General features: G+C 43.8%; 4 protein-coding genes, 1 long non-coding RNA gene, 1 other non-coding gene and 1 pseudogene across 14 annotated transcripts; 4 read left to right on the top strand and 3 right to left on the bottom strand.

The window, feature by feature from the left end:
- The first annotated feature begins 50,073 nt into the window (after positions 1-50,073).
- Positions 50,074-50,608, top strand: LOC112869606 (ferritin light chain-like; annotated as a pseudogene).
- A 29,957-nt stretch (positions 50,609-80,565) lies between these two features.
- Positions 80,566-146,188, bottom strand: APMAP (adipocyte plasma membrane associated protein). 3 transcript variants are annotated; one of them, XR_015249327.1, is made up of 10 exons: positions 146,010-146,184; positions 135,176-135,292; positions 130,361-130,476; positions 124,072-124,164; positions 121,221-121,337; positions 119,836-120,010; positions 119,101-119,235; positions 118,451-118,643; positions 83,808-84,563; positions 80,566-83,574 (listed from the first exon to the last, which is right to left on the bottom strand). XR_015249327.1 is itself a non-coding variant. In XM_025932442.2 (9 exons), the coding sequence occupies exons 1-9, from the start codon at positions 146,099-146,101 to the stop codon at positions 112,648-112,650; spliced, it is 1,248 nt and encodes a 415-aa protein (XP_025788227.1). In that variant the 5' UTR covers positions 146,102-146,177; the 3' UTR covers positions 110,585-112,647. The 3 variants fall into 3 exon arrangements, 1 of the variants encoding a protein (XP_025788227.1); XR_015249328.1 differs by lacking the exon at positions 119,101-119,235 and having other exon boundaries at positions 146,010-146,188; XM_025932442.2 differs by lacking the exons at positions 80,566-83,574; positions 83,808-84,563 and adding an exon at positions 110,585-112,857 and having other exon boundaries at positions 146,010-146,177.
- On the top strand, positions 94,647-107,306 carry CST7 (cystatin F). Of its 6 annotated transcripts, XM_086701530.1 has the most exons (6): positions 94,670-94,813; positions 95,030-95,112; positions 104,227-104,399; positions 105,774-105,887; positions 106,073-106,189; positions 106,767-107,306. In XM_086701530.1, the coding sequence occupies exons 2-6, from the start codon at positions 95,103-95,105 to the stop codon at positions 106,842-106,844; spliced, it is 492 nt and encodes a 163-aa protein (XP_086557656.1). In that variant the 5' UTR covers positions 94,670-94,813; positions 95,030-95,102; the 3' UTR covers positions 106,845-107,306. The 6 variants fall into 6 exon arrangements, with proteins under 6 accessions (XP_025787594.1, XP_025787592.1, XP_025787591.1 ...); XM_025931809.2 differs by lacking the exon at positions 95,030-95,112 and having other exon boundaries at positions 94,647-94,813; positions 104,206-104,399; XM_025931807.2 differs by lacking the exon at positions 95,030-95,112 and having other exon boundaries at positions 94,648-94,813; positions 104,206-104,399; positions 105,807-105,887.
- On the top strand, positions 124,610-124,711 carry LOC112869799 (U6 spliceosomal RNA). The gene has a single exon (XR_003224444.1). It is a non-coding gene; the product is annotated as a U6 spliceosomal RNA (small nuclear RNA).
- A 56-nt stretch (positions 146,189-146,244) lies between the features above and the next one.
- Positions 146,245-165,742, top strand: LOC147582599 (uncharacterized). Its single transcript, XR_015249329.1, has 4 exons — positions 146,245-146,306; positions 149,430-150,970; positions 155,014-162,243; positions 162,332-165,742. It is a non-coding gene; the product is annotated as an uncharacterized LOC147582599 (long non-coding RNA).
- On the bottom strand, positions 160,193-227,172 carry ACSS1 (acyl-CoA synthetase short chain family member 1). Of its 2 annotated transcripts, none has more exons than XM_086701529.1 (14): positions 227,016-227,172; positions 209,780-209,876; positions 190,921-191,120; positions 183,803-183,978; positions 183,256-183,408; positions 178,601-178,748; positions 177,158-177,295; positions 173,082-173,174; positions 171,813-171,925; positions 171,303-171,429; positions 170,431-170,558; positions 170,252-170,315; positions 167,781-167,899; positions 160,193-160,980 (listed from the first exon to the last, which is right to left on the bottom strand). In XM_086701529.1, exons 1-14 carry the CDS (start codon positions 227,155-227,157, stop codon positions 160,801-160,803), a joined length of 1,878 nt encoding a protein of 625 aa, XP_086557655.1. In that variant the 5' UTR covers positions 227,158-227,172; the 3' UTR covers positions 160,193-160,800. The 2 variants fall into 2 exon arrangements, with proteins under 2 accessions (XP_086557655.1, XP_025788069.2); XM_025932284.2 differs by lacking the exon at positions 227,016-227,172 and adding an exon at positions 226,321-226,903.
- Positions 227,173-252,404: 25,232 nt separating this feature from the next.
- On the bottom strand, positions 252,405-258,663 carry VSX1 (visual system homeobox 1). The gene is made up of 5 exons (XM_025932426.2): positions 258,088-258,663; positions 256,169-256,247; positions 255,604-255,727; positions 254,361-254,541; positions 252,405-252,691 (listed from the first exon to the last, which is right to left on the bottom strand). The coding sequence occupies exons 1-5, from the start codon at positions 258,509-258,511 to the stop codon at positions 252,405-252,407; spliced, it is 1,095 nt and encodes a 364-aa protein (XP_025788211.1). The 5' UTR covers positions 258,512-258,663.
- Between the last annotated feature and the right edge of the window lie 29,695 nt (positions 258,664-288,358).

Genomic DNA, 288,358 nt, shown 5'->3' with positions numbered 1-288,358 from the left:
CCAAACCCACAAACCATGAGATCATGACTGAGCCAAAGTCAGATGCTTAACCGAGTCCCTTCCCCCTGTTTTTTATAGAGAGAAAACATGCATGCACAAGCTGGGGAGAGGAGCAGAGGGAGAGAGAAAGAATCTTAAGCAGGCTTCGTGCTCAGTGTGGATCCCAATGCAGGGCTTGATCCCACAACCTTGGAATCATGACCTGAGCTGAAGTCAAGAGTCAAATATTTAACTGACTGAGCCACCTAGTTGTCCCCCAAAAAAGAAATCTGTTTTTATGTTTATTTATTTTTGAGAGAGACAGAGACAGAATGCAAGTGGGTTAGGGGCGGAGAGAGAGGGAGACACAGAATCCAAAGCAGGCTCCAGGCTCTGAGCAGTCAGCACAAAGCCCAATGCGGGGCTCAAACTCACGAGCTGTGAGATCATGACCTGAGCCGAAGTCAGATGCTCAACCGACTGAGCCACCAAGGTGTCCCAAAAAGAACCTTTTTTAAATGAGTTAAGAGACCTCTGGGGCAACATCACATATACTAAAATCTGCATTATAGAGGTCCCATAAGGAGATGAGAGAGAGAAAAGGGCAGAAAACACTTGAAGAAATAAGCTTCAGCTGAAAGCTACTCTAAGCTGGGAAAGGAAACACATTCAGGTCTAGAAAGCACAAAGACCCAAACCAAATGAACCCAAAGAGTTTCACACCAAGCACATAATAATTAAAATGTTGAAAAAATAAAGGTAATATATTAAAATTAGCAAGAGAAAAGCAACTAGTTAGGTACAAGAGAATACCCATAAGAGTATGAGCTGATTTTTCAGCAGAAACTTTGCAAGTCAGAAGGAGTAGCATGATATATTCAAAGTGATGAAAAGAAAAAACCTACAATCAAAAATACTCTACCCAGAAGGATTATCATTCATTATTGAAGGACAATAATGTTTGTTTGTTTCTCCCAAACAAACAAAAGTTAAAGGAGCTCTTCACCACTAAACTGGCCTTACAAGAAATGCTAAATGGACTTCTTTAACAAAAAAGAAGAAAAAATCATAACTAGAAGAAAACTATGAAAAAAAGATTTTACTGGTAAAAGCAAACACATAGTACAAGTAGTAGATCAATCACTTATAAAGCCAGTAGGAAGGTTAAAAAATAAAAGTAGCAAAGTCAACTATATTTATAAAAATTATTTAAGAGATAAACAGAATAAAAAAATGTAAAATAACATCAAATACATAAAACATGGGTAAGGGAAGTAAAAATGTAATTTGAACACTTTTTTTCACTCTTTAAAATAAATAACTTTATTGTGGTATTTGTAAGCTAAGCACACAAGTCATAAGTGCATTGCTTGAAGATTTGCCACAATGAACATATACCTCTGTAATCACCACAGAGGTCATAATTAAAGCCTTACCAGTATCCCACAAACCTCCCCTTCTGCCCCTGCTATTCATAACACCTACCTTCTTTCCCAAACACTATTAGAATTCTGACTTCCAATGATATCAGTTAAATTTGTTTGAACTTTATATAAGTAGAATCATATGGGATATGTTCTTTAATGTCCAACTTCTTTCATTGAACATCATGATTGTAGAATTTGTTCATGTTGCTGCATTTAGTAGTAACATGTTCCTGTTCAGTGTTGCATTAATATACTACTATTTATTATGTATTCTACTGCTGATGGAAACATAAGGGTTTTTTTGTTTTGTTTTGTTTTTTGTTTTTGGCTATTTTGAATAATATTGCTTTATCTTTCACAATTAGATTTAATATCTAGCTGGAATTGATTTTTTTAAATAAAACAATATATTTTTGTATTATCCCAGTTGATTGTTTGAAAGGTGAGTAGGGAAGAATTGTATTAATATTGAAACACCAGAGTCAAAAGGAGCTTTAGAGGTCATCTGATGCAAACTTGTTGCCTAAATCTCTTCAACTACATCCCAGATCTGCCATTTTCTAACTTGTGCTTAAATACCTCCTGTCACTGGTAAGGGATAGGAACTAACTTTTTTTTCTCACACCAGTCAGAGTGGCTAAAAATGAACAACTCAGAAAACTACAGATGCTGGTGAGCATGTGTAGAAACGGGAACCATCTTGCACTGTTGGTGGGAATGAAAACTGGTGCTGCCACTCCGGAAAACAGTGTGGAGGTTCCTCAAAAACTTAAAAACAGAACTGCCCTATGACCCAGCAATAACCCTACTAGGAATTTATCCAAGGGATACAGGAGTGCTGATTCATATGGACACATGTACCCCAATATTTATAGCAGCACTTTCAACAATAGCTAAATTATGGAAAGAACCTAAATGTCCATCAACTGATGAATGGATGAAGAAGATGTGGTTTATATATACAATGGAATACTACTTGGGTATGAGAAAGAATGAAATCTGGCCATTTGTAGCAACATGGATGGAACTGGAGGGTATCATCCTAAGTGAAATAAGTCAGTCAGAGAAAGACAGATACCATATGTTTTCACTCATATGTGGATCTTGAGAAATGTAACAGAAGACCATGGGGGAGGGGAAGGGGGAAAAAGTTACATAGAGGGAGGGAGGCAAACCATAAGAGACTCTTAAGGACTGAGAACAAACCAAGGGTAGATGGAGGGTGGGGGAGAGGTAAAGTGGGTGACGGGCATTGAGGAAGACACTTGTTGGGATGAGCATTGGGTGCTGTATGGAAACCAATTTGACAATAAATTATATTAAAAATAAATAAACAAATAAATATAAAAACAGCAGAATACACATGCTTTTCAAATGCACATGAAATAGTCTCCAGGATAGATCACGTTAGGCCACAAAACAAGTCTCAAAAAATTCTTAAGAAGATTGAAATCATATCAATAATGATGTTTTCTAGCTACAATGGTATGAATCTAGAAATCACTTATGAGGAAAAAACGCTAGGAAAAACCACGAACATTGGGAGGCTAAACAACAGGCTACTAAAACACCAACAGGTAAATGAAGAAATCAAAGAGAGAATTAAAAAAATACCTGGACACAAATGAAAATGAAAACACAAATTTTAAATTTTGAGGAGGCAGCAAAAGCAATTCTAAGAGGAAACTTTATAACAATACAGGGTACTTCAAGAAACAAACAAAATTCTCAAATAAGAATTCTAATGTTATACCTAAAGGAAGTTAGAGGGGCACCTGGGTCAGTTAAGTGTCCAACTCTTGACTCTGGCTTAGGTCATGATCTCCCGGTTTGTGAGATTGAGCCCCACATTGGGGTCTGTGCTGACAGCATGGAGGCTGCTTGGGATTCTCTCTCTCCCTCTCTCTGCCCCTCCTCCACTTGTCCTCTCCCTCTCTTTCTCAAAATAAATAAATTTTAAAAATAATTTTTGATCTTTACTTATCTTTAAGAGAAAGAAAAGAGCACGTGTGAGTGAGGTGGAGAGGGAGACACAGAATTCAAAGCAGGCTTCAGGCTCTGACGTGTCAGCACAAAGCCCAACATGGGGCTCCAACTCATGACTGCAAGATCATAACCTGAGCCAACGTCAGACACTTAACTGACTGAGCCACCCTGGTGCTTGTCAAAATAAATAATTTTTTTTAAATAAAGGAACTAGAAAAAGAAGAACAAACAAAACCCTAAGTTAGTAGAAGGAAGAAAATAATAAAGATCAGTGTGGAAATAAATGAAACAAGGAGGAAGACAAAATAATAGAGAAGGTCAATGAAACTAAGAAGTGGTTCTTTGAAAACATAAATAGAATTGATAAACCATTAGCCAGATTCATTAAGAAAAGAGAGACAACTCAAGTAAATAAAATCAGAAATTAAAGACAAGATACAACCGACACCACAGAAATACAAAAGACTGCCATGAAAAATTATACATCCAGAAACTGGACAACTTAGAAAAATGGATGAATTCCTAGAAACATAAATCTTCTGAGTCTAAATCAGGAAGAAATAGAAAATCTGAACAGACTGATACTGATTACTAGTAATAAAATTAAATCAGTAATCAAAAAACTCCAAACAAACAAAAGTCCAGGAACAGATGGCTTCATAGGTGAATTCCACCAAACATTTAAAGAAGAGTTAATACCTATTCTTGTAAAACTATTCCAAAATAATTGAAGAGGAAGGAGTACTTCCAAACTCATTTTATGAGGCCAGTATTACCCTGACACTAAAACCATACAAAGACACCACAGAAGAAGAAATTTACAGGCCAATATCCCTTAGTAACATAGACACAACAACCCTCAACAAAATACTAGCAAGCTGTATTCAACAATATATTAAAAGGATCATTCACCACAGTCAAGTAGGATTTATTCTGGAGATGCAAAGACAGTTCAATATTCTCAAATCAACCAAGATGATACACCACATTAACAAAATGAAAATAAGAACCATATGATCACCTCAATAGATACAGAAAAATCATGTGACAAAATTCAACATCTATTCTTGATAAAAATTCTCAACAAAGTGGGTATAAAGGGAATATATCTCAACATAATAAAGGTCATATACAACAACTTCATAGCTAACATCATACTCAGTAGTGAAAAGCTGAAATATTTTAATGTAAGACCATGAACAAGAATCCCCACTTTTGACACTTTTATATAACATAGTACCAAGGGCACCTGGGTGGCTGTCGGTTAAGCATCTGACTTTAGCTCAGGTCATGATACCATGGTTCGTGAGTTCAAGCCCCGCATTGGGCTCTATGCTGACAGCTCGGAGCCTGGAGCCTGCTTCAAGTTCTATTTCTCCCTCTCTCTGCCCCTCCCTCTCTCAGGTTCTGCCTGTCTCTCTCTCTCAAAAATAAACAGTACCAGAAGTTTTGGCCACAGCCATCAGACAAGAAAAAGAAAAGGCATCATAATTGGTAAGAAAAAGGTAAAACTGTCACTATTTGCAGATGACATGATACTATATATAGAAAATCCTAGGAGGGAGCCAAGATGGCAGAACAGCATGGAAGTTTTTTGTGTGCCCCCCATCCATGAAATACAGCCAGACCAACACTAAACCATCCTGCACACCTAGAAAACTGATCTGAGGATTAACACAACAATCTGCACAACCTGAACCACAGAATTCAGCAGGTATGCAGTGCAGAGAGGTGAACATGGGAAGAGAGAAATTTCAGAGGGCAGGGAGCTGCTTTGTGGGTAGAGAAAGGACAGAGACGGGGGGTAGAATATGGGAAAGATATCCCTCCACAAAAGTAGCTGGAGAGAAAGTGGAAAATTAGAAACAGCTGCAGAGACTAAACCAAAAAGAGAAAAAGGAGAAAGGAGAGGGTTTAAATTCCATTAAGATTGTAAACAGGGGGAACACAGAGTCTGCAACTCTGCAGCTCCATACCTGGGGGTGTTCTGGTGGGAAGGGTGACTCCCCAGGAGCAGAGTGGGGTCCGGGATGTTCTTGGGCCACACGGGGAAAAGCAGTTCCACTGCTGGAAGGACATTTGGTAGAGACTGTTGAGGCCACCTGGTCCCAACAGACCCCAGAGAACCACCACATTTGCTGGTGCTGGAACAAGGTCATTAAGGGTGAAGCCCGGTGCCAGATGTGTGTTGTGATTTTCCATAATTCCTGAAACGCTGCTGCTACTCTATCTCGTGAACTTTTTCTGGGGCAGGCTGACACCTGGTCTCTGGGCATGTGCAGCAGCACGGTCCAGCAAGAATTCTGGGTGCAGCCGGCATTTGGCCATTGCTCAGTGAGACCCTCCAGAGAGGGGCAGAATGGGTCAAAGCCACAGTCCCTAAGAAGTAAGGAGCCAGGGAAAACATCTGCATCTGAGACTAAACTTGGGAAAGAGGTACTACCTGGGGCTTGGTCACAGATACTGTAAAAGGGGGGAGTGGACTAAAGCTGAAGACAAAGAACAGGTACACGATTGCTGATTGAGGAGAACAGAGTCCGATACTAGGGACTGGGTAGCTGGGTGACGCCATTTTCACCACTCCCATGCATGCCTGTATGCACCTCTGACCACCGCAACAATCCACCCCAATAGACTAGCAGTGCCATCTAGTGGAGAATGGAGCCATTACACTAAGCCTTGCCCAACTGAGCCAACCTCCCTCTTCAAGAACACACATCTCACCACCTACTTAGTTTATTGACTATAAAGTGTTTCATAGTCTGACTTCGAGGGGAACACTAAGTAATTTCAGTCATATTTCAATCTGTTAGCAGGTCCAACTACTTAATTTTATTTTCTTTTTTTCTCTTTTTCCTTTTTTTTTCTTTTTCTTGAATACAGAAAGAGAAAAAATTCATTTTTAATTTCAATTTTTATTAAAAATATTTTTCTTTAATTTTTTTATTATACTTTTTACTTTTCTGTCAATTTTTTCAAGTTCTATTTTACTTCCATCATTTTATTTTAGTCTACTACAGTGTATTCTCTTTTCCTTTTTTTAAAATTTTTTTTAACGTTTATTTATTTTTGAGACAGAGAGAGACAGAGCGTGAATAGGGCAGGGGCAGAGAGAGAGGGAGACACAGAATCTGAAACAGGATGCAGGCTCTGAGCTGTCAGCACAGAGCCCGAAGTGGGGCTCAAACTCACGACCGTGAGATCATGACCTGAGCTGAAGTCGGACGCTTAACCAACTGAGCCACCCAGGCGTCCTGTATTCTTTTTTCCAAATTTTCAAATGATTTCCTTTTTTTCTTTGTCTTCTTTCTCTTTTTCATTTCTTTTATTTTTCTTAAATACAGAAACAGAAAAAATGTATTTTTATTTTTAATTTCCATTAAAAATATTTTTCTTTAATTTTTTCTACTATATTCTTTACTTTTGTGTAGTTTTTTCAAATTCTACTTTACTTCCATCATTTCATTTTAGTCTACTACAGTGCATTCATTTTTTCAAATTTTCAAACGATTTCCTTTTTTTTTTATTATTTTTTCTTTCCACCCCCTTTCTTCTCTAATCTATCAAGCCAATGTCGACACCCAAACGAAAACACACTTAGGATCTAGCATCATTTATCCGATTTTGTGTGTCTCTGTGTGTTTAATTTTTTAATTTTAACATTTTTTTAATTTTAATATTTTCCACCTCATTAATTCCTTTTCTCCCTTAAAAATGACAAAATGAAGGAATGCACCCCAAAAGAAAGAGCAGAAAGAAGTGACAGCTAGGGATTTAACCAACACAGATACAAGCAAGATTTCTGAACCAGAATTTAGAATCACAATAATAAGAATAATAGCTGGAGTCAAAAAGATTAAAATCCCTTTCTGCAGAGATGAAAGAAGTAAAAAATAGTCAGAATGAAATTAAGAATGCTATAACTGAGCTGCAATCATGGATGGATGTCATGGTGGCAAGGATGGATGAGGCAGAACAGAGAATCAGCGATATAGAGGACAAACTTATGGAGAATAATGAAACAGGAAAAAAAAAAACGATATTAAGGCAAAAGAACACGATTTAAGAATTAGAGAAATCAGTGACTCATTAAAAAGCAATAACATCAGAATCATAGGGGTCCGAGAAAAGGAAAAGAGAGAAATAGGGGTAGAAAGCTTAAGTGAGCTAATCATAGCAGAAAACTTTCCTAACCTGGGGAAAAACAGACATCAAAATGCAGGAAGCACAGGGGACTCCCATTAGATTCAACAAAAACCGACCATCAACAAGGCATATTGTAGTCAAATTCACAAAATACTCAGGCCAGGAGAGAATCATGAAAGCAGCAAGTGAAAAAAAAGTCCTTAACCTACAAGGGAGAACAGATCAGGTTTGCAGCAGACCTATCCACAGAAACTTGGCAGGCCAGAAAGGAGTGGCAGGATATATTCAATGTGCTGAATCGGAAAAATATGCAGCCAAGAATTCTTTGTCCAACAAGGCTTTCATTCACAATAGGAGAGATAAAATTTTCCCAGACAAATGAAAATTAAAGGAGTTTATGACCACTAAACTACTCCAGCAAGAAATTTTAAGGGGGACTCGCTGAAGGCAGAAAAGATGAAAATATAAGTAAGTAAGTAAATACCAAAAGAACCAAAGATTAGAAAGGACCAGAAAATACCACCAGAAATTCCAACTCTACAAGCAACATCATGGCAATAAATTCATATCTTTCAGTACTCACTCTAAACGTCAAGGGACTCAATGCTCCAATCAAAAGACATAGGGTAACAGAATGGACAAGAAAACAAGACCCATCTATATGTTGTTTACAAGACACCCACTTTAGACCTAAAGACACCTTCAGAATAAAAATAAGGGGATGGAGAACCACCTATCATGCTAATGGTCAAACAAAGAAAGCCACAGTAGCCATACTTGTGTCAGACAATCTAGACTTTAAAATAAAGTTTAGTCTGTATCAAGAGATGCAGAAAGGGTTCCTCTTATGACCGCCTTATGATTATGATTATATCATAATCAAGGGGTCTATCCACCAAGAAGACCTAACAGTTGTAAACATTTATGTGCCAAATATGGGAACACCCAAATATATAAATCAGTTAATCACAAACATGAAGAAACTCATTGATAGTAATACCATAATAGTAGAAGACTTCAACACCCACTCACAACAATGGACAGATCACCGAATCAAAAAATCAACACGGAAACAATGGATTTGAATGACACACTGGACCAGAGGGACTTAACACTTATATTCAGAACATTTCATCCTAAAGCAGCAGAATATACATTCTTCTCCGGTGCACATGGAACATTCTCCAGAATAGAACACATACTGGGACACAAATCAGCCCTCAGCAAGTACAAAAAAATTGAGATCATACCGTGCATATTTTCAGACCACAGCGTTATGAAACTCGAAATCAACCACAATAAAAAATTTGGAAAGGTAACAAATACTTGGAGACTGAAGAACATCGTACTAAAGAATGAATGGGCTAGCCAAGAAGTTACAAAGGAAATTAAAAATATATGGAAGCCAATGAAAATGATAACACCACAACCCAAAACCTCTGGGACGCAGCAAAGGATGTCATAAGAGGAAAATATATAGCAATCCAGACTTTCCTAAAGAAGAAAGATCTCAGATACACAACCTAACTTTATGTCTTACAGAGCTGGAAAAAGAACAGCGAATAAAGCCCAAAACCAGCAGAAGACAGTAAATAGATTAGAGCAGAAATCAATGCTATTAAAACAAAAAAAAAACAGTAGAACACATCAATGAAACCAGAAGTTGGTTCTTTGAAAGAATTAACAAAATTGATAAACCACTAGCCAGTTTGATCAAAAAGAAAAGGGAAAGAAGCCAAATAAATAAAATCAAGAATGAAAAAGGGGATATCACAGCTAACACAGCAAAAATACAAACAATCATAAGAGAATATTATGAGCAATTATATGCCAATAAAATGGGCAATCTGGAAGAAATGGAAAAATTCCTAGAAACATATACACTACCAAAACTGAAACAGGAAGAAATAGAAAATTTGAACACACCCATAACCAGTGAGGAAATCAAACTAGTGAACAAAAATCCGCGAAACAAGAGTCCAGGGCCAGACGACTTTCCAGGGGAATTCTACCAAATATTTAAGAAAGTGGTAACACCTACTCTCTTGAAACTGTTCCAAAAATTGAAATGGAAGGAAAACTTCCAAACTGTTTCCATGAACTCAGCATTACCTTGATTCCAAAACCAGACAAAGACCCCATTACAAGGGAGAACTACAGACCAATTTCCCTGATGAACATGGATGCAAAAATCCTCAAGTTATTAGCCAACTTGATCCAACAATACATTTTAAAAAATTATTCACCATGGCCAAATGGTATTTATACTTGGGATGCAGGGCTGGTTCAATATCCAGAAAACAATCAATGTGATTCATCACATCAATAAAAGAAAGGACAAGAAACAAATGATCCTCCCAATAGATGCAGAGAAAGCATTTGACAAACTACACCATCCTTTCTTGATAAAATCCCTCATGAAAGTAGGGATAGAAGGATCATACCTCGAGATCATAAAAGCCATATAAGAATGACCCAACACTAATATCATCCCCAATGAAGAAAATCTGAGAGCTTTCCCCCAAAGGTCAGGAATAAGACAGGGATGTCCATTCTCACCACTGTATTTCAACATAGTATTTGAAGTCTTAGCCTCTGCAATAAGACAACACAAAGAAATAAAAGGAATCCAAATCAGCCAGGAGGAGGTCAAACTTTCACTCTTCGCAGATGACATGATACTCAATATGGAAAACCTTAAAGATTCCACAAAAAAACTGCTAGAACTGATTCATGAATTCAGCAAAGTTGTAGGATATAAAATCAACACACAGAAATCTGTTGCATTCCCATACATCAATAATGAAGCAACAGAAAGAGAAGTCAAGGAATAGATCCCATTTACAATTGCACCAAAAACCATAAAATACCTGGGAATAAATCTAACCAAAGAGGTGAAAAATCTATACACTGAAAATTATAGAAAGCTTATGAAAGAAACTGAAGAAGACACAAAAAATGGAAAAAGTTTCCATGCTCCTGGAGAGGAAGAACAAATATTGTTAAAATGTCAATACTACCCCAAGCAATCTACATATTCAATGAAATCCCTATAAAAATAACACCAGCATTCTTCACAGATCTAAAACAAATAATCCTAAAATTTGTATGGAAACAGGAAAGACCCTGAATAACCAAAGCAATCTTGAAAAAAAAAAATCAAAGCAGGAGACATCACAATCCCAGACTTCAAGCTATACTACAAAGCTGTAATCATCAAGACAGTATGGTACTGGCACAAGAACAGACACTAAGATCATGGAACAGAATAGAGAGCCCAGAAATGAACCCAGAAACATATGGCCAACTAATCTTTGATAAAGCAGGAAAGAATATCCAATGGAATAAAAAGAGTCTCTTCAGCAAGTGATGCTGAGAAAACTGGACAGCAACATGCAGAAGAATAAACCTAGACAACTTTCTTACACCATACAAAATAATAAACTCAAAATGGATGAAAGACCTCAATGTAAGACAGGAAGCCATCAAAATCCTCAAGGAAAAAGCAGGCAAAAACCTCTTTGATGTTGCCCGCAGCAACTTCATACTCAACACGTCTCCAGAGGCAAGGGAAACAAAAACAAAAATGAATTCTTGGGACCTCATCAAAATAAATAGCTTCTGCACAGACAGAAACAATCAGCAAAACTAAAAGGCAACCGACAGAATGGGAGAAGATATTTGCAAACGACATATCAGATAAAGGGTTAGGATCCAAAATCTATAGAGAACTTATCAAACTCATAACCCAAAAAACAAATAATCCAGTGAAGAAATGGGCAAAAGACATGAATAGACACTTCTCCAAAGAAGACATCCAGAAGGCCAACCAACACATGAAAAAATGCTCAACTTCACTCATCATCAGGGAAATACAAATCAAAACCACAAAGAGATACCACTTACCCCTGTCAGAATGGCTAACATTAATAACTCAGGCAACAACAGATGTTGGCAAGGATGCGGTGAAAGAGGATCTCTTTTGCATTGTTGGTGGGAATCCAAACTGGTGCAGCCACTCTGGAAAACAGGATGAAAGTTCCTCAAAAAACTAAAAATAGAGGAGGTACCCTAAGCCCCAGCAATTGCACTACTAGGTATTTATCCAGAGATACAGGTATGCTATTTCAAAGGGACACATGCACCCCAATGTTTATATCGTCACTATCAACAATAGCCAAAGTATGGAAAGAGCTCAAATGTCCATCGATGGATGAATGGATAAAAAAGATATGGCATATATATATATATATACATGCACAATGGAGTATTATTTGGCTATCAAAAAGAATGAAATCTTGCCATTTGCAACTATGTGGATGGAATTGGAGGGTATTATGCTAAGTGAAATTAGTCAGTCAGAGAAAGACAAATATCATATGGTTTCACTCATATGAGGACTTTAAGAGACAAAACAGATGAACATAAGGGAAGGGAAACAAAAATAATATAAAAACATGGAAGGGAACAAAATATAACAGACTCATAAATATGGAGAACAAACAGGATTACTTGAGGGGTTGTGGGAGGGGATATGGGCTAAATGGGTAACGGGAACTAAGGAATCTACTCCTGAAATCATTGTTTCACTATATGCTAACTAATTTGGATGTTAATTAAAAAATAAATTAAATTTAAAAAAAACTTGGGAGTAGTGGAAGATGGCAGCATAAGAGGATGCTGGGATCACCTCATCCTGCTGGTCACTTAGATTCCACCCACACCTGCCTAAATAACCTAGAAAACCGCCAGAAGAATAGCAGAATGGACTCTCTGGAGCCAAGCATAGACAAGAGGCCCACGGAAGAGAGTAGGAAGGGTGGAGAGGCGGTGTGTGTTACACAGACTGGCAGGAGGGAGCCGGGGAGGTGGAGGGGCAGCCTGCCCAGCAAGGCGGAATCCCTGAGTCTGCCTTGCAAAAGTGAAGGGGCTGGACTCCGTGACTTCTGACAGCCAGAGGGACATAACACCTGGAATGTTATAAGACAACAAATCTGCTCAGAAAGCGGGAGGGTGAGAGAACACTGGGAGGGAGATGTGTTGGTCCCTGGAAGACAGAGCTCAGCTCGGCGGGGAACAATGGTGCTGGCCAGCGCCATCTCCCTTTCCCATCCCCCAGCCACAACCCCAAAGGGAACCAGTTCACCAAACTTGCTTGCACCACACAAACACCCAACGCTGTGCTTCTGTGGATCCATTCCTCCAAAGGGTTGTCATCCCACCCAGTGCTGCAGGGCCTGTCCCGCAGGGGACCACCAATGGCAAAGTGAGCTGAGCCTGCCCCTCCCGCCCCTGTGCACCTTGCAGATCCACCCCAGCTAATATGCCAGATCCCATCAAAGCAGCACCACAAGCCTGGCAGTGTGCAAGTAGCCCAGACAGAGGCCACAGCACTCCACAGTGAGTCCTGCCCCTAGGAGAGGGGAAGATAAGGTACACACCAGTCTGACTGTGGCCCCAGCTGAGGGCTGAGGACAGACATCAGGTGTGACTGTGGCCCCACCCACCAACACAAGTTATTCCAGACAGAACAGGGGAAGTGCCCTGCAGATCCGCACCAACCCAGGGACTATCCAAAATGATGAAACAGAAGAATTCTGCTCAAAAGAAACTCCAGGAAGTAGCGACAGCTAACGAATTGATCAAAAACGATTTAGGCAATATAACTGAACAAGAGTTAGAATAACCATTATAAAATTAATCCCTGGGCTTGAAAAAAGTATAAAGGACAGCAGAGAATCTATTGCTACAGAAATCAATTGACTAAGAAATAGTCAGGAGGAGCTAAAAAAAATGCTATAAATGAGGTGCAAAATAAAATGGAGGCGACCACAGCTCGGATTGAAGAGGAAGAGGAGAGAATAGGTGAATTAGAAGATAAAATTAGAAGAAAAAGAGGAAGCTGAGAAAAAGAGAGATAAAAAAATCCAGGAGTATGAGGGGAGAATTAGATAACTAAGTGATGCAATCAAACACAACAATATCCATATTATATGAATTTTAGAAGAGGAAGAGAGAGAGAAAGGGGATGAAGGTGTACTTGAATAAATCATAGCTGAGAACTTCCCTGATCTGGAGAAGGAAAAATGCATTGATATCCAAGAGGCACAGAGAACTCCCTTCAGACATAGATTGAATCGATCTTCTGCATGACATATCATGGTGAAACTGGCATAATACAAGGATAAAGACAAAATTCTGAAAGCAGTTAGGGACAAAAATGCTCTCACATATAAAGGGAGACCAATAAGACTAGTGACAGACCTATCTAATGAAACTTGGCAGGCCAGAATGGAATGGCAGGAAATCTTCAATATGATGAACAGAAAAAATATGCAGCCGAGAATCCTTTATCCAGCAACCTTGTCATTCAGAATAGAGAGAGAGATAAAGGTTTTCCCAAACAAACAAAAACTGAAGGAATTAATCACCACTAAACCAGCCCTACAAGAAATCCTAAGGGGGATTCTGTGTGTGAAATGTTGCAAGGACCACAAAGTACCAGAGACATCATACAAGCATGAAACCTACAGATATCACAATGACTCTAAACCCATATCTTTCTATAATAACACTGAATGTAAATGTACTAAATGCTCCACCCAAAAGACATAGGGTATCAGAATGGATAAAAAAAAACCAAGACCCATCTATTTTCTGTCTACAAGAGACTCATTTTAGACCTGAGGACACCTTCAGATTGAAAGTGAGGGGATGGAGAACTATCTATCATGCTACTGGAAGTCAAAATAAAGCTGGAGTACCCATACTTATATCAGACAAACTAGACTTTAAAGGCTGTAACAAGAGATGAAGAAGGGCATTATATAATAATTATAGGGTCTATCCATCAGGAAGAGCTAACAATTATAAATGTCTATGTGCCGAATACAGTAGCCCCCAAATATATAAAACAATTAATCACAAACATAAGCAACCTTATTGATAAGAATGAGGTAATTGCAGGAGACTTTAATACTCCACTTATAATGGATAGATCATCTAGACACAAGATCAATAAAGAAACAAGGGCCCTGAATGATACATTGGAACAGATGGACTTGACAGATATATTTAGAACTCTGCATCTCAAAGCAACAGATATACTTTCTTCTCGGGTGCACATGGAACATTCTCCAAGATAGATCACATACTGCATCACAAAACAGCCCTTCATAAGTATAAAAGAGTTGAGATCATACCATGCACACTTTCAGACCACAATGCTATGACACTTAAAATCAACTACAGGAAAAGTCTGAAAAACATCCAAAAGCATGGATGTTAAAGAACACCCTACTAAAGAATGAATGGGCCAACCAGGCAATTAGAGAAGAAATTAAAAGATATATGGAAACAAATGATAATGAAAATACAACAATCCAAACGCTTTGGGATACAGCGAATGCAGTCCTGAGAGGAAAATACATTGCAATCCAGACCTATCTCAAGAAACAAGAAAAATCCCAAATACAAAATCTAACAGCACACCTAAAGGAAATAGAAGCAGAGCAGCAAAGACACCCCAAACCCAGCAGAAGAGAAACAATAAAGATCAGAACAGAAATAAACAATATAGAATCTAAAAAAAAAATTGTACAGCAAATCAATGAAACCAAGAGTTGGTTTTTTGAAAAAATAAACAAAATTGACAAACCTCTAGCCAGGCTTCTCAAAAAGAAAAGGGAGAGGACCCAAAAAGATCATGAATGAAAATGGAATTATTATAACCAATCCCTCAGAAACACAAGCAATTATCAGGGAATACTATGAAAAATTATAAGCCAGCAAACTGGACAACCTGGAAGAAATGGACAAATTCCTAAACACCCACACACTTCCAAAACTCAAACAGGAAGACATAGAAAGCTTGAACAGACCCATAACCAGCAAAGAAATTGTCTCAGTTATCAAAAATCTCCCAACAAATAAGAGTCCAGGACCAGATGGCTTCCCAGGGGAGTTCTACCAGATGATTAAAGCAGAGATGCTACCTATCTTTCTCAAGCTGTTCCAAAAAAAACAAAGGTAAGAAAAACTTCCAGACTCATTCTATGAAGCCAGCATTACTTTGATTCCTAAACCAGACAGAGACCCAGTAAAAAAAGAGAACTACAGGCCAATATCCCTGATGAATATGGATGCAAAAATTCTCAAGAAGATACCAGCAAATCGAATTCAACAGCATATAAAAAGAATTATTCACCATGATCAAGTGGGATTCATTCCTAGGCTGCAGGGCTCGTTCAACATTCGCAAATCAATCAATGTGATACATCACATTAATGAAAGAAAAAATAAGAAACATATGATCCTGTCAATCGATGCAGAAAAAGCATTTGACAAAATTCAGCGTCCTTTCTTCATAAAAACCCTCGAGAAAGTTGGGATAGAAGGAACATATTTAAACATCATAAAAGCCATTTATGAAAAGCCCACAGCTAACATCATCCTCAATGGGGAAAAACTGAGAGCTTTCTCCCTGAGATCAGGAACACGACAGGGATGTCCACTCTCACCACTGTTGTTTAACATAATGTGGAAGTTCTAGCATCAGCAATCAGATAAAAAAAGGAAACCAAAGCATCAAAACAGGCAAAGACAAAGTCAAGCTTTCACTTCTTGCAGATGACATGATATTATACATGGAAAACCCAATAGACTCCACCAAAAGTCTGCTAGAACTGATACATGAATTCAGCAATGTCGCAGGATACAAAATCAATGTACAGAAATCAGTCGCATTCTTATACACTAATAATGAAGCAACAGAAAGACAAATAAAGAATCTGATCCCATTCACAATTGCACCAAGAAGCATAAAATACCTAGGAATAAATCTAACCGAAGATGTAAAAGATCTGTATGCTGAAAACTATAGAAAGCTTATGAAGGTAATTGAAGAAGATATAAAGAAATGTAAAAACATTCCATGCTCATGGATTGGAAGAATAAATATTGTTAAAATGTCAGTACTACCCAAAGCTATCTACACATTCAATGTAATCCCAATCAAAATTGCACCAGCATTCTTCTCAAAGCTAGAACAAGCAATCCTAAAATTCATATGGAACCACAAAAGACCCAGAATAGCCAAAGTAATTTTGAAGAAGACCAAAGCGGGAGGCATTACAATCCCAGACTTTAGCCTCTACTACAAAGCTGTAATCATCAAGACAGCATGGTATTGGCACAAAAACAGACATATAGACCAGTGGAATAGAATAGACACCCCAGAATTAGACCCACAAAATATGGCCAACTCATCTTTGACAAAGCAGGAAAGAATATCCAATGGAAAAAAAGACAGTCTCTTTAACAAATGGTGTTGGGAGAACTGAACAGCAACATGCAGAAGGATGAAACTAGACCAGTTTTTTACACCATTCACAAAAATAAACTCAAAATGGATAAATGACCTGAATGTGAGACAGGAAACCATCAAAACCCTAGAGGAGAAAGCAGGAAAAGACCTCTCTGACCTCAGCCACAGCAACTTCTTACTTGACACATCCCCAAAGGCAAAGGAATTGAAAGCAAAAATGACCTATTGGGACCTCACAAAGATAAAAAGATTCTGCACCACAAAGGAAATAATCAACAAAACTAAAAGGCAACCAACGGAATGGGAAAAGATATTTGCAAATGACAAATCGGACAAAGGGCTAGTATCCAAAATCTATAAAGAGCTCACCAAACTCCACACCCGAAAAACAAATAACCCAGTGAAGAAATGGGCAGAAAACATGAATAGACACTTCTCTAAAGAAGACATCCGGATGGCCAACAGGCACATGAAATGATGCTCAATGTCACTCCTTATCAGGGAAATACAAAGCAGACTCAGACATCACCTCACGCCAGTCAGAATGGCTAAAATGAACAAATAAGGAGACTATAGATGCTGGAGAGGATGTGGAGAAACGGGAACCCTCTTGCACTGTTGGTGGGAATGCAAACTGGTGCAGCCACTCTGGAATACAGTGTGAAGGTTCCTCAAAAAATTAAAACTAGATCTACCCTATGACCCAGCAATAGCACTGCTAGGAATTTACCCAAGGGATACAGGAGTACTGATGCATAGGCGCACCTGTACCCCAATGTTGATAGCTGCACTTTCAACAACAGCCAAATTATGGAAAGAGCCTAAATGTCCATCAAGTGATGAATGGATAAAGAAATTGTGTTTTATATACACAATGGAATACTACATGGTAATGAGAAAGAATGAAATCTGACCCTTTGTAGCAATATGAATGGAACTGGAGAGTGTTATGCTAAGTGAAATAAGTCATACAGAGAAAGACAGATACCATATGTTTTCACTCTTATGTGGATCCTGAGAAACTTAACAGAAGACCATGGGGGAGGGGAAGGAAAAAAAATAGGTTAGAGAGGGAGGGAGCCAAAACATAAGAGACTCTTAAAAACTGAGAACAAACTGAGGGTTGATGGGGGGTGGGAGGGAGGGGAGGGTGGGTGATGGGTATTGAGGAGGGCACCTGTTGGGATGAGCACTGGGTGTTGTATGGAAACCAATTTGACAATAAATTTCATATTTAAAAAAATCAAAGTAAAAAAACAAAAAATAACATAAATAAAGTAAAAAAATGAAACCCCTAAATTAAAACAAACTATTAGAAGTAATAAATTCAGTAAAGTTGCAGGATACAAAATTAATATATAGAAATCTATTGCATTTCTATACATTAACAATGAACTATCAGAAAAATAAATCAATATTATTTACAATTGAATCATATAGAATAAAATACATAGCAATACATTTTACCAAGAAGGTGAAATATCTTTCGTCTGAAAACTATAAGACATTGATGAAAAAGCTGAAGACAACACAAATAAATGGAAAGATATGCTATTCTCGTGGACTGGAAGAATTAAATATTGTTAAAACATCCACATTACCCAAAGCAATCTACAGATTCAATGCAATCCCTATCAAAATACCAACATTTTTCACAGAACTAGAATTTTAAAAATTCTAAAACTTGTATAGAACCATAAATGATTTCAAATAGCCAAAGAAATCTTGAAAAAGAAAAACAAAGTTGGTGGTATCACAATCCCAGATTTCAAACTGTATTACAAAATATCACAACAGTGTAATACTAGCACAAAACAGACACATAGATTAATGGAACAGAATGGAGAGCCCATAAATAAACCCACGTTTATATGGTCAATTAATCTATGGCAAAGGAGGCAAGAATATAAAATGGGGAATACAGTGTATTCAATAAATGGTATTTAGAGAACTTGACAACTACATGCAATAGAATGAAACTGGATTGTTTCCTTACACTGAATAGGAAAATAAATTCAAAATAGATTAAACACCTCAACATAATTTCTGGAGCCATAAAACACCTAAAAGAAAACATAGGCAGTAAACTCTTGGATATCAGTCTTATTTCAATATTTTTTGTATCTGTCTCTTCAGCAAGAGAACAAAAACAAAAATAAACAATTAGAACTACATCAAACTAAAAGGCTTTTGCACAGTAAAGGAAACCATCAACAAAATGTAAAGGCAACCTAAAGAATAGGAGAAATATATTTTCAAATGATATATTCAATAAGGGGTTAATATCCAAAATATATAAAGAACTTATGGAACTCAACACCAAAAAGCCCGCAAATAATCTTATTTTAAAATGGGCAAAGGACCTAAATAAACGTTTTTCCAAAGAAGACATACATATGGCCAACAGACACATGAAGAAATTTTCATCACTAATCACCAGAGAACTGCAAATCAAACTCATAATAAGGTATTCACTTCACACCTGTCAGAGCAGCTAATATCAAAAAGATAAGAAATAATAAGTATTGGCAAGGATGTGCAGAAAAAGGAACCCTGTTCACTCTTTCTTTTTCATTTGAGAGAAAGGGTGTGTGTGTGTGTGTGTGTGTGTGTGCGTGTGTGTGAACAGGGGAGAGGGCAGATAGGAGAGAGAGATTCTTAAGCAGACTCCATGATCAGCATGGAGCCCAACGTGGAGCTCAATCCCATGACTCTGGGATCATGATCTGAGCTGAACTCAAGAGTTAGACACTTAACCGACTGAGCCACTAGGCACCCCAAGGAACCCTTGTGCACCCTTAATGGGAATGAATATTGTTGCAGCCACTATGGAAAACAGTATCAAGTTTCTTCAAAGAATTAAAAATAGAAATACCACATAATGCAGCAATTCCACTCGGGTATTTCCTTGGAGAAAATAAAAACATTGAAAATATATATGTACCCTTATGTTAACTGCAGCATTACTTACAATAATCAAGATATGAAATCAACCTAAATGTCCATCAACATATGAATAGATAAAGGAGACGTGGTACACACACACACACACACACACACACACACACACACACACAGGAATATTACTCAACCATAAGGAAAAATAAAGTATTGCCATTTGCATCCCCATGGATGGACCCAGAGAATATTTTACTAAGTGAAATAAGTCAGACTAAGAAAGACAAATACCATACAATTTCATTTATATGTGGAATGTTTAACAACAAGACAACAAACAAAATAATAGAAGACTCATAAATACAGAGAATATATGATGATTACCAGAGAAGATGGGGGTGACAGAGATTAAGGTGCTCCAGCTTCCAGTTATAAAATAAATAAATCACAGTAATGTAGAGTATAGTACAGGAAATATCATCAATAATATTGTATTAACTTTGTAAGGTGACAGATGATAATTACATTTGTGGTGAGCATTTAATAATGTATATAAATTTGGAATCATTAAATTGTATACCCAAAAGTAATTTACATTGTATGTTGACTATACTTCAGTTTAAAAATAAAAATAATAGTAATAGTAATAATAATAATAACATGAAGAGAGAGAATTGCACTGCACATACTGAAGAGGTAAGAATTTAAAAATAAAAATATGCTTAATATACTTCCAAAAATAAAAAAGAAGGAATAAAAGATGATCGTATTTGACCATATAGCTTTAATAAAGTACCAAGTAGAATTTCTGAAAATGAAACTCATAATATTGAAATTTAAAACTCAGGGTCCTGGATGACTCAGTAAGTTAAGCATTCAACTCTTGATTTTGGCTCAGGTCATGATCTGATTCTTCATGCATTCAGCCTTGCATCAGACTGCACTGACAGTGCAGAGCCTGCTTGGAATTCTCTCTCTCCCTCCCCTCCCCTACTCATTTTCTCTCCCTCTGTCTCTCTCTGTCTCTCTCTCTCTCAATGGACAGGTTATATAACAGAATAGACTTCACTGAAGAGAAACTTAGTCGACCAGAAGGCAGAACCAGCAAAATTACACAGAATTCACACCTGAAAGAAATATAAATTCAAAATAAGAAAAGCACTAAAAGTACAAATCAATACATTAAGTAAACAGATAAGTAAAATTATATTTCTGGAATAGCAGTGTGAGGACCCCTGCAGAACTGTTTTCCCGTGAAACAACCATAACTGGTAAAAATTAATCTTTCTAAATAAAAACCATTTTTAAGTCTCTGGGAATTTCCCTAAGGGTACAGAACAACTGAAGGAATATTTGCTCAAGAAAATTTACTAAGTCTCAGTGGGAACTGCTATAACCTGTGGAACTTAAGCCCCAACTCTTTCCCTCCCCTGCCCCGCCTCAGCTTGATGGAAGCTCCACTCCGTAGGGTATGGTCATGGAGATGGGGCTCCCTATCACTTCCATTCCCAATCAATGGATATGATATCATATCAAGGAATATGGTATCACTGGGGAGGGCAGGAAATCAACCTTTCTCTTCCACTCCAACTCTGAGTTGCAGAAGCTAAATTCCTGGTGAATGTGACTGAGAGTTCAAGAGCTCCCTTCCTACCCTCATGCCTTATTCATAAGGTAGAGACCCTAACTTCAGAATGGGAAGGTTAAAATACTGGGACCCTGACCATCCTCCCCCACAACTAACTGATAGGATGGAGGCTTCATCCTGCGAGAGGTAAGACGAGAAGACCACAGACTAATATTCTCGCCCTATCTCCAGAGTAGTGACTCAGAGATTGTGCCCAGGGGGAGAGACAGGCCACAGGGACAGAGAGCTTCACAGCAATTCCCAAAGGAAGTGAATGAATGTGAAACAAATAGGCAAGTCCAAATCTAAAGGTGCTCTAGAAAAAAATGGAGATTTTGAATACAAATATTTAAGAATAATCTGGTAGCTGTCTGAGATCAATAAGCTAAACCATAGGCCAGTTAGGTTACCAGAGAGACAATGGAAAGAGATAGTCAAAGAAAGTCTGCTAAACCACTGTCATCCCAGCATGACTGCACATGCCCAAGGCATTGAGTGAAGGTGCTGCATGCCTGCTTTCTCTAGTCTCCCAAGTACCTGTTTGCCATGGTAGTCATCAGCAAATACTTAGTGATTCAAACTAATCAAATAATTAATGAAAGAATAAAATACAAGGAACACATTAAAATATAAGACTGCAGAAAATCTGGAACTAAGATGATAAACCCATTAGGCAACTACTAACAGAAAGAAAGCTGGTACAGAAATGCTAATATCAGACAGCAAGCAGAAGTGCAGATGAGAGACATTCCAAAATGATAAAAAGTGCCAACCAAACAAAAAGTACAACAATCCTAAACTTGGAACACACAATAACAAAGCCTCAAGACACATATAGTGAAAACTGGAGGGACTTAAGGAAGAAATAGACAAATCCACAATCACAGAGGGAGGTTTTAACTTCTCTCACTCAATAATGTAAAACAAGGGATGCCTGGATGGTTCAGTTAGTTGGGCATCCAACTTCAGCTCAGGTCATAATCTCACAGTCTGTGAGTTTGAGTCCTACATCTGGCTCTGTGCTGACAGCTCAGAGCCTGGAGCCTGCTTCAGATTTTGTGTGTGTGTGTGTGTGTGTGTCTCTCTCTCTCTCTCTCTCTCTTTCACTGCCTTTCCCCCACTCACACTCTGTCTCTCTCCCTCTTTCAAAAATAAATAAACATTAAAAAAACATTTTAAATAATTGGTAAAACATGCAGACAAAAAAAAAAGTAGAGAGGAGGCACAACACAATAAACAAATTTGACCTGACTCCTAATGATAATAAGATATGCATTGTTTCCAAGTACACATGGACCATTTACAAAAAAGAAACCATGCAAGGCACAAAGTGGGTCTCAACAAAGTTCAAAGGGCTGAAATCAACAGGGTACATCTACAGTAAAATTAAGCTAGAAAAAAAAATCATTTAAAAATAAATAGAAAATCATAGGGGCGCCTGGGTGGCTCAGTTGGTTAAGCATCTGACTTCGGTTCAGGTCATCATCTCACAGCTTGAGAGCTCAAGCCCTGTGTCAGGCTCTGTGCTGACAGTTCAGAGCCTGGAGCCTCCTTCTGATTCTGTGTCTCCCTCTCTCTGCCCCTCCCCCACTTGCTGTCTCTCTCTCTCCTTCTCTCTCAAATATAAATAAATATTTTTTTAATTTTTTAAATATATAAATAAATAGAAAATCACCATATGTTTGGAAATTAACTAATACACTTTTAAATAACACATGAGTCAATGAGTTAGTTCAGATTGCCAAATTACCCTTCTAAGCATTTGTATTAACCTCAACAATCATGTGTAAGAATTTCCATTTCCCCAAATGTCCATTGATTGATGAATGGATAAAGAATATGTGGTGTACATATACAATGGAATATTACTCAGTGATTAAAAAGAATGAAATCTTGCCATTTGTTACAAAGTGGATGGAACTAGAGTGTATTCTGCCAGGTGAAATAAGTCAGTCAGAGAAAGACAAATATCATATGATTTCACTGATATGTGGAATTTAAGAAACAAAACAGATGAACATAAGGGAAGAGAAGCAAAATAAGATAAAAACAGAGAGGGAAGCAAACCATAAGAGACTCTCAAATACAGAGAACAAACTGAGAGTTGCTGGAGGGGAAGTGGGTGGGGGATGGACTAACAGGGTGATGGGGCATTCAGGAGGGCACTTGTTGGGATGAGCACTGGGTGTCATTTGTAAGAGATGAATCACTGGGTTCTACTCCTGAAACCAGTACTACACTGTATGTTAACTAACTTGAATTTAAATAAACAAATTAAAAAAAAATTTTCCATTTCCCTACATCCCTGTCAATACTTTGTATTTACCACTTATTGCTGCAAATCAGAAGGATAAATTTGTTTTTTGAGAGTTTACTTACATTACCTGATGACCCAAAAAGTCAATTACTTGTCCATATGTGTACTAGTTTCCACTTCTTGGAGTTTTCAGTTCAAACCCACTGTTTATTTCTCTATTGGATTTCCAGTCTATTTCTTTTTAGGTTGCAAAAGATTGTTGTACATTCATAATATACATCCTTATGTGCTATATGAAAAAAACCATATCCACAACAACACCATATGTTTGGAAATTTTAAAAAACATCTTCTAAATTACTCATGGAGAAAGGAAGTAATAAATAAGTCCAAGAAGACATCATCATGGACATAACAAATCACTTAACTTTGAATAATAACAAAAATACTGCACAGCAAGTCCTGCGTCGTGCAGGCACAGTGACACTTATGAGAAAGCTTATGCCTTAAATGTTTAGGAGAGTATTAGCTAAGCCTCCCACTTAGGAAGTTGAGAACAACAGATAAATGCAAAAAATAGAAGGAAGAGAATAATAAAAATGAGAGAATAAGTTAATAAAATAGGAATAGATGCACTAGATACGGTCAATAATGCCAAATACTTACCTGTACAATTTCAAATGGTTGAGATGATTTTTAAAATGAGATTGCATATATTAAATACGTGCATTTTATCATATGTCAGTTATATTTCACTAAAACTGTTTCTTAAAAAAAGATAGAAGGAGCCAAGTTGGTGGAAAAGCATGGAAGTTTTTTTTGTGTCTCACGTCCATGAAATAAAGCCAGATCAACACTAAACCATCCTGCAAACCTAGAAAACTGATTTGAAGATTAACACAACAATCTGCACAACCTGAACACAGAACTTGTCAGGAACATGGCATAGAGAGGTGAATTGGGGAAGAGAGAAGCCACAGAGGGCAGGGAGCTATTTTTGTTTGTGGAGAGAGGACAGAGATGGGGAGAGAGTATGGGAAAAGCATCCCTCCCCAAAAGCAGTTGGAGAGAAAGTGGAAAAGTGGAAACAGCTGCAAGGACTGAACTAAAAAAGGGAGAAAGGAGAAAGAAGAGGGTTTAAATTCCATTAAGACTCTATAAACAAGGGGAGCACAGAGTCTGAAACTCTGCAGCTTGATAACTGGCAGTGCTCGGGTGAGAAGGGCGAATCCCCAGGAACAAAGTGAAGTCTGGGGGTCCTCGGGCCACACAGGGAGAGGTGGTTCCCTTGCTAGGAGGACATTTGGTAGAGCTGTGCAGCCCCACCCCCCAGACAAAGGTGCCAGCAGACCCTGGAGACCTACCACATTTGCTGGTGCTGGGACAAGGTCACTAAGGGTGAAGCCCAGTGCCAGATGTGTGTTGTGATTCTCCATAATCCTTTAAATACTGCTGCTACATGATTGCATGAACATTTTATGGGGCAGCCTGGCACCCAGCTTCAATCTCTGGGCATCAGCAGCAGCATAGTCCTCTGAATGTTCCTGAGTGCATCTGGCACCTGGCTGTTGCTTGGTGAGCTCCTCCCCCAGAATGCCTGAATGGGACAAAGCCACAGTACTTCAGAAGTGAGGATCTGGGAAACACAGCCATATCTGAGATAAAACTCAGGAGTGAGGTTCCACCTGGCAACCTGATGGCTTGGTCACAGGCAGTGTAAAAGCGGGCAGTGGACAGAAGCCAGAGACAAAGGACAGGTGTGCAATTGCGGATGGGCAAGAACAGAGTTGCAATACTAGAGACTGGGTAGCTGGGTGACACCATTGTCACCACTCCCACGCATGCACATATGCACCTACAAGCGACACAACAATCCACCCCAGTGGGCTAAGCAGCGCCATCAGGTGGAGAAAGGAGCCATTATATTAAGCCACGCCCAAATGGGCCAACCTCGCTCTTCAGGACCACCACAATTCTCTCCACCTGCCTACTTTACAGACTATAAATTGCTTTGTTGTTGACATATGGAGAAAACGATGTAATTTCAATCGTATTTCAGTGTTTGCTGATCCAGCTATTCAATTTTCTTTTTTCTTTTCCTTTTTCTCTCTTTTTTGTTTTTTCTTTCTTTTTCTTGAATACAGAAAAAGAAAAAAATTAGTTTTATTTTCAATTATTAAAATATTTTCCTTAATTTTTCTCTGCTATACTTTTCACTTTTTTGTAAATTTTTCAAATTGCATTTTACTTCCATCATTTCATCTTATTCTATTTCATTGTATTCATTTTTTCAAATTTTCAAATGTTTTCCTTTTTTTCTCTCTCTCTTTTCCCCTTTTTCTCTATTCTATCAAGCCCCTTTCAACACACAGACCAAAACACACCTACGCTCTAGCATCATCTATTCGATTTTGTGTGTGTGTATCTGTTGTTTTTAATTTTTTAATTTTAATTTTTTTAATTTTAATTTTTTCTCATTAATTCCTTTTCTTCCTTAAAATGCCAAAACGAAGGAATTCATCCCAAAAGAAAGAGCAGAAAGAAACGACTGCCAGGGACTTAACCAACACAGAAACGAGTAAGATGTCTGAATGATACTTTAGAATCACGATAATATGAATACTAGCTGGGGTCAAAAATAGATTAAGATCCCTTTCTTCAGAGATAAAAGAAGTAAAACCTGGTCAGGATGAAATAACAAAATGTTAAAACTGAGCTGCAATCTCAACTGGATGCCATGGCAGCAAGGATGGATGAGGCAGAGCAGCGAATCAGCGATAGAGAGGACAAATTTATGGTGAAAAATGAAACAGAAAAAAAAGAGGGAGATTAAGGCAAAAGAGCACCATTTAAGAGTTAGAGAAGGACCGGCAGACGATGGCGGCATAGGAGGACGCTGGGCTCACCGCGCATCCTGTTGATCACTTAGATTCCACCTACACCTACCTAAATAACCCAGAAAACCACCAGAAGACTAGCAGAACGGAGTCTCTGGAGCCAAGCGCAGACGAGAGGCCCACGGAAGAGGGTAGGAAGGATGGAGAGGCGGTGCACGCTGCACGGACTGGCGGGAGGGAGCTGGAAGGAGGGGCAGCCTGCTGGCCAAGCAGAGCCCCTGAATCTGGCTTGCAAAAGTGGAGGGGCCAGACGGAGTGTGTTCCGACAGCAAGCATGACTTAGCATCAGGAGGTCATAAGTTAACAGCTCTGCTCGGAAAGCAGGAAGCCTAGAGGACAAAGGGAGGGAGAGTTGCTGAGCCCCGGGACAGAGCTCAGTTTGGCGGGGAACAAAGGCGCTCGCCAGCGCCATCTCCCTCACCCATCCCCCAGCCAAAATCCCAAAGGGAACCAGTACCTGCCAGGGAACTTGCTTGCTCCACGCAAACACCCAATGTTGTGCTTCTGCGTATCCATCCGTCCAGCGGCGGGTCTGACTCCCTCCCGCTGCCACAGGGCCCCTCACAAAGCGGATCACCGAAGGAGAAGCGAGCTAAGCCTGCCCCTCCCACCCCCCTGCACCTTGCCTACCCACCCCAGCTAATACGCCAGATCCCCAGCACCACGAACCTGGCAGTGTGCAAGTAGCCCAGATGGGTCACGCCACCCCACAGTTAATCCTGCCGCTAGGAGAGGGGAAGAGAAGGCACACACCAGTCTGACTGTGGCCCCAGCGGTGGGCAGGGGGCAGACATCAGGTCAGACTGCGGCTCCGCCCATCAACTCCAGTTATACACCACAGCACAGGGGAAGTGCCCTGCAGGTCCGCACCACTCCAGGGAATATCCAAAATGACCAAACAGAAGAATTTCCCTCAAAAGAATCTCCAGGAAATAACAACAGCTAATGAACTGATCAAAAAGGATTTAAATAATATAACAGAAAGTGAATTTAGAATAATAGTCATAAAATTATTGAAAACAGTATAGAGGACAGCAGAGAATCTCTTGCTACAGAGATCAAGGGACTAAGGAACAGTTAGGAGGAGCTGAAAAATGCTTTAAATGAGATGCAAAATAAAATGGAAACGACCACGGCTCGGATTGAAGAGGCAGAGGAGAGAATAGTTGAACTAGAAGATAAAATTATGGAAAAAGAGGAAGCTGAGAAAAAGAGAGATTAAAAAATCCGGCAGTATGAGGGGAAAATTAGAGAACTAAGTGATACACTAAAAAGAAATAATATACGCATAATTGGTATCCCGGAGGAGGAAGAGAGAGGGAAAGCTGCTGAAGGGGTACTTGAAGAAATAATAGCTGAGAACTTCCCTGAACCAGGGAAGGAAAAAGGCATTGAAATCCAAGAGGCACAGAGAACTCCCTTCAGACGTAACTTGAATCGATCTTCTGCACGACATATCATAGTGAAACTGGCAAAATACAAGGATAAAGAGAAAATTCTGAAAGCAGCAAGGGATAAACGTGCTCTAACATATAAAGGGAGACCTATAAGACTCGTGACTGATCTCTCTTTTGAAACTTGGCAGGCCAAAAAGGATTGGCAGGAGATCTTCAATGTGTTGAACAGAAGAAATATGCAGCCGAGAATCCTTCATCCAGCAAGTCTGTCATTTAGAATAGAAGGAGAGATAAAGGTCTTCCCAAACAAACATAAACTGAAGGAATTCGTCACCACTAAACCAGCCCTACAAGAAATCCTAAGGGGGATCCTGTGAGACAATGTACCAGATACATCCCTACAAGCATAAAACATACAGACATCACAATGACTCTAAACCCGTATCTTTCTATAATAACACTGAATGTAAATGGACTAAATGCACCAACCAAAAGACATAGGGTATCAGAATGGATAAAAAAACAAGACCCATCTATTTGCTGTCTACAAGAGACTCATTTTAGACCTGACGACACCTTTAGATTGAGAGTGAGGGGATGGCGAACTATTTATCATGCTACTGGAAGCCAAAAGAAAGCTGGAGTAGCCATACTGATATCAGACAAACTAGACTTTAAATTAAAGGCTGTAACAAGAGATGAAGAAGGGCATTATGTAATAATTACAGGGTCTATCCATCAGGAAGAGCTAACAATTATAAATGTCTATGCGCCGAATACAGGAGCCCCCAAATATATAAGACAATTACTCATAAACATAAGCAACCTTATTGATAAGAATGTGGTAATTGCAGGCGACTTTAACACTCCACTTACAGAAGTGGATAGATCATCTAGACACATGGTCAATAAAGAAACAAGGGCCCTGAATGATACATTGATCAGATGGACTTGACAGATATATGTAGAATTCTGCATCCCAAAGCAACAGAATATACTTTCTTCTCGAGTGCACATGGAACATTCTCCAAGATAGATCATATACTGGGTCACAAAACAGCCCTTCATAAGTTTACAAGAATTGAAATTATACCATGCATACTTTCAGACCACAATGCTATGAAGCTTGAAATCAACCACAGAAAAAAGTCTGGAAAACCTCCAAAAGCATGGAGGTTAAAGAACACCCTACTAACGAATGAGTGGGTCAACCAGGCAATTAGAGAAGAAATTAAAAAATATATGGAAACAGGGGCGCCTGGGTGGCGCAGTCGGTTAAGCGTCCGACTTCAGCCAGGTCACGATCTCGCGGTCCGTGAGTTCGAGCCCCGCGTCGGGCTCTGGGCTGATGGCTCGGAGCCTGGAGCCTGTTTCCGATTCTGTGTCTCCCTCTCTCTCTGCCCCTTCCCCATTCATGCTCTGTCTCTCTCTGCCCCAAAAATAAATAAAAAACGTTGAAAAAAAAATTTTTTTTAAAAATATATGGAAACAAATGAAAATGAAAATACAACAATCCAAATGCTTTGGGACGCAGCGAAGGCAGTCCTGAGAGGAAAATACATTGCAATCCAGGCCTATCTCAAGAAATAAGAAAAATCCAAAACACAAAATCTAACAGCACACCTAAAGGAAATAGAAACAGAAGAGCAAAGGCAGCCTAAACCCAGCAGAAGAAGAGAAATAATAAAGATCAGAGCAGAAATAAACAATATAGAATCTAAAAAAACTGTAGAGCAGATCAACGAAACCAAGAGTTGGTTTTTTGAAAAAATAAAATTGACAAACCTCTAGCCAGGCTTCTCAAAAAGAAAAGGGAGATGACCCAAATAGATAAAATCATGAATGAAAATGGAATTATTACACCAATCCCTCAGAGATACAAACAATTATCAGGGAATACTATGAAAAATTATATGCCAACAAATTGGACAACCTGGAAGAAATGGACAAATTCCTAAACACTCACACTCTTCCAAAACTCAATCAGGAGGAAATAGAAAGCTTGAACAGACCCATAACCAACTAGGAAATTGGATCGGTTATCAAAAATCTCCCAAAAAATAAGAGTCCAGGACCAGATGGCTTCCCAGGGGAGTTCTACCAGACGTTTAAAGCAGAGATAATACCTATCCTTCTCAAGCTATTCCAAGAAATAGAAAGGGAAGGAAAACTTCCAGACTCATTCTATGAAGCCAGTATTACTTTGATTCCTAAACCAGACAGAGACCCAGTAAAAAAAAAAGAACTACAGGCCAATATCCCTGATGAATATGGATGCAAAAATTCTCAATAAAATACTAGCAAATCGAATTCAACGGCATATAAAAAGAATTATTCACCATGATCAAGTAGGATTCATTCCTGGGATGCAGGGCTGGTTCAACATTCGCAAATCAATCAACGGGATACATCACATTAATAAAAGAAAAGATAAGAACCATATGATCCTGTCAACCGATGCAGAAAAAGCATTTGACAAAATTCAGCACCCTTTCTTAGTAAAAACCCTTGAGAAAGTTGGATAGAAGGAACATACTTAAACATCATAAGCCATTTCTGAAAAGCCCACAGCTAACATCATCCTCAATGGGGAAAAACTGAGAGCTTTTTCCCTGAGATCAGGAACACAACAGGGATGCCCACTCTCACCGCTGTTATTTAACATAGTGTTGGAAGTTCTAGCATCAGCAATCAGACAACAAAAGGAAATCAAAGGCATCAAAATTGGCAAAGATGAAGTCAAGCTTTTGCTTTTTGCAGATGACATGATATTATACATGGAAAATCCGAATGACTCCACCAAAAGTCTACTAGAACTGATACATGAATTCAGCAAAGTTGCAGGATACAAAATCAATGTACAGAAATCAGTTGCATTCTTATACACTAACAATGAAGCAACAGAAAGACAAATAAAGAATCTGATCCCATTCACAATTGCACCAAGAAGCATAAAATACCTAGGGATAAATCTAACCAAAGATGTAAAAGATCTGTATGCTGAAAACTACAGAAAGCTTATGAAGGTAATTGAAGACGATATAAAGAAATGGAAAGACATTCCCTGCTCATGGATTGGAAGAATAAATATTGTCAAAATGTCAATACTACCCAAAGCTATCTACACATTCAATGCAATCCCAATCAAAATTGCACCAGCATTCTTCTCGAAACGAGAACAAGCAATCCTAAAATTCATATGGAACCACAAAAGACCCAGAATAGCCAAAGTAATTTTGAAGAAGACCAAAGCGGGAGGCATCACAATCCCAGACTTTAGCCTCTACTACAAAGCTGTCATCATCAAGACTGCATGGTATTGGCACAAAAGCAGACACATAGACCAATGGAATAGAATAGAAACCCCAGAACTAGACCCACAAACGTATGGCCAACTAATCTTTGACAAAGCAGGAAAGAACATCCAATGGAAAAAAGACAGTCTCTTTAACAAATGGTGTTGGGAGAACTGGACAGCAACATGCAGAAGGTTGAAACTAGACCACTTTCTCACACCATTCACAAAAATAAACTCAAAATGGATAAAGAACCTGAATGTGAGACAGGAAACCATCAAAACCCTAGAGGAGAAAGCAGGAAAAGACCTCTCTGACCTTAGCCACAGCAACTTCTTACTTGACACATCCCCAAAGGCAAGGGAATTAAAAGCAAAAATGAATTACTGGGACCTCATGAAGATAAAAGCTTCTGCACAGCAAAGGAAAGAACCAACAAAACTAAAAGGCAACCGACGGAATGGGAAAAGATATTTGCAAAACACAAAGCGGATAAAAGGCTAGTATCCAAAATCTATAAAGAGCTCACCAAACTCCACACCCCAAAAACAAATAATCCAGTGAAGAAACAGGCAGAAAACATGAATAGACACTTCTCTAAAGAAGACATCCGGATGGCCAACAGGCACATGAAATGATGCTCAACGTCACTCCTCATCAGGGAAATACAAATCAAAACCACACTCAGGTATCACCTCACGCCAGTCAGAGTGGCCAAAATGAGCAAATCAGGAGACTATAGACGCTGGAGAGGATGTGGAGAAATGGGAACCCTCTTGCACTGTTGGTGGGAATGCAAATTGGTGCAGCCGCTCTGGAAAACCGTGTGGAGGTTCCTCAGAAAATTAAAAATAGACCTACCCTATGACCCAGCAATAGCACTGCTAGGAATTTACCCAAGGGATACAGGAGTACTGATGCATAGGGTCACTTGTATCCCAATGTTTATAGCAGCACTCTCAACAATAGCCAAATTATGGAAAGAGCCTAAATGTCTATCAACTGATGAATGGATAAAGAAATTGTGGTTTACATACACAATGGAGTACTACATGGCAATGAGAAAGAACGAAATATGGCCCTTTGTAGCAACGTGGATGGAACTGGAGAGTGTGATGGTAAGTGAAATAAGCCATACAGAGAAAGACAGATACCATATGTTTTCACTCTAATGTGGATCTTGAGAAACTTAACAGAAACCCATGGGGTAGGGGAAGGAAAAATAAAAAGAGGTTAGAGTGGGAGAGAGCCAAAGCATAAGAGACTCTTAAAAACTGAGAACAAACTGAGGGTTGATGGGGGGTGAGAGGGAGGAGAGGGGGGGTGATGGGTATTGAGGAGGGCACCTTTTGGGATGAGCACTGGGTGTTGTATGGAAACCAATTTGACAATAAATTTCATATATTGAAAAAAAATACATAAATGCAAAAAAAAAAAAAAAAAAAGAAACTCTATGGGACCTACACAGCATTGAAGGTTGATCATTTCTGTTCACTTGTATTCTAGGAACATTTATTTTCAGTCATCTCAAGTTTATCAGTCTTAAATAGCAAGAACCATCTCTTTATCTACTTTAGATTTATTTATTACTTACCAAGAAATAAACTGATGTTAAGACACCCCCCCCCAAAAAAAGAGTTATAGAAATCAGTGACTCATTAAAAAGCAATAACATCAGAATCATAGGGGTCCCAGAAGATGAGAGAGAGAAAAAGGGGTAGAAGGTTTATGGGAGCAAATCATAGCAGAAAACTTTCCTAACCTAAGGGAAAGATACAGACATCAAAATCCAGGAAGCACAGAGGACTCCCATTAGATTCAACAAAAACTGACCATCAACAAGGCATATTGTAGTCAAATTCACAAAATACTCAGGCAAAGGAGAGAATCATGAAAGCAACAAGGGAAAAAAAAGTCCTTAACCTACAAGGGAGAACAGATCAGGTTGCAGCAGACCTATCCACAGAAACTTGGCAGGCCAGAAAGGAGTGGCAGGATATATTCAGTGTGCTGAATTGGAAAAATATGCAGCCAAGAATTTTTTATCCAGCAAGACTTCATTCAAAATAGGAGAGATTAAAAGTTTCTTAGACAAACAAAAATTAAGGGAGTTTGTGACCAGTAAACTATCCCTGCAAGAAATTTTAAGAGGGACTCTCTGAGGAGAGAAAAGATTTAAAAAATATAATAATAATAATGATAATAATAATGACAATAATAATAATAAATATCAAAAACAACAAAGACTAGAAAGGACCAGAGAACACCACCAGACACTCCAACTCTATAGGTGACATAATGGCAATAAATTCATATCTTTCAGTACTCACTCTAAACATCAATGGACTAAATTCTCCAATAAAAGACATAGTGTAACAGAATGAATAAGAAAACAAGATCCATCTATATGCAGTTTACAAGAGACCCACCTTAGACCTCAAGACACCTTCAGATTGAAAGAAAGGAGACAGAGAACCATCTACCATGCCAATGGTCAACAAAAGAAAGCCAGAGTAGCCATACTTATATCAGACTATCTAGACTTTAAAATAAAGACTTTAACAAGAGTTGAAGACATTATATCATACTCAAGGGGTCTACAGACCAAGAAGACCTAACAATTGTAAACATTTATGCTCCAGGGGCACCTAGGTGTCTCAATGGTTGAGTGTCTGACTTTGGCTCAGCTCATGAGTTAGAGCCCCATGTCGGGCTCTGTGCTGACAGTTCAGAACCTGGAGCCTGCTTTGGATTCTGTCTCCCTCTCTCTTTGCCCCTAACCCACTTGCATTCTGTCTCTGTCTCTCAAAAATAAACATTAAAAAAAATTTAAACATTTATGCTCCAAATGTGGAACACCCAAATATATAAATCAATTAATCACAAACATAAAGAAACTCATTGATAATAATACCATAATAGTAGGGGACTTCAACACCCCACTTACAACCATGGATGCATCATCTAATCAGAAAACCAACAAGGAAACAATGGATTTGAATGACACACTGGACCAGATGGACATAACAGATATATTCAGAACATTTCATCCTAAAGCAGCAGAATATACATTCTTCCCCAGTACACATGGAATGTTCCCCAGTACACATGGAACGTTCTCCAGAATATATCACATAGTGGGGCACAAATCAGCCCTCAACAAGTATAAAAAAGATCGAGATCATACCGTGCATATTTTCAGACCATAACATTATGAAACTCGAAATCAACCACAATAAAAAATTTGGAAAGGTGACAAATACTTAGAGACTAAAGAACTTCCTACTAAAGAATGAATGGGCTAACCAAGAAGTTACAAAGGAAATTAAAAATATATGGAAGTCAATGAAAATGATAACACCACAACCCAAAACCTCTGGGATGCAGCAAAGGCGACATAAGAGGGAAGTTTATAGCAATCCAGGCCTTCCTAAAGAAGGAAGAAAGGTCTCAGACACACACCCTAGCCTTACACCTTAAAGAGCTGGAAAAAACAACAGCAAATAAACCCCAAACCATCAGAAGACAGGAAATAATAAAGATTAAAGCAGAAATCAATGCTATCGAAACCAAATACAGTAGAACAGATCAATGAAACCAGAAGCTGGTTCTTTGAAAGCTTTAACAATATTGATAAACCACCAGCCAGTTTTATAAAATAGAAAAAGGAAAGGACCCACATAAATAAAATCAAGAATAAAAGAGGAGCTATCACAACCAACACAGCAGAAATACAAACAATAATAAGAGAATATTATGAGCAATTATATGCCAATAAAGTGGGCAATCTAGAAGAAATGGAAAAATTCCTAGAAACATATAAACTACCGAAACTGAAACAGGAAGAAATAGAAAATTTGAACAGACCCATAACCAGTAAGGAAATCAAATTAGTAATCAAAAAACTGCCAAAAAACAAAACTCCAGGGTCAGATGGCTTTCCAGGGGATTCTACCAAGCATTTAAGGAAGAGTTAACAACTATTCTCTTGAAGCTGTTACAAAAAAATAGAAATGGAAGGAAAGAATCCAAACTATTTCCATGAACTCAGCATTACCTTGATTCCAAAACCAAAGACCCCATTACAAGGGAGAACTACAGACCAATTTCCCTGATGAACATGGATGCAAAAATCCTCAACAAGATATTAACCAACTGGATCCAACAATACATTAAAAAAAATTATTCCCCATGACCAAGTGGTATTTATACCTGGGATGCAGGGCTGGTTCAATATCCAGAAAACAATCAATGTGATTCATCACATCAATAAAAGAAAGGACAAGAACCAAATGATCCTCCCAATAGATGCAGAGAAGGCATTTGACAAACTACAGCATCTTTTCTTGGTAAAACCCTCAAGTAGGGATAGAAAGATCATACCTTGAGGTCATAAAAGCCATATATGAAAGACCCAATGCTAATATCATCCTCAATCGGGAAAAAATTAGAGTTTTCCCCCCTAAAGTCAGGAACAAGACAGAGATGTCCACTCTTACCACTGTTATTAACATAGTATTGGAAGTCTTAGCCTTAGCAGTCAGACAACACAAAAATAAAAGGCATCCAAATGGGCCAGGAGGAGGTCAAACTTTCACTCTTTGCAGATGACATGATACTCTATATGGAAAACCCAAAAGACTCCACCAAAAAACTGCTAGAACTGATCCATGAATTCAGCAAAGTGGTGGGATATAAAATCAATGCACAAACTGAGGGTTGATAAGGGGTGGGAAGGAGGGGGTGTTGGTGACGGGTATTGAGAAGGGCACCTGTTGAAATGAGCACTGGGTGTTGTATGGAAACCAATTTGACAATAAATTTCATATTAAATAAATAAATAAATAAATAAATAAATAAATAAATAAAATCAATGCACAGAAATTGGTTGCATTCCTATACACCAACAATGAAGCAACAGAAAGAGAAATCAAGGAATAGAAAACCATAAAATACCTAAGAATAAATTTTGCACCAAAAACCATAAAATACCTAGGAATAAATCTAACCAAAGAGTGAAAAATCTATACACTAAAAACTATAGAAAGCTTATGAAAGAAATTGAAGTCATGAAAAAATGGAAAAATATTCCATGCTTCTGGATAGGAAGAACAAATATTGTTAAATGCCAGCACTACCCAAAAATCAATCTACATATTCAATACAATACCTATCAAAATAACACCAGCATTCTTCACAGAGCTAGAACAAATAATCCTAAAATTTGTATGGAACCAGAAAAGATGCCAAATAGCCAAAGCAATCTTGAAAAAGAAAACCAATGCTGGAGGCATCATAATCCCGGTCTTCAAGCTGTATTACAAAGCTGTAATAATCAAGACAGTATGGTACTGGCACAAAAACAGACACTCAGATCGATGGAACAGAATAGAGAAGCCAGAAGTGGACCCACAAATGTATGGCCAACTAATCTTTGACAAAGCAGGCAAGAATATCCAATGGAATAAAGACAGTCTCTTGAGCAAGTGGTGCTGGGAAAACTGGACACTGACATGCAGAAAAATGAACCTGGACCACTTTCTTCCACCATACACAATAATAAACTCAAGATGGATGAAATACCTAAGTGTAAGACAGGAAGCCATCAAAATCCTCGAAGAGAAAGGAGACAAAAATCTCTTTGACCTTGGCCATAGCAACTTCTTACTCAACATGTCTCCAAGGCAAGGGAAACAAAAGCAAAAATGAACTATTGGGACCTCATCAAAATAAAAACTTCTGCACAGTGAAGGAAACAATCAGCAAAACTAAAAGGCAACTGACAGAATGGGAGAAGATATTTGCAAACAACATATCAGATAAAGGGTTAGTATCCAAAATGTATAAAGAACTTATCAAACTGAACACCCAAAAAATAAATAATCCAGTGAAGAAATGGGCAAAAGACATAAATAGACACTTCTCCAAAGAAGACACCCAGAAGGCCAACCAACATGTGAAAAAATGCTCAACATCACTCATAACCAAGGAAATACAAATCAAAACCACAATGAGGTATCACCTCACACCTGTCAGAATGGCTAACATTAATAACTCAGGCAACAACAGATGTTGGTGAGGATGTGGAGAGAGAGGATCTCTTTTGCACTATTGAGAATGCAAACTGGTGCAGCCACTCTGGAAAACAGGATGGAGGTTCCTCAAAGAATTAAAAATAGAACTACCCTATGACCCAGCAATTGCACAACTAGGTATCTATCCAAGAGATACAGGTATGCTCTTTTGAAGGGGCACATGCACCCCAATGTTTATAGAAGCACTGTCAACAATAGCCAAAGTATGAAAAGAGCCCAAATGTCCATCGATGGATGAATGGATAAAGAAGATGTGGTATATATACATAATGGAGTTATTACTTGGCAATCAAAAAGAATGAGATCTTTTCATTTGCAAGTACATGGATGGAGCTACAGGATATTATGCTAAGTGAAATTAGTCAGTCAAAGAAAGACAATTATCATATGAGACTTCACTCATATGAGGACTTTAAGACACAGAACAGTTGAACACAAGGGAAGGGAAGCAAAAATAATATAAAAACAGGGAGGAGGACAAAACATAAGAGACTTTTAAATATGAAGAACAAACAGGATTACTGGAGGGGTTGTGGGAGGGGGGATGGGCTAAATGGATAAGGGGCATTAAGGAATCTACTTCTGAAATCATTGTACTATATGCTAACTTGGATATAAATTAATAATAAATGAATAAATAAATAATAAAATTAAAAAGGTATGGGATTGACCCTGATACAAACATGGAAAAATTTAGACAGTATGCTGTGAAATGGACAAAGGCAATTTGCAGAACAATGTAATCTCATTTTTGTTGCTCAAAAAGGGGAGCTGGAGAAAAGGAAGATTGAAAGACATCTCTTCAGACAGAGGTCACCTCCAGGAAGGGGACAGGCCATGAGGTGAGGACAGAGGAGGACATAGAGATGATGGGCTGGGTGCAAACTCAGGAAGGAGAAAGACAGTCCTGATGTCTGTCGCCTCCAGCTCCTTCTGCCAGGGCTCTGTCTTCCATCTTGGAAAGAACAGTGACATGCAGAAGGCCCCAGACTGCTCCCTTCATCCGTGAAGTGGTGGTCCTCACTCATCTTATGATCTTAGTGGCATCTGTCCTTCCTTCTTGGGCCAGATGCCTGTAAATAGAGCAGCTGCTAGCCCTGTAGGGCCACGTGATTTGCAAGGCAATGTCACCAGGTGGAGTCCGCATGCTCTCCCAGAGTTCCCTGGCCCCATGTTGATGGGCTGCACAGAATGTGTGTTATCAAGAACTATTAAACGGGGTGAAAGACAACTTGTTAGCAGCAAAGGAATCCTCATCAGCTTTTCTGCTCCACTGTACCGCCCTGGCTCCACTGAACACCAACTGCCCCCCAATTCCCCACACAGAGAAGGAGCTGCTGATCTTACTGGCTGGGATGGGCATTTGCTAGGCCTCACTTACTAAAGGGCAGGGCCACTATGTCTTCAAAATCACCAGCCTTGGGGTGCCTGGGTGTCTCAGTCGCTTAAGTATCCAACTTCAGCTCAGGTCATGATCTCACAATTCATGAGGTTGAGCCCCACAACAGGCTCTGTGCTGACAGCTCAGAGCCTGGAGCTTGCTTCAGATTCTGTGTCTCCCTTTCTCTGCCTCTCTCTCTCTCTCTCTCTTTCTCTCCCTCTCTCTCAAAAATAGATAAACATTAAAAATTAAAAAAAAAAATCACCACCCTTTTAGGGCCCTGAGCTTTCCTGCCTGCTTCCTGTCCATCTCATCCTCTTCCTCACCCCACCCAGCAGGCTTGGCTGAGCAAACTGGTCCCAAGATTTATACTTGTTTGGAGAAAGAAGGTCCACTTGGGAGGTCAGCATAAACTACACCTCCCCCTCAACTTCCTGCAGAGAGTTCTTCATGTGGCTGCCAGCAGGGCGCGCCTTTGTTCACAGCTGTGCCTGCAGAGGTCTTCCCAGTTTACACCCTCCCAGTAGAGAGGCACTGGATTCTAACACCCAGTTCATACAACAGACATCTCACAGCTCATTTTTTAAAATATTTTCTGAAACAATTTTTATTGAGCATAATTCACGTAACATGAAATTTACCCCCAGCAGGGCACAGCAATTGGGGTCAAGTCTGTCTGAGGTCCAGCAGAGGCAGGTAACTGTGTTCCTGGGGTTGAGTGCCCAGGCCTAGTCCACAGCATAGCCTGCAGACCCAGCGGGAGAGGGCGGCGTGGTGACCTTGGCTTCTTTTGTCTGGTAATGCACACTGTGTGGGCAGGGGTTTGGTAGCAAGCCCCAGCAATTCAGACCAGAAAGACCTGGCCTCCCCTACTCCCCTACTGGCAGAGGGTGAGCCCTTGGGCCTGGGCCCCCATGTGACTCCTCTCCTGCTCCTCTCTCATCAGAGCTGGCGTGAACCTGAGTGGGGCCCAGGGTTCTTGGGTATAAGGACAGGTTGTCCTGGTGCTGTGGGGGCATCCAGTGCCTGAGCCTGTATGGGGAAAAGGTGCACGGTACCGTGTGCTGTTGGGGCTCAACAAAACCTGTGCTTGGCTCATCCCAGGCAAGGAAGGAAGTAGAGACACCACCAACTGCCACAACGGAAAGCAAAATGAAGGGAGAAGGTGGCCACCCAGGCCAAATGAATAACTTCAGGGTTCTCATGGTCAGCAGCCATGTGGCATCAACAGCATCTGTGGCTTCCATAGCAGGGGTCTGTGTGGCATGAATGGCTATTCCTCCTATATTCCTTTGTGCAGCACACAAAGGATTGAAATAAAATTAACAACCACTGGAGTGCAAATGTCCCAAGTGACCCCCACAGAGGCTTGTGCAGACAAGGCCACAGAGCAGAGCAGAGCACATTGGGGAACGGGAGATGCAGTCTCCAGGGCCACCAGTAGAGCCACGGGCCCCAGGCTCTGACGATCCAAACTTACAGCACAGCCTTGTGGGCTGAAAGAAAATATGGGGCCAAAAACATGTGTGTGGGTCAGACTGAGAGAAGACTTCTGCCTGGCCAGGAGTCTTAGGCCAGCATAGAGAGGGGCTGAGGAGGAAGGAGGCACAGGAGATGCTGAGGGTTCACTTCCTGACACAGAAAGCACGAGGCTCTAACTCAGCCTTAGCACTGTACCTTGTGGTCATGGCCTCAGGGGAGGGTCAGATCTGGAAGCACAAAGAGGAGAGCAGGAGGGCCTCACAATGCTTCACTCTGCCCTGTGACTTTCCCATGCTCCCTTCCCTGGGAGACCTCCATTAGGAGCAAGGAAGCTGATGGTTAGTGCTTCAAACAAGACAAAGTTCAGTGTTAGAGTTGGAGCCACCACCAACAACCATTTTATATAAAAAGGAAGTTATGAAAAAGAACAAGAATCCAAAGGGATAAAAGAAACTACCTGCTCGTACCTGTGGCATTTGGAACCGATTCAGGGTCTACCCACTGGCCTCTCTAATGGCCCTGCCACATAAGTGTGCCCAGTGGCTTCACCCCGCACCACATACCCCTCAACTCCCACCTAGGGCTCCACCAATGCTGCTTAGGTGGGAAAAGGCCTGGAAAGGCTGGGGACCAGCCCCCAGAAGAGCATCACCCAGTAGAGATGGGGCACCACTCCCCTGATCCGAGGGACCGCTTGGACAGCCTTTTTCCTCCATCCCTACTCACTCACTCTGCCCTCATTCCTGCTCCAGGACAGCACAGAAGTGTTTGCTGGGCTCCCAAATGTTTGCCCATGGCTTTTGCAAAGGACCTCACTGTGAGAATCTGCATACGAACTGTCTGTTAGGTTTTATTTTCTTGAATAAAGGGCTTAGGTGAAAACTTTTCTGGCTGATGTTTGCTTGTTAGAGTTCTAAACCTTTTACTTTCCATCTCATAGAGTTGGTTTATGCATCAGTTGGGGGCCTGGCAAGGAGAAAAAGAAAGTGCCTTGATGTCTGGCCAAAATCTCCCCTACAATACCCTCAAACACTGTCCCAACAGTGCAGGGCCACCCCCAAAGGTCCCACTGAGAATGAAGCAAGCTCTGGGTCTCCATTACAAGGTAATCCTGGGTCTCATCTGCTGCTCCTGCCCCGATGTCACCCCCACCTCCCACGTTCCCAGTGTTCTCCTCCATGGCCCTCACACTGCCTCCTGCCTTCCTGTTCAGACACAGATGGCCCTTTCTAGCTCTCCAGACTCCAAAATGCCCTTTCAAAGACACTTATCAGCATCATTCATGATAGGATATAATGACTGCCTGGGTTCCTGACTCCTATGTATATTTGCCTTCTAAGAGGACCATTCTGGTCCCAGGCTTACCATACATGCTTGTCTCTCCTCCCTTCAAAGCCAGAAAATAAGTTTAAAAGGGAATATAACCCTGTTACCAAAAAAAGAATTGGAAGCAGACCATCAGTGAGCAGACATGAGATTTCAATCAATTTCTGAGAGACAGAAGGCAGATGGAAATGCCGTGGTAGATGAAACAAAGGGTGGGGAGCCTCAACACAAAATACAGGCAGACGGGGGTGAGCATGTCTGGAAGGACCCAGAGAGGCCCCAGCCCATAGAAAGGGGGTAAATCTGAGGAGACATATCTGGAAAGAATACCACAGACACACCCAACAGGTTGTGAGGTCTGACTTCCTGCCCCTTAACCATGAAAATCCATAAGGAACAGCTCCTATCAGGCCAGAACAGGTTGCATTTTCTTTCCTTGGACTGTGCAGCACCTGGGATAGCATAAAGCAGAGTGAACACTTTTCAAATCGAGGTGACCACTCTCACCTCCTTTGCTTCATTCTCTTTTCCTTGTGACCAATGATCAGTAAAACAGGTTACACTATAAGGAAAGCAGCACCGACATCCAGAAATAGTCCCACCTAACTGGGGAGACGGGGCTGAGGCCCCAAAGGCTGGGCGTCAGGGCTACAGCATCGAAGGCCTCCTGCCACCACCAGGGATCAGGAGGCACAGTCCAGCTCAGCCCAGCTGTCTCCTCAGGCCATATGTCCAGGGCATGAGAGATGCCATGGGTGACACAGAACATCCCACTCAAACGTGGTACAGTGTGACATGAACAAATAAAGTCAAGTGACAACAGAGTACTTTACAAGGACTAGAAATTTTCACTCCATCATCTTCTTCCCCCACAGATAGACACCCTCCCTTGGGGTCTGAAGATGCACATGGTGATAACAATCCTTTACATGGCAAACCAACCTGTCCTACTAGCTTTGTATGACCACACAAAATTAATCCTCATTCCAACTCTATGCAATAACAACTACCACCTTTCTTTTACAGAACAGGAGACCCAACACTCAGTGGTTGCCAAGGTCAAGCAGCTGGGAAGCAGGGGAGTTTAGACTTGAACCCAGACCATCTGCTCCCAGGGGACGCTCTCACCCAATGCTCTGCTGCCTGTTAACAGCACCATTGTTCAATCTCTAATTTCTGTTTTAAATTAACATAAAGTAAAAGTCATTGCTTTGGAATACAGTTCTATGAGTGTGAACAACTGTATGCAGTCATGGAACCACCGCAACAATCAAGATTCAGAACAGTCTCATCACCCCCCAAAACTCCCTCATGCTGCCATTTTGGGGCCAGCTTCACCCCCAGTCCCTGCCTCTGGAAGCCGCTGAGCAGCTCTCCATTTCTACACCAGCAACACATTTTTAAGGACAGCATGTTGGTATCCAGGACTTTACCCCATCCTACAGCCATGAGCACTGGAGTCTGGGGGTAAGCTGAATGGAGACAGAAAACATGTAGGTAATGAAAGTATAGAATAGATTTTGACACATGACTTCACACAACTGGAGTCAAACAAGGTGCTAGCCAAGCCCAGAATGAATGGAAAGCCTGCACAAAGATTCTCTAAGCCCCAGAGCATATGACTCTCCACATCTTCTCTTTCCTGCCTATCAAGCATGAACAGTGATCACCACCTTACATGGTATTCACATGCAAGAGAATGAAGTGGGACCCTCACCTCACACAATCTACAAAAATTAACTCAAAATGGATTCATGACCCTAATGTAAATCCTAGAACTATAAAATCCTTAGAGGAAAACTTAAGGGGAAATCTTCATGACATTGGACTTCACAACAATTTCTTAGATATAACACCAAAAACACAAGTAACCTAAGGACAGCAACATGTTGCTAGTTTGGACTTAATCAAAACTAAAACCTTTTGTGCATCAAAGGGACTATCAACAAAATAAAAGCGCACCTCACAAAATGGGAGAAAATATTTGCAAATTACATGCCTCATAAGAGATTAATACCCAAAATATATATAAAGAACTCCTACAACTTAACAAGGGAAAAAAAGTTTTTTAATGGACAAACGACTTGAATAGACATTGCTTCAAAGAAAATATACAGAGTCAATAAACACATGAAAAGATGCTCAACATCGCTAGTTATCAGAGAAAAATCAAAACTACAATGAGATATCACTTCACATCCGTTAGGATGGCTATTATTAAATAATTAATTAAGTTTTTAAAAAAAGAAAATAACAAGTGTTAGTGGGAATTTGGGGAAATTGGAACCCTTGTCCATTGCTGGTGAGAATGTAAGATGGGGCAGCTGCTGTGGAAAGCGGTCTGGCCATTCCTCAAAACAACAAAAATAGAATTACATGTAATCCAGCAATTCCACTTGTGAGTATATGTGGAAAAGAATTGAAAACGTGGATTCAAGCAGATGTTTGGACCTCCATGTTCATAACAGCATTATTCACAATAACTGAAAAGTGGAAACAACCTATCAGTAAAACAAAATGTGGTATTTACTTTACAATGTAATATTATTAAACCACAAAAAGGACTGGGGTTTGATACATCCTACAACATATATGAACTTCAAAAATACTAAGCTAAGTGAAATAAGCCATACACAAAGGGACAAATATATATGGCTCCACTTATATGATGTATATAGAGTAGGCAGGTTTGTAGAGATAAAAAGTAGACAAGTTGCCAGGGGTTGGGGGAGGAGAGTGGAGAGTCACTGCTGAGTGGTTACAGAATTTCTGTTTGAGATGATGAAAGAATTGTTGGAATAGACAGTGGTAATTGTTGCACAACATTGAGAATGTAATTAATGTCACTGAATTTTATGCTTAAAATGTTTAAAATGGCAAATTTATGTTATATATATTTTACTAATTTTTTTAATAATGTAGTATATAAGAAAAGAATTGTAAATGACTGAATTGTATGGAGTGTAAATTGTATGTCAGTAAAGCTATTTTAAAAGAGGGAAAGAGAAGGAGAGCAAGAGAGAGAGAAATGAGAAACTTAGTGGCAAAGACCACATGATTTGGGACATAGGGAAGGCTGATGCCCTTGGCCTTCAATGCTGGATACAGCATTTTGAAGTCATTATCTGCCTGTTAATAATGAGACCTACAACAAACCTCAAAATTCCAATTTTTTGTACCAGAAATGAAAATGGACAGTCCCCACACTTCCTGTTTACATGAGAACAAAGATGTGCACAAGTGTGAAGCCATGTTTGTGCAGCAGAGTCAAGGACCTTGGAAGGACAGGGACCAAGGGAACCACTTGTGCACCTGCACAATGCTGCAAAGCCCCACATGTAGGAAGTGCTGGGAAGGGTGGCAGCCAATCTGAAGTTCTCTGTCCCACTCCTTAACAGCTCTATTTCATAATCAGTCTCAATATGAGTAGTCAACATTATGAATCAAAGTACATATGCGAACTATCAACTTCATTTTATTGTAACCAATCTACTCAAGGCATTATATATGATTTATTGATTTTTTTGAAGAGCAAAAGGACCTCATTTCTTTACATGCACATTCTGTTCTGGACATTGCCAGCATTGTTTATACACAGAGCTCAAACTGAATGAGAAATCTGGACCTGATATAATAAGCACTGTGGGCTCTTTACTGGAATTGTCAGCGGAGAGAAGCAGAAACAGGAGATTATTCTGATGGCCCTATGCAGCACTGGACAGCAGAGACTGACCCAACCAGAGTCCAGTGCGGAAGTGAAACTGTGCCCACAGGGTTATTGATATTGACTAGCAGAAAGTTTAAAGTTTCTTTGTCAGAAAACTGTGTCACCCTAATCAGCTGTTGTGTCTTTTCAGACCCCACTAACAAGCCCACTAGCTGTCTCTACAGAAGCCTGGACTCAAGATCAACTGATATGGTTCCAGCCTAGGAATGAGCAAAGTCCTGAATTTCTTACCTGCAGTAATAAGCTCAAGACCCCATCCAATTTATACAGGCTCTCAAAACATGCCCACAGCCCCTTCTCCTTGTCCTAAGATAACCTCCTGACATCAGGGACTGAATTTTGCCTTGGTGTGATGCTAAGTGTCCACTCCAAGTGAATATGGGAGGTATGTTACATATATGTTTGTTCAATGTGCATGCACCATCTTTTCTCATAAATAGTCATAAGTTTCCCCACCCTTTTTATCAATATGTATGTAAGCTCATGCCTGTGGTTATAAAAAACTGATTCTCTCCCCCTTCAGGGAGGTAGATTCAAGACTTGCCTTCCTGTCTCCTCATTTGGCTGCCTCTCAAATAAACTCTCTCCTTGCTGCAAACCTGAAGTCTCAGTGACTGTCATTGCTACACATCAGGCAGACAGACTTGGGTTGGGTTACAGAAGAATTGCCATTGCTCCATCCAGGACTCATGCCCACCATGGGCGCTGGAGCTATCCAGAGGGACCTCATGGAAGCAACAGTGACCATAACCATTAAGAGGACTATTTCTACATGCCAGACCCAATTCCCTCTCAGGGCAACCTGGGAAAACTGAGCGTTGGGGAATTTGAAACTCCAGAAGTCATACACTAGGTGCAACAAAGCCTGGATGCCAAAACTAAGCCACTCTGGACCTGAAGCCAGCACCTTCAACCACCAAGCTGGACTACCTCCCCTATGCATGTGCTCCCTGAATCCATTAATGAGTGCCATAGGTTTCAAACATCTCCAAATAGAAGTGATGAGGAGCAACAGAAGAGTGACTAACACACAGAACCCCCAGAATTGTATTACAGCTCAACAATATTTGTTAAAATTATTTCCATCTTGTGTACAAACAGGTGAATATTCCTCTCTCCTTCTAACTAGCACTTTTGTTTCCGTAACAATCCAATCCACCATACTTCCTCCCTCCCAGTAGCAAGAAGACCCACACCCATGACATCACCTACCACTTGCAGTCCCCCCACTAGAAAAGCAGAGGGTTTTCCCCTGCCCCTTGCCTCTAGTGTGGCCAATAGAATAAGGCAGAAGTGATGGTATGCCAGCTCATAGCCAGGTCCCAAAAGGCCTTGTGTGTTTCCACCTGCCCTCCTGTGGCGCTGCCAGAGCCATGGGACCATGTCCAGGTCAGCCTACTGGAGGATCTGAGATGTATGGAGCAGACCACCCTGGCCTGTATTAGCCAGCTCTCAGCTAGCTGCTCATGCAGCTGATCTTTAGAGCACTGGTTATATGGCAACAGTTGACAGGTTCTGTGGTCATTACCTGCTTGAGGTGGGCACTCTGGGTGTCACACTTCCATCTCACAGCCCAGCCTTGGAACCCAAGGTCATACAGATTGCATGTGAAGGGGCTGAGAATTAAATGTAAGTCATCAGACTTGAAGGACAGTGCACTTTACCCCCTTCCTGCCATGCCAGAGCTCCTGAAATTACTTTGAACCAAATGGCTGTTTTTCCACTGGAGCTTTCTCTTTCTCTTCCTTGGATTCTGTGCATCAAATCTTCTGGTCCACTAAAAGCCAACAGAGATGTGAAGAGGGAAGCTTTGGAGATTGGATGAGGCCTTTCTTCAAGGGAGGTGGCCATCAGCTCTATCACACTGGGATTAAATTATGTTCTCTGCGTTAACAGGTCTTCATGGACATCTACTTGTGGTCTCCAGCTTCCCACCTATGCCTTGTAACTAATATGTGAAAAATAGAGCTAACCCTTTTAAGATTTAACACCAGCTGTGAACTCAATTCAAACCCCACTATGAAGACATGTGGGACATTCTAAAAAACAAAACAAAACAAAACAAAAACCTTGTTTGACAGCTTCCTTAGCTCAGGGGCAGAGTCTTCTGTTGCTTGTATTTATACAGAACAGGTCTAACTTCTATACTGCTAATATTACTAAATAGTATCACCTGCCTGGGGGCACCTGGGTGGCTCAGTCAGTTCAGCATCTGACTTCAGCTCAGACACGATTTCCCATTTGTAAGTTCAAGCCTGGCATTGGGCTCTCTACTGTCAGCACAGAGAGCGCTTCAGATCCTCTGTCCCCCTCTCTCTCTGCCCCTCCTCTGCTCCCTATCTCTTTCTCTCCCTCTCCCTCTCTCTCTCTCTCTCTCTCCCTCTCTCTCTGCCAAAAATAAATAAACATTAAAAAGAAAGCAACTTAAAAAAATAGTGTCACTTTCTGAGAACTCAAGGTCATTTTCAGGAGCCCAGTTCACAGGCACATATTGGCTCTTAAAACATGGGCCAAGCCTCCTCCATGGACAGTTACCAACCTACTAAATTTATTGGATACAAGTGTCTCAAATAAAGTTAGTCAAAAGATATTTCTCCTTTTCATGTCCAACAAATCTCACTGGTATTTAGACAACAGTGACCCAACTCTAATGTGGAGCAGGGAGTGTTGGCAGGGAGTCATAACTTGTCAGAAGCAGACTTTGGAGCCTAATTCCTTTAGTAGTGCTTGTTTAATGTATGCGCATATGACCCAGTTCTTCTGCAATGAAACATTAGGAGAAATCCTCTCTGGATTTTGAAGGAAGCCATTTTTCCTCTGAGGTAAAAAGAAAGAAGAAGCCAAGATATCTATCTATCTATCTATCTATCTATCTATCTATCTATCTATCTCTCTATCTTTCTATCTATCTCACCTCCCAGGCTTTCTACTTGCTCTTGTACTTTGAACAAGATAATGTGGTGAGATAGTATGGCCTGGAGCTTTGGCAGCCATCTTGTAACCATGAGGCAATAAGCCTGAAGACAAAAAGTCAACAAGATGAGTATGGCAGAAAGATGGAAAGAGTTTGCATCTCAGATGACAACGATGAGCCCCCAAATCAGCCCTCCAACCATCTCCCTCACTACTCTTTCTGATGTGAAATAATTATGTGGCTTTTTAAGCCACTACTAAGCTGGTAATCAATTCCTTGCAGTTGAAAACAATAAACTGACACATAGATACAGCAACTTGTTTTATGAAGCGACCATAATCTTGATTCCCAAACCTGAAAGGACACTTCGAAAATAGAAAATTACAGCTTAATCTTCTCATAAGCATACATACAAATATCTTAAAGGAAATATTAGCAAATCAAATCTAGCAATATATTTAAAGAGTAATAGAATGTCCAAATTGGATTTATCCCAGAAATGCAAAGTTGGTCTATCATTTGAAAATCACTTATAGGGGCGCCTGGGTGGCGCAGTTGGTTAAGCGTCCGACTTCAGCCAGGTCACGATCTCTCGGTCCGTGAGTTCGAGCCCCGCGTCAGGCTCTGGGCTGATGGCTCAGAGCCTGGAGCCTGTTTCCGATTCTGTGTCTCCCTCTCTCTCTGCCCCTCCCCTGTTCATGCTCTGTCTCTCTCTGTCCCCCCCAAAAAATAAATAAACGTTGAAAAAAAAAGAAAAAGAAAAAAAAAAGAAAATCACTTATAGTGTTTCACCACATTAACAGATTAAAAGAGAAAATAGAACCATTTCAATAAATGTAGACAAGCATTTGATAAAACACCCACATGAGGACATGAATGGCTGATCTGGATGAATGGTCCATGGATGTGTTTACTGCAAAACTTCATCAAGTTGTAACAGAAACTGGGCATTTTGTATGTATGTTACACTCAAAATGAAAAGCTTACTTAAGAGATGGCCCAAATTTCCTCATAACAATTTCAAAAAATTGAATAAGAAGGTAAAATCTTCCCACATAGAAAGCACCAGGCCCAGATGGTTTTACAGTCAGCTGATATGTCAGATGACAGAATCAGATGACAGAGCTCTGCAATCACATTACCTCCCCAGAGCATGTAAAAAGATTTTGATTCGGGGGCGTCTGGGTGGCTCAGTAGGTTAGGTGTCTAACTCTTGATCTCATGGTTCATGATATTGAGCCCCTACATCAGGCTTCCAGTGCAGAGCCTGCTTGGGATTCTCTCTCCCCTCCCCCACTCAAGCTCTCTCTCCCTCTTTCTCTTCCTCTCTCTCTCTCTCTCAAAATAAATAAATAAACTTTTTTTTAAAAAGAGCTTGATGAGGCACCTGGGTGGCTCAGTCAGATAAGCGTCATGATCTTGTGGTTCTCATGTTCAAGCCTTGCATTTGGCTTTCTGCTGTCAGCATGGAGCCTGCCTTGGATCCTCTATCTATCCACTTCTCTCTCTGCCCCTTCCCCACTTGTCCTTTCTCTCTCTCTCTCAAAAATAAATAAACATTAAAAAAAGAGCTTGATTCATGAGGATAGTAAAACCTTGATATCAAACCCAAATGACTGACAAGATAAGCTCACCCACAAACATAAATTCAAATCCCATACAAATTTTAGGAACTTGAATACAGCACTTAAAAATTGATAGCTTGGCAGTACACCTGGTGGTCCTGCAGATCTATTTCTTGCTCCAACACTGTTTGGATGGAACAGACCCAGGGATGCCCCTTCTACCAGCCTCTGACCACCCTCCAAACTTTTTTTCCAGTTTGAACCTTTGGAGGCATCTTCTCAGCCACCCTCTGCCTCTGGAACCAGCCAACACCTTATTTTGAGCTTAACTCCATATTATCAATCAACCATGAGCTCTCAGATTCATCAGAATTATTCCACCAAGGTGGAGGCTGCCATCAACCACCTGGTCAATATGCACCTGTGGGGCTCCATACATACCTCTCTCTGGGCATCTATTTTGACCACAATGAGTTGGCTCTGTAGGGCATGGGCATTTCTTTCACAAGTTGACTAAGAAGTGCAAGGGCACTGAGTATCTCTTGAAGATGTAAAACCAACTCAGCAAGTGGCCACACCCTCTTCCAGGATGTGCAAAGTCCATCTCAAGATGAGCGAAGTAAAACCCTAGAGGTCACAGAAGCCACCCTGGTTCTGGAGAACCTGAACGAAGTCCTTTTGAATCTGCATGCCCTGGGTTCTTCCCACACAGACCATCATCGCTGTGACTTCCTGGAGAACCACTTCCTAGATGATGAGGTGAAACTCATCAAGAAGATGGGCAACCACCTGACTAACCTCTGCAGACTTGGTTGGGCAAGTGTCTCTTCAAAAGGCTCACCTTCAAGCATGACCAGGAGCCCCTGAAGCCCAGAAGCCTTTGAGGGGCCCCTTTAGCATCCCCTTGGTGCCAGGGCTTATTCTTGAGCCTCTCCCTGAAGATGCAGTAGGCAACTTTTTATCCATCTTGGAGCCTTCTCCCAAGCCATGGACCAAATGGAATCAATAAAGTTTGTTGAAGGGAAAAAAAAAAAAAAACAAAAACACCTAATAGCTTGATCAAAAAGGGTTTATCTCAGAAATGCAAAGTTGGCTTAAAGTTGTGGAATGAGGTTTATCACATAATAGATTGAAAAAAAAAGAAATGTCAATATCATCAACAGATGTAGAAAAGGTATTTGATAAAATTCAGTACCTCATACAAGTTAAATATCAATATCATCAACAGATGTAGAAAAGGCATTTGATAAAATTCAGTACCTTATACAAGTTAAAAACTCTAAGGGTGCCTGGGTGGCTCAGTCGGTTGGGCGTCTGACTTCGGCTCAGGTCATGATCTCACAGTCGGTGAGTTTGAGCCCCATGTCAGGCTCTGTGCTGACAGCTCAGCACAGATTCTGTGTCTCCCTCTCTGTCTGCCCTTCCCCTGCTCATGCTCTATCTCTCTCTGTCTCAAAAATAAATTTTAAAAAAACATTTTAAAAAATTAAAAAAAAAAAAACTTCTTAACAAACACACTGGGAAGATGGCACAATAGAAAGCACCAGGAATCCATATCCCCACAGAGACGGGACAATTGCACTGGCAGAATCCCCTGATGTAGCTATTTTGGAACTCTGGAGTCTATTGAAGGTTTGAAACTTCCAGGGGAAGGCTTGAGCAGTAAGCTATGGTTAATTTTAGTCAATTTCAGCTTTTAGCACAAAGCAGCTACCCATCCCCCACCCCCAGCCACATGGCAGAAAACTGTGCATGTGCTCCTAGAGTAGCTTGCACACACCTTGCAGGAGCAAGAGTGGGCAAAAAGAAACTTATCCTCTAAATACTGAGGATTATGCTCTGATCACTGCTGCTTCTGCTCTCAGAAGTGCAGACAAAGTGGAGGGCAGACATTGTTGCACTTCCTCGCATTATTGCACTGTTCATTTCCCTCTGGCAGAAATAACTTCTAGGGATTGTAAAGGGCCGACATCTTTTCCCTGCCTTTTGTCTTTCTCTTTTTCCATTTTTGGGAGATATACACTAAAAACTAGGACATTCAAAAGCAACATATACAGGGGAAATTAGAATGTCACCACACATGCCCAGGGGGAGGTGAAGGCTCAGAAAAGACCAGAAAAATACCTTGAGTTTATACTTCTGTCTGATCTTAAGCACAGTCAGGTGGCAGATTGGACAACAGATCAAAAATAAATAAAAACAAAAACAGCGAACTCTGGAGATGGGAAAGAATCAGATTTCTGGAGTTATCACATTACTAGATTCAAATGTCTAGTTTTCAACAACAACGACAAAATAACAAGTCATAGAAAGAAATAGAAAAGTATGGCTCCTCCAAAGTAAATAAATAAACAAACAAACTGTCCTGAAAGAAGACTTGCTGGCAGATCTACTTGACAAAGACAACTATATTAAGATACACAAAGAACTAAAGAAAGATGTGGGAAAAGTCAAGAAAAAAAATGTGTTAACAAAGTGGAAATACCAATAAAGAAATAGAATATCTAAAAAGATACCAAAACAGAAATTCTGGAACTGAAAAATATAATAACTGAAATGAAAATTTACTAGAAGAATTCAAAGGCAGATTTGAGCAGGCAGAAGAAAGAATCACTAAATGAGAACTATTGACTCTGAGAAAAAGATTAAAGAAAAGTGAACAGAGCCTAAAGGAACTATGGGCATCATCAAGCAGACCAGCAAACGCATCGTGGAAGTCCCAGAAGGAAGAGAGAGAGAGGAAGGGGCAGAGAGAATATTTGAAGAAATAATAGCCAAAAATTTAACAAATCTGATGAAAGAATGATATAAACATGTAAGAAATTCAACAAACTTCCAAAGGATGAACTCAAAGAGACCCACACCTAGACACATTAAAATCAAACTTTCAAAAGGCGACAAGAACATTTTGAAAGCAGGAAGAGAATTGTGACTCTTTCCAAACAAGGAGTCCTCAATAAGATTACCAGAAGATTTCTTGTCAAAAATTTTGGAGTCCAGGAGCTCCTGGGTGGAGCTTAACTCAGTTGGTTAAGTGTCTGACTTCGGCTCAGGTCATGATCTCACCATTCATGAGTTTGAGCCCCGCATCAAGCTCTCTGCTGACAGCACAGAGCCTGCCTCAGATCTTCTGTCTGTCTCTCTCTCTCAAATAAAATTTATTTATTTTGAGAGAGAGAGAGAGAGAGCACTAGCAGGGGAGGGACAGAGAGTGAGACACAGAATCTGAAGCAGGCTCCAGGCTCTGAGCTGTCAGCACACCTCAACCCGGGGCTTGAACCCACGAACTATGAGATCATGATCTGAGCCAAAGTTGGACGCCTAACTGACCCACCCAGGTTCCCCTCTCTCAAATAAAATTCAGAAGAAAAAAAAGAAAAACAGAAAAACATAGTCAACCAAGGATCCTATCTATATATGAAAAAACTGTCCTGCAGATTGAAATGAAAACACACTAAGCAGTAACTTAAAGTCTATATGAAGAAATAAATATCTCAGTAAAGGTAAATACATGGGCAATTACAAAAGCTTGTATTATTGTAACAACGGTATATAACTCCAGGTTTTGTTTCATACACAAAAACAATTATTAGTCTAAAAACTAATATTATTTTAACTTTGCAACTACACATTTTATTTTCTACATATTTTTGGAGACTAATGCATTAAACAATATATTAGTTTACATTTTGGAAACATAAATGTATAAAGATGCAATTTGGAGAAAACAACTGGAAGAATGGGGATGGAAATGATAAAGGAGGCGAGTTTTGGGTTTTTTCAAATTTTCATTCAAACTCTAGTTAGTTAACATATAGTTTAAAATTGCCTTCAGGAGTAGAATTTAGTGATTCATCATATGCACATAACACTCAGTGCTCATCATAACAAGTGCCCTTCTTAATACCCATCCCCCACCTACCTCCTTCCATCAACCCTCAGTTTGTTCTCTATCTTCAAGAGTCTCTGGTGATTTGTTTCCCTCTCTCTCTCTTTTCCCCCCTCCTAAGTGCTCATCTGTTTTGTTTCTTAAATTCTACATAAGGGTGAAATCATATGGCATTTATCTTTCTCTGACTGACTTAATTCGTTTAGCCAAATGCACTCTATCTCCATCCACTTCATTGCAAATGGTAAGATTTCATTTTTTGATGGCTAAATAATATCCCATTAATCTTCTTTATCCATTCATCAGTCAGTGGATATTTGGGGTCTTCACATAGTTTGGCTATTTTTAATAACGTTGCTATAAACATCAAATCTTTATGATTTGGTAAATACCTAGTTGTGCAATTGCTGGGTCATAGGATAGTTTTATTTTTAACTTTTTGAGTAAACTCCATACTATTTTCCAGAGTGGCTGCATCAGTTTGCATTCCCGCCAATATGTAAGAAGCTTCCCCTTTCTCCACATCCTCGCCAATATCTGTTGTTTCCTGTGTTGATAATTTTAGCCATTCTGGCAGGTGTGAGGTACTATCTCCTCATGGGTTTGATTTGTATTTCCCTGAGGATGAGTGATGGTAAGCATCTTTTCATTGTGTCTGTTAGCCATCTGGATGTCTTCTTTGGAAAAATTTTAATTTATGTATTCTGCCTATTTTATGAGTAGATTATTTGTTTTGGGGGTATTGAGTTTAGTAAGTTCTTTATAAATTTTGGATACTAACCCTTTATCAGATAGGTCATCTAAAATATCTTCCCCCATTCTATAAGCTGCCTTTTAGGTTTTTTTGAATGTTTCCTTCATTGTGCAGAAGATTTTTATCTTCATGAAGTGCCAATAGTTTATTTTTGCTTTAGTTTCCCTTACCTCTGGCAACGTGTCTAGTAGAAGCTGCTCCAGCCAAAATCAAAGAGGTTGCTGCCTGTGTTCTCCTATAGGATTTTGATGGCTTCCTGTCTCATCTTTAGGTCTTTCATCCATTTTGAATTTATTTTTGTGTACGGTGTAAGTGGTCCAGTTTTATTCTTCTGCATGCTGCCACTTAGTTTTTGCAACACCATTTGTTGATGAGACTGTTTTTTCCATTGAATATTTTTTCCTGCTTTGTTGAAGATTAGTTGGCTTTATAGTTGTGGGTCCATTTCTGGGTTTTCTATTCTGTTCCATTGATCTATGTGTCTGTTTTGTGCCAACACCATACTATTTTATGACTACAGCTTTGCAATATAACTCAGAGTCTGAAACTGTAATGTTTCCAGCTTGACTTTTCTTTTTCAGTAATGCTTTAGCTATTTGGCATATTTTGTGGTTCCATAGAAGTTTTAGGACAGTTTGTTCTAGCTCTGTGAGAAATGCTGGTGGTATTTTGATAGGGATTGTATTAAATGTGTACATTGATTTTGATACTATAGACATTTTAGCAGTGTTTGTTCTTCCAATCCATGAGCATGGAATGTTTTACCATTTAATTATACCCTTTTCAGTTTCCTTCATAAGTTTTCTATTGTTTTCAGAGTACAGATTTTTTACCTCTTTGGTTAGGTACCTTAATTCTTAGGTAGCTCATGGTTTTTGGTGCCATTGTAAATGGATTTGATTCCTTTACTTCTTTTTCTGCTACTTTGTTATTGGTGCACAGAAATGCAACAGATTTCTGTACATTGATTTTATAGCCTGCAACTTTGCTGAATTCATGTATTAGCTCTAGCAATTTTTGCTAGTCTTTCAGGTTTTCTACATAGAGTATCATGTCATCTGAAAATACTCAAAGTTTGACTTCTCCCTTGACAATTTGGATGCCTTTTATTTACTTTTGTTGTCTGACTGCTGAGGCTAAGCCTTCCAGAACTATGTTAAATAACAGTGGTGAGAGTGGACATCCCTGTCTTGTTCCTGACTGTAGAGGAAAAGCTCTCAGTTTTTCCCCACTGAGGATGATATTAGTTGTGTATCTTTGGAATATGGCCTTTATGATATTGAGGTATGTTTCATTTATCATTACTTTGTTGAAGGTTTTTATCAAGAATGGATGCTGTATTTTGTCAAATGCTTTTTCTGCATCTATTGACAAGATAATATGGTTCCTATGATTTCTGTTATTAAGGTGGTGTATCATTTTGATTGATTTGTGAATATTGAGCCAGCACTGAAAGCCAGGAATAAGTCCCACTAGATCATGGTGAATAATTTTTTCAATGTACTATTGAATTTGATTTGCTAGTATCTTGTTAAGAATTTTTGCAACCCCGTTCATCAGGGATATTGGCCTGCAATTCTTCTTTTTAGTGGGCTCTTTGATTTTGGAATCATGGTAATGCTGACCTTGTAGAAGGAGTTTGGAAGCTTTCCTTCCATATATATTTTTTGGAAACATTTGGGAAGAATAGGTATTAGCTCTTCTTTAAATGTCTGGTAGAATTCCCCTGGGAAGCCATCTGGCCCCGGACTTTTGTTTGTCTGATTACTGATTCAATTTCTTTGCTGGTTATGGATCTGTTCAAATTTTCTATTTTTACCTGTTTCAGTTTTTGCTACTTTGTATGTTTCTAGGAATTTGTCCATTTCTTCCAGATTGCCCAGTTTTTTGGCATATAGTTTTTCATAGTATTCTCTTACAATTGTTTGTATTTCTATGGTGTTAGTTGTGACCTCTCTTCTTTCATTTATTTTATTTATTTGGGTCCTTTCTCCTTTTGATAAGTCTGGCTAGGGGGTTATCAATTGTATTAATTCTTTCAAAGAATCAGTGCTTAGTTTTGTTAATCTGCTCTACTGGTTTCTTTGTTTCTATATTATTTATTTCTGCTCTAATCATTATTATTTTCCATCTTCTGCTGGCTTTAAGCTTTATTGGCTGTTCCTTTTCTAGCTCCTTTAGGAGTAAGGTTTGGTTGTGTATTTCAGACTTTTCTTTCTTCTTATGTAGATGTGTATTGTAATATACTTTCCTCTTAGGACTACCTTTGCTGCATCCCAAAGGTATTGGACTGTTGTGTTTTCATTTTCATTTCCTTCCATGTATTTTTTATTTCTTCTTTAATTTCCTTGTTAACTCAGTGGGATGTTCCTTAACCTCCATGTATTTGTGGTCTTTCCAAATTTTTTCTTGTGGTTGACTTCAAATTTCCTTGTGCTGTGACCTGAAAATATGCATGGTATGACCTCAATCTTTCTGGACTTGTTGAGGACTGATTTGTAACCCAGCATGTGATCTATTCTGGACAATGTTCCATGTGCACTTGAAAAGAATGTGTATTCTGCTGCTTTAGGATGAAATGTTCTGAATATATCTGTTAAGTCCATCCAGTCCAGTGTGTCATTCAAAGCCATTGTTACCTTGTTGATTTTCTGCTTATATGATCTGTCCATTGCCATAAGTGGTGTGCTAAAGTCTCCTACTATTATTGTATTATTATCAATAAGTTCCTTTATGTTTGTTGTTGATTTATATATTTGGGTGTTCACGTTGGGGGCATAAATATTTACAATTTTTAGATCTTGATGGATAGACCCTTAACTGTGATATAGTGTCCTTCTTCATCTCTTGTTACAGTCTTTGGTTTAAGATCTAGCTTGTCTGATATGAATATGGCTACTCCAGCTTTCTTTTGACATCCATTAGCCCAGCTGTTGGTTCTCCATCCCCTCTATTTCAATATGCAGGTGTCTTTAGGTCTAAAATGAGTCTTTTGTAGGCAACATATAGATGGGTTTTGGTTTTTATCCATTCTGATGTCCTAAGTCTTTTGATTGGGGCATTTAGTTCGTTTATATTCAGAGTGATTATTTAAAGATATGAATTTAGTGCCATTGTGTTACCTGTAAAACTGATTTTTCCAATGACATTCTCTGTTCCTTTCTAGTTTTTTTTTTTTATTATAGTATTTCTTTCCCACTCAAAGAGTCTCCTAAATTTAATATTTCTTTCAAAGGGGTGTCTGTGTGGCTCAGTTGGATAAACATCAGACTTCAACTCAGGTCATGATCTCATGGTTCATGAGTTCGAGCCCCACATCAGGCTCTGTGTTAACAGCTCAGAGCCTGGAACCTGCTTCTAATTCTGTGTCTCTCCCTCTCTCTGCCCATCCCCTGCTTGCCCTCTGACTCTCCTTCTCTCAAAAATGAATAAACATTAAATTTTTTTTTAATATTTCTTGCAGGGTTGGTTATGAACTCCTTTGGTTTTTTTGTTCTTGGAAACCTTTTATCTCTCCTTCTATTCTAGATGACAGACTTGCTGTATAAAGTATTATTGTCTGCATATTTTTCCCATTCAGCACATTGAATATATCACGCCACTCTCTTCTGGCTTGTGAAGTTTCTGTGGACAGATCTGCTGTGACCCTGATCTGTCTTCCATTGTAGGTTAAAGATTCTTTTTCCCTTGTTGCTTTCAGGATTCTTGTCTGTGTATTTTGTGAATTTGAATATGATATATCTTGATGTGGATCGGCTTTTGTTGAACTTGATGGGAGTTCTCTATGGCTCTTGGATTTTGATGTCTGTTTCCTTCCCCAGGTTAGGGAAGTTTTCAGCTATAATTTGCTCAAATAAAACTTCTGCCCTTTTTCTCCCTAATTGTTCTTCTGGGACTCCTATGATAAGAATATTTATTATGCTTTAAAGAGTTGCTAAGTTCTCCAAATCTACATTTATTTTTTATTTTATTTTTATTTATTTTTTTTTATATATGAAATTTATTGTCAAATTGGTTTCCATACAACACCCAGTGCTCATCCCAAAAGGTGCCCTCCTCAGTACCCATCACCCACCCTCTCCTCCCTCCCACCCCCCATCAACCCTTAGTTTGTTCTCAGTTCTCAACAGTCTCTTATGCTTTGGCTCTCTCCCACTCTAACCTCTTTTTTTTTTTTTTTGTTCCCCTCCCCCATGGGTTTCTCTTAAGTTTCTCAGGATCCACATAAGAGTGAAACCATATGGTATCTGTCTTTCTCTGTATGGCTTATTTCACTTAGCATCACACTCTCCAGTTCCATCCACGTTGCTACAAAAGGCCATATTTCATTTTTTCTCATTGCCACGTAGTACTCCATTGTGTATATAAACCACAATTTCTTTCTCCATTCATCAGTTGATGGACATTTAGGCTCTTTCCATAATTTGGCTATTGTTGAGAGTGCTGCTATGAACATTGGGGTACAAGTGCCCCTATGCATCAGTACTCCTGTGTCCCTTGGATAAATTCCTAGCAGTGCTATTGCTGGGTCATAGGGTAGGTCTATTTTTAATTTTCTGAGGAACCTCCACACTGCTTTCCAGAGCGGCTGCACCAATTTGCATTCCCACCAACAGTGCAAGAGGGTTCCCGTTTCTCCACACCCTCTCCAGCATCTATAGTCTCCTGATTTGTTCATTTTGGCCACTCTGACTGGCGTGAGGTGATACCTGAGTGTGGTTTTGATTTGTATTTCCCTGATAAGGAGTGACGCTGAACATCTTTTCATGTGCCTGTTGGCCATCCGGATGTCTTCTTTAGAGAAGTGTCTATTCATGTTTTCTGCCCATTTCTTCACTGGGTTATTTGCTTTTCGGGTGTGGAGTTTGGTGAGCTCTTTATAGATTTTGGATACTAGCCCTTTGTCCGATATGTCATTTGCAAATATCTTTTCCCATTCCGTTGGTTGCCTTTTAGTTTTGTTGGTTGTTTCCTTTGCTGTGCAGAAGCTTTTTATCTTCATAAGGTCCCAGGAATTCACTTTTGCTTTTAATTCCCTTGCCTTTGGGGATGTGTCGAGTAAGAGATTGCTACGGCTGAGGTCAGAGAGGTCTTTTCCTGCTTTCTCCTCTAAGGTTTTGATGGTTTCCTGTCTCACATTCAGGTCCTTTATCCATTTTGAGTTTCTTTTTGTGAATGGTGTGAGAAAGTGGTCTAGTTTCAACCTTCTGCATGTTGCTGTCCAGTTCTCCCAGCACCATTTGTTAAAGAGACTGTCTTTTTTCCATTGGATGTTCTTTCCTGCTTTGTCAAAGATGAGTTGGCCATACGTTTGTGGGTCTAGTTCTGGGGTTTCTATTCTATTCCATTGGTCTATGTGTCTGTTTTTCTGCCAATACCATGCTGTCTTGATGATGACAGCTTTGTAGTAGAGGCTAAAGTCTGGGATTGTGATGCCTCCTGCTTTGGTCTTCTTCTTCAAAATTACTTTGGCTATTCGGGGCCTTTTGTGGTTCCATATGAATTTTAGCATTGCTTGTTCTAGTTTCGAGAAGAATGCTGGTGCAATTTTGATTGGGATTGCATTGAATGTGTAGATAGCTTTGGGTAGTATTGACATTTTGATAATATTTATTCTTCCAATCCATGAGCAGGGAATGTCTTTCCATTTCTTTAAATCTTCTTCAATTACCTTCATAAGCTTTCTATAGTTTTCAGCATACAGATCCTTTACATCTTTGGTTAGATTTATTCCTAGGTATTTTATGCTTCTTGGTGCAATTGTGAATGGGATCAGTTTCTTTATTTGTCTTTCTGTTGCTTCATTGTTAGTGTATAAGAATGCAACTGATTTCTGTACATTGATTTTGTATCCTGCAACTTTGCTGAATTCATGGATCAGTTCTAGCAGACTTTTGGTGGAGTCTATCGGATTTTCCATGTATAATATCATGTCATCTGCAAAGAGCGAAAGCTTGACTTCATCTTTGCCAATTTTGACGCCTTTGATTTCCTTTTGTTGTCTGATTGCTGTTGCTAGAACTTCCAACACTATGTTAAACAACAGCGGTGAGAGTGGGCATCCCTGTCGTGTTCCTGATCTCAGGGAAAAAGCTCTCAGTTTTTCCCCGTTGAGGATGATGTTAGCTGTGGGCTTTTCATAAATGGCTTTTATGATCTTTAAGTATGTTCCTTCTATCCCGACTTTCTCAAGAGTTTTTATTAAGAAAGGGTGCTGGATTTTGTCAAAGGCCTTTTCTGCATCGATTGACAGGATCATATGGTTCTTCTCTTTTTTTTTGTTAATGTGATGTATCACGTTGATTGATTTGCGAATGTTGAACCAGCCCTGCATCCCAGGAATGAATCCCACTTGATCATGGTGAATAATTCTTTTTATATGCCGTTGAATTCGATTTGCTAGTATCTTATTGAGAATTTTTGCATCCATATTCATCAGGGATATTGGCCTGTAGTTCTCTTTTTTTACTGGGTCTCTGTCTGGTTTAGGAATCAAAGTAATACTGGCTTCATAGAATGAGTCTGGAAGTTTTCCTTCCCTTTCTATTTCTTGGAATAGCTTGAGAAGGATAGGTATTAGCTCTGCTTTAAACGTCTGGTAGAACTCCCCTGGGAAGCCATCTGGTCCTGGACTCTTATTTGTTGGGAGATTTTTGATAACCGATTCAATTTCTTCGCTGGTGATGGGTCTGTTCAAGCTTTCTATTTCCTCCTGATTGAGTTTTGGAAGAGTGTGGGTGTTCAGGAATTTGTCCATTTCTTCCAGGTTGTCCAATTTGTTGGCATATAATTTTTCATAGTATTCCCTGATAATTGTTTGTATCTCTGAGGGATTGGTTGTCATCATTCCATTTTCATTCATGATTTTATCTATTTGGGTCATCTCCCTTTTCTTTTTGAGAAGCCTGGCTAGAGGTTTGTCAATTTTGTTTATTTTTTCAAAAAACCAACTCTTGGTTTCGTTGATCTGCTCTACAGTTTTTTTAGATTCTATATTGTTTATTTCTGCTCTGATCTTTATTATTTCTCTTCTTCTGCTGGGTTTAGGCTGCCTTTGCTGTTCTAATTCTAGTTCCTTTAGGTGTGCTGTTAGATTTTGTATTTGGGATTTTTCTTGTTTCTTGAGATAGGCCTGGATTGCAATGTATTTTCCTCTCAGGACTGCCTTTGCTGCGTCCCAAAGCATTTGGATTGTTGTATTTTCATTTTCGTTTGTTTCCATATATTTTTTAATTTCTTCTCTAATTGCCTGGTTGACCCACTCATTCGTTAGTAGGGTGTTCTTTAACCTCCATGCTTTTGGAGGTTTTCCAGACTTTTTTCTGTGGTTGATTTCAAGCTTCATAGCATTGTGGTCTGAGAGTATGCATGATATGATTTCAATTCTTGTAAACTTATGAAGGGCTCTTTTGTGACCCAGTATATGATCTATCTTGGAGAATGTTCCATGTGCACTCGAGAAGAAAGTATATTCTGTTGCTTTGGGATGCAGCGTTCTAAATATATCTGTCAAGTCCATCTGATCCAATGTCTCATTCAGGGCCCTTGTTTCTTTATTGACCGTGTGTCTAGATGATCTATCCATTTCTGTAAGTGGGGTGTTAAAGTCCCCTGCAATTACCACATTCTTATCAATAAGGTTGCTTGTGTTTATGAGTAATTGTTTTATATATTTGGGCGCTCTGGTATTCGGCGCATAGACATTTATAATTGTTAGCTCTTCCTGATGTATAGACCCTGTCACTATTATATAATGTCCTTCTTCATCTCTTGTTACAGCCTTTAATTTAAAGTCTAGTTTGTCTGATATAAGGATGGCTACTCCAGCTTTCTTTTGGCTTCCAGTAGCATGATAAATAGATCTCCATCCCCTCACTCTCAATCTAAAGGTGTCCTCAGGTCTAAAATGAGTCTCTTGTAGACAGCAAATAGATGGGTCTTGTTTTTTTATCCATTCTGATACCCTATGTCTTTTGGTTGGCGCATTTAATCCATTTACATTCAGTGTTATTATAGAAAGGTATGGGTTTAGAGTCATTGTGATGTCTGTATGTTTTATGCTTGTAGTGATGTCTCTGGTACTTTGTCTCACAGGGTCCCCCTTAGGATCTCTTGTAGGGCTGGTTTAGTGGTGACAAATTCCTTCAGTTTTTGTTTGTTTGGGAAGACCTTTATCTCTCCTTCTATTCTAAATGACAGACTTGCTGGATAAAGGATTCTCGGCTGCATATTTTTTCTGTCTAGCACACTGAAAATCTCATGCCAATTCTTTCTGGCCTGCCAAGTTTCAAAAGAGAGATCAGTCACGAGTCTTATAGGTCTCCCTTTATATGTGAGGGCACGTTTACCCCTTGCTGCTTTCAGAATTTTCTCTTTATCCTTGTATTTTGCAAATTTCACTATGATATGTCGTGCAGAAGATCGATTCAAGTTACGTCTGAAGGGAGTTCTCTGTGCCTCTTGGATTTCAATGCCTTTTTCCTTCCCCAGTTCTGGGAAGTTCTCAGCTATTATTTCTTCAAGTACCCCTTCAGCACCTTTCCCTCTCTCTTCCTCCTCTGGGATACCAATGATGCGTATATTATTTCTTTTTAGTGTATCACTTAGTTCTCTAATTTTCCCCTCATACTCCTGGATTTTTTTATCTCTCTTTTTCTCAGCTTCCTCTTTTTCCATAACTTTATCTTCTAGTTCACCTATTCTCTCCTCTGCCTCTTCAATCCGAGCCGTGGTGGTTTCCATTTTGTTATGCATTTCGTTTAAAGCGTTTTTCAGCTCCTCGTGACTGTTCCTTAGTCCCTTGATCTCTGTAGCAAGAGATTCTCTGCTGTCCGCTATACTGTTTTCAAGCCCAGCGATTAATTTTATGACTATTATTCTAAATTCACTTTCTGTTATATTATTTAAATCCTTTTTGATCAGCTCATTAGCTGTTGTAATTTCCTGGAGATTCTTCTGAGGGGAATTCTTCCGCTTGGTCATTTTGGATAGTCCCTGGCGTGGTGAGGACCTGCAGGGCACTTCCCCTGCGCTGTGGTGTATAACTGGAGTTGGTGGGCGGAGCCGCAGTCGGACCTGATGTCTGCCCCCAGCCCACCGCTGTGTCCACAGTCAGACTGGTGCGTGCCTTCTCTTCCCCTCTCCTATGGGCGGGATTCACTGTGGGGTGGGGTGGCTTGTCTGGGCTACTTGCACACTGCCAGGCTTGTGATGCTGGGGATCTGGCGTCTTAGCTGGGGTGGGTAGGCAAGGTGCACAGGGGCGGGAGGGGCAGGCTTAGCTTGCTTCTCCTTAGGTGATCCTCTTCAGGAGGGGCCCTGTGGCAGCAGGAGGGAGTCAGATCCGCTGCCGGAGGTTTGGCTCCGCAGAAGCGCAGAGTTGGGTGTTTGCGCAGAGCGAGCAAGTTCCCTGGCAGGAACTGGTTCTCTTTGGGATTTTGGCTGGGGGATGGGCGGGGAAGATGGCGCTGGCGAGCGCCTTTGTTCCCCACCAAACTGAGCTCTGTCGTCCGGGGGCTCAGCAGCTCTCCTTCCCTTTGTCCTCCAGCCTTCCCGCTTTCTGAGCAGAGCTGTTAACTTATGACCTCCCAGACGCTAAGTCGCGCTTGCTGTCGGAACACAGTCCGTCAGGCCCCTCCGCTTTTTGCAAGCCAGCCTCGGGGGCTCTGCTTGGCCTGCGAGCCGCCCCTCCGCCCCGGCTCCCTCCCGCCAGTCCGTGGAGCGCGCACCGCCTCGCCGCCCTTCCTACCCTCTTCCGTGGGCCTCTCGTCTGCGCTTGGCTCCGGCGACTCCGTTCTGCTAATCCTCTGGTGGTTTTCTGGGTTATTTAGGCAGGTGTATGTGGAATCTAAGTGATCAGCAGGACGCGCGGTGAGCCCAGCGTCCTCCTAAGCCGCCATCTTCCCTCAGTCTTTTTGTTTTTGAGTACTGGCCCAACTCCAAGGAGAACACCCTGGCCTATGCATTAGTGATGCTTCAGGAAACATGAATCGAATTTCTCTTTCTGCTGCAGCAAAGTCATTACTCCCATGAAGTGCATTCCTTAGGTCATCTGTGCCATAAATTGCCCTTAGACTAAAAGCAAGTTAGAGATGATAACCATCCAATGTGATATCCTTTCCTTACTCTTTACATATGCATTCTGCCCAGGAAATTTACAGAAGCATTGCCACTTCTCACATATATGTAAGTTTTAATCTATTTTGATTTTAAGCCTAAATCTATCTAGATGAGGGTCAAATATATTTAAATCTGCAGGAGAGATACACTGGGAAAATAGGAGTTCCTCCAAATCTACATTTATGATCCAATACTTTTCTTCCTTCTTTTCAGCTTCATTATTTTCTGTAATTTTATCTTCTACATCACTGATTTCATGTCTTGGCTATTGTAAACAATGCTGAAATAAACATAGGAGTGCATATATCTTTTTAAATCATTATTGTTTTTACTTTGGGTAAATATCCAGTAATGGAACTACTGAATCATATGGTACTTCTCTTTTTAATTTTTTTTAATTTTTTAATTGTTTTCTACAGTGGCATTCCCACCAACAGTGCATGAGAGTGCCTTTTTCTTCACATCCTCACCAACACTTATTACTTCTTATCTTTTTTATTCTAGCCTTCTGACAGGTGTAAGGTGATAGCTTGCTGTGGTTAGCATCTTTTCATGTTGTCTGTTGGCCATCTGTACATCTTCTTTGGAAAAATGTGTATTCATGTCATTTTTTAATTGGATTTTTTAATTTGGATTTTCAAATTGGATTATTTGTTTTTTTGGTGTTGAGTTGTATAAGTTCTTTATATATTTTAGATCTTAATCCCTTATTGGATATATTATTTGAAAATATATTCTCCTATTCTATAGGTTGTCTTTTAGATTTGTTGATTGTTTCTTCAGCTGTGATGTTTTACTTCTTTAAAAAATATGTAATCCAGGGGAACCTGGGTGGCTCAGTTGGTTAAGTATCTAACTTTGGCTCAGGTCTTGATCTTGTGGTTCATGAGTTCAAGCTCTACGTCAGGCTCTGTGCTGACAGCTCAGAGCCTGGAACATGCTTCAGATTCTGTGTCTCCCTCTCTCTGCTCATCCCCCACTTGCACTCTGCCCCTTTCTCTCTCAAAAATAAACATTAAAAAAATTAATATATTTTTCAATTTTTTTAATTAAAATGTTTTAATTTTAATCTGAAGCAAATGATGCTCATTGGTTGAATCTGAGTGGTAGATGTATAGGTGCTTATGGTACTCTATTGATTTTCTGTATGTTTGAAATATTTCATAATCTTAAAAATTAGTACCAGTTGTAAAGAATAAAATTTCAGACAGGTTTTTAACCCCCCCAGAGTGGTTGGTCCCTCTTCCTTAGAGCCAAAGACTGTCCTAAAAGTTAAGAGCAAGAAACAAAAAGATGATGCTGCATTAGGACCAGGAAAAGTGCAAGTCCACAGTGTAAAGCAGAATAACAAGAGGCAGTGTAGTGCCTTCGGTGCTGACTCCCAGCAGGCTTGCCAATTTGCAGTGTTGAGTGTTTTAGGAATATAGTCAATTCTCCTAAATATAATGGTATAGGGACAAAGGGGGCTTCCATGCCAGGGAAGGCAGAGGGATGCAGAGGGTTCACTCATCAGTTTCTTGTTTATTTTTTTAATCAAGTTGAATTTTTTTTTAGTTTTTTTAATGTTTATTTATTTTAGAGAGAGAGAGACAGAATGTGAGCAAGGGAGGGGCAGAGAGAGAGGGAGACACAGAACTCGAAGCATGCCCTAGGTTCTTTGCTGTCAGCACAGAGTCCAGCACAGGACTGGAACTCATGAACTGTGAGATCATGACCTGAGCTGAAGTCAGACACTTAACCAACTGAGCCACCGAGGCACCCCGAGTTTCTTGCTTATTGAAAGCATTGATAAAGTGATGAACATGGTGGGTGCACTTCTTACCCACCCAAACTGATGAGCAAGAACACAAAAGGCTCCAGAAGGATGCCTGCACCATGCCACCCCCATGTTCAGGTCTCTAGGCCAGGGCCCACTCAGGAGAGGGCAAGGAAAACAGAGGGCTTGGCTAAGTCAGACTCTGAATTCTGATTCTCCTGAAGTAAATGGTTGCCCCCATTCACAGAGCCTCAGTACTATATACACCCAAGTCCCCATCTGTCTTCCATACTAAGCCTCTTTGTTCTGGCAGAGACCCTGGGGTTGGATGGGCTGGGAAGACCCTCAATGGTTCAGGGTCCTTGGGGAAAAGAATCCACTCCCCCAGACCAGGAGCATTGTCTCCAGAGCAGATTCCCTCCTGGGGAAGCTGCTGCATAAACCCAGGCAGGCTGGAGTTTTATGCTCCTGCAGCCAGGATAAAAATGGTCATCATCAAACTACAAGAGAAAAGGCAGTCAAACCTCACACATGCCACCTGCAATGAGGAAGGGGGCTCAGCACACTGAAAGAAAATATTGGTAACTAAATAGTTCTAACTTCCCAGATTTAGGAGCTGTTTCATAGCTTTGCAATTAAGCCATTTTGAATTCTCCGGATTTTTCTTTAGATAAAACTAAAGGCCTCATTCCATTTTGTGGTGCTCTTATCTTCAAGCTGCTTGGAGTGGTTTTGGCAGCGTAATTATGTTTTCTGGGAAAATGTATTTCGCTGGAGGAAAAGACATTTCAGGCTCTGTTTATGAAGCTGCCCTGCACTTCACCTCCTAAGCTCATTTTCCCACAGAGGCAACTATGGGGGACTCTTCACCTGCAGCTGCAAGCTGCAGAGGTGGCCCACACAGTGCCTGCCACTTGGGGGTGAGGCCTTTTGCTATAGCAGCCAACTCAGCCTGCCTGCACTCACCTCCTGCTTTTTCAAGTCAGAAAACTACACCTTTTCTTTTGCAAGCTCATTCCTTCTTCCTCACTTGAGATCAGGGGCTATGCAAAAGGCCTATGGGGAGAGAAAGCAGGTCTGCCTGCCCAGCTGGGGCAGAAGTGAACCCCTCCCACAGATGTGGGAGAACAGGCACCCTAGAAGCTGACAAGATGCTTCAGAGTGAGCAGCCTGATATATTTATCCTTGACAAGGAAAGAATTTTCCCAGAGAGACAGTATTTTAGTTTGAAAACAGTGAAATTTTTACATGGAACTTTTTCCTAATAAAATATTTTGCAAGTTCTGCATTGAAAGGTCAATAGCAGACATTTAAGTGAACATGAACTCCTTCCCCATCTCACACCATAGCACCACAAGAGCATGGAGCACACAGCTCAGCTGGATTTTCTCAATTCTTCTCTAGTCCCTGGTACTCAAATGTGGCCCACAGGCCAGCAGCATGGACTTCCTTGGGGAGCTGGTTAGAATGCACACTCTCAGGCCCAGCCCAGAGGCCAGAATCTGCATATTAGCAAGTCTCCAGGAGAGGTTAGATCACAGATGAGTGATTTTATATCTCCCAAAGTTGAATATCCACATACCTACATAACCCTGCATGTTTCACCTTCACATTTACCCTCAGGGCTGACTCTTCTCAACCTGCTAAGATGGCATTATCCACTCCCACCAACATCCCAGAGCTATTGTGAAGTAACTAAATTTTACATAGAGTTCAGTTTTGGAATAAGGACTAGGATACATACAAACATCTTAACAGGGATTTTCTCTGGTGAGTGATTTCTTGTTTCTTATTTGATCTAAATTTTAGTTTTTAAATTTCATCCACTGGATGCTTTTCTTCTGTCATCACAATAAAAGGGATAGTTTATTTTAAAAACAAGTAAGTGTGAACCTCAACTAATAGGGCATGAGAAATGGTAAATTCCTCTTGGATGACCTGTTGCACTCAGTACCTGTGTAAACTGCTGGGCCCTGGAGCTGCCTGCCTAGCTTCTCCATCTGGTAAATTGTGACCTACTCCCAGCTCCCGGGTCTCCTGGCTTCTTGTGCACTGATGTTCCCAGTGTGCTGGAACCCTTGAGCAGAAGCACATCTAGGTACCACGCTTCTGTCAATACCCACACTGCCGTCAAGCCAGCCCTTCCACCCCTTAGAGAGAGACGCCTGGCCCAAACTGCAGGCTGGCAGCTGCAAGGTGGCCCTTCTCACAGGAGAGCCACTCAAATGCTTTCATGAGTGCAGGCACTGCTGGAGTGCAGCGCATGGAGCCCAAGCATTCACCACACTTAAGAACTGGCACAACTCCGAGAGAAGGAAAGGAAACCACCAATTCCCCCAGCCTGTGTCGGGAAGAGTGAGCTGGCTGAGCATGGGATGTGAGCAAAGCTGGCTGAGAAAGGCTGAGCAGATTGCAAAGCTCAAAAACAAATGCTGGTCTGAAGCTGTAGGTCTCAAAAGTATGGCTGAGCAATCAGCTGGGGAGGTTTTCAAAATTCCAGCAGCCAGGGCATCCCCACACCACCCAAATCAGGATCTCTGGGCTTGGGTATTGGCTTCAGTGGGTCTTTTTACTTCCCTGGGTAATCCTGATGTGATGTACAGCTTAGGCTGAGAACCAGGGTCAGCCATGTTTTTCTATAAAAGACCAGATAGTAAATATTTTAGTGTTGTGTGCTACACAGGCTCTGTCACAACCACTCTGCAGTTGAAGAGTAAAAGTGGCAGCAGATGACACGTAAATGAATGGGTGGGGTTGTGTCCCAGTAAAACTTTATTTATTCGACAACCTCAGCTAGATTTGGCCACAAGGGCTCAGCCACCATTGGTTCACAGCAGAGGATCTCAGATTTGAGAAAGGATCATCAGCATCCCCACTCCTACAGTGTTTGATTCAGTAGGCCTGGGGGAGGCCCAGAATTTGTATTTCTGACAAGCTCCCAGGAGCTACTGATGCTGGTCAGAGAAGCACTGGTTAACAGCCACTGTAAATTGTATTTGACCCCAGAACCAATCCTATGACAGTAGAATGCCTGCGGACTGCTCTGGTAACACCTGCCCGAGTGACACACTTGGGAGGCGCTGGGGAATGGGTTGCCCTACATAATTCACAGGTGTTCCACTAGTGCCAATGAGGGGCTAGGCAAGAGAAGAAGGCCTGGCAGCTCCCCTTGGCTGGTGCCCATAGCCTTTCCTGGGCCAGCCCCAAAAAGTACTTGCTCCATCTGAAATGAGTATACTCATCCAACTCAAACCAGCCTCAGTTTCAGTGTCCTCTGCTGGAAGGTCCAGAGGGCAGCCTTGCCAGTCAGCAGCCCCAATCCTGAATTGCCTGCCAACCATATACCCAAGACATCCTCACCCTTCACTGCCCAATACCTCTAAAGGTTTTCAGAAAACGACCTCGTCCTCAAAGGTGGGAGTGAGAGGAAAGACACCATGATCTCACACAGCGTTGGTAACAGCAGTAATTCAACAAGAATGATATCCGGGGGTGATTAAGCCAACGAAGCGTTTTAAGGACTTTATTTAGGGGCACTTGGGTGGCTTAGTTGCTTGAACATCAGACTTCAGCTCAGGTTATGGTCTCACAGTTTGTGGGTTCGAGCCCCACATTAGGCTTTCTGCTGTCAGCATGAAGCCTGCTTCAAATCCTCTGTCCCTGTCTCTCTCTCTGCCCTTCTCCCACTCGTGTTCACTCTCTCTCTCAAAAATAAACATTAAGAAAATAAAGTTATTTAAAACTTTATTTCTTTAAAGTAGCAAAATTGAAAGAAAGTACAGAGGTTTTCCAAATATCTACTGCCCTCACACGTACACAGCCTCCCCTCCAAAGGGATTACATCATGGTTCATCCTCAGTGTTTGGACAAATGTATGACCTATATCCACCATTATAGCATCATACAAAGTAGTTACACTGCCCTAAAAATCCTCTGTACTCTTCCTATTCATCCCTCCTTTCCCCATCTCACCCTTAGCAACCACTAATCCTTTTACTGTCTCTGCAGTTTTGCCTTTTCCAGAATGTCATATAGGTAGAATTACACAGCATGTAGCCTTTTCAGATTGATTTCTTTCACTTAATAATATGCATCTGAATTTCATCCCTGTCTTTTCATGGCTTGATAGCTCATTTCTTTTTATTGCTGAATACTATTCCATCGTCTGGATGCACCACAGTTTATTTATCCATTCACCTACTGAAGGACATCCTGGTTCTTCTAAGTTTTGACAACGATGAATAAAGCTGCTATAAACATCCATGTGCAACTTTTTGGGCAGACATAAGTTTTCAACTTCCTTGGGTAAATAAATACCAAGGAGCACAAATGATCGTATGATAAAAATATTTCTAGTTTTATAAGAAACTACTAAACTGTCTTCCAATATGGCTGCACCATTTTGCATCCCCACCAGCTGTGAGTGAGAGTTCCTGTTGCTCCACATTCATTCCAGTACTTGGTGCTGTCTACTGGGTTTTGACCATTCTAATAGGAGTGCAGTGGTATCCCATTGTTGTTTTCATTTGCAAGTATCTGATGAGTATAATGTGGGGCATCTTTTCATTTGCTTATTTGGCATCAGTACATCTTCTTTGGTGAGGTTTCTGTTAAGGTCTTTGGCCCATTTTTTAATTGGGTTTTTTTTTTTTTTTTGGTCTTATTGTTGAGTTGGAAGAGCTCTCTGTATATTTTGGATTACAGTCCCTTATCAAATGTATCTTTTGCAAATATTTTCTCCTAGTCTGTGGCTTCTCTTCTCTTTCTCTTGACAAGGTGTTTCACAGAGCAGAAGTTTCTAACTTTAATGAAGTTCACCTTTTCAACTATTTCTTTCATGGATCATGCCTTTGGTGTTGTATCTAGATAGTCATCACCATACCCAAGGTCGTCTGGGTTTTCTACGGTGCCTTTTAGGAGGTTTATAATTTTTTACTTCACATTCATGTCTGTGATCCATCTTGAGTTAACTTTTGTGAAAGGTATAAGGTCTGTGTCTAGATTTATTTATTTGCATATTGATGTTCAGTTGTTACAACACTGGTGCTAGAGACACTATCTTTGTCTCATTTCATTGTCTTTTCTCTTTTGTCAAAGATCAGCTGACTACTTATGAGGCCCTATTTCTAGGCTCTCTATTCTGTTTCATTGATTTGTCTTATCTTTCTCCAAGCCAGTGAATGTTTGCCCTCAATAATTCTGCTTCAAACAGTCCCAAGGTTCTCACAATTCAAGGACCCAGATCAGCCCCCTCCCACCTCATCTCGACTGTGGCAGAGGCAGCCTGCCCCTTCGTATTTGGTTCTCATGGATGTAACAAAGAGTCTGTGATGTCCACAAAACCAGCTCCCAAAAAGGCAGATGTCAGTGCCACCACAATTGCAGCCCCTGTTGCCATCTCAAGTCAAAACGGGAACATCTTGGCTCAAAATCTGGGAACATCTATGTGAACTCTGAGCCCTAAAAGCCCCCTCCTTTCAGTCAATAACACCTCTAATGTAGAGGAGCTCTTGCCCATTAATAGAAAGTTGGTGCTTCAGAATGAAGGTGTTCTCAGGGAGTACAGCTATTAGGAACCCCTTGCCTGCTGCTCCAAGGGCAGGGGATTTCTGGAACATTCTCATATGCCTGCAGACCAGCCACCCCCAGGGCCTATGGGTTCCTTGAGAACAGACTCTGGCACAGATAAGCCTTATAGAAGTTATTGATAGGATCTCAATGGCCTCCTACATTGTTATGACATCCAGGCTGGACTGAGAGCCAGTTTCACAAATGAGATAACTGAGGCTGAGGGACTGTCCTGAAGTATATCCTGGGTAAGTGGCAGGCCTAGATTTCTCCCACATCTCCTGTGAGACTCCTAGCACATATGCCTGTTGCTTTTTGGAGCACTCAGTAGGTGCTCAGTAAACATTTGTAGAGCAGATGACAGAGGAATGGATGAAGCATTGTTGGCTTCACTTCAAAATCCATTTTCTGCCATGAACTTTGCTTCTAGCCATCCCAGCAGGGCACCTTCAGATCCTTGGTACTGAAGACTCCCTGCTCACCTCCCTGTCTTGTGGTTTGTTCCTTCCTGGTGCTTTTGCATTGGCCACGAGGGAGCCAACCATCTGTGCACATTCTGCCGGGACACAATGGATCTCAGCAGCCAGCTCTGTGGCACCAATACATCAACATGAGGCAGGGGCTGGGTCACACCAACACCTGCATTTCAAAGAGGTTCTGCAACACAACAGAAGTGTTGTTGTGTTCCCAAAACAATTCCAAATGCCACAAGTCTCCAAGAGTGGCAACAATTAGGAACACCATCCCCTCACATGACTTCAGATGATTCATAATGACTCCAGAGCATCTGGTCCAGCAAGGTAGTGAGGGGCCACCAAAGTGTCATGTCCCCTCCTTGCAGAAGTATCTTCCCTTCTGACAGCCAGGCCTTCTCCATCTCAGGCCTGACTCAGACGCAGGAGTATCTCCTGCCTTCCATAGTCCATTACAGGCTCACTTTTCCCTTCTCATTAAGCTCTCTGCTTGCCAGCACCATTGTCCTGAAAGGGCCATCTGGCAGACAATACAGTTTCTCATTTTATGGAGCCCTTCTCCAAGATCCCTAATGCCCCTATGGCCTGAGCAACAGCCTTTCTGAGAATAAGAAAAGCTGAGCTAGCTGAGATGGAGGGCAGAGGCTAGAGAGGAGTGAGCAGAGATACACATGGGACAGAAGGAAGGAAGGGCAGCAGCCCCAGACGTGTGGTCAGCTCTGGCCCGTTCATGAGATGTCCCACAGTTCTGATTGGGTGGTGTGGCCACCTCAGGGGTCTCTGCACAGTTAGGATGTAGCCCGCAGGAAGTAATACCCCTCAAGAAACCATTTTGGACACAACACTGTGTTTTATTACCAAGAAACATCAAAAGCAGGTGTCTTGCGAGACTTCTTTCTCCTAGAAGTGGTTTTTGGCCTCGACCACAAAGTGGGATCACTTGGTGAGCCCAGGCCCACCCCAGGGACCCTGATGTGGTTGCTGTGGTTATAGGCCAGGTTTGAGAATCACTGGCCCAGGGCTCTTCCCCCATGCCAGTGGGAATGCAGATCCAAGTGTAAAGGGTGGTGAGAGTACAGAGTGGCTTTGAGGGGAGACAGTGAGGGGGTGATGTGTAGGAAGGGAAAGGAAGTGGGAGAGTGAAGATGTGTGCTGGAATGTGGGTCAGAAACAGACAGGCCTAGAAAGGCCATGGGTGCTGGATGATACCCACTCATGTGGAAAAGAATAGTGTATCTTAGGCTGTATAGACAAATCCTCTGCATCCAAGCCCCTGCTCCTGGTGATGGCCAAGCAAGCACTTAGACAGACTTTCCCATGGACTACAACAACTACATAAGGATAAAATCTAAAGTTAACCACTGGAGGCACTAGGAAACCACCCAGAGTAGGCAGATGCCGGCTGGGCATTGACACTTGGAGGAAGAGAGGTGCACCATGACTTTCGAGACCCACGGCTTCCAACAGGCAGGCCTAGCACTGAGAGTAGCTGCAACTCCAGAGAGCACAGGAGGCCAGAGAACCACGTCAGTGAATTCACTATTCCAGGAGTCTCAGAAAGGAGAGGGCCAGAGGGCAGAGCCTGGTTCCATGCATGCCACCTGATCCCTCTTGAGCTTGAACCTCACCTACCATGGTCCCTTGCTCAGCCCCTATGAGACCCTACAGGTGTGCTTTTTCAGCCCAGAAGGAATTTGGGGCCAAGACTTAGAATCAGCATTCCTCCCTCTGAGTTCTACAGACTTTTCTGGGAATTCTCTCTTACTTAACATTATATCATTACTATTTATCCATGTCATTAAGTATTCTTTAAAATTGTAATTTTTATTGAAGAAAGCTTCATCATTCATTCTCCCTGGCCTGACTGTAAAGTGGACAAGACAACTACCTTCACAGGTTTTTCTGAGGATTGGCCACAGGGTATGGAGCACCAAGTCTGTCTGGTGCTCCATAAATGCTAATTCTTCCCATGAGGACTATGCAAGTCCAGGCAGCCAGGAGAATGGGGTACCTCCAAGGCAGCCTCTCCCAAGGTCTTAGCTCTTCTCAAGGACACTTCATTCAAGGGAGACAATCCCAACTCTAGCTTAACAAAGAGGAAGTTATGAGAAGCTGGGATCTTTTCAGGGTGCCATAGACTTGAGGCTCTCTGAGGATGGCTTGGGAACATATGCCCTCCACTCTGCTGTCAGACAGTGAGTCCTAATACCACCTGATTCCCTCCACTGGGAGATGTAGTCTCAACAAGAGCTTTCACAGCTGGTTTGTCTTGATCTGGCTTCAGACCAGTTTCCCACACTGTGTGTTGACTGTTAGAAGCAGACCCCACGGGAAAGACAGGGTGGTTACAGGACACTCAGGAAACACACTGTCCTCAATGTGACTCACAGGGTCTGTGACTGGAGTTCCCAAATCTGCATGTCTGAGAGGGTCCCAGGAGTTGGCTGCCCCAACTTCCCTTCCATGATATTTCCAAATTCGAGTTAACGCCTTTAGCTGCCTCATCTTAGTTGGCAGACCTTATTTTCAGTGGACTGGAAATAGATTGTCACTCCATGCTTAGTCTGGCTTTGGAATTTCTTTCTTGACTGATTTAGTCAATGTCACTCTTAAAGGAGGAGCCCAGGGCTATCTTCTCACCCAGTGGTAAGGTTCCTTGGGAATGTTGTTCCCTGGGACCCCCGACTCCCTGACTCTGCCCTGTGGTGTCCCCTTCTCACAGGACACAGCCAGCATGAAAAGTTGAGGGCTTGCTGGGTCTCTGTGCCTTTCCCAGAAAAGGCAGCCATGTCTTGCATCTCCCAAATGGGGTTATGATGAGCACTGTTTATTGAGCACTTAATGTGTTTGGATCCTCTTCTATGCAATTTAAGCTCATGTTAACCCTCACAACATTTCCATCTCATGAGGTACGTGCTCTGATTACCTGCATTTTATGGCTGTGAACACCACAGCACAAAATGGTCATGTAACCTGCCTGAGGTCGGCAGCCAGTGGTGGCAAAGCAGGACCTCTGAACCCAGGATGTCTGAGTCTGGAACTTGCACTGGTAGCTGCTGTGTCACATCCCTTCATAACCAATGTGAGCTTGTTTGCATTACCTTCTCCTTTCTGTCTTGTCTATCAGAACGTGGAGGGCCACCCAGAGGCAGCTCTGGGGCTCTGGAGATTTGGGGGTTAATGAACCCCACATTCAGGCAGAAGGTAGGATCAGGGAACATCATGTATGCCTATGACTGGGCTCTGAATTTAGTTGGGAACAGAGGGTACGTGAAACTGGCCCTTCTCAGAGTTTCTGCATCCTGCTGCTTACTTTGCTGGTGTGAAAATTGTGCACATGATTTTTTATTTAAAGAGAATTGGACATACAATGTGAGACAAATTTTAAATATACATAAAATGCTTAAATATATATGTGTTTGTGTGTGTGTGTGTGTGTGTGTGTGTGTTAATTACTTACTGTGGGATATCTGTGGATAGTGAGACTATACACAAGTTTTCTTATAGTTGTTATATTCTCTGGTATAATAATTCAAATTTTCTACATAACACATAATCTGATGATAGAGCGATCGATAGATAGATATAGATGATAGATAGATATAGATATATAGATGATAGGCAATAGATGATAGATAGATGATAGATAGATAGATAGATAGATATAGATGATAGATATAGATAGATGATAGATAGATGATAGATGATAGATAGATAGATAGATAGATAGATGAGAGAGAGAGAGAGAGAGAGAGAGAGAGAGAGAGAGAGACACCACAGGATGGAATACTATTCATCCTAAACAAGAAGGAAACACTGTCATTTGTGGCAGCATGGATGGACTTTGAGGGTACTGAGCTAAATGAAATTGATGTGATTTGAAGTTTGGGTTCTAGAGCAAATGACCGAGAAAGAATTCTTAAGACGTTTTTGATGCAAAAAAGATGATTTTATTACTGCACAAGGACAGGACCCCTGGGAAGAAAGAGCTGCACTAGGGTTGTGACAAGTGACTGATTATATACTTTTTAATTAGTGGAGGTTAGAGATAACATAAGTCTGTAAGGAATTTGGAAGCAAGACTTTCAGGACCTTGAGGGACTAGCTATTAAGATAAGGTTACTCTTAGTCTTTAATAAAACATAACCATTAAGACATAAGGGCAGCCATGAGTTCCTTGCAGAATGTAATGCTCTGCATGTTTCATGTATCAGCCAGCTGTAAGGAAATTTAGTTTTGGCTACCTTTTTCTTGCCTTTGTTCTCCTCATCAAAATAAGTCAGAGAAAGACAAATACTGTATGATTTCACTTATATGTGGAATCTTAAAAAAAAAAAAAAACCAAAAAAAAAAAACAAAAAAAAAAACCTCATATGAAACAAGATCAGATGTGTGGTTACCAGAGGCAGGGGTGGTGGGGGAACAGATGAAGGGGGTCAAAAGGTAAAAATTTCCAGTGGTATAAGTACTGTGGATGTACACATGAGGACTATAGTTAACACTGCTGTTGGTATATTTGAAAGTTGCTATGAGAGTAGATCCTAAAAATTCTCATCACAAGGGAAAAAGCAAAAAACATTTTTTTAATTATCCTTTCTTCTTCCCCCCCCCCCACTCTGTATAGATGATGGGTGTTAACTGAACTTACTGTGGTCATCATTTCACGACACATGTAAGCTAAGACATTACACCTTGCTATACACCTTAAATTTACACAGTGCTCCATGTCAACTACATCTCAGCAACACTGAAAGAAAGAAACTTCTGTGGTTTGGTTTTCTATGAAGTTCTTCAAAAGTTATCCAGAGTCCATGAGGAGAAAGGTACTCAGAAGGTCCAAGACTCTCCCCAAACTTCCATTTGCCTGTGGCCAGCAATGTGGTAGCTCTGAGTCTGCTTGCCTCTCTCCCTGTGAATGGGGCAGCATGACCCAACCTGCACACCTGCTCACTGCCATCGAAGGGTCTGTTGCCCCCACAGGGCACAGAGACCCCTCTGGTCGTTGGCTGGGATATCACGGTGCAGTGGGGGGTGGTGCTGCTTCCACAGAGGCCACAAGCCTCTCCCAGCCATGAGAAGAAATTCTCAGAAATCAGCTTAGCCTCCACACAGGAAGTTCAGATTCAGGCAATATGTATTTGATCTCAGACAGGATCAGTTTTCGAAAAAGAAAATGCATTCAGAACCCTTGGACCCAATTACAAAACTGAAGAGTTTCCTACATAGCAGGCCGTGATAAAAGTTTTATCTAGAAATGCTGATGCTGAATCCCCAGGGAGCTCACGAGCAGGCACACTGCTCTGTAAGCAAGGCTTGAGAACTGGAGGAAATCACACATAAAAATAACTGCGAATCGAGGATCTCCTGGGACATGTTTAAACACATCTGAAACATGTCTGAAACATGTCATTTGAGAAATAACAAGGTGAAGAGCAAGAGAAAATGCTGGAGAGGAAAAAGGGGAGAATAAAAAAAGAAAACCATTTCTGAACAGAAAAAAAGTACATAAATTTTAAAAATCAGTTTTTAAAATGAGTTAATAGAAAAGCATGGTTGGGCTGCAGTGAGATAAGAGTTTCCTTACTCGTGAGTCTGAAAAATGAGTTCAGCAACAACACCTTGTGCTTGCAGACACAGGGACACGGAACCTCACCTACAGCTTGTGAATTCCTATGGCCTTTTGGGGAAGAAATCTGCAGTAGCGGTTAAGTTTCAAAATACACACACTCCATGACCCAAAGATCTCATTGTTGGAATTTATCCCACAGGAAAAAAACAACAGGCTTCGCAGAGCTGTGCACTTGGTGTGTTCGTTGGTTCACTTGTGTGCGTTGTTTGAAGCGGCAAGACGTTGGAAACAACCTGAATGTCCAGCGGCAGAAAGAGAGAAAAGTCATTAAAAAGAGAGGGGTTAAATCAATGGTTGTATATTCATTCTCTGGAATATTAAACAGCAACCAAAAAGAAATGGTTGAGAACTCTGCCTCTAGCCTCAGTGGATAAACCCACCTATCATTTTGTCTTTGTTTATTTTTTGCAGCCTGTTATTTTGTCCTTAATTTCCATTTCCTATGTCTGTGTTTTAACAGAAGTATTTCTAAAGCAGCACAGCCTTGAATATAATATAAAATGGCATCACAAAATGGTCAGGGAAAAAAATGTGTTTTTCTGTTTGTTTGTGATATTTTTGTACAGGGATATATCCCTGGAGTGGATATGATGTGCAGAAGTGTACAGGGGTCCTGGCAACACTCACTCACAACCTGGTTCGGTCTTAGCTGCAAAAGCACTTGCTGTGGTTTCATTCTTTGTTCAGTCCACATGTTTAGGTGTCCTTCAAGTGTGTATGTCAAATTTCATAATAAATGAATTTCAACACTGCATTTGAAATCGGTTTCCCATGTCATAAAATGTAAGTTACAGTTCAGTTTTCCTATACAGTGTAAAAAAATGGCAAAATGTTCGTCAAACTAGCGAAAAATAAAACAATGTGCATTATCTGGTGGAGAAATCTACCAAACATTTGGGCCCCCGCTAACCCTTTCAGTTTTGTTATACTTATGCTAGCCTTAGTCTTTCTTTTTTTTAATCTTTTGACAACCCCTTGTACCCATTTCTCTCATCCCACCCCCCCACCTCTGACAAATACCAATCTGTTCTCTGTATCTATGAGCTTGGTTTTCTTTTTCTTTTTTTCTTTTTAGATTTTCCATATAAGTGAAATCAGACAGTATTTGCTTTCTCTGCCTATTTCACTTAACAGATTAGGGTTTGTTCACGTTATTGCCTATGGAAAGATTTCCTTCTTCTTTGTGGCTGAATAATATATTATATTTCCTTATATAATATATATATAATATATTATATATTATATTATAATATATATTATAATATGTATTATATTATATATAATTTATATTATTATATATATATTTCCTTCTTCTTTGTGGCTGTATAATTTTACATATATATATAATGGATTATATATCCTATATATATATATATACCCTATAATGGATTATATACCATATATATATATGGTATATAATATATGGTATATATATACATATATATACACATATATATATATTCCATTCATCTATCAGTGGACACTTGGGTTGCTTCCATGTCCTGGCTATTGTGAGTAATGCTACAGTGAGCATGGGGATGCAGATATCTTTTTCAGTTAGTGTTCAGTGTTTTTGTTTTCTTCAGATAAATTACCAAAAGTGGAATTATGGGGCAGTATGGTAGTTTTATTTTTAATTTTTGAGGAACCACAATACCATTTCCATAGTTGTTGCACCAATTTACATTCCCACCAACAATGCATGGAGGTTCCCTTTTCTCTACATCCTCAACACTTCTTCTTGTCCTTTTTATAATAGACATTCTGACAAGTCTTTTCATGTACCTGTTGGTCAGTGTACTGTTAAATGAGAAGAATAGTTTCCTTGGTCTACAGTGTGCTCCCATTTAAGTAAAAAAAAAAAAAATCTCATACATAAGTATATGTTGGTAGGAGCATGGAAACAGATGTGGAAGGATACATAGGAAGCTGCCAACACAGGTTACCTTGGGGTAAAGGGTGTGTGTGTGTGTGTGTGTGTGTGTGTGTGTGTGTGATGGGAATAATTTAATTTTTTTTAACATTTATTGTTGAGAGACAGAGACAGAGCATGAGCATGGGAGGGGCAGAGAGAGAGAGGGAAACAATCCGAAGCAGGCTCCAGACTCTGAGCTGTCAGCACAGAGCCCTACTCGGAGCTCGAACCCACAAACCGCAAGATCATGATCTGAGCCAAAGTCAGACGCTCAACCAATGGAGCCACCCAGGTGCCCCAAGATGGGAATAATTTAAAATCCTAAAGTTACAAACCCAGCTCCAAGAGTTTAATTACACCTCCATCTAAAAAGTACAATGCACTCATCAAAATTAAAAACTTCAGTTTATGAAGGCAACATTTAGATGATGAAAAGACAAGCTACAGGCTAGGAGAAACTATGCACTACGTATACCTAATAAATGATTTATATAAAGAATATATAGGGGCGCCCGGGTGGCTCAGTTGCTTAAGCATCTGCCTTCAGCTCAGGTCATGATCTCATGGTCCGTGGGTTCGAGCCCCGCATCAGGGGAGCCTGGAGCCTGTTTCGGATTCTGTGTCTCCCTCTATCTCTGACCATCCCCCGTTCATGCTCTGTCTCTCTGTCTCAAAAATAAATAAATGTTAAAAAAATATATTTAAAAAAAAGAATATATAAATAAATACAAGTTAATAATTTAAAATACAATCCAATTTTATTATTTTTAAATTAATTTATTTTTTAATTTGCATCCACATTAGTTAGCATATAGCACAACAATGATTTCAGGGGTAGATTCCTTAATGCTCCTTACCCATTTAGCCCATCCCCCCTCCCACAACCCCTCTAGCAACCCTCTATTCTCTGTATTTAAAAGTCTCTTATGTTTTGTCCCCCTCTCTGTTTTTATATTATTTTTGCTTCCCTTCCCTTATGCTCATCTGTTTTGTATCTTAAATTCCTCATATGAATGAAGTCATATAGTATTTGTCTTTCTCTAATTTTGCTTAACATAATACCCTATCCACATAGCTGTAAATGGCAACATTTCATTCTTTTTGATTGCCGAGTCATACTCCATTGTGTGTGTGTGTGTGTGTGTGTGTGTGTGTGTGTGTGTGTACATACATACCACATCTTCTTTATCCATTCATCCATTGATGGACATTTGGGCTTTTTCCATACTTTGGCTATTGTCAATAGCACTGCTATAAACATTGGGGTGCATGTGCCCCTTCGAAACAGCACACCTGCATCCCTTGGATAAATACCTAGTAGTGCAATTGCTGGGTTGTAGGTTAGTTCTATTTTTAATGTTTTGAAGAACCTCCATACTGTTTTCCATAAGACAATCCAGTTTTAAAATGAGTAAATAACAGGGCACCTGGGTGGCTCTGTCAGTTAAGTGTCTGACTCTTGATTTTGGCCCAGGTCACCATCTCACAGTTCATGAGATTGAGCCCCACATCAGGCTCTGTGCTAGGAGCACAGAGCCTGCTTGAGATTCTCTCTCTCCCTCTCTCTCTGCCCTTCCCCCACTCCCTCTCTCTTCCCCTCTCTCTCAAAATAACTAAATGCACAGTTTTTAAATATGAGCAAAAAAACATGAACAAATGCTTCACAAAATAAGATACACAGAATTAAGTATATGAAAAGATGATCGACACCATTAGTTGTCAGAAAATTGCAAATTATATACACAATGAGATGCTGTTATGCACCCACCAAAATGACTAAAAAAGACTGACAGTAGCAAGTGCTGGTGAGGATGTGGAGCACCAGGAACTCACGCACCCTTCTTGGGAGTGAAAATGGTACAGCCAATTTGGAGAAGCGTCTGGCAGTTTTTTGTGAACTTAAATATACACCCACATGATGACTCAGGGAAATGATGTCCCCAAGAGAAATGAAATCATATGTCTACATAATGAACAAATTGTATAAGAACATTTATATCAGCATTTCTCATGATAGCTAACACCTGGCAAAAATGTCATGTACATCAACAAGTACCTGAACAAACAAAATGTGGTCTGTTCACAGAATGGAATACTCCCCAATAAAAAGGAACGAACACTCCATACAAGCAAGCACCTTCAACCTCAAGAACATTATGACACAAAAGAAGTGGGACAGGAGTGTCACCTCTGCAATTCTGTTGGACGTGGAGCTGATGGGAAAGGCTGGTCTGTGGTGAGGAACCAGAATGCCTGGTGCCTCGGGAGAGGGCAGACATCGCAGGGGCTTCCGGAGGGTGGAATGCTCACTGTCTCCACTGGGTGCCAGGTACCTGAGTGTATGGATTTCTCAAGTCTCGTGGAATCATTTACTTACAGCCTTACATTCAGTTCACTGTACGTGAATTTTACCTCAATCAAATCCAAATAACCTCAAAGATCAACATTTGGATTAACTTGGATTTGGGGATGCAGCCTCAGAGGGCTGAGGTATCCCAACCCTACATGCCTCTACCTGCTACACGGGCCTGTGTCTGCAGGGTAGTGACTACTTGCCTCCTGGTCCAGGGTCCTGGGTTTTATCACCTGAGTTCTGAGTATTGGGTGTTACATGTCTGGGTTTTCAATGAAGTTTTCAATAGTTCTTCTCTCATTTTCTCCACAACCTCCCACGTCTGCCTCCCACCCCCGCAGGGCTCCATGTCCTTGCTCTTTAATCTCATGCTGTCCCACCTCCGTCCCACCTCTGACACTCCTGTCCTTCATGGGTTTCCCGATGAAAGGATGTTGTTTCAGCAGATGTTGAAAGGACATGACAGCCAGTAGTTTCCAAGGATGTGAGGTCAGAAGAAAAGGCCAGGAAAGAGGAAGGTTGGTGGCCACCATGGGCCCCTGGGCTCTATCTGTGGGGGCTCTAAGACTAGGGAAGGTGCTCCTCAGAAGGGTGTTTCCCCCCAGCCCTTCATGTCCTGTGGGCAGAGACACAAGGAGCTGCAGGTGTACCCTAGAATGTGGCTGCTGGAGGGGACTGTGACAGCCAGCTCCCTGCTTCTACCCCAGCGGCCACACCTCCACAGACCCCAGCCCACCCAACCAATGGAGGTCAGCTACTCCACATCCACTGTGGCTGAAATGATGCCCCCCACATCTGGCCTTTTGAGGGGCAAGATTCCTACCCACACTATCAAGTAGAGGGAAAGGGGTCCCAAGGCAGGGGTGAATATGCCACACCCCACAGCTTTTAAGTGATGGCAGGGACCTGAATTCAAGTCCTGGACCCCATGTCTGTGATCTCAAAGGCCACACCCAAGGTCATATGACCAACTCAGCCTCTCTGTTTCTGATGCAACAAAACTGACTAAAACTTCAGGGTGCCCTCTTGTATGGAACATGCTGGATGGCTAGTTGGTACAGACATACCCTGAATGCCCCTGTTACTCCCTATCTTGAGAACATGGAGATCCTGTCCTCCCTCTCTATTCCCATCAAGCAGAATGTGCAGAATAACATGTTTTTTATCATTTAAGGTCAGTGGTTCCCAGGGGTGGACAACCCGGAGTGTCTCCCTTGTGACAAAGACTGCCCAGGTGGCAGGCCTTGATCTCCCTGGAGTGCTGGTGGTGCAAGGAGGGAGGGGCTACAGAGAGTCACTAGGCTCAGTGGCTGTGCTATAAATGCTTACTGTAAGGGTCCCAGCAGCTTTATCCAGCCAGCCGCTCCTGGGCTTTATGTAAGTTCTCCAATAAACCTATGTCTTTAAAAAAATTTTTTTTCAACGTTTATTTATTTTTGGGACAGAAAGAGACAGAACATGAACGGGGGAGGGGCAGAGAGAGAGGGAGACACAGAATCGGAAACAGGCTCCAGGCTCTGAGCCATCAGCCCGGAGCCCGACGCGGGGCTCGAACCCACGGACCGCGAAATCGTGACCTGGCTGAAGTCGGACGCTCAACCGACTGCGCCACCCAGGTGCCCCTAAACCTATGTCTTGATTGCTGCCTCTGGGACTTTTCTCTGGCCTCACAGGAGCATTACTCACCATAGGCTTAGAGTCTGCTGGCGTGCACACCTCCTCCCAAAGAGGAGTGACCCTCCATTATCACCTCTGATGGAGAGGAACTGCCCTAGAACTGGAGCCCATGAAATGATTTAATCCACTTCAGCGTCTGCACAGAGCTCCTGCCTTCATTACCAAGGCCCCAAACATCTGAGTAAATTAGTCATGGGGGAAGGCTGCAGTCTGCAGAAGGTAATAAAACATATTGACACTGGCAAGAGTTAATTAAAGCTCTCACAAGAGGTCGTTCAAGAAAGACCTTGAAGCCAAGCCCCAAAAGCATAGGGGAAATTAATGAAATTCACACCTATCCCCAGCCAGGCCATCTAGATGGGTACTAATAAGCCGTCAACAACTAACACAAGTTTACTTTTTCTTAAATGACTTAATTTGCAAAAGTAGAGTGTGAAAGACAGCATCCCCAGTCTGCCGACAGAGGCAAAGGCAACCTCGGAGACACACACTTGCTTTTTTACAGAACATTTAGCTTTGGGCAGAGAGGAAATAAAGCAAACAAAGGTTATTGTGTGCACCAGTTCACGCAGGTCGAATGATGATGCCTCTCCCTGGGCAGGATCCCATCCCTGGATGGTCAGTGGAGCCAGTGTACACCCAGGTGAAGAAGAAAGCCAAAGAAGCCACTGGGGGGGGGGACCCATGCCAGCACCAGCAGACACAGCCTGCAAGGAAACCACACACAGTCAGGAGCAATTTGGCTCAGTGAAGGCACCTGCCCCATCCCCTGGCCAGCAACCAGGTGCATTCAAGGCCATCAGGAGAGGGGTGGCATTGGCTTCCCTTGAGGTAAAGACTGTGGCACTTTCAGAGCAGAAGCATGTCTCCAGATCTATTCCAAAGGGACACCCGACACTCTGGTTAGCCAGTTGTTTTAGGGATAATTGTACCTCCAGGTTTCTGTGCAAGCTTAGACCAGCAATTCTCAAAGTGGGGTCCTAGATGAGCCAAATCAGGCACACTTGGGAGCTTGTTAGTAATGCACATTCTCAGACCCTGCCAGCCACCTCCTTCATGGGAAGTCCTAGAGCAGGGCCCAAAAACCAGGCTGTAACAACTCCAGTGAATTCTGACTCTTTGTTCCTCTCAGTGTCTTTCCTTTGAATAGTCACACCTGGGAGGGCTTGCCATTGGACCCCTTGCACAGAAGGGAACTTGGTGACAGCCAGAGTAGATGTAATGGGGAATCATATCAGGTAGTGAGTTTCCCATCTCCAGGGGAGTTTAAACAAAGGCCAAGCAATCACTGGGCAGAGTAGAGTCCCTGAGACTCAACATCAACTGAAGCACGACTTACTTTGTAATGCACAAAAGTAATAAGACAAACTGATGGATGGATAGATGGATCATAGAGCAAATATAGAAAAGGGTAATTGTGGATTAACTAGAGGGTGGGCATATGAGTGTCCGCTGAACAATTCATTCAACATTTCTGAAAAATTTTCTAATAAAATGTTGTGGGAAGAAGTCAAGTGAAGAACTTCATTTAATAACCATCCATTGACCCTGGACTTGTGGTTCTCTGACACAAAGTGTTGTGTGAATCCAGCCAGCCCTAGGGTTGGATCAATACCAGAGGCACTGGAAGGGTACATATCTCAGCAGATTCCCCTGCAAGAGTAAAAGATCACTAATGATCAAACAAAAGTGAGGGAGAGAAGTGGTAGAACCAACCCTAGATTCTCCCATATGAGGGGGGTTGGATCAAGATGGACCAAATTAGAGTCCTGGAATTACAATCTGGAAATTTCATACAAGAGCTGTAGAAACTAATGGTAGAAGAAAAGCCAGTGAGATATGTTATCCATGGTTCCATGTCAGCATAGAGCCAATGAATGACACCTGAGAATTACAGATGCCTGAGGGAAGATACACCCGGGGCACTTGATTAATGCAGTAATAAATGGGTTGCCAGTCGCAGAAGGGGGATTGAAACAGAGATGCCATCTCCATTTAAGTCAGCAATCATTCTGTGAAAAATGAGGAGAGTAAACACTGGAGGCAAATCAGGGCCATGAGGCAGGTATGTCTATTGGGCAGTCGGCCCGAGAACCATGTGGAGACATAGCTGAGTAGGAGGGTCTATCCTTAGGAGCTTTTAAAATGTTCATTCCCAGCTCCACACCCAGATCCACAGAATGGGGATGCACTGAGGAGCAAATAGGCTGCATTTCTACCAAGTTTGCGGGGCTACTCTCATAAGCAGCCACCATGAAAACCAAGAATCACCCTGAAAGCTACCTATGCTGGAAGCAGGTGCTCTTGGGGCCCCACCCACATCCCAGTGCCTCAGTGCTGACAGAGGGACACCGCAAGCACCAACTCTGCCCCGGGTACTCTCTTACCATTCCCAGGACAGCCCTCAGCCCATGACCCTATAGCTTCCTCACCCTCCAGGGCACTAGCTCTGAGACCCCCAGATGCCCAGTGAGAACCTGCTTATTAGCCCACCCTGTATGCTGTGTCCCTACCTCACTCTTCCACCCACATCTCTTATTGTGGAAATAAACAAAGACTACCCAAATGAGAACAAGAAAATGCTACATTTTCAGAACTTGTTATAGCAGGGGAGGTGAGCTACCATCTCCTGCATGTGGCAGAGTCTGGAGTGCCGGCTGGGGAGTGGGAGAGCTCTATGATGGGAAAAGGGGAAGGCTTCAAGTTTGCCTGGGGGCACTGCAGGCAGGCAATCAGATGTAGCACATCCTATGTGACTGGTTAGGGAAGCATATTCCTTTTTTCTCTGGTTGATGCTAAGTTGGATACAGGGACAAAAATTAGGGAAGCTGGCAGTTATTGACCAAGTCTGACCGTTGGTCCAATTGCTACAGAGGTTGTGGTCTGGCTTCCTGGGTTGGTGCTGCAAGTTGTGGGTCAGATTCTATTGTCACTTATGGTCTGGCCACTGTCTGTTATGTGTATGTGTCTCTCCCTGGAATCGCCTCCCTGATATGCTGGGTACACTCCAACCTTTGTCTTAGGTCTTTTCCAGGGGACTTAGCACAAGACCTTCCCCAAGAGATAAGGATGAAATTTAAGTGGCTTACAAGACAGTGGAGCCAGGGGACATGCCCCCAGAGGCCTACCAGCTCTTTGTCTGCCACCTTGCAGGCCACAAAGGTGCCCATCCAGTGTGGGGGTAGCCCTAAGCTTGGCAGCCATGAAAGGGGGTCTTCCTCTTCCTGACACACCCTGTGGCTAATGCAGTAATGGTCCCAGAGATGCCCATGCCCTGACCCCGAGACACATTAATATGGCACTTTACAGGGCAAAAGGGACTTTGCAGATGTGATTAAGGACATTGGGGTGGAGGGATTCCCTGGTTACCCAGGTGATCCCTCAGTGTAATCACATGAATCCTTAAAGAGCAGAGAACCTGGTTTTGGACAGAAAAACGTGAAGAGGGGAGACCGGTCAGTGAGATGCCTTCCCTCAGCTGTCAGAAGACCCCATGTCCCTGGGGTTGCACTAGGATCTGGACACCAAGGAATCCTGCCCTGTGCCTTTACCTCCTCATCCTCTCTGGCCCCCACCTCTTGCAGGGATTGCCCAGAGTCCCAACTCCAAAACCCCTGAGAAGAGGCAACCCTTTCATACCCTTAGATCTGAAAGCCCAATTCAAGGGGGTGTAGCTCATGGGGGCATGTCAGCAGGGCAGGTAGGGGGACAATTAGGGTGAACACACAGTCAATCTACACATGGTCCTTGGCTCTCCTGTGCCAGGTGACAAGTCACACTGCTGTCACTCTTCTGCAGGGTGAGGCTTACATAGCCTTGCTGATGACTATAAAACAAATCTCACTGTTAACACCACTTGTTCCCCTCAAGCACACCTTTCTAGGGTCAGGCAGCTCCAAGAATGACCCAAACATCCAGGACCACATGACAAGGGCTGGACTGGCCTCCACTGTCCCCAGCAGTAGCCATATGGAAGCAGCATGGCTATCCTAACAAGGAGCTCCCCACACCTGCATGCCATGCCCTTAGTTGAGCTCTTCCTTCAGCTCTTGCCCCTCTCCTGTCCAAGGACACTCCTATCTAATCACCAGAACCCAACTTAAATATCCCTTCTGTGGATACAGTGCATCCCACCTGTTATGGATGAGTTCCCTGGGGAGCAAATGAGATAGATGGTGCTGGAGGAGCAGGAGCCTGGTGGGGAGTGAGGGCAGTTGGAACTCAGGAGCGGCAGTGGGCATGCAGACATACCCTGCCATGAGCCAACGGGGTTCAGGCTGCCCCTAGGAAAGGGGTGACCCTGACACAGGCGGCTCTCTTCAGCCAAGGATGACCTTCCCAGCAGCTGGGGAAGTGAGCACCCTGGTTCTGCCTTAGAGCCCAGCGCTGCCCTGTTCCCACCAAGCAGCTCAGACAGAGTGAGCAGCTCCACCCTCCGCTCTTGCTGGGCAGCACTGGCTATCTAAGTGACACCTGTTCTCCCCTCCAGATTAGCTCCTTGGGACCAAGCCTGGGCCTCAGACACCCTCAGGATAGGCACAGATAGTTCTGCTGACAGAGCTCTGGTCTCCAGACATCACCTAGATCTGACTGAAGGGGTGCAGCCTTCTTGAAAACGCTCACAACTAATGTCATGAATCATTGACATAGTGACACAGCCAGGTGGAGAGTCTAGTCCCCACACAGGTATTAGGACTTCTGAGGATACTTACCTAAAAAACACAAGGGTGAGAGGAGCAAAGGAAACACATCCTGCCATGTCAGTACCTGTTCTTGCTCTGGTGACCAAGCAAGAACTCTGAAGCTGGCCAGTATGGTCAGCTGATCAGGCTGACCCACCAAGGCTCTAAACTCTGAAGCCCCAAGCTGATAGCTTCCCCATTCCACACAGGAGAATCATGTGTAGAGAGTTAGCAACTCTGTCCTACAAAGTTCACCAGGCTACAGAAAGTAGAGTTTGCCAGATTTGGTAAGTAAAATACCCAGTTAAATTTGAATTTCAGATAGTGAATAATTTTTAGTTCAAGTATGTCCCATGCAATATGTAGGATATGCTTATACCAATAATTCATCTGTTGTTTCTCTGAAATTCAAATTTAGCTTGGCCCTGTATTTTAACTGGCAACCTTAGGTAACCGGATGTCAGAAGCCATGCCAGGCCTCTAAGTCGCCTATACGTAGATGCCACAGAACTGGCAACAAGGAAGACAGGTTGTGTCCAGCCTCTGAGAATCAACTCCATGTCAGTCTGCTGAAAACTGACCAGGCTTGTGGCACCTGAATTCAGTTCCACCCTTCGATCTGGACTTCCATCACCACTAGAAAGGCCTCAGTTCTCCTGGTAAACAGAATTGCCAGCTTTGGCACACTCCCTGGTTTGCTGGCCACTGAAAAGCACATACCCTTGATCTGACCCAGCCACAAACCTGCTTCCTATCCATGTCAGCTGGGGCCCTTTTATTCTAAGAAAAAAGAAAACAACTTGAAAATCCAATTTGAATGGACTACACAGAAAGGGATTTTATGGGAAGTCATACTTGGAAAATCTAGCAGTATGTGAGCCTCAAGATGGGTTTGATTCAGGGGTTATCATGCTTGAATCTCTACAGTTCTCCCCTCTTATGGCTTTCTCTTCAGTCTGGCCTGCCCTTATATACCAAGACAGTTCCCAGCAGCTCTAGGAACTACATACTGTTTTATTCATCCAAGGGAAGAAGAGAGAAAGAAAGAGAGGGAGCAGGATAGAGGAATGGGAGATAGCTTTTCTTTCCTCAACTATGGGAAATAGGTCCTTCACTGGACTCTGACCGGGCCACCTCAGTCACCTGTCCACCTGAAAAAACCAAGTTGATGTGGACCAATCAGAACCCATTCCATGAGCTGGGGTGGTGTCAACCTCTCCTGAACACTTTGGCTACAAGGCCAGCATGCCTACTGCCCCACTGCCCTGCCCTGTCCATGCCCAGCATAATGGCAACAGGTGGCATCTTCACTGGATGGGTTAAGTCAGAGAGGGTCCCTTTCGGAGAGGTTTAGACCTGAGTTCTTTCTGGACCCACTTGAAGCAGGTAACTTTCCAAAGATGCCCACATCCATGTATCCCCTCCCACATGCTTTTCTTAAGATGTGACAGTGACACTGTCTCACTGAGAGGTGGGGTCTGCTTTGTTTCCTATCCTCTGAATCTAAATGGGTCTGTGGCTACAGCAGAAGGAACACTATGCTCATTTCTTGGATCACAGCGCCAGCATGTGGATAAAATTCTCCTCACACAAATGTGTAAACTACATTCCTTGTGAACAGAGAAATACAAGGACAAAAAAGGGTCTTGTAACCTCACCATTCAGATAACCACCACTGACTTTAAAAAAGAAAGTACAAGCAGAACATAAAGGTATCAGAAGGCCATCAGGTAATCCTCTCAAGAACAACCGGTTCTTGTTTCTTCCATACCTGGTTTAGGTACACAAAAATCTCTCTCATTCACACAACACATGAGACTCCTGAGGCCACTCACTCCCTGCTCTGCAAGGCTTTGTGATGTTTTGGCCAACAGTCCTTCTGGATGGTGTATCAGCACCACCTGCCCTTTTGCATCTGTCCCAGCGCACTTGGGCCACCATCAGAGGCCCCCATTGCCAAACTGGCATCTGCAGGCTAACCAGAGCTCAGGAGTCATACCCCATCCATCCCAGATGGGCCAGTGCCAATGAGGCTGGCACAGACAGCCCAGGCCAGGCACTAGGCCAAGCAGGGAAGAGGTGGAGGACAGCAGCAAGGACCCAGAAGCCAGAGCCACACTGCCAGGGCCAGGCCCCTGCTCTGCAGGACATCTTGCAACTTCTTACCCTCTCTTGCCTCAGTCTCCTGCCTCTATAGTAATGGTGCAAGGATCAAGTGAGGAAGTAGTCATAATGTGCTGAGAAAGTACCTAGCAAGTACCTAGAGGGAGCTGTCAATCTGCTCCCTCTCACTGTCATCATTTCTATTACTAACTAATTGAGCCCTAGGGCCTGGCTGTGGCTGAGACAGGCAGCATGAAGCAGGGAAGCTCAGGATTTGGAAATAGCAGGATGGTTCAGCTGTCCCTTTGGCTTCTCAGCTGTGTGGCTAGGTGGTTGGGGACAGGACAGTGTTAGAACTGATTGGTTCAGGTCAACTGAGCCCCAGTGGGCACAAATGCAAGTTGGGTCCAAGATGGATCCTCAGCCATGAAGCCAGTCAGGCTTCATCCAGCCTCTCAGAGCTCCACTCTGGAGTCAGGTCTGTCCTCCCAGGATCCTGGCTTGCATCATGGAGACTCCCCTGCCCCCTCACTGCTCACCCCCAGGCCTCTGCATCCCCCTCACCTTCAGCCTCTCCTCCATGAGACTGGGCCTCCCAGACTCCCAGCCCCTGCAGTGAGGGCCATGGACTGACAGAGGATGTTGGGTACAAGAACAGAAGGTCACCTTTCCTGAGATTAAATGCACATGCTCAGGTCACAGAGCACAAAACTCCAAGCCCAGAATCAACCCAAACTGGTCTTCTGACTCTACACTCATTCTCTCCTCTATAGAAACAACAGATATGCAAAGGAACATCAAATGTCAGATCTTGAAAGTATCCCAAAGGGACCTGCCAGGCTCTTCCCTTCTGGACAAGGCTGTGGCCTTTAACTGTCTTCTAGGATGCCAGGACTCCAGAACATTCCCAGAACTCAGTGTAATATCGCTGTGTTGCTGAGCAGGTGAATCTGCAAGCAGCCTCCTCTGCTGGAAAGAGCATTGTGGAAAGTCCTGCTAAGCTTAAAAATAAAACAGTCACTTATTTTAACAGCAAAAATGGGTTTATCCAGGAATAGCAGAGAACTGCAACTTGGGACAGACACACTCCTGCAAAACCATAGGCAAGTCCAGCAAAGCAGAGGAACATTATTTAATGGAGAAGGAGGAAATTGGAAGTGGTTATTTGAAACCAATGTGTATTGGATAGAAGCAAGAATTCAGGGTGATGACGGTTTCTCATTAGCAGAGTTGCAGAAGTAGTAGATTTCTTGCAGGAGATGCAATGTACATCTTTTCCCTATTAGGATCTGCGATTGATGATTTTTTCCTGTTGGGGACTCTTCTGTTGGGGTCTGTAATTGACAACTCTTCCTGTAATTGGTGCTTAGTGGTAGGGCTCCCCCTTCTAGCCTCTCCACCCCACTTTAGTGAGGTTTCCTTTATTGATCTTCACAGTCCAGACCTCAGGCTGAGCTTCAGAGCTAGGATCAAGCCCAGCCCTAGAATAAGCAAGCTGTGTGACCCTAGGCAAGTGACTTCCCTCCCTGAAGCTCAGTTTTCTCATTTGCAAAGTGGGAACACTGATACCCATCTTAAAGAGTTATGATAACAATTAACTGAGCCAATTTGCTATTGTGCATCCAGGAGGTGATCAACAAACATCATCTCTTCTGATTATTTCCATCCAGTCAACACACCAACCCTAGGTAGCCTCAGACCTTTTCTGCCTCCACCTGGCACCCCTGCCCTCCATAGCTCCAGATCAGCTGACCACCCAGAGACTAGGGAGAAGGCCACTGGTCTGGAAGCTATGGACAAACAAACCTTTACCATGTTTTTCAACGGATGAAGCTTTTACAACCTTGCAAGTGCCCAACACACATTGTCCCGTTTACCCTCCCATGGATTCTGTGAGGTGCATGTTTCATTGCCATTTGTCTTCAGGTGAGTCAACAGGCCTTGGGGGGCTGCCTTCACACTTGCTAAGATTGGACCCTCACAAACCACAAAGAGCCCAGCTTGTGCCCTTTGTGCACATGAGACTCTCAAGGCTCAGAGAGCCTGAAGTCATTTTTTAGGACATTCTCCCTCCCTTGCTGGCTTTAAGGAAGCCAGTGGCCATGTTGGGAAGGCCCACATGGCTAGGAACTGAGGATGGCCAACAAGCACATGAGCTTGAAAGGGGATCCTTCTCCAGTTGCGCCCTTAAATGGGACTCAGTCCCAGTCAACACCTGAATTGTAGCCTGGTGAAGCCCTGAAGCAGAGAACCCAGCTAAGCTGTGCCAGATCCTGACCCGCAATTACTGAGACAATAAACATGTGTTTCAATCTGCTAAGTTTGTAGTTGTTTGCTATGCAGTAATAGGTAATGAATCCAATAACTAGAGCCATGCCATTGGATTTTTCTTGCAAACTTGCAAAGGGAGGGACAGTGGAGGAAACAAGCCAAGTACCCTGAGAGCAGGGCTGCCCGGAAGTTCACACCGTCTGTGCCAAGATGCACCCTCTGCAGTAAAATTCAATGTGTTTGAATTGCCTTGAGGCTGCCAATTGTGTCCATGGGCACAGACACCAATGCCATGACACCCACCTCTCCTGCAGCCCAGCCCCCTGCTGAGGATGAATATACCAAACCTGGCACACATGATCAGGGCACAGAGCCTGGCAAGGAGACACCACCTTGGAGCCCTTGTGTCATGGCCACTGACAGCCAGAGGGTGAGTGTCCACGACTGACACAGCAGACCCAGCAGAAAGCGTGGGCCCTTATTGAATGCCACCATCTACCATCTACACTCTGTGCCAAATGAGCTTTGCTAATAACAGTCCTCCTGATAAATCTGGGTAGCCAGGGACCCAGGAGGCCCCAAGAGTTGATATGGCTTGTCTGATCTCCTACTTGAAAGTCAGTATGACCCAGCAGGAGCCATTTGAGGAAGGCTCAGGCATCTTCTTCCTCCTTGTAGGGCAGTCCTAAAGTCTGGGGGGTTGTACGAACCACCCCAAAGCTAAGACCATACAATGTGCTCTAGCCCAGCCCTAAGCATTTATACTGAGGAAGTCCCCAAACCCTCACCACAACCATCAGGGGGAAACTGAGGCACAGAGAGGCTGTTCCTCACCTAAGGTCCCCAGCTGTTAAGAGGCAGAGCTGAATTCAAACATTTCAGGCTGTGTGGCTGCAAAACTCCCACTCTAACTGCTGGGCTGGGAATGTAAAGGGAAACCTCTTGGGTCAGATTCTGTTCTTCCTTCTTCTTTGCCAGTGTGGAGCCAAAGTTGGGAAGTAATCATACACTTAACCAGCAAACACTGCTGTCTGCCCATTTCCAGGTGCAGTAATAACCCAAAGGGAGCATGTTTCCTGGTGATGTTCATTCTCTGAAACTGCAGTCTGCACCCCATTTTCCTGCCCACTTCCTAGGGGGAGATGCCCACTGACATCAACAGGAGGGTGGTCTCCTGCAAGGGGCCACTCAGAACGCTGGAATCTTGGGCCTAAGAAGTGTCTTCTTTGGAAAAGGAAACTCAGATCATTCTGCTTCTGAAAATCCCTGTTATTATTTTTTTAGTTTATTTGAGAGAGAGAGAGAGAGAGAGAGAGAGAGAGAGAGAACAACTGGGGGAGGGGCAGAGAGAGAGAGGGAGAGAGAGAGAATCTCAAACTGGCTCCGCACTGTCAGTACAGAGCCTTGGGGCTCCAACTCAGGAACGGTGAGATATGACCTGAGCCAAACAGGGTCCGCGGCTTAACCAACGCAGCCACCCAGGCGCCCCCGTTATCTTTTTAATGCGTTCTCTTCCATGTATGTTCTGAAGGTAGAAAAATCACGAAGGTTTTGTTCACAGCTTCTCATTTCTCTTCCTCCTCCCCTTGCAAATAATCGGTTTGGAAACTTTTGTAAAGGAAGCGGTTGACTTGGTAGCCCAAAGATGTGGAGGTGAGGAGCTTCTAGTCAAAATGATTCAGCAAGAAACCATCACCGCCCCGCGCCGCCCCAGCCGGAGGCAGGCAGCCCCCACCCCGGCCTGGGGGCGGTTTGCAGGGCGGGGCCCCCCCTGCTCTCTAGCACTGGGCACCGACTCCCCCAGTGCGCACCGCTCTCCACGCAGGCAGCCATGCGGCGAGCCCGGGAGCTGCTCGCCTTCTGCTGCCTGGTCTTGAGCACCACCGGGCGCCCTTCGCGAGGTAAGGACAGGGTCTCCCCTGGGCCACTTCGTGTCAGGGCTCCAGGGCTCTGGTCGTCCCCGTGGCGAGGTCCCGAAATTGCCCGACGGCGGCTGGGTGCGCCATGAGCTTCCAGCCAGGTTGCCCAAGTCATGTTGCTGAGCCCCAGGGAACTGCCTGGGGCGGGCGGGGGGAGGGGGCGGGCAGGGAAGCGTCCTTTGTTTTCCGCCCCTCCAGAGACCGGGGGCCTGAGAACCGTCCGCCTGAGGGAAGCTTTCCTGTGGCTCCTCCACGGGGACCTAGCCCCGGAATGTCCAATGGTTAGTTCCTGCTGCTGTCCTTCGACTTGGCTCCCAGGAGCCTGAATATCAAATACTTCCTGCCGGTCCAGCGCTGGGGGAGAAGGGGAGGGAGGGAGTCGCTGCTGTGCTCCTGGCAGCTGAGGCAGGAGACTGGGTGACTTGCCCAAGCTACACAGCCAGTGAGCACCTGTCCTCACTAGAGCACGGAGAAGCAGGCGATGCCCTCCCATCACTGGAATCATAGGGCAGGGTCACTGGTGGGGACTTAGAGGGCCCCCACTCCACCTCCTTTAACTTATATGGTGGAGGCCTCACATGCCCTCATGGTGACACTGCCTCTGACCTCTGGATTGTCTCAGGTGGGTGCTGCATTTGGGGACATCAGGGACAGGACACCCTGCTTCCTCTCTCTCCCCAACCCTCCTTCTTAGCTCTCATGGTTAGGAGACCCCCCTTCTCCCCAGGATGCCACTGTCTTCCTGTGCCCCCTACTTAGTGCCCATCCCAGGAGGGAACATCATGGGAAGAAACTGGATGTTCAGCACATTCCTTCTCAAAACCTTAGTGAAGGGTCTGCTGGAGAGATTGGAGCCTGCCGTCTTAACTATACTGGGATTTCATTATTCACACTCATTGCCAATTGTTTTGCCACGTTCCTCTGCTTGCCTCTGTTTCCTCACTGAACAAAGCAGGGACAGGAACAGGATTGAGTGGGAAATCCAGAGACAGGTGGCACTGGCCAACTACTAGTGGCCTCTTGCTGGCAGGTGCTCCCTCTGCTGCTGTTTACTGCTGGACCAAACCCTCTCCAATCCATGCCCACACCAGAGCCGCCTGTCCCCTTGGGAGGTAGGGGAGATGGGCTCTACCACAGCAGCAGCCCTCTGCTGTGAGACCTACTCTCTGTCACTGAGCAGCATCTGGAAAGTCCAGAGCCCACACTCACATGCAGAGAGCCTTGGGGCACCATAGACTCCCCAAACCTACTAGCTGTGGAACCTGCAGCCTAGCCTCCCTAAGCCTCAGTGTCACCATCCATGAGATGGGTAAATAACTGCATCACCTTGGAGAGTCCTGACTGTGGGGGCCCATGGAAAGCACTCTCACTGGGTCTGGGGTGCTTGGGAGCCACCCACCCACATCCCTGCTCTGAGTCTCTGCCATGTCTCTGCCATGCTGATAGCTTCCCCCACCCCCACCCCTCTGATGTAATCCCTTCTGGTGCTTCCTTCATTTGACAGATGAAGGCCCAGCAAGAACCTCAGAAAGAGGGGCTTGGAGGCCCCTCTGTCTGGTGGATGGACAGAGACAGGAACTCAGCCCAGCCCCAACTCTGCCTCCATGGCTCTGACAGCCTTTCCCTTCCCTCCTCTGAGAACAGATTCCAGAGCCTTCCCATGGGGGAGTAGAGTATGACAGGGCCCCTGATGATGGTGCCATTTGGGCATATGACTTCCCCACACACAGACACTAAACTGCACTGACAGAAATGCAGAGCCCCATGGCAGCTTCCCTCTCTGATCCCTTCAGGACTTGGGAAATTGCTGCATCATTGTCCTTAGCCCATCTGTTAATCTCTCTGGGAGGCTCCACTGGGCTGCCATGTCATACTCTGCCTCCCTCCCCTGCCCCTAGCCAAACTTGCAGTGGCCCATCTTCCCATTTACAGGGCTGCCAGAGCAGAGGCCCCAGAGACCAGCAGCCACCACTCTTTCCACCTGTAAGATGACATGAGTTCTTGTTAGCAGTAGCAAGGGCTAGGTACATCTGCCACACCCAGAGACCACCAGCAGCAAGGTTCACACTCCCCTGCATCCTGGGAAGGGGCCCTGAGAACTGCTATAGGCTGCATCTGGGCCCATGGGGGTCACCTGTTTACCCTCAGAGACCCCTGCTGTAGCCATATTACATATTTGATATTTGATAATCATTACACTATTGCATGTCATTTGTCCATAAAGCTTCATGTGTACTGGCTCCTGTCTTCTCATCACTGCTCTGTGAGGCCAGTGCCATTAACATCCCTATTTTACAGAGAAGGATACAGGGGCTCAGAGAGGGGTAGGCAACTTGCCCAAGGCTTCACAGCCTGAGAGGCATAGCTGGGATTCAAATTCTGAGCATGCGTCAGTGGGTTAAATCAAGGACTAACCATATGTAGCCTCAAAAGGATGGGCCTATCCTTAACTGAGAGCCCCCTGAACACAGCTGGGTGGGTGCAGCCCCATGGAATTCATGGCAATGACCCAGACTTACTGAATTTTTGTGTCTTACAAGAAGAGCACACGGATATGGGGCTCAGGGTGACATCTCCAGGTAGGGGCAGTACCCTACCCCAGTGGACCCCAGTACCCATGAGCCTAACATTCACCACCCACCACCCAAGTTCTTAAGCATAGCCTTCCAGACTGTAAGCTCTAGGAGCAGGAACCTATAGGGCCCCCTCCCCAGGGGTCTCAACACCTGATCCACAACAAGGGCTCAGAGATGCTGTTGGGGAAAGCCCAGCGTGGATGTGTCCAAGCAGCTGCACAGAGGAAACCACCCCAGGTGACAGGGGAAGAGGCATCTGCAGGGACTGTCAGCATTTGGCTCTTGGGCACCCTGGTTCCCTTCTCAGGGATAGTTTCACAAGCTGGGGTTCCCTCCACCTCCAGTAGAACACTCCTGAAAGAGAAAGGTGATGGGGAACCCCAGCCTCCCCAGAGCACCCCCTTTTCCTTCCACTTGCAGGAACTAGCCCCCCCCCCATAACTGGGACCCCCAAAGTAGCAATCAGGGTGGGGCAGGGCAGGCCGGAGGGGACCACAGCTCTCTCCAAAGGGTCTAGTCTTCCAAATAGCTTTAGTACTTGGACACATGGCCAGCATCCTGGGTTCTACTGCCTTCCTACAGGACATGTGTCCAACACATCTTAGTTTTTCAGAAAAGTAAATTAAGGAACATCTACCAAAAGCATTTGCTACTGGATTATTTTACCAGCTGTTCTTGGTGAGGAAGTCTTTGCCCCACGTCTCTTACAGACATTGCTTGTAAGTTTGGTGGTAATTCCAAGGCAGATTACTCCTCTTTACTCTGTGTAGGAACAGTCAACTGTTGCAGCAGGTAACATCCTGGCAGTGTCCCCAAGCTCTGGCATCATCTGTCCAATTGTGGATTTCATTTAAATTCTTAGGTGTTCTGAGGCCTGTACGTGCAGTACTCCCCTTAGAGAGGAGGTGCTCGGAGAGCACCTTGGGGTGGCCTGCAGAGCCTGGCACACAAACGGGTCAGTGTCATACCTCTGAAGGAAAGGGTGTGGAGGCAGATGGAGAACAGGACAGGATGTTGGGAGTAGGAATCATTTGGGATTTATATGGAAAGTTACATTTTTAAGCAAGGAATAGCAGAACATTTCCTTGAAGCTCTGCCTCCCATTCTGATCAGAGGGAGAGGAGACTTTTAGACTCCTCTGGGTGTTGAACAATGAGGAGGGGTAGTTTATGGAAGACGACAGGGGGAGATCCCCTGGGGCAGGCCGCAAGCAGCTGCGGAGACTGTGGGATCCCCGGCTGCCCCCTAGCTGATTCCTACCCACAGGTTCTGCTGCAGTGCCCGCTGTCCTGGGCCTGCTGAGTGCACGGCCCCTGGGAGGAGGCTACAGCAGCCTCAGATAAGCAGCCCTCTAACTTTAGCATCTTGCATCTGCACCCCGAGTGCTCAGTCCCGGGTGCTGTTACAACTGTGCATGCTGGGGGCAGACCTCAATCCCCCACTCAGCCCAGCACAGCCTGCTGTCTCCCTCATCTGCCCCCAGGTCCCCCTGTGCCCTGGTGTCTTGCCTAGTCTCTTGAGTCATTTTCTTCAAGATCAGCTACAGTTATTCCTCTCCTGAGAGCAGGAAGAGTCCCTGGGCATCCTGCTCCCGGGGCTGCTCTGGCAGAGCCTGCATGCCCTCCTTTCATACTTGTCCACCCTGGCCAGGCCCCACAAGGGACATCTGCCCACCTTTATCTTTGCTGTTCCCCCAGGCTTTGTGCCCTTCTGGGTGTGCCCCCCACTCACTCCCCAGCTGGCATCAGAACCATTCAGGCTGTGATGCAGAATCTGGGACTGCACTCCCTAGGGAAGGCCCACCTGCCTGGGCAGGGGCAGCACAGTGCAGCTCCATGCAGAATTTCTCATTTCTCCTCACAAAACTGCTCCTCTGCCCATTGCTCTTTCTATTGTCACCCAGGCCATCACCATGCCCCCGGTCTGAATCACGGATCAACCTTTACTTGCTGCCCCCGCCCCCCAGCCTCCAGCTGCCCTGTCAGTCCTGTCTTAGCACAGCCTTGTCCTCTTCACCTGGGTCACCTCCACAGTTTTTTCAGTGGCCTCCCATCTGCCAGCCTCCACCCCCTCCCCCCAGGGCTCTCTTCTTGCCCAGTGTCAGCTTCCTGGGAGCCTCCCGGCCTGCGCACCTCCCCTTCCAACCTCCCATCCAGGACTGTGGGCTCCCCAGGCTCTGAGTCATTTGGCGTTACCTGTAGTGTAGCGCCTACAAGAAATACTTCTTGGATGAGAAAAAAAAAAAATGTTTGGTCTTTATAATTATTTGAAGCTGATTTAAACCCACTCTGCACTCCTCTGGGGCCTTAGTCTCTCCTGGGTGGAATGGGGACACATGCTGCCCTTGGTTCTGACAAGAAAAGAACAGTTCTGGCTCTCCTGCTCCCCAGACTTCAGCTGCACAGCACACACCCAGATGCCCCATCCCTGACGACAGCCCAGGGCCCCCTTCGTGTGGGAGGGGCTCACCCCTGGCCCAGGCCACCCAGGCTGTCCTGTCATCTCTTGCTCAGAACCCACGTGGTGGCTCCTGTTCTTCTCTGAAGGACCACTGCCTCTTTGGGACATTGATTCTCCATGAAAAGCCTTTCCCTGTTGATTTCTCTTGAAGGATCCTAAAAATAGATTTGACTTTTCAACTTTTTTTTTAATTAAAAACTGTTCAGACAATTGTGCTGATGAAGTTTTACTGACTTGAAGCCTACATTTTAGGAAATGTGGTTAAATAAAAATAAACCAACTTCAGTGTTTTCCCTAAACTTTTTGTAACATTACCGAAATTGCTCAGGAACCAACATCACATGTTTGAACAGGACACTTATCTGAGGTTGGGCCGCACCTATTTTCACTTCATTTTTTAATCCTGTTAAATTCAAGGAAAATTAAATTTAATACGTTTTATTTAAAAAACCATTAGCAGTGGTTACCTTTGAGATCATGAGTGACTTCTAATTTTGTTCTTATATTCTTCTGTATTTTTTGAATGTCCCACCAAAAATACATAAGCTTATAATCCGAAAAAGCAATAAATGTAATTTATACAAAGCAAAAAATAGAAGTCATATTGATCCATAGCAAGGGGGGTGGGATGGTCCTCTAATCTCTGAGAGCAGGAATAACATTAGAGCTTCAATCCTTGTGCCAACGTGGCTTCATTCTTTCTCTGCCATCTAGACTACATTGATGAGCAGAAATGAAGCTATCAAAATGGTTTTTTGTTTAAACTAAAGATCATGCTACACTTCCTGTGGTCAACAGGCACAGGTGCTAGAGGAGCAGGCCCTGGGCCCAGCCCCTCCCTCCTCACGTTAGCATGTTTGTGTGCAGGGGCCAGGAGGCCCCCCCAGTAACACCACCTGAGTCACAACCATGTGGGAAGCTGGGGAAATGCAGGTTCCAGGGCCTGACCCAGCCCAACCAGCCGAGCTGCTGGTGCTCAAGGATCACAAGTAGTTTTCCTTGTTTCCATCTTCAGAGACTTTAACCAAAGACTGTCCTGCGAGGACTGGATTCCTGCAAGAGAATCCCAGTGTTGTAAGGGACAAAGCAATGAGGGAAACTGAGGCCAGCAGATGGCCATAACCCTGTGTTGGTAAGGGCACCAGCAGTATGCTGTTTTCACAGGGGACAGAGGGCCAGGTCCTTGGGGCTGCTAAAGCTTTGGGAGCCTCGCAGAGGTATCATGGGCTTAGTCTTGATGTTTCGCCTTTGGCCCAAGGAACCAGCTGGGGAAGATCTATCTGCCAGGCAGGGCCCTGCTTGGTCAAGCAGTGCTGGCCCTCCCCAGACAGCAGGAAGCCCAGGGCCACAGAACACACAGACCTGTACCTTCCCATGCCAGTCCTTCCATTGTACAACTCACACAGGGGAGGGGAGAGCAACCAGCCAGTGCCCACCTCCCATCCCACCTGTCCTGGTTCTCACACTTGGCAGGGGTCTCATGTACACAAGGAGGTGTACAGCATACAAGGCACTATGTGCACAAGGGGGTCTTGTGCCATAGCAGGGGCACAGCACACAAGGCACCATCCTGCTCAGCACTTCCTAGGCCCAGCCAGCCCACTGGCCCTATCTAACCCCTACCCCCACTCCCATACAAGGTAACAGGCATTTCCCTCAGCCCCCTTCTGTCAGTCCCCATGGGTGGGGGACTCCTTGTCCCCAGTGGAACATCCCAATGCAGCTTCCATTCTAGAAGCTCCCAGAGCTTCTATTAAAGCGCTTTTGAACTTACACTGCCACTTCCTCCCCTCAAGTTGAGATTTCTTGACAACCCAGGGAACCAGCAAGTATCTTGACTCCCTGAAGGCCTGCATGCCTTGTCACCATTATCTTCCTCAACCCAAATACACTTGAGTGTCTCCGACCTGAGCCAGACTTTGTCTCTCAGGAGGGGATGGGGTGGGCTGGGGTGGGCTGGGGACAGGTCAGGACTAATCTCTCCACCTTACATATGCTCAGCCCGGAAGCTTGGTTAGTGCTGCTGCTACCCACACATCCTGAGTCTCCACTTCCTGCTGTTTCGGCACCTCTGCCTGGTGCTAAACTCAGGCCTCCCCCGACTGAACATAGCCGCCTGCACCACAGGTGCTCCCCAAGGTCACAGTAGAGGGAAGCAAAGTCTCAGAGCAGCTCAGGACACCATGTCCCTATCTGTACCCACAGCCACAACCACGTATAGCTACTGAGCACCTGAAATGTGGCCATGCTACTGAGGAGCTGATTGTCACAATCTGTTTAATTTAGTTAATGAAATAAAACCACTCAGCTCAGGATCATCTCTGGCATGCTAATATTTCAGGGAACTCTAGGAGAAAGTCTTAGTAAAGCAGTTTACGAATGTAAAATCCTCTTCCCATTCTCCCTCCCACCAGTTTATTTAGACTTTTCCCTCCAAACTTTTGACTTTTTATTTAAAAATTTTTTTATTATTATTTTTTACATTTATTTATTTTTGAGAGACAGAGAGACAGAGCACTAGTCAGGGAGGGATAGAGAGAGAGGGAGACACAAAATCCGAAACAGGCTCCAGGCTCTGAGCTGTCTGTCAGCACAGAGCCCAACGCGGGGCTCGAACTCACAAACCATGAGATCATGACCTGAGCCAAAGTTGGACGCTTAACTGACTGAGCCACCCAGGTGCCCCTGACTTTTTATTTTAATACACCAGTTGTCCACTGTAGAAAAATTGACAAATGCTGTAGAAAAACTGACAAACAGAGAAACCTAAATTCACCATGAGATGAGCCACCAACCAGAAAAGGCCACCATTGGCTTGTTGTGATACAGAACCTGTGGGCTTTTTTTTTTTTTTTAAATTTATTTGGACAGAGCATGAGTAGGTAAGGGGCAGAGATAGAGGGGGACAGAGAATCTAAAGCAGGCTCTACACTGTCAGCACAGAGCCAGATGTAGGACTTGAACTCACAAAACTGTGAAATCATGACCTGAACCAAAATCAAGAATCAGATGCTCAACCGAGCCACCCGGGCACCCAATATATTCGTGTTTTCTAGTTTGTAACCCGAATTGGCACACACCCATGCCTCGGCTCTCAGCCCTTCTCTACATGCCCTCCTTGCTTCAGCCACGCTGGGGTCCTGGGCCCTCAGACTCCTCTGCCCTCCTGGCCCACAGCTTGCCCCCGGGCTCTCTGTACAGATTTGTGCAGATGGCACAGCCTGATCCTGCATCTCCTGTGGACAGACCCCTGCACAGCTCCTGCCTTGCTTCACCTGCCTGCTTCTCTAGTGTTTGTCTTGCCTGTTTATTTACGGAATGTGAGCTCCAGTGAACATAGATTCTGCACCCCCTGAGCCTGCGGGATGAGGAGGGCTCCAGAAGGGCCAGTGAGCTGGACAAATAAATAAAGTCGGGTCCTTCTTCAGAGTGTGGCCTGGCTCTGCTTCTGTGGGAGCTGAAAGCAGAGGATGTGGAGAGCAGGGCAGGGGTGTGGGGGTCCCTAGTTCTGCCAGGCTCTGTCAAGCACTGAGGGACCCAGCTGCTGGGGGAGAAGCCCCTTATGTTGTTTACCCCATCTTTTATCCAAATATGGGCCTCTGGAATAGGAAGAGCATGGAAGGATGAAAGCAAGCCAGCCATCCCTCCCTCCACCATACACCAGCTCTGCAGTGGAGCTGGATGGGAACGTCGCCCAGGCCTGACCCCCATCCTCAGACTTGTATCCAGAACAGCACAGAAGGAGGCAGAACGTGAGGGGTACTGGGTGCTATGCTGCTGCCGGGAGCTGGGGCCCCTGGGGAGGCCAACCCAGAGCCTGGAAGCTGGGCAGATTCTGACAAGAGTCACTGAGGCAGGGTACAGTAGGAGTGTAACCACAAGTGAGAAAGTAGGACAGGCCTTTGGGCACTTCCCCATGGTCCACTTCTTGGGGACAAGCTGAGGAACTGGGGCCAGATGGTGGTGGCCTCAAAGGCCAACTGGGGTGATTCTTCTAACCCCTGGGGCTGCATCCTGCCCAAAGGCTCTGCCACCTGGAGACATGTTTCGGTTTTCTTTAATGCATTAGGAACCTGGGTTCTGAAGGAGGCTGTATGGGCAGGCACAGAGAGACAGGACTATATTTTATTCATCACCAGACCACTCACTGCTCCTGGTCCTCAGCTCTGAGTAGGGAGCAACCATGGGGACGCATGATAAATGCCCTGTGGGGTGTGGGGTGGCTGGTTGAGGGGGTAGGTAGATGGCTGGAGGCCACACTGGGAGCAGACAGGAGAACCAAGGTATGAGGTGCAACACTGGCCTGAGGACCCTGCTAACAGTAATGTTCTTGTCTAGTTCTGTGCTTCTCTCTTTCAGATTTTTGTGCCCAGACCCTTAACTCAGATGTGAAACCAGGATTTCCTAAAACAATAAACCCCAATGACTCAGCAGTCCTCAAAGCGGCCAGACACAGCGTTGAAAGGTTCAACAACTGCACAAATGACATCTTCTTGTTCAAGGAGTCCCACATCAGCAGAGCCCTGGTCCAGGTGAGGGTCTGGGTCTCACCAACAGCCCGTCAAGGACATCCCTAAGAGGCCAGGCTGGAGTGACTCCTGTCTTACCAGGGGCTGGCCCACCTAGTACCCATCCATCAAGAACACAGACCCAGGCAGGCCAGGAGGCTGAGAGCAGCAGCCACACAAACATCCCATGAGCAGCCAAAGCCAGAGTCACCCAGGGTACAGCCGAAAGGCCCTGAGCTACCTCTTACGAAAGCATGCTTCTGGGTGGAGCCATCAGGTTGTGGCCCACAGCACATCTGGAGCTAAACCAAGGAGGGCAGGGGTGGAACGGGCAACTGGCACTGGGCGTGCTGAAGGCTGCTGGGTGGGAGTGGGGGGTGGTGGTAGTGGGAAGAAGTGGAAAGCCACCCCACAGGAACCAAAGCGAGGAAAGCATTGCCCCTGCAGAGTGCACACACTTGCACCACCCATCAGAGCCCCTGCCCTGTCTCGCCCCCTCAGCAGCCCCATAGGACATCTTGCCATTCTCCATTTGGGCCATGTTCTTTCACTCACAGAGCTTTTGCCCAAACCACTGCCCCTTACTCACACACAAACCCCAAGGAAAGGTGGTGAGGTGGTCCTACTCTAACAGTTTTTACACATACTAATAATGGTACCCCTGTGTGACAAGATTATTGGAAATTCTTATCATCTTTATACGTTTTGAAAATTGCAAACTTCTTTATTTTTGAGAGAAAGCATAAGTGGGGTAGGGGCAGAGAGACAGAGGGACAGAGAATACCAAGCAGGCTCCAGGCTGACAACAGAGTGCTTGATGTGGGGCTTTAATTCACAAACCATGAGATCGTGACCTGAACCCAAGTTGGATGCTCAACTGACTGAGCCACCCAGGTGCCCCAAAACTGCAAACTTGTTAAAGAGCAGCATATTTTTATGATCAGAAAGTGTGTTGTAGAAAGGCAGTCTGGTGTACAGTGGGCTTTGAAAAGCTGTCCCATGGAAATAGCCAAAGTGTTAGCTCTGCAGGGACTCCCCTCAAGGGGCTGTGGGATCTTCTCAAGCCTGGCTCTCACCTCCTGCGGGAACACCATAAGCTCGTGGTGCTCCTGCTGGTGCTCGAGGGCCTACAGGAGCTGGTGGATGGGAGGTTATCCCTTGGTGACACTGGGGACTTTATTTCACCTGGTTCTTAGTGGGGCTGAGGCTTTATTGAGAGACCACAAACAAGGAGATGATCCAGGTTGCTGCCACATGCAAGTGGAGAAGATCTATTTTGAAACTGGGAAAAAATTAACCACTGCTGGCATGCAGGGCAGGGACTAACCAGCAGGTCAGCACAGGCTGCAGGTGAGTGTTGGGCGTGGAGGGGGCATCACTTCGCCTTCACGGGCACAGGGCCCATCCCTGCTGATGGAGAGTTCTGGGCAGGAAGGAAATGTCTTGGACACAGAGCCGCAGTCTCACCTGGGGACCAAGAACTGGTGCCATGAGCAGGACCAACATGAATGGGTAAGAAGGGAGGGTTCTGGGGTCCAGGCGGCAGTGTCCCTCCCAGAGCTCTCTGGTGAGTCCCAGATAGGCCTGCACACCCTCAGCCCCTTTCCAGGGGTCACGTCCAGGCTTCTCTCCTCCCTGTCTCCATGCCTCCTGCTGGTGTGGCCAAGTAACACAGATGTGGCCTGTTTTCCCCTTAGATTGTGAAGGGTCTGAAGTACATGCTGGACATGGAGATTGGCAGAACTTCTTGCAAGAAGACCCAGCACCCTAGTCTAGACAACTGTGACTTCCAGACAAACCACACCTTACAACGGGTAATCAAAGGGGTCTTGCCTCCTTACATGCACTCACTGCTGTCCCAGCCCCTACCCGCTCCCCAGGACTTTGGGAAACACCCCCTTCATCACCTCTCTGCCTGCAAAGTTCCAAATCTCACTCACAGACCCAGGAGAACACAGAGATGAGACTCCCAAGAGAGCACCTCAACCTGCCCACCCCACACTTCCTCCTCCCTGAGGGACACACCTCCAGGAAATAAACACCACGAACTTGGGGACAGGGGTAGTTACAGCAAAAAGAGTTTTCAAACAGTTCAGAAATTATAGACACACATATACATGCAGGGAGAGAGCAAATGTGGCAAAATTCAATTTGCAAATGAAAGAAGTATATATTCTTGAATCACTCTTTCAACTTCTTTGTAGATGTGAAATTCTTCAAAACAACTTGGGGCAGGGGGAGAGCTTAATAAAGAAAATGCACACACACACAGGTATGTGTGCACATGCATAGCCCACAGGCAGCAGCACCAGAACTTAACCTCTGTGGAGCATGTCGGGAGGGCGGCCTCTGCCCCAGGAAGATTCTCAGGAGGATTCTTCTTTGTTTCAGACTTTCAGTTGCTACTCTGAAGTTTGGGTCATCCCCTGGCTCCAGAGGTTCGAGGTGCCCGTCCTCCACTGTCAGTGACTTCCACCTCACAGCAAGACTGCACCTGTGCTGTTTACTGTGCTCAGTCACAGCCCTGTCCTGGCTGTCACAGACCCTTGGACCTTCTATAGGAGCTCAGCAGTGAGCAGAAGTGCCCACAGGTTCGCTGCGAAGTAGCCGGAGTGGAAGAAAAAGATACTGCCCCTGGCTAGATTATTTCACATTTTTTTCTAAACTTCATTTTACTAATGCTGTGTCCCAGACAGATTTGGGGTCTGGACACACAGGAGCGAGTCCTCTGGTGGGAATTTTTCAGGTTCTGGACCCCTGAGCAAGCCCAATTACCCTGTGGTCCCACGCTCACCAATGAAAAGCCCAGAGATCCATCCTTCTGACTGAATAACTGTTACAGCACTGGGCAGAGGACCCAAGTCTGCTATTAAGCATCTTTGGCCTTTCATGGATGAATAAAGTCATGAATAAATAGGAATAAAGAACTGACCATCTCAAAGCATCTTTAAAGGGACAGTTAGGAAGGTGAGGTGTTGTGAGGGGTGCCCCTCACTTAGTGGTCTAATGAGTATAAGTGACTTCCATAAAGCCCCTTGGAGGCTTTTCCAGCCACTCACTGCTAGCTAAAATATAGTGAAGACCAAAGTAGCCAAAACAGGCCAGCATATATCTACATCATGAACTGGCAGGACAGAAAGCACCCGACTTTGGAGGGCACTTACCCTCCAGCTGGGTATTCTTCTGACAGGGAGCCATACACCCAAGTTCTCTCCACTGCCTCTGAGGCTAAGCATGCACACAGCAGCACCTGGGCAGGTGGGGTGAGGCAGAGTGCTGGGACCACTGCCCACAGCACCTCAAAAGAAGGGAGTCGAGGTTAGGGATGGAGGTGTTGTGTTGAGGAGTTGGGAGAAGGAGGGGACCACTGTGAGGTGGGAGGCACTAGGGTCCTCGTAAAAGACAGGGATTGAGCTGGCATTAGAAAGTGCAAGGCTGGGCCACAGAGACACCCAGGAGCTTGTAGACAGAGGCTTCACTCAGAGAAGACAGCCCCCCCAGCCACCTTGTGTAACCCTGGGTTCAAATGCAGAGCCCCTCATGTTGGACTTCTTCCTCTCCAGGTCTCTTCAAACTACAGGCAAAGTACACTGTTGCCTTTAAAAAAAATACAACTTGATAATTCATAGGAAACAGAAAATCTACATTAAATATGTATGACAACTTAGTACACAGTTATAAACTCGATCAGTGTGAACATCATAATGAATTATCCTTTGGCTTCCTTCAGTGAGGACAGAACTACTTTAATAATCCAAATTCTCATTCATTTTTGCTGGCTCGCCGCCTCTGGTCATTTAATTCAGGGACAGTAATGGCAACTATGCCACAAGACATTTAATTTATTCGATGACTCTGAAGGCCATCCTTTCATAAAGATAAATGAGTTCACCCGGCCCTGTTGATCCCATACATACATTAACAAGGTGGCAGGAACACCACCTTGGACACAGACAAGGGGACAAGAAGACACAGCAAATGAAGGGAAGACCCCCTGCTAGCTCCCAGTCAGTGCTCATTTACATTTAAATACGGATCAGAGCACAGAAGGCCAGGCCTCTCCTGAAAATTATTACTAACCCTCCAGTCCCACTGGCCAACGTGGTATCACCTGGCCTCAAGGTCAAAGACGAGAATGCACACATGTCTGGGGTAGAGCAGCCTCACAGTACCACTACTCCAAGCTGAGCTGCATTTGAACTCCCCCTGCCTAGCCAAGAGCTAGGGCTGACCTTCCCTCTGGGAACAGAGAAGGAAGCCTCACAGTTTAATCTCAAAACTCTCAGGTTTCAACACTAACCTATCCCCACAATTTTCAAAACATCATTTGAAATCTTGTCCTACAGGGATGCCTGGGTGGCTCAGTAGGTTAAGAGTCAGTCTGACTTTGGCTCAGGTCATGATCTCACGGTTATTGGGTTCGAACCCGGCATTGGGCTCTGTGCTGACAACTCAGAGCCTGAAGCCTGCTTCAGATTCTGTGTCTCCCTCTCTTTCTGCCCCTCCCCTGCTTGCACTCTGTCTCTCTCAAAAATGAATAAACATTAATTTTTTTTTTAAATAAAATCTCTTCTTATAAAGTAAACAAAGAGAAGTCTTAGAACTAAGGCAAATCAGCTACCAAAGATGCCAGTTGGCCGTGGGCCCCCAACCTCAGGCGTCTGCAAACCTTCTCTACTTGGGGAGCCTCGGGGACCAAACTCCAGGTGGAAATGGGACATCTGCTGTTTTATTATTTCCAATCTGCTTTATGTACTACACCTCATAGAAAACAATGCTTTAAATAACTCTTACACCAGCCATGGTCACAACAGAAGAGGCTGGGCCAGTGAGCCAGTGTGAGGCTATTCTGATTTTTGGAAGACAAGAGCTGGAATACCTGTGTCCTCCATAGAGATATATCTACCAATCATACTCTCGCAGACGTTTTTTTTCTGGCCGCCCCTGAACAGGCCCTGAGGGCACACTGTTTGTTCCATCAATGCACTTTGGCCCTATCAAAGATTTCTCTCCCGACTGACCTGGGAAGGGATGCCAGAGAGCCATTTGGTAGGATTCAAACAGATGAAACTAAACACCCACACAGAGATGGTGTAACTTACTGCAGGGAGCAGATGTCAGCCAGTGATGCCCTGAAGTCTCGTCTTGCCAACCCAATTTTACCTGCTGTTTTCAACTTAGAGCTTTACTCTGACTAGGAGAGAATGACTGATACAGAGGGAAGCTGTGATACCATCTAATGTCACTGAGAAATGTAAAGTTAAGTACCTGGGATTCTAAGACATACCAGAAATAGGACTGAAGAGAAGAAATACTAATTGCTCAAGGTCTTGAAACTGAGCAAAACCAGTCAAAATTCTAACAGTCTTGCCCTGAGTGTTCTAGCACTTTCCCCAGCCATGCCTCCTCACTAACTATACACAGACTCTAAGGGATTCAGCTCTACTGTCCCTTCTCCAGGGGTGCAGACAGGCCCCAGCCATGACGGGTGCCTCCCCAACTGCCATGGGGGCCACCTGTGAAGCTTGAAACTATGATGATGCCAGGCCACTCTAGAAGACCAGGAACCCCAGAGGACTCTGATGTGCAGCCAAGGTCCAACCCCTGGGCTGGGCAGTGACCACCAAAAGGCCAGGTCCTGGGAACACCACCCTGCCTCCTCATCTCCCAGCTTCCCTGGCACATTTTATAGTCAGAGCACGGTTTCTGGCCCAGCAGTGTACTGGCCCTGTGTTGCCAGTGACTTTGGGAAAATCACTCCCCCCAGCTTCCATTCCCCTATAAAATGAGGCCACATCTCTTTCCATCAGTAAAAGGTCAGTGTATGTGAAAACCCCTTTTTTTTTAATTTATTTAAAAAATAAATTAACTGAACACTTTCAGAGAGAGAAAGCACTCATTGGGGGAGGGACAGAGAGAGAGGGAGAGAGAGAGAATCCCAAGCAGGCACCATGCTATTAGCACAGCACCCAACACAAGGCTCAACTCCAACTCAGGAACCATGAGATGATGACCTGAGACGAAATCAAGAGTCAGACGCTTAACTGACTGAGCCACCCAGGAGTCCCTGTGAAAACACTTTCTAAACTACAGACCACTCTGCAAATGCATGTTGATGATAAAAATCTCAAAACAGGGCCTCTGTCATATGAAAGGCAATAAGTGAATCCTGACAGAATTTTTGTAATAGATAATAAAGAAGCACACAATGAATGAATCACTTAATTTAATTTTAAAAGCATGTTAGTAATTCACATTAGTGCAAATCTGCTTCATGTTTACAACAAAAGCACACCACATACTTAAACCTAACAAGGCTATATTTTGTACCTCACCATGGCAAATTACCAGATAAAACACAGCAAATGACACTTTGAGACAGAAAATCAAAATCTGAGTCAAAATCAAGACTCCTTTGCTGAAAACTCTGGAAAGCAATTTACCAGCTTCTCTGCACTGCTAAAAAGTAAGCACTAAAACCAAAGCCCTCTGTTCTCAATCAAGAAGTCAACTTATATATGCTCCTCACATTTAAATTGTTTTTTATGGCAGAATGATCAGGCTTTCCCTTTTCCTGTACAGCTGATGTATGGGATGCACCATTATCTACTAAGAAGTATTTAATAATCACTACTCAACTTTCTTTCCTATAAAGTAATATAAATAACATTAAGTCATTCACCTAATACATTCTGCATTGCATCAACTGGACTGAAGCCAATCTCTGACCCTGTGCTACTGCTGCTGCACATAAAGCCATCCCTGAACAGGTAACACCAGATGAGCCAACCACCAGATCCTGCCTGTTTCCCCTAAAATGAGGCCAGCCCAGCACATGGGAGGGGGGTGGCCGCTGTTGGGAAAGGGAATGAAGGGATTAGTGCCAGCTAGTGCAACACCACATAAATGGTTGAGATTTTACCACAGCTATCAATCCTCTTTGAATTTTAATATCATTACCTATTGAAAATATTTCCTTTGTTAAGTTACTTAAAACAATTCCAGAGAGACGATCTCCTATGGATTCTCACAAACAGGACAGAAAGGAACAGATATTAGGCCCATTTTGTAGGCTGGAAACAGGAACACAGTATGACATCAACAAGCCCAAGAATAAAGCACTGCCAGGAGGCAATGGCTGGAGGGGCTGCCCTGTGCCCTGAGCCAGTCAGATGGACTGCTTGTCCCTAAACAAGGTCCTGACCAAAATGATCCTCTTATCAGCCCTCAATGGAATCAAATTCCGTCCCTGTTAACATAATTATATTAGAGAAAAACTCCCAGGCAACACCATCAAAAAAGATTAATCAGCAGAAAAGTCAATTTAATTATCATTATTACATGGGTTCCCCTGACAAAATTAGGACCAGTGTACAGGCATACCTGTCAGGATATACAGCAACTTCAGGCTTGTGACCCTCTAGCAAATGGCACTAGCATGTGCACTATTCATCTGTGGGCCTAGTGGTGAGGAACAAAGGTATGTAAACAGGACCTGCCTAAATTCTCCCCTGCAGTACCCAGCTGCTGGATCATTCCATCAACGTGGTAAGTTGTTCACAGAGAAGAGCCCAGGGAGTCCTGAGCTGCTGCTTCTATGCATTTACTCGGGTCCTTGCCTTTAAATGGTTATAGGGACTCAGGAGTCTTGAAAAGCCTCTGGTTCAGAGTGGGGCAGGCTGGAGGGTGTGAGCTATGGAAGGGAACACCCAGGATCAAGGTCCCAAGTCCCACACAACTCTACATCTAGAGTTAGAATATGGCTCTAAGGTCTTTACTTACATAGCTCCGCCCACTGGCCTCAACACATGTTTGCACTGAGCTCTCCTTGCCCTTCCCATGCCCCTACCCCAAAGACAGGTATTACCCCATTTTACAGTAAAGACACTGAGGCTGGCAGGACAGCCAGTAGCAAAAACAAGATCCTTAGACAGCTCATCTACGCTCTATCCACCAAACCTTGAGGCCTGTTATAAGTGTATGAAGTCTCCTAAGTCCTAGAGAATCACTGTACTTAGAAAGGTTTTTTTTTAAAAAGAAAATAGTTTAACATGGACTTATCCTCCCTATGGCAAATTATACTTCCCTCTAAATGCAATGTCAAACCCAGGGGAGAGGTATCCCACAGGGGCCCAGACATCCACAGGGTCTCACTGTCCACTTCCAAGGACTGGCAGGTAGGTGCAGGTGGAAAGGGCTGTGTGCATGGTACCTCCTGGAATAGGAGTGGTGCCCAGTGTGACGACTCCTGGCACAGCTACAGTCAGGCTGGCTAAACAGACTGAAGGTTGAGTCTGCAGAGGAAGGGGGCCCTGAAGGAGCCCAGGTATAGGTGCCCATCATGCTCGTGCACTTCACTGATGTAGGAGGCCACCTGCCCGTCGGGATCGTGCAAGCTTCTCCGGAACGCCCCGCTGTCGCTGAGTTCTAGAACAAGGCTGTACCGTGGCACAAACTTCATCACAGTCTCCTGACTAAACAGCTGGGAAGGAAATGGCATGAGGAGAGGTTAGTTTCTGACCAAGGGAGTGGTATGAGCAGATCCAATTTGCTAAAAACAAGACCAAAGGCCCAAAATGGAATCACTTATGCTCAGTCCCACATCACTAAACCAGATCTAACTTACTTACAGTTTGGGTTTTCCCAGAAATAGAATCTTACATGAGTCAATCAGAAATCTCCTGATCAGCACTAGCAAGGTAATGTGCCTGACAGACCCTTTCCATCCCCTAAAGGAAAACAGCCCAGCAATAATCAACCTGGGTTTTTTTGTTTTTGTTTTCCCAGTGTAACCCCCTTGTTCCCACCTCTTCCTGCCTGGAAGTCTTTCATTTTGTACAGTTCCTCCAAACTCCTATCTGCTCGACTAGATGCTGCCCGAATCAGGAGTCACTGATCAAAGCCAATAAGATCTTTGACATTTACTCAGTTAAATTTTACTTTTAACAGATGCCACAGCCACTCGCCATCTCATAAGGACCCAGCTCTTCCAGTGACAGGGAAGCCACATAGAATAAACCAGCTCCCTGCCCTTGGCACAGGACCTGACACCCCACAGGCATCCCCCACCTCTGCCCCCATGCAGATCAGGCCACGGAGCCTCCTGTCATGTGCACCCAGAGGCAAGACTAGCCCAGCACAAGGATTACAGCTTTCTAACAGCCCTCTGCATGGTACGCACTAGACCCAATGCAGGCGCTACTCCAGACAACCCAGCTGAACCCAGAGAAGGGTTCAGGGCTCCCCACATCTGACAAAGACACAACACTGAAGCCAATGTCCAGACTGACATGGACTCCAGCACAGCTTAACCAGAATGAACGCCAAGCTCTCAGACTAAGTTTAACACATTTCAAACATGCAAGGTGCAAATGATGGAGACATGACGGCAGTTTGTGTTGATGAGAAAAGACCTGGACAAGTTAAATGAGCATGTCCCTGCCCCCTGAGCCCTGGCAGCTCTGCTCAAGGCCAGAGTACAGATGGAGGAAAACCCCTCCATGCTAAGCAAGGCACCATCTAGCAGCCTCCTGACTCAGCCAGGTCAAGGGCCACATGGGGCTACTGAAGGGTTTTAAGAGCAGAGAAACCAGAGGGTGAAATATGAAATTTCTGGCACACCAGGACACTAGGGAGGAAATGATGCCAGTACGCGGCTGCATAAGGCCAATGAGCGCAAATTAATAGGCAGATGTCTACCTCTTTTTAATTTTTTTTAATGTATTCATTTTTGAGAGAGAGAAAGAGACAGAGTGAGTGGGGGAGAGGCAGAGAAAGGGAGAGAGAGAATCCCAAGCAGGCTCCGTACTGTCAGCACAGACATGGGGCTCGAACTCAAAAAACCATAAGATCATGACCTTAGCCACAACCAAGAGTTGGATGCTTAACTGACTGAGCCACCCAGGCGCCCCTATCTACCTCTTAATGTAAGGGGAAACAGCCAAACAACTGCACGTGTCCAGTGGATAATGTCTCCTAGACAAAGGAGAAACCTTGCAAAGGTCCAAACAGACATACAAGTTGACTGAGTTCTAAAAAGTTTTATGGCAACCAAAGTTACATTATAACTTAAAACACTCCATAAGACTTCCCACGGCCTGTGAAATGCCATCTCACTTCAGTGTTAGGTCCTCCCTTTTCTGCTCTATCTTATCCCTAAGACATCTCACCCTCTCTCTTTGGCTTAAGTTGCTTTCCCAGAAAGCCCTCAAATCTTCACCCCAATTTCTAACCCCCAGTGCTGAAACTTCCCCACCCAGACTTTCTAAAAGCTCTTCAAACTCAACAGACTCCCCAGCAGAGGAGACCAGGCCCCTGGCACCAGCTGCTGATGCCAAGAACCCTGCCCTCATGCCTGATCCCTTCTCTCCAAGCCATGCAAGCCGGGCTCCATGGGGTCTTATCATGTGTATGTACCTCCCACCCCAGGCTCTGCCCTACCACCCTTCCTGGCTGCCGCAGCCTCCTCCACGCCAAGCTCCTCACAGCCAGTGGAGCCATGCCACAGGCTGCTCTCCACACAGCAGCTTCAGTTGTCACTTTAAAATTTCCTTTGTGCTATATCACTCCCCACCCAAACAATTCAGTCAAGAAGTGACTTGTGAAACCCAGCAGGGTAGGTGTGTGCAGAGGCTGGAACCACAGTGGCCTAGACCAAGAGTCAGTCTTAGCAGGGTGAGGGACAGTCCACGCTGGGGGTAAGGAGAGGGCAGTGGCATGAAGCAGGGCATCAGAACCCAGGCAGGGTGAGACATCTTCCTACAGTGGGGTGATCAGGCACAGGCTGGCAGAGCTCAGGCAGAGTGAGGAGGGTGTTTGCTTGGGGACGACTTGGTGCAGGTACCAGAGCCTCTGAGAGGAAAGGCAAGCCCCTCACATGGCTGGGAGGAGGAAGAAGGCCCAGTGTAGGATGCTAGAGCTCTAGCAGGACCCATGATGGAGGGACAATGGTCAGATTGGTGATGTCTGGGGAATCTGATCAAATAGGTAGGAAAGATAATAGGATCTAGGTTTCTCACTACTAGAGAAGGGAAATACAAATACAGAAGTGGAGAAAACTAGAATAAATCCTGTGGTATGAGACTGGAAGCAGCAATACCAGCATTACTTACCAGCATCAATTTAAATAAACAGATGGCAAATAAACATGTGTGAACATGTGTACATACACTGTATATACAGTTGACCCCTGAACAACACCAGTTTGAACTGCAGCAGGTCCACCTATATGCAGATTTGTTTTGATAAATATAGTGCTGTAAATGTATTTTCTCTTCCTTACAATTTTAATATTTTTTTCTCTAGTTTACTTTATTGTAAGAATACAGTATATAATACATATAACACATAAATTATATGTTAATCAATTGTTTGTTATCATTGAGGCTTCTGGTCAACAGGCTGTTGGTAGTTAAGTCTTTGGGGAGTCAAAGGTTATAGGCATATTTTCAACTGCACAGGGGCCAGTGTCCCTAACCCCCATGTTGTTCAACAGTCAAATGTATTGATAAATGTATGAATACACATGCATATATTCCCTGGTTTTGTCTATTGAGGGAGCCTGGTGGCAGTGATACACCAAAAGCAATGAGCACAGGCAACACCAGATCCCCTCTAGAAGGAACCAGGGCTCCTTGGAGAAATGGTTGATTACAGAGCTGGAACATGGAAAATACTGGAACATGGAAAATACAAGATGAGCCTAAACACTGTATGGTGCCAGAAAGTAAGGAACCACTCCAAAAATGTTAGGAATATGTGCAAAGGTCAGGGAGCCACACTGAAGGGGCTCCCACTGGCCATACCCAGACAATTTGAGCCTCAAAATAAATAATGATAGTAATAGACTATAATCCATTGAATAAAAAAGACAACCATGAGATCATACCGATGTTTACTTATTTAGAAAGTACTTCTTCACAAAATATGTGTTAATTACTAGTGGAAAAAGAGTGACTTCACAATGGAGAAGCCTGGCATTCACCACAGAATCAAGTGGCCAACACTGCCACCACCAGCATGGGACAAGCTGACATTATGTGCCTCCTCACAGGACACACTGAGAACACAACTTCACTTCATGGTCTTCCTGCCAGAGATGCATAACCTAAATCTAATCATTAGAAATGCCAGATGACCCAAATGGAAGTATACTCTGCAACATAACTGACCTGTAATTCTCAAAAAGATCAAGACTAAGGCACTGTTCCAGACTGAAGGAGAATAAAGAGATGTGACAAGTCAAGGCCACTCCTTGTCCTGAGTTGAATCCTCTGTTATGACATCACCAGGGTAACTCCCAAAACTCAAATGGGGTCTGTGGATTGGATGGCCACCACTATCCATGTGAGTTTCCTGTTTCAGTGGCTGGTCATGGGGAGAATGTCCTTATTACAGGAAAATCACAAAAGTATCTGAGGATGCAGGGCATCAGGTCAGCAACTTATTGCAATAGTTCAAGGACAAAAGTCCTTTGCTGCTCTTCTAAGTCTGATACTGTCTCAAAACTAAAAACACAGAAAAACTAAAAACATACCAAAATCCTCAATGACTTCAGTCACATTTAGAATAAAATCTAGCCTCTTTTTCACATCTGCAAGGCCTGTGGTCCTCTCCCGTTGCACTCAATCTGCCGTCTCCGCGGCCACACAAAGGTGCTGAGCTCTCCCGCACCAGGAACATGTGTCACCACTCTGGCTCCTTCTCACACCTGTGGTCTCAGCTCCCTGATAACACATCCTTCCACAGTAATTCTGAGAGCCTACCGTGTGCCAGACACTCTTCTAGGTGCTGCGAACACAGGAGCGAACTAAAGATGGAGCATGTGTTCTGTCATGCGAAGAGACAAACCACCACCCCCATCACCATATCACATCCTTGCTGTGGGAAGACAGACAGGCACAGAATTGGAGTACTCACTACAGTCAGTACGGGCATTATGTGCATATTCTCATTACATTTTTTCAGTACCTAATGAAATAGAACAATGCTATTATTCTTTCCCCTTGAAAGATGGAGGAATTGAGGCAGAGAGAGATCATATCATCTGCCCAGGGTCCCACAACTGGTCTGGCCTTCTTCAAAACTCCTGTCCTTCCCACCTCACTATTCTGCCTCCTCTTAGGTCCCAGTAGGAACAGATGGTGGCTCTGGAACCAACAAAGTGAAGAGGAAGAATGTGTTATTTCTAAACAGATCAGGATTATCCACAGTGACACACTGAACTTGGAACAAAACTGAAGGCCATGGGCCAGCCCGACAGAGCAGGTACCCACAGCCCCTCAGCAGGGCCCAGACACAGGGCCCAGCAGTACAGAGACTCAGTAATTGCTGCCTAGTACCTTTCAGGGCCTTAAGTTACAATTATTTTAACATCTATTCAATATTCAATATCCAATATCAATTTCAAACATCTATTCGGTCTGTGAAATGGAGCTTGTTAGAAATGAAGGTTTCTGCATGATGGAAGTACCTATATCAGCAGGTTGCTCATCCAGTATAAAACATATAGAATTACACTGAGTACATTTCATGGAACTCACTGGGGAAAAAGGCTTTTGTAAAGGATCTGTGGCTGGCCATTGGTGGGGGTAGGTGATTTTTTTTTTTAATGAAAAAGTTTGGTTGCTAAGAGGTCAAAGGTCAAGATCTGGTACAGGGTGCAGGAGAGATCAGGATGTGAATGACAGAAAGTTCCAGAAGGTAGGAGGACGCAGGGTGGGATGGGGCCAAGGTAAGTGTGTGCCTGATGACCATTTGAGAAGCAGCAGTATGGTCTGCAGGGGCCCCATATGAAGGCCTAGTTGCAGGATCTGTGGAAAGGGGAGGTATGGAGGGGGCAGGCATGACTGACAGACCATGATGGTGAGGTGACAACAAAACCAGAAGGAAAATATCAAAGGGTTCAAATGTTTCAATTTACATTTCAGGCTGAATAATAAAATACGTTTTAAAGAAGTCACTAACAGTACTAAATATGATCAGAATGAGAATTTTTAAAGCTACGAAGGTCAAAAAAAGATAGTAATTAGATGCATTTTCACTTTGTTTTTTGGAATTGTAGTTTTCATACTTACCTTAAAAATCATTCTTTTAATATAGGGTCTCTCAGATAAGAAATCCAACATAGAAAACCCAGGATTGGAGCGAATGGTCCCCATGCCGACCCAGTACCCGCCAGAGCTGCTAGGTCGGATGTTGTCTGGAAATCCAGGCAGGTTCTCCACGAACAGATCAGCCCCTCCCTTCATCAGGCCAGACACGTAGAATCTGAAAAATTCACCCAAGCAGGTAGTGAGCAGTAGCCCCCGGATTTATGGAAAAATTTTAGCCAAGCTCCAAAATTGTCTTGGTTCCAATCAATTTATGGAAACAACTATAAACCTGTCCATCATGAACAAAAGCACAGCTGATGACAGGGGCCCCTGCCCTGGGCCCAACTAGATGCAGTTGCAGGAAGATGGCCCACCTAATGGATAAAGGGACCCAGGATGCATGCAATCAGCATTAAATTGAGACTTTCCAAGGCTGCGACTTTTCAAGCAGGGTGAGACGGGGGAGAAGGAAAACGCATTCCTGAATTTTACTGCTTTCCTTATCACACAAAGGAGAAGGTAACCTGCCGCATCTCAGATCAGATCATGTAGGTTGATGTCTCCCAGCCCATCCCAGGCCAGGCCACAGTGAGCTCTGGCCATCCTGACAGCTCAGTGGGTACCGCACGTACCTTCTTATCCTTGCCATTGTTGTCTCGGCCACCAGGACAAAGTCCTCTGCAGGAGAAAGCTGCACTCCGTTGGGGAACCGCAACTGGTCCAGTAAAACCTTCACTTCCTGGGTCTTGGTGTCATACTCTAGCAGGCTGCAGGGCGCCAACAGCTAAGACTCACGTGGGAGAGTTCGTGGCCTTGCCCCATTGGAGCCTTGCTCCCCTCTGAGCCTGGGGCAGAGGCCTGCAGAAGGGGATCCTCCTTACGCTGCAGTGACAAGGCCCCTGATGGTCCTCTGCCCAGACCTGGCTCCAGGCTGCCCCTGGAGGCCTTCCCATCTGAAGCAGACCCAGGCATCCTCTTCCTGAGAACCCCCTAGTCAGTTTTCTCGCTGAGCTGGAATCTGGCTCAGCACCAGGGAGGGCCCCCATGGCTCCAGCCTCACAGGAGTTCCCCTTTGGAGGGATGACCTGAAACCCAGGCCAGCCTGCACGGTCCCGCCTAGGGTGCCAACCGACCACATGCTCAGATGGACTGGCCTGTTTTAATTTCATTTTTCAAAGAGAAAGTGTGAACATCTTGCTCTGTTGTGTTGCATCCATCACCCATTTCCAGAAGCCATTAATGTCCTATCTCAAAAGCTGCAATATTATGCTCAGAAACACTCCAATGACTCCCACAAATAAGCTCTGTGAAGTCACCCCGACTGACTGATGATCTCATTGAGCAGAAGATCTGAAATAAACACTCACCGCCCATCATCTGTTCCCTCCATAACCAGAAGCAGGTAATCTCGTCTCTGCCATTTGCTGCTAGAATCTGTAAAGTAAATCTTCCTCCCATCCTGAGTTACTGTAAGATCATTCACAAAGGACATTTTCCTCCCCTCTATCGGTGTCTCAGAGGAGAGCAGCAGTTTCACCTCACCTGAGGTAGGAAGGAAGAAAAGAAGGGAGGGAGAGAAGACCTGTTTTCATTCCAAGAAATTGTATCTCAAGGATCTCAAAATATTAATCAGCTTACCTGATTTAAAAGGAAAAACTAAAATGAGGTTCTCTCACATGCCAGTAGATTTATTCCCTTACAGTTAAAAACCAGTGTTTTCCTTTCTTTCATCTGTTAGGTGATAAATTTTTTTAAACTAACTTCATTAAAGGCAGAATCCTCCCTCTACGGATGAGGACCTCTTCCTTTTATCAAGACAAACTGACTTTTAAAAATCTATTATGAGTCTTAGGGGCGCCTGGGTGGCTCAATCGGTTGAGCATCCGACCTCAGCTCAGGTCATAATCTCATGGTTTGTGAGTTCAAACCCTGTATATCAGCACAGAGCCTGCTTTGGATCCTCTATTCCTCATTCTCTGTTCTTCCCCCATTATTTCCCTCCCTCTCTCTCTCTCCCTCCCCCTCTCCCCCCCAAAAAGAAAAAAAAATAATAATCTATTACAAGTCTTAGACAAAAGGCAACTTTCTTTTCATTTGCTTGAGAGAAATACAAAATGTTCCATTCACCTGGTTTTAAGTAAAGAAATAGTGATGGTGGTAAACTTTTAAAAATAGGAAAACAACCATTTATGGAATGATAAACTCTCTCTTTGTATAATCTCATTTAAACCCTCACACGATCCCCCAAGGTAGGCACTACCATTAGCCCTGTATCATGGATGGGTAAACTGCACAGAGAGGCTGAGGCAGCTGCATAGTCACACAGCCAGCAAACAGGTCCCAGGTACTACCCACGATAACAAATTCCTCCATCATACAAACTCCCCTGCTGAAGCACATAGAGAAAAACAGGAGGAACAGGTGGACAAAGAACAAATGAAAAGACAGACACAGAAAACAAACAGACGAGATACAGAGAGACACAGAAAAACAAAGATAGAGGAGTTCTAACTTTTTAAGGATAAGATCCTGCAGCTAAAAAACAAATAGGAAATTGGGATATATGACAAATACCATCATGTAACTGATACATGATATACGTAGGCATTACTTGCAGTACTATTCAATGAATAAGAAAATAATACAAAGTTTCCAGTAGTCTTACTGAACAAATATCATTAAATCCACTTATGTACATATTGTTTAAAACATCTGAAGTCACCACAGAAGGAAAGAAGACATTGTTACATACGTTTCCATGGATTTACTTCAAATAGTCCCTTATATGCATCAGCCACAAAAAGGGTTCCATTGGGCCCTGCCCGGATGCCCAGGGGCCTCCCACAAGCAGGCTCATCATCTCGGGTTTCTAGAGAAACAAATGGTAGGAATCAGTGGCTGGTCCCAGGTTCTACCTGTGTCTCCAAGCATCTCATCCATCCCGTACTAAATATATGTCAAGCTGTTCAGAACAAAAAAGACCATGGCTTTAGAGACAGATGTATACCCTAGCGTTCCAGCCCCCTCAGAACTTATGACAACTGTCTGGTGTATCCAGAGAGACCAACTGAGAACATGGATCTGAACATATGAACAACAACTGGTACCCGAGAATCACATTCATATCAGCATCCTGAGACTTGGACAGTTAACTCAGGGACATCATCAGGACCCAGGCCCCAACTCTAGAACCCCCACCCCGGAATCTCAGGAATTGTGAGTTTAATCCCAATAGCCTGACCTGAACACTGTGCCCATCTATGGCACTGCCAGTTGTCCCTCCACCTGGCTTAAAGTAAGAGCTACTATTTTAATACCTTTTTAAAACCTGAGGCAATGCATATTTATTGCAGTGGTGTTCACTGCAGGGTTCCTTATGCAGAGGCACTTACTGCAAGGATTCTCACTGCAGGGGTGCTTATGCAACATGCTTACTGCAGGGTGCTTTCTACGGGGTGCTATCTGCAGGGTTGCTTTCTGCAAGGTGCTTTCTGCAGGGTGCTTTCTGCAGGGTGCTATCTGCAGGGTTGCTTACTGCGGGGTGCTCACTGCAGGGTTGTTTACTGTGGGGTGCTCATATTGCAGAGTTGTTTACTGCAGGTTGCTTACTGCGGGGTGCTCACTGGGGGGTTGCTTACTGCGGGGTACTCACTGCATGCTTGTTTACTGTGGGGTGCTCACTGCAGAGTTGTTTACTGTGGGGTGCTCACTGCGGGGTTGCTTACTGTGGAGTGCTCACTGCGGGATTGCTTACTGCAGGGTACTCACTGCGGGGTTGTTTACTATGGGGTACTCACTGTGGGGTGTTCACTGCAGGGTTGCTTACTGCAGGGTGCTCACTGCAGGGTTGTTTACTGCAGGGTGCTCTCTGCAGGGTTGCTTAGTGCATGGTGCTCACTGCAGGATGCTCTCTACAGGGTTGTTTACTGCAGGATGCTTACTGCAGGGTGCTCTCTGAAGGGTTGTTTACTGTAGGGTGCTCACTATGGGGTTGCTTACTGCAGGGTGCTCACTGCAGGGTTGTTTATTGCAGGGTTGCTTACTGCCAGGTGCTTAGTGCAGGGAGCTCACTACAGGATCACTTACTTCATGGTACTCTCTGCTGGGTCACTTACTGCAGGGTGCTTAGTGCAGGTGCTCTCTTCAGGGAGCTCTCTGTAGGATGCTTTCTGCAGGGTTGCTTACTGCAGGGTGCTTACTGCATGGTTACTTACTGCAGGGTGCTTTCTGCAGGGTTGCTTAGTGCAGGGTACTCTCTGCAGGTTGCTTACTGCAAGGTGCTTTCTGCAGGGTTTTTAAGGGTTGCTTACTGCATGGTTGCTTACCGCAGGGTGCTTACTGCAGGGTTGTTTACTGAGGGGTGCTTTCTGCCAGGTTGCTTACTGCAGAGTACTTTCTGCAGTGTACTTAGTGCATGGTTGCTTACTGCAAGGTGCTTTCTGCAGGGTTTTTAAGGATTGCTTACTGCAGGGTGCTTAATGCATTCAGGATTGCTTACTGCAGGGTTGTTTACTGCAGTAAAGGGGTGAGAGGTGCTTACTGCAGGGTGCTTTCTGCGGGGTGCTTACTGCAGGATGCTTACTACAAGAATCCTTACTTCAAGACACTGACTGCAAGATCACTTACTGCCAAAATATGGAATGGAAAAGGCAGGTTAAAAAACTGGATATACAGTATGATTCCATCACAAAACCAGAGTATCTGTGAACAGAAAGATATCTGAAAAGCTATTCACTAGAACGTTAACAGTTACATCTGTGAAAACTCTGAGATGATTTTTACTTCCTTCTTTGTACCTTTGTGTTGTTTGCAAATGAAAATGCATCATTTTTACAAAAACATTCTACCTATTAAAAAACAATAACTAGGGGCACCTGGGTGGTTCAGTGGGTTAAGCGTCCAACTTCGGCTCAGGTCATGATCTTGCAGTTTGTGGGTTCAAGCCCTGCATCAGACTCTGTGCTGACAGCTCAGAGCCTGGAGCCTGCTTCAGATTCTGTGTCTCTCCCTTTGTCTCTGCCCCTCCCCCACTCACACACTAAGTCTCTCTCAAAAATAAACAAACATTAAAAAAAAAACAATAACTAATAAAAAATCTGTGGGTTATCAGTTTTTAATGGTGAGATTCTTCTACTCTCATTTCCCAAAAACTGAGTGACTTCAGGGTGTTTTGACTTTGAATGACACTGCTGAAATTCCTGGGAAGCTAATGTAGGAATGACATTTAAACCTCCAAGTAACAACAAAGCCAACTGTGCTTCCACAGCAGCACTGTGACAATGGCTATAATCTTCTCCAAAGTTAACCTCAAGGATGAACACAGGCCACTATGGAATGGCAGGGGGCGGGGCCCATGAGATAACTGGCAGGTGTGAAGGCCACTGCCTCGAAGAGTAACAATCAGGTACAGTGAGGTCCAGGGACCACAGGGCAAATGAAGAGCTGGTGGTAATGCCCAGGTCAGGTTCGATCTGCCAGGTGGTCAGGGGCTCTTTTTTCTTCAAGGGTGAACCTGACTTCTAGGGAGAGTTAGTTCCACACAGTCATTCAGCACTTTTCTCAGTAACAAGAGACATGTATCAGGGGGACAGTCACTAACTTACTGCATGGGCCTGAACCAAAGCGGGCAATGGTCTCTACTTCACCATTTTCAAGTTTTACGATCCGGCCATCTGCCGTACCAGTAAACATCACATCTGTTTAAAAAAATAAAAAGGAATAAGAGTTACTAGATTAGCCTAAGAACTGTCATAGCCTTCTACAACAGAGGTGGTTTGTTTGTATTTTTCATCTCTAGAGAGAAAATGGCAGTTCTGAAGATGAAGAAGTTGTCTGAGTCCTTAAAAAGTCCTTAAAGCAAGCAAGCAGTGATAAAACCACAGGGGCCTGGGGCCCAATGTCCCAGGTATGTGGGCTTGAACCTGACATTGGAGCAAGGGTGCAGCCAGCAGACACCAATCTGAAAAAACAAGTGAGGATTTTCTACTCTCAAAGGAGCAAGGACTCTCGGGCTGACTCAGCACTCAGGGGCATATATGATCATGTCCGCCTCCAGTGAGTGTCTGCTGCTGCGTGGATTATATCCATCTGAAGAGAAAGAACTGCTAGAAAGTCGCTCGGGATAAAACTAAAGCACACTGAGTGCTCACTTCATCAGCACATATACAATTGGATCAATGCAGAGATTAGCATGGCCCCTGTGCAAGGATGACACACAAATTCATGAAAACACTCCATAGTTTTTAAATGTATACAGGCAAACTCTAGGACAACCACTAAAACAATTCTTTAGAAAAAGTATAATTGATATGCTAAAGAAGATAAAATGGAATCATAAAAATGGTCAATAAAACTATAAAAGTAGCTATACTTGTGGTGAATATAGCATAATGTATAAAATTATCAAATCCCTAAGCCGTACACCTGAAACTAATGTTAACACTCTGTCAACTATACTAAGACAAACAAAAAAACATAAAAGGCAGAAAGAGGGTGAAGACAAAAACAGGAACAAAAAACAAAGGAACAAACAGAAAACAGTAATGATTATGGTAAATATTAATCCAACTATATAAATTATCACTTTAAACATCAACAGTCTAAATATACCTATCAAAAATACAGAGACTCTCAGAAGAAATCAAAAAACAAGACCCACTACATGCTGTCCACAGGAAACGCACTTAACATATAAAGATACACCAAGAAGAAGATATACCAAGTCAAATGTTGACAGAGCCAACTTCAGAGAAAAGAATATTAGGGATAAAGAAGAACATTACATATAATAAAGGGTCAATCTTCTAAGAAGACATCACAAGCTTTAATGTGTACGTGCCTAATAACAAATCATCAAAATCCACGAGGCGGCACTGATAGAAATGTAACGACAAAGAGATAAAAACACCACAAGAATTGAAGACTTCAGCATCTCTCTATATCAGAAATGGACAAGTCCTGCAGACAGAAAATCAATAAGGACATAGTTGAACACAAGGGCACCATTTACCAATTACATACAATTGACATCTATCAATTACTCATCCAAATACAGCAGGATACACCTTTTTCTCAAGTTCACATGGAACATTCAGGAAGACAGACCACAATCTGGGCCATAAAAACACCTTAATAAATTTAAAAGAATATAAATCATACTCTCAGACTCTCAAATCTACTCTCAGACCACAATGGAATTAAAATCCAAATCAATACAGAAAGATGGCTGGAAAATCCTAAAATACTTGAAGATTAAACACACTTCTAAATACACCGAGGTCAAAGAAGATATCTCAAGAGAGACTGAAAAACATTTTGAACTAAATGAAAATGAAAATACAACTTATCAAAACCTGTGCATGCAGTAAAAGCAGTGCTTAGGAAGAAATGTATACCATTGAATGCATATATTAGGAAAGAAGAAAGAACTAAAATCAATTACTTAAGCTTCCATCTTAGGAAACTAAAAGAGAAAAAGAAGAGCCAAGTAAACCCAAGGTAAGTAAGAAAGAAAGGATAAGAGGAGACTGATATCATTAATATGAAACTGGAAACAGGAAATCAAAAGAGAACTCAGCAAAACCAAACGATGGTTCTTTGAAAAGATCAATAAATGACAATCCTCTAGCCAGGCTAAGAAAAAAGAGAGAAGATACAAATTACCAACATCAGAAATGAAAAAGGGAATATCCTGATAGACCCCATGGACATAGAAGGATAATAAAGGAATATCATAACAACTCTATGCTCACAAATTCGACAACCTAGAGGAAATAAACCAATTCCCTGAAAAACACAATCAGCCAAAACACAAGAAAAAATAGACTATTTGAATAGGCCTATATCTATGGAAGCAATGAATCAATAACTATAACCTTCCAAAACAGAAAGCACAAGCCTCTCATTAATGAATTCTTCCAAACATTTATAAGGAAGAAATAACACCGGTTCTCTACAATCTCTTCCAGAAAATAAAAGCAGAGGGAATACTTCCTAACTCGTTCTATGAAGCCAGCATTATCCTAATGACAAAACTAGTCATTACCAAAAACTACAGACCAAGATCTCTCATGAAGACAAATGCAAAAACCCTCAAGAAAATATTAACAAGTCAAATCCAATAATATATGAAAAGAATCATACACCCCAATCAAGTGGGATTTATCCCAGGTATGCAAGGCTGGTTCAGCATTTGAAAATCAATTAAGTAATCCACAGTATCAACAGGTTAAAGAAAAATCACATGACCATATTGACACATGCAGAAGAGCATTTTACAAAAATCCAACATCTGTTCATGATAAAAACTTTCAGCAAATTAGGAATAGAAGGGCACTTCAACTTGATAAAGCACATCTACAAAAAACCTACAGCTAACACATCCTAATTCTTGGCAACAAACTTGTAAGCTTTCCCACTAAGATTAAGGAACAAAGCAAGAATATCCCCACCTCACAACTCCTTCACAATACTGTACCAGAAGTCCTTGCTAATGCAAAAAGAGAAGGAAATAAAAGGTATACTGAGAAGAAATAAATCCATCTTTGTTCATAGATGATATGATCGTCTATGTAGAGAATCCCAAAGAATCAACAACAACAACAACAAACTCATAGAATAAGTGATTATAGCAAGGTTTCAGGATTCAAGGGTTATATTTAAAAGTCAATGACTTTCCTATATACCAGAAATGAACAAGTGGAATTTAAAATTAAAAACAGAATAGCATTTACATCAGCACCCAAGAGAATAAAATATTTAGGTCTCAATATAGCAAAATATGCACAAGATCTATATGAGGAAAACTACAAAACTCTGATGAAAGAAATAAAAAAAAAAAAACTAAATAAATGGAAAGATATTCCATGTTCATGAACAGGAAGATTCAAAATTGTGAAAAGTTCAGTTCTGCCCAACTTGATTTACAGATTCAAAACAATCCCAATCAAAATCCTAGCAAGTTATTTGTAGATATCCTAAAACTGATTCTATGGAGAAGGAAAAGATCCAGAGTGGCCAACACAATATTGAAGAGCAACGTCAGACGACTGACCCTACCTGACTTCAAGACTTACTAAAATGCTATGATAACCAAGACATTGTGGTAATGGCAAAAAGAATTAGACAAATTGTTTGATGTAACACAATTCAGAAATAGAGCCACATAAATACAGTCAACTGATCTTTCACAATTCAATCTTATATAATATATTGCAATATAATGGAGCAAAGATCATATTTCCCACAATGGTGCTGAAACATCTGGACATCCACATGCAAAAAATGAATCTAAACACAGACGTTACACCCTTCACAACAGTAAAGTCAAAATGGATCACAGACCTGAACGTAAAATGTAAAAGTATAAAACTCCTAGAGGATCACATAGGAGAAAATTTAGGTGACTTTGGGTGTGGTAATTATTTTTTTGATACAACAGAAAAGGCACAATCAATGAAAAAATAACTAATAAGTTGGACTTCATTAGAACTAAAAATTTCTGCTCTGTGAAAGACACTGTCAAGGGATTTAGAAAACAAGGCATGGATCGGGAAAAAATATTGCAAAATATACATTTGATAAAGGACTGTTACACAAAATATACAAAGAACTCTTAAAATCAACAATAAGAAAATGAATATACCAATTTTTCAAATGGCCAAAAGCCTTAGATACCTCACCAGAGAAGGTATGCAAATGGAAAATAAGTGTATGAAAAGATGCTCAACATCATATGTCCATTTGGGAACTGCAAATTAAAACAATGAAATACCACTATACACCTATTAGAATGGCCAAAAATCTAAAACACAGACAACACCAAATGTTGGTGAAGATATAGAGCAACAAGGATTCTCATTCACTGCTGGTCAGAATGCAAAATGGTACAGCCATTTTGGAAGACAGTTTGACGGTTTCTTATAAAACTAAACATATTTTTACAATCCAGCAACTGCGCTCCATGGTACCTACCCAAATGAGTTGAAAACATAAGTCCATATAAAAACCTGCACATGGATGTTTACAGCAGCCTTATTCACAATTGACAAAATTTGGAAGCAACCAAGATGTCCTTCAGTAGGTAAATGGATAAACTCTGGTGCACTCACACATGGAGTATTACTCAGCAATAAAAAGGAATGAGCTATGAAGCCATGAAAAGACGTGGAGGAAACTTAAATGCAAATTACTAAGTGAAAGAAGCCAATTTGAAAAAGCTACATGCTACATGATTCCAATTATATGACATTCTGGAAAAGGCAAAAATATAGAGAGTAAAAAGGTACCCAAGGTTGCAGGGTGGGGAGGGATGAAACGGTAGAGCACAGAGGAATTCTGAGGATTTGTAGAGCAGTGAAACTACTCTGTATGATATTATAATGGTGGATACATTTTATTACACATTTATCCAAACCTATAGAATGTACAATACCAAAGGTGAACCCTAAGGTAAACTATGGACTCCAGGTCATAATGACGTGTCAGTATAGGTTCATGAACTGTAACACATGAGCCACTCTGGTACAGGGTGTTGATAATGAAGGAGGCTGTCTATATGTGGTGAGGGGGTAGGGGAAGATGGTAAATCTCTGCACCATTCCCTCAATTTTGCTATGAATCTAAAATGCTCTAAAAAAAACAAATCTATTTAGAAAAATGAAAGCATGTTAATTGGTGATTACTCTTCTCTGGCACTGTCCCGAGGCTAGTGCCTCCTTCTGCTGCCAGCAACATGCCAGCCAATCCCCAGGGACAGCTTCCAAATGAAGCTGGAAGCAGGGGCTCCCTGGGGGCCTCCGTGTGGTTACAGCTGCAGGCAAATTAACAGGCCCCCACTCTGCCTAACCAGAAATGTCACAAGGAGAATAACCAGGGCCTTTAAGGAAAAAAAGCAAGCCATGGTGGCAAGGTGCAATGAGGAGTCAGTCTAAGACAAAAGGGAGGAACTAAGAAAAGCATTCTCGTTGAAAGATAACGAAAAAGATCACTGTAACTCCCTGAAGTTCCAGTTGTAAATATCAATATTTGGTTTTTCACCAAAAAACACAAAATCTGCGAAATGTATTAATAAATATCAATGTCTTTTAAAGAGAAACATGAGGTTCTATCATGAAGTGCCTATCCCGCTTACAATTTTGACTCAGCCAGCCAAACAAACCAATAGTCACAGAATGCATCAGATTTGGGTCCCACATCCAGCAGCACACAGGACGCACAAGTCCACCACCACTTCATGGAAACACACCATCCTTCGGAACGAGGAGTGGCCTGCCGCATTAAGCGGCTCAGAAATCCTCATCCCATTTTAAGTTCTTTAACTTCTCATTAACCGTGTCTTTTGATTCCTGATCTTAATCTTCATCCTAAAAGGCAGAAAGTGCCTTGTGGCTAGAGATTCAAGAATCAGAACCAGAGCCACATCTAGTTGTTAGCACACAGTTAAGTTACCCCTAAACATACCCACCAAAGTCAGCCTCACACAAAAACGAACAAAACAACAGTGGAAATACAGAGAATCATTTGTACTCTTTTCAAAAATGAAATCTGTACAAAGACAAACTGAATGAAGAAGCAATGTCCTATCAAGTAATACCTACCAAACTCTGATAAATGAGCTAACATCAAGGTCATCATCTTTCCTTTTTCTCTTCAATTTGATGGGCCCAACACTTTGAGCAGAAAAAACTGCTCCACAGACATGAACTCAAAACCACACAGCACTGAAATGGTCTGTAATTCAGACAGCTGAGGGGCGTCTGCTCAACAAGCACAGCGCCTCTGCAACTGAGGAGGACGTCCAGGACCCCCACACACACAGGAGCAGATGCATCGCGGCTGCTCTGGCAGAACCCCCCTCATAGAGCCTTGACGTTCCAGGGGTTTACTACTTACCCCCAATATTTGCTATGGACTCTGGCCCAATAAGTTGATTTTCAAATAGCCTTTCCGCCTGTCGTAACTTCATATTTGGTTGCAGAACACCAAGCAAGAGAGGGGGTTCTTTGAAGCTGTAAAATAATGCAATTATAGGGATTTGTCTATAAGAAATACATGAAGAAAGTGTTAACCGGGGACCTTCATGCATTATTCCCCGGTTTTTGACAAAGAGGGCATGTTGCAATAACATCCTCAGTTGCCAAAAACACAAAGGTCAAGGGGAAAAAAACATTCTAGGATATCAGAAAAGGTCACCGTACAAAAAAATTAAAATATGATTATGCCTAATGCAAGAACTTTGATAATCACTTAAGACAACTTGGGGTCTCCAACTACACAAGCTCCTGTCCCAGACCTTGAGGCAAGTTAGACCTCTTCACACCCTGATTCACACACCCTGGCATTTATTTTCCCAGTGGCTGCCCAGTCTGCCCAGTCTGCCCAGTCATTAAAGTCCAACTAAGGCAGAGGAGAGTGGTGCTGACATTTCACAGCTGATAGAGTTGCTTCCTGCTTCAAGGAGAAGACACAAGAAATAAGAGGAGTTTGGCCTGGGGCTGGTACCACCAGCCCATCATTCAGCACAGCCCATCATTTAGCACTCTACCTCCTACCTGTCCCTCTCAGGGCTCAGCCTGGCTTTTCTCTGAAGCCAGCTTTCGCTGGGCCCTGGACCCTTCCCCTGACAACAGACTTCAGCTCCAGAGATCTTCCCTCTCCACTCGTCCTTCCCATCTACACACAAATACACCTACTTCTCCCGAGCCATCAAATCCTGCTGGTGACACCTACAGAAAACAGACACAGTTTAAAGCCCTTCTCCCCATGTCATCCGCTACCACCCTGGTCCAGGCCACCACCTTCTCATTCCCACTTTCTCCCTTGTTCCCTACAGTATATCCTCAACCCAGCAGCACCATGCACTTTGTGAGACACAGTCAGATCACAGCGTTTGGCTCTCGCAGCCCTGCAACAGCCCCATCTCACCCAGAGCCTACAGCCTTGCAGGGACACCCTTCCCAGCATACCCACAGTTACCTCTCTCCACTCCTCTCCCCCTGACCGTAACAGGCACCTCCCACCTTAAATCCTTAAATCTGTGCTCCACCCTCACCTTCTCAGTGAGGCCTGCTATTAACACCCAATATAACATTCCATACCTAATACTCCCCCAAAAGCCTAGCCCCTACCTACCCTACTCTATTTTTTCCATAGTATTTATCAGCTTCTCACTTCTCTGTTACATTTATTGTCTGTCTATCCCCAGTAGAACACATGGCCCGTGAGATCAGAGATTTGTTTCTATTTTTCACTGCCGAATCTCAAGCACCTGGGCATATAGGAGGCTCCTAATGAACACTGTGGGAGGGAGGAGTGGGGAGAGGAAGGGAAGAATGGAGCGGAGAGGGAGAATATCTCCCAATTCCTTCCCTACCTTGCCCTCAAGCAGGGCAGTTTCCCAGCCAGTCCAGCAGAGTGCAAGAACCAAGAGGGAGTGGTGGCTGAGGCTATGGAATGATGGAGAAGTTTCCCCACCTTGCCCAATCCCTTCCTTCCCGGCAGAGCACTTCACTTCCTACTGCCTCCTCTGAGTCAGGTGTGTACTCAAGACACTGTACAATTTCCTCTGAATTAAACTCTACCCCTACCCCCCATCCCACACCTTCACTATACCCTGCCTCCCAATTATGGCTTTCTACCTGCTTTAAAAAAACACTCTGTGTAACTAGGAGTTTTATTTCCAAAGGAAGAGAGCAGGGCTGCAACCTGCATACTTTGGTGAGAAGAGCCTAGGCTACAGAGATGGACACGGCTGGGTTCAAATTCTGACCTTGGGAAGGTCAGCCCTCCTGAGGTGTGCGTGAAGACTGAACAAGCACATACAGCCAGAGATAGAGGACAGCACACCAGATACTCAGCCACCCCCTACCGCCCAGTCCTTGGACTTTGCCTAATTCCTTACACAAAGGAAGTCCTTAAGAAATATATATAGCATCAACCTAATCAGTATATCGTGCACTGTCCCTGCCAACAAGAAGTCTGAGTATTATCTCGATTGGCAGACACAAAGAAACTTAAATGAAAAAATGTAAAGGATGGGTAAGAAAGGGCTCCCACTCCTGTAGCCTGAGCAGAAGCATCAAGGAAGAATGGCCCCAGGAAGCCCAAATCAGTGCTCTATGGCCAGCCAGGCCACATGGAACCTTGTTAAAGCCTGTGAACTTATCAACTCTTATTAACTCCCTGTTAATTCCTACTAAGTCCTGCTAACTCATATCAAGTCCCATTAAATCCATGTGTTAAATGTATCCTGAAAGAACTGACCAACATCCTCCAGAAATCAGGATGTCATACATGCTGTGTCTACGATGGTCCTCCAATCTGCCAAACAAGGAATGAAAGAAAGTCACCTTGCATGGCAGGTTTTTGACAAAGCCCTGCAATCTTCCTGGTGACTGCTGCTTAGAACTGAAACCAACTTCATATAATCCATTCTGGAGGGATCTGCACCCCTCTTCATTTTTCTCTTTGATTTCTCAGAGATTTCTAAGTGTGGTGTAAGGTCTCACAGGATGTCATGTAAACTAGAGGTAGACTCTCTGAGGCACCTCCATCAGCTGCCCTCCCACCTGGCCTGTTGGCTTGGCCTGACCCCGTTCCCTGCCATGTCCCATACTCCTTGGCTCGTGGAGATAACAGAAGTGGAGCAGAAGCTGGTAGCTCTGCTTTTCGATCATCATCAATACTGCAACCACTTACTTGCTCCAGAGAGTGGGTTTCCCCCTTCCTTGCTCTTTTTGCTCTGAATAGAGTTTGAAAGAAGCTTTTTTGCTGTCGTCACTAGCATTTTCTTCCAAACCTCAGCTCATTCCTATTCTTACACCTTCGCCAGTCTTCTGCTTTTGCTCTGCATTTTGGGGCCACTCCTTCCAGTTTTTGAGCAAGTCATTCCTGAAGTCTGAGCATGGGAGAGATCCCTGTCAGCCATTCTGGTTTCACTGAGTTTTTCCTCCCTTTCCTCCTCATCAGGCTCATCTACTCCACAGACAGAACTTGCTTTGTACAACTTCAAATCCTTAGTGGGCCATGTTTCCTTTCAGTTTCTGGTCAGGAGCAAACACCTATCTTTCCTTTGAATTTCTTTACTCTTTCCACGCACAAATTCACCTCTACTGAGATCAAAGGGCTCTAGTTACCGAAGCTCCATCTTTGCCTGCTCTTTCCACTCTCCTGCTCTTCTCCAAAGTTAGCTCCCCAGCCAAGGTTTTGATCCCCGGCTGTGGACACGGTTCACACTCCCACCTTAAACAACTAGATTACCTAGAAAGCCCCAGGTCAGTTTCTATTTGGGGTGGGTTGAGCTACATCCTTCTACATGTTGAGAGGGGTTAGCAAAGAGAGCCTCCTTCCTCCACCATGTGTCCTGGGAGACCCCCTCAGAGAGGATACTCAGTATGCACTTGGGTCCTGCTCAGCCAAAAAGCCGCATGCAAGGGTCCACTGACACACCAGGAATTATAAGCTAGCAATTTCATGAGTCTAGAATGCCCAGGCCTTCACCCAATCTCAATCTTATATTTTAACAGCACTTTGTGCCTTTACTAATTCTAAATCCAACAACAAAAAGTAGACTCTTGTATACAGATGTCAATCTAAGGTCAGAACTGTGTCCTTTTTATATCCTTGAATCCAGCTGGGTACCTACTTAAAGCACTGTAGGTGCCAAATACTTTCTCAGTAAATTGAGTCCAATATAATGCCTTTTTATTTCTAAAATATCAACACATAATTCCATTGTATATGTTATATTCACTCTATAATGGGGACATAGTTCTGGTCTGAAGTTTTTAAAGCCTTACATGGACTAACTTACTTAAAATAAACTTCAGAAAGCATCACCTCTGGGCAGTTTCAAAAGAAAAGGGGAATTTACTTATTGAACCAGACTGTACAACCCTCAACATCAACATCATAAATCATCCCACCAGTAAGAGCCTGGCTCTGCACTATTATAATTACAAGTATGAATACATTTCATGGGGCCCCTAGGTGTATACTATTTTTTTCAAGTTATAATGGACTACATTACTCATAGATGCCCACCAATGAAAGGTAATTTAGGAAAAATAGAACACTAATCACAAGTTTAAAAAAAAAAAATCAGTTACTTATATGGGCACCTGGGTGGCTCAGTTGGTTAAGTGTCCGACTTTGGCTCAGGTCATGAACTCAGTTTGTGGGTTCGAGCCCCACATCAGGTTCTGTGCTGACAGCTTGGAGCCAGGAGCCTGCTTTGGATTCTGTGTCTCCCTCTTTCTCTGCCCCTCCCCTGCTCATGCTCTGTCTCTCTCTCTCTCTCAGAATAATAAACATTAAAAAAATTAAAATAAAAATCAGTTACTTATAAATTTTAAACAAGGTAACAACCTTTGTGTGTGCTTTTGCCACTTCAAATGAATTCAAGTTTTAATTATCTCTAACACATATTCGGGATTCATATTCGGGATTTTTTTCTGGGTTTTGCATTTGGTTTGTATAGTTTTGTTTTTGAAAGAGTATCATGGACAATACCATGCATATATTTTGGTACACCTGAATCCACACAAAGCACAGGCAGTAAAGAAATCACAAGTCTCTATCTCTCTCTCTCTCTCTGTGCCCCCCCTAGTAACTTACCTTTCAAACCAAATTGGTTTATTACCCTAGATACTATCCCAGCCTACTCTATCTGCCATGCAAGCCCTCCCAAGAATGGCCAGGGAAGCTCACCTGAGAGGCTGTGGGTCTATGGGAGAATCCAGCAGCAACAAGGCTCCAAGCAGGGGAACTGTGAGGGAGACAGCCAGCATCAAGAAGGTCACTCGGAACACACGGCCACTAAAGGAGCTGACAGAGATGGAATATAAAAAGGCAATTAGCAGAGGCTCAGCCAGGACAAGCTAGGCTGGTCTTAAAGCCCATCAAGCAGGAGCAGGCCTCTAGCCTAGATTCACCCCAAGGCTGCCAACCTCTGTGGCTTGCGATGACACTTTAGGACGGCGGTGTGGGAAACTCTTACTTGCCAGTTACTGGCCAGACAGTATGATAGGTTGCACCTTCAATCCTCTAGTAATGTCTCAAAGAGGGCAAATCAAAGAATTGATAAACACAAAAATGGGAGAAAAGAGGTACAAGGAGGTAATGGAGACACACTCGTCTATAAAGAAGACACATGCTTCCCAAAAGCCACTATTTCCTGGCACATAGAGCAGCAACCTTAAGATTCCCAGATTTTGTAGATACAAGAGAAACAAATTCATGAAGCAAAAAGAACACAGGACAACTTCCTGAGTGACCAACTCTCCAATCATTTTTCCAATCACACTTTTAAGAACTCAAAAGCACATCCCAGCTCTCTACCTGGTAGAAGTCTGACAGATACTGACAGTTACTTAAAAAGAATCTGTACGATCACAATTCCAAGTCATCTTTACTAAAGCCTTACAAAGATCTAGAAGATGTCTTGGGAATTCTGTGTGACATTTTTGGACAAATGACCAATGGTAACTAAAATAACTCTCAAATGATCTCACATACATCATTGCTCATCTGCTAAACAAGAGAACACATTTAGCCTCTTGCAACTAAATAAACTTTATAGGATCATTATTTGCTGTAAATGAAAATTTACTAAATACATCAAGATTAACTTAAAGTAAATAAAATCATGAGCTCCTAAGGCAGAGAATCTTTCTCTGTCCAAAAAAAAAAAAAAAAAAAAAGTTGACTTAAAGAAAAAAATCCAGACTCACACTTAACAAACACTTCATTTAAGGACAAAGTTTTGTTTGACTTCTGACAAGCTAGGCTTCCACTGTATAAACCTGATCCAGGTAGAGCATAGAAATGTGGGGGCTTCAGGGAAAGTCCTAACTTTCCCAATAGTCAGCAACTCCACTTCAGGCAAGGTTCTTCACCCAAAGTCCTTAAGTTTCCCACTATGAAATGGGGTTTGGGGCAGGATAACCTCAAAGTCTTGCCCAATTTGAACATGCATGATTTTAATAAATGAATATGGAAGAAAATAAAGCATCTGTTTCTATTGGGTAGAAATGAAAGACAAAGGGAAAGAAAGACAAAAGAGGAGAGTGAAAAGCTTCCATAGTGTCACCTTGCAGAACCATGGACAGCATAACTGAAGAGTGTTTCCACCAACAATCTGAATGGGCAAGAGAACAGTCTCCCTAGAGCCTCCAGAAAGGAACACAGCCCTGCTGACACCTTGATTTTAGCACAGTGAAACCTGTCCAGCACTGCTGACATCCAGAACCACAAGTTAATCCATTTGTGTTGTTTAAGCCACTAAGTGTGTGGTCATCCGCCATGACAGCCATAGAAAACTAACACAGTCTTCTAATTAAACTACTTTTGTTGCCTGGAAGTGGGGGACTGCTGTAACATGTGGAAATAGCTTTGTAATTGGGCAGTAGACAGAGGGAAACATTTTGAGAAGTAGGACAGGAAAAGTCCGTACTTCCTTGAACAGACATGGTAGAAAAATGGATGTTAAGGACTCTGCTAGCAAGGGCTCAGAAAGCAGCGAGGAGCATGACAGAGAAAATGTACATCATCACAGGGAATGACTAAATTGTTGGGAACAGACTGTTAGCAGAAACACGGACAGTGAAGGCACTGCTGGTAAGGGCTCAGAAGGATGTCAGGAACAAGTTACTAGAAACTGGAAGAGAGCAAATCCTTATTATACTGTGTCCTGCAGCAATGTAGAAAGTAGAACTTGTAAATGACGAGCCAGGATGCTGAGCTGAGGCCCTTTCCAAGCAGAATGGAAGGTGTGGCCTGATTTCTTCTTGTCCTTTCTCCTCCAGAGGACAGCATAGGGGGCAGCACTAAGCACTTCTTTTGGCCTTTGACATTTCCTCCTTTGCTAATGAGAACTCTAGTCTGTGTTTACCTTCCTTCTAATAACCTTCCAAAAATGAATTTTGTTCCTAACTTCCTTCTCTTCACTCACACAGGGCTCAGAGCCCAACCCCCACCCCAGGCCAGGTCATCAGTCATTACCCTTTTGCTAGCTGGGAAAGAAGGCAGTCCCTCCCACAGAACCCGGCTGGGAGAGGCCAAGGGTGCCCAAGCTCCTAGAAGGGGACAGGTAGCCAGAAAGGGAAAATTCAGGCCAATTTCTCCCTCTCAGCCCTGTCTCCAAACCCTAAGCCACAGAGTCTTCTAATGTGACTGACACCAGTCAAGGGTACAAGAATACAGTGCATGAAAATGCACATATGGCACAGATCAGCTATGACCTGACATGACAGCTGGCTAAGGCAACCTGAGAGATCTGCAGCAAGAGAAGGAATAAGGGCCATAAAAAGAGTAATGATAAAAACAGTGACAATAAGAATGTGCCATACAATGGGCTTCACATGGGTAGTCAGGTAGAACTATGTACTTCTCTGCTTTCCAAAGAGAAAAGAAAGCAGAGAGAGACAAGTGGGCCCACAGCCCACTGCCAGAACTGGAAGAGCACGATGGAGGGCCAGATCTGAATGTAAGGCTGTAGTCACCGTTAACAATGTTGCCTGCCAAGGACAAGTGGATGGGGAGAAGATGCCCAGACCTGGAGCCCTCGGAGCTGGGGTTTGAAAACTCTGCACAACTTAACAGTGTTTTGCCTATTCTAAACATTTCGTATATATGGAATCATATAAAGATGTGACCTTTCACAAATGGCTTCTTTCACTCAGCATATGTTTTGAGATTCATCCAGGTTAGAGTATGTTATCACTACTTCATTTTTTTTTATGGCTCAACAATATTCGATTGCAAGTATATACAGGCATGTCTCTTTTACTGCGCTTCACAGATATTGCATTTTTTACGAGTTAAAGGTTCAAGACTTCAGTGGGAGATAACTGCAGATGTGGTGGAAAGAGCAAGAGAATCATCAGAAGTGGAGCCTGAAATTGTGATTGAATTGCTGCAATCTCGTGATAAAACTTAAATGGATTAGGAGCTGCCTCTTACAGATGAGCAAAGAGTGGTTTCTTGAGATGGCATCTACTCCTGGAGAAGACTTTGTGAAGATTGTTGGAATGACAACAAAGGATTTAGAATTATTATATAAACTTAGTTGATAAAGCAGCAGCAGGGTTTGAGGGGATTGATTCCAATTTTGAAAGTTCTACTGTGGGTAAATGCTATTGAACAGCATCACCTGTTACAGAGAAATCATTTGTGAACGGAAGAGTGAATTGACGCATCAAAACTTCATTGCTTTATTTGAAGAAATTGCCACAGCCACCCAGCCTCCAGCAACCACCATCCTGATCATCAGCAGCCATCAACATCGAGGGAAGACCTTCCACCAGCAAAATGATTATGACTCACTGAAAGCTCAGATGCTGGTTAGCATTTTTAGGCAGTATTTAAAATTAAGGTATGTACATTGTTTTTCTATACATAATGCTATTGCACATTTAATAGACTACAGTGTAAGCATAATTTTTATATGCACTGGGAGACCAAACAATTCATCTGACCCACTTTATTGAGGTAAAAATGGTCTGGAACAGAACACACATTATCTCAGAGGTATGCCTGTAACACAATTTGTTTATCCACTCATGGACATTTGGGTGAGAGGGGGAAATGAGTGATTACTGAATGGGTACAACATGTTTTTTATGGGGTGATGAAAAAGTTTTGAAACTAGAAAGTGTTGCCCAACACTAAGTATCACTGTACACTCTAAAGTGGTTATTTTCATGTTATATTAATTTCACCTCAATTTTTTAAAATGTTAACAGTGATGAAAATGTTCTAAACTTAAGGCTGTGGTGACTGTTGCAAAACTCTGAATATACTAAAAACCTCTGATCTGGACATTTTAAAATGGGTGAATTTCACAGTATGTGAATTATATCTTGTTTTAAAAAAAGTCAATGACCCAAACTATGCAAAGTGCCACTCTGAGGCCAGGACACTGTAACTCAAAGTGATTTTCTTTAAGTGGCCTAAAGTCTTTCAACACACAGGAAATAACAATGTTTCTGTATGGTAAAGCAGGGCTATTTACAAGTCCAAATAACAGGAATAACTTTGTGTGATTCTTTTAAAAGAATCCCAAGAGAGACAAATGCAAAGGCGTGTGGTGAACGTGTGTGGCTGCACTGCACACAGCATTCAGGTAAGGTCCAACAAGGAGGTCCTGTCCTTACAAGGAGGCCAATGTAATCACCCCTCACCACCCCTGCTAAAGGTGCAGTCAGCCCCAGAACAAGCTGCATTGTGCAATCTTTCACCACAGAGCTGTCATGAACAAAAATGGTGACACTCTGGCCAAACTGCGACTTTACCTTTTCCTTACCTAACATCATTCTACATAAAACACATCCTTCTCATTTGTCTCAGACTCTAAACTCTCCTTTACCACACCATAGCTTACATTTATTTTAATCTTAATTTAGTAACCCAATTCAGAGATCTCGAGTCCCTGCTTGAATATCTGGTTGCCCCTTCACATAATAGTAAAAAGCTCACTGATCTCCAGAACAAAAAGTCCAGCCAGGACTGAAAGCAGGTGCTTACAGCTAAAAAGGCAGCCAGAAATTGGAAGTCCATCCTTGCCAGAGTTCTAGCTACTGTCTTCTTACAATCACAGTCTAAAAAGCTAAAGAAAATTCAGAGGCCACCCAGTCCTGGGCTCCCAAAGCTGGCCGGTCCCTGGAGGGCCTACACCAGATGACTAGGGCAACTTTAAATAAAGTCCAGAAATTCTGATTGGGCAGGACCAACAGGGGCCTGGGAACCCTTTTTCTGTTTTCACACTCCCCAGTTGTTCCTGATGTGCAACTGGATACCACCAACCTTGTCCAACTCCCTACCAGGTGAAAGAAGTCCATCAACATCTCCCTGGCTGATCATGAGACACAGCCTCTGATGGAAAGTTCTATGGTCAAGTTTTAGAAACAAGAGCCTAAACTTAAACTCCTTGAGCAGTGCCAGCTAACAGAACTGTCATGATAGAAATACAGCAGCTACTAGCCACATGTGGCAGCTGAGCACCTGAAATGGGGCCAGCATGTTATACAAATGAGCCAAAGATGGCCTCTGTATATTGGCTCTGTGTTGTTTATTTCTTTACTGCAGGCTGAGACCTTTAGTTCAAAAGGCCCACCAGCACCAAACTCTAACTTTTACATACTCAATTATCTTTAAAACAGCCAAACAAGCAAACTTTTAGCCATTTAGAGTCACCTGCCTTCCATACTCTATGAAAGCTCGTGGAGGGCAGTTACCCATTGATAAGATAGGCCTTGAAGTTTTAAGGCCCTTACCTGCTACTGCTGCCCCTGGGGCTCTCTGACACAGAGACTTACTGAGATACAGGTGGCCCCTCTCCTTCCCCCTTGAATCCCCTCCCCTTCTGGACTGTGGACCCCTCTCCTGCTCCCATATGCGAAACTGTCCAAGTGTCACCCAATAAAGCTCATGTGTGCCACTGCTCCCTCAGTTGTATCTTTTTTCTTGATGAGCCCCCAAATCCCTCACACTCCCTACATAGTGCAAATGAGGAACTGAATTTTTAACATTAGTCCATTTAATTTAAATAGCTACATATGGCAAGCAGCTAGCACATCAGACAGCTCATTTAACATTCCTTCACACATGAGCATTTAATAACAAACCATATACATGTGCCAGGTACTATCCACGGCCCTGAGAGGATAGCAATAAATAAAATAGTTTCCTGCCCTCTGTTTATTTTAGTAAATAAGTAGATGCCAAACAGTGACAAATACAATGAAGAAAAACACAGTATGATGGGGTACAGAGGGGGAAGGTTGGCCACACACAGGGGTCAAAGCAGATGACTTTTGAACAGAGACTTCAGTGAAGCTGGGGAAAAAATCAAATACCTGAGGCAGAGCAATGTAGACAGAGGTAACACAGTAAGATTCAATAAGCACTTGGCATGAATAAAGAATACATGCTTTAAGGGGTTAACTTTAAACCCCCATTCCCAAACCTTGACCACACAGACAGAATGACCAAGGCAAGCATTGAGGGGAAGCTGCTGGAACAGGTCAGGCCCACAGCCAGGGGCAGATCCCACAGTGCCCTGAAGGTCGGGGAAGTGCCTGCCGGCATGCAGGATGAATGTCCATGAAGGCTACAACATAGAGCACTTCCGTACTTCTTTTACTTGGGGGACATTGGCTGCTTAGGTCACCTCACACAATATGTTCTGCGAAACACACTTCATCTCTGCTTGCACTGACTGGGCCCAGCTGTGTGCCTTCAGGGGCAGCAAACCCTTGACCTCCCAGACACCCAAGATCACACCACCATCCTTGGGCAAAGCATCCCCAGTCCTGCAGGAGTTCCTCAGATGGTAGGGATTGCAGAACTTTCCTGGTTGTTTCAGAGTTTGTCAAAATTCCCCAATAAATTAAATGTGGTGTCCATCTGTGATGGGTATGGAGCCGGATTAAGATTCTTTCTCCCTCTCCCCCTCCCCCACATACCCCACAGGTTCCCACTCTCATGCGCATGTGCTCTCTCACTTGCTCTCTCAAAAAAAAAAAAAAAAAAAAGTGGTGCCAGAACTCAAAGCAAAGCTCTAGTTTAAACCATAACCATCATTCCACAAAATGGCTTTAATTGCCATAACTGAAAAATAAGATGATTTTACATAAAAATCTGGGTTTCCAGCTTCTCTGGAAAAAACTAAGGCTGCAGGACAGGTGCACAGGGCTTTCCACTCTTCAGACAATCACACACTCTTTTCTTCTCCCAGTCCCACACCTGCTACAGACTCTACCACAAACAAAATGACCACTATATGTGCAGTGCTATGGCCAGGGCCTGGAACATCTAAAGCACTGGGGTGTCTGGCTGGCTCAGTTGGATATGCATCTGACTCTTGATTTTGGCTCAGGTCATGATCCCAGGGTCATGGGATTGAGCCCTGCATTGGGCTCCACACTCATATAGAGCCTGCTTAAGATTTTCTCTCTCTCTCCTTCTGCCCCTCTCCCCCACTCTCTCTAAAATAAAAAATAAAAATAAAAGCACTCCCTAAATGGTAGGTAGCAGGAATGCTGCTCCCCTGGCAGCATCTGAGTCTGTGACTGTGTGGCAATGGGGCTTCTGTACCCATTTATTTTAGCCCAAGGTTCATTCCTGCAAACTCACATTCACCTATAATTCTGCCTTTCCTCCATGTCTGCCCCCTGCCTCTGCACATCTGCCTTATTAAATAAAGGACACTCCATTTATCTTTATCCATTTTCACTGACAAAAGTGCGCACGTTCCCACAATACTCTCTTTCCCAATCTGTGTTGACACATCCAGGAAGGCTGGCAACTTCCGTTCCAGGGGCAGTTTGGGAAATCAATTTGTTTGCCCAATCTCTTAGAAAACCCCAGAGTGATGCTCACCTCCTTGAAGACACCTGCACCCTGAAATTTCCAACATTTCTAAGGGCAATAGAACAATCATGGTGATACAACAGGATTTGGCAACTACTATTGGTTCATCCATGATTTGCAAAATCCTCTATAATTTCACCAGGCGAACCTGAAAGATGTTCTCCAACATCAGGGCAAGGCATCATTCATGGACTGAAGATTTCATGAGATCAAAAACAACCTGTGATTTTGTGGAAAACCTATTAGCCACAAATCTGTGGGGCACCAGAGGCCCAGGTGTCAAGGTGACCCGTGGAATCTGAGAAAGTCAAATAGCAGCCAGCCTAGTCTTTTAACCAACTGCACCTTGAATTTGTTGGTGTCACACATTAAACTGGGGCTCCTGGACCATAGATGTCTTCATTTTAGCATTGAAAATAATAAGAAACAAGTTAAAAGAGCCATTTGAAACGCACACTCAGGGGGAAGGGCTGAGAAGAAATCATGGATTCCTGACTCCTCATGTCCATGACTTTATGATGGCCACATCTGTCTCTCCACCCTGCCTCCCTTTTTCCTCAGTCTTAAAAAGAAAAATGAATGTAGTAGAGATTTTTAATTAGCCTAAAATCCTTTAGAAGTTTATTGAAAAAGCAGTTGTTAAATTTCAATGTATTCACTCTTCAGTCCTTAACAGTTACATAAAGACATTAAGCAGCTATTCTCTCTTCCAGACTGAACTATGTTCCAAAAGAGGAGGAATAGTTTCAGTGTTACAATCATTCTGATAGAGTTTCTAAAGCATACGGGGAAACTAATGCCAAATAATTATCAGCTTGCTCCAGTATTGTTCAAGTGCTTAGTTCATCTATATTCCAAACTGAATAAAAGGATTTAATGACCACATTCCCCATTATAGCTTAAGTACAGAAATTCAAGAGCTTTGGTATAAAACCTTATTTCCAAAGCATAATTTTAAAAATATGCTTCTCAATCCTTGTCCAGCTGCCAGTGCTATCCTCATTCATTCATTTCTGCTTCTCTTTTGACTCCATTACTCTAATGTTATATAAATCACTTCACTCACATAGGTCTCAATGACCTTAACAATCAGAGCTAACATCACATTTTATGTCAAGAGTCAGGAGACTAGCTAAGGTATCACTAGGCATCCCTTCCACTAAAATCTACTGTCCTATTTCTGTTAATTGAATAACATATTATTCAAGGGTTTGTTTGTTTTTTTTTTCCTGTTTAGCACATCTAAAGTTTATTCTATAGTTGTCAGATTTCTATTTCCTTCTGTTTCCTTTACTTCACCCACAATACACAATGCTTCCCTGTCTTTTGGTGAATCCTAAATTTTTAAGGTAAATCAAGAAGACAATGAGAAAATTTAGAAAAACAACTATAACTCTATAATATACAATACTAAATGTAAGGAAGAAGGTGAGAACTCATTTTGAAAAAAGATCATTACAGATATATGGCAATGGGATCAAATACATAAGAGAAAGAAGGAAACGCAGGAAAATAAGAACAATGTTCATGGACAGGGAAGTCAAGAAAATTTCTTAAATAAACATAGTTTTGTAAAAGGCACAGTGGAAAAGATGAGCAGCAGATGATGATTCTGGAACACCCAATTTATCCTGACACTAAGTCAGAAATCCCAGAGAAACTGAAAAACAATTTAATTCTGCCCCTCTGTCCTGTGGTCAGGAGTGTTCAGAGGAGCCCAGGTGAGATGGGCCCACCCACAAGTGCCTGCAGATGCTACATGCCCTGGTTTTCAACACACTGCACCTCAAAGCAAACTCAGGGCCAGCTGCTCTTTCATTTCTCATATAGCAAGTATGAAACAAGTCTCGTTTTCATGGTTTCTGCTGTAAAGCACTGCCAATCCTTGCATGTTAACTCTAAAAAGCTCCTCTGTCATCAGCAGACCATGACTTCACAATATCCACAATAAGTAGAGTGACCAACTTGTCCTGGTTTGCCCAGGGTTAGCATTGAAACTCCTGCATCCGTGGAAACCTCTGAGTTTATTCAGCATACTCCTGACCTTTCCACAGGCACCGGGAGTCAAAAATAACCAAAATCTCTTCTCTGCCATTTGCCTTTCTAGAGTCAAAACACTCGTCTCTGCTATAGCTCTCCTTCAAATGTGGTCCTCTTATTATCAGTGAATAAATTCAGTCTTTCCCCACAAAAACTGGCCCTCATTCAGTATGCACCACACCCTTTGACATACTGATATTTCCACTAAATATCTCCATCAACTTAGAATTCAATCAGTTCCACAACTTTGAGGTTGGTCTACATGGAGCCTCTTGGTCTCCCTAAAAATTCAAAGTTACAAGCCTCAGGAGACAAAATTAAAAAAAGAAGCTTAAGTATTATATATGTAAATAGATGTTTAAGGGCCATGCTTCAGTTTTTAGCTAACAAAATAGTGTGCTTAAATTCTGGAAGGTTGGGAGAAGCAAAGGCCAAAAATCTGAGATTTCTTTATTAGGTAGGCATCAACTAGTTTCCTATGCTTCTCCGTCCCTATCAGGAAAAAATCTGCAAGCTTGAATTCTCACAAAATTTGCTTAACATTAAATGTCACTTCTGTTCTCTACTTTTCCCTGAAAACCACGGTAAAGGCTGGTGACCACGCAGAGAGAGGTGGGCAGGTGCAGAGGCCAGCTCTACGCTGGAACACGAGGCGCGACCTGAGCATTTCGGACCTTCCTTCCGGACAGAGCGAGCCGGGGACAGGGAAGACGTTGGACCCTGGCCAGATGGCTCTCTCCCGGGGATGAGGTAAGCCAGCAAGAAGAATAGGGCGGCGGAGGAGGAGGGGGGCTGAGGAAAAGGCGAGGAAGCAACTGCTCTAGAAGTTAGGGTGAGATTGAGACGAAGAAAGGGGCAGATGGGAAGCAAGGCCGTCTTGAGACCCCGAGAGCCGGGAAACAATGCTGAGATTGGAAGCAGAATGCACCAAAGCCTCAAGAAGGCGGCAGGTGCATTTCCTTGGCCAGGGCCTGTTTTCTGCCCTGTAAAATGAATTTAGCCAGAGGAATTAACTGGAATGGCACCTGCACCCCGCTTGGCAACGCATTTACCCAACTGCTGTTATTGCTGTCCTGTTGGTTAGGAGGGTCGACCCAGCCATTCGCGGCCCACGTCCGGGGTCCCGGCCTACCTGCCGTCCTTGGCCTCGGGGACCTGGCCATCGTCCGTGACGACCTGCGGCCGCAGCGGCCGGCGCTGCCGCAGCCCGTCCGCCTCGCTCATGGTGCGAGCGCCACGGTTCCCAGCCCCGCTACAACCCGGGAGACAGCAACAAGAGCTCAGCACTTGCCCAATCCCGCCGCACCGCCCTCGGCCACGCCCCTCACCCGACAGCGCGCGGATGTGACGTTACGACCACCGCCCCTTCCGGGAGCTAGCGCGCGGGGCCTCCGGAGCGTAGGTCAGAGGTTCCTCTCCGCCAGGACTAGTGAGTGGGGCAGGTCTGGGGTCACGTACCTGGCTCGGGGTGCGGGGCTCCGAAACGGGTCCCGGCCCAGTGCGGACGCCTTAGAGGCATCGGGAGGCGCGTAGCCTAACCCCGGGGTCGCCCAGCTCAGCGTCTGCGCTTCCTGTGTTTTCATTGCAGGCGGTGGGGAGGCAGGAAACGTTATGCTCAGAGTAGTGCACATAGGCGGTGCTGGACTTAGGTGTTGGCCTTTTGTGTGGGTAGAAGTTGGCGCTGCTTGTGAAGTGACATAGACCCTGGCTCATATAAGCGGGTTAAAAAAATAACAAGTTCGTATTTTGGGAGGGACACGAGTGCAAGTAACGCCCGCCTGAAATTTATATTACCTTTTACAAACATCCACTTGAGGGGAAAATTTGGGACAAATATGCCGCCCTTTGGATTAGGGACATTGAGTATTAAATCTTTTTGTTAACAGAACATTTGATAAAGTTTGTGAAAGAGTTACCCTTAGAAGTAAAAGTGGGGCTGACATAGTCATAAGTAGAATATATGCAACCAAAGAGCTTATCCCAGGTCTATACTTAATAGAACCACTGGGTAGAATAGTCCATTGACTGAACGTGCAGGTGTTTTCACTTAATACACTGCAAAAATCACGTTAACTAATACATACTGTTTTGTCCATGCTGTAAGTATATGTATCTGAGGTAGCATACACTAAGTTGTGGATAATGATAGACAGAATGGGAAACCCATTAAGCTGTGTACACCTTGCATTTCTTTGATGAAGAGGGGGAAAGTAATTAAATGATTGGTCAGAGGATTTGCAGAACAGGCCAAGAAAGTGACATTACTGTTTTAAGAGTCCCTCAATATAGCAAGAGTAGAAGCAGAGTGACTTTAGAATGACAAAAGAAGAGGAATTTTGAAAATTATTGTTTTGTAAGTTTAGGATTTTTCACGTGTGCATTACTCATAATGGGCATTACTAAGCACAGCTATGCCTGTTTTTATTTTAGTCCCTTTAACATGATTTAATGTGAATAAAATCAGAATTTGTCTAAATAAAAAAAAAGTAAAAGTGGGGTATAAATAGAAGCTATCATTAATTGCAACAAATAAGGTTTAAGAAAGCAGGAAGCAATCTTCAGTTCGTTCGTTAGCAATATTTTAGTCAACTAGGTATATTTCTAGGTGCTGGGAGGTGACGATGAGCCAACCATAGACAAATCCCCTCACTGAAGGTAAACTAATGAGAGATGACTTTAATCAGGTCATCATAAAGATAAATGTAAAATGTGAAATGTAATAATTGAACTAGAAAAGAATAATATGATCTTGTGAGAGCATTTGACACATGAAGGAGCTGAGAAAGGATTGGATTTGGGGGAAAAACAGGATTTCCAATCAGAGGAAACCAAGTCCTGTTACTGTGCATCATCTCTAGAAAAGGCATGTTCAGGATGAAGTATTAAAGAATTAATTTCCAGCGTGCCTGGGTGGCTCAATTAAGCATCTCACTTGATTTCAGCTCAGGCCATAATCTTGTGGGTTTGAGCCCCATGTTGGGCTGTGTGCTGACACCAGGGAGCCTGCTTGGGATTCTCTCTCCCTCTCTCTCTCTGCCCCTCCTCCCCTCATGTGCTCTTGCACTCTCTTACTCTCTCAAAATAAACTTAAAAAAAAAAAAGGAATCTCCTTATTGCACTTGAAGGTTCCCCTGATCAAACATGCCATTATCTTTCTTAGGCACTAGAATCCCACATGACTGTTTAATAAGAAACCAAGAGCCAGCATAAGGGAAATGAGTATATATAAATCCAGTTCAGGGATTCCAGGACTGCCAGGGATATAGTTAAGGCCTGGGAAGTATTTTATTTCATTCCCTCTCCAATACAACTGGTATAGCTGTTGTATCAAGGATAATTTAAACAGCACTGCATGACCTGGCCCTTCCTGCCTGTCTGGACTATCTCTCCGGTTCTGAATCCTATCTTTCAGATACTCAGCATTGCTTGCTGTTTCTAATTCTCTGCTAAGAACCCTTCTCCTAATTTCTCAAGCAGAACATCTTTATGTCTAAGACACTTTGAACATGCCCAATTATAGGACTTAGCTCATTGCATTAGATTTATTTGTATTTCATGCGCAGCGGTAAGGACCACCAACAAAAAACAGCCAGGAACAGAATTGTAAAAAAAAAAAAGTAATAATAAGTTTATTGAACTTGCTCCAGCAAAGGAATTCACCAGAGGACCTGTGAGGCTCCTTAAAAGGGGGGAGTTATGGAAGCATCCATGTGAGGGTTAGGGCTGGTGTTAGTAACAGATAGTCTTGGCAGGGATGGGTCAAAATTTATAAACTTGGAGAGTCATTGGAGGAGTCAGTGGTCTTATCTGGAACACATGAGTCCATGTGGAGTCCATGTGGAGTTATTGGGAGGTCAGCTTGTCTTATCTTGGAGCAAATGGTCTGAATGAGCTAAATTAGTTAAATGGTCTGAATTTAATGCTTGTTTTTGCTGGGCAGTGCAGTTTAGTACCGTTTTTCTGTTTGCAAGTCATGGTGAGGTCCACATTGCTGTTTGTGGCTTCAGTTCTCCCCCCAGGCTCCAGCCTAGCTGCCACCCAGTTATCAGCAGGGAGATGGGACCCCTATAATTGGTTAGACCAAGTTTCTCAACTTCAGCACCACTGACATTTTGGGCCAGATAATTCTTTGTTGGGGGTGGCAGGGAGAAGCTCTCCTGTGCATTGCAGGATGTTTAGCAGCATCCCTGGCCTCCATCCACCAGATGCCAATAGCGTCCCACCTAGCGATGCTAATTAGTAATGTCTCCAGACAGTTCCAAGTGTCCCCTGGGAGACAAAATAGCCCCTGGTTGAGAACCACTGGGTTAGACCAACCAGAAGCCACCCTCTTTGCACCCTGAGACTGGGGATGAGGCCCACTTTCATTGAAACTTTGGCCCACATGGAGGGCAATTGATTTCAATAAATCAGGGTTCTACCAGCATGGAAGGAGAGGCAGTGATGCTGGGCAAGCAGCCAATTGTATGCCTCACAGCTTAAACTAGAAATACTCCCTATTTCCAGTCCAGTGCTTTTTCCCAATCCCATACTGTTTCCATTTCTTTCACAGATATCTGCTGAGAGCCTTCCAGGTGCTCAGCCAAGTGCTGTGACGAAACGAAGGTGAAATAAGGTGAGCCAACATGCAGACATGTTATAATCTCAGAGGGGAGATAAGCCTAATAACCGATATAAAACAGTGTCATGGAAGAACTGCATGATGCATTGGGGGCCACAAGGAACAAGTGCCATCAGGTAGCAATGCCCAGAGAAGGTTTCATGGAGGAGGTGATGTGTGAACCAGGCCTTGGATAAGTAACATTATAATGGGCAGGTTGAGGGGATGGAAGAGGACAAGAAACAGGCCAAAAGTATGGAGTGCCCATGGATTGATCGATAAGGTGATGACAATCAGGGCAGACTTCAAGGTTATGAGTAATCAAGGAAGACAAACCATCTGAAAGGGGTAAAGAAGAGCAGCAATAGACAGAGCCCTTCTCCCTGCCCTGAATCCAGGGGAGAGAAAGAGTGGCCTGCCCTAAACAGGGCTTCAAGCTAACTTGTATTGTGATAGGAAGCTCTGGTGTCAAGCTCGGGCAGGAAAGTGGAAAGTTAGAGAATGTAAAATAACTTGTTCACTGTAGAAAAAGCATCTTAGAGGTCATGCAGGTCCCAGGCACAGACATCCACAAAAGCCCACTTAAGATGAGGGAGGGATCTATTGGAAGGATATGGGGATATCTCACAGAATACCATCACAGAAAATACAGCCAAGCCTCACAGGGACTGGAACAAGGGCCTGGAAAAACAGGAACAATGTTCGTCTCATCCTCCCTGGGGCCTCGCCACGTTTTGTCTCTTGGTCCCTGCATGTTTCTGGGGCAAGCCCTGTTATTTGACTGCCTCCCTTCTTTTTTGCTGCCCTCTACTACAGCTGGATACATTGTTACTTTTCCAGCTCTTAAAGCTAAGGTGGTCCTAGGCTAGATTCTGGCCTTGAGATAAAGAAATCTAGGGTTTCTTTTGACCTCTAGGAAAAGTTTTTGCTTTTCTGATAAAAGGGAGAGATAGGCCTTGCCCTTTCTTCTGCTCTGAACCCCAGAGTTGTGCTTAGAGTGACAGTAGTGTCTTGTGACCATGGGAAAACACCTTGAGGTCTAAACGACAGCAGTCTGAGAACAGAAAACCTAGGCTGCTCACCTCTGCCAGCAACCACCTACACCTGGGCTTTCAGATTACATGAGGAAAACAACCCCTCATGCATGTGAGCAGTTTGTGCTTGCACCTGAATGCGTTCCATCTGACACGCATTCTCTGCATGGACATGTCCATGGCAGAAAACTACTGCCTCAAGCCCAGTTCTCCATGACTTCCCATTTCAGGAATCCCACCAACTAACTACAGTCTCTTTGTCCCAAGTCCAGATTCCTGAATTGAGACTCTAATGTTCCCAACTTTGGTGAGGTGCCCAAGCCTGGTGCTGTGTTAGAGGACAAAATCCCACGTTCCACTGAACGTTCAGGAGGAACGAGAGAGGGAACTAGGCAGCAGGACTATGCGTGAGCAGGACAGGACAGCACATTGAATGATGTCTGCTCCAATGAGAAGCAGGTAGGGGAAGAGGTAAGGATTATAAATAAGTTGACTGGAGAAAACTCCCTTAATTACACTAATGAGGAAGATTCTTAAGGTCGACCCAGACTTGATAGGAAATGGTTCTCAGTAAGAAAGACATTCCCCAGTGTCTGCATGGACATGGACATTCATTGTTATTATTTCTGTTGACAAGTAGCTCGTCTGTCCCATTGTTCTTTGGGAATCTTAACACTGACATTTCCTATTTGGCACGGGTCACTTGTTAATCACGTTTCATTACACCCAGAAATAATTTCTTGAAAGCAACTAATTATTTCACTTAGGCAATTTCTACTCTGCCTTTTTGAGCAAACATATGCATACTTGTAAGTGTATGGCTCCTGGGTGACTCGGTCGGTTAAGCATCCAACTCTTGGTTTCAGCTCAAGTCATGATCTTAAGACCTGTGTCAAGCTCCACGTGAGCCTGCTTGGGGACTCTCTGTCTTAGCCCCTCCCAACTCATGCTTGCTCTTTCTCAAAATAAATAAACTTTAAAAATATTCAAATAAAAGAGTTAAGTGTTTCCTTGACTCTCAAGAATAAAGAGATATATGATTGGCGGAGATGACGTCCTTCTTTGGGAAAGAAATCAGCCCAAAATATGTCTGTGCATCCAGAAGGCTGCTTGGCAGAAGTTTGGGTCTGCAAGAGCAAGGAGACTAGACAGAGTTACCCAGTTGGTGGCTCTTACTAAGAAAATCCCATCCTGCGGGTACCTGGGTGGCTCAGTCAGTTAAGTGTTCAACTTCGGCGCAGGTCATAATCTTGCGGTTCGTGGTTTCAAGCCCTGTGTTGGGTTCTGTTCTGACTACTAACAGCTCAGAGCCTGGAGCCTGCCTTGGATTCTGTGTCTCCCTCTCTCTCTGCCCCTCTCCCACTCGCACTCTGTCTCTTACTCTCTCTCAAAAATAAATAAACGTTAGAAAATCCCACCCTATTTGCAAGAGAAGTTGGCAGGCCAACTATTCCAACAGGTTTTCTAAACTCCTTGGTACTTAGCAGTTTGTTAATAATGTCCTAGGACAGGCAGCCACAGCTTTCTTCCCTTGTCTCTTTCTCAGTTTATTTAGAGTCGGATTTTTGCCTCTGGCTTGTCACCTCTTTGGCCATGGTTGGTACCCTATCGTGCAGATGTCAGGGGCACTAATCAGCTCCTGTGCTATTTGGAATAAAGGCTGGTGCAGGCAGGAATTCAGCTTCACGTTTAGCAAAGGCCATAGTGATGGAACCCTCAAAGTGGTACTCTTGGAGGGTCACAGTTTGCCTCTGGCATGACTGGCTGGGAACAAGTTTGGTGGTGTCCCCTAGTTTCCCCATATCCTTATGATAAGGAGAAGAGGAATCCCAGCAACCAAGCAAAAGAGTGTTGAAATAGAGACTTCTTTTTTTTTCTTCCCACTCTTTTCCCTCCAGAGAGCAGGGTGAGAACAAAATGATTCCCATCTCCAATACTTGTAAACCAAGACAGCCGGCAGGAGGGGTTTTTTTGTCCCATAGGCAGCCACAGGGTTTGGTCAAAACGGGCTGTGTTCTTCACAGGCCTGTGCCATTCTTTTTGTTTTTTTTTTTTTTTTAATTTTTTTTTTTCAACGTTTATTTATTTTTTTTGGGACAGAGAGGGACAGAGCATGAATGGGGGAGGGGGCAGAGAGAGAGGGAGACACAGAATCGGAAACAGGCTCCAGGCTCTGAGCCATCAGCCCAGCGCCTGACGCGGGGCTCGAACTCACGGACCGCGAGATCGTGACCTGGCTGAAGTCGGACGCTTAACCGACTGCGCCACCCAGGCGCCCCCGGCCTGTGCCATTCTTTAACAGTGGCACCTTCCCCTCATTCCACCAGAGAATTCCAGAGTGTGTGTCTTCACTCTGCAAGACAAAGAGCCATTCTTGACACATACCAGCTACCAGCTAGGCAAGTGTGATGTCTATTCATTCAACAGATACTAAGCACTTGCCATGTCATGTGTTAGGCAGTACTCTAGGCACTGGTAATTTGCAGGTGGATCCTGCCCTCAGGGAGCTTACCTACAAGAGAGGAAGGAGACTGTAGATGCACGTACACTGCACAGTGGGTAAGAGGGCAGGGAGTGGGGGCTACTGTTTGTGTGGGGTGGTAGATGGAAGCAGTTGACACTAAACTGTGAATAAAGTCCACTAACTGAATGTGAGCGGGAAGATCGGGGTCTTGGTGTTTGGGTATTATTTACATTGTTTATCAGGGTGTGGCTGCAGACATAGGCTGTGAACACGTTTGCTTTCATTCCCGTAAGTGTCACCAAGCTCCTAAAGTCCTTGCAGGGAAGTGAGCCCTGAACACAGGGCATTTACAAATTCACTGAGAAAAAGGATTCCTGAACTTATCCACTGATTTTAAGTAGTTACACTTTCTCAAGGGCATTTTCTTGTTCTACTCTTTGCCCAGGGTCCACACACCAGAGATAACACCAAGCAGATGACTGCTTCTTCTTCCCCTTTCTGCCCCATAGTACTGCTCTCTCAGCTTGCTTCCCCTTAAATCACCTGTGCCAGGAGGACCATCCTAGTAGTCAGATGCCATAATCAGAGTGTGTGGCCTTCACAGTGTCAACAGCTGGACTCAAAGGCATAAAATGAAGGTAAAAATAAAGCTGATTCTAGGCAGCAGTGGCTCAGTGCCTCAGTGGGTCCCTAGTGAATTATTTTGCCCCAGAGTGCTGAGCTTCAAGACAGTGGTTCTCAACTTTGGCTGCACATTAGAACCATCTGGGAAGCTTTAAAATATGGTGATGCCTGCATTGGTTGAGCATCCCACTCAACCAATTGATTTTGGCTCAGGTCATGATCCCAGGGTCGTGGGATTGAGGCCTGTATTGGGCTCCACACTGAACATGGAGCCTGCTTAGGATTCTCTCTCTCTCTCTCTCTCTCTCTCTCTCTCTCTCTCTCTCTCTCCCCCTCTCTCCCCCCCCTCCCTCCCTCTCCCCCCCTCTGCCCCTCTCCCACACTTGCACTCGCTCTCTAAAATAAAAAGTTAAAAAAACTCCAATGCTTGTGCCCCATCCCAGAAGTTATGATTAAATTGGTCCAGGGTGTGGCTTGGGCATTGTGAGTTTTGAAAGCTCTCTAGGTACTTTTAAAAGCCAAGTTGAGCATCACTGCTTAGAAAGGAAATAAGAAATAGAGAAATATGTATAGTATTCCATTTTAGGGAGGTAGAGGGGACAGGGGTCTGAGTCCAGTGTCGCTATGATTAAGAGACAAAAAGAATCACCCCTTTTACCAATTTGCATTCGGATCCTGAAGAACTGCCTGCCTGCAGGAACATCTGAGAGGCAGCTCTGGGCTGAAAGAGGCTGCAGAGATTTGGCAAAACCCTGACAAAACACCCCTCCTCTTGTCTGGGACCCTGAGGGGCTGTGATTTATTGGTGGGAACACAGACTGGGGTCAGGAATGGGAGGAGAGAGGCTCTGACATGCTGGCATTGTTTCCTATCATGACCTCAGTGGAAGTTACCTGGGTTTTGTTTCATGTCAGTTTGTTAAGTTGTACATGTTTTATACACCCTTCTATATATGTTATGTTTCATCCAAAAAAATTATTTAAAAAAAAAAAGCTATTGCCTAGGGGTACCTGGGTGGCTCAGTTGGTTAAGCATCTGACTCTTGATTTCGGCTCAGGTCATGATCTCATGGTTCATCAGATTGAGCCCCCTCACTGGGCTGACTATGCAGAGCCTGCTTGGGATTCTCTCTCCCTGCCCCATCCCCCAACTGTCTCCCTCTCTCTCAACAAGTAAACAAACATTTTTTTTAAAAAGCTATTGCCTAGTTTGAAAGCTCTCTTTCTCCAGGTCACTTTCTTAAATGGAAACAGAAATACATGAAGTGTTGGGATTATTCAGTGGTCTCTGAAAGCTGGTCACTAGGACCTAGTTGACTATGCAGAATTATTAAAAGTCCAGATTCCCCAACCCCCGCCTCCTGAGATTCAGGCTTAACAATTCTGAGACAGGAATCTGTGTTGTCATCATGCAGGCATCCAGGTGAGCCTGGCACCAGTCCCTGGAAACTTTCCCCGGGGACCACTGCATGCTCTGCAGCCAGCAGCCCATCATGAACACAGACCCAAGTGGGGACCTGACTTTGAAAGCCCTCTGGACCCAAGAATCCACAACTTGGAATAGCAATCAGCATGCAGCTGGCTTAGATCCACTTTTGAGAGAAAAGTGAATTTATTTTTATCAGTGTCTTAATTACTTGAACTCAAAAAAGCAAAAATGTCCATCCAACCCAACAGTTTAGAAATAAAATGTTAACACAAGAAGTTGCTTCCAAAACATATAATGGAAGAGAATTTCATCAAATGTCTTTCTTGTGCCTGGAGTATGAAAGTTATACAAAATATTTTCACATGACCAAATCATAAAAGCTACTTCTGAATCTAAGTCCCATACAGAGACAAATTTTAAAGGTTATATTAAGTAGTAACTGCAACCCTCTAGGGAAATGTTTTAGGAAAAAGGGAATGACTAGAAAAGTCATGGTCTGAAAATTATTGTATGGCATTTTATCGCTGGCTACTACCTATCTCTACAGCTGTTGACTGATTGATAACACACCATATGAGTCATTTCCAGCTTTTTAAGCTTTGGGGTGAAGATAACCTTTTGCCAGGTTTTATTTATTTATATTACATTGGTCCTCCTATTTGTGCTACATTTCTCACCTACACTACATAAGATTCACCACATAAGATTCTCTGCACACTCTGTATTCGTGGACCATATTCACAAAAAACCCAAATTTGTAGGTTGGCAGTTATCTGACTCTGTTCAGGCTGCTATAACAAAACACCATAGACTGGAGGGTTATAAACAACAGAAATTTATTTCTCACAGCTCTGGAGGCTGAAGTGAAAGATCGAGGTGCAAACAGATTTGGTGTCTGGCGAGAACTTTCCTCCTGGTTCAGAGGTCACCATCTTGTCATCGCTGTGTCCCCACATGATGGAAGGAGCAAAGGAGCTCTCTGTGTCCTCTTTTAGAAGTGCACTGATTCCATTCATGAAGGCTCAGCTCTTATAACCACCTCTTATAACCACCTACCAAAGGCCCCACCACCTCCTGTGATACCATCACCTTGGAGATGAGGATTTCAACATATGAGTTTGAAGGGACACAAACATTCACACCATTGCGATAGCCAAGCACATCTTTTGATTGATTACATGGTGTAAAGATGTACATGGATTCCATTTAAGTCTTGTTTCTAATGTAGACAACTTGTAATCACCTTACATATCCATTCATAATGGTTAAATAAATGCTCAAATTCAGTGGTTTGCTACATGCAGCCATTACAAAGAAGAAGATGGGTCACCGTCTACTGATGGGGAGATAGTCATGTGACACTGGAAGGGAGAAAAGAAGTACAGAGTAATATGGAAAAGCCTCACTAACTTATGTGAAACGTTTGGATGAAATGTATGTTGGAAACCAGAATCTGTCACATTTTAGGGACATTATGCAAGACTTCCTCCTCATGTGAAAACAGATTGAGTAATTGAGACTCACACTCTCCATGGGGATAATGATGAGCAAAACATTTACAACACTTGCATACCAACACCAGAGAGCCTGAGCGTGGTAAGGAATTACTGGGCCAGGGAAAACAGAGGCTCAGGGAGGTGAGGCCACTGCTGGGAGCCACTTTTTCCCGACAGCATCTGCAAGTTCTGGGGAAAGTTGGGAGGCCATGCCACGTTTCAGACAGCTGGTTCTCAGTTGGTTCAAAGACACACCAGTAAGAGTCCTACTGAGTCATGTGAGACGGAGCAGTGGTTCACAGCGCTGGCTGGCCCGATGTGAGTCTGCTTGCGTTGGTTTCCCTCCTTCCCTGTGTCACAACCTCATTCCTCACACCTGTCCCTGGAATCACATTCCTAAGCAAATCACCTGCACGCAGGCCCTCATCTCAGTTTCTGCTTCAGGACCATGGAGATGAAGGCAGTAAGAGAACTAGAAAATAGAATGTGAGAGGTCCCAACATATGGGAAGTTAACGATCTTCAAAAAAGGAGACCAAATAGGCAAAAACTACATATGAACAGTTAATGATTGAAATATTTCTGGAACTGATTAAGATGGACAACAAGCCATTAAGATGGACCAAGAAGCCCTACAGAGCCCAAGCAGGACAAATAAAACAAGTCAACCAAAAAGTAATACTGCAAAAACTAAAGACCATTGGTATTCACAGGTGGAGAAATTGTGTATTTACTTGGTTTAATCCTGTTATGCAGCAAAATTCCCAAACAGTGATGAAGGGAAACCTTACATAACTCCAGTTAAAGATCACTAAAACTCAAATTGGCATCACCACCCCTCCAAAAGCACTGTCTCCTGGAAAGCTTCCTCTCGGCCTGGATTTAGGCTTCTCCCCCCTATCAAAGATAGAGCTACTCAAAGGTCAACAGTAAGGTGCCTTAAAAAAGCAATAAAATAATAAAACTAAAATGCCGTTGATATTCTTCAAAGCTCTCGCAAGAAGGGACCACACCACCTTTGGTTTGAACTTGGGGGTCAAGAGTGGAGTCAGACCAGCTCCATCCACACCCCAGCTCTGCCCCGAAGTGAAATGAGAGGAGGAGATGGGGTGACCTGCTTAGGGCCTCCTTGCACACTGTGCCCAACAGTATAAGCATTGCTGCTGTGCTCCTGACATTGGGTATCCTGAGGGCGGCTGGCGCAGTGGGTGCAAGTCAGCTCTGCAAGGATTGATGGCTCAGGTTCATTCCACGGCCAGATCTCCTCTCTCAAGTCAGGCCAGAGAGACTGGGTGAGAATTCACACTCCCCTTGCTTTTCTATGATCTCACTGCTGTGGGTGAACCTGGAATGAGCATGAGCCTGAATCAGCTCATGACTGATCTTTAGATAACTGCTGTCATGAACATTAGCTGTGATTTTTCTGTTTCTAGACTTAATAGGGACATTTTCCCTTTGGGAATTAATTATGTTGGAAAGCTGAATTTTCCCTTGAAGCACAACTTTTCATTTTGTTTTAGCTACTCTAAATGAGAATTATTCTTCAAAGGTACCGCATACTGCTTTTTTTCTGAATCTGAATAGAATTTCCCTTTGGGTTTATTGTTATTACCAATTTCATGCTGGCCTGGAGACGCACTTAATGCCAAGATTAGCTGTCTCTGGATCCCAGTCCAACCCTGTCTCTGTTTCCACACCTACAGATGTCTCCTCTCTGCTTTCACTATAGCTGCCTTCTCTTCTCTCTGTTTCTCAGTTTTCCTGACTCAGTTTTTGCTAGGACATCTCAGTTCTGACAGAAAATCCAAAGCAAAAAGTGACATCTGAGGTCAGGGCAGATGTGGTACAGCTTGACCAGCCTCTGCACATCTACCTCCTGGGCTCCATTTTTCCTGTGCCCTTCTGTTCTCAGACAGGCCCTGCCTCAGGGCAGCCAAAATCCTACTGTAGCTCATCTCTACATCCTGTCTGTGGCTATAGATTATTCCTGCAAAAGAGGGATCCTGCCGTGACTTCCCACCGCAACCTGGGGTGCAAAAATGTGTCTTTCCCCGTGCATTCAGTGCCTGGCTGAGGCCCCTGGGAATACTCCCAGCCTCCCTGCCCCCCAACCTCCAGAGCACAAGAACAAGCACTGTTCCTAGGAATAGCCATTCCCAGTTCCTGCTTTGGTCCAGCTTTCTTAGGAGACAGTTGGGTCAGGGCCTTTCACCTCCCACCCCCCATGTCCCCAGTTCATAGAAACCTCATCCACCCACATCTAAAGAAAGGACAAACCTGAGTAATGGGACGTCTCTCTCAGGCAAGCCTGTGCTTTTCACAGAGGCAGTCTATGACAATGAGATTCTTTTTGCTTCCCTGTCCTCGTCTGTGCTCCAAATCAGTGCCCACCACCAGAACCTTGTGTGAAGGTGGAAATGTTCTTGTCCATGCTGTCCAATCCGGTAGCTATTTGCCACGTGGCTACTGAGCATGTGAACTGTGGCCACTACCACTGAGGAACTGAATATTTTATTCTGCTCTATTCTGTATATATTTTTTACTTATGCCTAAATAGCTATGTATAACTAGTGTATTGGATAGCACAGCAATCTAGACACAGATAGGTTTACCAAATAAGAGTGTAAGATAGGTAAGCTCTTAGTGTGTATTTCCTCCCTGTAAAGGATTTCCTCCCCAATGGATTTTTTTTTTAAGTGTTCTCTTTTGAATGACTAGGCCCTTTCAGTTTTGTCCTTGGGATTATATTCAGCAATAACAATAGCATTATTTGATCAAAAACATCACAACAGAAGGAAGAGAATGAACAAAATAAACTTTATTTTAACTATCCTGGTCACTGTCCGAGTTTATACCCCAGCCATTTCATAAATAGCACCATACCTAAAGTCTGCCAAGTCCACCACACATGTGACAGGTCCAAGTGCATGGTTCTCTGTTGCTAAGCACTGCTTGTTACTTAGCAACAGAGAACAGACCATCACTCTATTTCTGTGGGCCACAGCCAGTGGCCACCCTGTTGGTGTCACAGGCATACTTGCCTAATCAGAGAGAATCCAGCACAACTATGACCCACAGTAGGTGTTCAGTTCCCCAGACACCCCTTGAACACCTACACAGCTGCAAGGCACATATAATGTGGGGTAAAGATAAGAACAACCTTTCCCTGTTTCCAAGGACCCAGCTCAGCAGGCTGCCTTCACCTGTGTTCCACGCCACTGGCCCTCTTGTGCTTGGCTAATAAACACTTTGCAAACCTAAAGGTTTATGTCATCTTGCTAATGTTCAGATGGCTTAAGGCATTCTTAAGAAAAAGAGAGACACCTGATTCAGAGTTCTAAGTCTCATCCTTGGACCTCTGTGGTTCTTCCCACACCAACCACAGAATGAAGGATAGGCAGTTTTCAAGGATCCAGTCCTGGCCAAACAAGTCACCTGAGTTTTCATGGGCTTCCCCGAACATCCGTACATATTTGGAGCATGCTGACCTTCTACCAAGAGGCATTTGAGGTGGAAAGGGGAATCTTTCCACATCACAGCTTGGAGAAACAGAATATATGAGTGGTTCTAGAACTAAAATTGGAGTACGTTCATACCATCACTTTTAGAAGTTAGATTTCATTATACATAAGACAGGGTAAATATACACCAAAACAAGGATGCTACAAGCTTGAAAGTTCTCAAGATAGCTATATTTAGACAGAGGTACAAACATTTCAAATTCAGATTCCCAGAATGCCAACATTAAAAAGGCATCCTCTGACCCTCTCCACATTTCCCCATGAGCAAAGGCACAAAAGGATATTTTCATAACTCTAAATGTTACGAAGAATGTGTATAAGTAAATCTGCACACTACATGTGTATATCTGCGCATTCTTCCAAAATATAAAAGTATAAAAATAAAATTTCTGCCTTTTGTATCTAGTACATCTGGGGGAAAAAATATGATTGCTTCTGGTTCTCAGTCATCTGAGCAGGCACACCTCACCTTCCTGTGCTGTCTGGAGGTGACACAGAAATGGAGATGACATTGACTTTTCATCCCAGGAAACCAAATTCAGGACAAGGGAAACAAATGCTAAGCATATCTAATAGTATCTCTTCTTGGGTCCTCAGCAGAAAGAAGGCAGGGCTTAGCACAGACTTCACATTTGGGCAGTGTGGATTACACTCTAGGAGAGGAATGCTTCTGGGACAGTAGGAAATGAGCCAATCTGAGAGCTACATTCTGGAAGGACAGTTAGGGGCATGGGCACTGGGTCTCAGCCAAAGCCCATCACTGAGCAGCAGTTTGTTTGTCTTTGTACTTCTGGTAGACCTTCAGGATTTCCATGATGACATGGGGGTCCTCCAAGGTGGTGGTATCTCCCAGATCCTGAGCTCTTCCTGTAATTATCTTCCTCAGGAGCCTCCGCATGACTTTTCCAGACCGAGTTTTTGGAAGACGCTTCACAACCTGGCAAGGAAAGGGTGTGGAATTCAAGTTCAGGTGGTGCCCATACTCCCAGCAGTGTCCAGCTGCACTGGGATAACAGCAAGGGATGACACCCTTGCTGGGGGCTCAGGAATGAATGACTGAGATGCCAGGCCTGCCCCAAAGATATGGAGACCTGTGGTCTCTGGTTATATCTTCACACCATCTGGACCTAAAGCTGAAATCAACCTGAAGGGCAGAATCAACCACACATCAGGGGTTTGCTGAAGCCTTCCTCCAGGTCAGGTCTGTCCATACCTGGGTCTGCCTCACTGCTGATACCTCGGTCTCCTGTTCACTACATTAATGAGGGCTCCCAGATAGCAACAGAACCAAGTATATGCCATGGCACCTCGTCTCCACCCACTGGCCTGGCCCAAAGTGGCTTTTTGCTGACATAAGTGGTAAGAGCTACTTCAGACAAAAATGTTGTCTTGCTTAGTATTTGAAAATTCAGCATTTTCAAACAGCCATGGCCCCTTTAATGTGAACAGCAACATGCTAAGAGCTATGTTTGGGGCTTATTTGGAACAGTGACCTATCTTTTGAAAGGGGAGTTCAGGTCTCCCTAAAACTCTGGTCACCAAACAGCTTGACTTCGTATGACACCAGGGGAAGCTAGGGCCATTCCCATCTCAGAGGACCTCCTCTGAACCAAGGAAGACTGTGGGGGGAAATGTTAACAAAGGAAGGAGTGGAAACCTAATAAGGCTAGAGAATGGGCCCCCTTCTTTCCCAGACCGAACTCTAACACAGACCCTCTCAGACAGGGTCTGGCAGTGTCTCCTGCACTGACACCAGGAGATATGTTCAGAATCTAACTGGGGCTGGGGAACACTGGTACTTTCCCCATGTTTCTCTATTTAAAATCTCTTATGAATGAGGCAGAGACTTAGACAAAATGCAACAATGGAGGAATTTATCCCAAATACAAGAAAAAGGTAAGTCCATGGCCAGAGATCTAAGTGGAACATATATAAGTAACATGCCTTATAAGTAACATGCCTGATGGAGAATGTAAAGCAACAATCCTAAGGATACTGGGCTTGAGAAAAGAATAGAAAACATCAGTGAGACCCTGACCACAGAGATAACAGACTTAAAAAGGAATCAACCAGAGATGAAGAACTCAATACTCAAGATTGGAAACAGGCTTAATGCAATGAACAGCAGACTGGAAGAGGCAGAGGAATGAATTGGTGACTTAGAAGACAAAATAATGGAAAATAATGAAGCTGAACAGAGGTGAGAAAGAATTATGAAACATAGCAATAGACTTAGGGAACTAAGTGTGACTCCATCAAATATAATAACATTAACATTTGTATTATAGGAGTCCCAGAAGAAGAGGAGAGAGAAAAGGGGGCAGACATTTTTTTTTTGAAGAAATGAAAGCTGAAAACTTTCCTAATCTGGGGAAGGAAACAGACATCAAGATCAAGGAGGCACAGAGAACTCCCATCAAAATCAACAAAAGCAGGCCAACACCAAGACCTATTATAATTAAATTTGCAAAATATAGTGAGAAAGAAAAATCCTAAAAGCAGCAAGAAAGAAAGTCCTCAACTTGTAAGGGAAGACCCATAAAGCTAGCTACAGATCTGTCCTCAGAAACTTGGCAGACCATGATATATTCAACATGCTTAATGGGAAAAATCTGTAGCCAACAACACTCCATCCAGCAAGGCTATCATTCAGAGCAGAGAGATAAAGAGTTTCCCAGACAGACAAAACCTAAAGAAGTTTGTGACCACTAAACCGGCCCTGCAAGAAATATTAAAAGGGGACTCTGAGTGGAAAAGAAGGACCAAAAGTGACAAAGACAAGAAAGGATCAGAGAAAATCTCCAGATACAATGACAAAACAAGTAATAAAATGGCAATAAGAATAAGTACATATCTATCAAAAATTACTTTGAGGGGCGCCTGGGTGGCTCAGTCGGTTGAGTGTCCAACTTCAGCTCAGGTCATGATCTCACAGTCTGAGAGTTCGAGCCCCACGGTGGGCTCTGTGCTGATAGTGACAGCTCAGAGCCTGGAGCCTGCTTAGGATTCTGTGTCTCCCTCTCTCTCTGACCCTCCCCCATTCATGCTCTGTCTCTCTCTGTCTCAAAAATAAATAAACATTTTAAAAAAATTAAAAAAATTACTTTGAATTTAAATAGACTAAACACTCCAATCAAAAGACATAGAGTGACAGAATGGATAAAAAAAAAAAAAAAGACCCATCTATATGCTGCTTACAAGAGACCCATTTTAGATATAAAGCCACCCTGCAGATTAGAAGTGAGGGGATGGAGAAATATTTACCATGCAAATGGATGTCAAAAGAAAGCCAGAGTAGCAATTCATATTTTGGACAAAACAGATTTTAAAACAAAGACTATAACAAGAGACAAGGATACTATATAATCATAAAGGGGATAATCCAACAAGAAGATATAATAATTGTAAGTATTTATTCTCCCAATATTGGGAGCACCCCAATATATAAGACAATAACAAAAATAAAGGAACTAATTAATAATAATACAATAATAATAGGGGACTTTAACACCCCACTTACATCAGTGGACAGATCACCTAAACAGAAAATCAACAAGGAAACAATAGCTTTGAATGACACACTGGACCAGATGGACTTAACAGATATATTTAGAACATATCATCCTAAGCAGCAGAATACACATTCTTTTTGAGTGCACATTGGACATTCTCCAGAATAGATCACATATTAAGTCATAAAACAGGTCTCAGCAAGTACAAATACACTAAGATCATACCATGCATGTTTTCTGATCACAACACTATGAAACTAGAGGTCAACCACAAGAAAAAAAATTGGAAAGACAACAAATACATGGAGATTAAACAACATGCTACTAAAGAATGAATTGGTCAACCAGGAAATCAAAGAAGAAATAAAAAAATATATGGAAGCAAATGAAGATGAAAACACGTTGGTCTAAAACTTTTGTGATGCAGCAAAAGTGGTTCTAAGAGGGAAGTATGTAGCAATACAGGTCTACCTCAAGAAGCAAGAAAAATCTCAAATAAACAACCTAACCTTACACTCAAAGGACCTAGAAAAAGAACAATAAATGAAGCCTAAAGCCAGCATAAGAAGGGAAATAAGATTAGAGAAAAGATAAATGGTATAGAAACTAAAACAAAATAAATAATAAAACAGGTTCATGAAACCAGGAGCTGACTCTTTGAAAGAATTAACAAAATTGATAAACCCCTGGCCAGACTTATCAAAAAGAAAAGAGAAAGGACCCAAATAAATAAAATCACAAATGAGAGAGGAAAGATAACAACCAACACCACAGAAATACAAACAGTACTATAAGAGAACATGAAAAATTATATGTCAAAAATCTGGATAATCTGGAAAAAAATGCATAAATTCTTAGAAACATAAAAACTACCAAAACTGAAACAAGAAGAAATAGAAACCTTGAACAGACCAATAACCATCAAAGAAAATAAATCAGTAATCAAAAACTCCCAACAAACAAAAAGTCCAGTGCCAGATGACTTCACAGATGAATTTTACTAAACATTTAAGGAAGACTTAATACCTATTCTTCTCAAACCATTCCAAAAAATAAAAAAGGAAAGAAAACTTCCAAATTCATTCTATGAGGCCAGCATTATCCTCTTACCAAAACCAGATAAAGATTCCACTAAAAAAGAGAACTACAGGCCAATATCCCTAATGAACATGGATGCAAAAATTCTCAATAAAATCCTAGTAAATTGAATCCAACAATACATTAAAAGAAATATTCACCATGATCAAGTGGGATATATTCCTGGGCTGCAAGGGTGATTCAATACTTACAAATCAATCAATGTGATACACCATATTAATAAAAGAAAAGATAAAAACCATATGATCATTTCAATAGATCCAGAAAAAACATCTGACAAAATACAGCATCTATTCGTGATAAAAAACCATCAACAAAATAGGTTGAGAGGGAACATACATCAACATAATAAAGGTCATATATGAAAAGCTATCATCCTCAAAGAGGAAAAACTCTCAATTTTTCCTCTATGGTCAAGAACATGTCCACTCTCACTGCAGTTAATTAACATAGTACTGGAAATCCTAGCCACAGCAAGTAGACACCAAAAAGAAATAAAAGGCATCTAAATCAGCAAGGAAAAAAGTAAAATGTTCACTATTTACAGACAACATGATACTCTATATAGAAAACCTGAAATACTCCACCAAAACATTGCTAGAACTGATACACAAATTCAGTAAAGTCATGGGACACAAAATCAACATACAGAAATCTGTTACATTTCTTTTTTTTTTTTTTAAAGTTTTTATGTATTTATTTTGAGAGAGAGAGAAAGAGCACCAGGGAGGGACAGAAAGGAGGGAGAGAGAATTCCAAGCAGTCTCTGCACTGTCAGCGTGAAGCCCAACATGGGGCTCAAACCCATGAACTGTGAGATCATGATCTGAACTGAAATCAAGAGTTGGACGCTTAAACAACTGAGCCACCCAGGTGCCCCTGTTAAATTTCTTTAAACTAATAATGAAGCAGCAGAAAGGGAAACTAAGGAATCAATCCCATTTACAATTGCACCCAAAACCATAAGATACAGAGGAATAATCCTGACCAAAAAGGTGAAAAACCTGTACTCTGAAAACTATAAAACACTGATGAAAGAAACTGAAGATGACATCAAGAAATAGAAAGACATTCCATGCTCATGAGTTGGAAGAACAAATACTGTTGAAATGTCTATACTACCCAAAGCAATCTGCACATTTAATGCATTCCCTATCAAAATACCAACAGCATTTTTTCACAAGAACTAGAACAAACAATCCTAAAATTTGTATGGAACCACAAAGAAGAGCCCTGAAGATCCTTTTTGGCCCTGAAGAGCCAAAGCAACCTTGAAAAAGCAAAGCTAGAGGCATCACAGTTCCAGACTTAAGGAACATTACAAGGCTGTAGTAATCAAAACAGTATGGTACTAACACAAAAATAGACACACAGATCAATGGGACAGAACAGAAAACCCAGAATGAACCCACAACTACATAGTCAATTAACCATCAACAAAGCAGGAAAAAATATCCAATAGGAAAAAGACAGTCTCTTCAACAAATGGTGTTAGGAAAACTGGACAGTTACTTGCAAAGGAATGAAACTAGACCATTTTCTTACACCAAACACAAAAATAAATTCAAAATGTATTAAAGGCCTAAATGTGAGACCTGAAATCATCAAAATTCTAGAGGAGAACACAGACAGTAACCTCTTTGGCATCAGCCATAGCAACTTCTTTCTAGATCTGTCTCCTGAGGCAAGGGAAACAAAAACAAGAATAAACTATTGGGACTTCATCAAAATAAAAAGTTTCTGCACAGCAAGGAAACAATCAACAAAACTAAAAGGCAACCTATGGAATGGGAGAAGATATTTGCAGATGACATATCTGATAAAGAGTTAATATCAAATATGTATAAAGAAGTTTTATAACTCAACACCCAAAAAAACAATCTAATTAAAAATGGGGAGAAGACATCAATAGACATTTTTGCAAAAAAGACATCCAGATGGCCAACAAACCCATGAAAACATCCTCAACATCACTCATCATCAGGCAAGTACAAATCAAAACTTCAATGAGACATCACCTCACACCTGTCAGAATGGCTAAAATCAACAACACAGGAAACAGAATGTCATGGTGATGATGTGGAGAAAGGAGAGCCCTCTTGCACTGTTGGTGGGAATATAAATTGGTGCAGCCACTGCAAAAAACAGTATGGAGGTTCTTCAAAAAGTTAATAATAGAGCTACCCTATGATCCAGCAATTGCACTACTAGGTATTTACCCAAGGAATCCAAAAATACTAATTCAAGGGGATGCACGCACACTGATATTTATAGCATTATCTACAATAGCCAAATTATGGAAACAGCCCAAGTATCCATCAACTGATGGATGGATAAAGAAGACGTGGTATGTGTGTGTGTGGGTGTATGTGTGTGTGTATGTACATATATATATATATAGAGAGAGAGAGAGAGAGAGAGAGTATATATAGTAGAGTGTGTGTGTGTGTATATATATATATATTTGTGTGTATATATATAGTAGAGAATATTATCTAAGCAAAATTAAGTCAGAAAGACAAATACCATTATGATTGCACTCATATGTGTAATTTAAGAAAAAAAACAGAGATAAGGGGAAAAAAGAGAGATAGGCAAACCAAGAAACAGACTCTTAACTACAGAGGGGAGGTGGGCAGGGGGATGGGTGAAATATGTGGTGGGGATTAAGGAGTGCACTCGTTGTGATGAACACAGAGTAATATATGGAATGGTTGAATCACTATATTGTACATCTAAAACTAATTATCACTCTGTATTGTTAATTAACTGGAATTTAAATTAAAACTTAAAAAAAAATAACTAAAATCTCTAATTTTCTTCACCACTCAGGCCTGCTCCTATAAATAGCTTCCAAAGGCCAAAGTAAGAGAATGCCTAATCCTGCCCAGCACTGTACCCTGAACAGGTGAATTGTGTAAAGGTTTGCTGCGAGGTATTCTGACCTTCCCCTCTCTATGAGGATACAGCAACTCACCATCCCCGCCTACCTCCCTGGAAACCAAACAGCTAATGTCCACTTTGCTGCTGATGAAAGGGATCACTTGTTGTTTGTTAATTGTGGGAAGCAGAGAAGGAGGCTTACAACCAGTAGCGCCATCACACCTGAAGGGCAGGTGCCACTCACCAGAATCTGATCAGGCACCGCATACTTGGCAATCTTGTTGGCCACTGCTGACCTGACCTCCTTCACCACCAAATCTGGGTCACCTGCATTGTCCTTCAACACAATAAAGGCAAATGCAGCTGGAAGGAAGCAAAGATTTGGGGTGTATTAGACCACAAACCATCTCCTGAGGCAGAGCATTGGATATAGTCACTATAAATCCTAAAGATCTTAAAATCATACACTGGTGACCTTGTAGCAGCTGCTTTGTTTCATTGTAGCCCTGAAGATGTGTTTCCATTTCATCCAAAGCAGAAGCAATTCTCACAGCTCCTTTGAACATCCCAGTGAAGCCAACACGTAGTTGAGAGCTCTCTGGGGCTCTGGTGTTGATTGGATGGGGGTGTGACCTTGGAAGCATAACTTAACCCCCTCCCACTGTCCTTGCACCTGTGAAGTAGACCATAATGTGGGCTGACAGGAGAATACTATCCACTCCTGTGAGATGGTACATGGGAACACAGCACATGGCACTAATCTTGTGGGTACATGTATAGCACGGTGGGAACTAGCCACAGTAGCTATTAAAATGTAAATGAAGTTAAGGTTAAGATGTAGTTCCTTGGTCGCATGATCCACTTATAGCTATGGCTACTCTCCTGGACAGCACAGATGAAAAGCAAGCTCCATCCTGGCAGGAAGTTCTGTTGGGCAATGCTGACTAACCAATATTTTAACATAAACACTAAGTTTTGTCTGTCAGTATCCTGCCAGGTTCCAGAAAGGATTAACAGTGATTCCCACAGGTCTCTACATTTCTTGTGAATCCACCTGGGATAATCTTGCATATGTGGTACCCAGGGATCCAATTCTATTGTTTCTCTACGTGAGCAATCCCACAACCAGTGGGGACAGTCTCTTTCCCCATGGATCTGCAATGCCCTGTCATACATGGAGTTCCTATATATGTGTAGTCTGTGTACGCCTGCACCATTCCACCCATCTTAATTAATTCTCCCCATGGCACATGCCATGGCACAACCTACTTGTAGCTTCTTCATTGATTGTGTTTATTGCATATTGTCCATCTCTCCCCTCTACTCCCTGACCCTCCAGCATGAAAGCTCAATGAAGCAGAGACTTATGTCCCTTGCCAGGTCTGGGTCCTAATCAGACAAGACCCAGGGCCTCCCCTCGATTAGATCAAGTGCACAGGGAGTAGGGACAAACAGGTACCCAACAGCTTTTGCTGTTGTGTATTACAAATAGATGGCTGCTCAAATTTGTTAGAAATCAGAAAAATGTATATCACCATACCCATGATACACACGTCTTCCCCAGTACTAAAGTCCTGGTGATCCCAAAGTTATTTGTGTGCATCTGCTGATGGGATTATGAGGTGGCCCAAGGCCTCTGAGTGTCACAGGCAAGGACGTGTTCCCATCTCCATCCCCCTCCTATCCTTGCCCCCTTTTCCAGTGCTTCCCAGTCTCCTGCTAAGGAAGCTGGGGGGGGGGGGGGGGCAACCTCATGAACACATGCTTCTCACGGCAACTGAAAATGCTGTTTTTAAAGGAACTTCAATAAATGTTAAATTTTACAATGAGTTGATTTAGATAAGGTGTTTGCGTAAATAATGGAATAGTGGCACATAAACATGGCAGGAAGGCAGGTAACAATGGGACATGCTGCGACAGAGGCTGTCCCTGACAGCAAGAGGGAGAGTGTCCAATCCCAGGCTGCTTGGCCAGGCAGTGGAGGATGGTTTGCCCAGTAGGGCAGTGTAGGGTCAAAAGTGTCCAGCTAATGCCAACCCAAGTGAGTGTGGCCACTGTGCACCAAGCACTATGATACTCAAGTGATCCTGCCACTTCCCACACCCACCTGCTTAGAATCTGGCAGACTTTGGAACAATGTGTGTCTTCAGTAAGACCACCCTGACCATCATTTAGCACTCCCCTGGCATGTCACTTGCATGGGAACCACAGGTCAAATTCCTCCAGAACAAGTCCCAGAGCAGCAGAAGAGTCCACTCCAGGGCACACTCCTGTCTGCCAGCTCCTATGTGGCTGCAGAGCTGGCACCAGGCGCTATAACCCAGCATGTGCAAGGAGACGCTCTGAGCACGATAGGACATTTCATGTGAACCGTCGGCAACTGGGCCACCACAGCCACACAGACAGAGGATGAAACTCCCAAGCTCAGTAGAGGCCAAATAGACTCCCAAGCTCAGTAGAGGCCAAATAGGTCCTGGCTGCTTGTGGATGTGTGTCCTCAAAGGACGGCAGAATTAGGACATTTCAGAAATCTGACCCTCACCTAACATGCATGCCATCAAGTCTATTCACCCAAAATCCACGTAAGACAGAAGGAAGCAACAGCTTGACCTATAAAAATCCCCTGCCACCCACCTTCCAGATTCTGCTCCTTTTACAAAGTGCCCACAATGGGCGTAAGACCAGGAATGAGGAGCTCCTTTTGTGGGCACTCACCTTCTCCTTTGATGTCATGGGGGTAGCCAATGACAGCAGTCTCTGCCACAGCGGGGTGGCTAGCCTGTGCAGAACACAACAAGACAAAACATGCAAGAGGTGAACCGCCTGAGTCAGCACGCAAGTAAATCTGAGGCCTCAAAGAGGCATCCTACCCAAGGAGGCTGGGCCATTCTCACCATCGAGTCCTCGATCTCAGCAGTCCCCAGCCTGTGGCCACTGATGTTGATGACGTCATCCATCCGCCCTGTGATCTGGTAGTAGCCGCCCTTGGTCCGGTAAGCCCCATCTCCAGTGAAGTAGTAGCCTGCACCACAACAGGAGAATTCAGCACCAATACCTCTGAACCAAGACCCAGCAGGGCTCCTGTCCCTCCAGGAAGGATACAGTAGTACCCACACCCCAACTCTCTCTATGGAAGAAAGCCCTGAAGCCCCAGCTCTGCTAACCTCCTGCCTGTTTGTACTCCTGGCAACCCCTTGTGGAGACACTTCTCTAGATAGTGCCATCTGGCTATGTGCTAGAGAGAGGGCAGTGGCTCTGAGTCAGCAGAATTCTGACCATGTCATAACCGCAAACATTGGGGAGCAGATGTACAAGGAACCCACCCAAGCATCCCCAAAAGTGAGTCTCTTTCACAAGCTTGAGACTGAAGATGATGGGTTCCCACAGGCACACTGTGTATATAATCTTCCAACCCAACAACACAAAGCAAAGCAGGAAAAAAACAAAAAGTAAACCGGAAGAAAACTCACAGCCATCATGACAGTTTTCCAAAGTTGTTTCTTCATCCTTCTCTCTTAGTAGCGTAAGGCATGCATACCACAGGCCAGGCACTTTGGGCTCTGCATGCAGCCCCACTTAACCCCCAAGAATTCTTACCAGTCCAGAGACCAGGGGACTTAGGGAGGTGAAGTGGATGGGGGGAGGATTCCAACTCCAAAGTATCACTGCTCTACACTCAGTCATCATTTCCTTAAAAATGTTTTCTGAGCTTATGATTCCCAGTGTGTGCAAAAATGCATGACATGATCCACTTTAGCCAGCTCACCTGGGTAAGGCTTGAAGTAGGCCTCCATGAATCTCTGGTGGTCTCCATAGATGGTCCTGGCCATGCCCGGCCAGGCCTGGGACAGGCACAGAGCCCCAGAGACATCACCGCCCTCCACAACGTTTCCCTACAGACCCAGAGACACACATGTGAGAGAACTGGCAGATTCTGCTTCAGAAGCAAAAAACTAACATTCTTCTGAAAAATGATAGAGGGAAGTGCCAGAAAAATGCATGAAAACAGAAACATGAAAAATGACAAGGAGGCCCCAAGAGGAACTGCCTTTCTCCTCCGTAAGGAAGCAGCATGGAGAGGGCTTCCCAGAAAACCTAGGGCTCACCCCATGTGGCAGTTTCAACTGTGTCCTTGAATGCTTGCCCTCCACCACCTAAAGAGCCTGGCACACGTGACGTGGGACAGCGAGCAGAGGAGGCCATGAAGGCAGACAAGAGTGTCAGGAGCTTGGCAGGGCACCCGTGAAGGAAGGAGATGCCTCTGCAAGGCCCTTACCTTCTCATCCATGAGAATTGGGACAATGCCATAAAAGGGTCTCATAGCCATGCCAGGGAGGATTTCTGCTCCTTCTTCCGAGGGGCGTGGGGCGATGCAGATGCCACCCGTTTCTGCAGGGAGAATGGGGAAGAAATGCAGGATGGGCCTAGCACCTAGTGGAATGTTTATCGAGACACTGCCATGAAAGTGTCCACTGCAGACACACAAGTGCTCTCCCAGGGTAGGAGACGGGTGCTTGCCCCTGTCTGCTCAAGGAAATGACACAGTGATCCCAGTGACACAAAGACCTCTTTCTGAGGCAAGCCCAGACTTGGGTTCTGGTCCTCTCATCTGCAGAAACGAGATGGGGACCCAAGGAGGAGAGGTCAGTCCAGCTATGGCTCTCCACAGGGATAGGGGCTTCCTCCCTTCATCCATGGCTCTGTGGGAAGGGGAAGAACCCACCTACTTGCACAGGAAGATGGAGGAAAAGAACTGCTTCTGGGCCAGTGCCCCATCCCCCACACCAAACAATGAAAAGTGATGCTCACAATTCTGTTCTCACATCTCTGGCACTTCCCTCTATCAGCCTGCATGGAAATGCCTCACAAGACTCAGCTGTAGGGAGTCTCTGTCCTGAGCCTTCCCAAATGGAGGAGAACAGAGCAATTTGCAATACCTCACATTCTGGCTTCTTGGAGAATGAGACCACAGTTCGCTACATTTATTACATCAGTGGTGATCTCTTACTCCGAACAATACTCCAGAGCAGAGAGGACAAAGAAAAACAAAATGACACAGAAAAAAATGTGTTTCCCACTAAAATCTAAATTTAGACCCTGGTCCCTTACAGCAGGGTCCATCTGCATCAGATGTATTTGTGTTGGACACATGGACCCTACAGGGAAAATGAACATTTAGCTAAGCACCTACTACCTGTCAGCAGTAGGCAACGTGCAGCACTTCTATCATCTCTTTCCATCCTCACTGGGGCCTGTAGTGGAGTGCCCCCATTTCACCAATGAGGAACCCAAGGCCCAGAGAAGTCATTACACATCTTACAGCTGCAAAAGGGCAGCCACACACTGTCTCTCACTCTAGACATCAGATTTTTCAACCACCACATATGCTGAGGGGCTGAAGCATTAGTGGTATTGGATGGCATTCACAGAGCCTCACTCACACTTGACCCTCCAAGACTCAGGCTCAGCCACATGTTCTCATATGCTGTCACATGCAGTGAGTGATCCCTGCATCAGGTCCCCTTCTCCTCAGGGGCATTCTCACCTGTTTGCCACCAGGTGTCCACCAGCGTGCATCTGCAGTCCCCCACCACCTTGTGGAGCCACTCCCAGGCCTCATAGTTGATTGGTTCTCCCACTGAAACCACACACAAAAGGAAAAAAACGATATAATACACCTCAACAAAACTGAAAATAAAAAGGATAGGTTTTTATAGGGGAAACTGTTCTATAATTTTTCTGAAGGACATAAAAGAAAATTTGAAAAAGCAGTGAGATTCAGCATATTTATGGCCATCAAAAAAATACAAATTACAACAAGATATTTTAGCCATCATGTAAAAAATTTTTAAGTTGGATAAAATGTGGGGGAACCAATAGCATATACACTATAGGAGTGTAATTTGGTATGGAACTGGGGAACAACTTGGGTGGTTCTCTTAATATTTAAAAGTGGAGGGGCACCTGGGTGGCTCAGTGAGTTAACTGACTGACTTTGGCTTAGGTCATGGTCTTGTCATTCGTGAGTTCGAGCCCCACATCAGGCTTTCTGCTGTCAGCGCGGAGACTGCTTTGGATCTTCTGTCCCTCTCTGTCTCTGCCCCTCCCCCACTAGCATGAGTGCGCGCACTCTCTCACTCTCTCAAAAATAAATAATAAACATATTTTTAAAAATTGAAAAAATAAACATGCATACACCTGATACAACTACTGAGGAAACTGTGGTAGAATCCACTAAAGCTAAACACGTATATACACACACATGCTATACACACACACACACACACACACAAATGTGCTTGCATCCTATGACTCTATAGCCTGACTTCTACAGCAATGTCTAGCTGCTATGACCTCAATGTTTGTGTACCCCCAATATTTCATATGTTGAAATCTTAACCCCTAAAGATGATAGTATTAGGAGATAAGGCCTTTGGGAGGTAATGAAGCCCTCAGGAATCGGATTAGTGCCCTTGTAAAACAGACCACCCAGCTCCCCCCTCCCTTGGACCATATGAGGACACAGGGAGAAGGCACCATCTATTAACCAGTAAGAGGGCCCTCACCAGAAGACAATCGTGCTAGCACCTTGATTGTGAACTTCCCAGACTCCACAACTGTGAGAAATAAATCCCTGTTGTTTATAGTCATTGGTGTTTTGTTATAGCAGCCCAAATGACTAAACTACCACCCTAATGAGATGCCCATACAAGGCTGGCACTCAGTCAGAACTTGCCAGATTAAACATACCGCTGCTAAAATAGTGAAATCCTCTCATGCTGGCTGTCTCTTGCTCAGGACCACTCACGTGCAGCAAGTAACCAAGGCCTGACCTGGCCAGGGCCTCCCATGCTGGTCACACAGGTGCTGGATGTTGTGTGTTTTGCTCCTGCACTCACCCACACCCACAGGGAGGCCAGAGGATACCATGCAGCACTGGCCCATACACTGAGGAACAGCAAGAGACAGAATATGCAAACACTGGGGCGTGACTACTGGACCACACCCACGGTAGCCCCCACAGGAGGGTAAAATCAAGTTCTCAAAACATAGAACAGAGCCATATGGAAAACTGCATGGTGCTGAGTTACAATAAACATAGGATAATAGCACAGTTTGATCTTGTTCAGGGAAAGAAGACATTTCAGAACCGAGCTATGTCTTTCACAGTAATGTAACTGTGAAGAAGGCATCAGAAGGTGCACAGGCAATGGGGTTGCCTGGAGCAGCGCCATGGAAGACATCAGCTTTCATTACCATGTTCCAATTTTTTTTTTTCCCCAGCAAGAGTATAACTATGTGTCACTTGTGAAGCTGAAAGTTAAAAAAAAAATTAATGCAAAGCTTGGGGTTAAAGTCCTAAGTAAACTAGATTCTGCTGACCAGTCAGATTAAATGAAGTCAATGCACCCAAAGCCTGGGCTGTGGGGGCTAATCCAGCCACACGGAAGCAGCCTGAACTGTGGAACCACAGTGGAGATCAGCACCGCACTGGCTCTGGTCAAGGCATGAAGCTTCCTGGTCCTTGGTGCTACTCTCTTTTGCCAGTGTGAGAAGATGCCAAGTGCTGTTTACCTGCCTGCCAGCACTGCTTATTGATAACCAGGTCCCAGGGAAACCCCTGCAGGGCTCCACTGGTGGTGCTCATTACATGGCAGGAATGTGCCCACGAGACCAGCAAAATACACAGAGCCTGGCCAATCCTCTGTGTGTGCTCCCTGGTACAGAGTTTTTCTGGGCCTGATCCAAGAGAGGAAGTGGAGAGAGGACTACAGAAGCCTGTCTGGCCTAGAGGATGCCTGGCTGAGGCAGCTTTTGGATGGGACGTGCACCCCCCCTCTAATGCAGCTACTGAGCATCTCCTTCTGAAATGCTCAGAGCAAATGCCTTATCACTGGGGGTCCTAGTGAGTCTTCCTTAGCAGTTGAATCCCATGAGTGCATCTAGAAAATCAAACCTCCCTTCATCACTAACCTAACTCCTGGTCCCACTCAGGTGGCCTACAAGTGGCACCTGGAGGATCTGAGTGAGTTTCTGTGGCCCTCTGCTTGCCCTTGGTCTCCAAGCACTGCCCAGCCCAAAGTGCAGGGGCACGTCATAGCCCTTGTGATGTGGAGGGCAGGTCTTCTGCATCCACACAGCCCCCAGTCAATACACACAGGACTCACACTCCATAGCCTAAACATGCCAAGAGAGGCATCTCAGACTCACCACCATCTAGAAAGGAGCCCAAAACACTTTCTGCTGACCCCACCTGGAAAATTCAAAGTACTTGGTCATCCAGACACCAACTGACCCTAATCACAAGGGAGGCTCTGAATAAAAGGGAGCTAGGCACATGAAAACAGGTCTCCCAGGCAAGGATCCAGGCCATCCTGGGTGGGAAGCAGCATTGCTCGGTAGCAACTGCCCTGGAGATGCCAGCATCTGGGTGTTGAGCCCTCAGCACAAATCTGAGCCTTCTGTTTCTGGCCCTGCAACTCAGCTTCACAAAGAGCAGTCAACCCTCACTGACCTGCTATGTTTCCCTGTGTGTGGGCATTGGGATGCTGAGGATACTGATGGGTGTGACTTTTGGGAGCTCACTGCCCAGGGAAACAGTCAGCATGAGAACAGCTATCCAAGTACAGAATATGGATTTGTCTGAGAAAAGAGAGCCCGAGGTCCAGAGCAGCCAGGGAACTCCACAGGGAGAAGGTGCACAGAGACGGATCTTGAGAGAAGGTTGGAACCCACACAGATGGAGAGGAGCACTATGGCATTTCAGGCAAGGGGAGTAGTATGAACCAGGGCCCTGAGACCTATAACAGCGCTACACACCTGTGCCACTGATGAGTGACATGCACATGCTGTCCTGAGCTCCCTTCCCCGTGGACACATTTGGCAGCAAGACACCCCCCTTGTGGTACCTGCCCTACATGCCTCCTCTGTGAAAAACCAAGAAGATCCAAGTATTCACCCAAGGAGCACAGAGGACCTCCCTGCCCTTGTTTTGCCTATTCACAACATGTGTAGGAGCAGAAATGAAATGAATCAGGAACAAGGAGAGAGAACGGGCATGGGTACCTTCCACCCCACTGGTATCATCTGAACTAACCCCACATCACCTTTCCCAGATGTTTCCATGTGACTTGGTGACATATATAAAAATTATAAATGGAGATAACCTTTGATCTCATAACTCCTTGCCTTGGAAATATCTACAGCAAGAACAGCACACAAGCACAGAATGATGTTTATTATAGTCCTTGGGACTATCCAGTACTAAGCAACAGAGGAACACCTTAGTGACCCAGTCAGCTCCTGCACTGCAGTCCCATGTGACCACTGAAGGAGGGCTTGGGCCACCTTACCAGGTTGGGAATTTTTCATAATAAAGATGAAGCACAGAACTCAGGCACAGAAACATCTGGAATATTGTGCTCCAGACTGTTTGTTATCACCTGGGGGCTCCAGGAAGCTGCTTATGGGCAGGGACATCTGCTTTCTATCCAGTATGGCACTGTTTGAATTCACCACAGCCATAGCCACGCAGCTTTCATAATTAAAACCATCCTGAAGCCTGCACTGGCTCTGCCACATGGCACACACACCTCTCCAGCAGCACAGCAGGCCACTCACCTGACCCCAGAGTCCGCAAGGAGGAGCGGTCGTACTTCTTCACCCAGGCGTCGCCATATTTCAACAATAGCCGGACAGCCGTCGGGGCCCCATAGAACTGATTGATCTTTAACCTCTGCACTGTCTCCCAATATCGACCTACAAAAAGACCCAAGTTCACCATCAGTCTGAGCCCACTAGATAGCATCTATTCTAACTTATTTAGAAATCAGACAACAGTTACTGTGTGCTGGATACATGCAAACCCCTGTGTTAACAGAAAGGAATCCAACACCCATCATTGGGATAGGAAGGGAGCCCTGTGGCAATCATCACCCAGCACACCCCACATCCAGGGCTGGTGCATTTGGAAACAGCCTTCCCCTGGCTCTGGATGGCTGCATCCACGTGGTATATCCCACAAGATACAGCAAAGATTGGTTCAAAGGGATATCACTGTGAATTTAAAAAATAACCCATGTAGCACTAACAAAGAACTTATGTTCACACTTAGATGTCTCTGAGGTTGTGACAGGTGCTTCCCCTGGAATAGCAGTGGCCACAACTGAGTGAGCCCTGGGGAGCAGGGCAATTGTCCAGCATACACACACACACACACACACACACACACACACACACACACACACCCCTGGTTTCCCACAATCCCCCTCAACTCACCACCATGGCTCTACACACAGAGTGGGCTGAGCTTCGAGGGGTTGAAGTGATGGGCCTGAGATCACACCTAAGGTGTGGCCCTTAATCCCTCACTATGCCCCCTACATAATCTTCCTAGGGTGCATCTAGTCCATCAGGAGGCTGAAGAGGAGCAGGGGAGGTGACAAAGAAGTTCTACACACATCATTATTAGCACTGTGGAATGCTTGGCAGAGCCACCACAATTCAACTGAATTATAACAAATACTTGGGGTTTTGTGCTGCCTGAAAGAGAGATGCCAAGGTGAGCAAGATGTGGGTCCTCAAAGCAATCTCAATTCATGGAGGTGGCTCCAGGACACACACAATGCTCTCTGACAGATGTCCCTGAAGGCACAGGCAGCAGAGCTGGAGAAAACCCCCCCTGTCTGTGGTAACAGGAGGCTGGCAGCTGGCCTGGGTGTTAAGGGCTGGATCTGGTCAGGTGGTTAGAGAGGGGAGAGGGACAGTGCTAAGGGGATGGCCCAAGGCACCCAGTTTGCTAGCAGGACAAGAACTCTGGAGTGGGTTGTCCTGAGACAGCTCCCAGTGACAAATCACACTCCCATCTACTGCTTATCTGATCTTACTGCAGACATGGCCCCTGGCCCCAGCCCACCTGGCAGAGCGAAAGGCCAGGCAGCTATGCCACGTGACCACAAGGACCACAGCCGGGACAGAGTGAGGGAATCTACTCCACCCTCCTGTGAACTTCTCCTCCTTCCTCAAGCTTCCTCCTGGGGACCCTGTTTGGTCCCCAGTCCTCACCAGCATCAGGGTAAACTGGGGTGCTCTCAAAAAGGACAGTGGTCGCTCCATTGCACAGGGGTCCATACACCACATAGCTGTGTCCTGTGATCCAACCAATGTCAGCCACACAGCCAAAAACATCGCCTGGCCGGTAGTCAAACACAAGCTGCAGAAACAGGAAAAGAGGCTGTTAGGAGCCTGTCATCCCATGCTCCCATAAGTCACTAACAGTGTTCTATAAATGCAAGACACAGCTGCTCCCAGGCCACCAAGAGCAGGAAGAATAAGTGCACCGCCAGAGCTCCATGAAGCTACAGCAGTAACAAGACAGAGTTACTGCCACACACAACATGCGGATTCTCACAGATGACAGTGAAAGAAGCCAGACCCCAGGTGTATACTGTATGAGCCCCAACCCAGCAAAGCCGATCTGTATACTGGAGGTCATGCTAGTACTAGCCCTGCTGGGGGGCTGCTTGCCAGCGGCATGTCAGCGCCTCTGGGAGCTGGAGACGCCCCAAGTCCTGAGACAGGTGGTGGCCAAGTGTGTATCCACAGATTGAAGCTCATCTAGCCATATGTCCAAAATAAGGGCACCTTTCTGCATTAAGTTATACTCCAATTTTTTAAATCTCAAAAATTGCCAAAAAAACAAAAACAAAAAGCCAAAAAGACCAAGAAATGCCTCAAGCATCATCGGTTTCTGAGAGCCTGAGCAGGGAGACATGCGCCTCCTGCATTCTTGCCACAGGGTCCAACCTGAGCCTGACCTACCTCTGGATACAAATGCCCCTTTGCAGGAAACACAGAGATCAGAGGGACAAACCTCTGGGTGTTACAACAAAGTTGAAGGAAACGGAAGGGATAGAAGAGAACCAACAGGTTAAAAAGGCTTAAAAGACATATTAAAAAAAACAAACAAACAGTAAGCTACAGTATCAGGGGATGCATGTTGGGTGACTAAGCAAGAAGAGGGGAAACACGGGGCAGTGACACTATCAAAGTCAGGATATGGGGGAGGGGTTGTGGTTGGACAGGCCAGGAAGGGCTTCTGTGAGGCTGACAGGACATTTCTCCACTCCTTTTTTTTTTTAAATTAATTTACTTAAATTCAAGTTAGTTAACATACAGTGTAGTATTCGTTTCAGGAGTAGAAGCCAGTGATTCTTCACTTATATACAACACCCAGTACCCCAGTGACATTGAAGTGGGTTGCCTTATAATAATTCAGTAAGCCACACATAGGATTTGAGTGGTTTTCTGGATTCTATTCTGCATTCTGATCTATTTTGCAATAAAAAATTTCTTTTAAATCTTTGGGCGAGTGGGTCAGAGTGGCTAAAATGAACAAATCAGGAGACTATAGATGCTGGAGAGGATGTGGAGAAATGGGAACCGTCTTGCACTGTTGATGGGAATGCAAACTGGTGCAGCCGCTCTGGAAAACAGTGTGGAGGTTCCTCAAAAAATTAAAAATAGATCTACCCTATGATGCAGCAATAGCACTGCTAGGAATTTACCCAAGGGATACAGGAGTGCTGATGCATAAGGGCACTTGTACCCCAATGTTTATAGCAGCACTTTCAACAATAGCCAAATTATGGAAAGAACCTAAATGTCCATCAACTGATGAATGGATAAAGAAATTGTGGTTTATATACACAATGGAATACTACGTGGCAATGAGAAAGAATGAAATCTGGCCTTTTGTAGCAACATGGATAGAACTGGAGAGTGTTATGCTAAGTGAAATAAGTGATACAGAGAAAGACAGATACCATATGTTTTCACTCTTATGCGGATCTTGAGGAACTTAACAGAAGACCATGGGGGAGGGGAAGAAAAAAAAAAAAAAAGAAGAGGTTAGAGAGGGAGGGAGCCAAAACATAAGAGACTCTTAAAAACTGAGAACAAACTGAAGGTTGATGGGGGGTGGGAGGGAGGGAAGGGTGGGTGATGGGTATTGAGGAGAGCACCTGTTGGGATGAGCACTGGGTGTTGTATGGAAACCAATTTGACAATAAATTTCATATTAAAAAATAAAAATCAATCAATTAATCAATCAATCAATCAATCTTTGGGCGAGTGGACCAGTTTCTTGCTGCCACAGATGAATGTGGAGAATCCCCAGGAGTCTCCAGACAGTATAGTGGTCTGGAGATGGGCAGGGCCCTGTGCAGCTGTGTCCCAAGGCAGGGGGCTGGGGGGATTATTTCAAGGAAGACTGTGGTTTCACAGCACCAGAGCATCAGGACGCCCACACCCAAAGCCCCACAGCATTGGGGACTGAAAGAATGTTTAATACAACTTGGACCAAATTGCCAAGTCTTTCATGGGGCTGAAGATTTCTCTCTCTGCAGTTCTGGGGAGGGTAGCAAGTGCCTGGGGCCAGCCATGCTCCAAAGGGCCTGACCCTACTGTATACCTCCAAAATCTCTTCACACCCTTCAGAGCCAACTGTCCTTATCCCCTAGAGAACTACATGTGTGCATACTTTCATCTATAGAAGGCTCAAAGTTTCTATTCCCAATTCTTAAAAAAAAAAAAATTCTTATTGAAGAGAAATTCAAAAGATGGTCCCATGCCTATACTCCGACTGCTTTTGCTCATGTAGACTGGGTCCTCCAACAATTTTGGTAATTATTATTACTAAAAACTAATCTCTCTCCACGTTTACAGCTTCCCTAATGTTAACTTCACTGTAAACTGGTGGAAACAATTTGATCTACTCTGTGACTTTCTTGGTATTTGGTTTCATTAGCTATATTTTCCAAAGTATTTTTACTTACATGATGTGTCAATCCTTCAACCTTCCTCCCACCACCGAGAGCTGAAGAGGGGTGGGGTTTTCCAGTTGAGAACACTGAGGTCAAGAAAGGTTCTGTGGCATGCTCAAGGTCACCCAGCAGGCAGAAGACAACTGTTCTAATATGGATTTGAGTTCAGGTACTTGTCTGCTCAGCCTGGTTCGGTACAACATCTGTCTTTCTGCTTTTCAACATCGTTAGTCCTGGGTGTGAGTAGCCGCCAGTGGGACTGGTGCAGCACCACTCAGAGACTGTGTGATGCGCAGTGTGCATGCTTGTTACCTGCCTCCCAGCACCTGCTCCTCCCCATTCATTTCAGGAGATTCACCTCCCACATGACCAAGCCTGACCAATGAGCACATTCCACCCCCACCCCTAGCCACAGTGACTGAGGCAAATGGGGCCCTGACTGCAACCAGGCCAGTGATTTTGCTGGCACTATGAGGCTCTCTCCAGTCCCTGGGAAGGAATGTGGTCAGCACAGAGGAAGGGCCAAGGCAGGAGAGATGCCACCACGCGGGACCAAAATCGGAGCCCTTCTTGGATGGGCCTGGGCTTGCTGGTCACCTGGCTACTCAGTTCCCTTTGCAGCTGGCACCAGCAGTGCAGTTTTGCCTTTTGCAACAGAGAGGTCCATAAACACTATCTTGAAACCAAATCCTACCTGGGAAAAGTCAACTACTCCCCAAGTAACCAGGGATGCCACATTAAAACACAACCCCCACAACCCACCAATATTCAAATCAGTACCAATTTTTTTTCTTAAATGTTTATTTATTTATTTTGAGAGATAGTGAGTGCAAGCAGGGGAGGGGCAGAGAGGGAGAGAGAAAATCCCAAGCCGGCTCCATACTCAGCATAGAGCCAGATACAGGGCTCAACCCCACAAACCATGAGATTATGATCTGAGCTGAAATCAAGAGTCAACACTTAACCAACTGAGCCACCCAGGTGCCCCCAAATCAGAACTGATTTTTTAAATGCACTTATTGGAATAAAAAAAATGACATACCATCTGCTTTATAGGCCCTAAAGGATGGCCCACTGTAATATAATTGCCATATACTAAATTTAAGTTTCCTTACAAAAGTAAATCTTTTTCTAATTTTACTTTTAAAATGTGGCCCCAGGGGCGCCTGGATGGCTCAGTCGGTTACGTGTGCAACTCTTGATTTTGGCTCAGGTCATGATCTCACAGTTTGTGAGATGGAACCCCATTAGGCTCTGCGCTGTCAGCATGGATTCTCTCTCTCCCTCTCTCTCTTGCCCCTCCTCCCCCCAATCTCAAAATAAATAATTTTTTTTAACAAAAAAAAATGTTTTCCTTTCTTTTAACATCACAAGGAAAAAAAAGACCTTTTAAGTAGAAGAGAACATTTTAACATGTAATAGTAACATATTCATCTCTATAACAACTCAGTTGTAAAACATGAGTTTTGACATTTTTTTAGGGAGGGAGGGGCCCAGGATGGCCTCAGCATCTGGGCCCCTGAGCATCAGAACACAGCTGTGCCAGTGAACATGTCAGACCTGGGGAGGGCTCAACTCTTACAGAGCAAGCAGACAGTACAGACACAGGTGCAAAGGGGCTAAAGACCTGCAGTGAGTCTCAAATTTTCGATCCAGACTCTCCCAACAAGGACAGAACTCAGCCCCCATGCCTACCACTCGCTATGCCAGTGCTACAACTCACAACGGCCCTGCTCCTGAGCACACAAGAAGAAACATTAGCACCTCATGCATTCAGGCACTATGTTACAGCAGGAGTTCTAGCCCTAAATTCAGCCTCTCCTGGCCCCCTGCTCAGAGCCCTGCCCGGGAGGTGAGACACCCCGCACTCTCAACCTTCCCCACCAAGGCCCATACCCTGTGCGTCACAGCGGCATACAGCAGGTAGCCCGCCTGCGTGTGGACGAGTCCCTTGGGTGTTCCGGTGCTCCCCGAGGTGTAGAGCAGGAAGAGCATGTCCTCACTGCTCATGCTCTCTGGAGCACAAACAGTGTCCTCCTTGGCCATTTCCTAGAAGGGGGAAGACACAAACAGCCCCATCCAAGGCAGTTACCCTCTGCTCCATTCACCCATCCTAAGGAACACCTCTTGCCCAGCTGCTGCAGGCCTCAGCAGACCAGATTCAGTTCACCTGCTCTACTCTGCCCTAGTTCAACTCCAGATGCAGAGAACACAAAATAAAAGGATGGATCTGATCATTTCTATTCCATTAAGTGTTTCAGTATGTTTGTGGTATTTGAGCTCCATCTTCCCAACCCGGATGTAAGTCCATCAGATACCATCAGGGAACCCTGAACATTGCTGGGGGACCCAGGTTGAGAACCACGATCCGATAAGACTCAGACCCAGTTAACCCAATAGGAGTTAACCTCTCCTTAAACTGTACAATGTGAGACAAACCCACCTGCTCGAGGGGGATGTCCAGACGCCCCATGTGGACCTTGTTGTCCGTCCTGTGAGCCACCAGGACATGTTGGATGGTCGGGCAGTGCTTCACAGCTTCATCTACTATCTTCTTCAGCTCCACCACGCGTCCTCCCCGGAGTCCTTGGTTGAAGGTGATGACCACCTTGCACTTAGCTAATGGAGACAAACAGATATTTCTGGTCAGTTTCCTTCCTACTATGACTCTCACAGCCCAGACTGACAGCCACACGGTCCAGGCCTAAGAGTGTGATACACAAAGTCCATTCTTGAGTAAAAGAGTCAGCAAAATGTGGGGGGAGGGGGTCTGCCTGCTTTGTGATCTTTGTGCTCAATGCAGAAATGCCAGGCCTTTTCCCAGCTCTGAGGGGGAGACTTCCACCATTCCCTCCCACCTGCCCTGGGAGCTTTCCCAGGTGAGAGGCCATCATACTGCCCTCAGCCACAGCCACTATAGTGGCAAAGCAACATTAAGATGCAGAGACCAAGAAAGCTGGGCAGCCAGAGACCAAGCCCCAACATGTCTTGTGTGGCCCCTGCCCTGTCCAGGGTCAAGAGGCTTCACTGCCCAGAAAATAGAGGCCACACCCCAGTGGGTGCCAGGAGCTGCCAGTCCCTACCCTTGCCTTTAACTGAAGGAGCTCCAAGATTCACACCTGCTCTTCAACAACCTGGCTTGGCCAGGCCCAGGGCAATGCAGGGAAGACCCAAGCTTCCACAGCTGACCTAGGGTGGGCCCTGAGCAAGGTATCAGGTACAGACAAAAACTGGGCATCAGAACCACAGGCAAAGGAATGACCCCCCAACCACCAACATCGTGCCTCAACCTGGGATGACCCAGAGGGATCAAGGCTGCAGTGGGCTATTATATAGCTGGTCCCTAAGGAAGATCCCAGAACAAATACTCAGCTGTAGTACTAACTGCCAGGGTCCCACACACATCCCCAGACCTTTTATCACTCTGCACCAAGGGCTTCTTCCAAAGCCAAAGGAAGAAGCACTAGGGGATTACACAAACCCAGGAGCCCTCCACCAATGACTCAAGAGCTGGAATATACATACCCCAGGTCCCTCACATGTGGTGTCACATCCTGACACATGTGGTTCCATTGCCTCCCAGGGCTCCCTGAGGGACTGAGCTCCGGGCACCCACTGTGGATGCTTGTCTGGTGGATTCCTCTTCCAGCTCCACTCCCCACTGCCCTACAGTGCTTCCTAGGACCACCTCCCAAATGAACTGGCTACCCTGAGCTCTTATCTCAGCATCTGCTTCTGCAGGAGCCCTGACTGAGGCACCAATCTCCTTCAGCTTTTCAGTGTGAAAAGTGCCTTCTAGCAACATACTCATTCTTTCTTCCTCCCAAGGGTGCTAGAGATGACATGACCTTGAGGACCACCTAAGAATTCTCTCAGTCCTTCTCTGGGTCACCCAGGGTCACATAGATACAGAGTGCTTGCAGTGCCCAGGGCAGTGTCATCCAGCTCTGCACACCAGAGGCCCCCAGCTACACACTCTTTGCTCCTCAGGCCTTGGCCATCGGTCACCCTGGGACAACTAAATCAGTTGGGCAGAGTCTGTCAGAGACCACCCTGGCCTACATCCTGGAAGCTGGAATTGGTCCAGGTAAACACCTAGTGGGGCAGGAAGAGAGAAGATCCAGCAGGTAGAAAGAGACTATCCTCAAGGGGATGATAGACAAAGAAAGCTCAGGATCCCCCAGGAGAAAGTAGTGGCCCCAGCCCATCTCGGGTGTTAGAATCACATTATGTGGGTTATGGCCCCTCCGCAGCCTCCCATGGCACCTGCCTTGTTCCTGGCACTCACTTGTCCAAGGCTTCCTGCCCAAGCAGTTCTCCAGGGCAGGAACTTGCATGCACATGCCCAGTCCCTAGGAGGTGCTTGGAGAGCACAGCTCACTCTGTGGTTCCCCCGCACCGAGGCTGTGGGATGGGCACAGGGTGTGTGTATAGCATTAGGGCACAGACCAGATCAGTGTGACACTTTATCTAGGAAGCTTCAATTTTACCTCCTTGGTTTTTGAGCAGGTATTGGCATCTATCTTCATTTCTTATTGCTCCCATAGCTAATTACCACAAACTTAGTGGTTTGGAAAACTCATAATTTAGTTCACAGTTCTCTAGTCTAGGTGAGCTTGATAGGGTTCTTTTCTTGGAATCTCATGCCCAAAATCAAGGTGTCAGCAGGCAGAGTTCTTATCTGGAGGCTCTGGAGGAAAGTCTACTTCCAGGTTATTCCAGGTGTTAGCAGAACTCAGCTCCATGTAATTGGAGGACTGAGGTCCCCATTTCCCCATTTTCCTTGCTGTCATCCAGGGATTATTTTCAGGTTTTAGAGCAACCTACATCCCCCGGCTTGTGACCCTCTTTATCTTCAAAGCCAGCAAAGGCAGGTCAAGTCCTTCTTATGCTCTGAACTCCCCTTCTGCTACATGTCCTCTGCCTCCAACAAGAGAAAGTTCTCTGCTTTCCAGGACTTATGTAATTAGATTGGGCCCACCTGGATAATCTCCACATTTTAGGGCCCATCCCATCTCCTAAGCCCTTTTGCTATTTAAGGTAACATATTTCAAAGTTTGGGGGGATTAGAGCATGGACATCTGTGGTGGCCATTATTTGCCCCTACCCACAACCTCTCAGAATCATCCTCCTGTTGTCCTCTACCCTCCCCACCATACTGTCCTCTCTCTCTATTCCTCACACAGCCTAAAGCAACAGAGAACATAAAGGGAAGAGGAGTGGTCAGAGCCTGGACGCCAGGCCAGGAGAAAGAAACTTTAGACTAGAACACACTGAGGTTGCCATGCCTAATTCATGATGAGACCCTGGTGGCCATGCTCACACTCCCACCCTGCCCCTCACACTGATGGATTAAAGGTAGTGGCAAATTCCTTCACCTGGTCTCATAGTACTTCTCAAGTAGAAGTAGAGTCCTGGTCTCCTTCCCTTGAATTTGGAATGTCCAGACCGGTTGAACCAATGGAATATAGCAAAAATGATGCCATGTGTATTCTGGACCTTGCCTTTAGGGCAACTGACAGTTTCCACTTCCTTCCTGTTGGAACCATGAACCGTCATATAACATGTCTGACTGCCTGAGGTTGTCTGGGTTAGTCATACAAACAGGCCACGTGAAAGAGATGCATGGCAGGCTCCAATCATGTAAACCAATCAGTTTATATACCAGATTACATGGAGCAAAAAAAAAAAAAAAAAAGACATTCTCACTAAGCCCATTGCATTCCTGCCCCCACAAAATCATGAAATATAATAATAAAATTTACTGTTTTAAGCACTAAGATTTGGAGTAGTTTGTTACACAGCAATAAATGACCAAAAAAACAAAAAACAAACAAACAAAAAAAAAACCCCTCATTGACACAAACAACTGTCCCAGTAGAGTCTTGTCCCTGGAAATGGACACCTGAACAGATGTACATGGAGGCTGTAGGTGTTGGGTAAGAGCCTCTTAATGGTAAAGTTCCAGAAAGAAGTTACAGGAGTTTCCCCTGCTGAGGGCTTCAGATATGACCTGGCTCCTACCCTTCCATGGCCTGTTGTTTAGGATTTCTGAAGTTCTTGGATCTGCTCCAGCACCCAGCTACTGAATCTCCAGGGCCCACTGCTTTTGCTTGTTTTAAAGAATCTTAGGGCACTTGGGTGGCTCAGTCAGTTAAGCATCTGACTTCAGCTCAGGTCCTGATCTCACAGTTCATGAGTTGAAGTCCCACATTGGGTGAGCTTGAACCCTGCTTCAGGTGAGCCCTGCTTCTCTCTTTCTCCTTCTCTGTCTGTCTCTCTCTCTGCCCCTCACTCACTTGTGCCCTCTCTCTGTCTTTCAAAAAAATAAAAAAACAGGAGTGCCTGGGTGGCTCAGTTGGTTAAGCATCCAACTTTTGGTTTCACCTCAGGTCATGATCTCATGGTTCATGAGTTTGAGCCCCACATTAGGCTCCACACTGATGGTGTGGAGCTTGCTTGGGATTCCATCTCCCTCTTTCTCTCCCTCCCCTGCTCATGCTCTCTCTCAAAATAAATAAAAACTTAAATAAATAAATAAATAAATAAATAAATAAATAAATAAAACATCTAAAAAAAAAAAAAAGAATCTTAACAGAAACACTTGACAACCATGACCATGTCAACAAGAGAGAAAAAGAGCAGCCTAGTGTAATGCTAAAAGCATGAACTCTGGTGGCCCAATGCCTGGGTTCAAATCCTAGTTCTGTCATTAACTAGCAATGTAACCTTGAGCAAGTCAATTAACCTCTCTGTGCCTCAGTCTCCTCACCTTCAAAAACAGTAGCCTCCCAACAAAGAAAAGCCCAAGACCAGATGGTATTATTGGTGAATTCTACCAAACATTTAAAGCAAATTAACATCAGTCTTCCTCAAACTCTTCCCAAAAACTGCAGAGGAGGAAACACTTTCTAACTAATTCTATGTGGCCAGCATTACCCTGATACCAAAGTCAGATAAACACATCACAAGAAAAAAAAAAAAAAACTGCAAGCCAATACCCCTTATGAACACTGATGCAACAATCCTCAACAAAATGACAACAAATTATATCCAGCAGCATATTAGCAGGATTACACATCATGACCAAGGGGAATTTATTCCTGGAATGCAAGGGTGGTTTGACACATGAAAATCAAGGATGATATACAGATCATTGGAATAGAATAGAGAACTCAGAAATAAGCCCTCACATATAGGACAAATTAGTTTTGACAAAGTGCCAAGGCCATCCAATGAGGGAGAAAAAAACAGTCTCTTCAGTAAATGGTGCTGGTACCACTGGATACCCAGAGGCAAAAGAATGAAGTTGGATCTCACACCATACCCCCAAAAAATGAGCTCAAATTGGATCAAAGACCTAAATATAAAAGCTAAGACCATAAAACTTTTAGAAGAAAACATAGGAACAAATCTTCATGACATTGGAGCTGGTAATGGATTCTTGAATAATACACCAAAACAACACACAACAGAAGAAAAAATAGGTGATCCAGACTTCATCATGATTAAAAACTTTTGTGCATCAAAAGACACTATGGAGAGAATGAAAACACAACCCACAGAATGGGAGAAAATCATTGCAAATTATAAATCTGATAAAGGTCTGGCATCCAGAATACATACAGAGAACTCTTACAACTCAACAACAAAAAGCAAATAGCCAATTAAAAAATGGACAAAGGGCTTAAGTAGACATTTCTCCAAAGAAGACATACTAACGGACAAGCACATGAAAAGATGCTCAGTGATATTAGTCATTAGGAATGTAAACCAAACCCACAATGAAGAACCACTTCATAACCACTAGGATGACTATAATTTTTTTTAAGTAGGCTTCACACCCAGGACAGAGCCCAATGTGGGGCTTGAACTCAAGACCCTGAAATCAAGACCTGAGCTAAGATCAAGAGTCAGATGCTTGACAAACTGAGCCACCCAGGTGCCTCTATAATTTTTTTTAAAGTAAAATAACAAGTGTTGATGAAGATTCAGAGAAATTAGAACTTTCATACATTGTTAGTGGGAAGGTACAACAGAGCAGCAACTTTGGAAAACAGTTTTGCAGTTCCTCAATAAGTTAAATATAGATTTACCATATGGGCCAGCAATTCTACTCCTAGGTATATACACAAAAAATTGAAAACAGATGTTCTCATGAATGTTCACAGCAACTCTATTCACAATAACCAAGAAGTGTTAACAAGTCAAATGTCCATCAACAGATGAATAAATCAACAAAACATGGTACATCCATACAGTGAAATTTTATTTATGGAAAAAAGAAATGAAGCAATAATACATGCTACAACATGGATGAATCTTGAAAACATTGTGAGTAGTGAAAGAAGTCATAAACAAAAGGCCACATGTTATAGGAGTTCATTTATATGAAATACCCAGAATAGGCAAATCATTGACACAGAAAGCAGATTAGTGGTTGCCAGAAGCTGGGTGGAGGGGGAAATGGGGAATTCCTGATTAATGGGTATGAGGTGTCCATTGAGGGTAATGAAAAAGTTCTGGAATAGACCGTGATGGTGTTTTCACAACATTCATTGCATGAATGTGCTCAATGCCACTGAATTGTATACTCTAGGATGGCAATAACAGTAATAAAAAATGAAGAAAAGGAGAAATAGAGTATTATCTCATACCATATTTACAAATACAAAGTTAGTCAAATTTAAGGAGATGACCTTTGCAAAGTATTTAGAACAGTGCCTGGCACATAGTCGGTGCTACAGAGTTTAAAGAGAGAAAGAGAAATGAATGACAGCACCAACCCTTGAAAGTGGAGGGAGAGACACAGAATGAAAGTAGAAAGGCTTCCCAGCCCTTCCTAAAGGTAGTCAGCAGGGTTCTGAGAATTCTGCCCTTTAGCTCTGTTCACTACCCAAAGGCAAGTCTTCAGTGAGACACAAAGAATTCTCAGTGACACCCATAATTTGGCAACCTTCTTAGGGAACCAGCTCAGGGGACTCTCTAGGATCTTACTAGAGCAGCGGTCAGACTTTGCAGACATGGGGTCACCATCCATACATTCAGCTCTCCCACCAGAAAAAGAAGGGAGACATTATTGTTCTGCACACTGTTCAAAAGACTCTGACCTACCTGTAGACAGAAAGCCTTAAAGATGCAACATAAGCCCCTACCTGACTCCAGGCCTCCAGAAGTGGTCCACCCACCCTCTCTCATGATGAAAGTCTTCTAGTTGTTGACCTGTGAGACCTTCCCCATACATCTCCAGTCTTATCTCACCCTACATGTTTTTTCCCTCCTCCACCACAGCCATGCCAGCCTCCTTCAAGCCCTCACAAGCTGTGCTCCTCCAACCAGTCAGCTGGTACCTAGCTGTTCCCTCCACCTGGAATCTTCTTTCCCTTCTTCATCTCATTGCCCTCAGATCTCAGCTCGCAGAACTGAGAACTAAATGCACACTCAGCCATGTCCCTGTCCCTGGTGGTATCTGTCATTTGTGTGACTTTTATTAATATCTGTCTAAGTCCCTGATGGCCAGGCCCCAAGGAACAAAGACCAGGGTCCTTCCCACATGCTCACCATCATTGATCCTCCCAGCCAGGGACTCTGCACTGAAGCCAGCAAAGACAACCGTGTGGACAGCTCCAACCCTGGCACAGGCCAGCATTGCAGCCACAGCCAGTGGTGAAACAGGCATGTAGATTGCCACACGGTCCCCTCGACGGATTCCATGTCTCTTCAGCGTGTTGGCCAAGCGGCATGTGGTCTCCAGCAGTTCCCTGCAGCACAAGGGAGAGAAGGGCATCAGAGATAGGAAAGGGCCAAAACACAGAGTAATTTGGGGTGGAATAATTCTGTAAACAGCAAGTACTGTACACCCAGCAGGCATTCAAGTGCTTATTGCATGGCAAGATCTTTTCCAGAAAATAATGTTTTCAATTTTGTAGGTTGTTACAGAGATTCACACCCATATTACTGTGGTAAAATGGCTGTCCTTGTGTCCATTTACAGTAAGGCTTCTCAACACAGAGTCCAAAGCCTAAAATCATCATATCCCTGAGACTTCTGGAAATGTTCGTCCTCAAAAGAGATCTCCTAAGGCCTTTAGTGGGGAAAGTAAGGCCCCAGTTTTCTGAATCAATGCAGGCCATCAAGTAAGGCTCTAGCCAGAAGGGCCCAGGATCATGCAAAAGACTCCTGTTCTGCATAGCCACAGCGAATAGGGAGGGAAAGCAGGTCGCAGGACAACCAACCACCCTGTAGCCCCAAGGAATGGTTGTGGGGTAGTGACAGCACCGCCTTTTCCTCCGGGCCAGGCACTGAATGGGCTTGGCGTGATGGAAATAGGCAGAGCATACGCAGAGGCAGCCTGACACCCACCACCTGGCACCTCTCCTATCCATGAGACCCTTCCCTCCACTCCCAGGCTAATCTTGAGGTTCTGCCTGCCAATCAGAGCACAGCATCTCCCCGGAAAAACGGATTGGTTTAGGGATTGGCATGTGACCCAATCCAGCCCAGTCAGAGTCAATGAGAGTCAACTCTGGAAACAGGGAGCACACGCAGGCACCGCCCACTTGACTGTGGGGCAGGAAGTGGAGAAAAGGCAACCCTGAGAACTAGGCACTCCCTTCCATCTTGTTCCACCAGCTGGTCCAGCTGACCCTGGACTTAGCAAATAGCCAGTCATTTTGCCATTTTTGTGTACACAATTTGATTTTAATTTGTTATTTAATCACGGAACTAACATGGAAAGACAGAATGAGGGGCAACCACCTGAACCACACACCAGCCTCTGCATCACTTCAGCAGGCCCTAGTGGGGCAGCACCGACTTCCGCAGGCTCTGGAAGCCAGAGGCCAGACCCTCCAAGCTTCACAAAGCTCCTTAAAAGTTTGTGTGTCTAGTTCCCCTCTGTTCATCAAGGAGAGGGCTCCAGAGAAAGGCCAAGTTCAACAAGAGGCCGCCTGGAAACACCAACGGAATGAAAATGAACACTCCCCATTTCAGGCAGAGACTTCAGGGGGGCCTTTGTTTCTTCCCAAAGCCATCCTGCAAGGAGACCTAATGAGAACAAGATCACAAGCCCAGCCTGCACTTTGCCCCCCAACCAGTGGTTTCTGCCCAGGCTGGCACCAGCCTGCCTCTTCTGCAGGATTTCATCTTTTCTCCTTAAAGCTTTCAGGACAAAGGCTCCATTCACTGGTGCCTCACCCACCCCTTGCCTAAGTTTATGATGAAGGAAAGAGCACTTCCTGACAGTCCCCAACACCAAACTCCCCAGAATCCAGAGCTCAGAAGCACTCCTACTACTCCAGGGAAGGAGGATGGGACAGCCTGTGACAGTACTGAGGAGGTAGCTATGGTCAGTGATGCAGGAGAATAATTCAAGTCCAGTGCAGGCACCATTTTCATAGCTAAGGATTTAAGCTTCTGAGCAGTGCTCAGGGAGATGGAGGCTTGAATGTGTGTTACGCATATGGTGATGAAATTCGGTCCTTATCCTGCAGACCAAAGGCAGCAGTCAGAAGTCAAGGAACAAGTATGAACTGTCTAGACAGAGTGGCCTGGGTTAGCTTTCTATAGTAGCTGTATTAAACATGGCAGCTTACGTTTCTCAGCTGCCATGTGATCATCTGAGAAACAACAGGTGACATGCACCTTGTGTAACTGTCACAAGTGTTAATGACAAGCGTCATCCACCCAGGACCCTGCCAAACATTCAGTAAGCATTACCTTTCCAATCAGATGTCTGTGTTTAAAATCATTTTCTAAAACCACTAAAATCAACTAACTACTTTGGTTAAATCCTAAGATGTTAAAAATTCCATTCCAAACACCACAGGGTTAGAGAGAAAGTATCTTCCAGGACCACAGCTCTGACTAGAGAAATGCGGACACATGCATGACAGTGTGAAGGGCATTTATCACCTCAACTTCATGCTACAGTCTCTGAGAGCAGCAGGGAGAACTTTCTGGAAAAGTTGTCTGTGGTGAGGAGGAGCAAGGCAGCAAAGAGGAAAGGAATGGTGGATTTTCCCTACAGGGGCAAGAGTCACCTGGCTGTTGTAGGGCAGTTGAGCTATGGCCCTGGAGGAGGTCTGAAGACCAAGCTGAGGCAACCTACATGTTCCCTGGAGGATCAAGGGGTATCAACATGTGCTGGACCCAGAGCTGCATCCAGTGGGTCCCATACTCTTGCTTCTGCATCAGAAGGAGCAGTTTCTAATAAAGAATTTGATCTGGGTAAATCTCCAAGCACACTCCCCTTCCTATGCACTCTGCCAAAGCCATAAACCTCAAAATCAAAGGCCTCCTTGAAGGTCAGATGGTACAGCCTCCCTGGGGTCCAGAAATCTCGTTGCCATACTCTTGCCCACAGTGGCCCAGCCTCTGTTTCAGTATCATACTGCTGGAGGTCACCATCTCACCAGGCTGCTTCTTGCTTTGTCATTTTAGTAGAGAAAGAGTCTTCCTAAAATTGGACTAAGTTTTGTAGCCATTCAAATTCCAACCATCAGTCTTGGCTCAGCCCTTTAAAGCTACCCAGAATAAATCTAATTTGTCATTCAATAACACCCCTTCAAATTCTTCAATATCCCCACCCCAAGAAGCCTTTCTTCTCCCAGTTCTTTTATTCAGCCATCCATGACCCCACTTACTCTCTGTAGATATACCTCCAGGTTACCAAATGGACCCCTACATTCCCATGGTGTCTGTTCAGTGAAGAATATGGGTACCCAGACCCTTAACCTCAACTCTACATTTAATAATATAAATTAAGAGCACATTAATTTCCTCCATACTTGTACCATTGGAAAATATGATCAGCAAACCTGGGTCTTCAAATCATTGAAAAATCAATGTTATTTGAGTGATCCTGTCATTCTACGTACTCAAAACCTGTTCAAAAGCATGTTCTTGGATATTTGTGACTTCTCAAAGACTCCCACAAACTAAAATGCTACTATTTCTGTACCAAAAAGTCTCAAAGACTCCCACAAACTAAAATGCTACTATTTCTGTACCACTCAGAGGCTGGTGCTTTGGGATGTCACTGCAGGAAATACTGGCTTCCTTGTGCCTACAGGGTCTTTCCAAGGGACAGCAACATACAGCTTTCTGAGAAATGATCTCACTGAAGTGAGTTAGTTATATTTTCAAGTGCAAAGGGAAAAGTAACATTTGTTTGTCAGGTACTGAGCAAGATATCTAAGTTTATCTGCAATGTAGGCTCCTCAAGGCCAAACCTTCAATGTGGACATATGGAAATAATGTGCACAAATACATAAATTTGGCATGGTTTTCATGGTGCTTACTACCAGCAAAATGCTGACTGACCTTGGGAAATGGGAGGAGACATTCTATAGCCAACTGTTAAACATCAGCAGAGAATAATGTTTATATAATGCTAAAGACATAATCTGGCCTCAAGTATTTGTAAACAACATGACACTTGTCAGCAGGGATAAAGGCTCCCTGGCCCAACTCAGTCCAAAACAGGACACAGCTGGAAACAGAGTTCAGAAGAAACCAAGGAAGAAATACACCGATATTTATTTATTTATCTATATTCTAATTAAAGCTGTTTTTTCATGGCTACTATTTGAAAGTATCTTTCCCTCCTAGCCATTTCCCAATCCAGGGAAGTAAGAAAAGCTGTGTGTGTGTGTGCGTCTTGTATTTAAGAAATAAACAAATTAGGAATGCATGATTTGCTCACTTCCTATAATTACTCTGGCTCTTAGTGTTCATTAAATAGATACTTACCACCTTCATTGTCCATCTGCCCCACTAAGTACAAGCTCTACTTGGGTAAGGATTTAGGGGATATTGCCTTCTTCCCCGTGCCTAGAGCTGAGCCTAGTTCATAGAAGGTGCTCAATAAATGTTTGTTGAAATCAGTAAGAACAGCAGATAAGTGAGAAATGATGAGAACTCTGGCATATGTAGGACAACTTGGGCCTGTGGTCTTATCATGAGCACCTGTCCACTCTGCAGACGCCTTCTGTCTCTCTGTGCTAGAAAAGGTGAGGCTGGCCATCACATCAGTGTCACACTGGCAGGATGTCCTATCCCTTTGACAGCAAATGGGAAGGACTACTCCCACTGATAAACTACTCACAGCTACTTTTCTCTTCATTTTCTTATGCCAATAAGGGAACTAACCCAGGCAATTATGTCAATATTGTGAATGTAAGGCTTGTGACAGACACAAAGTACTTCATAGTCCCTGCTCCCCAGCAAGCCTGGTGCTGACAGAGGAGGGGACAACTCCAGGGTCTAGATGCAGAACTTGAAAGGACATTCATCTTGCTTCTCTGCAGTTCGATATTCTCTTCAGCAAGCCATTTCAGGAAGATGGGATAGTAAGAGAAGAAAGGGAATGAGAAGAAAGCATGAGAATCCCTTCCTCATACAGGGTTTGCCTGGAGGGCCAGATGGGGCATGGAGATGGCTCATGAATCTCAGAACCAGCTCTAGGAACAAACTCCTTCCTCTGCGCAGACCCCTACTGTAGCCGCTAAATCTGATTTAATGGTGATAAAATTTGGTCACTCTGCCACTCACTACCACTGGGAGAATAGACACCCAGGAAATGGGCTAAATACGTTCATAAACCAAGATTGATATTTCTTATACATAATCATTTGTTTTCATGACCATGACCTTTAGCAAAAAAAAAGCTGCAGTGGAATATAAAACAGTAGCCACACTTAAAGATGAAAAATTGTTGAAGCTGCTATTTGCCAAGGAAGGCCCCAGACACAGGGTTTTCAAGAAATAATAGCTGAACTGCCACTGGTAACACTAGGTCAACCAGTGAACCTGGGGTCACTACAGCTGCATGTTTTCTACAGAAACAAGTGTTTGGCAAACAAGTGTATTTTTCTCGAGGCTATGCTGTAGTTTATGGAAAGTACTGGATTTGGGGAGCTAATATCTCAGGACAGTGTCTCATCAGAAGTCAAACTACATCTGAACAGAAATGGGTTCCCACCCCAGCTCCCTATACACTTGGGGCCTTGACTGTCTCATCTAGACAACAGCCTAATAACAGGACTCATTACCAAGGTATCTGTGAGGACTGCTGTGGTCTGATGTGTGTGTCCCCAGATTCATACATGGAAATCCTAACCCCAAAGATGACGGTTTACGAGCTGGGGCATGGGGTCATGAGGTGATTGGGTCATGAGGGTGCCCTCAGGAGTGGGGTCAATGCTCTCACAGAAGAGATCCCACAGAGCTCCCTTGCCCTTTCCCACAGGAACAATGTGAGAGGACAATGGCTATCACCCAGGAAGAGGGCCCTCTGCAGAATGCAACCATGCTGGTGCCTTGATCTTGGACTTCCAGGCTCCACACTGTGAGAAATAAGTTTCTGTTGTTTATAAGACACCCAGGATGTGGTGTTTTGTTACAGCAGCCCCAAAAGATGAAGAGAAGGACCAAATATGAAGTCCCATGCACATTTAAAGGCATTCTATAAACAGTAGCTATAATTACGGCAGAAAAAGAAACTCAGTGTAAATCAGTGATTCCTTAATAGAAGTGGGTACCCCCATGCTTCTTCTCAGGAGAAAGAATAAAAATCCCAGTTTGGTTTTGTGTCAGTCATGGTGTCATTAGCTCAGGATGAAAGAGACTCAAGGATATTTGAATGCCTTGTGTTGAAGCCCTCATCTGCATAGTCCACCTGTTCTGTACCCTCACAGCAGGTGGCAACAGGAAGGCTTCACCTTGAGGGGGTCAGTGGATTTGAGAAGCATGTGTCATGCACAGTTGGAACTGCCTATGTCCTGCAGGTCACAGGCACTCAGCCCTTGGCCTTGGTTCTGAGAGGCTGGAGGTGCCATGCTCTGAGCACCCCACCTGTCTGTCACCTACTGTGTCTCCACCATCTCCACTAGCTGCCCCACCTTCTCCAGCAACACCTGTCGCCTATTGTGAATACAAGGAACCTCCTCTCCAGGCCAACCATGACTACCTTCTAGTTCCCTCCCCAACCCCCATATGTTGGCATCCAGGATACCTCCCTCCTGCCTATCGATCCCCCCATTCACATTTTCTTCCCATGGAACAACAGTAACAGCTATTCAGTGAATGTCCAGTGCCTAGGACTGCTCTGACTGCACACACCCATTTACCCCTCACAACAGCTCATGGGTATGAGCTGCCATCACCACCACCCCCCTTCCATCTCTTGGATAAAGAAGCTGAAGCAAACAGAACTTAACTGACTTCCTGAAGGGGTCAGGGCTGGATTTGAACCTGGCGTGGTTCCGAGGGTCCTGCTCTTAAGCAGTTTCCCCCCACCCCACCATAGCCTTCAGCATCAGGACAGCTTGTTTTCCATGACAAAGCTTCCTAAATTTCATAATTTCTGCTATCTGCCAACTCTATTGTTATTTATGTAACATTTGGGGGAGGGTAGTTTATTTTTTAACATAAATTATTTTTAAGAATAAACTAAAAACTCTAAACTTGAGGCTGACCTTGTTCAAAAGGAAAATTAATAAGAGCAGTGTTCAAAGCCAGCTCACTGTAGTTACATGGAGGCTTTCTTGTAATTAGGATAGAGGAGAACAAGAGAGAGGATGAGGATGGGGGTGGGGTGTACTTTTCCTTCATGATTCTGTGTTTGGCTCTGCATTCAGGACCACCTGCCCAAGGGTATTCCTTGCTAGGCATATCTAGGTTGAAGCGTTCACCCTAAGTCTTTCTCTCCTGCTCTGACACAACCCGACATGCAGTCGGCCTCTAGACAAACCCCTGTGGAATGGAGGTTAACAGTCACACTTGAAAAAAATCTCTGTCCTAATTAACGCCTGATTTCCCCTCAGACCTCAATGCTTGGCCTCCAGCCAAGTCTTGTCTCCGGAAAAGGAGTTCTTTCCTTTCCAGACCCAAAGCCTAGTTCACAAAACTGAGGGAAGCCGGATGCCAGGCTAGCGGCCCTGGTCAAGACTGCGCTGGTGGACTCCAGTCCTGGCCACCAGCCCAGAAAACAGCTGGCGCCCTGGCAGGACATTCACCCACTGGCCGGCCAGGCGTGTTTACTCCCAGGGAAAGTCACAGAAGTATTTCTTTTCCCTGGTGGAATCTGGAACAGAATGAAGTTTTAACTTTCTAAAAACATTCCCTTTTCCCTGGTTTAAAAAGAACAAAAGCCACAGGATGTTTTTCAGGTCCCACTCCAGGCTCACATGTCCCACGTGTGGTGTGGCAGCTCTTTCCACATTGCTGCCTGGACAGCAAGGGCAACAGGACACAGGGCAGCAGAGCTCATGCCGACACTTCCAGACCAGACAGGACCCAGGGGTTCCTCTATTTCCAGGCATTCCTGTGAGTCCACAGAACATTCCAAGTTAGCATGCAGAGTAAAGTACGCAAGAAGACACAGCCGCACCGGTGGCAATCTGGAGGCTGCAAGAATTTGGTACGACTGCCTCAGGTCCAGGGTGCCTTTCCGGCCTCTTGGTAGCAGCTTGGAGAAACTGCTAAAAAGAACAGGGGGTCTGGGACACCAACTTCAGCTCAGGTCATGATCTCATGCTCTGTCTCTCTGTCTTTGTCTCTCTCAAAAAATAAATGAAAAATGGGGCGCCTGGGTGGCGCAGTCGGTTAAGCGTCCGACTTCAACCAGGTCACGATCTCGCGGTCTGGGAGTTCGAGCCCCGCGTCAGGCTCTGGGCTGATGGCTCAGAGCCTGGAGCCTGTTTCTGATTCTGTGTCTCCCTCTCTCTGCCCCTCCCCCATTCATGCTCTGTCTCTCTCTGTCCCAAAAATGAATAAACGTTGGAAAAAAAAATTTAAAAAAAAAAAAATAAATAAATGAACATTAAAAAAAAAGAATAAGGGGTCCATGAAACATACTATTGTGCTGCCAAATGTTTAATAACAAATTATCTCGGTGGGGCGGGGGGAAGCCCTGATTTATAATAGCACTTGCCAATTATTGTGGTGTGAATATTCCCCCCATGAAACATTTCCAGCTACCAACACGATTTACTGACCAACTGAGCAAGGGGCCAGGAGGGGGAGCCCCTGTGACACCAGAACTCACCTCATGAGCCCTCAACACCCCAAAAGCTGCCTGTGACCCCCATGGAGGCTGTCCGTAAAGGTTACTTCAACTGTTTCTTTCATAAAAACAGTAATTGTTGTTTGCTTATTTAACTCATTAATAATCATGCATTTAATAATAAGCAAATAATTGCTAATAGAAATTTAAATATTCATTTGGAAGGAAAGGGAGGAGCAAAATGCACACTCTTTCTTCCACTCAAGCCAGCTCCTTTTTCAGGCCACAGTCTCTCTGACCCTGAGTTTAAGGCACTGCATTCTGTGTAAGTTCAGAAATTGGGCTTTCTGAGGCTTTCCCCCTACTGTGCACATATACTCCACAGCAACCCTGTCACCAGGGCCCCTGCAGATGGCTGCTCAGCTCAGCCCTGTTCAAAGGCACCTGCCCCAGGATGCTGGCTGCACACCCCTTCTGAGGGGCACCCTTTTGGAGGCCCACAAAAGTGCCCCCATTTGCACCAGCTGGTAACATGCCAAAGACCTCCTCAAGTAGAACACTAGACTGGAAAACTGTCCCACAGTTTAGTCATAAAGCCCAGAAAACTAACAGGTTTATAATGTGAGGATAGAAGACTGCCCTTTTGGAAAATGGCCTATCCTGCAATGAATCCATATCTAGCCAGGCCTACCTTGGTGAAAGGATTAAGTGAGTGACAGGGTTAAGATCAGAACCTATTAGAGCAAACCTTGAACTGCTGTGGCACACACAGGAGTGACTCAGAGGGTTTGTTCACCTGCACCAGGAGGAAGGACCACCAGGCCCCACCTGAGTGGCCTGGGATCTGGGCGGTTATAGGCCCGGTCCTCATACTGTTACATTCAACTGCACAGGAATCGAACAGAATCAGGGTCCAAAAACCCATGCTGGACTAGACCTGCCTGCAGTCACCATGCCTTTCTCTCACTCGGCATCTGTTCCAGCCTCCTCAGGACGCACCTGCCACCTCAGACACCTCTCATCTGAAATTCTGTGTAGGACTCAGGCTGCACCTGGTAGCTGCACATGGGGAGCAATTGCAGTGTGGGCTGCTGTTTTGCTGCAGTCTGGGAGATGCTGGGGTTTTCCTGGAGAGATTCCACTAGCTACAAAGATGTCAAGAGAAAACTGAGCAGCTGAGCCATCAAAATGGTGGTTTCCTGGCCCCGGACCAGAGCCACAGTGGTGTGTTTTGAGCACTCAGCAGTGCCTGCGGGGTCTCCTGAGTCCATTCTGATTGTGCCAGAGGGTGAGGCCTAGAGTCAGCCCAAAGGCTTTGTAAGCACTCTGTGTAAGCTCCCTCTCCGCTTAAAAGAGTGGCACTGACTTCCCTTTTCTACAGCTGAATCCTAACAGATATGTTCCCTATGATGGGTGCCAGCAGCTGTATAACCAGAGATGTATTTTCAAATAAAGTTCCCAGGCACCCCCAGGAGATCCTGACTCGGCAGGGCCCAAGCAGGGCTAGGTCTTTATTGTTGGAAACCTCCTCAGGGGAGTCAGGCACACCCTGAGCTGGAAATCACTGCTTTAGATGATACCAGAATGACACATCACTGAGGTGTGGAGACCACATGGAATTTCTGAAGATGTCTGCATCTGATAGGACCCTACATGCCCTCTTCCAAATTCCATGTCCTTGTTGCCACATTAACTCAGTCAAAGCTTGTGTCCCCAAGACTTCATCCAAACAAAACCAGCAGGGAGAATGGGGATATGCTGGCCCAAATGAGTCACCTTATCTGCCAAAGGTTCAGAAACCTCACTCCAGCCCTCTCAGAGGAAGTTTACATGGATTTGTTGATGGAAAATTGTCAAGCCTCTCATTCAAACCTGACCCACTGCTGTTACCACATTCAGATGAGGTGCAAGACAGTCTTGGGCAGGGCTAGGAGGAAGAATAGGTCCAAGACAGCCAGGGGAGGCCCAGGACAAAGAGTGAAGGGTAAGAGAGTGCCAGGCCAGGCAGCCCCTGTTCTGACAGCACCCATCTGTCACTCTGTCACCCCTCCCCCGGCACCCATGGCATCCCCCACCCTTGCCTCTAAGGTGTTCCAAGGCCCAAAGCACCCCTCACACACTTTGCTTCCTGCCCCTCACTGTCCCACAGTCACAGCAGGACTCCACAGCCCTTAGCCCCGCCTTCTTCTGTAGCTGACCCTTGTCCCTCTTCAAGGCCACCCAGAGCATGCTGGCACTGACAAGCCTCCTCATCGCCAGCTGATGTTAGCACTTAATGAACGTGTGCTTAAGCAGGGGGTGGGAGCAGATGCTGGGAACACAGGGTCCTGGTCAGTAAAAGGCTATTGTCAGCAGAGCTCACCCTCTCTGCACATACCACCAGGAACCACCAGGAACCACCAGGAGTCCAGCCTGTCACCAAGTTAGTATAGCAGAGCAGCCAGAGGCCCCTTTACACTGTCACCTCCTCTCTCAGGATGGAGAAAGAAGACTCAGATTCCTCAGTACGTCAGCTAGAGCCAGACAAAGCTGAACTCAAACCCCATTTCTGACCTTTCCAGGTGGGTAAGCTTGAGGATCCTGGAAGCTCACTGGGACCTCAGGTCCTGGACTTTAAAACCAAGGATGACCATGAATGTGAGCTAAGATCATCAGTGTGAGTTCCTGTCCAATCAGCCAGGGGTTACCCCCAGACAGCAGGGTCAGACGTGACTTTTGGAGGATGGAGGCCTGGACACCGCATTCCCAGTCACCAGGAATATTCCCAGGAGTTGTTCTTGGTGCCCTTTGTTCCAGGCAGGCCATGGACAGAAGGATCCAGCCTGGCAGGCACTGGAGACTGGACACTGGGCTGAGCATGGGAAGGGACCCCCCAGGGCACACCCACGTGCCACCTACCCACTTTGCCCTCCTCTTAGCCCTGCCCCAGACTGGGTGCCCAGAAGCCAGCACTGCAGGGGCCACACCGCTGGGGACTGGGCCAAGTGCAGTGCCATATGTGTCCCCCAGCAGTGAGGGCCATGCTTCGTCACCCTCCCCAGGGGCCCAGCCAGCCAGGGGCCCACTCCCTTCTAGCTGCGCATCGATTTTCAACTCTACATTGGACAGTATGTCTAACCTCATTGTGACCCCTTCCTTCTGTATCCACCTAGCATGAGAGGAAATGGGCAGTGGGAGGGAGAGGGGGCGGAAATGAAGATGCAGCCCCCTCGATGTGCACTTCTGGACAGGTGAGGAGGTTCAACCACTGCCCTCTGTGCCCACGGTGCTGCCCTGATGAAAACCAACATGGGGAAGGGCCATGTGACACCACACGGCCACCCACAGTGAAGCTGTAAGTCAGGCTCATCCCACTGTCTTGAGCCTCCAGAAGCAGAAAGGAAAAAAGTCAGAAACGACAACACCTAGTCTTAGAAGACGCCTCCCCAAACTGTCCCCACTCCTCAGGAACATGCATCAAGCCCCTTCCCCACCCCAGAGCTTGACTCCCCCCCACCCTTCAGGTGTGTGCTCCCCCGTCCACTCCCACCCCAGGGCCTGCACCATGCCTTCACCAGGTTGTGCCCTTCCACCTCCCACAACCCAACCATCCCCCAATAGTCTCTGCATGCAGAAGAGGAATCCAGCTCCAAGGGAGGTATTTGCTTAAGTGTGCTCCCAGAAGTAAACCTCTGCCACTGTTTGCCCCAGAGAATTCTCAGAAGGGTCTCCATCAAGGAGGTTTCCCTAGCCATGAAGATAGACACTCTCAGGGTACAATATTCCTGCTGTAGTCCCAAGATTTGGCATTCTAAAATATGAAATTCCAAGAGACTTAGCTGGTTCAAAAGAAGAACAAGAACAATAAGTGATCATGTATAGAAAGATTCAAAACCCTTCTCAGTTTCAACATCTGGAGCCAAAGTCTTAAGGAAAGATAAGTACACAATCCAAGTGACCCAGGGTTTCTACCAGATCCTGGCAGTCAGCATGCGGATTCCCGACCAAGTTTTGCAATCAGAGTTACTCAGAGGTCAGCAGGGGAAAGAGTGTGCCCAGGGCACCTCCCTCCTCTTAGTCAGGGAAGCCAGGACACAGCACATGAGCCCAGGGCCTCTGGCCTCTCCTCCCCATATCCAGGGGAGCCCACTGAGCAAACTGACTTTGCTCTGTGTGACAGATGGCCCGTGCCATGGGAAACTTCACTAATCACAGGGCTGTTTTACCCCAAAGCACCTAACCCATCAACCTCATTATGCCCATTAAGGATCCTCCCCTTCAACTGCCCTAATATTTTAACAAAGGAGTTTGCTCCTTTAAGTAATTAATTTGGGGGCAAGGAGAAGAGCAAGCAGCAAGGGTTGGGCCCACAAGAAGGAGAAGGGGCTGCCTTTTAGCTGACTAGAGATTGTTCTCCCGAGGTGAAGTCCTCACTCTGAAAACACCACCCCACAGGGCCACTCCATGACTTTCCATCATCAAATCTGAAATCCTCATCATCCCAGACACTGTTCTGGGCTTTTGTTCCCCATGCTCCACACTCAGACACCCAGCAGAGGAGAAGGATGTTTCCATTTTGCAGATGAGGAGACAGAGGGTCAGAATGGTAGAATGACCTGCTCAAGGTCATACACAGCCAGAGGACAGAGCAGGCACGGAGCACAGGGTCCAACCACCTCCACCCTCCCTGGCCACTTCACCCTACAGTGCCCTCACCTGCCATTGTTTCTCTGTCTTCATCATCACACTGCCCCTCTTGTGCCTCTCAAAACCCAGCCCTCCTCAGAACTTCCCCAAAGCCTTCTCCAACCTGGTGTCCATGCTGGAGTCCTACTTCCTACTGCTAGAATCCAGAGGGACCCTCCTTTCTGTCACAAACAGGGCCAAGGAAACAAAGAAGCCTGTGCAGGAGGTGCCTCCAAACTGCAGACCTGCCCCACAGCTCTATGTGTGTTGGTCTAGCTGCCCCAGAAAGAGTATTCCCTGTGGGCCCCATCTTGTATTCTCTGTGGGCCCTCCACATTAGGCACAAGGCTGTGTAGTCTCAATAACACCCAGTGTCTGCCCACCATGTCTAGGAAGAAAGCCGTCTCCTCAGTGTCCATCCAGGGGTTCTGAGGCAGGCAGGGTAGAAGGAGGCCTGACATCCCCTTCACTCCTCTGGACAGGGGTTCCTCACTGTGTACACCTGCTACCAGTAAGAAGATGGAACAGCCATAGAAATCACCCCTTCCAGGGCCCTGACCCACAGTGAAAACTATACTCAGTTCATGTTGTGGGCACACCCAAGACAACACCTACCCTTTTTGGTGAAGCCTGTGGACGTCCAGCTCTATTGAACTATGTTGGTCGTGACCACCACACTGAACCACACCTGCCGGTGTTGGAATAGTGCAGGTCTTATCTGGTCCCTCATTTTATAGCTGAGCCCACTGAGGCCCAGAGTGACAGGCTTCAAGGTCACAGAACTGGCCAGGGCTAAAATTCTTAAGCTCTGGGCTCGAGTTCAAGTTCAGACCTCTTTTTGGAGAACTCAGACAAAAGATGAGCTAAGCCTTGGTAAATACTCTACGTAAGACACCCACATCCTGCTGTCACCTCTGTTTCAGGGCACCCACGTATACCCCACAGGCTGGGACAAGCCACAGGACCTCAGTTTGCTCCACTCTATGCCCTTGTCCATCCCCAGCTTCAGAAATCCCTAGTCCAGACCTCCAGGCTCCAGGCAGACAGTAATCTTGAAGCCTCATAATCTACCTCACCACCAACTTCCTGAGGAGTTTGTTTTTCTCCACATCCTCATCCCCAGGGACCTCTAGAATCTGTCACTTGAACTACAGGTGAAGGACAGTCTTCTAAAAAGGCACTATGCTAGAAAAGGACACGTGGACAGTTGAAAGGGGCAGTGCCTAGAGTGCTATTTGGCTACACAGCCTCAAGGAGCCACCCAGCTTATCTGTGCCCCCAGCTGGGACACCTGAAGTCCCTGCCCTCGGAGGCCTCGAGCCCACAGGCCCAGCCTCAGGGGATGCAGAAGGGGCCCAGGGTCTGAAGTCTGCTGGTTCACTAGGATAGAACAGCTTCCTCCAACTGGCTCTGAACACATCTCTCTGGGCAGAGAGGCAGGCTAGAAGGTGGGCTGGGGCAGCCCTCTGGCTCTGGCTCCAGCCTAAAGTCACAGTCTGCCTTCTTCTCTGGGAGATGTACACAGACCATCCCAGGCTGATCCCTGCCAAGCAAAGCATTCCTGCTCCCTCACTTCCCTGCGGGAAAAAAGTGTCACACCTCTAAAGAAGGGAGCTCAACAGAACCATGCTGATTATCTCGCCTCCTCCCAGAGCCCCATTGCCATCCCAGGGCCCACCTGCACTGCTGAGCACATTCCTGCAGCTTCCCGGTCAATCTGGCAGGGTACGCCTTGGAACCGGTGCCAGCTGGTGTCGCAGAGGGAAGGAACTGATGGGGCAGGTGAGGACACAGGGCCTCCCCAAGATTCCCAAAGCCAATCCTGCCAGGCCTTCCCCACCCGAGGGAGGTGAGATTACAAATATGTGCCAGTATTCAGAATAGCAGAGTCCACACACAGGCAACTCTGGGCACAGCTCCCAGAACAGGTGTCAGGACCCTACCTGCCACCCAAGAGAACGTTCCAGGACAGATCCCAAGCACAAAGAGAAAGCAGGTTGTAGAAACGCACCTGGAGAATAAGCACACTCAAAATGTACGTGTGTAAGTGTACCACGTGTGTGTCTGCCCAGACATGTGATGAATAGTGGAGATTCTGGTAAGCAGGGTGGAGGTGTCACTTGCGCCCATTACAAGCTCTACAATGATTCTCCAGGAACATGCTTCCTCAAAAAACTTTAGCAGTCACAGAAGGGAGAGATTCTGGGCTCCCAAGGAATGAGACAAGTTAGTGACCATTCCCTGTGAGCTAAACCCCAGGCAGAGGCTCCGCATCAGCCCATTTGAGAGACTCCATCATCGGGTCCCAGTGAGACTGCTGATCATGGCTGAGGTAGGTGATGGATGGGACATGGCTTCACCACTCTGACCTTGCTGCCCCAGGACAGATCAACTCCCCTCTCTGAGTCTCCTCCTTATCTGTAAGATAAAGCTTTGACAACCTATTTGGGAAAAAAAATCAGAACAGCGGTTGCTTCAGGAGGGTAGGGATGGTGACTGAGAAAGGCCATGGGAATCCTATGGGACAGTGCTCCTTGTTATGTATCTCATAGGGTTTTGGGTTATACAGGTATATACATTGATCAAAACTCAGCAAACGCACACTTGTGCATTTTGTTGTATATAAACCTCACAGCAAAAAATAGAAAATAAACACACAATTAACTGTAGTTAATATCATGCCATCAAATTGCTCAGGGGACGTATGTTAATGTCTTCAACTTACTATGAAATGTATCCAAAAAATAAGATGGACTGACCCATGGAGGGATGGATATATAGATCACATGTGATAAAAACAAGCATTGTAAAATGTTAAGGGTAGAATCCAGGTGGTAGGGAGACAGTAGGTGCACTACTTGAAAAATTTCAAATTATGAAATTTTCCATAATAAAATGTTGGAAGTAACAATAAGAACAATAGTAATTCCTATGTAATCAGGCGGTGGTACTTAAACAAAATAACTTAGCTACAATGCTTAAAACAGTTCTGGAACCCAGGAAGTACTTGATAAATAGTAGCGGCTACCATAATCATCACCATGTTCATTTAATAAGTACTACTTTAACCTCCAACACATTTTTGTCACTTCCCCATGCCTACAATCACTTTGGTTATCACAATTAACCCATCCTACAGATGCGAGATTACAGAGCTTCACAAGATCACCCAGCCAGTAGGAGGCAGCTTCAGAATGGCAGATTGCAAATTCCTCCATGTCCAGAGCAAAGGCCACAGTGCTTGTCCCAGGGGTGAGTCCTGGACTCATCAACCTGCTACCTTCTGTGTCTGAGGTCACAGTGGGGGAAGAGTTTGGAGTGGCCACCGACAACTTCCAAACAGACATGGTGGGTGTGGTCCCCAGCACACAGCCTCTGAGAACCCCAGCCCCACAGAGTTTCTTGAAAGAGCTAGGGCTCCAAGTCTGGAACTTGGTCTTCATGCCGACAAAGTCACCTTGGCTGCCACTGCATGAGACACTGGGCAGGGAGCACTTTATTTTAGTGGCAGTTTATATGCTGGCAGGACATCCAGCACCAATGTCTAGGTGGCTTTCCTCTGAACAGGGAGAAAGAAAACCTCATGTCAAAAACCTAAAATGACCAGGAGAATAATTAACCCATATCTCTCAAAAACTAGCTGGAATTATAAACAACCTGTACACACACTTATTCAAACACTTACTCAAACACACACTTACTCAAACAGCAACTAGAAACAGTCATCTGGTACTAAGTCCAGATAAGGTTTATAAAACCATTTCAAGTTAAGTCTGCTTATTTTTAGAAAGAGAATAATAAATACTTTGCCTGTACTCATAAGCATGTCCCTTGCCTGGGACTGCTTTGGTGCAACTGAACTGAGATTTAACACACTGGCTGCAGTCCTGAAAATTCCCCCATGGCTTACATTTAACCACACATCTCAGCAGGCCAGACCAAGCCCAGCTCTCGGATCACTTAACACTGCTGACCATTAACTCAGTGTGGATGGGGGGTGTCCAGTTAAGGGGGTATCCTTGGAGTCCAGGCACACCTGAGGCAGTGACAAAGGGAAAATGGTTCATCACTGGGCCAGCTTATCTCCAACAACCAGTTGGTAAGCCCTTCTACCCCCACCCACAGTCTTAATCTTTTACTAAAGAATCACACATTAATCAAGCTGGGCCAATAATAGTAATGAACAGTGAAGCCAGTTTGTTTGTTAGAGCAGTGTTCCTCAAACTCAAGTGTGCATAGGGGCCTGGGGCTCTGCCTCAGTTGTCAGCATGGGGCCCAAGGCTCCCAGGGGGCAATGCTGCTGGCCGGTGGGCTGCATGGAGGCAAGAGGTTTATCTGTACAGGCTCATGGAGAGACAGGTCAGCAAACAATGCAGGCACTGGTAAAAGCTGGGACAGCCGAGGGTTGTTGAGGCTGGGGGATGGTAAGGTGGTGCCCACCAGGAGCTGCAGCAGATTAACAAACATCACTTTGCTACATCCAAAAGTCAATGAGTACACACTTACCAGGTTTGATGAATTTGGTCTGTGATAAAACCTGAGTCTGAGAAACAAACAGAAAACTAGGGATGCCCAGTCACCGAAGTGGCAGGGGAGTTATTGCCGCTCTCAGGCCCCCTCCTTCCCTGAACACTCCTTCTACCATGCCCCCCTCGCTCCTACTGCCCCAGCCACAGGTGTTTCCTGGACACCTGTGCTTATTAAGAGTCCCAGGTGGGCCTGAGAATTCTCCCCCCAATCTTGGCTACTCCTTCTTGGCAACAAGACCTCAGCTCCAATGTCACCTTCTCAGACTATTCAGTCTAAAGTGGCCATCCAGCCACATGCTACCATGTATTTGGGGACTGTTTGTTACTACAATATACCCCAGCCTGTCCTGACAGATACAATGGCACTCAGTGAAACTTGTTGAATGATTGGACGAGAAAAGCCATAAGCTGCCCACAAGGAGAGTGATCACTAGTTGATGGTGAAGGGTGCGTAGTGATAAAGGTCATATGACTTAGATTCACAGTGGGTCTGAGATAGCATTGTAAAGGTAACTTTAGGCTTAAGCAGAGGGGGGCTTACCCCTTGGAAGGGGAAACCAATGCCCTGCAGTGACTGACCACAGAGATCCCTGAGCAAGGCAGTTCCAGAAGGAGGAAGTGCTTTAGGAAGCCAGGTTACTATTCCTGGACACAGGGTTCCTTCAAACCCTCAGCATGCACACAACATCCCGAAAGGTGCTTGACACATGGAATGTGTGGAACACTTATCTAAAGATGTCGGGAGGACGAGGACCCCTCTTGAAATGGCTTGATCTTATTTATGGTGCCACTCTCAGAGCACTGGGAGAAAGATGCTAATTAGACTCATTTGTTAATTCCAGCATGTATTTTATTCAGTTTGCATTCATGTTTACTTTCCTGGGACCAGAGAACATTTCCAAAGCTGAAACATGCCCCTTGATACTCAGATGACCTCCTGCTCAGAACCAGACAGAAGCACACAGCACTGTGGCAAAAGCCTCCCCATGCCTTGAACATTTGTCATATTTGTGTCCAAAGACCCAGTTCTTTTTGTGGGAACCTAACAGCACCAAGTATTACTGAGGTGAACAAGGGCAGCCCTCCCCCAGGCTGGGCAATCTTGCTCCTATAAACAGCCCATCAAAAGTGTTTGGGGCTGGTGTGTACCACAGACACAGATGTAAAGGCCCAGGAGACCCTGCCAGGCACTGAGATGCTGTCAGGGGATACACAATACCTGTAGGTGATCCTCACTTCAGTTCCAGGCTCGTCCCGCTCCCAGATCAAAGCGACGCTCTCTGGGGACTTCTGAACATGCTGATCCAAGCAGTTGACTGCACAAAAACAGGTTTTACGGATGTTACACTTGGTGCTTTTAAAGTTGGATAAGGGGAGGGTTTGGTTTGCTGTGGCTTGGGCTACTCTCCACTGAGGTGGACTCTACCATCCTCAAAAGCAAGTATTCTACCTCCTTGCAGGAAAGGTGATTTGTCAGAGCCTGCAAAATGAAACTACCAGTACACAAATAGGATTTCACATGTGCAGGGCGATCTCTTGTGAATACTCTGAAGCAGGCACTTCATCTCTGCGGGCCCAACCCTGGCCACACGTGGGCGTCACCCAGGTCACCCCCAGGGACCCTGACCCAATTAGCTCCATGGTTTTCAAGGTTCCCTGGGTAGTTCTAACATGCAGCTGGGGCTGAGCACTGTAACCTGAGATGCTGGAAAGAATGCTTAATGCAAACAAGCCGCCCGATTCAGTATACAGTTCATGCAGAAAGCTCTGGAGTCTGCTGGAGGTGCGACCCAAGACAAGGATCCATATCCCTTCTCAGATGTCCAGCCAGTACCCTACAAACAAGCCTCTACTCCATGTGATGAAATGATGGAGAAATGTCATGCTCATTTTCCGGAAGGTTCTGCTTCCCGCCCCCTCTGTTACCCAAGCTCAGATCACATGACTGCCCACAAAAACAGAAAATCAGTTCTGACAATTTACTGTAAACCTGAAGATTAGTAAGATCAGGTTCATTTGCTAACATCCTGTTCAGTACTCTTGATTTCAAGGTGAGCTTCGATCTGCCTGGTTCATGCAGGCGCCCTTTCCTATCAGCCCTCACAGCCAGATTTTCATTACTCACTTCTCCTTCAGCAGGAAAAACAAAAACCACAAACAGCTTTTGGGGCCAGCAGACCTCTGCCAACCTGGTCTTCAGGGTCACCCCAGTGTTCAGGCATATATATATATATTTTTTTTCTTTTGAGTGCAGTTACTTATCTTCTCCAATTCCAAATCATCCCATATAAATGGGATATGCATTATCTACCATGTTTAACTCACAAGACTATAATTGGGATCAAATACAAAGACTGAATGTTGAAGTGCTATTATATGAATGCAAGGTACTATTATCAACTGATAATACCATGCAGTGAGCTACAGGGACTTTAATAAATATTTCTTGCTGAAGTAACTGTTCTGACAAAATTTATGGGAGCCGATGCTCATAAAAGATCATGTGTTTCCCATAATTCTTGACAGGGTGAACCCACACAAAAATATTTACATACTTTAGCTGCATGTGCTGAATTACATTTTCTCCTTCTTGGGTTATTTTATCTATCATTTACTCTTATAATAAAAAAATTTCAGGGCTACCTGGGTGGCTCAGTCAGTTAACTCTTGATTTCAGCTTAGGTCATGATCTCAACAGTTCATGGGTTTGAGCCCCACATGGGGCTCTGCACTGACAGTACAGAGCTTGCTTGGGATTCTCTGTCTCCCTCTCTTTCTGCCCCTCCCTTGCACCCGCATGTGTGCATGCTCTATCTCTCTCCTTCTCTCTTTCAAAAATAAACATTAAACAAATTTTCATTTGAACGTTCTGACTCCTAACAGGTATACAAGTTATACCTCAAAAAATTTAATAAACAAAGATAGAGGTCATCTGGAAAAATTATTAATACTATTAGTACTTACTGATGCAGGAAAGTTCTTTAAATTACTAGAAAAACAAAAGAGAAGAAGTGCCATAAAAATAGCAGATAGGGGGTGCCTGGGTGGCTTAGTCGGTTAAGTGTCCAACTTCGGCTCAGGTCATGATCTCACAGTTCATCAGTTCGAGTGCCGTGTCAGGCTTTGTGCTGACAGCTCAGAGCCTGGAACCTGCTTCAGATTCTGTGTCTCCCTCTCTCTCTGCCCCTCTCCCTCTCTCCCTCTCTCTCTCTCTCCCTCTCTCAAAAATAAATAAACATTAAAAAAAAAGAGAGAGGAAAAAAACAGCAGATAGAAAATGCAAAAAGAAGTCAAACTGAGGAGATTGGTGGCAAAATCTGGGTTTGCACAAGAAACCTGACCTCAGTGTGTGTATGTGGGTGTGTGTGTGTGGGGGGGTGTCAATTAGTCCAAAATTTAGAAATCAAGAGTTTTCACACAAAACCACAGATTTCTGGCTTCTCTCGAACAATCAGCAGATGAGGCCACATCCTCACCTAGGAACTAAAGCAGTGACTGCCCGCTCTCCAGGAGGGACTTACCCTTTCTCACTCATACCCCCCACTTCCCCACCCCCCAACACCAGCCCACCACCCCACCCTCCACCCATGCTTCCGGGCCCTGAAGGATTTAAGTGATGAATCAGGAAGAAGTTACCCTGGGAAGGTCACAACAAACCTGAAAGTGCCCAGCTGAGAATCCACAGACTGGGTTACAGCTGTGCACTGTGTGGGGATAGGTGGTCCAGCGGGAGGAGGGGGCTGCTCCCATGTGCACATGAGTGCTCACTGGCCCCTGGCTGTTCCAGGCATCACAGGGGAGCTAGTTATAAGAGCAAACTCTAAGCCTCACACCAAACCTGCCCCACAGAAGACCCCCTGAGATGTGTGCACACTGAACCAAGAAGCCTGCTCTAAAATACCTTCTCCCACTCTGAGTTTGACCCTTTGTGTCACCCTGAAAAGTGGGCAGCTCAGGTGTAGCCTAGAAAACAGTTACCAGGTGCTCTGGGTGGTCTAGTGACCTGCCCAAGGCCACAGTGGAAAAGGCCACAAACCACACATGACGCCTCACCCAGGATTCATCTCCCAGCATTGCTTGTTCCCACAGCAGCCAGGGAACCAGGATATACATCTCATCCCATAAGTGATGGCCCAGCTTCAAGCCAAGACCCTCACAGCCTCAGACCCCAGCAGGGCATCCTGCACCTGGTTTATACCAAGCAAAAAGGAAGAGCTGCAAAAAGTAGAGGAGAAATATCTGCCACAGGATGGACACTGGGAATCCAGGGTATGGATGAGTGGCCAGTGAGAGCAGCCATGTATCCCCATCTTCCTGGGGCTTATGGATGGCAGGAATCCAGGCAGGTAAGCACTGAGCCCCAGGTGCAGTATCCCCTACGTGCCTTCCCTGCACACAGGGAGTGTTCAACAAGCATCAGCCAAGGCTGCGCATGATCTACCTCTCACTGCTGGCCATGTTGAGTCTGGTGAGCTCCTTCCTGCTTCTGGGCCTTTGTGCTGTTTCTCCTTGCCTGGGGGACACTGTCTCATTGTCCCCACTGCTTCCTTTCACCTGGTGCCCACACTCGTGCAGGTCTTGGCCTACATGTTCCCACTCTCACTAAGCACTTCACATCCTGTGGACCTCATGCCTTCCTCTAACTTTTCCTGAGATGTTTACACTTGCTGCCCCTCTGTAGGCTGGGACCCAATGTCCTGTCAATATTTGTACCTGTGCAGCCTAACCCATAGCACAGAGCAAAGAAGTACCATCTCAGAATGATGGACAGACCATTCAAGTCCTCAGGCTGGAGGGTAACACTGGAGTCTAAAGGACACCAGGTTAGCTCCACCCTTAGGGAAAGAACAGACCTCTTATCTTTGTGGCCTTATCCCTCAGAGTCTCTTCCTAATCTAAACTAGCACTTCTGAATCCTCCAGAACTCCCAGAGGGCTTGTTAGCACAGAGATGGTGAGGCCTCACCCTGAGTCTCTGAACAAGCAGGTCTGGGTGGGCATGAACATCTTCACCTCCAGGAAGATCCCACTTGCTGCTGCTGCTGCTGCTGCTGCTGCTAGTGGTGGTTCAGGACCCTGCCCCAGCAGATAGATGTGAATGCATACATCTACACACAATCTATTCTAGATTTGGGATGGGTGGGCAGGGGGGGGCTTTCTTTTCCCTTTGGGGACAGGAGTAATTAAAGATTCAGGGCACCTGGGTGGCTCATTCGGTTAAGTGTCCAACTTCAGCTCAGGTCATGATGATCAGTTCATGAGATCAAGCCCCACACCAGGCTCTGTGCTAACAGCACAGAGCCTAGAGCCTGCTTCATATTCTATGTCTCCTGCTCTCTACCCCTCCCCCACTCACATTCTGTGTCTCTCTCTAAAAAATAAATAAACATTAAAATTTTTTTTTTCTTTTTTTTTTTTTTTCAACGTTTTTTATTTATTTTTGGGACAGAGAGAGACAGAGCATGAACGGGGGAGGGGCAGAGAGAGAGGGAGACACAGAATCGGAAACAGGCTCCAGGCTCCGAGCCATCAGTCCAGAGCCCGACGCGGGGCTCGAACTCACGGACCGCGAGATCGTGACCTGGCTGAAGTCGGACGCTTAACCGACTGCGCCACCCAGGCGCCCCTAAAATTTTTTTTAAAAATAAGACTCTCTGTAAGACATCTGGCCAGACCTTTGCTGGATGGCAGCCTGGAGTCATGTGAAAAACCAATGCTCTGGTACCTGGACCCTGTCCAACCACTCACTAACCACAGACAGTGCTTTGCTTATCTAATTTAAATCTTGCTTTCCTAATCCATCATGGGGGTAATGGCTCCTGATTCAGAGAGAAGGTAGGAATTAAAGGCCATTTGAGGGTTTCCTGCATGGGGTCAGATGGTTCTGCTGTGTCCCCAAGAGAAGCACCCTCCACAGCTGCCCTAGATGATGCTCAGATGACACAAACACATACACAAAGCACAGCTCAGGGTCTGAGATGATAGTGGTCCTAAAATGCCACGTATGTGTTGGCTTTTAACACATGTGTATGGTTCCTGCTATTGCCTTCATTGCAGGGAGGAAAAGAAAGAAGGGGGATGGGAGTGAAAGAAAGGAAATTCTTTCTTCACATTTAATTTTTTTATCTGAGGCAGGGGAAGGGGCAGAGAAAGAGAGGGAGGGAGGGAGGGAGGGGGAGAGAGAGAGAGAGAGAGAGAGAGAGAGAGAGAGAGAGAATCTTAAGCTGACTCCACGCTGAGTGTGGAGTCCAACATAGGGCTTGATCCCACACCCCTACGATCATGACCTGAGCAAAAATCAAGAGTCAAATGCCAACTGAGCCACCCAAGCACTCCCCCCTTCTCCACATTTAAAAACAAAGCTTCTACCAAAAGAACTGGGCAGTGGGACAAGAAAATTCCATTTCCAAGAACAAATGGGCAAGGACTTAGGTCGATTTAAGGCTCAGCTCAGGGGAGAGAGGGAAGATGGCGGCGTAGGAGGACGCTGGGCTCACCACGCGTCCTGCTGATCACTTAGATTCCACATACACCTGCCTAAATAACCCAGAAAACCACCAGAGGATTAGCAGAACGGAGTCGCCGGAGCCAAGCGCAGATGAGAGGCCCACGGAAGAGGGTAGGAAGGGCGGCGAGGCGGTGCCCTCCACGGACTGGCGGGAGGGAGCCGGGGCGGAGGGGCGGCTCGCTGGCCAAGCAGAGCCCCCGAGTCTGGCTTGCAAAAAGCGGAGGGGCCTGACGGACTGTGTTCCGACAGCAAGCGCGACTTAGCGTCTGGGAGGTCATAAGTTAACAGCTCTGCTCAGAAAGCGGGAAGGCTGGAGGACAAAGGGAAGGAGAGCTGCTGAGCCCCCGGACGACAGAGCTCAGTTTGGTGGGGAACAAAGGCGCTCGCCAGCGCCATCTCCCCCGCCCATTCCCCCAGCCAAAATCCCAAAGAGAACCAGTTCCTGCCAGGGAACTTGCTCGCTCCGCACAAACACCCAACTCTGTGCTTCTGCGGAGCCAAACCTCCGGCAGTGGATCTGACTCCCTCCTGCTGCCACAGGGCCCCTCCTGAAGTGGATCACCTAAGGAGAAGCAAGCTAAGCCTGCCCCTCCGCCCCTGTGCACCTTGCCTACCCACCCCAGCTAAGACGCCAGATCCCCAGCATCACAAGCCTGGCAGTGTGCAAGTAGCCCAGACGGACCACCCCACCCCACAGTGAATCCCGCCCCTAGGAGAGGGGAAGACAAGGCACGCACCAGTCTGACTGTGGACACAGCGGTGGGCTGGGGGCAGACATCAGGTCTGACTGCGGCTCCGCCCACCAATTCCAGTTATACACCACAGCACAGGGGAAGTGCCCTGCAGGTCCTCACCACACCAGGGATTATCCAAAATGACCAAGCGGAAGAATTCCCCTCAGAAGAATCTCCAGGAAATAACAACAGATAATGAGCTGATCAAAAAGGATTTAAATAATATAACAGAAAGTGAATTTAGAATAATAGTCATAAAATTAATCGCTGGGCTTGAAAACAGTATAGCTGACAGCAGAGAATCTCTTGCTACAGAGATCAAGGGACTAAGGAACAGTCACGAGGAGCTGAAAAACGCTTTAAACGAAATGCATAACAAAATGGAAACCACCACGGCTCGGATTGAAGAGGCAGAGGAGAGAATAGGTGAACTAGAAGATAAAGTTATGGAAAAAGAGGAAGCTGAGAAAAAGAGAGATAAAAAAATCCAGGAGTATGAGGGGAAAATTAGAGAACTAAGTGATACACTAAAAAGAAATAATATACGCATCATTGGTATCCCAGAGGAGGAAGAGAGAGGGAAAGGTGCTGAAGGGGTACTTGAAGAAATAATAGCTGAGAACTTCCCTGAAGTGGGGAAGGAAAAAGGCATTGAAATCCAAGAGGCACAGAGAACTCCCTTCAGACGTAACTTGAATCGATCTTCTGCACGACATATCATAGTGAAACTGGCAAAATACAAGGATAAAGAGAAAATTCTGAAAGCAGCAAGGTAAACGTGCCCTCACATATAAAGGGAGACCTATAAGACTCGTGACTGATCTCTCTTTTGAAACTTGGCAGGCCAGAAAGAATTGGCACGAGATTTTCAGGGTGCTAGACAGAAAAAATATGCAGCCGAGAATCCTTTATCCAGCAAGTCTGTCATTTAGAATAGAAGGAGAGATAAAGGTCTTCCCAAACAAACAAAAACTGAAGGAATTTGTCACCACTAAACCAGCCCTACAAGAGATCCTAAGGGGGACCCTGTGAGACAAAGTACCAGAGACATCACTACAAGCATAAAACATACAGACATCACAATGACTCTAAACCCATATCTTTCTATAATAACACTGAATGTAAATGGATTAAATGCGCCACCAAAAGACACAGGGTATCAGAATGGATAAAAAAACAAGACCCATCTATTTGCTGTCTACAAGAGACTCATTTTAGACCTGAGGACACCTTTAGATTGAGAGTGAGGGGATGGAGAACTATTTATCATGCTACTGGAAGCCAAAAGAAAGCTGGAGTAGCCATACTTATATCAGACAAACTAGACTTTAAATTAAAGGCTGTAACAAGAGATGAAGAAGGACATTATATAATAGTGACAGGGTCTATCCATCAGGAAGAGCTAATAATTATAAATGTCTATGCGCCAAATACTGGAGCGCCCAAATATATAAAACAATTACTCATAAATATAAGCAACCTTATTGATAAGAATGTGGTAATTGCAGGGGACTTTAACACCCCACTTACAGAAATGGATAGATCATCTAGACACACGGTCAATAAAGAAACAAGGGCCCTGAATGAGACATTGGATCAGATGGACTTGACAGATATATTTAGAACTCTGCATCCCAAAGCAACAGAATATACTTTCTTCTCGAGTGCGCATGGAACATTCTCCAAGATAGATCATATACTGGGTCACAAAACAGCCCTTCATAAGTTTACAAGAATTGAAATCATACCATGCATACTTTCAGACCACAATGCTATGAAGCTTGAAATCAACCACAGAAAAAAGTCTGGAAAACCTCCAAAAGCATGGAGGTTAAAGAACACCCTACTAACGAATGAGTGGGTCAACCAGGCAATTAGAGAAGAAATTAAAAAATATATGGAAACAAACGAAAATGAAAATACAACAATCCAAACGCTTTGGGACGCAGCGAAGGCAGTCCTGAGAGGAAAATACATTGCAATCCAGGCCTATCTCAAAAAACAAGAAAAATCCCAAATACAAAATCTAACAGCACACCTAAAGGAAATAGAAGCAGAACAGCAAAGGCAGCCTAAACCCAGCAGAAGAAGAGAAATAATAAAGATCAGAGCAGAAATAAACAATATAGAATCTAAAAAAACTGTACAGCAGATCAACGAAACCAAGAGTTGGTTTTTTGAAAAAATAAACAAAATTGACAAACCTCTAGCCAGGCTTCTCAAAAAGAAAAGGGAGATGACCCAAATAGATAAAATCATGAATGAAAATGGAATGATTACAACCAATCCCTCAGAGATACAAACAATTATCAGGGAATACTATGAAAAATTATATGCCAACAAATTGGACAACCTGGAAGAAATGGACAAATTCCTGAACACCCACACTCTTCCAAAACTCAATCAGGAGGAAAGAGAAAGCTTGAACAGACCCATAACCAGCGAAGAAATTGAATCGGTTATCAAAAATCTCCCAACAAATAAGAGTCCAGGACCAGATGGCTTCCCAGGGGAGTTCTACCAGACGTTTAAAGCAGAGATAATACCTATCCTTCTCAAGCTATTCCAAGAAATAGAAAGGGAAGGAAAACTTCCAGACTCATTCTATGAAGCCAGTATTACTTTGATTCCTAAACCAGACAGAGACCCAGTAAAAAAAGAGAACTACAGGCCAATATCCCTGATGAATATGGATGCAAAAATTCTCAATAAGATACTAGCAAATCAAATTCAACGGCATATAAAAAGAATTATTCACCATGATAGTGGGATTCATTCCTGGGATGCAGGGCTGGTTCAACATTCGCAAATCAATCAACGTGATACATCACATTAACAAAAAAAAAGAGAAAAACCATATGATCCTGTCAATCGATGCAGAAAAAGCCTTTGACAAAATCCAGCACCCTTTCTTAATAAAAACCCTTGAGAAAGTCGGGATAGAAGGAACATACTTAAGATCATAAAAGCCATTTATGAAAAGCCCACAGCTAACATCATCCTCAACGGGGAAAAACTGAGAGCTTTTTCCCTGAGACCAGGAACACGACAGGGATGCCCACTCTCACCGCTGTTGTTTAACATAGTGCTGGAAGTTCTAGCATCAGCAGACAACAAAAGGAAATCAAAGGCATCCAAATTGGCAAAGATGAAGTCAAGCTTTCGCTTTTTGCAGATGACATGATATTATACATGGAAAATCCGATAGACTCCACCAAAAGTCTGCTAGAACTGATCCATGAATTCAGCAAAGTTGCAGGATACAAAATCAATGTACAGAAATCAGTTGCATTCTTATACACTAACAATGAAGCAACAGAAAGACAAATAAAGAAACTGATCCCATTCACAATTGCACCAAGAAGCATAAAATACCTAGGAATAAATCTAACCAAAGATGTAAAGGATCTGTATGCTGAAAACTATAGAAAGCTTATGAAGGTAATTGAAGAAGATTTAAAGATATGGAAAGACATTCCCTGCTCATGGATTGGAAGAATAAATATTGTCAAAATGTCAATACTACCCAAAGCTATCTACACATTCAATGCAATCCCAATCAAAATTGCACCAGCATTCTTCTCGAAACTAGAACAAGCAATCCTAAAATTCATATGGAACCACAAAAGGCCCCGAATAGCCAAAGTAATTTTGAAGAAGACCAAAGCAGGAGGCATCACAATCCCAGACTTTAGCCTCTACTACAAAGCTGTCATCATCAAGACAGCATGGTATTGGCACAAAAGCAGACACATAGACCAATGGAATAGAATAGAAACCCCAGAACTAGACCCACAAACGTATGGCCAACTCATCTTTGACAAAGCAGGAAAGAACATCCAATGGAAAAAAGACAGTCTCTTTAACAAATGGTGCTGGGAGAACTGGACAGCAACATGCAGAAGGTTGAAACTAGACCATTTTCTCACACCATTCACAAAAAGAAACTCAAAATGGATAAAGGACCTGAATGTGAGACAGGAAACCATCAAAACCTTAGAGGAGAAAGCAGGAAAAGACCTCTCTGACCTCAGCCGTAGCAATTTCTTACTTGACACATCCCCAAAGGCAAGGGAATTAAAAGCAAAAGTGAATTCCTGGGACCTTATGAAGATAAAAAGCTTCTGCACAGCAAAGGAAACAACCAACAAAACTAAAAGGCAACCAACGGAATGGGAAAAGATATTTGCAAATGACATATCGGACAAAGGGCTAGTATCCAAAATCTATAAAGAGCTCACCAAACTCCACACCCGAAAAGCAAATAACCCAGTGAAGAAATGGGCAGAAAACATGAATAGACACTTCTCTAAAGAAGACATCCGGATGGCCAACAGGCACATGAAAAGATGTTCAGCGTCGCTCCTTATCAGGGAAATACAAATCAAAACCACACTCAGGTATCACCTCACGCCAGTCAGAGTTGCCAAAATGAACAAATCAGGAGACTATAGATGCTGGAGAGGATGTGGAGAAACGGGAACCCTCTTGCACTGTTGGTGGGAATGCAAATTGGTGCAGCCGCTCTGGAAAGCAGTGTGGAGGTTCCTCAGAAAATTAAAAATAGACCTACCCTATGACCCAGCAATAGCACTGCTAGGAATTTATCCAAGGGGTACAGGAGTACTGATGCATAGGGGCACTTGTACCCCAATGTTCATAGCAGCACTCTCAACAATAGCCAAATTATGGAAAGAGCCTAAATGTCCATCAACTGATGAATGGATAAAGAAATTGTGGTTTATATACACAATGGAATACTACGTGGCAATGAGAAAAAATGAAATATGGCCTTTTGTAGCAACGTGGATGGAACTGGAGAGTGTGATGCTAAGTGAAATAAGCCATACAGAGAAAGACAGATACCATATGGTTTCACTCTTATGTGGATCCTGAGAAACTTAACAGGAACCCATGGGGGAGGGGAAGGAAAAAAAAAAAAAAGAGGTTAGAGTGGGAGAGAGCCAAAGCATAAGAGACTGTTGAGAACTGAGAGCAAACTGAGGGTTGATGGGGGGTGGGAGGGAGGAGAGGGTGGGTGATGGGTATTGAGGAGGGCACCTTTTGGGATGAGCACTGGGTGTTGTATGGAAACCAATTTGACAATAAATTTCATATATAAATAAAAAATAAAAAAATAAAAAAATAAAAAAAAAAAAAGGCTCAGTTCAAACACCACCTCCTACTAAAAGCCTTTTCCAATATCCTAGCACACAGTGACCTCTCCCTCCCTGTCACTCTATGGCTCACACCATTTAATGCTTACTTACCTGCCCAGTGGTCTCCACTCTGGGACATAATGCTAACTCTGCAAAATCCTCCCCCATCTGGGTCACAAGTCCCTGAGGACAGGGACCATGTGCCTAAGATTCATTTATCACGGGGTTGGGGTGGAGGGGCGCTATCATAATTCTCTCCTTAGCAGCTAGAAAAATCTTGAGCAAGTTACCCCAGTATGGATTTTCTCACTTATTGATGTGTGGTTCGTCTCCTGGGCAGAATGTATGCCCTGTGGTATTGGCGTGGTTTCTGTACTGTTCATCACTGTGCTTAAGTTGCAGCCTTCATTTCCACATCTGTACAATGGGAAAACCAACCACCTCACACTGGTGTCATGAGGATGAGATGAGAAGAGGCTCCACCATGTTCCTAAGTACAGATCTACAGCTCAGGCCTGACACTACTCTGCAAACAGATAAGCAAAGCTTGCTGGTGGTTCATAGGTTTTGAGTTGTGTTTTTTTTTTTTTAATTTTTTTTAATGTTTATTTATTTTTGAGAGAGAGAGAGAGAGATGGAGCACGAGCAGGGGAAAGGCAGAGAGAGAAAGAGACACAGAATTGGAAGCAGGCTCCAGGCTCTGAGCTGTCAGCACAGAGCCCAACTCAGGGCTCAAACCCATGAGCCTTCAAGCTATAAGATCATGACCTGAGCCTAAGCCAGCTGCTTAACTGACTGAGCCACCCAGGTGCCCCTTGAGCTGTGTTTTTTAAAAAAGATTACAATAGGATTATCATTTCCATTATAAAGATGGCACACACTTACGTAGGGATTTTCAAGAACTCTTGTCAGATGTTTAAGTACATCCCTCCCCCTCCCCAACTTTAAGTGAACCCACATACGGAAATTCAATTTTTTAATCAAAATAAATGAGGGAGTTAATATTCACAAAGGGATTCACAATGGGTTTTCTTTAAATAGAAAATCTCCCTGGCATATTTTAAGAGATTACATCAGTCATAAATTATATTTGCCAATTTTCCAGAAGCATCTGCTATTTAAAGTAAGTTGTGCATCTGACAACTGGGAAGGATTCAGTGTCTTCAGGAGGACATTCCTCCTACGACCTGGGGTTAGACTTTCATTTAGACTTCCTTGAAAGACTTCAGAAAAGTTACTTTAACCATTGACAGAAAAGTGGACCACAGAAGTGCAGCATCTTCCATTCTCAGTGTGTCTGTCTTCTGAATTAGGGGAGGTGCAATTGTAAAGAGGAGAAAAGTATAGCAAAATGGTTTCCACAGCTGCAACTCATGCTCCAAAAAGCATCCAGAAATCTCTGGATTAAAAATAGTTTTTCTACACCCTTGCTTAAAAGTAAGAAAACTCATATTTAAAAAAAAAAAAAAATCTGATTCATTGGGGCACCTGGGTGGCTCAGTCAGTTAAGCGTCCAACTTCGGCTCAGGTTATAATCCCACGGTTCGTGGGTTCGAGTCCCTCATCAGACTCTGTGCTGACAGCTCAGAGCCTGGAGCCTGCTTCCGACTCTGTGTCTCCCTCTCTCTCTCTCTGTCTTTCCCCTGCTCGCACTCATCTCTCTCTTAAAAGTAAATAAACATTTTAAAAAATGTTCAATAAAAAAGTTTTTAAAAATCTGATGCAGAATTTGGTGTTCAGAAAACAGAATTTAGTTGTGTGTTTTGCAACCAACACACATCATTACCCTCCAGTTCTGCATTTGCAATTCCCTGACATCCTGAGTTTATATGCCACAGAGCAAAAACCTTAATCTGTTGAGCCCTGCAAAAGACAGAGCCAAATTTCAAAGACTGGTAAGAATCCTTTTTAGATACTAACCCTTTATCGGCTATGTCATTTGCAAATATCAGAGGGTAAGTGGGTATGGGGATGGGTGAAATAGGTGATGGGGATTAAAGAGTACACTTATCATGATGAGCACTGAGTAATACATAGAATTGTTGAATCACCATATTGTACACCTGAAATTAATATAACACTGTATGTTAACTATATAGGAATTAAAATAAAAAACTTAATTAAAAAAAGAATCTTTTTTAGAATCAGTTTTAGGTCTTGGCTTTCCACAGAAACTTGAAAAGCAGTTTTATGTAAATGTAATAGAAGCAAATCAGTGAAGGCTGGATACTCTATCTGCCCTGCTCAGGGGTCCTCTGACACCATGACCCCACCTGACACTCTAGCTATCCCAGAGCCCCAGGATGGACTTTGAGAGCCATGTCGGCCACCAGCATGTCTTCCCAAGCCTGCTTCCCGCTTATCCAAGACTGATCCAATGCAAACTCCTATGGTCTTAACAGAAAACGTCACTCCCACTACCACTGCTGAAGGCCAAGTTCAAGGTCACAGGCTTCCCCATGATTCATTAATAAATAACAAAAGCCAGTGATTGAGTACAAGGTCTCTCACTTCTCACTTGCTGCTAACCACGGCCCCAGGTGTCCCCAGGTTGTTCCCTCCTGGTCAGAAGAAGCCTAGCAGCTTCTGCTTTGGTCTCTGAAACCACTGGTCATCAGCATTCCCCGGGCCCAGCAACATGCTGTGACAAGCCCTGTGTAGGTGCGTTGGGCCACAGTTCCAGCTGAGCCCAGCCTGCAGTCATCCCAGCCTAAGCCCCAGACCTGGGACTGAGAAACAAGGCAGATGCAACAGCCCAGACAGTCTTCAGGAGCAGAAACAAGTCATCCCCAACAGGCCTTGTCCAAAGCCCTGAGCCACAGAATCTGCAAGAGTAATAAAATGGTTGCTACCTTACGCCAGTAAACGTGGGGTGGTGGATATGCAACAATAGTAATTAGAACAGAGTTTGGTTATACACTATCTGTACTTTACAGAGGAGGAGATGCATACGAAGAACAGTAAGGGGAAAGTAAGGACTCAAACCTAGGTGTGATTCTAGACACACCCAGGACCACTAAACTGTACTGCATCACTCATATACCATTTTTGTTCGTTCAGCAGTCATCTCCAGGACACTAATCCCAATCCTGCCCATTTCAAAAGTGCCTTCATCTGCCCTGGTTTGGGGTTGATAGGTCAGTGGTTCTCCACCTTGAATGTGCATGGAGGGCTTGTTATGGCAGGGCCCCACTCACTGGGGTTCTGATTCTGACAGTCTAGCATGGAGTCTGAGAACTTGTGTTTCTAAACAGTTCCCAGGTGATGCTGATACTGCTGGTCTGGGGACCACACTTTGAGAACTGCTAGTACAGTTGCTAGTACCCTGAAGGGGTAATGGCAGTTTTGAGAGCAATGCACCTTTGGAACAAGCCATCATTGTGCTATCACACAGACAGATCAGGCCAAAACACCCCCACCCCTTCCACAACTCTCTAGATGGTACTCGGGGCAGCTATGGCCTGGCCTGATCCTCTTCCATAGTGTCACCTCTGTGATTTACAGACACTGGCAAAGGACAGAGATATCCCAGGCAGATGAATGGGTGGGCATACACACTGGAGGAAGGAAGCTGCAAAAAGCTGTCTCTCTCCATAACAGTTTCCTGAAGCTCAGCTGCTGGCTAGGCAGCCATAAAGGAGAAATAAGTGAAGGAAAAAGAGGCAGAAGAATTCCTGCTCACCACACCCAGCCGTGACTGACTGAGGTTCACCAGGCCCTAGGTACCTGCCCCACAAGGTCCATCCTCACTCTCTTATCAAAGAGTAAGAGGCTGCAAGTGCACACAAGCTAACCATGAATGTTTACACCCACTTCAGGCCTTCCACGTCCAAAAGCAGCCTCAAGGAGCTGCACTTTATGCACCTTCCTTCTGTAAGTCACTGTCTTCCCCTTCAAAGGCACATTCCACCAACTCTGCAAACCTAAGGGTTTGGTTTTTTTTCCCACTTAGTTCATGGACACTTGTTGCTGATTCAATTTTAGAGAAAACACTTAGCTAGTAAGTGACTCATTTTGATTAAACCAGCAAAGTAATGTACAGTATGAAAAAATATATATATGGTCCAAAGTTCCCTTAAGTTTCTTTGCTGGAAAAATAATTGCCAGGCACTACCTATAATTTTAAGACCACTTCAGAATGTAATAAGTTAAAATCATTACTACCTATTGATCACCAATAAATGCTGGACTGGTCCATACTTTCTGGCACTCTGTCCTGACAACCAGAGTAGCAGGTGGGCATTATCACCCCCAGTTTGCACAGAAGGAGACTGAGGCTCTGAGTAGAAAAACTTGGTGGAGCTGTGCCAGACAGCAGATCCAACCTCCAAGTTCAGACCCTGGCATGGCCCTGCGGTGAAGACCTGAAGGCCCTTTTCTTAAACACCTCCCAGAGCCCATCTAACTCCATACTCCCAGACAGGAGGCAGCCCCTCTGACCACCGCACCTGCCTGCAAGTCCCATCCTGCCCCAGCAGACCAACACCAGGCCTACCCTGCCTGGCCACTACTGCCTCCAGTTCCTGGACCTTCTCCCCTTGTGGTATGGGAACACAGTGTTCCCAATCCCAAATCTTAATGAAACTATAACGGATTCAATCTCAGCAGATACGAAACTGGTTAATGGGGTCTCAATCACCACCAGGTCTGAAGCAAGTCGTGGGTCTTCCGGGTGCAGCTGAAACTGTCAGTTAGGAGACACCCATTCCATCCTTCCCACCCACAGTCCCAGAAGCAAGGAAATAACCGATTCCTACTGTTGGCTCAGGATTTGTTCCTACCCGAATGCCTTCCACTCCTATGTTTGTTTACATGGGTAGTTTCTCCCCAGGCAAGTCGCTGGGCCCCGCAACTGGCGGTGACCAGTCAGACACTTATCGGTTTTTGCCTCCCCCAGGGATAGGAGCGGGCAAGTCCTGACGGACACCTCTGTGCCCCATACCCTACACCCCAGCCTGGCACATAGTTCTCCCGCAACTCCGCAGGCGCGCGCTCCGCAGTGCGGTGGAACCAAGTAGTTAACTCTGGAGGCAGTGGAGACAGGAGCCGCGCTGGGACAAGGCCAGCTTTTGGGCGACTCAAGCTCATGCCCGGAGGTCTCCACAGGTGCGTGCGGAAGCCGGGAAGGTGGAGTCGGGGCGCGGGGTTGCAGTGGCAGTTGGAGCCTGCCGGGCTGGGTAGGATGGGGGCGGGGATGGCGAGGCGCCACAGTTGAGAGCTCGACTAGCAGAAGACTGGAAAAAGGGCCTCCCGTGGGGCCTGACCCGCCGGGCCGGGGACAGCTGGGCCCGCCAGTTTCTGTCACGTCCCCTCGAGACGCGTGAGCTAAAGGCGCCCTGGGTCCCCGGCAACCCACTCACCAGACACGTTTAACTGGCCTCCCAGGAACCAGCCGATCTTGCCGCTGCTGAAGTCACAATCCCAGACGGTGTGATAGGGGGTGTCCCACACGAGCATGTCCCGCGCCAGCTGCCCCCAGAAAGCGGCGGGCTCTCGGGCCGCCTGTGCGATCTGCGCCTGGTATGAGCCGGGCTGCGCTGCGGCTGCGGCGGGGGCGCTCACCCCGCGTAGCGGCCTCACGGGCTGACCCGAGCGCCAGCTCAGGCTGCCCAGGAGTCTCCCCAAGCTGCGACCCAGCCCGCGCGCAGCCATCTTGCCCGACGCCCGGAGGCACTCTTGAGCCAGGATCTGATGCGGAGAGCCAGGGGCGCCCTTTGGTGTCTCCGCGAGCCCCGCCCCGTCTCCGCCCTCCGGCCACCACCCACTTCTCGGAGCCCGGGTCCTGTAGGGACCTGCCTCTCTCCCGGACCTGCGCGGGTCCCACCCTTTCTTCTCCGGCGTTTGAGAAGGGGTCCGCGGAGGAAGAAGCGCTGGGGCATGCATACGAAAGAGAGGGCTGCTGCTCTCGCGGGACTGCGATGCCACAGCCCCTCTCCCGTTTCTTCGCTCCCGTCCAGACTCTGGGCATCAGGCCAGGATGTTTTGGTTTCAGTTTGTGGGTCTTCAGGATCTGAGAGCTGCGCCACGAAAAAACAAAACAGAACAAAACAGCGACCTGTTTGCGTTGGGAGACGCAGGCTCCCAGGCAGTGGCTCCCGGAACCGTCTGCAATAGGAAGGAGCCAGCGCAGAATGTGACTGGTGGAGAGAAGCGCGCAGGTGGGTCCGAGGACCACCAAAGTTAGGTCGTTTCAGCATCTCATAGGTTGAAGTCAAAGTATTAATCCCTTTGTGTACCCTTGAGAGTGAGCCAGTCACCCTGCCAGGCTGGCCCATGCCCCACCCCCCAACACACACACAAGCGGCTCCCGTGGGCCAAATGGGCTGGTTAGTGATCCTTGGGCCAGGACCTTGGTCCGGAGTCTGATGTTCTTATCAGCCAGCTGCCGGCCTCAGCCCTCGCGGAGGTCAGCTGCTAAGGGGAGGTGAGCGAGAGTGTAACAGGGAAGCAAATGGCCTACTAACCTTGGCTGATTTGGAAACATGAAGGTTTCTCCCATTGCTCCAGCGTCTGTGGCCTGGGTTCAAACGTTGACTTTGCGAGCTCTGTGACCCTGAGCAAGTTTCTTAACCTCTCTGTGCCTCATTTTCCTTTTCTTCAAAACAAGAGTAACATCTCTTTCCCCAGGGCCTCAGTCAAGACTAAATGCAGTAGTATCTGAAAAGTCTAGCCTGGAATGGGCACACAGGAAGCCCAGTGGTGGATGCTGTGTTCTTGTTGTCAAGCTAAGAAGGAAACTCATAGAATCTTGTCTCAACCAGATACTTAAATATTTCAACACCCAAGGAGTAAACACATACTAAAGAAGACAAACAGAGGGGAAAGGGAATTTGGAAAACTGGTTGGTTGAGTTCTTTGGGTTTGGAAAAGATTACTTCCTGTTAGCTGTAAGATCTGGAAAGGGAAATACGATGCAGAAGAGGGTCTTTTGGAGGAGCTTCCACTGGAAGTCAACCCCAGGCCGTGTGTGTGTGTGTGTGTGTGTGTGTATGTGTAATGCCTGTCTTCTGCCAGAGAATGAAGGATTTTAAGGCTGGTAAGCCAGTGACAACAGCTAGCACTAGACATGTGACTTGCTCTATGCCAAACGCATCTTTTACTTAGCTTAAAAATTATCTAGGGCAATCAATTTCTGTTAATTACCAACCCCCTGGTGGAACAAATGAGGAAACTGAGCCCAAAGAAATAAACAGTGGAGGAGCAGCAGTAACATCCAGCACCCCCGCTCCTTCCTCATTATCTGCTTCACCATTTGGCCTGGATCTTCATTTTAATAGAACATATAGAATTGTGAATGAAGATTATAACTGTGGCAGGGGATCCCAAAGATGGCTAACAACATTTCATCCCGTGTAAGTGATGGTGTACACTCCAGCAAGATGAGGAGCCTGTCCCCCACCTCTTTGAATGCAGGCTGGTGGACTGCTTTGATGCTGGAACACAGGGAGCACCCCTCTCTGATGGACCTAGGTCTAGGCCCTGTGAGACCCCAGCCACAGCCCCGTCTTTCTTGGAACCCAGCTGTGATGCTGTAAGGGAGCCCATATAGCCTTCCAGAGGAAGAGACCCCACAATGAGAACAATGAGGAAAGTACATAGAATTGACTCAACTTTAAAATAGGAGCACCTGGGTGGCTCAGTCAGTTAAGCAGCCGACTTCAGCTCAGGTCATGATCTCACGGTCCGTGAGTTCGAGCCCCGCGTCGGGCTCTGTGCTGACAGCTCAGAGCCTAGAGCCTGTTTCAGATTCTGTGTCTCCCTCTCTCTGACCCTCCCCCATTCATGCTCTGTCTCTCTCTGTCTCAAAAATAAATAAACGTTAAAAAAGATTTTAATAAAAGAAAGAAGTACATAGTTCTTGTTTCCTTCAGGTTGCATAAAGAAAAGTGATTATGTGTACATAAAATATTTCAGAATTCGGGTGGTACAGAATTGCACTTCCTGCAGCCCATTACCCAAGAGGTGACTTGGAGGAGCTTCCTCCTGAGTGTCACAGCCCTTGGGGCCCCTGAGGCCAAGGCCATCCCTGCTGCCTCCAGGAAGCCTATCTCCCAGAACAAGGTGGAACCACTCTATCCATCTGCCCTTGCCATATCCACAAGACTGCTTCTGTGGAGCCTCAGTGGTGCTGAGAGAGAGCAGCAGGACATCCAGGAAGTGCTAGTCACATTTTCTTCCCAAGAGGCCCCTGGGCCAAGCCCTTACAGCTGAAAGATGTACGTTGGCAGGTGCAGAAGTAGGGAGGCCTGAGAGATTTTCCATAGGAAGCTGGGGCTTACTTTGTATCTACCCTGTGGGGTTAACCCAACATGCACAGCAATCACAGAGCAAGAGGGTTCACCACCAAAGAACAAAACAGAGAGGAAGTGAAAACCAGGACCACCTCCAGGTGGTACTGGGTTGACAGCGAGTGTCCTCCTGGATGTGGGGGACCCTCCATCTGAAGGCAGTGCTGCATATACAGCAGCCAGACATTGTGGCGGGTGTGTTCTCTGTCAATTCTAGTAATATGCTAACTCAATTTCATCAACACCAAGCCCTGGAAGTTATCTAGCCCTACATGAGTATGAAAGGCTAGGGTGTCATTTATCCACAAACCCACAGAAAGGATTTATGCTCTTGGGTTCACCTCCATAAGACCCCCTCCCCCTCACACACAAAAGCCCACATAGTCAAAAGCATCATCAGTAAAGACAATGGCATCTCTGTGTCTAGTAGTCATTGATAGCTGGAAGAACCAATCTTCTAACTGCTAGGGTCCACAGGGCCAAGGGGAGAGAGCAAGGCTCCCTGCACCCACGTATACTCTCCTCAGTCTCAGAGCTGCCTCTCCCGCAGACACCCTTGCTGTGGCAATAGCACTGCCTGCTCTCACCCAATGGCAGGCTGACATTATTAGTGGTGATCATACAGACACAATGAGGGTCCCTCCAAGCACCAAGTGGTAAGAACTTTGAGCCATTGGCAACCATCACCCATGGGTCAAACCCTTGCTTCCTCATTCAGCAGCCCTTGGGGAAGCTGAGTAGACAGACAGCGTTGGACAGGGTGCCAAGAGACTGGATTAGGCCTTCAGTTCTTCCCCCAGCCCACCATGTAGCAAGCCCCTTGATGTCTCTAGGCCTCAGGTTTCTTATCTACAAAATGAGCAAATGTAGCAAGTTCTAAATCCTTTAGCTCTAAAATTCCAAGCAGTGTATTCTTCCTCATAAGAAGATGCCAGATTTAATATCCAAAGGGTTTTTTTGTTCTGTTTCAATAAAATCATAGCTTCTGTTAGTATGGGAAACTTAATGATAGATTTAAAGATTGTTGCACTTCAGGTTAATGGATCTCATGCCCTATCCCCTCCCCATTCCTTATCTTTCTTTGGCTTCCAACTCAGTAGACTGCCCCCAGCCCAGCTCGATGGGCACTGTCCCCATCAGATCAGGACAGCCACTGTGTCTCACACTCCTTTAGGGCTGAGTGATGCAGTCAGGAGCACTGTTTGTGGTTTCCTTTAAAGTTGGCACAACTAGAATTGGCTTTATTCTGGACAGAAGTGCAATCAGAGTTTACATCTAATGGGTTTCTGATCCAGCAGCTTCTACGAATGGCAGCCAGTTCTGCCTGGGAAGGTTTTTATTTCAACTTGCATAAAACAAAAAATTGAGGGGGTGGACAGCTAGAGAAAGTCCTCTCAGCTCACTCTTAGAGTTTTCTTTGAATTCAAATGGTGACTAGTGGAGAGATAACAGGAGGAGGAGGAGGTTTATTTATACTCCAGAGGGCAAAGCAGATGAGACAGCCAAGAGGAACACTGCTCAGAGAAGCCAACTCTTAAACCAGGACAGTCATCCTGAACAGTGTGTGGATTTCCCTGTGTGCCAGGAAGGCCCAGTGGCCATTTGTCCTCATGGTTCATCCTATGGGTTCGTCATCTGGCAGAAGTCTGTAGAGACCACTCACTCCTGGTGAGATCCTAATGCCCACCCTGTCCCATTCATGGTTTCAGTCCAACAGATATCTTTGCTCAGAAGCTTGTCTGGCAGTGATCACCCTGGATGCTTGGCTTCTCTGATGCAAGAGTCTATAAGAGAGGAAGGCAAACCAGGAAGAACTCTTTGGGCAGGTCTGAGGAGTTGGGCCCCTTTTCCTGCCCCAAGAGGGCAATGGCAGCTGAAACCACTCTTGCCATCTCTGTTGTGGCCTTGGTAATGTCTCCAGGGGCTCTCCAACCTCTTAGCTCAATCAACCCAAGTGTAAGGGTTTACATACATGCACAGCTTTGAGACAAAGACTGTGGCAGGAAAGGGGTCAGCCAGCAAACATGTGCTGACTGCCTGGAATGGACACTGCTTTCTCTGAGGCCAATCCCTGTGGGTCCCAAAGAGAGATTAAACAGTGTCCCAACCCTGAAAGCACCCACTGAGTGTCCAGAGGATGTGTATTGATTGCTATATTGATTGATTGGATGGAAAAATCAGTGATAGAAAATACAAAACTAGTATCAATCAAATTTCTGACAACAAGGACTTTGAGAAAGTTCAAGCTGGCCAACACTGCCACCTGGTGATAGATTCTATGTTTAACTTTTTTTCATCATAAGTGTACTCTTTAATCCCTATCACCTATTTCACACAATCTTCAACCTCCCTCCCCCCTGGTAAACATCAGTTTGTTCTCTATAGTTAAGAGTCTGTTTCTTGGTTTGCTTCTCTCTCTCTTTTCCCTTTGCTCATTTGTTTTGTTTCTTAAATTCCGCATATGAGTGAAACCATATGGTATTTGTCTTTCTGACTGACTGATGTTATTCACTTAGTATAATACTCTCTAGATCCATCTATGTTGTTGCAAATGGCAAGATTTCATTCTTTTTTATGGGGAGTCTACATGTAACTTTAAAGTTACTTCCTATCCTGACTGGGAAACCTAATGATTATAATTTACAGGACAGGTCAACCAGAAGAACACAACACATTCCTTGAAATCATGTCATCATCAAAGAAAGTCCAGAAATATTTCCTGAATAATGACACCCCTTGAAATAGTCTTTGTCTCTTTAGTGAGTTCATGAACAAAGACTGACTATGTACAAAGCAGTGTGGCAGTCCTGAGCTCAAGGGACAGACACTCTGGTTAAGGAGATGAGACATCTGTTATATATGACTGGGGGAAGGGGGGGCGGTGGCGGTGGGGGATATCAAGGTGGTAGACAGGGTATATGAAATAACTGAAATAATTTATTTGAAATTCTGATAAAATGGGAAAAGATAGACTTCATGTCTTAGTCCATTTTAGCTGTGATTGTAAGGGTTAAATTGTAGTGTAGGGCTAATGCTTAGCTTGAAAAATAACAGCTTTGTGTTGACACTGAAGGTTAAGAGATAACAGCCTTGCTTTGCTCTGGTAAACTACGCCTCATACTCTTGTAAATTAGGCTTCACCAATTAAGGAAACAAAAGTTCAAAGAAAAGAGCATCAGAGGCAGGGTCAAGGAGATCCACTGGTTGCAACTTAGAGGCAGAAAGTCTAAAATAATCACCTCATCCGGCAACTGTTTCTAACTCATCTGGAAACTGTTTCTTTGTTCTGTTCCCAGGTGATGATAAAACGATGTGATTGGTTATAAAAACTCTGTACCCCGGCTGTTCGGGGCCGCACTCTTATCAAGAGTGTTGGTCCCGATCGGTCAGCCTTGCCTCTCATTGTAATAAACTTTGTTGTGACCGTCACTGGTGCCCGTAGCATTCTGTTTCAGGAGTCGTGTGGATGCAACACTATAACAAGTACCACCAACTGGTTGACTTCAACACAAAAGTTAATTTCTCATTGTTCTGGAGACTGGAAAATCCAAGACAAGGTGCCGGCAGATTCGGTGTCTGGTGGGGAGAACCTCTTCCTGGTTCATGGACAGCCATCATTTCACTGTGTCTTCCACATGGTGGAAGGGGTGAGTGAGCTCTCTGGGGTCTCTTTCACAAGAGCACTAAACCTGATCAGGGGGGCTTCACCTTCATGACCTCAGCATCTCCTAAAGGCCCTGCTTCCTAATGCTATCAACCTGGGGGTAGGATCTCAACACATGAGTTTTGGGGGTACACAAACATTTGGTCCATAACAACTGGTTGAAGAGAAATCCTGAGGGAGGAGGCCTTGGAAGATAGGAGACAAATGGTGGAATTTTGGGAAGAAACTACAGCCCAAAACACACATAGAGTATGTTCTTAGAAATTAGAAACAATTCTAGAAAACTAAAAATAGGCAATGTAGTTACAAACCATTGGTGAAGGAAATGGAACAAAATTTGGTCAATCAAAAAATAAAAAGCAGAAATGGGTAAGATGGGAAAGGAACAAGGAAGAATGATAAATTAGAAAATATAAAACAAGATCAAGGGGTATATGTCCAAACATCATATCAGTAATAGCTATGAATTAATTAATCAAATTTCCCCCCACTAAATAGACATTGTATCACAGAGTCAAAAGGATAAAGAGTTTGGAAAAGAGGATGCAAGACATGGAGTGTAGAAGACACACACACAAACACACACACCCACACACACACCCTTAGAGTTTTAGAGAAGAGAGTGAGAAGAGGCAATACTCAGTGACTTAAAAGCTTCAAATTTTATAGAATTAATGAAAGACAATACTCAACTTCTAAAGTGCACAAATTCTGAGCCAGTTAAACAAAATGAAATCAACACCTATACACATCATTGTAAAACTGTCAGAAATCAAAGACAAGACAAATAGCAGGTCATAAAAACAGAAAGAAAAGGGGGGATGCCTGGGTGGCTTAGTTGGTTAAATGTCCGACTTCAGCTCAGGTCATGATATTACAGTTTGTTAGTTCAAGCCCCGTGTTGGGCTCTGTGCCAACAGCTCAGAGCCTGGAACCTGCTTCAGATTCTGTCTCCCTCTCTCTGTGCCCCTCCCCCACTTTCACTCGCTCTTTCTCAAAAATAAATAAAACGTTAAAAAAACTTTTTTTAAACATAAAAGAAAGGTGGATCACCTGCACAGGAATAATAATTAGGTTGACAGCTGGCAAAAGAGGAATATCTTTAAAGTATTACAGGATCCATGCTGACAATGTGAAACCAATTTGGGATTATTCTCTGTCTGCCTCTCTCTCTGCCCTTCCCCCACTCATGCTGTTTCTGCCTCTCTCAAAATAAATAATTTTTTTTTAAAAATAAAATATTACAGGAAAATAATTGTCAACTATAGTGTAGTTAGTGAAATCATTTTTCAACAAGTACAAAGTACAAAACAAAAACTAATAGAGTTCTCCACTCTATTCCTTTACTAATGAATTACTTCAGAAGGAAGAGAATTTAGCCCCAAATAAAGATCTGAAATTCAAAAGGATAAGCAAGGAAATCATTGCACTTGTGGGTAAATCAAAACAAACATTATCTATATGAAATTGTAACAATGTCTACATGGTGGAGTTAATGAATGAGATGGAAACAAAATCCTGAACAACAGGAGTGTTGAAGTTGATGGGAGTAGCATTCTATAATTCTTCCCACGGTTAGGAGAGTTTTAAACTTAAATAAATATGCCTGTTACAATTTCTAGATTAACCATAGATAGAAACAGAATCTATAACTTCTAGTCTAGTAGCAGGGAAAATGGAGTAAGAAAGTCTGAGCAATCTGAGAAATGGAAAGAAAGAAACAAATTTAAAAGAAAAAAAAGAAAAGGTGGAAAATGTTTTTAAATACACATAAAAATAAATTAGTGAAAATAAATTCAAAAAGGTCAATAATTATATTCTATGCATATGGAATAAATTCTCTTATTAAAAACAAAGATTGTTGGAATGGATAAAAAAACATCGTCCTCAATGGGGAAAAACTGAGAGCTTTTTCCCTGAGATCAGGAACACGACAGGGATGCCCACTCTCACCGCTGTTGTTTAACATAGTGCTGGAAGTTCTAGCATCAGCAATCAGACAACAAAAGGAAATCAAAGGCATCAAAATTGGCAAAGATGAAGTCAAGCTTTCGCTTTTTGCAGATGACATGATATTATACATGGAAAATCCGATAGACTCCACCAAAAGTCTGCTAGAACTGATCCATGAATTCAGCAAAGTTGCAGGATACAAAATCAATGTACAGAAATCAGTTGCATTCTTATACACTAACAATGAAGCAACAGAAAGACAAATAAAGAAACTGATCCCATTCATAATTGCACCAAGAAGCATAAAATACCTAGGAATAAATCTAACCAAAGATGTAAAAGATCTGTATGCTGAAAACTATAGAAAGCTTATGAAGGTAATTGAAGAAGATTTAAAGAAATGGAAAAACATTCCCTGCTCATGGGTTGGAAGAATAAATATTGTCAAAATGTCAATACTACCCAAAGCTATCTACACATTCCATGCAATCCCAATCAAAATTGCACCAGCATTCTTCTCGAAACTAGAACAAGCAATCCTAAAATTCATATGGAACCACAAAAGGCCCCGAATAGCCAAAGTAATTTTGAAGAAGAAGACCAAAGCAGGAGGCATCACAATCCCAGACTTTAGCCTCTACTACAAAGCTGTCATCATCAAGACAGCATGGTATTGGCACAAAAGCAGACACATAGACCAATGGAATAGAATAGAAACCCCAGAACTAGACCCACAAACGTATGGCCAACTCATCTTTGACAAAGCAGGAAAGAACATCCAATGGAAAAAAGACAGTCTCTTTAACAAATGGTGCTGGGAGAACTGGACAGCAACATGCAGAAGGTTGAAACTAGACCACTTTCTCACACCATTCACAAAAAGAAACTCAAAATGGATAAAGGACCTGAATGTGAGACAGGAAACCATCAAAACCTTAGAGGAGAAAGCAGGAAAAGACCTCTCTGACCTCAGCCGTAGCAATCTCTTACTCGACACATCCCCAAAGGCAAGGGAATTAAAAGCAAAAGTGAATTCCTGGGACCTTATGAAGATAAAAAGCTTCTGCACAGCAAAGGAAACAACCAACAAAACTAAAAGGCAACCAACGGAATGGGAAAAGATATTTGCAAATGACATATCGGACAAAGGGCTAGTATCCAAAGTCTATAAAGAGCTCACCAAACTCCACACCCGAAAAGCAAATAACCCAGTGAAGAAATGGGCAGAAAACATGAAAAGACACTTCTCTAAAGAAGACATCCGGATGGCCAACAGGCACATGAAAAGATGTTCAGCGTCGCTCCTTATCAGGGAAATACAAATCAAAACCACACTCAGATATCACCTCACGCCAGTCAGAGTGGCCAAAATGAACAAATCAGGAGACTATAGATGCTGGAGAGGATGTGGAGAAACGGGAACCCTCTTGCACTGTTGGTGGGAATGCAAATTGGTGCAGCCGCTCTGGAAAGCAGTGTGGAGGTTCCTCAGAAAATTAAAAATAGACCTACCCTATGACCCAGCAATAGCACTGCTAGGAATTTACCCAAGGGATACAGGAGTGCTGATGCATAGGGGCACTTGTACCCCAATGTTTATAGCAGCACTCTCAACAATAGCCAAATTATGGAAAGAGCCTAAATGTCCATCAACTGATGAATGGATAAAGAAATTGTGGTTTATATACACAATGGAGTACTACGTGGCAATGAGAAAGAATGAAATATGGCCTTTTGTAGCAACGTGGATGGAACTGGAGAGTGTGATGCTAAGTGAAATAAGCCATACAGAGAAAGACAGAGACCATATGGTTTCACTCTTATGTGGATCCTAAGAAACTTAACAGAAACCCATGGGGGAAGGGAAGGAAAAAAAAAAAAAAGAGGTTAGAGTGGGAGAGAGCCAAAACATAAGAGACTGCTAAAAACTGAGAACAAACTGAGGGTTGATGGGGGGTGGGAGGGAGGGGAGGGTGGGTGATGGGTATTGAGGAGGGCACCTTTTGGGATGAGCACTGGGTGTTGTATGGAAACCAATTTGACAATAAATTTCATATATTAAAAAAAAAATCCCAACTAGATACTTTTTCAAGAAATTTACCTCAATCTAAAATGTAAATATGTTGGAAAAAATAAAATGTAAATATATGGAAATATTGATAATGAAGCATGGAAAATATTTACCAAATGAATATGAATTAAATATCAAACAAAATGGACAGTAATTCAAAATAAGAGGGAAATTACATATGATAAATGGTCATCAGTAATTCTTAACTTGTGTACACTTAAAAATACAACTCCAAAAGCATTAAGTAAAAATTGACAGAAATACAAGGAGAAACCAACAAATTAACCCTCATAATTTTCAGGTCATGTATACACAATCCCAAAACCATCTTATAAAAATCAGGACAGTGACTGGATTTAGATTTACAAAAATGGCTGTTTGATTGGATTCAAGCTTTGTTTACAAAATTGAATTCAGTAAAGCCAGTTTGTGTGTGCAGGTGGAATTTCAGATCATAAGAGTTCTTTCAGTTTCCACTACACTCTGTCATGGTTAGGATGTTGTTCTACCACACCCGCCTGAGACCCTTGAGGGCTTGTGACAGGTGGTTTGGCTTGAGAAGACATCCAAGGAGAAAGAGGAGGGGTGATAGAGGAGTGCAAGACAGAACAATAAAGAGGGAATGCCACAGCAAGAGTCCATTCTCCTGTCTGTCACTCCTGTGGACCATGAGAGATGGATCCACCAAGGCTTTCAAGGTGCTTTGTAGAACGCAGGGTAGAGTTGTCCATCACAGAGGTGGAAAGGAGAGCATTCATCCACAAGGATTCCACCACCTGCTGGTCATGAGTTATGACTTTTTGCACTTCCAGGTCTCACAGGTGGAAGTACCAGGTGGACTCCCAGAAGGATCCATGCCTCAGTGTTCCAGAATCTCAGGCAGAAAGCAGGAGACATTCAATGCAGCGCCCAGACTTGCAAAGCTAGTGGATACAGCCAAAGTTAAGAGATGTTCGAGAAGATGTAATGTGGGGCACAAGAGTATCTCAATCAGAAATTTCTTGAAGGACTCTTCACTGTATTGCTTGGTAAAAGAAATGGATTTCTGTCCCCCACCCCCCCTCCCCCCCCACACACACATGAACACATACTTCTTTGCAATATTGGGCTTACACTGGTTATTTTTATGGAATTCCAGCCCGGCCATGGGCTCCCTACACATGACATTTAAAGATATCCCAGAATATCCCCTACCTCCCATCCTTGGCTGCATCCCCATTCCCTTTGCTCAGGATTTAATGCAATTTCAGTCATTGTACAAAACTGACAGTGTGTTGAAGAGAGAAAGAGAAAAGAGATAGTGCAGGTGGCCTTGTGTGGAAGGGAGTGAAAGAGAAATCCTAAGGCTGTGAAGCTGAACAAGCAAGGTGGCTAATGAGTTAGAAAGATGAAGGTAGAAAAACATAGAATGTCCTTCACATAAAAATGTTCAAGCTGTGAATTTAGATGGATATTAAGCTACAAGCAAGGCAAAAGCATATCAGTGTGCTTGCCAACAGGTGGCACCAGTGGGTAAACTTGTGATGCTTATGTGAGTTTTGGGTTTGGGGGTTTTTGCCTGCCTTCCTTCTTTCTCTCCTTCCTTCTTTCCTTCCTTCCTTCCTTCCCTATCTCCTTTCCTTCCTTCCCTTTTTCACTCCCTCCTTTCTTTCCTTCCTTTTTTCACTCCCTCCTTTGCTCCTTCTTTCCCTCTTTCTTTCTTTCTTTCTTTCTTTCTTTTTCTCTTTCTCTCTCTCTTTCTCTCTTTTTCTCTTTATTTCTTTTATAGAAGAAACAGAGAAAATAACCAACCTTGGGGTGAACTTTTAAGGAAAGGAGGTATCCAAAAAAGTGAGAATAGCACCATGGGTATCTATAGTTCCTTCCTGACATATAAGTGCTGTAGAAGTACTTGAGAGGATGGACAAAGCCCTTTAATATGGAGAGATGTTTCCAAAAGAACAGATTCCTGCATCTGTATGTTGGACCTAGATGTCACAAATAAGATTTTACTGGATTATGGGAAGATGGCGGCGTAGGAGGACGCTGGGCTCACCGCGCGTCCTGCTGATCACTTAGATTCCACATACACCTGCCTAAATAACCCAGAAAACCACCAGAGGATTAGCAGAACGGAGTCGCCGGAGCCAAGCACAGACGAGAGGCCCACGGAAGAGGGTAGGAAGGGCGGCGAGGCGGTGCGCGCTCCACGGACTGGCGGGAGGGAGCCGGGGCGGAGGGGCGGCTCGCCGGCCAAGCAGAGCCCCCGAGTCTGGCTTGCAAAAAGCGGAGGGGCCTGACGGACTGTGTTCCCACAGCAAGCGCGACTTAGCGTTTGGGAAGTCATAAGTTAACAGCTCTGCTCAGAAAGCGGGAAGGCTGGAGGACAAAGGGAAGGAGAGCTGCTGAGCCCCCGGACGACAGAGCTCAGTTTGGTGGGGAACAAAGGCGCTCGCCAGCGCCATCTTCCCCGCCCATCCCCAGCCAAAATCCCAAAGAGAACCAGTTCCTGCCAGGGAACTTGCTCGCTCCGCGCAAACACCCAACTCTGCGCTTCTGCGGAGCCAAACCTCCGGCAGCGGATCTGACTCCCTCCTGCTGCCACAGGGCCCCTCCTGAAGTGGATCACCTAAGGAGAAACAAGCTAAGCCTGCCCCTCCTGCCCCTGTGCACCTTGCCTACCCACCCCAGCTAAGACGCCAGATCCCCAGCATCACAAGCCTGGCAGTGTGCAAGTAGCCCAGACGGACCACCCCACCCCACAGTGAATCCCGCCCCTAGGAGAGGGGAAGAGAAGGCACGCACCAGTCTGACTGTGGCCCCAGCGGTGGGCTGGGAGCAGACATCAGGTCTGACTGCGGCTCCACCCACCAACTCCAGTTATACACCACAGCACAGGGGAAGTGCCCTGCAGGTCCTCACCACGCCAGGGACTATCCAAAATGACCAAGCGGAAGAATTCCCCTCAGAAGAATCTCCAGGAAATAACAACAGCTAATGAGCTGATCAAAAAGGATTTAAATAATATAACAGAAAGTGAATTTAGAATAATAGTCATAAAATTAATCGCTGGGCTTGAAAACAGTATAGCTGACAGCAGAGAATCTCTTGCTACAGAGATCAAGGGACTAAGGAACAGTCACGAGGAGCTGAAAAACGCTTTAAACGAAATGCATAACAAAATGGAAACCACCACGGCTCGGATTGAAGAGGCAGAGGAGAGAATAGGTGAACTAGAAGATAAAGTTATGGAAAAAGAGGAAGCTGAGAAAAAGAGGGATAAAAAAATCCAGGAATATGAGGGGAAAATTAGAGAACTAAGTGATACACTAAAAAGAAATAATATACGCATCATTGGTATCCCAGAGGAGGAAGAGAGAGGGAAAGGTGCTGAAGGGGTACTTGAAGAAATAATAGCTGAGAACTTCCCTGAAGTGGGGAAGGAAAAAGGCATTGAAATCCAAGAGGCACAGAGAACTCCCTTCAGACGTAACTTGAATCCATCTTCTGCACGACATATCATAGTGAAACTGGCAAAATACAAGGATAAAGAGAAAATTCTGAAAGCAGCAAGGTAAACGTGCCCTCACATATAAAGGGAGACCTATAAGACTCGTGACTGATCTCTCTTTTGAAACTTGGCAGGCCAGAAAGAATTGGCACGAGATTTTCAGGGTGCTAGACAGAAAAAATATGCAGCCGAGAATCCTTTATCCAGCAAGTCTGTCATTTAGAATAGAAGGAGAGATAAAGGTCTTCCCAAACAAACAAAAACTGAAGGAATTTGTCACCACTAAACCAGCCCTCCAAGAGATCCTAAGGGGGACCCTGTGAGACAAAGTACCAGAGACATCACTACAAGCATAAAACATACAGACATCACAATGACTCTAAACCCATATCTTTCTATAATAACACTGAATGTAAATGGATTAAATGCGCCAACCAAAAGACATAGGGTATCAGAATGGATAAAAAAACAAGACCCATCTATTTGCTGTCTACAAGAGACTCATTTTAGACCTGAGGACACCTTTAGATTGAGAGTGAGGGGATGGAGAACTATTTATCATGCTACTGGAAGCCAAAAGAAAGCTGGAGTAGCCATACTTATATCAGACAAACTAGACTTTAAATTAAAGGCTGTAACAAGAGATGAAGAAGGACATTATATAATAGTGACAGGGTCTATCCATCAGGAAGAGCTAACAATTATAAATGTCTATGCGCCGAATACCGGAGCGCCCAAATATATAAAACAATTACTCATAAACACAAGCAACCTTATTGATAAGAATGTGGTAATTGCAGGGGACTTTAACACCCCACTTACAGAAATGGATAGATCATCTAGACACACGGTCAATAAAGAAACAAGGGCCCTGAATGAGACATTGGATCAGATGGACTTGACAGATATATTTAGAACTCTGCATCCCAAAGCAACAGAATATACTTTCTTCTCGAGTGCGCATGGAACATTCTCCAAGATAGATCATATACTGGGTCACAAAACAGCCCTTCATAAGTTTACAAGAATTGAAATCATACCATGCATACTTTCAGACCACAATGCTATGAAGCTTGAAATCAACCACAGAAAAAAGTCTGGAAAACCTCCAAAAGCATGGAGGTTAAAGAACACCCTACTAACGAATGAGTGGGTCAACCAGGCAATTAGAGAAGAAATTAAAAAATATATGGAAACAAACGAAAATGAAAATACAACAATCCAAACGCTTTGGGACGCAGCGAAGGCAGTCCTGAGAGGAAAATACATTGCAATCCAGGCCTATCTCAAAAAACAAGAAAAATCCCAAATACAAAATCTAACAGCACACCTAAAGGAAATAGAAGCAGAACAGCAAAGGCAGCCTAAACCCAGCAGAAGAAGAGAAATAATAAAGATCAGAGCAGAAATAAACAATATAGAATCTAAAAAAACTGTAGAGCAGATCAATGAAACCAAGAGTTGGTTTTTTGAAAAAATAAACAAAATTGACAAACCTCTAGCCAGGCTTCTCAAAAAGAAAAGGGAGATGACCCAAATAGATAAAATCATGAATGAAAATGGAATGATTACAACCAATCCCTCAGAGATACAAACAATTATCAGGGAATACTATGAAAAATTATATGCCAACAAATTGGACAACCTAGAAGAAATGGACAAATTCCTGAACACCCACACTCTTCCAAAACTCAATCAGGAGGAAATAGAAAGCTTGAACAGACCCATAACCAGCGAAGAAATTGAATCGGTTATCAAAAATCTCCCAACAAATAAGAGTCCAGGACCAGATGGCTTCCCAGGGGAGTTCTACCAGACGTTTAAAGCAGAGATAATACCTATCCTTCTCAAGCTATTCCAAGAAATAGAAAGGGAAGGAAAACTTCCAGACTCATTCTATGAAGCCAGTATTACTTTGATTCCTAAACCAGACAGAGACCCAGTAAAAAAAGAGAACTACAGGCCAATATCCCTTATGAATATGGATGCAAAAATTCTCAATAAGATACTAGCAAATCGAATTCAACGGCATATAAAAAGAATTATTCACCATGATCAAGTGGGATTCATTCCTGGGATGCAGGGCTGGTTCAACATTCGCAAATCAATCAACGTGATACATCACATTAACAAAAAAAAAGAGAAGAACCATATGATCCTGTCAATCGATGCAGAAAAGGCCTTTGACAAAATCCAGCACCCTTTCTTAATAAAAACTCTTGAGAAAGTCGGGATAGAAGGAACATACTTAAAGATCCTAAAAGCCATTTATGAAAAGCCCACAGCTAACATCATCCTCAACGGGGAAAAACTGAGAGCTTTTTCCCTGAGATCAGGAACACGACAGGGATGCCCACTCTCACCGCTGTTGTTTAACATAGTGCTGGAAGTTCTAGCATCAGCAATCAGACAACAAAAGGAAATCAAAGGCGTCAAAATTGGCAAAGATGAAGTCAAGCTTTCGCTCTTTGCAGATGACATGATATTATACATGGAAAATCCGATAGACTCCACCAAAAGTCTGCTAGAACTGATCCATGAATTCAGCAAAGTTGCAGGATACAAAATCAATGTACAGAAATCAGTTGCATTCTTATACACTAACAATGAAGCAACAGAAAGACAAATAAAGAAACTGATCCCATTCACAATTGCACCAAGAAGCATAAAATACCTAGGAATCAATCTAACCAAAGATGTAAAGGATCTGTATGCTGAAAACTATAGAAAGCTTATGAAGGTAATTGAAGAAGATTTAAAGAAATGGAAAGACATTCCCTGCTCATGGATTGGAAGAATAAATATTGTCAAAATGTCAATACTACCCAAAGCTATCTACACATTCAATGCAATCCCAATCAAAATTGCACCAGCATTCTTCTCGAAACTAGAACAAGCAATCCTAAAATTCATATGGAACCACAAAAGGCCCCGAATAGCCAAAGTAATTTTGAAGAAGAAGACCAAAGCAGGAGGCATCACAATCCCAGACTTTAGCCTCTACTACAAAGCTGTCATCATCAAGACAGCATGGTATTGGCACCAAAACAGACACATAGACCAATGGAATAGAATAGAAACCCCGGAACTAGACCCACAAACGTACGGCCAACTCATCTTTGACAAAGCAGGAAAGAACATCCAATGGAAAAAAGACAGTCTCTTTAACAAATGGTGCTGGGAGAACTGGACAGCAACATGCAGAAGGTTGAAACTAGACCACTTTCTCACACCATTCACAAAAAGAAACTCAAAATGGATAAAGGACCTGAATGTGAGACAGGAAACCATCAAAACCTTAGAGGAGAAAGCAGGAAAAGACCTCTCTGACCTCAGCCGTAGCAATCTCTTACTCGACACATCCCCAAAGGCAAGGGAATTAAAAGCAAAAGTGAACTACTGGGACCTTATGAAGATAAAAAGCTTCTGCACAGCAAAGGAAACAACCAACAAAACTAAAAGGCAACCAACGGAATGGGAAAAGATATTTGCAAATGACATATCGGACAAAGGGCTAGTATCCAAAATCTATAAAGAGCTCACCAAACTCCACACCCGAAAAGCAAATAACCCAGTGAAGAAATGGGCAGAAAACATGAATAGACACTTCTCTAAAGAAGATATCCGGATGGCCAACAGGCACATGAAAAGATGTTCAGCGTCGCTCCTTATCAGGGAAATACAAATCAAAACCACACTCAGATATCACCTCACGCCAGTCAGAGTTGCCAAAATGAACAAATCAGGAGACTATAGATGCTGGAGAGGATGTGGAGAAACGGGAACCCTCTTGCACTGTTGGTGGGAAGGCAAATTGGTGCAGCCGCTCTGGAAAGCAGTGTGGAGGTTCCTCAGAAAATTAAAAATAGACCTACCCTATGACCCAGCAATAGCACTGCTAGGAGTTTATCCAAGGGACACAGGAGTACTGATGCATAGGGGCACTTGTACCCCAATGTTCATAGCAGCACTCTCAACAATAGCCAAATTATGGAAAGAGCCTAAATGTCCATCAACTGATGAATGGATAAAGAAATTGTGGTTTATATACACAATGGAGTACTACGTGGCAATGAGAAAAAATGAAATATGGCCTTTTGTAGCAACATGGATGGAACTGGAGAGTGTGATGCTAAGTGAAATAAGCCATACAGAGAAAGACAGATACCATATGGTTTCACTCTTATGTGGATCCTGAGAAACTTAAGAGAAACCCATGGGGGAGGGGAACAAAAAAAAAAAAAAAAAAAAGAGGTTAGAGTGGGAGAGAGCCAAAGCATAAGAGACTGCTGAGAACTGAGAACAAACTAAGGGTTGATGGGGGGTGGGAGGGAGGAGAGGGTGGGTGATGGGTATTGAGGAGGGCACCTTTTGGGATGAGCACTGGGTGTTGTATGGAAACCAATTTGACAATAAATTTCATATATAAATAAAAAAATAAATAAAAAAAAATGCAAAAAAAAATAAATAAATAAAAAATAAAATGCTTTAACATTGAAAAAAAAAAAAAAAAAAGAAAACATGCAAAATATGCTTGCTGAACCATGGCTGCCATTTCGAACCAAAGGATTTTTTTTTTTTAGATCTCATTTGTTCTGTTTCTTCAGGAAGTTTTATTTTAAAAAAATTTAATAAATATAATTATTAAACATTAAAAAAAAAAAAAAAACAAATAAGATTTTACTCTCATCAGCCAGGTACCAGATGTGGGAAAGAATACAACCACCTGGGAAATTTTTGCATTTCTAGGAGGCCTGCAAGTGAGGAGTCTGGAAAGGGGATCATAAGTGATGACAAAGGGAAATTGGCATGTTTATTTAGGCAGAACAAAACTTCATGAGAAGTTTCCCAGAGGAGCAAAATTCAACAGCAGTAGAGGGTGTAGCTAAAGGTGATCATGAACCAAAACAGAGTTTGAAGCAGCTTGCTTGCTATCTGATAAAATCCTATAAATAGGGGCCTAGATGAACTGAAGTTAAAATTGTGAGAGTATTTCACAACAGTTCTTGGAAAGGCAGATCTTAGAACTGCTAGGGAAATCACTACACCCATTACAAACCCATGGTCCCATTCCCAGAATTCTTAAAAACTTTCCAGCCCTTACTCAGCATCAAAAGTGAGGCCAAAGAATCTCAAAAGCAATATCTGAACCAATGGCCCAGAGTTCATGAGCTGCCATTATATGCCCAGCATGAAAGGGAGAGCAGAAAGTCTAGGTCTCTCAACCTTCAAAGCACTTATGATTTGAATTTCTAGGACACCACCTCCAAGAGTTGCGAAATGTCTAAGTAGATGGAAAGTGATTTACTCTCCTCAACAGAAAAGATTCTTCCTTAGATCATGTATTGCCTTGTCCATCTCTTTAACCTCCTCAAAGGATTTGAAAAACAACTACCATGCCCACCTATCTCCAAAATATGTGCCTTCCAATATAAGTTTCCCTTAGTTTGAAAAATTGTTGGGGTGCTTGGCTGGCTCAGTCAGTAGGGTGTGCGGCTCTTGATCTCAGGGTTGTGAGTTCAAGCGCCATGTTGAGTGTAGAGATTACTTAAAAATACAGTCTTAAAAAAAGTTATCAAATAGTAATATGTTAAGAGCTCAAATAATGCAAGTGGATGTATAGCAGGTAACAGGAGCCCCTGCTCTCCTATCTCCCACCTGCAGCCTTTCGACTCAGCCACCTTTCTAATCCTGTCAGCTGTTCACATCAGGGATAATCCCACCAAACCTGAAATCTACTCATGAAGATACATTAAACACACCCAAACTGAAGGGGCATCTTATAATTGATCCATGTGCTTAAAAAAATATCAATGTCATGAAAGACAACGAAAGGCTGAGGAATGTTCCAGATTGAAGGGACATGACAACTAAATGTAATACATGATTCTCGACTGGATTCTGTATGGAAAAAGGAAATTGTGGTAACATTATGGACATTATGGAACCAATGGACATTATGGAACCAATTCGCAAAATTGAAATGTGACTGTGGGGTTAGATAAGAGGCTTGCATCCACATTTAGAAATCTGTATTTTTTTTTCAGGGGCGCCTGGGTGGCGCAGTCGGTTGAGCGTCCGACTTCAGCCAGGTCACGATCTCGCGGTCCGGGAGTTCGAGCCCCGCGTCGGGCTCTGGGCTGATGGCTCAGAGCCTGGAGCCTGTTTCCGATTCTGTGTCTCCCTCTCTCTCTGCCCCTCCCCCGTTCATGCTCTGTCTCTCTCTGTCCCAAAAATAAATTAAAAAAAACGTTGAAAAAGAAATCTGTATTTTTTTTTCAGATTTAGAATATTGTAATCATACAGAGTTGTATTAAATAAAATGTATGTTCAGATTAGAATACTGTATTTAATTCAGTATTAGGTTATGTATCTAATTGATACTGTATTGTATCAGATAAAAATGTAAGATTCAGATTGAGAAATACTGTATTCTGTTCAATTTTAGAATATTGTGTTCATATTCAAAATATTGATTCAGATTTTCTGAAGTTTATAACTACTCAGGTTATATAAAAGAATGTCCTGGGGCACCTGGGTGGCTCAGCTGGTTAAGCATCTGACTTCGGCTCAGGTCATAATCTTGCGGTTTGTGAGTTTGAGCCCAACGTTGGGCTCTGTGCTGACAGCTAGGAGTCTGGAGCCTGCTTCAGATTCTGTGTCTTCTTCTCTCTCTGCCCCTCCCCCACTTTTGCTATGTCTGTCTCTATCAAAAATAAGTAAAAAACATTAAAAAAAAAAGTCCTTATTCTTAGGAAATACACACAGTGTTAAGAGATAAAGAGGCACAGCCACAACGGAAAAGAGAATGGAAGTTGTTTTAAAAATTAAAAATAAAACTACCATATGATCCAGCAATCCCACTTCTGGGGATAGATACAAAGGAGATGAAATCAGTAACTTGAAGAGGTAACTTCACCCTCATGTTCATAGCAGTATTATTTATAATAGCTGACACATGGAAACAACCTAAGTGTCCACTGACAGATGAACAGGTAAAGAAAGTGATATATGGGGTACCTGGTGGCTCAGTCGGTTAAGCACCGACTTCAGCTCAGGTCATGATCTAGAGGTTTATGACTTCAAGCCCTGCGTCAGGCTCTATGCTGACAGTACAGCCTGCTTCAGATTCTGTGTCTCTCTCTCTGCCCCTCCCCTGCTCATGCTCTGTTTCTCTCTCTCAAAAATAAAATAAAACCATTTAAAAAAATTTTTAAAGAAAGTGATATACATATAATATATAATATATAATATTATAATATATAAAAACAATAATGGATTATTATTCAGCCACGAAAAAGAAGGAAATCCTTCCTTTTGCAACAACGTGAATGGACCTGGCGGGGGTGGTTATGCTAAGTGAAATAAGTCAGACAGATTTTTGGGGGATATGACTTGATTGTTGGTTCACCTATGAACTGGACCCTGGCAATCTGGCTCCTCACCCCCTCCCCTGTTCTTAGAATATGTATTCTACTTGCTTTTCCCCACTCTAGAGGTTTCCCCAAGGACACAACCTTGAGAAAGTGAATGTGGTCCTGAGACCATCTGGGCAGTATATATGACTAAACCCAGTAAAGGCCTCTGTAAAAACTTTTAAGATCTGGCAGGTGGGTGCAGAAATCTATTTGTCTTGCTGCCACCCAAGACAAGCCTCATACATGAGTTTTCTTTGTGTATTAGAATGCCCACCTACCAACGTTGAGTGGCCGCCTCTTTATTTCTCTCTGCCTTCTGTGTACAGTTGCAGGTTTCAGATTTTACCTAGGATGCTCCCAAGGGGCTTACAAACCAACACAGAGAAAGACAAATACTATATCATCTCACTTATATGTGGACTCTGAAAAAAACCAAACCCATAGAAACAGAGAGTAGAATGGTGACTGCCAGGGCAGAGGAGTGAAGGAAATAGATAGATATGGTCAAAAGGTACAAACTTTCAGTTATAGGATAAATAAATTTGGGAGATCTAAGGTACAGCATGGTGACTATATTTATCAGTACTGTATTGCATACTTGAAAGTAGCTATGGGAGTAGCATTTTAATGTTCTCACCATAACAACAAATGATAATTCTGTGAGGTGAAGCATGTGTTAACTAACCTATTTCAGCAAACATTTTGCAATATATACATGTATCAAATCATTATATTGTACATCTTACATTTACAAAATGGCCTATGTCAATAATACCTCAATAAAGCCATAAAAAACATAAAGGGCTAGATTTTTATGCAACTTCCTCTCAAATGGTTTAGATATGCATGTATGTATATACATAGTGTGTGGATAGTTTATTGTATTTATACTGCTAAACCAAAGGAAACAATATTGATTTCTATCTCTTGTTCTTCTGTCATTTCTGAAAATATCTCCTGAAATCATGAATGTTTCTCATGCACTGATATGCTACCTCCTAATACTCTCAGCCAGCTGGGAGTATGACTCTGGGAGTGTGACATATTAGGAATCTTTCCAAATTGGCCTTGCTAAAATTGTAATTTTTAAAAATCTGCTTTGGGGCTTTTACAGCCACATTTCAGCCAGAAAACAATTTTGAAAGCTGGAAATGATTCAGTCCTGCTGTCAGTCTGTGGTCAGGCTTAAATTTGACCTGCTGCATGATTTTAGTAAGGATTTTAAAACACGTGTATAAAATGACTGTTTGTTTCCTCATTATTAAATTGGCACTTTCGAGAACCAGACAGGAGACATGAGCAAAGTGCAGATTTCTCATCAAAAAAAGTTTTCACACTGTGTTTTTAAAAAGTTTTGTTTTTGTTTTTTAATTTGAGAGACAAAGAGCATGAGAAAGGAGGTAAGGGGCAGAGGGAGAGAGAAACTCAAGGTGGCTCCACACCCAAGCCACGTGGGTGGGGGTGGAGTGGGGGGTGGAAGAGGGCCCATCACAGGTCTCATTCCCAAGACCCTGGGATCATCACCTGAGCCTAAGAATCAGATGATTAACTGACTAAGCCACCCAGGCACCCCTAAAAGAGTTCTTGTCCAGTGCGAACTTAGCCTTAAATTGAAAAAGAGGTATTACTATTTTAATAATATTAATATTAACAACAAATTTATTTTATTTTTACATACCAACTTTACAGAACTTAGAAAACATGAAAAAAGACCAAAAGTCTGTCCTACTTTGTTCCTGGAGCTCTTCCTAAATGTTATTTACACAAAGCATTCCAACAGGTTACTACTATTCCATCCTGTACTTAGTTGGTACCATGTTGTTAAATAATGGTGGTAAGTATTCTCATTTGAGTCTTGATATTAATAGGAATGCCATTAATAGTCATAATGATAGCTAATATTTATTTTGCTTTCTCTGCATGCCAGAAACCAAGCTAAGCACATTACTCATGTTCTCTCGTCTAATCTTCCGGGAAAATGAGTGTTCTATTATTATCCCCATTTTATGACTGAAAAAAGTGAGAGATCAAAAAGGTTATGTAATGCATCCACAGTTACAAAGTGAGAAGGTAACAGAGCTACCTCAAAGACTGTGTTTTTATATATATGTATATGTGCATTACAAAATATTGAGATGCTGTTTTTGAAATAAGCATACTTCTATTCCTACCTTTAAGGCTTTTTTTAAAGAAATAGGTATTTGTTGAATGAATCTGTTAAGATAGCTTTTTGTTTATCTGGGTTGTCAATAAAATGTTTAAATAATTTTCTTTCACAATATTAAATTCTCTTTGGATTCCTGGGGTAGACCTTCTGTCGTCCAAGATTGTTTCCAGCATACTATTAAATTCCAGACACTGACACTTTATTTAGGAATTTCATATTCCCATTAGTGGTGCTAACTAGAGAGTTTTGAGGAGAGTGGCTACACTATCTTCACTGGGTTTTGGAATCCAGGTTATGTTAGGGTTAGAAACCCTTTCACCTCTTTCTATGCTCAGCAGCAACTTATATACCATGAAAATGATCTCTTCTTTCAAAAATGTCAAGAATTCACACGTAACCCCATCTAGATCTAGAGCCACTTTATAATACAATTGACTTTCTTGGTTAGTGATTTTTCAAATCCCATGTTTATTCTAGAGTTAATGTTAGTAATACGTATTTTTCCAGAAAATGTGCCCATTTGTGGGGGAGTTTTAAAACATATCAGTATACTTGCCAGTCGTGAATAGTATTTTCTTATGTATTTAAAATTGTCTACATTACTCATTCTGGTCCCTTTCTCTTTTGCCTCTTCCTGTTTGTTCTTTCTTTATAATATTTCATAGAAATTTGTCCACTATTTGTATATTTTTATGTAAAACTAATTGTTTCTTTATTTCATTCTGCTTTACATATTTGCTTACTTCTACTTATATCTTTCTTTCCATTTATTTAGAGTTAGTTTTTAATCACCAATATTTAATTAATATGAAATATGAAACGATATGCCCTATTGTTACCATTTTTAGAGGTTGCGCAATATTTTATTCTATGAGTGCGATGTATGTTAGTTAAACAGGGTACTAGCTCAAATTCAACCCTGGATAAACTAAGGATGAGAGATGGAAGCAAGAATCTTATGACCAGCTGGAAGGCAGAAGATGGTCCAGAGCAAGTATGGCCACTTGGCTTAGAGCCTGGCATGCTGCCTCTAGACAGGAAAGATAGAACATAACTTCTAGAGTTCTTCACCAACACCTGCTCTTTCGCTGTGCAGTGTCAGGAGTCAGCAATAATTTCTATGAGCCAGAATGAATAAAAGAAGGTAGTGCTCATGGTTTTCTGCGTCTGCAGTAAGGATAGGTGATATTTAATTCTCACAGAGTATGGAATTAACAAGGATGAGAAAAATAGGCCAAAGGAAGGGATCCTTTGTGTTCTCATGGAGAGATGAGAGAAAACAGGCCCAGCCTGACTGCACTGATTTCCAGAGGAAGCCTCTCAAGCTCCCCACTTTCCTTCCCCATTCTGCCTTCTTCATGAAGCTTCACATTTCCCCCTCAAACCTAAGTCTCTCTGAACTTGAACTCTAAAAGGTGAATTAGACCCAGCCACCACCCTATGGGAGTTTACAAAGCTACACATGACACGTGCTGCAGCCTGGAAAATGAAATCCTTCAATCCTTCAATCCTGATATTGAAAAGGGCCGATAGGAATGGGGGGTGGGGGGAGAGCTTCATTAGGGGATCAGTGATCTTGGAGATGTACATATGTGTAACAGAAATAGTGCCTTGAGAAGCAAACACACCACACAATGTTTATTCTTAAATAATAAATAAATTGCAAAGGAAATACAGGAAACAAAACATTCATGAAATCCAAGTTGCTAAAGTGCTTTCAAACATAAATTTTAAAAGACCAAGAAGCTTTGTCTGACCTTAAAACACTGTTTATAGATATTAAACACAGTCCCATGCTATTTCAGAAGGGAAGGGAAAGTATGGGTTGCTTTCTTGTTTATGAGTTCTGATATGCACAGCCTATCAAATGACACTCAGGATAATACAAAGTATTGCTTAATGAGAAAAGTGAAATGTCCAAAGCCAAGTTCAAGGTAAAGATACTATAATTCATTCATATGTCTGTATGGGGTCTTTGCTATTTATAAAGACATCTGATTCTCTGGAGATTAAGTAAATTTATATTTTCAAATTCAGATGGAGGACATCAGACCACCTATTAATTTACACAGTATATTGAACCAAATCTCAAATGAGGCCCAGCAGTGAATACACTTTTTGAATTTTAAATCCTCCCTTCTCAAGTTCTACAAAAAAGAAGTAAAATTTTACATAAAATTAACTGCCTTTAAGGAATGGTTTCCATTCTAGGGTGAAATGGGCTTTCCCTAAGGTATCATTTGTCTTCTTAAAGCAAGTGGCATTACATTTTATCCTGACACTGGAAGAAGAAAATCCAGCTGAGAGTCCTTGTCTTAGACAACTGTTATCTTGTGGAAAATACCATAAGGGATGAACTTGCCAGCCTTTGAGGGTAGGGCCTGTGGGCCTCATCAGGCTCCCACCTTCCCTGGCTGGAGCCCCTCCAGCCCTGAGGAGTCTGAGCATCCTCTAGCATTGGTGCCCTGGTGTACTTTCTTGGTCTCCTGCCGGGCAGAGCTGGAGAGATCAATGGCCATATCTTCCAAGCCATTCTCAGTGCTGGCTTCATCTGAGCTTCTCTGGGATCCTGTCTGCCTTGGGCTAGAACCTTCCTGGAGTTGGTCTGAGTCCCAGAGTCCTGTCAGCTTTTCTTCACTTCCTGGTTTCCTTATCATCCCTGTGGATTTTTTATGCATCCCTTGCAAAAAAGAAGAGAAAAAATAAAAATAGGTATCTCCAAATTCAGCAATTTTGTAAATTCTTCCTTGTCTAGCTTCTCTAAATCCCATTAGAAATGTCCTCATCATGGGGCGCCTGGGTGGCGCAGTCGGTTAAGCGTCCGACTTCAGCCAGGTCACGATCTCGCGGTCCGTGAGTTCGAGCCCCGCGTCAGGCTCTGGGCTGATGGCTCGGAGCCTGGAGCCTGTTTCCGATTCTGTGTCTCCCTCTCTCTCTGCCCCTCCCCCGTTCATGCTCTGTCTCTCTCTGTCCCAAAAATAAAAAAAAAAAAAAAAACGTTGAAAAGAAAAAAAAAAGAAATGTCCTCATCATAAGGGCACCTGGGTGGCTCAGTTGGTTAAGCATCCAACTTCTGCTCAGGTCATGATCTCACAGTTTGTGGGCTGGAGCCCTATGTGGGGGTCTGTGCTGACAGCTCAGAGCCTGGAGCTTGCTTCGGATTCTGTGTGTCCCCTTCTCTCTGCCCCTCCCATGCTGATGCTCTGTCTCTCTCTGTCTCTCAATAATAATTAAACGTTAAAAAAAATGCCTTCATCAGCATCTGTCTCCAGGGCCTCTAGGGGAACCAGCTAGGCAACTACCCCCATTAAGGGTTAAATCTAATATCTGTCTGTGGGGTGCACCCAACAAAAGTGTCTTATTTGGATATCACAGTAATTGTTCAAATTTAATTGTTGCCAATATTTTAAAATCAGGAGATTTTACATCAAAAGCCAGATTTCCAGCTTCTCCGGAAGTAAGAGTGTCTGGCAGCACTGAGCCCACTTTCTTACAAGGCCACAGATATGCAGATGCCAGTGAGCATCACTGCCCCACATCTGACCTGCTTGTGGAAGTTCAGAAGGGTGAACTTGGTTCCCTGCCCCAAATTCTGTCTCTTCAGTCTTTGAGGGCAAAGTCAGGACCATATTTACTATTGGTATCTCTAGTCTCAGCATAGTGTCTGGGGGTAGGGGCTAAAAAAAATGTTTGCTAAACAAAAAACCTCCTCCCCCTACCAGCCTAGAATTCCTCATACATACACCTAACTCTAACCTCCCACCCTGCCCTAGGTGCTATCTTGTGACTCATTCCTCTAAGGTGTGATCTCTGCCCATTGGTCTCTGGTAACAACAGAAAACACCAGAATGCCTAGCCTCAAAACTTGGACCTTACCAGTGTAGGCTGTTCTAGCACCAAAAGTCTAAGAGACAGAAAAGCAAGTTGTTAGTGGCAGACTGCCAGGACCCAGACCCAGACCTCCTGGCTCTGATTTGTAGGGCGTTAATCACCTGCAGGTTTCACTGCTTAGCACTGCCCTCATTACTATTACCACGAGCTCTAAGTTGTATGATTTCCAAAAATTCTAACATTTTGGAATGTATTTCACATATTACATCATTCCACTCTTAAAACCAAGGCTTAATGTGACCTTTCCACACACTGTGTACACAGTTCCAATGCAAAATAAATCAATTGACCACAGTTCAAGCCTTTGAATTAATTAAAAATTGGATGTGATATTCTGGGCCCAAATCTGAGTAAATTTACATTGATTGGCTTTGCAAATGGCTGCCTTTTGTGGGAACCCCACTCCCTCCCCCAGTATCTCTGGGCCTCTTGCTGGCTGCAAGGCCCTTCTTCCTTACCCAGAAGCCATGGTGCACAGGAACCAACCAGGCCACCCTCGGTGGAGTTGAGGACAGAGTCTGGCAGCGGGATGCAGTGTCTCACCATGGCCCCATAGAGCCCATACTCCGCCATCACGCTGCTGCCACCCCAGCGCTTCTCCCGCTTCCGCCACTTGGCCCTCCGGTTTTGAAACCAGACCTAATATGAGGCAGGACAGGAAGCAGAAGAGCATACAGGAGGAGACACAGTAAAGAGGATGCTTCTAGGTGCCCCTGAGCAGGGAGTTCTAAAAGGGCCAACTATCCACTCAAGTCCCAGACCTTTGAGGAGCTGTACCTACTGCTCACTCAGAACTCAAAAGGACTCATCATTGTGGGGCTAATGTGCAGTTTCCACTGGGGCTTTCCAGAAAATGAGAAATGACAAAAAATAAAATCAAAGTGTTCTTTCGCAGATTGTGTAAAGAAGTAGACTATTATGTTTCCTGATTTTTTTCATTGATTAGAAAGAGTTCACGCTGGCAATGGTCCTTTCTAAGCCCCAGGTTTTGGGTTGTTGGTGATAATTCTCCTGGAAAATATTATCTTAATAAAGGAATAATATGGAATATTGTTTAGCTGTTAAAGAGTGAGTTAGTGGCAAATCTTTCCTAGAGAAATGTTCAAGATGCATTGTCAAACAAAAGACTAAGAAGTATAACTCAATATCTTACACACAAAATCCTGTGTGTGTAAGTATAGATATAGATGATAGACATAGAGATAGAGATAGAGATAGAGATAGAGATAGAGATAGAGAGATAGAGATATATAAACATATTCACAGCCAGATATAAACACAGAGATGGTGTGAAGGAAGATTACAGCAGGATATTTACATTGTTTTCTCTCCAGGAGTGATAGTCAAAGATTAGACAGACAGATAGATAGATAGATAGATAGATAGATAGATAGATAATAGATAGAGTTATAGATATATATAGCTATATATGTAGTTTTTAGTTGCAGCACACATTATTGTGTAATTTTAGAGAATTAATAAATAAAAGGAAAAAAAGACATGCAGATTACAGGAAATATCTTCTTGGAATAAAAATACAGAAAGTCTCTAGCATTGTGGTATCTGCAGCCAGTGAGCCTCAGTGTGTGTCAATGGGAATGTGTTAGGCTGTCTACAGGTGGCTGTGGGTTGACCCACTGTGTGTGAGAAAAACATGTTCTCTGTGATGTCTCTGGGAAAGAGAAAAGGGACCCTGGACACCTGTATTCTGTCTTCAGGGAGCTCAGTTTTCACAGCCAGCATTTCCCGGGCATACACATCAGGGTAGTGGGCCTCGCTGAATGCCTTCTCCAGCTCTTCCAGTTGGTGGGCAGTGAAAACAGTCCTGTAGGGAAGCCCAAAGCACATATGTGGGCACATGTCCTCAGGAGGCTACCAGGCTTCCCAGACTTAGAAGACCCCATGCCTGCCTTTCCACACCCTAAAAGCCCTCCTCATGATAACTGGACATATCACCTCTGAATGATTAGCCTCTGGAAAGTCCAGAAGTTTCGTTCAAAAACAACAATAAAGTTCTTTGACATGTTTTTCTCCTCAATGAATTCTATCAACTCATTCTAAGAATATCTATTTTAAAGGTCCACAAATTTGTCTTTAAAATGCTACAAAGATTGTCCTGTAGCCTCCTATGAATAGCAGAATTATGTTCCCAAATGCCTACTATGTGCCAACGAGGAGGTCACTGGGCCTGCCATAATGCAGCATCATATAGTCTCAGATACTGTGTCCTGAGGAAATAGCCAGGGAGGACAGCCTGGCTGTATACCTGTGTCGCCGCTTCTTTCTCTTGCCAAGGGTGGGAGACACCTTCAGGTCACTCCTATCTTCAGATGGGCTGTCCTCATCTGTTAGCACCGGAGAAAAGAGAGGACTTTAAAGGTGAGCATATTACCTTTTAAGAAAGAAAGAAAGAAAGAAGAAAGAAAGAAAGAAAGAAAGAAAGAAAGAAAGAAAGAAAAGGAAAGGAAAAAGAAAGAGAAAGAAAGGAAGAAAGAAAGAAAGAAAGAAAGAGAAAGAAAGAAAGAAAGAAAGAAAGAAAGAAAGAAAGAAAGAAAGAAAGAAAGAAAGAAGGAGGGAAGGAAGGAGGAGGGAGGAAGGAAGGAAGGAAAACTTTTTAAAGGTGAGCACATTTTTCACTTTCTTCTCTGGATTTTAATATGAGGTTTGAAGTTATTATTCTGCTGGAGAATGTGAGTATTTAACAATATTCACTAGCATTTTTAGCACTCACTATATTCCAGTCACTGTGCTTAGCATTGTCCATGCATTATCACAGTTATTCTTCATAAAAGAACTCCAAGATAGCTACTAGTATTATTCTATTTTTACAGATGAGGAAACTGAAGTGCAGAGAGATTAAGTAACTTGCCCAAGATCACACAGGTAGTACATGCTGAAGTTGGGAGTCAAACCCCAGACTGCGTGAAGCTACTTGGCCATTAATGACACTCTCTATTCCCACTTAGCTCCCAAATTCATCCACTTCTTTCTGCCTCCAACTCCTCATCTTAACCAATAAACCAACATTTCTCTAAGGGGGCGGCTAAGGTTTGACATCAAAACCTTTGTCAGACGTGCACTCCCTGCTCTCCTGTACCAATTCCAAATCTCTGGAAGCAGATCCAGGAAACTCATTCTTGACAAGATCTAGTGGTATTTTGCCTTTCATTTTCTCACAGAAAGAATTCATCCTATGAAGGTGGTTTTTGCATTTTTAATGAAACCACTGATAGAAGGCGTCATTTTATCTTACACAGAGACTTGTGAAGTGTTGTTGTTTTTTTTAAAACTGAGTGAAAGCTTGCTTGTCTGCTAAATTGGCATGCTTACTTTTATTATATTATTACTTTTAGTTTCAGTGGAGAGACTCAACGTACTTTTTTGCCTTATCTGCCTACTAGATGCTTAGCTCTAGGTTTTACTACATAGTTTCTCTCAGTCTGCGTTTTCTTGTATAATTCTCCATTTTATTCCCCCCACACCCCAAACCTCTCAATTTCTTGGCCTTTGCTCTTTATAGACATTCATTGCCTTCTCTTTCCCCGTAATGCACCTCAACTTCTTTGAGGAAATAGCTGGACTTGGAACAAAATGTTGAGCATAGCTGCAATGAAATTGGCAAGGTTGCTTCCTTTCTCACGTGTGCGGGAGGACGGAGGGCAAAGCAAGGAAAAAAGCGCGGTACCTAGGCTCCTATTTCAGCACCCCGGGAGGCGGACAGTTCTAGGCCTCCAGGCCCTGCGCTCTTCACTCTGAATCCAGCAAACCTTTGAGCCCCCGCGGGGTAGTGGGTTCTGTGCTGGTGATGAACAAGCACGCCCCGGCCTCCTCGACCTATGCCGTTCGCAGAGACCGAGGCTCAGGCGGGGGCTAGGGAAAAACCCTCAGAGACCGCTGCTTAGTCGCCAAGACCCCCGGGGTAGGTCCGGGACGGAGTGGTGGCAGTATCTGCTGTGCTGCGGGACCAGGTCCCGGAGAAGAGGCAGGGACTTAGGGAAAGACAAGGGGAAGGGAGCGAGACTGCTAGAATACGCCTCCCCCGACGGGGCCGCGCTCTGGGGTCCCGAGTTCCCTTAGATCCGGGATGCTGGGAGTAGGGGCTCAATGAGACGATGGTGAGTTACCCCTGTACGGCCCCAAGCCTGAGGAAACAGGGGCAAGACCCCGATGCGTTGGCCTGATTACCGGACGTCGAGACGCTCTCGCTGCTCTTCTGGCTGCCGAGAGGGGGCGGCGGGCGACCAGGGGCTTGCGGGGCTGCGGGTTCAGGCGCCCCGGGTGGCAGGAACGGCACGTCGGCCATGAGCAGGCAAGGCGCCCGAGGGGCCGCTGGGGGCTGTGCGCCGAAGCCGCTTAGAAGGCCGAGCCCCAATGGGAGGGCCCCGCGCGCCATGCAGGAGCCCGCGAGACCCGAACCCGTACAGGGTGCGGCCACGGAGGACTCGCAGCCAGATCCTGGCCCGGGGTCGGCAGGCGCGGGCACCTCAGCTTCCAGGCCCAGAAGATCCGTAATGGCGAACCCGCGAGGGCGCAAGCCGCTGGGGGAGCTGCCTGGCACCAGCACCCTGCTCCTGGAGCGCCCGTCGCAAAGTGCGTCCCGGCATGTCATGGCTTCTCAGTCGGTGAGGCTTGACTTTCTCTAGGTCACGTTTGCGGAGAGGGCACAGCTCGGAGGATGCTTTATACTCCCTGACAGCCCGTCGGGCGCGGAAGGCCGGGAGGGCTCCAATCAGTGGGGCGCGGACGCGTCATCGCCCAGGACCCTGCGAGATGGGGACGCCACCAGTTTCCCTCCCCTCGGTCGCCGCCCTCCCAGCTGCAGTCCCCTCAATTACCTCCTTCTCTCTCCTCTCCAGCTGTCCCCCTGCCCAGTCCCCACCCGACAGCCCCCTCCCCCGTTCTCCGTGAAAGGAAAGTAGGGAGGGCACGACCCTGCTATCTGCTGGTTCCTCTAAAAAGCTGCAGTTTTCAGGCCCTGGAGTGGTCTTCCTTTCCTTCCAGATTCTCTAGGTGGAGGTCCCCCTCACAGCTACCTCGAAGGCTCCCTCCCAAGACACAGTTGCTCATTAAGACCTAGGGCCTCATTCCTAGCCACACTACCACCAGTATGACACTCACCAGCCCTCCAACTCCACCGCCAGAGCCAAGACCTTCCACGAAAACCTCTGAAGGGAGAGGAGTGGAAAACGTTTATTTAATCCACGCCCACTCCACCTCCAGCCAAATTCACCCCCAGAGGCCTAATGGCTGAGCTGCAGCGGGCCGCAAAACTCACAAGAGCTGAGAGAAGGGGGAGTAGGGAGAAACAGATATAGAGTGGACTAAGGAACGGTGCCGGTTTAGCAAACAAAAATACTGCAGATCCAGTGAAATTTGAATTTCAGATATACAATGAACTTTTTTTTTTTTAGTATGAGTATGTATCAGTATTTTATCTGACAGTTCTTTTTTTTATTTTTTTTATTTTTTTTCAACGTTTTTATTTATTTTTGGGACAGAGAGAGACAGAGCATGAACGGGGGAGGGGCAGAGAGTGAGGGAGACACAGAATCGGAAACAGGCTCCAGGCTCCGAGCCATCAGCCCAGAGCCTGACGCGGGGCTCGAACTCACGGACCGCGAGATCGTGACCTGGCTGAAGTCGGACGCTTAACCGACTGCGCCACCCAGGCGCCCCTATCTGACAGTTCTAAATTGGGTGTGTAGGGCGGGCGTAAATTGCAACACAGGACCTGTCTACTGGGACACACCCCTCTTCACGGAGGCAAACAAATTACTGTCAGATTTTACAATTATTCAAAGAAAGATTTTCCTGTGAAACTCCCTGGCTTGTTGAAGTTGGCGCCAAAGCACGTGAGTAAATCACTCCTGGCTCACAAGTGAAATTTGTGAAAATTTGAGTCCACTCAACCCGAATCGCTCGAAACCCTGAGCCCACCCTTCCCAAATATAGAACCATGGACACAGAATCTCCTCAGTTCCACCTCCTAAGGGCCCAGCGGTCTGAGGTCGCCCAGCGAGCAGGCGGCAACTCTCTGAGACCACCCGTACGCGGCGTTGTCTCCCTGCGCGCGCAGAGAGGACCCCGAGTCAGGGAAAGTGGGTTTCCCGCTCCCTGCGCCTTCGAGTGGGGCCACTGTTAAACATGCAGATTAAACGAGGGGTTTCAGATAAAGATAATTACAAGAGGCTGCGCATTAGCTTTCCATTATTAAAGGAAGACCCAAATCTCCCCCTCGCAAGCTGTTCCTGGGATTAGCAAAACAATAACTTTCCTCTGAGATAATTGTCATTTGAATCGTTCAGGGGCGGGGGCGGCTTTAGACGCCAGCGTCGTTTTCGGCTCCGCCAGGAATTTTCCCCAAATTTATCTCTGGGTTTAAAGTAGAGTGTTGGTGGTAAAGGACCAAACCAAAGTGCTCTAGCTCTTTGCCCTGCAGAATAGTCGTTTTGTAATTCAGAATTTGGGGCCGCAGTTTAGGAAGACACCTAACGATCCACACATTTTGCAGACCAACTCCTGGGCCAACAGGCTGAACCACTGGCCCTAGGGTGGCCCAACCCGGGTCACTCGTAAGGGGAGGGTCTAAGAGGCGGCTCCCCTGCTAGCCCGGATGCTCTCGCAGCTCTAGCAGTTTGGAGTGCCGACAGCTTCCCCTCGCCTCCACTAGGGTCTTGAAGTCTCCCTCCCCTCCCCTCTGCAGAACAGGCAGGTGATCACCGAGAGGACAGATCTCAAGTGGATGGCTAGGAATCCCAAAGTACCAAAAGGTAGGGCGGAAGGAGCCCAACTTCGGCCACCCCACACGGTGGGGTGAGCCAAGAGCACACCGGTTAAACCCATTCTGAAGGATCTTACAAAACCTCTTTTGCAGATGAAAACTACTGAGGCTTATTAACCCGGTCACACCGGTCACAGATAGAGAAACCGGGAAAGCGAAGCTGAAAGAGAGAAAGCCGAGAGAAGGAGCCGGAATCAGAGCTCTAAGGGAACCTTGCAATTCCTGTACAGGAGCATCCCTACTGCCTCCTCCTGCTCCACCTGCAGGAAGGGGTCCGCCAGACCAGGTTGGAGAGACCGCTGAACCCCGGGTGTCTTCCTTTTTGAATCGTGGCGGCGACTGGAACGCAGCGCCTGAGGGCACTCTCATGGTCTCCTCCCCAGTGAGAAGTGCCTCCCCTTCTCTCTCGCAGCGCTAATCCAGGTCCACACTCCCATCCCCAGCAGCCTGCGGCGGAAGGTCGCCTACCGCGCAGGACTCTGCGGGATCTGCTGAGAGGCCCGGCGCCCAAGGATGGGAACGCAGCCACCGGAGCAGGACCCAGCGCCTGGCTCCACGACCGCCACGGTGTGGGGAACGCTTCCAGTCGTTTAGGAGACTGGGAAAGGAGAGTGCGAGTTGGTCCCCGAGCCTACCCACACTCCGCGAGTCCCCTTGCGCCCCTTGCAGTTAGAGAGTCTATGGGCGGGAGCAAGAATTTGGGGAACTTCGACCCTGAAAGGGTGAAGGGTAGGCTCCTCCCAGCCCCCTCTCTTCACAAACAAATCTGCAGCCAGAGGCAGAGCCCTCTCGAGCCTCTCTGCCCTGGGTCACTCTCGGAGTCGTTTTGGAACCCTAAATCTGTTAAGGGGTCCGGATCTGTCTTCCTCAACTGGGATTATCCGGGATTTAACTAATAATTAAAGGTTCCTCTGCTCATTATTTTCCAAGGAATGTTTCCATCTCCTCTCTGGGGCTAACCAGGAATGTGCGCTCCGTTTCCCCTGGTCTCCCACGGATCCCAGCTCTTCTCAGCAGACCAGGTGTGAGTGGCTCAACAGAGATGCCTCCTCAGCTTTTCCGAGACGGCCCTGGCCAGGCTGGCAGCATTAGAGATACAATCGGAGTAGGATAGACATGGGTGAATAAAATGTATTGCCATGTGAGTGCACAAACAAGACCATTCATTTATTCCTCTTCTGATTTACTTCCTGCCTCTCTGGCTGCTCCTTCTTTCATATCGCCCCTCAAAGGCTGTGTAGACACTGCTCTGCCCTGTCCACCATCTCATGCCCTGACCATTCTGCCTACAGGCAGCCTAGCCTCCAGTGCCAACCCGACCACATCTTTGCCTGGGGTCTTTGTCTGGTCTCCAGAGGCCACTTTGCCTCCTAGCCAGAGGTGCCAAGGCTTAACAGGCCCTGAGAAGCGCTGGACCACCAGCCCCAGGCCTAGGGTAGAATAACTCACACTTGCATTCTATTCTGCTTCCCAGAGGTCCCCAAAAGGGTGTGCCCCAGTTACTTGCTAATCATTACATTTCAATTTGCTTTCTTCCTAGGTGCTGTAGGTGCCCCACCCAGACTCCCATTCTTGGGCTCTGACACCTCCCTTCAGCTGCCTTGACTGTAGGCTGCTAACAGCTCATCATTGCCCCTAATGAGAATTGCCCTCTGCTGACAAAAGCCCTGAACCTAGACCCTTCTATCCCCACATCCACAATGTCTGACTGACATATTAGACTGATACAAGGCTACCGCTTACCTGCAGAGGGACAACTCTGCAGAGCCCTTTTTGCTCCAAACTTCTTTCTGCTCATAGATCAGGCCAAGGCTCAGCTGGACCTACGAGCACACCCTTGCCTAATTCCTCCCTCTTTTCTGACCTCCCTCACCCCTGAGACCTCTTCAGACCCTTCCCCAATAAAGCTCATACATCCTACTCTATGTTCAGCTCTACTTCTAGGGACTTGTTCCCACCTTGCTTCCCCACTCCCCTACTGGTGTTGTCCCAAAGCATCTCCCAGATAAATGACTTATGCTGGAGTGCTTGACTCAGAGCCTGCCTCTAGGAAAACCCAGACTCACACATTGTATTTCTCAAGCTCCCTTGGGCATTCTTCTCTCTCCCCCATGTGAGATCCCATGATTCAGTCATCATCTGCTTGCCAAGAACTGCCAAATCTTTCTCCAGCCTGGGTACATGCTCCTTCATGCACATCTATGGCCTTCTGGACCTCTGTCCCAGTCTCACAGAAGCACCAAAGCACAGCCCACCAGTGCTGAATGCAACATCTGCACCCTCCAGTGTACATCTCCCCAAGACTTCTTCACCTTCACCCCACAGGCCCAAACAGCACGCTGCCCACAGGTCTACCTTCAGTTGCCAAAAATAACATAAATAACGACAAGGGCTAATACCTCTTAGGTTCTTACTATGGGCAGCTACTATTGCATATGCTTATCAAAAGGATCATGTTTCATCCTGACCACAGCTCTAAGGGTGGATGCTATTATTGTCCTATATCTTTCAGGTAAAGAACCAAAGATTTAGGGGGACAAATAATCACATAAGTTACCCACATTCACCCCGCTGCCAAGTGGCAGAGCCAGGATTTGAACCAAACAACTGTGAGACTAATGCCTGGTTCTGTTCCACTAGCTAGCCTGCATCTGTCTTCAAGTTCTCCTCCCTGCCCATCACCACACTGTGGGTCAGGAGAAGTTTGCACTTTCTGAAGGGAAATGTATTTGTCAGTCTAGGGCTACTCAGTATCCAAACAAGTCTTGAGGTGCCCACAAAGATGGCACCTCAAGGTGGGGTAGATGCTTTCTCTTCCCACTCTCTGGTAGTTCAGTTACCTGGGACCTCCCCCCAAAGACTGAGGAAGAGGTGGTGATTTTTGTACAATGGCAGCATTGAGTGTCCAACAGCTACTCTGCATATCATTGTCACTGTCCTTTGGCACAATTTGGCCTTGTTCACAGATGTCTGGCTGCCAATCCCTGCCCTTTTTCTCCAGGCTTCCATCAATTGGAGTGGGAGAGGGAGAAGGTGCCATTTAGTAAACTTTTTTGCTGCATAAATTAGCTGGATGTTGTTTCTGAGATCTGAATCCAAGAACCCTGTCTTAGGCATTGGGCCTCTCCTCTGGTATCTCCCCTACCTTCCTTATACCCCTTCCCATATACCTCCCCTACTGATCTTTATTCCTCAGCCACAGTGATCCCTTGATCCCTCTAAAGCACAACCTTGTTGCTCAGGACCTCAAATTCCCCAACAGCGAAGATCCCACTGCCAATGCCCCTAATTCCACTGACTGAAGAAGAGATTCCATCACATGCAGGGCTCATCAATGAATTAGTGGACTATAGGGAGTCAGCAACCTAGTTTCTTATAAAACTGACCCAAAACTGTGGGAAGTGCTGGGATCAGGAACTACCTATCCTTCATCACCCCCATGAGGCCCCCAACTTCTGAGGTCCCTTCCTTGGCTGAATGTTCTGCAGACTATTTCAGCATAACAAATTGTCCTAAAATTTAGCTGCTTCAAATGAAACATTTTATTGTGGTCATGGTTTTGTGGATCAGATATTTTGGGAGAGTTTGACTGCACAGATCTGGCTTGGAGCCTGTCATGTTGTTGCTATGTGGGGCTGCAGTCTTCTGGGGAGGCTAGTGTCCAAGGTGACTCACTCACTCAGCCCAAGGCTGATGGGGCCATGGCCTCTCCAGCATAGTTGAGTTAGGGGAGTTGGGAGCCTCCCAAGAGAACCAGACAGAGTTGCATGGCCTTTGCTGACATTGCCTCAAAAGTCACAGAGTAGCACCTCCAGCACTCTCAACTAGCAGAGCCACATTATAACACTTTAGGGACCTTGGAACTTTTGCCATAATGGCCCCCTCCTCCAAAAAAAATATTCAAATTTTATTTTACGACTGTGTTGGTATAAAAGTAAGTGTAATCCAGTCTGGATTCATTATTATTTGTTCATTATAATTATATTATTTCTGATTTTAAAATAAATTAAAATATATTCTTGGGACCTAAAGTATAAGCCATTGGGCACCATACCTGCTGTGTCTAATCAATAAATTGTCTCTGTTGTGATTTGAGCAGACACAGGTCCAGCCAGAGTCAAGGATAGAACATAGACCCTACCTCTCCATAGCAGAAGTACATGTTTTAATTTTTTTTAACATTTATTTATTTTTGAGAGACAGAGTGTGAGCAGGTGAGGGGCAGAGAGAGAGGGAGACACAGAATCTGAAGCAGACTCCAGGATCTCAGCTGCCAGCACAGAGCCAACCCGGGGCTGGAACTCACGAACTGCGAGATCATGACCTGAGCTGAAGGCACTCATCCGACTGAGCCACCCAGGTGCCCCAGAAGCACATGTTTTAAGACCTCCACACTGCAGTTGAAAGGCAGGTGCTGAACAGTAGTCACCCAGCCATAGAAGGCCAGTGCAAAGGGCTCCTCACCTTAAGTCCTTCCCAGATTCCCCAATGGAAAAAATCTCTTCCACATTCTTGCAGTACTTGATGTTCCTTATGCATCTTGTCCTGCCCTTCAGTCTTTTCTGTCTTTATCCTTCCATTGTCTTCAGGTGCCCAGGACCAAGTCTTACAATCATATTCCCAGAAAAATGTTCTTTATCATCCAAAACAATGCATTTTTTCATGTGGCTTCTGGATTTATCTTCTCACTCTAGACCAGTGGTTCTCAAAGTGTGGTCCCTGGGCCAGCAGAATCAGTTATCACCTGGGAACTGGCTAGAAAGACAAACTCTGGACCCCACCCACCTAGTAAATCGAAACTCAGGGTGGGACCCAGTAATCTCTCCAGGGGACTCCGCTGCCTGTTCAAGTTTGAGAAACAGGGTCTTCTAGCAATGCTTCATGAACCTTGTGTTCTTCTTTGTTTAACAAATATGGTCTGAGCACACAAACTCCCAGTTATTCCCCAATGCTCTGAGGAGCTCACAGCAGACAGATGTGAGCTAAAAGGACCTGTAAATCAAGGGCATAAAAAAAATGAGGAGAGAAACTTTTATTTTAAAATGTTGTATGTCAAAAAATATATTAATAATAAAACTAATATCCCCCAGTAGTGGAGCACTGGCTGTGTGCCATGTGCTGTGCAAGTGCTTTATATGTATCAATTTAATACTTGCAACAACTGTAAGAGAAGTCTTATTATTATCCCCATTTTGTGGATGAGAAAACCACGGCACAGAACTGTAACTTGCCTGGATGGAAGTGAAGTCAGGATCCAAACCCTGACTGTCAGCCTTGAAGCAGCAAAGTCATGATGGGGAAAATGACAATGTTCCTCACACTTGTCTGTTGTTTGGCATTGGATTTGGCCTGATTTCTATATGCTTGGGTCCTGTAAAGGACTTAATCTGGCACATCTCTAAGTGCTGTCAGTCGATGGTACAGTGGGCTTGAGGCAGATTTCTGTGAGAGACTCACATACCCATCATTGGTCTTTTCTCCTTAGGTTCTGAGATAATAGGGAAATCCCAGGTAAGAATGTAGGTAACACTTTGGCCCCAAGGAATGTATTTTCCTTCCTCCTTCTGGGACCCTGTATCTGTCTCTCTCCTCCTCCTTCTTCTTTCTCCCCTCCTGCTCAGTGCCTCCTTCAATATAGGTCATCAAAAGAACTCATGGCCATGAATCATGATTGCCATCTGTGAGTCAACTGAACCCCAGGGCAGACAGAAGGTGTGCATTGCCTCACCAAATGGGAGGAAGAGACACCAACAGGTATGTTGCTTGGGCATGGAATGGAGTGAGGGGGTAATGGCACAGGTGATGTCAACCAAAAGGTCATGGGAAGGGGACACTAAGGGCAGACAGGAGCTGTTGATGAGTTTCATTTCCAGTGTTAAACATGCATTAGGTCATCTACTGGTGGAGACAACTATCTGGCAGCAAATGATAATGAGTTTGTAACCAATTTGTAGAAGAGGTGAATATGTGATCACCATCCAGGTCCATACCTAGGCACTGAGGCTTTGGGTGAAGGTAAGAACAGTTCCATCAGGGAGGGGTGACTACAGGTTCCTCCAGCTCAAGGAGCAACCCCCAAGGACACAGACACCTCCCATTTGAAGGAGGTCCTTGTTCCTGCCAAGCACTTTTCTCTGTCAGCTCTCTCAGAAATACCTGCCACATTTGTAATTATTCATTTGCCTAGAGGATTATTGTGCTTTGCCTATCCCCCTTACAAGATGGTATAGCTGGCACTGTCTGAGGACTGTCCACCAGCCCCCTAGGTCACCTGCAGCATCTGTGGACAGTTCCCAAACACACCAACAGCTTCCTCCACAGCACCTTCAATGCTGCCTAAAGACATTCTCAGGTCCCAGGAATGCAGTGGCCAGGTCTGGTGTCTGGGGAGGCAACGGCCTCAGCAGCAACCTTCTGAGCATGACTGGGAGTTGGTGGGTAATACCAAAGCATCTTTGCCAATTGGGGCAAAGAGACTGCGGGCATTCTACACAGTCATTCCAAAGACCCCATCAGGATTGAGCCCCAGCAAACACCACTCATTACCACAGACTTCCTCCACTTCTCCCTTACCAGAGCTGACTTGTTTCACTTTCCAGGTGAACTATTTTACCCCAGTCCCTGTCTCAGGGTCTTTGGGGTGGGGGGAAGGGACTGAAACCTTAACAATGGATAAGCTCCACAAAAGCAGGGCTAAGCCAGCATGGCAGCACTGTGTGTTCAGTGTCCAGCACATGGTTGGCACAGAATGAGTGCTTTTGGAAGGTTTGCTGAGTGAAAGAATCCAAGGGTGTGACACAAATAGACCACATGCCTGTTGCCAAAACTTCAGTTCCTCCCCATTTACTCAGCACTCTTTCTCAAGAGTTCCCACCCCAGAAGCTCAAGGCCTGGTCCACAAAGATGAGCTGAGAGCACATCTCCTCCATAGCAACCCTGGCACTCAGGGCAGAAAGGAGACCAACACTGGAACTCACAACCCAACCCTGGGACTAGTCATCCTGCCTAGTACTTTTTTTCACAGAGCTGTTGTGTTCACTGCTGCCAACCAAGGTTTTGAAATGCATGGCACCAAGCAGCCACTCTGAAACTGTATTTTCATTTGTGCTGGGTTTTTGCCTGTGAGGCTAAAGGAGGTGGCATTAGAGGCTGGAGTGGGTATGGGACTTGTGGTGGCCCAGGCCTTCGGCAGGATGGGGCTGGAACAAGCCATCTGTGCTCCATCAGCCTGGGCAAGGACTGCAGCGTGTCTATCTGGTGATTGAATCTTACTTGTTCTACCTCACTACCCCCAAACATGCTAACTAACCAGACATCTTCAAGTTGACTAAAGAAATCCTCATTAAAGAGGAGAGGAGGAAGCAGAAAAGAAGGTATGACAGTGAAGCCTCCCGCCACCCGCCCCCCCACCACAGGCTGCCATATGCTTTAAATCAGCCCTTCCTGAACACAACAAAGATGCCTCTATTCAAAGGGCAGCTCCCCAGAGAGAGAGGAAGTGGCAAACACTGAGATATTTCATTCTTTACGGGGCTATTACAGACGAGGCTTTCACCCACCAAAGGGGAAGGTATTTAGAAGTGATTTGTGTTCTTGGTCCTCTCACACTTGGAGGGACTTTCATTGCATACTCCTCACATGCTGGGAGGTCACTGGTGATTCCCCAGCCTGGGGTCGCCTTTGTTTCATTTGTTCTGGAAATTATCAGATTTTATCCTTTTTAATATGGTCCTTCCTCCATTCCTTCTAGGCTGTCCCTTTTGAGTTCCAGTTATTCTTTGGTCAGACTTTCTTATTCTCTCCTCCATGACTCTTAAGCCTCTGTTTCATATTTTTGTTTTGCTACAGCTTTAACTTGATATTCCCTAATCTCTCTTAAATTGTGCCCAATCTGCTAAAGTAGTCTATTGTGCTTTAAGTTCAGTGGCTATATTTTTAATTACTGTCTGATTTAAACTCACTCATTTTAGAATCTGCCTCAAACAGTATTTGAGCACTTAAAGGTTAAATTCTGTTATTTGTTGTTTCTGCTGACTCCTGCTCAGGGTAGTTTTGTTTTGATTTTTATTTTTTATTAAGACTTTTTTTTAGAGCAGTTTTAAATTCACAGAAAAATTGAACATAGGTACACAGATTTCCCATATACCTCCTACCCGCACACATGCACACCCTCCCCAACTATTAACATCCCCCACCAGATTGTACATTTGTTACATTTGATGAAGCTACATCAACACATCATTATCACCCAAAGTCCATAGGTTACATTTGATTCACTCTTTGTGTTGTACATTTTATGGGTTTGGACAAATGTATAATGACATGTATCTACCATTACAGTATCATACAGAGTGGTTCACTATCCTAAGAATCCCCTGAACTCCACCTGTTCATTCCTCCCTCCCTCTAAATCTTGGCAACCACTCATTTTACCATTTCCATAGCTTTGCCTTTTCAAGAATATCATATAGTTGGAATTGTATGCTATGTAGCCTTTTCAGATTGATTTCTTTCACTTAGTAATATGCACTTAAGGTGCTTCTATGCCTTTTCATTGCTTGATAGTTCATTTCTTTTTTGTGCTAGATAATATTCCATTGTCTGCAGGTACCATAGTTTACTTACCCATTCACCTCCTGAATGATAGCTTAGTTGCATCCAAGTTTTGGCAATTATGTATAAAGCTGCTATAAACATCTGTGTGAAGGTTTTTGTATGGACATAAGTGTTCAATCCCTTTGAATAAATATCAACAAGTGCAATTGCTGGATCTTATGGTGAAAGTATTTTCAGTTTTGTGAGAAACCACTAAACTGTCTTCCAAACTGGCTGAACCATTTTGCATTCCCAGTAGCAATGAATGACAGTCCCTGTGGCCCCACATCCTCACCAGCATTTGGTGTTGTCAGTGTTCTGGATTTTAGCCATTCTAATAGCAGTGGTATCTCACTGTTGATTTAATTTACATTTCCTTGATGACATATAATGTGGAACATCTTTTCACATGCTTATTTTCCACCTATATATCTACTTCGGTAAAGTGTCTGCTATGGTCTTTGACTTATTTCTTAATCAGATTGTTTGTTTTCTTACCGTTGAGATTTAAAAGTTTTTTGTACATTTTAGGGGCACCTGAGTGACTCGGTTAAGTGTCCAACTTTTGATTTCAGCTCAGGTCATGATCTCATAGTTTGTGGGTTCAAGCCCTGTGTTGGGCTCTGTGCTGTCAGCAGGGAACCTGCTTTGAATTCTCTCTCCCTTTCTCTTCCCCTCCCCTACTTTATCTCTCTCTCTCAAAATAAATAAATAAACATTTTTTTTAAAAAAAGAGTTCTTTATAAGGGGAGCCAGGCCTGGGTGCGGTTGTAGCTCAGGGGCTCAGTCTGAAGCTGGAGAAAGTGTTCCCTCCCTCCCTGGAGGGCTGCACCTTACTACAGAATCTGCCTGCATTAGCCACACCGGGTGCAGTGGCTGGGCCAAGAGCGTAATCTGCAGGAAAAAAAAAAACGCCACCATTTCCCTAGAGTACTGGGGGGAAAAGACAAAGGCTGCCTGCATCCCCCCACCCCAGGGGCTTGGAGGCGGCAAGGGCAGTGGCTCAGTTTGCAGTAGAAGGCGGTCCTCCCTGAAATGCTGTGGCACAAAGCCAGCCAGGACCACATATCACCACACTGAGAGGCGCTTCCCCAGGGCCAGAGCACACAGAGCAGGACTTTGAATCCTAGCCAAGCGTGCAGGGTGAGGGCAGTTGGCGGAGAGAGAAGGACCACCCCATCTGCACCCATGGCACAGTCAGGATGACTCAAACTGAGTCCACGGGTCCAGCTCCGTGGAGAAGTGACTGGGGAATCACCATTTCCTCTGCCCCTACCACCACCAAGGCGGGGCCTCAGAGATCAGTCCCGGGCCCATAGTAGAGATGGGTTCAGATTATGCCAAACCACACCGCTTTGTACTGGGTAACTGCAAATCCACCAGAGCAGCACAGACCCAATGGAGAGCTACTCCCAACAAGTGATGCAGCATTGCCTAGATTAACTTTAGGTCAATTCTGGATATATAGCTATATTCTCCACCTCGCCCCCATTTCTCCTCCTTATCTCTTCCCTCACCTAGGCTGGTTACTCTTGTTATTGGCCTGTCTAAACAGACATATTTAATCCATTGTCTTGATACATATTCTACACCTCCCTCTTTACACTCTTTTCTCTCTCTGGAATAATCAAGCCATACAGTTTTCCTGTCTGGGTAACTTTATCTTTGTTTCATTTTCCCTGCCTCCTTTATTTTCTTTTCTCTCTCTCTGGATTAAGTTAGTCTCTCTGCCTAATCAATGGTTATCCCTCCTCCCCCCCCACTCCTGTCATTTCTCTCTTTGTATGTGCTCTTCCATCACACCACCTCCACCCTCTTCTTTACTTGTACTAGGTGTTTTGGGGTTTTTTGTTTTTAGTCTTTAGGTTTTTGCTTTTGTTTTTTGTTTGTTTGTGTTATTTGTGTGTTGGCATGTTTTTGTCTCCTGTTTGTCTGTTTTCCTTTACAGGGCTACTCCAAGGAACAAATCAAAGCACACCTGGTGGAGGGTCCAAACTATTACTACAAGTAGGGTAATAAAATAAGCAAAGTCACAACAACAGAGATCAAGTAACAATCTCTGAAAAAACACCTCTTGAAGGGCCAGGCCTTGGACAGTGTATGACCCTCCTTTCATATAGCAGTGCTGGCAGGTGCTGAGCACACAAGCTTTTAAAATGCATAAGGGACAGAAAACTAGCCAAAATGATGAAATGGAAGAGTTCTCCTCAAAAGAAATTCCAGGAAGTAGCGACAGCTAATGAATTGATCAAAACCAATTTAAGCAATATGATGGAACAAGAATTTAGAATAATAGTCATGAAATTAATCACTGGGCTTGAAAAAAGCATACAGGACAGCAGAGAATCTATTGCTACAGAGGTCAAGGGACTAAAAAATAGTCATGATGAATTAAAAAATGTTATAAATGAGGTGCAAAAAAAAAATGGAAGCAGCAACAGTGCAGATTGAAGAGGCAGAGGAGAGAATAGGTGAATTAGAAGCTAAAATTATGGAAAAAGAGGAAGCTGAGGAAAAGAGAGATAAAAAAAATCCCAGAGTATGAGGGGAGAATTAGAGAACTAGGTGATGCAAATGGAACAATATCAGTATCATAGAAGCCCAGAAGAAAAAGAAGAGAGAGAAAGGGGCTGAAGGTGTACTTGAACAAATCATAGCTGAGAACTTCCCTGATCTGGGTAACAAAACAAGCTTTGAAATCCAACAGGCACAGAGAACTCCCTTCCGATGTAACTTGAATCAATCTTCTGCATGACATATCATGTGAAACTGGCAAAATGCAAGAATAAAGAGCGAATTTTGAAAGTAGCTAGGGATAAACAGGCCTTAATATACAAAGGTAGACACATGAGTGTAGTAGAGACCTATCTACTGAAAATTGGCAGGCCAGAAAAGAATGGCAGGAAATCTTTAATGTGAGGAACAGAAAAAACATTCAGCCATAAATCCTTTACCCAGCAAATCTGTCATTCAGAATACAAGGATAGATAAAGGTTTTCCCAAACAAAACCTGAAGGAATGTATCACTACTATATGAGCCCTACAAGAGATCCTAAGGGGGATTCTGTGAGTGAAATTTTGCAAGGACCACAAAGTACCAGACACCACTAAAAACATGAAAACTACAGATATCACAATGATGCTAAACCCATATCTTTTAATAATAACACTGAATGTAAATGGACTAAATGCGCCAGCCAAAAGACAGGGTATCAGAATGGATTAAAAAAAAAAAAGACCCAGCTCTTTGCTGTCTACAAAAGACTCATTTTAGACCTGAGGACACCTTCAGATTGAAAGTGAGGGGATGGAGAACTATCTGTCATCCTACTGGAAGTCAGAAGAAAGCTGGAGAAGCCATACTTATATCAGACAAACTAGACATTAAATTAAAGGTTGTAACAAGAGATGAAGAAGGGCATTATATAATAATTACGGGGTCTATCCATCAGGAAGAGCTAACAATTATAAATGTCTATGAACCTAATTCAACATCACCCAAATATATAAAACAATTAATCACAAACATAAGCAACCTTATTGATAAGAATGTGGTAATTGCAGGGGACTTTAACACTCCACTTACAACAATGGATAGATCATCTAGACACATGGTCAATAAAGAAACAAGGGCCCTGAATGATACATTGGATCAGATGGACTTGATAGATATATTTAGGACTCTGCATCCCAAAGCAACAGAATATACTTTCTTCTTGAGTGCACATGGAACATTCTCCAAGACAGATCATATACTGGGGCACAAAACAGCCCTTCATAAGTATACAAGAATTGAGATCATACCATGCACACTTTCAAATCACAATGCTGTGAAACTTGAAATCAACCACAGGAAAAAGTCTGGAAAACCTTCAAAAGAAAACCCTACTAAAGAACACCCTACTAAAGAATGAATGGGTCAACCAGACAATTAGAGAATAAATTTTAAAATATATGGAAACAAATAAAAATGAAAATACAGCAACCCAAATGCTTTGGGATGCAGCAAAGGCAGTCTTGAGAGGAAAATGCATTGCAATCCAGGCCTATCTCAAGAAACAAGAAAAATCCCAAATAGAAAATCTAACAGCACACCTAAAGGAAATAGAAGCAGAACAACAAAGACACCCCAAATCCGACAGAAGAAGAGAAATAATAAAGATCAGAGCAGAAATAAACAATATAGAATCTAAAAAACTGTAGAGCAGATCAATGAAACCAAGAGTTGGTTTTTTGAAAAAATAAACAAAATTGACAAACCTCTAGCCAGGCTTCTCAAAAAGAAAAGGGAGATGACCCAAATAGATAAAATCATGAATGAAAATGGACTTATTACAACCAATCCCTCAGAAATACAAGCAATTATCATGGAATACTATGAAAAATTATATGCCAACAAACTGGAAAACCTGGAGGAATGGACAAATTCCTAAATACCCACACACTTCCAAAACTCAAACAGGAAGAAAGAGAAAGCTTGAACAGACCCATAACCAGTGAAGAAATTGTCTCAGTTATCAAAAATCTCCCAACAAATTAGAGTCCAGGACCAGATGGCTTCCCAGGGGAGTTCTACCAGACATTTAAAGCAGAGATAATAACTATCCTTCTCAAGCTGTTCCAAAAAAAATAGAATGGGAAGGAAAACTTCCAGACTCATTCTATGAAGCCAGCATTACTTTGATTCCTAAACCAGACAGAGACCCAGAAAAAAAAAAAAAAAAAAGAGAGAGAGAGAGAACTACAGGCCAATATCCCTGCTGAATATGGATGCAAAAATTCTCAATAAGATACTAGCAAATCGAATTCGATGGCATATAAAAAGAATTATTCACCATGATCAAGTGGGATTCATTCCTGGGATGCAGGGCTGGTTCAACATTTGCAAATCAGTCACTGTGATACATCACATTAATAAAAGAAAAGATAAGAACCATATGATCCTGTCAATTGATGCAGAAAAGGCCTTTGACAAAATTCAGCAACTTTCTTAATAAAAACCCTTCAGAAAGTCGGGATAGAAGGAACATACTTAAACATCATAAAAGCCATTTATGAAAAGCCCACAGCTAACATCATCCTCAATGGGGAAAAACTGAGAACTTTCTCCCTGAGATCAGGAACACGACAGGGATGTCCATTCTCACCGCTGTTGTTTAACATAGTGTTGGAAGTGCTAGCATCAGCAATCAGACAACAAAAGGAAATCAAAGGCATCAAAATTGACAAAGATGAAGTCAAGCTTTCACTTTTTGCAGATGACATGATATTATACATGGAAAATCCGATAGACTCCACCAAAAGTCTGCTAGAACTGATCCATGAATTCAGCAAAGTTGCAGGATACAAAGTCAATGTATGGAAATCAGTGGCATTCTTATACACTAATAATGAAGCAACAGAAAGACAAATAAAGTGATCCCATTCATAATTGCACCAAGAAGCACAAAATACCTAGGGATAAATCTAACCAAAGATGTAAAAGATCTGTATGCTGAAACTATAGAAAGCTTATGAAGGAAATTAAAGAAGATATAAAGAAATGGAAAAAACATTCCGTGCTCATGGACTGGAAGAGTAAATATTGTCAAAATGTCAATACTACCCAAAGCTATCTACACATTCAATGCAATCCCTATCAAAATTGCACCAGCATTCTTCTCGAAACTAGAACAAGCAGTCCTAAAATTCATATGGAACCACAAAAGGCCCCGAATAGCCAAAGGAATTTTGAAGAAGAAGACCAAAGCAGGAGGCATCACAATCCCAGACTTTTGCGTCTACCATGAAGCTGTAACCATCAAGACAGCATGGTATTGGCACAAAAACAGACACATAGACCAATGGAATAGAATAGAAACCCCAGAACTAGACCCACAAATGTATGGCCAACTCATCTTTGACAAAGCAGGAAAGAACATCCAATGGAAAAAAAGACAGTCTCTTTAACAAATGGTGCTGGGAGAACTGGACAGCAACATGCAGAAGGTTGAAACTAGACCACTTTCTCACACCATTCACAAAAAGAAACTCAAAATGGATAAAGGACCTGAATGTGAGACAGGAAACCATCAAAACCTTAGAGGAGAAAGCAGGAAAAGACCTCTCTGACCTCAGCCGTAGCAATCTTTTACTCGACACATCCCCAAAGGCAAGGGAATTAAAAGGAAAAATGAACTACTGGGACCTTATGAAGATCAAAAGCTTCTGCACAGCAAAGGAAACAACCAACAAAACTAAAAGGCAACCAATGGAATGGGAAAAGATATTTGCAAATGACATATCAAAGGGCTAGTATCCAAAATCTATAAAGAGCTCACCAAACTCCACACCCGAAAAACGAATAATCCAGTGAAGAGATGGGCAGAAAACATGAGTAGATACTTCTCTAAAGAAGACATCCAGATGGCCAACAGGCACATGAAAAGATGCTCAACGTCACTCCTCATACGGGAAATACAAATCAAAACCACACTCAGATATCACCTCACGCCAGTCAGAGTGGCTAAAATAAACAAAACAGGAGACTATAGATGCTGGAGAGGATGTGGAAAAACGGGAACCCTCTTGCACTGTTGGTATTGCAAACTGGTGCAGCCACTCTGGAAAGCAGTGTGGAGTTTCCTCAAAAAATTAAAAACAGACCTACCCTATGACCCAGCAATAGCACTGCTAGGAATTTACCCAAGGGATACAGGAGTACTGATGCATAGGGGCACTTGTACCCCAATGTTCATAGCAGCACTCTCAACAATAGCCAAATTATGGAAAGAGCCTAAATGTCCATCAACTGATGAATGGATAAAGAAATTGTGGTTTATATACACAATGGAATACTACGTGGCAATGACAAAGAATGAAATATGGCCCTTTGTAGCAACGTGGATGGAACTGGAGAGTGTGATGCTAAGTGAAATAAGCCATACAGAGAAAGACAGATACCATATGTTTTCACTCTTATGTGGATTCTGAGAAACTTAACAGAAACCCATGGGAGAGGGGAAGGAAAAAAAAAAAAAAAGGAGTTAGAGTGGGAGAGAGCCAAAGCATAAGGGACTCTTAAAAACTGAGAACCAACTGAGGGTTGATGGGGGGTGGGAGGGAGGGAAGGGTGGGTAATGGGTGTTAAGGAGGGCACCTTTTGGGATGATCACTGGGTGTTGTATGGAAACTAATTTGACAATAAATTTCATATATTGAAAAAATAAATAAATAAAAAATATATAATAAAAAAGAGACCAGCAGCAAGTTATATTATAATTAAACTTGCAAAATATAGCAATAAAGAAAAAAAGCTTAAAATCAGCAAGAAGTCATTCACTTAAAAGAGAAGACCATGAGGTTAGCAGGAGATTTTTCCACAAAACTTTGCAAGCTAGAAGGGAGAGGGATGATATATTCAAAGTACTGCTTGAGAAAAATCTGTAGCCAAAAAAAACTCTATCCAGCAAAGATATCATTCAGCATAGGAGAAGAGATAAAGAGTTTCCTGAGAAACAAAAACTAAAGGAGTTTGTGACCACTAAACCAGCCCTATAAGAAATATTAAAGGTAACTCTTTGAGTTTAAAGGAGAGACCAAAAGTGACAGTAAAAGGGTAGGATACACAAAGCAGTGAAAATGAATACTTCTAGAAAAAATGAAGCAACTCAATAAAAAAGGATATAAAATATAAGAACATATACATAAAGATGAGAAGGAGAGGAGAAAAAATGCATTCAAACTTAAATGACCATCAACTTAATATACACTGCTATATTCAGAAGATGTTATATGCAAACCTAACGATAATCATATATCAAATGCCACTAATAAACATGTAAAGAACAAAGAGAAATAAATGTAAATATATCACTAAAGGAAATCAGCAAACTATGAAAGAGAAAAAGACAAGAAAGGATCACAGAAAATCATAAGAACAATCACAGAACAAGTAATAAAATGGCAAGAAATACATATCTAAATCAATCAAAAGACATAGGGTGGCAGAGTGGATAAAAAAGAAGATCCATCTATATGCTGCCTATAAAAAGAGACTCATTTTAGTCCTAAAGACACCTGCAGATTGAAAGTGAGGGGATGGAGAAACACCTATCATGCAAATGGATGTCAAAAGAAAGCTGGAATAGCAATACTTATTTTGGAAAAAATAGATTTTCAAACAAAGACTGTAACAAGAGACAAAGAAGGACACTATATAGTAATAAATGGGACAATCCAACAAGAAGATCTAATAATTATAAATAGTTATGCACCCAACATAGAACACCCAAATACATAAAACAGTTAATAACAAACATAAAGGAACTAACTGATAATAATACAATAATACTAGGGGACTTTAACACCCCATTTATATCAATGGACAGATCATCTAAATAGAAAATAAAACAAGGAAACAATGGCATTGAATGACACACTGGAACAGGTGGACTTAACAGATATGTATTCAGGACATTCCATCATAAAACAGCAGAATACACATTCTTTTCAAATTCAGATGGAAATTGATTACATATTAACTCATAAAACCAGTCTCAACAAATTCAAGAAGATTGAAGTCATACCATGCATCTTTTCTGACACAACACCATAAAACTAAAAGTCGACCACAAGAAAAAATCTGGAAAGAGCACAAATACATGGATGTTAAATAATATGCTACTAAACAATGAATAGGTCAACCAGGAAATCAAAGAAGAAATTAAAAATTACATGGAAAGAAATGAAAATGAAAATACAATGGTCCAAAACCTCTGGAATGCAGCAAAAGAGATTCTAAGAGGGAAGTATATAGCAATACAGGCCTACCCCAAGAAGCAAGAAAAATCTCAAATAAACAACCTAACCTTGCATCTAAAAGATAAAGAAGGACAACAAACAAAACCTCAGATCAGCAGAAGGAAGGAAATAATAAAGATTAGAGAATAAATAAATGATACAGATACTAAAAATACAATAGAACAAATCAATAAAACCAGGATCTGGCTCTTTGAAAAAATTAATAAGATTGATAAACCTCTAGCCAGAGTTATCAAAAACAAAAGAGAAAGAACCCAAATAAATAAAATCACAAATGAGAGAGGAGAAATAACAGCCAACACCACAGAAATACAAACAATTAGAATATTGTGAAAAGCTATATGCCAATAAGGACAACTTAGAAGAAATGGATAAATTCCTAGAAATATATAAATAACCAAAACTGAAACAAGAAAAAATAGAAAACTTGAATGAATAATGAACAAAGAAACTGAATCAGTAATAAAAAAAATCTCCCAAAAAACAAAAGCCTAGGGATAGTTGGCTTCACGGGGAAATTCTACCAAACAGTTAAAGAGAAATTACTATCTAGTCTTTCCAACTATTCCAAAAAATAGAAAATGAAGGAAAACTTGCAAATTCATTCCATGAGGCCAGAATTACCCTGATACCAAAACAGATAAAGACTCCATTTAAACAGAAAGCTACAGGCCAATATCCTTGGATGAACATAGATGCAAAAATTCTCAATAAAATACTAACAAACTTAATCCAACAATTCATTAAAAAAAAATCATTCTGAGCACCTGGGTGGCTCAGTCAGTTAAGCATCCAACTTCAGCTCAGGTCATGATCTCACCGTTTGTGGGTTCAAGCCCTGTGTCAGGCTCTGTGCTGACAGTTCAGAGCCTGGATCCTGCTTCAGATTCTGTGTCTCCTTCTCTCTCTGACCCTCCCCAACTCACAGTCTGTCTCTTTCTCTCTCACAAATAAATAAACATTTAAAAAAAATTTTAAATCACTCTCCAGAATCAAGGGGGACTTATTCCTGGGTTCAAAGTGTGGTTCAATACTTGCAAATCAATCAATGTGATAACACCATATTAATAAAAGAAAGAATAAGAACCATATGATCCTGTCAATAGATGCAGAAAAAGCATCTGACAAGTACAGCATCCATTCATGATAAAAACCCTCAACAAAGTAGTTTTACAGGGAACATACTTCAACATATTAAAGTCCATATATAAAAAGCCCACAGCTAATATCATCCTCAATGGGGAAAACCTGAGAGTTTTTCCTCTGCACCCAAGAACAAGACAGGGATGTCCACTCTCACCATCATTATTTAAGATGGCACTGGAAGTCCCAGCCTCAGAAATAAGACAAAAAGAAATAAAAGGCATCCAAATTTGACAAGGAAGAAGTCAAAATTTCACTATTTGCAGATGACATGATGCTGGATGTAGAAAACCAAAAGACTCCACCAAAAAACTGCTAGAAATGACAAATGAATTCAGGAAAGTCACAGGATGAAAAATCAATGTACAGAAATCAGTTTAATTTCTATACACCAATAATGAAGCAGCAGAAAGAGAAATTAAAGAATCAATCCCATTTGTAATTACACCAAAACCCATAAGATATTTAGGAATAAACCTGGCCAACAAGACGAAAGATATGTACTCTGAAAACTATAAAACACTGATGAAAGAAATTGAAGATGACTCAAAGAAATGGAGAGACATTCCATGCTCATGGATTGGAAGAACAAATATTACAATGTCCATACTACCCAAAACAACTACACTTTTAATGCAATCCCTATCAAAATACCAATAGCATTTTTTCAAAGAACTAGAACAAATAATCCTAAATTTTGTATGGAACCACAGAAGACCTTAAAAGTTTGCAAAGCAACCTTGAAAAAGAAAAGCAAAACTGGAGGCATCACAATTCCACACTTCAAGCTATATTACAAAGCTGTAGTAATCAAAACAGTATGGTACTGGCACAAAAACAGACACATAACTCAGTAGAACAGAATATAAAACCCAGAAATAAGCCCACAACTATATGGTCAATTAATCTTAAACAAAGCAGGAAAGAATATCCAATGGGAAAAAGACAGTCTCTTCAACAAATGGTATTGGGAAAACTGGACAGCTACATGCAAAAGAATGAAACTGGACCATTTTCTTTTTTTTTTTTTTAATTTTTTTTTTCAACGTTTATTTATTTTTGGGACAGAGAGAGACAGAGCATGAACAGGGGAGGGGCAGAGAGAGAGGGAGACACAGAATCGGAAACAAGCTCCAGGCTCTGAGCCATCAGCCCAGAGCCCGATGCGGGGCTCGAACTCACGGACCGCGAGATCGTGACCTGGTTGAAGTCGGACACTCAACCGACTGCGCCACCCAGGCGCCCCATCCATTTTCTTACATCATACACAAACATAAGTTCAATATGTATTAAAGCCCTAACTGTGAGACCCAAAACCATAAAACTCCTAAATGAGAACACAGGCAGTAACCTCTTTGACATAGGCCATAGCAACTACTTTCTAGATATGTCTCCTGAGGCAAAGGAAACAAAAGCAAAAATAAACTATTGAGACCACATCAAAATTAAAACTTCAGCACAGCAAAGGATACGATCAACAAAACTAAATGGCTACCTCTGGAATGGGAAAAGATATTTGCAAATGATATATCCAATAGAGGATTAGTATCCAAAATACATAAACAACTTATAAAAGCAAATAATCCAATTAAAAATGGGCAGAAGACAACATGAGCAGACATTTCTCCAAAGAAGACATATAGATGGCCAAAAGACACGTGAAAAGATGCTCACCATTGCTTATCATAGGGAAATTCAAATCAGAACCACAATGAGATATCACCTCACATTTGTCAGGATGGCTAAAATCAACAACATAGGAAACAACAGATGTTGGTAAGGATGTAAAAAAAGGGGAACCCCTTTAGAGTGTTGATGGGAATGCAAACTGGTGCAGCCACTGTGGAAACTAGTATGGAGGTTCATAAAAAAGTTAAAAATAAAACTACTGTATGATGCAGTAATCAAAATACTGGGTATTTACTCAAGATACAAGAACACTAATTCAAAGGGATTCGTGCATCCCTATGTTTACAGCAGGATTATTTACAATAGTCAAGACATGGAAGCAGCCCGTGTCTGTCAACTGGTGAATAAATAAAGAAGATGTGTTATATGTGTAAAATGGAATATTACTCAACCATTAAAAATGGAATCTTGCCATTTGCAATAACATGGATGGAGCTAGAGAGTATTGTGCTAAGCAAGATTAAGTCAGTCAGAGAAAGACAAATACTATATGATTTCATGCATATGTGGAATTTAAGAAACAAAACAAACAAGCAAAGGGAAAAAAGACAAAAAAAAAAACAAGAAACAGACTCTTAACTATAGAGAACAAACTGATGGTTACCAGATGGGAGGTAAGGGGGGAAATAGGTGATGGGGATTAAGGAGTGCACTTGTGATGAGCACCAACTGTTGAATGGAATTGTGGAATCACTGTATTGTACACCTGAAATACATATTACACTGTATGTTAGCTAACTGGAATTTAAATAAAAACTTAAAAAAAGTCACCTGAGTTGAATTATAACAATTATTATTAATGCACAATTGAACAGTACACAATAAACATACTTCAGTTTTAAATAACCATTGAATACAGAAACTTCTGTTTTATTGGAAATGTATCTTTTATTAAAATAGAACTTTTGTCAATTACTTCATGTATGCATGGGTGAATACTCATTGTTGCTAACCTGGGACAGCTTACATCATCCATTTTGTCTTAATTCTCATTTTTTATGTACAGAGTATTGCAGAGCATTGGATTGCCTGTTTATGTAAAGAAGAGGATGGAGCTCGAAGCAGTTTCTTCAGAGCAACCTCACTCAATTATTTGAACCCTTTCTTATCCCACACCCCAAGTCCCATTTTTCAATTATCTATTAACTAACAACTTAATCAGGTAGTCTTTCAATTTGTTAAAACAAATAATAAGAAAACTGCCAAAATTATTTCTTATCCAGCCATTGGAGTCTTTCACTTTTTCCTTTTCAAAAAAGCATAACCCAAAAGGTTTTATTTAGATCTATCAAATGACTGTCAATTATACCTACTACTCTTTTGCTTTACAGTCACCTTGATTAGTACCATCTCCTAGGATCTGTTAGATATAACTTGTTTAAGGAACAAAACCATGAAATTGAGGTAAGATTCAAAAATGTGCATTTTAGAAATGTTCCAGCAATGCTGAGCAAAAACTAATACATTCAATCAATTTCCATTTTATATGTTATCTTAAAGTGCTTAAAAATAAAATGCCTGACAGAGAGACAGATATATGTATAATACACACACAGGAGTTGACTTCACACTAATGTTTCTGACAGAATTAGCACAGCCTCTCCACATCTGAGAGGGAGGAATTAATCCTACTCAAATGAAGCTGGTTTTCTCAAATTCAGGGAATTGATTCCTAGATTATGTTGTAGGAAGATGTTTATCCTGCACATGTGTGCAGTATATGTTCTGCTGGTAGGAGAGCATCATAATCCAGGCTTACAGCAGGGGCATGAATGACTGCTTCTAAGTGCGTTATTTACAGAGTATTCCACAATGCACTCCCCAACCAGTGAAAGAGAAGAGAAATGTCTCATGAGTGACAGCAGATTTGTGCCAACGTAAAATATATTTTTATTTTTATTTTCTATTTCATGGATTTCCAGTACCCAAAAGTTTTTTTTTTTACAAAAGTCAATGACAATATTTTTCCTACAAATTTAGATGAATGTTTTTCAAAAATATAAATTCAGAACTTATTTCCAACATATTTTTACATGCAAATAGAATATTTATCAGTCAGAAGTAAAGGTGAAAATTTTCACCTCTTTTGCCTTGACATTAAAATATGCAGCAGTGAGGTGCCTGGATGGTGTGGTCGGTTAAGCGTCGGACTCTTGATCTTGGCTCAGGTCGTGATCTCCTGGTTTGTGACTTTGAGTCCTGCATCAGGCTCTGTGCTGACAGCATGGAGCCTGCTTGGGATTCTGTCTCCCCTTCTCTCTGCCCCTCCCCAACTTGTGCACTCTCTCTCTTTCTCTCTCAAAATAAATAAATAAGTAATATATATTTATATACACATATATATTTATATATAATATATAAATATTATACACACACACACACACACACACACACACACACATACACATACACATACACACACAGAGCAGAGACACAGGCCTCACCACCCACAAGCTTTTCCCCATAACTGAGAAGTCAGGGGATGCAGAACTGGCATGCTTCTAGGACACTGGTATTTCCCGGGATGGTTTTTGTGAATGTTAAATATTCTGCTTCTAAGGAAGTGTAGTTGGAAGGTCAGTGCCCACCCAAATGCTTTTGCTGGGCCAGTGCCACCAATCCCCTGTTGCTGTGGGAGTTGTTGATTATGGGCTCACTGGATATCCTTCCCTGGGGATCTTCCTAAGGCTGACAGAACTGCCATGCCCTCAAGTGCCTGAGGACTCAACTTCCCCTCAGTGGCAGACACTGACTGACTGAGCAAGTCCTCAGGTATAGCCCCAGCCTCAAGATGGGATTCACTGTGGTACAATTGCTGCTCCATGTCCTTGCTCAGCTCCTTCTCCTGGCCCATCCCACCTCCTCACTCCCTGAGAGCCCTCCCTCAACAAATCACAGGCACAAATTCCATCTCAGACACTGATTCCAGGAAACCCACCTAAGCCAAGTGGTTACAGAAGAATGGGCCTCCAAGTGGTGGGTACATGAGTGTAACTCATAGAACTGTGCATCAAACAGGATGAATCCCACTGCCTTTCCATTTTACCTTAATAAACCGGCCCTTTAAAAGGAAGATGAACTTCCATGGAAAAATAGTTATTATTGCAAGAACAAAAGATCTCTGTTTATAACATGTTAACCAAGGGAAGATTTCAGAAAAGCAAGAAGGGAAGCATGACAAAGGATCCCTTCCTGCATTTAAAATATTCTCTAGGCTTCCTAATGTGCAGCATCTCACAGGTGAGAGAATGAGCTAAGGGTTGGGTCATTCCACGGTGTCCCAAGTACTGACCGAGGGATGAGTACAATTAAAAAATCTCCCTTGTGGGAGGCAGATATAGGCCTTCAGTTATGGAATGAGTAAGTCATAGGAATAAAAAGCAGAGTATAAGGAATACATATAATGATATTGTAACAACAATGTAATAGGACAGACACTGCACTTGTGGTGAACATATCATAATGTATAAACTAGTCAATTGCTAAGTCAATTGTTACTAATGCAACAGTGTGTATCAACTATACTCAAATCAAAATAAAAAATAAAGAAGAATAAATGTCATGCTCACAATGGCTAGTAACAGTAACAACAACAACAAAAGTGATCTCCCTTTTGGGAGAAAAGGAGGAAGCAAGAGATGGAAAGGAAAAGAGAGGAGGCAGGAAAGTCTGGACCTAGGGCCACATTCCCCACCCACAGAAGAGGTCTTCCAAGCTCCTTTGGTAATCTATGACAAAGTCTGGGCTGGGATTCCTGCTCTGCCTTTCAAAAGAGCACTGCTCAAAGCTCTAAAGGCTTTCCTCTGCATAACTGTGCTGTGTTCACAGGGTCAGTGTGATTATTCGGGGTGTGGCATAGTTTTCTTCTTGTTTATTTTTCACTTAACAGCTGCATGTTAATAGAAAGCCCCCCTTGATGAAGGATTTGCCTCGGATTTCTGTAATAAAATAGAAGGATTTACAACAAACGTTGGAAGAACCTCTGCAAAAGTGGTATTTTTCAAGTGATTATGAGGCCCAGAACATATTGCCATACCAAGGCTGCAAGCCTGCCCTCCCTGTTGAGGGCAGTGACAGATGTCCTCTGTTAATGTCCAGTGATTAAATGAAACTGCAGAGGCACCTCCTCCTCTGTGAGCCTCCCTCATTCCCCCTTCATCCACAGCCTGTTATTTTCTTCTTAAAGCCAGTGCCACCACTTGTCAAAAAAACCTACATTTCCCTGTAAGTTGTGGGCCTTCTCCAGAGGTGAACCCATGTGCTCCTCCTTGTTCCCAAGTGAACACAGAGGACACTTTGGGACAAATAGCACCATTGCTGCCAACTGAAAATAAAAGCCAATGTGGACACATCCTCAGGTGGGAGTGGCTACAGGTGAGAAAACAATAGGTACAAAAGCTCGTGAGAATGGTCACCAGTGCCCTCCCAGGAATTTATCCTAAGGAGATCATTTAACAAAGGAAAACATGCTCAACATCATTTGTTGTCAGGGAAATCAAAACCACGATGAGATATCACATCATACCTGTTAGGATAGCTTTTGTCAAAAAAGACAAGACATAACAAATGTTGGTGAGGATGTAGAGAAAAGGGAACCCTTATACACTGTAGGTAGGGATGTAAATTGGTGCAACTGTTATGGAAAATAATAAGGCAGTTCCTCAGAAAACTAAAAAGTGAACTATCATATGATCCAGCAATCCCACTCCTGGGTATATACCCAAAGGAATTGAAGTCAGGGTCTCAAAGAGATACCTGCACTTCCATGTTCATTGCAGCATTATTCACAATAGCCAAGATATGAAAACAATCTAAATGTCATTCAGTGGATAAATGGATAAACAAGGCATGGAGTATATATACATGGAATTTTTTCAGTCATGAGAAAGAAAAAAATCCTGCCATTTGTGATAACATGGATACAACTGTGGGGTGGGCTTTATGCTAAGTGAGGAAAGTCAAACAGAGAAAGACAAATACATACAATCTCATATGTTCAATCTGAAAAAACTGAACTTGTAAAAAGAGAGTAGAATGGTGGTAACCTGGGGCTGGGGGAACTGGGGAAATATTTAAGAGTACAAACTTACAACTAGTAGATAAATTAGTTCTGAAGACTTAATGCACAACATAGTAATTATAGTAAATAATGCTGTGCTATAAACTCAAAGTTGCTAAGAGGCTAGACCTTAACTATTCTCAAAACAAAAAATAAATGACAATTATGTGGCATGATAAAGGTATTAGTTAACACCACTATAGTTAGTAATCATATTGCAATACATACGTGTATCACACCAACACACTGTACATCTCAAACATCTACAATGTTAAATGTCAATTGTATCTCAATTTTTTAATGAAAAAAATTTTAACAGAAATAAAGGGCTCAATTTACATGGATGTCCATTGAAGTATTTGCTAAATAGCAAAAAACTGAGAAAAGCTTAAAATATCCCTTTAAGGCAGATAATAAATAATTATAAGTTCATTTGACTGGTTATGATATGACCATTAACACAGGAGTCTGACACTTGGTTAACAGTGATAAAATGAGCAGCAGATTTTGTCCTCATTACTTTCCCAAATTCTGCCAAATGAAAGTAAAGGGGGAAGATGTATAAACCTACAATGGCAAATGGAATAGGAGATAACAGTAGACAGGAAAGGTCAACAAAACTTCAAACAGAGACAGTAAACAGAGGACTGGTGCTGGGGCAGAGCAAGAAAGGCCTGAGGGCTGGTGCAGGAACACCAATGAAATGTGGGGTATCACGTGCCACAGAGACCCAGGAAGCCTCCGTATTGAAAACCCACGTACCACTGCAGGCAGGACAAGGTCTGGGGCTAAAAGTGGGAGCAATCTGTATGAAGAAGGAGACTCCCACAGAGCCATCCCTTTTCACCACAGGACCACTCCTCTCCCTGCACTTCAGAAGCCAGGGCTTTTTCTCTAGAGAAATTAACCCAGAAAGGCTCCAGAGGTGGCGACATTGATCACAGTGGAGGAAAAGGCTTGGCACAAGACAGAAAGTGGCAACTTTGAGAAGAAATTGTGAGACCCCCCTGGCCAGGACACTAGGTTGGTGCCTAATTACCTAAAGGGAAAGCCAGCAGTCAACAAGCGCCCCCACCACACACTAACACAAACACAATGACATACACTCTCTTCTCATTCTCACACATTCACACTCACACATATGTACACCCACACTCACACACACATATACTCTCACACATCCACACACTCCACCACACCTATGTACAAAACCTCCATCTGCTTTGGGGTTAATCATTCTTAAATGTGAGGGGCTAGCTGAGGAAAGCCCTTAATATTGGACACAGAGATGAAAACAAATAACCAAGAGCTAGAGAAACCCAATGGAAATAGAGAAAGTGTGGAACAGAAAACATTAAAAGAACTATAACTAACATCTTCAAAGAGATGATATTTTTATCTATGAAACTAGAACATACTTTTTTTTTAAAGGAACAGTTGGAAATTAAGAATGATTTCCTGAAAATTAAAAAATGTGATAGCCAAAACAAAAATAGTTCAGTAGCAGGAGTTTAAGATAAAGTTGAAGACATCCCCCAGAAGGCAAGTGGAGAAAGGCAAGGAGGTGAACAGTATGAGAAAATGTAAGAAAATTAGGGAATCAGGGGTGCCTAGGTGGCTCAGTCAGTTAAGCATCTGACTTTGGCTCAGGTCATGATCTCACAGCTCATGAGTTTGAGCCCCACGTCGGGTTCTGTGCTGATAGCTCAGATCCTGGAGCCTGCTTCAGATTCTGTGTCTCCCTCTCTGTCTCTGCAACCTCCCCCACTAACTCTGTCTCTCCTCTGTCTCTCAAAAACAAATAAACATTAAAAAATTTTAAGGAAAATTACAGAATCACTTCAGGGATACAACACTTGGCTGACCAGAGTTCTACAAAGGGAGTCAAGGGGGGGAAATGGAGAGAATCACCAAACAAAGCACACAAGAAAATGTCCCAGAACAGAATTTTTCTCTTGATCAAAAGGCCTACCAGACACCCAGAAATAGAAATGATGGAGGGCCCAACATTGAGGCACATCACGAAGAGATTACAGGGTACTAGGGACAAATAAAAGATCCCAGAAGTCCTTAGAGAGGAAAAAACAATTCAAACACCTAGGGTGAGAAACTGGAAAAGATTCCCCAACACAATGATGGAAGGCAAGGGGGACTTGCTTTCACAATTCTGAAGGAAAATTGCTTCCAACCTAGAACTTTATCCACAACTAAACTGTCAATCAATTGGGAAGTGATCTCTAATGTGAAAATTAGGCTTTTTTCAGATCTATAAGACTTGAAATATTATTTTTGTAAGGGTTAAATTGTAGTGTAGGGCTAACCTGTAGCTTTAAGAAATAACAGCTTTGTTTTAACACTTTAGATTAAGAGATAACAGCCTTGACCTA

The sequence above is a fragment of the Puma concolor genome, chromosome A3 (genome assembly GCF_028749965.1).
Source record: "Puma concolor isolate L17-30 chromosome A3, mPumCon1.1.hap2, whole genome shotgun sequence".
NCBI lineage: Eukaryota > Metazoa > Chordata > Mammalia > Carnivora > Felidae > Puma > Puma concolor.
Note: the sequence above shows the minus strand (reverse complement) of the source record. Positions and strands in the feature narration are given on the sequence as shown.

Excerpts from the sequence above, each read along its gene's own strand:
- APMAP (XM_025932442.2), bottom strand. The coding sequence starts at position 146,101 with ATGAGCGAGGCGGACGGGCTGCGGCAGCGCCGGCCGCTGCGGCCGCAG. Across the intron at positions 135,293-146,009 it reads CCCGAGGCCAAGGACGGCAG|CTCCTTTAGTGGCCGTGTGT; the intron begins GTAGGCCGGGAC and ends CATCTCTGTCAG. Across the intron at positions 118,644-119,100 it reads ACAATGGCAAGGATAAGAAG|ATTCTACGTGTCTGGCCTGA; the intron begins GTACGTGCGGTA and ends TGAATTTTTCAG.
- ACSS1 (XM_025932284.2), bottom strand. The coding sequence starts at position 226,843 with ATGCATGCCCCAGCGCTTCTTCCTCCGCGGACCCCTTCTCAAACGCCG. Across the intron at positions 178,749-183,255 it reads ATGCCGCTGTGACGCACAGG|CTTGTGTTTGACTACCGGCC; the intron begins GTATGGGCCTTG and ends CTGTTTCTGCAG. Across the intron at positions 171,430-171,812 it reads CAATTCTCATGGATGAGAAG|GGAAACGTTGTGGAGGGCGG; the intron begins GTAAGGGCCTTG and ends CTGGGTCTGTAG.
- CST7 (XM_025931809.2), top strand. The coding sequence starts at position 94,744 with ATGCGGCGAGCCCGGGAGCTGCTCGCCTTCTGCTGCCTGGTCTTGAGC. Across the intron at positions 94,814-104,205 it reads CACCGGGCGCCCTTCGCGAG|TTCTGTGCTTCTCTCTTTCA; the intron begins GTAAGGACAGGG and ends GTTCTTGTCTAG. Across the intron at positions 104,400-105,773 it reads TCAGCAGAGCCCTGGTCCAG|GGCCCATCCCTGCTGATGGA; the intron begins GTGAGGGTCTGG and ends TCACGGGCACAG.
- VSX1 (XM_025932426.2), bottom strand. The coding sequence starts at position 258,511 with ATGACATGCCGGGACGCACTTTGCGACGGGCGCTCCAGGAGCAGGGTG. Across the intron at positions 256,248-258,087 it reads CGAGAGCGTCTCGACGTCCG|ATGAGGACAGCCCATCTGAA; the intron begins GTAATCAGGCCA and ends CGGTGCTAACAG. Across the intron at positions 254,542-255,603 it reads TCCCTGAAGACAGAATACAG|GTCTGGTTTCAAAACCGGAG; the intron begins GTGTCCAGGGTC and ends GCCTCATATTAG.